Source organism: Bos indicus, chromosome X (assembly GCF_029378745.1).
Source record: "Bos indicus isolate NIAB-ARS_2022 breed Sahiwal x Tharparkar chromosome X, NIAB-ARS_B.indTharparkar_mat_pri_1.0, whole genome shotgun sequence".
NCBI lineage: Eukaryota > Metazoa > Chordata > Mammalia > Artiodactyla > Bovidae > Bos > Bos indicus.
Window position 1 is genome coordinate 82,687,894 of NC_091789.1, and position 288,358 is coordinate 82,976,251.

The 288,358-nt window shown below is 39.0% G+C and overlaps 2 long non-coding RNA genes and 1 pseudogene across 11 annotated transcripts; 1 reads left to right on the top strand and 2 right to left on the bottom strand.

Annotated features, from left to right (window-relative positions):
- Nucleotides 1-7,651: 7,651 nt before the first annotated feature.
- LOC109555334 (uncharacterized) lies at nt 7,652-199,822 on the bottom strand. Of its 7 annotated transcripts, none has more exons than XR_011565132.1 (6): nt 199,614-199,822; nt 195,817-195,992; nt 133,163-133,217; nt 106,583-106,701; nt 36,230-36,397; nt 7,652-11,978 (listed from the first exon to the last, which is right to left on the bottom strand). It is a non-coding gene; the product is annotated as an uncharacterized lncRNA (long non-coding RNA). The 7 variants fall into 7 exon arrangements; XR_011565131.1 differs by having other exon boundaries at nt 36,230-36,401; XR_011565133.1 differs by lacking the exon at nt 36,230-36,397 and adding an exon at nt 56,644-56,743 and having other exon boundaries at nt 199,614-199,821.
- Nucleotides 119,212-124,535, bottom strand: LOC139180961 (NADH dehydrogenase [ubiquinone] flavoprotein 2, mitochondrial pseudogene; annotated as a pseudogene).
- A 37,641-nt stretch (nt 199,823-237,463) lies between the features above and the next one.
- On the top strand, nt 237,464-275,481 carry LOC109555238 (uncharacterized). Of its 4 annotated transcripts, none has more exons than XR_002180242.2 (6): nt 237,464-238,442; nt 260,650-260,739; nt 262,215-262,351; nt 263,811-264,020; nt 267,083-267,213; nt 268,256-275,481. It is a non-coding gene; the product is annotated as an uncharacterized lncRNA (long non-coding RNA). The 4 variants fall into 4 exon arrangements; XR_002180241.2 differs by lacking the exon at nt 237,464-238,442 and adding an exon at nt 238,449-239,585; XR_002180243.2 differs by lacking the exon at nt 237,464-238,442 and adding an exon at nt 240,350-259,246 and having other exon boundaries at nt 263,879-264,020.
- The last annotated feature ends 12,877 nt before the right edge of the window (nt 275,482-288,358 follow it).

Genomic DNA, 288,358 nt, shown 5'->3' on the forward strand with positions numbered 1-288,358 from the left:
TAGCAGGGCTACCCACACTGTCACGTATCTTCCAAAATATTTTTTACCAAAACTGGAGGCTTTTATACCCTCTCAAGGAAGAAATGGCCTTGGTTGTTATTGTCTTAATGCTTTATTTTGCTTAAGGATTTTTGAATGTTTATATCTCCTGGTAAAAAATATTTACAATAATTAAAAATATAAATATATCCTGAATTTATTTTCTTGTTTCTCAAAGCAATATAAATACAATGTTTGGCAAATTCTCTCCTTAAGGCTCAGAGGATTCAGAGAATGGCCTTCTGTGACTAGAATAATTGATTGGAGAGTATGTTTAAGTAGACCTTTTGTATTTTCAGTGAACCTTATGTAACTAGCCATGCTGAAGAGCAGTGGAGGGGAGAAGGGTTGGAAGAGGAAGCCCTGAGCAGGACAGCAAAACAGTACAGTGACAGTTTGGGCCTTGCACTCAGATCTAGTCTCATACTTACCAATGTAGTTTTGAGCATGGTTTTTCACCTCTCTGTGGTACTTTATTTCTTCTTATGTAAAATAGAATTAGTGATATCTTTTTGCAATGATGAGTGGGGGTGGGAATATAAGGATTAATGGGATTATTTGTGTAAATTGCTTGGAACAGATGTGGGGTATGCTGAATGCTATATGAACTGTAGCTGTTGATAATGATGTTAACCTTGACAAGGATTTAAAAAACATAGTTAACTAAAGGTACTTAACATTTTATATTGTCAATAAGGATGTTGGGGTTTGCAAAAGAAAGTAAAGCTACCTGATCTCAAGGTTTTCAGTGGCATGCTAGAGGGAAGTCACTTTTCTGCTTTTTTTTTTCCCCTCTGCCAAATAGGTTGGGAAACCAGATGACTTTTGTCCATGCCCTGATCACTAATCTATTGCATTTGCTCTTATTTCCAAATATAAAACTGTTGAAATTTTGTATAATACCTAAACTGAATAAAGTTATCCTAAAAAATGTAGAAAAATACTTTGGAATTGGTCAAAACTGGATTTGAAACCTATTACTAGCTATGTGATCTAAGGCATGTTACTTAACCTAATTGAACCTCAGTTTCTTAATCTAATATATAATAATTAATTTGCAGGGTGTTCATGAGGATATTGTAAAGTGTGTGTTATAAGCACGCTATAAATTACAGCTATCATTGTTAGTTCTTGGGACATTCACCGCATGACAGAAACAACAGCAGGCCCTGGTGGCTGGGAGGACTTCATGGATCCAACAGCAACCTGAAGAAATCCTACTCGGATGGATATAATACAACCTGCTAAGTGTCCTAGCACTTATCAGGTTGTATTATCATTGTCCGTGTCTATGGCTCTCGTCTACCAGACTCTAAATTCCTTACAGGCAAGGACAGTGCCTTATTCATCTTTGTATTCGCAGTGCCTAATCCGGTGCACATTGTAGGCCTCATTAAATGTTTGTTGAATGAAAAAATGAATCATCAACAGACATTAATTGGGCGCCTGCTCTGTGATCTCCATGGGCTCATCTTGTCCCCGCCAGTTGCCTACAACGTCCAAGCTGTCTTCAATATGCTTTCTTCTGAAGCTCACTCCTGTCTTCTAATTCTTTTGCCAAGGACTTTTCTGTGTAGTGCAAAGACAGCAAATATACTTCATCTCAAGTACCATCTCCAGTCAATTGATAGTACCTGTCTTTATTATGTTCTATAAAAACAGTTCTGAAGCCAGGTGTCAACTCAGTATGAAAGAGGATTATAACTAATTAGTGATGTTTGCTGGGGGTGGGGGAAGGGGATTAGCAGCATACGTGCCATATATATGTCATATTTAATATTGTGTTTTCCATGAAATACTCTGTTTCCATGCCTGTATTTTAGTCTTGGCTACTTGCAGATGTTGCATTGCTGCTGCTGCCACCACTGCTGTTACTACACTACACTTGCTACGAGTTGTTCCTTGGGTAGGACCAGAGTGATCATTGATCAGAAACTCATCCTCACAGTCTGGGGTTTGCTCCTGTTGCTGGTATTCACAGTTTTCCCCTTTCAACTTTACCTCAGCTAACCCCTTACCTACATTAACAGGTAGGCCTTTGGTTTATGTTCACCACTCAACAGGCTCATATTTCCTTTTTATTATTTACTGTGATTAATCATTGCTTCATGAGAAGCCTTCTATTAGAAGATGTGACAACTAGAATACAAGTTAAACCATTCCATCAAGGCCCTACAGTGAATCATATAAGCTCCCTTTTAATATAGGAGAAAATTGAGCATACTCACACACTATAAGGCAAGGGAGAAGGGAGATATTGTACATATAGGAGAGAGATGATAACATATGGCTCTTAGAACATAGGCGGAGGGCTAGCCTTAGATCAAAGGAGTTACCTCTTTACTGGGGCATAGTGATAAGAATAGGAATTAGAAACAGTACTGATAAGGGTGTTGGAGATTTTTAATTGTAGAGGTGGGTGAGAGGAAGCTGACCAGGGACAGGATTACAGAAACAAGAGTCTTAAGAAATATCCAGGCCATATCAAAGTGAGCAACTAGTTTGAAACTTGATTAGAGACTCAGGAAAAGAAAAGGTAATCTTGGGCCATTGTCACAAGTAGCATTTGGTCGCCTAGAATTGATTTTGCTTGATTGAGGGATAGGGGCTTCTCAGGTGGCTCAGTGGTAAAGAATCCGCCTGCCAGTGCAGGAGCCACAGGAGATGAGCAGGTTCGATCTCTGGGTCGAGAAGATCCCCTGGAGGAGGGCATGGCAACCCATTCCAGTATTCTTGCCTGGAGAATTCCATAGACAGAGGAGCATGGTGGGCTACAGTCCAGAGGGTCACAAAGAGTCAGACATGACTGAATGAGCATGATTGAAGGATGGACAGCTAGCAAGAGAAGAGTTAAACACCAATGGATTTGAGTATCCAGATTGTATATGGAAGGAAGGTCAGAGTCTACATAGAAAAAGTGGCCTTAGTATGATCAGGATGGGTGCTGAGTCTTTGGAAAATGGTATGATAGGATCTATATCAGAGACTGAACTTTGGAATGGTAAAATTTAAAAACTGGAGTGATCAAGATACCCATGATGCTAGGATGTCAGATGGTTGTTTACTTGGGTATTGAAATGACCCAGGATTATAGCAAAAGCTGGATTAGGAATGAACACTGAGGGCTAGATAAAATAGGTTTCAGTGACTGAAGAATGATCTGGGGGTGGCACATGACAACTGTACAGGTGCAAGAGAAGAAAGGATGCAGTGGGTGGAAATTACTAGAAGATGCAAAAACTGTTGTTTTCCATTGCACTGAGGTTTTGGCTGGCAGAATGCACATCTAAAATGATTCCCTTCTCTATCAAGTGCTTATTCTATGCCTGACATTTTGCTGTGTGCCATATGTTTCTCCCTTTTGGTCTGTCACATATCCTGTGTGAAAATAAACAGCAATCCCAGGTGAGGGTTAGGGTTAGACTGCTGGCCCTTAGCACTGGTGCAATCCTGTTGCCATCTCCTAACTCTTTGAAAGAGCAGAAGGCTGGTCATCTGCAAGTGTCAGAAAAAGATTTAGGATCAAAATTTCCCCTTGACCTTGATGTAGCTTGATTACATGGTACATGCTTTTGTTGGCTGTGTTCCATAATATGCTTTGGCCTCTGAACCTCTGAGTTGAGGAGTGAACTAGAACTGTCCTTTAAAAGACAGGCACAGTTCCTTAAAAACACATATTAATTCAGAACGAGACACAGTCCTATTATCTAATTGAGCTTTTAAGATAAAGAGTAGACAAAAGAAAGCCCACATCAGTGGATGAATAACAAAACCACTTTGTAAAAGCCATTTAGGGTCAGGATACATCCAGTTTAGTGGCCCTGTTGTAGATGTTCCCTGTGTTGTTGGGAAGGAGGGCTGGGAATTGATGCAAAGAAATAGCCCTTAGAACTTGGAAGGTAAAGTTTAGGGTGAGTCTCTGTGAGCCCTCTGACACCGCATGCAGTCCTTTTTCTTTTGTTATAGTCTTCAAACGAGTCAATATTCCAATGAAGGTTTAGAGCCAGTGTGTTAGAGTGACCAGGCCTTCAGACAGCCTATCCCCTCCTGTGGGGGCTGCTGTATATTTATTCCTCAGGAGAAGCTGGTAGAAGACTTCATGAAGGAGAAGAAAAGGAAAAAAATCAAAGGATGACTACAGCCTCTCTTCATCTCAGCTTTGCAAAGCATGACTCAACAGAGAGATCACATTCTTGAAGACTCTCCAGACCACAGGTTGCTCTTTTCAATTGCATACTTAGCCCTCTCAGTTCCTTTCTGTTTTTAGAAGTTGTACTCTATGTGTATATATGAACTATCACTTCCCATAAAAAGGACCTCATGTAGTCAAAAACTGCCAGATCTCCAATGCTGAAATATAGAATATAGGCCCCCAGAGATGAGTTTTAAGTTTCAGCAACATAAAACCCCAGCTTTATGGAAGGAAGGCAGTTAGTTGACTTGAAAGTAACCCCAGCCCCTGTGTTTATAATCCTTTTTCCTTCAGTCCCATGACTGAGATATACTGATTAAAGCAAATAAAAGCCATAACTTTCTACTTCCTCTGGCACTGGGAGTTTTTCTCCTTCACTATCACATCTTTCCATCTGTTAAAAACCAAGGAGGTATGAATGCTAAGGTTGGGGTTGAATTTGTCATAATTACTGCTTTAGTTGGGGAATACTCATATTAATCAGCCTAATACCAACTCCTATCTTATCTCCTGGCAGCCACCACAGACACTAACCACAGCCAGCAACTGGACCTCAGCCCTGGGATTTACTCTTGATGTCTCAACTGATTATGAAATCAGTAGGAGAGCTTGTATCCCTTTCTAACTTGCTCATCAGAGATTTTAAGATTTGCATACATGTGGTATGTAAGGACACAAATCTTAGGGGTTAATAGTAAACTGTCAGGAGTCCTGGTTACTTTTTGTCTCTTGGAAATGGGAAAGATAGGGTATGGGAAAAGTGGAAAGTCTTATACCTTTCAGATATTCTCAGTGATTGCTCAGGACACCCATAATCACATCTTCTGATGCCTTATCTTATATCATGCCTCTCCTTTCTTCAGAATCGAAGTACACTCCTTGCTCTCTCTAGCCACTTTTCATTTCCTGCTCCACGCTGATGGGTTTTAGCAAGTGTTTTTTCTTTCCCTTCCCCCAGGCCATATGTCTGTAACAGGCCCCAGCTGGGAAGAGCCTTATTGTGAATGACTGAATGAAACTTCAATGAATCTTGGGAGTGACCTCATGTTTCTCTCTGGATATGTGGAGAGAAGGAGTGCAGTGCAGAGAGGAAGGAGAGGGAAACTATGATATCCCATTATAGAGTAACAAATGCTTGACATTTTAGTGGGTATTAGACCTAAAAGTGTACATGATTGAAGGAAGCAAACCATGATCTCTGCTGTTTGTGAGTGAAGATAGGAATGAACTCATTTCCTTGAAGAATGAAGGGAGGGAGGGAGAAGAAAGAACTGAAGGAAGTCATAAAATCCTTTACTTAATTGGAGGAAGCACTGAGACTCACTTCATGAACTTGTACTTTTTAAAGGTAGATTGAAGATAAGTTGTTGTGCTGCACTATTTCTGTTGCTACTCGTGAGAGTCACTACCAGCCTCTCTTCTCAGGTAGGTCTGCCTTTGTGGAGGTTTCTGTTGACCTTTATAAAGAAAGATCCCCCAAAAAAGTTTGCAACTTAGAAGAACTCTCTGGTTCAATGACAGGGTGTTAAAGGGGTTGAGGACAGAGGAAATGACACAAATAGTACCATATAGCTCCATTTTTATTTTATTTTCTCTTTTTAATAGGATTAATGAATGGGCCAGAAACCGTGGGCAGAATGACTTCAGGCAACCCCAAACACCAGATATTGGCATAAGGAAACAGTACAATGAAAAGTCAATACTTGGACCTTTGTCATTCCACAAAGCATGATGTACTATCTAAAACAAAAAAGAAGAGCTGCTTTGGAGAAGGGTTTTAAAAGATTGTTTCATCAGAAGAAAGATTTAGAAGAGGGAAAACTTCCAGTTATATAAGATGGGCATTTAGCTTTTAAAGGCATCTGTCCCCTGTGTAGGTCATTGAGATTGATACCAGGAGCAGACTGTGGCTGCCAAAGACAGTTTAACTAAGTGGTTTCATGCTCCTAGAGAGATGGTGTCACTCTCTTGTCTCTCACTTTGGTGGATATTCATCTGCAATGAGTCCAGTACCTGAAGGAGCAAGAGAACAACAAGTATACAGGGGGACAACAGTATGGCCTTCTGAGTGAAGATAGCAGCGGAAAATGTCATGAGATTGACTGCATTGGGCTGGGCTTGTTCTTTTAAAAAAAAAAAAACAAGTCTTATTTTTGATGATAAAAGTAACAGGTGGTCATAGTTAAAAAAATAAAGTGAAAGGTATAAATTAAAAAGTAAAGAATATGATTTTACAACTCAAAATCTTATCATTTGCATGTTTCCTTTTACAACTTTAAAAAAGTGTAACAGTTTAAAATTGACATTGTACTTGTTAATCTCCAACTTGCTCATTTGAAAATAAAGAAGCATTTTTCCATGTCATTAGAATTACTTAAAAACACTATATTGTGTCACATAATATTTCATAAGAAAAATCCACCAAGCAACTGAGAGCTCTTTTCAGTTGTTGAGAAATCACATATACAATCAACAGCATACAGAAGATTTAAACAACACAAATTACAAGCCTTACAAAATGTGAATGGAAATATATACACTTCTGACTTGAGTTACAGAAAACACAATTCATTTGAAGTACATTTGGAATGCTTGCAAGAATTGATTCTTGGGAGAAAGAACAAGATGGCAGAGAACAGGATGTGAAGCTCACCCTCTCTCATAAATAAAACAAAAATACATCTACATGTGGAATAATTTTCACAGCATATCTATTGAACACTGCCAGAAGACCTCTGACTGCTAAAAAGGCAAGAAAGTCACAGTGTAACTGGGTGGGAAAAAGGAAAGCAAGAAAGGAGTCAAGATGGGACCTGCATCCCTAGGAGGGAACTGTGAAAGAAGAAAGGGAGTTTCACAGCCTCAGAGGAAAATGCAATAGCCATTTCTCTGCAGCCAGAGCAGAGGGAGAACTGCACAGATGGTCAGTGCTGATGTCCTGCACTCCTCAGCCTGACACGCACATCTTCCAGTGCTGGTGGAGGCTGGATACTGAAACTCGGGCTTCAGAGATAAAACCCTGTGAGAGGACTGGGATAGGCTATGGGTAGACAGGCTGGGGGAGGAGTGGGAATCCTACCAGGGTCCAGCCCTGGTTGGATCCAGGGATTCCCTCAGGATGACGGCGTTGGCGATTAAGGGATAGCAAAGGCTGAGAGATTTATTAGAGGCTCAATAATAACTGGTTTACGTGGGAAATCAATAAAGTTCGTGACACCAAACTTGCTCTGACCACGGAGGCCGCAGGTGCCCTCTCGAATAGCGGAAGGTGCCCCACCTTAGGCACCTTCTCGAGTGGGTCTTAGAAGCCCAGGCAAATAAGTGGTCACAGAGGACCCCCGGGCTCCAAATTATTTTGGCATGAAGGAAGAACAGAAGAGAAAAGGAGGAAAAGGAAACAACGACACAGGGAGACCAAGCTTCGGTGAGCAAGGCCCATAGCTTTATTTTCAACGGGCTTTTATACTGTAAGTTGCACATAGAGGATAATAGGGGGTGTGAAATCATGCAAAGTCAGCAGTCTTTGATCCTTATTGAGACCAGGCTTTCTTTTCTGTAAATTTATGGTATACAAATACAAAAAGATTTACATCATCTTCTGGCCAGAAGGCCTATTAACATTTTATGACTCTGACAAAGGTTTGTCAACCATAAGACTTATTTTCTCTAAGAGTAATTATTTTAAAGTTTGGCGCCATCCTCCGAAGGTGTTAGATAAAGTTACATTCCTATAGGGCAGAGGTGCAGTGGGTTTACAACAAAGGAAAGAATTTATTACCTTAAGGGTCTAAAGTCGCTAACACCAAGGCCACTACTAATTTTTTCTGCATACCAACTATATTAATACACATTCAAGGATACAATACAGGGGATGTGGAAACTTGGCAGCAAGCATTGGCTCATCAATGAAATCTAGTTTTATTCTGACAGCTTCTAACTCTCTGAGAGGCTCTAAGCTATTTGAATATCTTAAGCTTCCCGTGCTTCTCAAAGTTGGGAGACCGTAAACAATCGTATGCATAGCTGTAGGAGTCCAGGTAAACTTGTCAGGCAAGTTTGCCATCTGAGGGGTTTGTGAACTAAAACACTCTTGTCACACCCAGGAACTTTATTAACTGGAGCTGTAAGTTAACTCTTTCAGAGAGACAGATGGTGGTGGGGGACAGCCCCCCATAAAAGAGGTGTAGGTGAGAGCACAAAGCAGTAAAGCAGGCAGACTCTGGATTTGGGGTAGACGCTCAGGCAGGCCCAGAGGGGCACCCCTCGAGTTCTGGCTTGCCTTGCCCACCAGAAATCTCCCACATAATCTTGTTATGGGTGGGGACTCCCGTGCTGGCTCCCGGCAGAATCCAGTGCAACTGTGGCTGGGAGTGTAAGCGGAGGAAGCCTGGGCCACCTTAGAGTCCAGTTGCCATTGTTTGTGGGGTGTATGAGGGGAGGGATTGCACTGGATTATAGACTTTTTCCCTGTGTGAATGCTCACAGAGGGCAGGACACTACCTACACAGGCTCCAGGGACTGTTGCAAATCACTACCACCTGCCCAGAAACCAGGAGTGGTCCTGGGCCCCTGCTGACACCCATCCAAACTCCAGGAGTGGTTGTACACTCATGTGCTACCATCATATGTCCCAGGCATGCACCTGAGCTGTCTGCCTGAGCTGAGAACCCCAAGATCAGGCACCCACCACTACATCTGCCCACCCCCTATCAAGGGGAAAACAGCAAAGGCTGAGGAAAGGGGCAAAAGACAATTCTCCAAGACCACAATCGATGTATCTCCTAAACTTAGGTAAATATAGGTGAAATGGAGCAGAGGAACCACTCCCAGTTAAAAGAATGAGCATTTCCCTGAAAAAAATTAACAATAAAACAGGCCTCTTCAGTATAACAGACAGAGTTCAAAAGGGAAATAATGAAAATATTGAAGGAATTAAGAAAGGCTCTCTACAGAAATGCAGAGTACTGTAAAAAGGAACCAGAAACTATAAAGAAGAACAAAGAAAAAATAGAAAACTCATTTTGCAGAGAAAAGCTCAACTAAGGCCAATGAAAATCAGAATGAACAATGGAGAAGAATGAATAAGTGACTTGGAATATAGAATAATGGAAATCATCCAATCAGAATAGCAGACAGAAGGCCAAACTGGGGGAAAAAAATGAAAGCAATATAAGAGACCCATGGGATAATATAAAGTGTGCCAAACTATGCATAATAAGGATTCCAGGAAAAGAAAGAGAAAGGGGGGGGGTCGAAAATATATTTGAAGAAATTATGCCTGAAAACTTACAAAACCTAAAGAAGGAAACAGAAATCCAGGTACAGGGAACACAGAAGATGGATGCTTGTTTATCCCAAACAATATAAACCCAAGCATATCTACACCAAGACATTTTAACTGAAATGGAAAAAGTTAAAGATGGGATTCTTAAGGAAGCAAGAGAAAAACAGTTAATTATAAAGGGACCCCCATAAGGATAACAGTTGATCTCACTACAGAAATGTTGCAGGCCAGAAGGAAGTGGAAAGATATATATTCAAAGTCCTGAAAGGGGAAAATCAACAATTAGGATACTCTACCCACTTAGAATAGGAGAGAGGAAGAATTTATCAGAGAAGCAAAAAATAAGAATATAGCAGTACTAAAGGGAATACTGGAAGTTCTCTAGAAAAGAAGTAAAAATCCATAGGAAAGGGAAAATCATAACTGGAAAATAAGTCAATACACAGATTTGGAAAAAAGAAAATGTGTAACAGTGATAACCACAATGAACAGCAAGAAAAAAAAAAGATGTAAAAGAGGACATCAAAATCATGAAATTTGGGGGTAGACAGTAGGAAAATGTAGATTTTTTTCCCCCAGAATGTGTTTGAGCCTATTGAGACTACTAGTCTAAGGTAAGTAGATATAGAAAGGGGTTTACATATTTGACAGAGTAACCGCAAATCAAAAGCATACAATAGATTAAAAAAAAAAAAAGAACATAAGCATTATATGAGAGAAAATCATCATGCCACAAAAGGAAAAATAGAAAAAGAAAGGAACAAAGAAGAAACATAGAATCAATGACAAAACAAGGTTTAAAATGGCAATAAATACATAACTATCAATAATTACATCAAATGTCAAGAGACTAAGTGCTCCAAAAGAAACAGAGTAGCAAATTGGGGGAAAATGTGAGCCTATGACACGCTGCCTACAAGAGACCCACTGTAGGGCAAAGGACACGCACAGATTGAGACTATGGAAAATATTTTATGCAAATAGAAATGATAACGCGGGTGTCACAATATCATATATCAGAGAAAATAGACTTTAAAACAAAGGCATGAAGAAAGATAAAGGAGGAATATATAATGATAAAAAGATAATATAGGATTCTCTACTCATCAACATATATACACCTAATATAGGAGCACCCAAATACGTATCAGACCTAAAGGAAGAAACTGACAGGAATATAATAGTAGGAGACTTTAACACCCCACTCACATCAATGGAAAGATCTTCCAAACAGAATCAATAAGGCAACAAATATTAAATGATAAAACAGACTTGATATTTTCAGGACATTACATCAAAAAAAAAAGAAAGAAAAATACACATTGTTTTCAAGTGCACATGGAACATTCACTAGGATTGACCACTTACTATCGCACAAACCAAGCTTCAACAATTTAAGAGTACAGAAATTATTTCAAGCATCATTTCTGACCACAGTGGAATAGAACTAGAAATTAACCACAGAAAGTGAAATGAAAAAAAAAAAAAAAATGATTACATGGAGACTAAACAACATGCTACCAAAAACCCAATGGGTCAATCAGTTCAGTTCAGTTGCTCAGTCGTGTCCGACTCCTTGTGACCCCATGAACTGTGGCTCACCAGGCCTCCCTGTCCATCACCAACTCCTGGAATTTGCTCAAACTCATGTCCATTGAATCAGTGATGCCATCCAACCGCCTCATTCTGTCGTTTTTGAGACTGCATCCAAGTACTGCATTTCGGACTCTTGTTGACCATGATGGCTACTCCATTTCTTCTAAGGGATTCCTGCGCACAGTAGTAGATAAAATGGTCATCTGAATTAAATTCACCAATTCCAGTCCATTTTAGTTTGCTGATTCCTAGAATGTCGATGTTCACTCTTGCCATCTCCTGTTTGATCACTTCCAATTTGCCTTGATTCATGGACCTAATATTCCAGGTTCCTCTGCAATATTGCTCTTTACAGCATTGAACCTTGCTTCTATCACCAGTCCCATCTACAACTGGGTGTTGTTTTTGCTTTGGCTCCATCCCTTCATTCTTTCTGGAGTTATTTCTCCACTGATCTCAAGTAGCATATTGGGCACCTACCGACCTGGGGAGTTCATCTTTAAGTGTCCTATCCTTTTGCCGTTTCATACTGTTCATGGGGTTCTCAAGGCAAGAATACTGAAGAGGCTTGCCATTCCCTTCTCCAGTGGACCACATTGTGTCAGAACTCTCCACCATGACCCGTTGTTCTTGGATGGCCTCACAAGGCATGGCTTAATTTCATTGAGTTGGACAAGGCTGTGGTCCGTGAATGGGTCAGTAATAAAGAGGAAATTAAAAATACCTTGATTGATTTGCATATATTGAACTATCCTTTTGAACTTGGGATGAATTCTACTTGGTTGTGGTGTATGATTTTTTTTATGTGCTGTTGGGTTCGGTTTGCTAATGTTTTGTTGAGAAACTTTGTAGTATTCTACATGGGATCTGAAACAGAGAAAAAAAGGGGGGAATATTAGGTAAAAACTGAGTAAATTTGCATGAAATAGCTTTAGTTAATAATGTATCATTTTTACTTTGCTAATTCTAAAATATGTATTATAACAATGAAAGATTTTGTAAAACACGGAACTAGGTTGAGTATATGGAAAATTTCTGTACCACCTTTGCAATTTTCTGTAAATCAAGAATAGTTGTAAATTAAGAATTAATTAAAATTCAAGGTACTTGCTTAGTGGCTCAGTGGTAAAGAATCCACCTGCCAATGCAGGAGACACAGATTTTATCCCTGGTTCAGGAACATCCCATATGCCACAGGACAACTAAGCCCATGCACCACAACTACTGAGCCTATGCTCTAGAGTCTGGGAGCCACAACTAACAAAGCTTGAATGCTCTAGAGCCTGTGCTCCACAACAAGACAAGATACCCCAATGAGAAGCCCATCCACCAGAGTAGCCCCCACTCTCCACAACTAGAGAAAAGCCTGCACAGCAACAAAGACCCAGCACACCCAAATAAAAAAATCAAAAAGAAAAAATAAAGTTCAAAAAATAATTGATTCTCCATTAAAAAATTATTTACTAATTTATAGAATTGGTATCATAGCATCCATGTTGTCAGGCTATATTGCAATTAAGTTATATGTTAATAGGGTAAATAAAACATCTACCTAGAGGGTAAATAAAACATCTACCTATATTTTGCAATTAAAAACAAAAATATATGGATCAAAGAAATCATAAGGGACAAATTAAAATACTTAATGTTTAAACATAATGAAAATACTACATATAAAAAGCATGATGAAAGCGTGGTTTGAGGGAAGTTTACAGCCTTAAATATGTATATTAGATGGCAGGGTGAAAATTAATCAGCTAGGTATCCAACTTACAAACATAGTAGGAACAACGAGGGAGGAGGGAGCAGAAGTAAGAAGGTATTAAAGGCAAAAGCATAAATTCATAAAATAGAAAATAAAGACAAAGAAGGTCAATAAAATTTCACATTTCTTTTAGAAAGCTAATAAAATAGACAAAAATGTGGTAGATTCATCAAGATGAAAAGGTACAGGGAAATAATATGAAAGAAAGGGAAAACAAAGATGAAAAGGGAGATTAAGAAGAGTAAGGAACAGTTTCAACAATTTATGTGAATAGGATTGAAAATTTAAAGGAAACTAAAGAATTCCTAGAAAAATGTAACTTAACAAAACCAATTCAAGAACAATATAGGAAATCTTGTATAGTCCCATAATATATTTAGTTATTAAAATCTTCCATGAAACCCAAGTAAATGCTTTCTACCAGAAATTAATTTCAAATAAAAATACATAGATAATATTGTATTATGCAAACACTAATCAAAAGAAAGTTGGAGAGTCTACATTAATATAAAAAATTAGACTTCAGAAGAAATACTCAAGATAAAGATAGACATTACATAATGATAAAGACGGCAATTTACCAAGAAGACATAACAATAACTGAAGCAAGAACTGAGAGAACTGCAAGGAGACAGACAAGCCCACAATTATATCTGGAGATTTCAATACTTTACTCTTACAGATTACTAGAGAAGCATCACACGTCCTGATCTCAAACTATACTACAAAGCTATAGTAATCAAAACAGTATGGTACTGGCACAAAAGCAGACATACAGATCAATGGAACAGAATAGAAAGGCCAGAAATAAACCCACACACTTACAGTCAATTAGTCTATGACAAAGAGGCAAGAACATACAAAGGGGAAAAGACAATCTTTTCAGCAAGTGGTACTGGGAAAACTGGACTGCTACATATAAAAGGTTGGAAATGGAACATTCTCTAACACCATATACAAAAATAAACTAAAAATGGTTTAAAGATCTAATTGTAAGACCAGAAACCATAGGACTCCTAGGGGAAAACATAGGCAGGACACTTTGACAAAAATCATAGCAGTATTTTTTGGATATATCTTCCCAGGCAAGGGAAGCAGAAACAAACAAATGGGACTGCATTAAACTAAAAAGCTGCACAGCAAAGGAAGCCATTGACAAAATGAAAAGGTAACCTACTAAATTTAGGAAGAAGATATTTACAAGTCATATCTAACAAGGGGTTAATATCTAAGATATATAAATAACACCTACGATTGAATGGTAAAAATCTCCCAAATCAAAAAACAGGCAGAGAATTTAAATAGACATATACACACACAAAAGAATGAAATCTTGTCATATGTGACATGGGTGGACCTTATGGGTATTATGCTAAGTGAGATAAGTCAGAGAGACAAAGACAAATATGAGTTCATTTATGTGGAATTAAAAAAAAAAAAGCTCAAAGACACAGAGAGTGGACTGGTTATTGTTGGAGGGGAGGGGTTTGAGGGGTGAGCAAAATGGGTGAGGGGGGTCAAGAAATACAAATTTCCAGTCACAAATAAGGCTTTTGGATATTATTTACAGTATGGTGATAATAGTCAATAATACTATATTTCATATTTTATAACTCAGTGACAGAGGGAATCTAGACTTATTGTGGTGATCATTTCACAGTGTATACAAATACTGAATCATTATGCTGTACAGCTGAAATTAATGTTGTCAGTTATACCTAGATGAAAATTTAGACCATCCACTGGATCATCGAAAAAGCAAGTTCCAGAAAAGTATCTATTTCTGCTTTATTATGCCAAAGCCTTTGACTGTGTGGATCACAATAAACTGGAAAATTCTGAAAGAGATGGGAATACCAGACCACCTGACCTGCCTCTTGAGAAACCTATATGCAGGTCAGGAAGCAACAGTTAGAACTGGACATGGAACAACAGACTGGTTCCAAATAGGAAAAGGAGTACGTCAAGGCTGTCTATTGTCACCCTGCTTATTTAACTTATATGCAGAGTACATCATGAGAAACGCTGGGCTGGAAGAAGCACAAGCTGGAATCAAGATTGCCAGGAGAAATATCAATAACCTCAGATATGCAAATGACACCACCCTTATGGCAGAAAGTGAAGAGGAACTAAAAAGCCTCTTGATGAAAGTGAAAGTGGAGAGTGAAAAAGTTAGCTTAAAGCTCAACATTCAGAAAACGAAGATCATGGCATCTGGTCCCATCACTTCATGGCAAATAGATGGGGAAACAGTGGAAATGGTGGCTGACTTTATTTTGGGGGGCTCCCAAATCACTGCAGATGGTAAAAGACGCTTACTCCTTGGAAGGAAAGTTATGACCAACCTAGACAGCATATTAAAAAGCAGAGACATTACTTTGCCAACAAGGGTCCGTCTAGTCAAGGCTATGGTTTTTCCAGTAGTCATGTATGGATGTGAGAGTTGGACTGTGAAGAAAGCTGAGCACCGAAGAATTGATGCCTTTGAACTGTGGTGTTGGAGAAGACTCTTGAGAGTCCCTTGGACTGTAAGGAGATCCAACCAGTCCATCCTAAAGGAGATCAGTCCTGGGTGTTCATTGGAAGGACTGATGTTGAAGCTGAGGCTCCAATACTTTGGTCACCCGATGCAAAGAGCTGACTCATTGGAAAAGACTCTGATGCTGGGAAAGATTGAGGGCAGGAGGAGAAGGGGACAACAGAGGATGAGATGGCTGGATGGCATCACTGACTCAATGGACATGAGTTTGGGTAAACTCTGGGAGTTGATGATGGACAGGGAGGCCTGGCGTGCTACAGTCCATGGGGTCGCAAAGAGTCGGACACAACTGAGTGACAGAACTGAACTGAAAAAAGTTTAACAGAACAGTTAGCTAGAAAGTTAATAAGACATAAACAGCACTAGAATCAACTTGTCTTAACTGACACTTGTAGAACACTATACACAATAGCAGTCAAATTCATATTCCTTGCAACTGTACATGGAATGTTGCCCAAGATAAACTATATCCTAATTCATAAACTAACAGACTGGTTTTGTTCACTTAGCAATATGAATTTAAAAGTTCTCCATGTTTCTTCATGGCTTGATAACATTTCTTTTTTATCCCTGAATAATGTTTCACTTTGTGAATGAACGACAGTTTATCCGTTCATCTATTAAAGAACATCTTGGTTCCTTCCAATTTTTGGCCATTATTAATAATGCCAATATAAACATTAATGTGTAGGTTTTGGTGTAGTTCTAAGTTTTCATTCATTTGGATAAATATCTAGAAATGTGATTGCTGGATGGCACAATAAGTCTATGTCTAATTTTGTAAGAAACTGCCAAACTCTTCCATTTTGCATTCCCATCAGCAATGAATAAGAGTTCCTCTTGCTCCACATCCTTGGCCACATCTGATATAGTCAGTATTTAGAATTTTAGCCATTCTAACAAGTATGTAGTGATACTGTTGTTTTAGTCTACAATTCTTTAATGACATGAGATGTTGAGCATCTTTTCATAAACTTATTCTCCATATGTAACTCTTCTATAGTGAAATGTCTGTTCATATTTTTGGCTATTTGAAAATCAGTTTATTTTCTTATCATTGAACTCTAAGAGTTTCTTCTATATTTTGGAGAACAGTTCTTTATAAGGTATATCTTTTGCAAATATTCTCTCCTAGTCTGAACCTTCTCAGTCTCTTGACAATGTCTTGCAGAGCAGAAAATTTTCATTTTAATGAAGTCCAATTTATCACTTCTTTCTTTAATGAATCATTCTTTTGATGCTGAATTTAAACAAGTCATTGTCAAACCCAAGGTCATTTAGATCTTCTTCTATGTTATATTCTAGAATTTTTATAGTTTTGCGTGTTATGTTTAGGTCTATGATCCATCTTAAGTAACAATTTTTGAAGCATATAAGGTCTGTGTCTAGCTTCCAATCAAGGCTTTCCATATCAAACCTCAAATGACAGGTTGCCAGCGTTTTTCTGTACCCTAAAATTCCAAATTGAAAAGACTGAATCCCTAGTGAGTGTAGCCAAGAGTTTAAGGGCTCCTTTCCTTAACTCAGTCCCTATTGACAGGATAGATATTCTACTGCAGGTGTGTCAGACCTTGAATACTGGAATTCTGACTTCTCCCCCTTGTCCCAGCTTTCTTATATAGGTCAGAGGTTTCACAGAGGGAAATAATAAGTCTGTACTTCAATAGACTACCACTCCACCCAGTACCCATAGTAGTTTTTCAGAGTTTTCCTAGGGTTAGAGGCAATCCACAAGAAAGTGAGCATGAAATCTCCATGAGCAAATGACTATGTGAAACAGAGTGTACACAAGTCCAAGGACAGTCTGCAAATCATTAGTTCCTCTCAATTAAGAGCAAGAAGATAAACCATAGACAGCTAGTTCACCAGAGAGAACCACAGAAAGATATAGCTAAGAAGAGAGAGGCCTCCTTGAAGTAGAACAACTCCCAAAGACAGCCTTCAACAACTATCATTTCATGAATTTAACTGGATTAGATTAATGAGAAATTTATTCCTCAGAGCATTGTTTAAAACATTATGACAGTCATCTAGTAATTAGTGGCACCTAATAGGTGATGTATAATGATATATAAATCAGTTTAAAAGAGAGTTCAGAGAAAGAGATAATCAAAGAGAGCACTGCTAAAATTTGTGATCCCAAAGTGACTATACATATACTTGAAACTTTACCCTCTGAGGAGCAACATCAAAAGCTTCACAATTTAAGTAACAGACTTCTTTAAAACAGCCCATCAAAAACAACAACAACAACAATAAGAAAAGAACAATAAAAAAGTCTTGGAGAGGGTTAGAGGTTAGAATCCAGTAACTGACATATTCCTTAATATGGCTAGTTTTTCAAAAATAAAAAATTATGAGACATCCAAAAAAAAAAAAAAAAAAGACCATGTGCCTCATAAACAGGAAATAAAGCAGATAACAAAAATTGCATGTGAGCAGGACTAGATGTCATATTTGACATCAGAGACTTCAAAGTAACCATTAGTTTAAAGAAATTTTGTTCAAAATATTAAAGGAAATGGGAGAAGAGCAAGATGGCAGCATAGGAAGACTCTGAGCTCACCTCCTCTCATGAAACACCAAATCTATGCCTACATATAGAACAATTCCTCCTGAAGAAGCCCTGAAGGCTGATTAAACAACTATTTCACATAAAGGACCACACAGAAAGAAGTAGGAAAGACATAGATATGGTATCCATGAGAACCCTACCCCCTTTCAGGATGAGATAGAGTAGGGAGGGATATAGCTGAGTGGCCTGAGCATACACCCATGTTAGGACACAAACACACACACAAAACACGAAAACAAAGAACCAAAAATTAAAAACAACAACAAAAAAACGTTTATAGGGAACCTAGATTATACAGGAAAAAACCCGTTTACTATTTTAGAGCTTCTGCCAAATGGGCAAGGAACTGCTGGAGCCCTCTCTGGGGTCAGAGGCACTGGTCTGTGCCATTGTTGAATCCCCCTGAACTACTCCCAGTCCACAGTGGCTCTAGCTCTAGCCCCAGCTATCCAACCAAGGTGACCTCTGGCTCAGTGTTCCCTAGGGACTTCCCCAGCCAGGGCTGCTCTAGCTGCAGCTGACCTGTCAAAGTCACTAGACACAAGCAGTCTATACATGGGACACTTAATAACAGGGCCACTTCTTCAAAACCAGGAGACTTAGATGTTTCACATAATTCACAGAAGCAGAAACAAAACTCAAAATGAAGAGACAGAAGAATATGTTCCAAGTGAAAGAACAGAATAAAACCCCAGAAGAAAATCCCAAAGAAATGGTGGTAAGTAATTTACCTGATATAGAGTTCAAGGAAATGATTATAAAGATGCTCACCAAACTTGGGAAAAGAATGGAGGAAATCAATGAAAAAATGTAATAAATATTTAGAAAATATAGAAAAGAACCAATCAGAAATGTAAATACAATAACTGATATAAAAATATACTGAACAGAATAAACAGCAGATTAGATGATGCAGAATAATGGAGTAGTGATCGGCAAGATAGAATAATGGAATTCACACAAAACAGCAAAAAGAAAAAAATTTTTAAATGAGATGACTTTAAAGGACCTCTTGGATAACATTGGACATATCAGCACGAACATTATAGGGGTCCTGGAAGGAGAAGAGAGAAAGGGGGGAAAAAAAAAAAAACTATTTGATGAAATAATGGCTGAAAACTTCCCTAACCTGGGGAAAGAAACACATCCAGGTACAGGAAGAACAGACAGTCACAAAAAAGATGAACCCAAAGAGATTCACACCAAGATATGTTATAATTAAAATGGCAAAAGTTCCAGTTTCATCCACCTCATTAGAACTGATTCAAATGTATTCTTTTTAATGGCTGAGTAATACTCCATTGTGTATATGTACCACAGCTTTCTTATCCATTCATCTGCTGATGGACATCTAGGTTGCTTCCATGTCCTGGCTATTATAAACAGTGCTGCAATGAACATTGGGGTACACATGTCTCTTTCCCTTCTGGTTTCCTCAGTGTGTATGCCCAGCAGTGGGATTGCTGGATCATAAGGCAGTTCTATTTCCAGTTTTTTAAGGAATCTCCACACTGTTCTCCATAGTGGCTGTACTAGTTTGCATTCCCACCAACAGTGTAAGAGGGTTCCCTTTTCTCCACACCCTCTCCAGCATTTATTATTTGTAGACTTTTGGATTGCAGCCATTCTGACTGGTGTGAAATGGTACCTCATAGTGGTTTTGATTTGCATTTCTCTGATAATGAGTGATGTTGAGCATCTTTTCATGTGTTTGTTAGCCATCTGTATGTCTTCTTTGGAGAAATGTCTATTTAGATCTTTGGCCCATTTTTTGATTGGGTCATTTATTTTTCTGGAGTTGAGCTGCTATTATACAGAGTGAAGTAAGCCAGAAGGAAAAACACCAATACAGTATACTAACGCATATATATGGAATTTAGAAAGATGGTAACGATAACCCTGTATACGAGACAGCAAAAGAGACACTGACGTATAGAACACTCTTATGGACTCTGTGGGAGAGGGAGAGGGTAGGAAGATTTGGGAGAATGGCATTGAAACATGTAAAATATCATGTATGAAACGAGATGCCAGTCCAGGTTCAATGCACGATACTGGATGCTTGGGGCTGGTACACTGGGACGACCCAGAGGGATGGTGTGGGGAGGGAGGAGGGAGGGGGGTTCAGGATGGGGAACACATGTATACCCGTGGTGGATTCATTTTCTAAAATTATTAAAGAAAAAAAATAAATAAAATGGCAAAAGTTAATGGGAAAATCTTAAGAGAAGCAAGAGAAAAACAACTAATCACATACAAGAAAAATGCCGTAAGATTATCTGCTGATTTCTTAGCTGAAACTTTACAGGCCATAACGGGGTAACAGGATATAGAATGATGAAAGGAAAAAACTCACGATCCAGCAAGTTTATCATTCATAACTGAAGGACAGACAGACAGTTTCCCAGACAAGCAAAAAATAAAGGTGTTCATTACCACCAAACTGGCCTTACAAAAAATGTTAAAGGGTCATGTTTGGCAGAAAAAGGCCACAACTAGAAAAAAGAATATGAAAGAAAAATCTCACTGGTAAAGGCAAATGTATAAACAAATATTTAAATTTCTGATGATTTACTTAACAATAAGTAGTTAAGAGATACACAAAATAAAGACTGGTAAAAATATGACACCAAAAGTGTGTATGTGTTGGGGGGAGGGAAAGTGTAGTGCTTTTAGAATACTTTTAAGTGACTATCAGCTTAAATACACAGATATATGTAAAGGTCATTATATATGAACCTCATGATAACCACAAACTAAAAACTTACAATGAATAACAAAAAATAATGAGAAAAGAATCCAAATATAACACTGAGGAATCCATCAAAGTAGAAGGAAAGAAACTGACAAAAAAGATAAAACAACAAAAAACACAATGAAAATTAACAAAATGGCAATAGTACATATCTATTATCATTTTATCTACTTTATTTATTTATTGGGCCACGTCATGTAACACGTGGAACTTTCCCAGTCATGGATCGAAACCCTGTCCCCTGGATTGGAGGGGCAGAGTCTTAACCACTGGACCAACAGGGAAGTCAATTATCACTGTAAATCTCTATGGACTAACTGCCCTAATCAAAACATATAGGGTGGCTGACTAGGTAAGTTAAAAAACAGAAGACAGAAACTGAGACCCATCTACATGCAGCCTATAAGAGGCACATCTTATATCTAAAGACATGCATAGATTGAAAGTGAAGGAATGGAAAAAAGTTCCATGTAAATGGAAAACAAAAGAAAGCTGGGGTAGCAATACTCTGTATCACACAAAATACACTTTAAAACAAAGACTGTAATAAAATACAAGGAAGAACATTACAGAATGAAAAAAAGGGTTAATCCAACAAGAGGACACAAAATTTATAAACATTTATGCACCTAATATAGGAGCACCTAAATAGATAAAACAAATATTAACAGAAATAAAGGGAGCAATAGATAGCTATACAATAATAGTAGGGGATGTTAATACCCCACTTAGATCAATGGATAGGTCACACAGGAAGAAAATAAATACGGAAACACGGCCTTAAAAAACACATTAGACTATATAGACTTAATAGATATATATAGAAAACTCGATCCAAAAACAGCAGAACACACTTTTCAAGTGCACAAGGAATACTCTCCAGGATAGACTGCATGGTTAGACTACAAAACAAGTCTCAATAAATATAAAAAGTTTGAAATCAAGTCAAGCATCTTTTCCAATCACAATAGCATGAAACTAGAACTCAGTTGCAACAAGGAAACTAGAAAGTATACAAACATGTGGAGATTAAGCAACATACTACTCAACAATCACTCAATCAATGAAGAAATCAAAGAGGAAATAAAAAATTACCTTGGGACAAATGAATACGGAAATATAACTTTCCAAAACCCATGGGATGAGGCAAAAGTAATTCTAAGAGGGCAGTTCATAGTGGTATAGGTACACCTCAAATAATAAGAAAAATCTGAAGCAAAAACTCTAAATGTATATTTAAAGAAACTAGAAAAAATAAACCAACCCCAAGGTTAGTGGAATAAAGCAAATCATAAAGATCAGAGCAGAAATAAATGAAATGGAGAAAAACCCCACAATAGAACACATAAATGAAACTAAAAGTTAGTTCTTTGAAAAGATGAAATTGATACAACATAAAACATGTATAATATCATGTAAGAAACGAATCGCCAGTCTAGGTTCGATGCAGGATACAGGAAACTTGGGGCTTGTGCACTGGGATGACCCAGAGGAATGGTATGAGGAGGGAGGTGGGAGGGGGGTTCAGGATGGGGAACACATGTACACCCGTGGCGGATGCATGTTGATATATGGCAAAACCAATACAATATTGTAAAGTAAAAAAAATAATAATAAATAAATAAATTGATACATTAGCCAGACTCACCAGGAAAAAGTGTCCAAATAAATCAGAAATGAAAGAGGAGAAATTACAATACCACAGAAATACAAAGGATAAGAGAATGCTATGAATAATTATATATCAACAAATTAGACAGCCTAGGAGAAATGGATAAATTCCTAGAAACATATAGTCTTTCAATACTGAATCAGAAATAAATAGAAAATGAATAAACTGGTTACTAGTAAAGAAATTGAATCGGTAATGGAAAAAATCCCCTAAAACAAAAATCCAGGTCCAAATGGCTTCCCAGGTAAATTCTGTCAAACATAGTTCATGTACAATATTATATAAATTTCAAGTGTAGAATACAGTGATTCACAGTTTTTAAAGGTTACACTACATTTATACTTATTATAAAATATTGGCTAAATTATTGCATGTAATATATTCCCTGTTGTACAATATATCCTTGTAGCTTATATTTTATATTCATAGTAGTTTCTAACCTCAATTCCCTATCCAAATTTTGCCCCTCCCCTTTCCATCTCCCCACTGGTACTACTACTTCATTCTCTGTATCTGTGAGTCTGCTTCTTTTTTGTTATTTTCACTAGTTTGTTGTATTCTTTTTGATTTCATATATAAATGATATCGTACAGTATTTGTCTTCCTCTGATTTGTTTCACTTCGTGTAATACCATCCAAGCCCATCCACGTTGTTGTAAATGGCAAAATTTTTTATGGCTGAGCTGTATTCCTCTGTGTTTGTGTGTGTGTGTGTAAGGTTTCCCTGGTGGCTTAGATGGTAAAGAGCCTGCCTGCAATACAGGAGGCCTGGACTCAATCTCTGGGTCAGGAAGATACACGGGAGAAAGGAATGGCTACCCATTCCAGTATTATTGCCTGACAAAATCCACGGACAGAGCAGCCTGGCAGGCTACAGTCCATGGGGGTCACAAAGAGTAAGACATGACTGAGTGACTAACACTTTCACTTTTCCACTTTATATATATATATATAGACAGAGTGCCTGAACAACTATGGATGGAGGTTCGTGACACTGAACAGGAGGCAGTAATCAAAACAATCTTCAAGAAAAAGAAATGCAAAAAGGCAAAATGGTTGTCTGTGGAGGCCTAAAAAATGGCTGAGAAAAGAAGAGCAGTGAAAGACAAAGGAGAAAAGAAAGATATACCCATCTGAATGCAGAGTTCCAAAGAATAGCAAGGAGAGATAAGAAAGCCTAACTCAGAGATCAATGCAAAGAAATAGAGGAAAACAATAGAATGGGAAAAACAAGAGGTCTCTTCAAGAAAATTAGAGATACCAAGGGAATATTTCATGCAAAGATGGTCACAATAAAGGACAGAAATGTTATGGACCTAACAGAAGCAGAAGATATTAAGAAGAGGCGGCAAGAAAACACAGACGAACTATACAAAAAAGATCTTAATGACCCAGATAATCACGATGGTGTGATCACTGACCTAGAGCCAGACATCCTGGAATGCGAAGTCAAGTGGGCCTTAGGAAGCATCACTAAGTACAAAGTTAGTGGAGGTAATGAAATTCCAGCTGAGCCATTTCAAATCATAAAAGATGATGATGTGAAAGTGCTGCACTTAATATGCCAGCAAATTTGGAAAACTGAGCAGTGGCCACAGGACTGGAAAAGGTCAGTTTTCATTCCAATCCCAAAGAAAGGCAATACCAAAGAATGTTTCAACACAATTGCACTCATTTCACACACTAGCAAAGTAATTCTCAAAATTCTCCAACCTAGGTTTCAACAGTATGTGAACCGAAAACTTCCAGATGCACAAGCTGGATTAAGAAAAGGCAGAGGAACCAGAGATCAAATTGCCAGCATCCACTGGATCATAGAAAAAGCAAGAGAATTCCAGAAAAGCATCTACTTCTGCTTTATTGACTATGCCAAAGCCTTTGATTGTGTGGATCACAGCAAACTGTGAAAAATTCTTAGAGATGGGAATACCAGGCCACCTTACCTGCCTCCTGAGAAATCTGTAAGCAGGTCAAAAAGCAACAGTTAGAACTAGACATGGAACAATGGACTAGTTCCAAACTGGGAAAGGAGTATGTCAAGGCTGTATATTGTCACCCTGCTTAGTTAACTTATATTTCATGCAAGATGCCGGGCTGCATGAAACACAAGCTGGAATTAAGATTCTCAGGAGAAATATCAGTAATCTCAGATATGCAGATGACATCACCCTTATGGCAGAAAGTGAAGAGGAACTTAAGAGGCTCAGGATAAAAGTGAAAGAGGAGAGTGAAAAGACTGGCTTAATAATACTCAACATTCAAAAACCTAAGATCATGGCATCTGGTCCCATCACTTCATGGCAAATAGATGGGGAAATAATGGAAACAGTGACAGACTTTATTTTCTTGGGCTCCAAAATCACTGCAGATGGTGACTGTAGCCATGAAATTAAAAGGCGCTTGATCCTTAGAAGAAAAGCTATGACCAACCTGGATAGCATATTAAAAAGTAGAGACATTACTTTGCTGACAAAGGTCCATATAGTCAAAGTTATGGTCTTCCAAGTGGTCAAAAACCGTTGTGAGAGCTAGACTGTAAAGAAGGCAGAGCACCCAAGAATCAATGCCTTTGAACTGTGGTGCTGGAGAAGACTCTTGAGAGTCCATTGGACTGCAAGGAGATCAAACCAGTCAATCCAAAACAAACCAGTCCTGAATATTCATTGGAAGGACTGATGCTGAAGCTGAAGGATTAAATACTTTGGCCACGTGATGCAAAGAACTGACTCACTGGAAAAGACCCTGATGCTGGGAATAATTGAAGGCAGGAGGAGAAGGGGACAAGAGAGGATGAGATGGTTGGATGGCATCACCGGCTAGATACACATGAGTTTAAGCAAAATACAGGAGTTAGTGATGGACAGGGAAGGCTGGCGTGCTGCAGTCCATGGGGTCACAAAGAGTTAGACACAACTGAGTGACTGAACTGAACTGAGCAACTGAATGGAACTGAACTAATATATCCATATATATATATATATATATATATATATATATAGATATAGATAGATGGATGGTATATATATATATATATACATATATATATATATATATATATATAGAGAGAGAGAGAGAGAGAGAGAGAGAGAGAGATTGATAACTATATACATACCACAACTTCTTTATCCATTCACCTCTTGATGGAAACTTAGCTTGCTTCTGTATCTTGACAAGTGTAAATAATTCTGCTATGAATTTGGGGTGCATGTATCTGTTGTATCAGTTGTAACATCTCTTCTTTCATTTCATTGATTGCTCTCTCTTATTGGTCAGTATACCTAAAGTTTTCTCAATTTTGTTATTTTTCATGTAACCAGCTCCTTCATTGATCTTTTCTATTATGTGTCTATTTCATTTATTTCTTCTCTAATCTTTCTTATTTCCTTCCCATACTAACTTTGGGCTTCATTGGACCTTCGTTTTCTAGTTTCCTAGGGTGCAAGGTTGTTGAGTCTTGTTTCTTACAGTAGGCATTTATTGCTATGAACTCCCCTCTTACATCTACTTTTGCAGCATCCCATCAGTTTTGGTATGTTCCACTTCCATTTTCATTTATCTTAGGTATTTTTAATTTCTCTTTTGACTTTTTCTTTGACCTACTTCAATAGCATGTGGTTTAATCTCCATACATTTCTGAATTTTCCAGTTTTCATATAATTAATTTCTAGATTATATAATTGTGGTCAGAAAATATTTTTGACATAATTTCAAGTTTGTGACCTAATATATGATCTATCTTGGGAAATGTTGTGTGTGAACTTGAGAAGAATGTGCAATCTGTTGCTTTTAGGTGGAATGTTCTGTAAATATCTAACTCCATCAAGTTTGAAATATCACTTAAGGCAGTATTTCCTGATTGATTTTCCATCTGGTGGATGATCTATATGTTGATGTAAGTGGTCCATTAACATCTCCTACTGTGATTTTATTGCAATCTATTTCTCTCTTTAGGTCTGTTAATATTTGCTTTATATATTTAGGTGCTTACATATTGAGTGCATAAATATTTACAATGTTATAATCTCTTGGTAGCTTAATCCCTTTATAATTATGTAGTATCCTTCTTAGTCTCTTATTACAATCAAAGTCTACTTTGACTGATATAAGTAAAACTACCCTAGCTTTCTTTTGATTTCCATTTACATGGGACACCTTTTTCCAACTCTGCTTTCAGTCTTTTTCTGTCCTTTTGAAAAGTTGCTGCTGCAAGCCTTATGCTATGCCAGGATTCATGATCTCTGGAGGAGAGGATTTTGATCCCGAGCCAGAGACCAGGCTTGACCACTTGGAGCTTTCTGTGTAACAGAATTTTATTAAAGATTAAGAGAGACAGAGAAAGCTTCTGATACAGACATCAGAAGGGGGCAGAAAGAATGCCTGCCTGCTAGTTTTTAGCAAGGCATTTTCTGTCTGTTAGCCAGCTTCTAATCAGATAAAAGAAATGACTCAAGGCTGAGGGAGTTTCACCATGCCCCTATCCCACAATATGCATCTTTGAGATAGGATGGCACAAGGTGTGTCATCTCTGGCCATAAAACAATTGACAAGAATAAAGGTTGAGTGGTTGAGCCATTATCAGTCCAAGGTTTGAGAAAAGAAAAAAAGAGGTTAGTCTTAAGCAGAACATGTTTTGTCAACAGATAAGGGGGAAAAAAAAGAAATCTACCACTTGCAGTTTATTTCCTCCTGCCCCTTGGGGACCTCTGATCTTCCTACCTGTTACCCTCCCACTTTTATCTAAAGTGCATTTCTTCTAGGAAGCATATAGATGAGTCTTTTTCTTAATCTATCCAGTCCCTCTAGGTCCCTTGATTGCAGAATTTAGTCCACTTGCATTTAAATTATATGCAATTATTATGCAATTAATTTATTAAAGTATTGCTTATTGCCATTTTTTTCACTGTTTTATATATAACACATTAGTTTGATTCCTTTCTAAACAACATTTTTACTCTCTTCCCCACATTTTATGTTATCATATTTTACATCTTTTTTTATTTGTAGTTATAATTAGCTACAACTTTAACCATTGTAGTTATAGCTATTTTTACTACTTTTGTCTTTTAATTTTACTCCTATCTTTATAAGTGATTAATACACTACCCTGACCATATAAGGGTATGCTGCTGCTGCTAAGTCGCTTCAGTCATCTCCGACTCTGTGCGACCCCATAGATGGCAGCCCACCAGGCTCCCCCATCCCTGGGATTCTCCAGGCAAGAACACTGGAGTGGGTTGCCATTTCCTTCTCCAATGCATAAAAGGGAAAAGTGAAAGTGAAGCTGCTCAGTCGTGTCCGACTCTTAGTGACCCCATGGACTGCAGCCCACCAGGCTCCTCCGTCCATGGGATTTTCCAGGCAAGAGTACTGGAGTGGGGTGCCATTGCCTTCTCCCATATAAGAGTATATACTTAATGGTAAACTTTTATCTACACTTACCAGTCCTGATGCGAAGAACTGATTCATTGGAAAACACCCTGATGCTGGGAAAGACTGAAGGCAGGAGGAGGGGACGACAGAGGATGAGATGGTTGTATGGCATCACCGACTCAATGGACATGAGTTTGGGTAAACTCCGGGAGCTGGTGATGGACAGGGAGGCCTGGCATGCTGCGGTTCATGGGGTGGCAAAGAGTTGGACACGACTGAATGACTGAACTGAACTGAACCGATTTATTTTAATTGGAGGCTAGTTACTTTATAATATTTTGGTGTTTTTTGCCATGCATTGACATGAATCAGCCACAGGTGTACATGAGTCCCCCATCCCAAAACCCTCTCCCACCTCCGTCTCAATCCCATCCCTCTGGGTTGTTGGAGTGCACCAGTTTTGACTGCCCTGTTTCATGCATCGAACTAGGACTGGTGATGCATTTCACATATGGTAATATACATGTATCAATGCTATTCTCTCAAATCATCCCACCCTCGTCTTTTCCCACACAGTCCAAAAGTCTTTTCTTTATATCTGTATCTCTTTTGCTGTCTCACAAATAGGGTCGTCATTACCATCTTTCTAAATTCCATGCTGCTGCTGCTGCTAAGTCACCTCAGTCGTGTCCACTCTGTGCGACCCCATAGACGGCAGCCCACCAGGCCCCTCCATCCACAGGACTCTCCAGGCAAGAATACTGGAGTGGGTTGCCATTTCCTTCTCCATCTAAATTTCATATATATGCATTAATATATTGTATTGGTGTTTTTCTTTCTGACTTACTTCACTTTGTATAATAGGCTCCAGTTTCATCCACCTCATTGGAACTGATTCAAATGCGTTCTTTCTAATAGATGAGTAACATTCCATTGTGTATATGTACAACTTCCTTATCCATTCATCTGCTGATGGACATCTAGGTTGCTTCCATGTCCTAGCTACTGTAAACAGTGCTGTGATGAACACTGGGATACACGTATCTTTTTCAATTCTGGTTTCCTCAGTGTGGATGCCCAGCAGTGGGATTGCTGGGTCATATGGCAGTTCTATTTCCAGTTTTCTAAGGAACCTCCACACTATTCTCCATAGTGGCTGTACTAGTATGCCGTCCCACCAACAGTGTAAGAGGGTTCCCTTTTCTCCACACCCTCTCCAGCATTTATTGTTTGTAGACTTTTTGATGGCAGCCATTCTGACCGGCTTGAGATGGTAACTCATTATGGTTTTGATTTGCATTTTTCTGATAATGAGTGATGTTGAGCATCTTTTCATGTGTTTGCCATCTGTATGTCTTCTTTGGAGAAATGTATGTTTAGTTGTTTGGCCCATTTTTTTGATTGGGTCATTAATTTTTCTGGTATTGAGCTGCAGGAGCTGCTTGTCTATTTTTGAGATTAATTCTTTGTCAGTTGCTTCATTTGCTATTATTTTCTCCCATTCTGAAGGCTGTCTTTTCACCTTGCTTATAGTTTCCTTCATGTGCAAAAGCTTTTAAGCTTAATTAGGTCCCATTTGTTTATTTTTGCTTTTCTTTCCATTATTCTTGGAGGTGGGTCATTCAGGATCTTGCTGTGATTTCTGTCAGAAAGTGTTGTGCCTATGTTTTCCTTGTTTCATAGCTTCTGGTCTTACATTTAGATCTTTAATCCATTTTGGGTTTATTTTTGTGTATGATGTTAGAAAGTGTCCTAGTTTCATTCTTTTACAGGTGGTTGACCAGTTTTCCTAGCACCACTTTTTAAAGAAATTGTCTTTTCTCCATTGTATATTCTTGCCTCCTTTGTCAAAAAGATAAGGTATCCATAGGTGTGTTGATTTATCTCTGGGCTTTCTAATTTGTTCCATTGATCAAAATTCTGTCTTTGTGCCAGTACCATACTGCCTTGATGACTGTAGCTTTGTACTACAGTCTGAAGTCAGGAAGGTTCATTTCTCCAGTTTCAATCTTCTTTCTCAAGATTACTTTGGCTATGTGAGGATTTTTATATTTCCATACAAATTGTGAAATTATTTGTTCTAGTTCTATAAAAAATACCATTGGTAGCCTGATAGGGATTGATTGAATCTACCAACCTAGATAGCATATTCAAAAGCAGAGACATTACTTTGCCAAAGGTCCGTCTAGTCAAGGCTATGGTTTTTCCTGTGGTCATGTATGGATGTGAGAGTTGGACTGTGAAGAAGGCTAAGTGCCGAAGAATTGATGCTTTTGAACTGTGGTGTTGGAGAAGACTCTTGAGAGTCCCTTGGACTGCAAGGAGATCCAACCAGTCCATTTTGAAGGAGATCAGCCCTGGGAGTTCTTTGGAAGGAATGATGCTAAAGCTGAAACTCCAGTACTTTGGCCACCTCATGCGAAGAGTTGACTCATTGGAAAAGACTCTGATCCTGGGAGGGATTAGGGGCAGGAGGAGAAGGGGACGACAGAGGATGAGATGGCTGGATGGCATCACTGACTCGATGGACGTGAGTCTGAGTGAACTCCGGGAGTTGGTGATGGACAAGGAGGCCTGGTATGCTGCAATTCATGGGGTCGCAAAGAGTTGGACACGACTGAGCGACTGATCTGATCTGATCTGATAGATTTCTTTGGGTAGTATACTCATTTTCACTATATTGATTCTTCCGATTCATGAACATGGTATATATCTCCATCTATTTGTGTCCTCTTTGATTTCTTTCATCAGGGTTTAGAGTTTATATATAGGTCTTTTGTATCTTTAGGTAGGTTTATTCCTAAGTATTTTATTTTTTTCATCGTAATGGTGAATGGAATTGTTTCCTTAATCTGTTTTCTGTTAATGTATAGGAATACAAGGGATTTCTGTGTTAATACACAGAAATTTTATATGCAGAAATTTTATATCCTGCAACTTTACTATATTCCTTGATTAGCCCTAGTAATTTTCTGCTGGTGTCTTTAGGGTTTTCTATGTAGAGGATCATGTCATCTGCAAACGGTGAGAGTTTTACTTATTCTTTTCCAATCTGGATTCCTTTTATTTCTTGTTCTTCTCTGACTGCTGTGGCAAAAACTTCCAAAACTATGTTGAATAGTAGTGGTGAGAGTGGGCACCCTTGTCTTGTTCCTGACTTTAGAAGAAATGCTTTCAATTTTTCCCCATTGAGGATAATGTTTGCTGTGGGTTTACCATATATGGCTTTTATTATCTTGAGATATGTTCCTTCTATTGTGCTTTCTGGAGGGTTTTTTTTTTTTTTTTTTATCATAAATGGATGTTGAATTTTGTCAAAGGCTTTCTCTGCATCTGTTGAGATAATGATATGGTTTTTATCTTTCAATTTGTTAAAGTGGTGTATCACATTGCTGCTGCTGCTGCTAAGTCACTTCAGTCATGTCTGACTCTGCGACCCCACAGACAGAAGCCTGCCAGGCTCCTCTGTCCCTGGGATTCTCCAGGCAAGAATACTGGAGTGGGTTGCCATTTCCTTCTCCACATCTCCTCTTGACCACTTCTAATTTACCTTGATTTACCTGGGGAGTTCATATTTCAGTGTTCTTTTTGCCTTTTTATATGGTTCATGGGGTTCTCAAGGCAAGAATTCTGAAGTAGTTTGCCACTCCATTCTCCAGTGGACCACGTTTTGTCATAACTCTCCACCATGACCTATCCATCTTGGCTGGCCCTACATGGCATGGCTCATAGTTTCATTGAGTTAGACAAGGCTGTGGTCCATGTGATAAGTTTGATTAGTTTTCTGTGATTATGGTTTTCATTTTGTCCGCCCTCTGACGAATAAGGATAAGAGGTTTATGGAATCTTCTGGATGGGAGAGACTGACTTTGGGGCAATCTGGGTCTTGTTCACAGACCCCACAGAGACTGAGCCAGACCTGTGTTTGCGTCTCCTGCAGAGGTTCGGGTCATCAGTGGCCTCCTACAGGGGCAGGGGTTCTTAGTGCAGCTACCTGTGTCACACAGCCTGTGGCATAAGGCTTCTTGGAGGAGGTTGCCATTAACCCCACCATAGAGTCACCGAGCAGATGACCCACAAACTACAGAACAATTATACCAAAGAAATTCTCACACTGTTAAGAAAGCTCTAGGACCCAAAACAGTTTTCCCCACCTGGGGATCTGGCAAAGGGACTGAGAACCCCCAGAGAATTTGACTTTTGAAGCCAGTGGGATTTGATTACAGAACTTACACAGGACTGGGGAAACAGACTCTTGGAGGGCACAAACAAAACTTTGTATGAACTAGAACCCAAGAGAAAGGAGCTGTGACCCAACAAGAGACTGACCCAGACCTGACTGTTAGTGTCCAGGAGTCTCTGGTGGAGGCATGGGTCTACAGTAGACTGCTGCAGGGTCAGGGACACTGAGTGTGGGAGTGCGTGCATGGGACCTTTTGAAGGAGGTCACCATTATCTTCATTACCTCCACCATAGTCTAGTCTCAGGTCAAACAACAGGGAGGGAACATAGCCCAGCCCATCAACAGAAAATTGGATTAAAGATGTACTGAGCATGGCCCTGCCCATCAGATGGAACCAGACGCCATGATCTTAAATTTTAATGTTGAGTTTTAAGTCAGATTTTTCACTCTCCTCTTTCACCCTCATCAAGAGGCTCTTAAGTTCCTTTCACATGCTGCACTGACAGTGATATCATCTGCATATCTGAGGTTATTGGGATTTCTCCTGGAAATCCTTATTCCAGCTTGTGAATTCATCTAACCTGGCATTTTGCATGATGTATTCTGCATAGCAGTTAAATAAGTAGGGGGACAATATACAGCCTTGTTGTACCCAAAGGATACATGCACCCCAATGTTCATTACAGCAGTGTTTACAATAGCCAAAACATAGAAGTAACCTAAATGCCCATTGACAGAGGAATGGATAAAGATGTGGTACATATATACAGTGGAATATTACTCAAACATTAAAAAACTGAAATAATGGCATTTACAGCAACATAGATGGGCCTAAACATTGTCATACTGAATGATGTATGTCAGACAGAGAAGGAGAAGTATTATATGACATCCCTTATATGTGGAATCTATAACAAAATTATACAAATGAACTTACAAAATCAGAACAGACTCATAGACTTTAGAGAATGAACTTATGGTTGCCAGGCAGAAGGGACAGTTAAGGAGTTTGCAATAGACATGTACACAATGTTATATTTTCCATGGATAATCAACAAGAAACTACTGTATAGCACATGCAACTCTGCTCAGTATTAGGTGGCAGCCCGGATGGGAGGGGGGATTGGGGGAGAATGGATACATATACATGTGTGGGTGAATCCCTTTGCTGTTCACCTGAAACTGCACAACACTGTTATTCAGCTATAGTCCCTCAATAATACAAAGTTTAAAAAAAAAAAAAACATAAAAAAAACTAAGTTATGAATCAGGTATTACTATGTAAACTTATTAGTTTAAAAAGCACAGTTAGAATAGATTAAAGCTGTTTCCTCAGATGACTAAGGCTTTACTATTTGTAAAGCTTGGCTAAGGGAGTTATTCTCAGCATTTTGAATTTTAAAACTACAACTTTGTCATTTTTTCCCTTGATTTCTGGTCTTGCCTGATTGAGCTAATTAGGCTCAGTCTCATCCTTGTGGACTGTATTTCAGTTCAGTTCAGTTCAGTTCAGTCGCTCAGTTGTGTCTGACTCTTTGCGACCCCATGGACTGTAGCACGCTAGGCTTCCTTGTCCATCAGCAACTCCCGGGGCCTACTCAAACTCATGTCCATCGTGTCAGTGATGCCATCCGACCATCACATCCTCTCTCAACCCCTTCTCCTGCCCTCAGTGTTTCCCAAATGAGTCAGTTCTTTGCATCAGGTGGCCAAAGTATTGGAGTTTCAGCTTCAGCATCAGTCCTTCCAATGAATATTCAGGACTGATTTCCTTTAGGATTCACTTGCTTGATCTCCTTGCAGTCCAAGGGACTTTCAAGAGTCTTCCCCAACACCACAGTTCAAAAGCATCAGTTCTTCAGTGCTCAGCTTTCTTTATGGTCCAACTCTCACATCCATACATGACTACTAGAAAAACAATAGCTTTAACTAGACAGACTTTTGTTGGCAAAGTAATGCCTCTGCCTTTTATTTATTTATTTTTTTTCATACTAGAAGTTTAGTCTTTTTCTTTTTTTTTTTTCTCGTTTCATACATGACATTTCACATGTTTCAATGCCATTCTCCCAAATCTTCCCACCCTCTCCCTCTCCCACAGAGTCCATAAGACTGTTCTATACATCAGTGTCTCTTTTGCTGTCTCGTATACAGGGTTATCGTTACCATTTTGTCTAGTTTGGTCACAGCTTTTCTTTCAAGGAGCAAGTGTCTTTTAATTTCATGGCTGCAGTCTCTATCTGCAGTGATTTTGGAGCCTAAGAAAATAAAGTCTGTCACTGTTTCCATTGTTTCCCCATCTATTTGCCATGAAGTGATGAGACTGGATATTTACATTCTGGTATTTGTAGAGATTTGCAAGAGAAAGACAGTTGCTTTTAGTTCCCCTAAGAATAGGTCTGTCACCTAAAAGATACTAAAAGATTAATCAATAATAAGATTTTATAATGAAATTGAAATTTATCTTATGAGCTCTATGTCCTAGAATTTTAGAGTTTAATGTATCATGCCTATGTGCATGCTAAGTCCCTTCAGTTGTGTCCAACTCTTTGTGTCCCTATGGACTGTAGCCTGTCAGGCTCCTCTGTCTGTAGGATTCTCCAAGCAAGAATACTAGAGTGGGTTGTCATGCCCTCCTCCAGGAGATCTGCCCAATCCAGGGATCAAATCTGAGTCTTTTGTGTCTTCTGCAGTGGCAGGCATGTTCTTTACCACTAGTGCCACCTGCAGAGCCAATTTATCATGTGTCAACTACAAATTGACACTGGCCATGGGCATTTGCCATCTACCTCTACAAGGATGGAATCGTGTGCTACTGAAGCCACCAACCTTCAACACCCCCTGAAAGGAATTCAGAATGGAAAGCAGAAATGAAGCACTTTGTACCCAGGGTAAAACTGGCAGGACAAGTCTTCAGATAGTTATTTTTAGGAGCCAATTTAAGGAGCCCAATTCTTCTATCTCCTCATATTTAGAAAGGCACTAAAATCCCTCATGATGATGACTGTTATTTGTGACTGGAATAAGCTTCACAAGACCGGTAGAAATCTTCTGGGAAAATATGTGCTTGATTTCATGTATTCCCCCCCCAACCAAAACCATGCTAAGTCAATTAGTCATGTCCAGCTCTTTGCGACTCTATGGACTATAGCCCTCCAGGCTCCTCTGTCCATGGGATTCTCCAGGCAAGAATACTGGAGTGGGTTCCCATGCCCTCCTCCAGGGGATCTTCCTGACCAGGGATCGGAACTGTGTCTCTTATGTGTCCTGCATTAGCAGGCAGATTCTTTACCATTACTGACACCTGGGAAGCCCTTCTCAGAGCTATCTGAGATGCTGTTTCCCAGGTCACAGTCTTCATTTTGCCCAACATGAAACTACTCACAGCTCTCACAATGTGCTTTTTTTTAAAATCAACAGTTGTAATGCAATGAGTGATGTAACCCAGAGTGGACTTCCCTCCTTTGCCTGAACTCTGTGAGCAAGTGGAGCTTTGATACCAGCAGCAGCCCATTGCACTGTTTGAAAGATAGCAGGGTCTGCTCAGTTGTAGGAGACTAAGCAGTCTTGGCTGAGTGGTTAGGTAAAAGGCCGATCTGACCCTTTCTCAATTTGGCTGCCTTAATAGAAATTGTAGGGATAAAAGGGAAACTATTATTAATACATGAGACCTTTGCTTCACAGAAAAGGGACAACAGTCCTCCTGGCCAGTTATGGCTTTCTCAGGTGAGTGAGAAATTTACAGGAGTAGTAGAGGCCATGTCCTCATACTGTGCGGTGGTTCCATAGGGAAACCCACTCATTAATTAAAACACTTGCTCACCAGGGGTCATTAATAAGAATTGGCCATTCAGCAATCTGAGCACTCATGGTGACCTTAAACTGCTAAAGAAAGAAACCGAGACATATAAGAAGAGCTGAAATGAGTCTGGGGTGATGCTTGTAAGAATTAAGCTCACGAGAAACACATAGGCCCATCACACAATTTCAGCAGTGAATTTTATCCCTGACAAATTCAACAAACAATGGGAAATAGAGTCTCTCAAAAACAGAAATGAGGAGCTTCAGAAAGCCAACCTCTGACTAACACTCCAGCCAGATTCATGTATAATACGTACAGAGCTCATACTTGCAAGTACATAGTTAACTGGGGAGCTCTCAACTTAAAATGGCCAAATTGGGGTTCTTTTGATATTCCAAAATTGATATACACGGTTAAACAAGCTGGCCATAATATCAAGCAGACTGAATGAAATACTTACTTTGGTATGTAGAAACTTCTCTTGAAACTGTATCAGAACAAAAAAGGCTGCTGGTACTCTGTTACTGTCTCTCCCTCTGCTCCCCCGGAGTATCCTCTTCTACCTTAATTAACTGGCCAGATGCTATCTCTTCCAAATTATCCAATGCCTCCATGTCCTGCTGCTTCCCTTGCTCAAGCAAAGAAGGATTAAAAAAAAAAAATCAGAAGTAATTATAGCTCCCTTAAGGAGAACTTAAAGCTTTAGCTAAGGAATTTCCTGATCCAAGTCAGGATCCATTGGGATTTGCTAAGGAATTCGGGTTAACCATCCAGTCCTACAACCCCAAATTTTCAGATCTGTATCAATCATTACAGCTGTTAGTTTCTGAAAGCAAAGCAAGGGAATGAATAGAGGAAGCAGGATGGAAACATCCCTTAATGGATTTGGAAACACAGGCTCAAAATGAATGTAAGGAATTAGCTCAAAAATAATTCAAATTTATCCCAGAGCTTTTTCCTAAAACTGTAGAGTGGACAGAGATTCAACAGTGCAAGCAAAGATCGAATGAATCAATTCTGGATTGTTAGGAAGGGTTTGAAAAAAAATAAACTTCTAAGCAATATTCTGGCTTGACATCTGAGTCATTCTTTAACCATCAAAATGATCCTTTACTTAATTCTGCCTTTTTAGAAGGCTTAGATCTGGATTTGACTACTCTAATAATTAGACAATGTAGGTTGGTCCAAGTTACACACAAACATTTGTTACGCTGGCTGATCAAGTTTTCAGAATCATTAAAAGAAATAAAAGGGTGTATCTATGAAAATGAAGAACCTTCAATTGTGCCAATTAAGTACACAATACCAGTAGAAGGTTAACTGACTTCCAACCAGTTTCATTCCAACCCACAGAGAAAGTTTGCTTGAAAGAAAATAAGTTCTGAAGGGATAAGTCCTATATAAAGAACCTGATTTTTGTTTCCTGTGCCTTGAGGATCACATCTTATGTAGACGTATCTCATGATAGACACATCTCAGAATCACACCTTATGTAGATTATCTTTAATTTCTGAAACTGAAGGGGGAAAAAGGAGTATGAAGCCTTAAATTTTTTTTAAAATTCCAACTGCTATTTATAAACTAGTGAGTTTTATACTGTGATATCTGATTCATGACTAAGCCTAGAGGATGAAGCTGGATATCTTGTCGTGTCTGGCTGGACATATGTATGTCTCAGTATACGTCTTTGGATAGTATTGCTAAGGTTTATTTGTAATAAGCTCTGATTTAATTGGTCTAAAGAAAAGTAAGCACTTATAGTATCAACATTAAGTATAATACTTTTATTGTGGCTAGGTTTAATATAAGCCGAATAAGATCTTATTATATCTGTTGGAAATTTGTAAGCAAGGAAAGTAACTCAATGTGAAGAAACTTTTAAGAAAAGAAATGTAAATGAGATAAGGACTTTTAGATAAAATCTGTTAAGAATAATTATGTTTAAATCTCTTCAGATTTTGGTAACTTGAAAATCTAGGGTTGTGCAAAATTAAATGATGGAAGTTATTGAATAGGTAGGTCACTCCCAAATAAAATAAGATACTGAAACATTAATTACTGAGCACTGGCTTCCTCTCACAGATAAGTTAAAGATATTTTGCACTATTAATGAATATGTTAGGTACCATCCTGAAATGTTCTCTATAAGAAAGCAAGTATTTTTAGAAATTATCACAAGTATTTGTGTTCACCAATCTACAGTGCTGATATAAAGGACAGTTCATGGTTGCATAAGAAAAGTGGGATGCATTTTTTTAGTAAAGAAGGTCTGAGGAATGGAATTGCATTTTATTAAGGAAAAAGGTAGTAGGTTTGACTAACAGGTGTTTGTTACTGGATGGGCAAATTAACTGATGGCTACAGAAAGAGAGAAAGCTTTGTGGAAAGCAGACCCTGAAAAAAGAGTTTTGTGTATAGTACAAGTTTTCCTAAGATGATAAACTACCTTTGATAACAGATTTTAAGTTCTTTACTTTTAAGTGATCTGCTCTATATTAGACTTCGAAATCTTTTATTGCAACTTCAACTAAGTGAATAAATATTGTTTCACAGTGACCTATGATCCTATCTGAATGAGTGTTTTAACCCGATATTTATTGATAAAATTTACTAAATCAAAATTTAATGAAGTCCTTTGACTTCTGTCTAATTTCAGGATGTTTCAAAGGGCCCCTGAAATATCCCAAAGAGAAATATTAAGCTAATTAGATTAATTTGGTATGTTAAATTACATGGGAAGTATTATCAAATGAGTAATAAATATTCTTAAGTTATATTGTATGGTAAATATTAATAATATAAATAATTGAGAAATCATATGGAATTCCCCAAAATGTGATATGTTCTGGTAAAATGATAGTCATAATTCTAGTTGTTATCTTAAAGTGTTCTTTGTCATAGCAGTAACCAAGCTTCTTTGTCAGTTGTATTGTAATCAGATTTAAACGTGCCTTCGTAAGTCTTTTGTCATTATAGACACTTACAGTTTCACTCTAATGCCTTTGCAAAATGCTTTCTCTTCAAGAAGATATACAGAAAGAATCTTTGTTAAAATACAAGTTTCTAACTTTCAGACCATTATACTAAACTGGGCAAGATATTAAAGAATCTTAATGACATTCATAAACTGCTAACAAAAAGAGTTAACAAAAGAACTCAGTGAACTGGTGAAAATGGTTACTATTTTTATGGTTTCTGTCTGAAAAGTTACTGGTTTGAGTCTGTATTTTCCAGGTATAAGGAAAACCGTCCCCTCAAACTAATTATCAGTTCAGTTCAGTTGCTCAGTCGTGTCCAACTGTTTGCGACCCCATGGACTGCAGCATGCTAGGCTTCCCTGTCCATCACCAACTCCTGGAGCCTGTTCAAACTCATGTCCATTGAGTTGGTGATGCCATCCAACCATCTCATCCTCTGTCATCCCCTTTTCCTCCTGCCTTCAATCATTCCCAGCATCAGTGTCTTTACTAATGAGTCAGTTCTTCGCGTCAGGAGGCCAAAGTATTGGAGCTTCAGCTTTAGCATCAGTCCTTCCAATGAATATTCAGGACTGATTTCCTTTAGGAAGGACTGGTTGGATCTCCTTGCAGTCCAAGGGACTCTCAAGGGTCTTCTCCAACACCACAGTTCAAAAGCATCAATTATTTGGCACTCAGCTTTCTTTATAGTCCAAATCTCACATCCATACATGACCACTGGAAAAACCATAGCTTTGACTAGATGGACCTTTGTTGGCAAAGTAATGTCTCTTCTCTTTAATATGCTGTCTAGGTTGGGCATAGCTTCTCTTCCAAGGAGCAAGCATCTTTTAATTTCATGCCTGCAGTCACCATCTGCAGTAATTTCGCCTAAGAGATCTAGGTGAATTCCTCTCTTTACAAGGTCCCCCAAATACCTTATGATTTCTGTACTTGTTAGTGAGGTAGCCTTCCTGATTTATCTGATAAAGCTGCTGAAAACCTAACATTTTACAATCTCTGGATGGAGCAGATAGACAGAAAAGATAAATGTTTCAATTCTGCTTAAAAAGATGCCACAAACAAAGAAAATTACAGCAAATAGCACTAATGAACATAGATGCAAATAACCTCAAAATTCTAGCAAACAGAATCCAACAATATATTTAAAGAATCATACATCATGATCAACTGAGCTTTATCCCAGGGATATAAGGATTCTTCAATATATGCAAATCAATCAATGTGATACACAATATTAGCAAACTGAGAGATAAAATCATATGACCATCTCAATAGATGCAGAGAAAGCTTTTGACAAAATTTTTACTCTCATTTATGACATAAAAAAAAAAAAACCTCTCCAGAAAGTAGGTATAGAAAGAACATACCTCAAAATAATGAAGACCATAGATGATAAACTTACAGCAAACATTACTCTCAACAGTGAAAAACTGAAAGCATTTCTTCAAGATCAGGAACAAGGCAATGGTGCCCACACTTACCACTATTATTCAACATAGTTTTGGAAGTCCTAGCTACAGCAATCAGAGAAGAAAAAGAAATAATAAGGAATCCAGATTGGAAAAGAAGATGTAAAACTCTCACTGTTTGCAAATGACATGATACTCTACCTAAGATGCCATCAGAAAATTACTAGAGCTAATCAATGAATATAGCAAAGTTACAGGATATAAAATTAATATGCAGAAATCCCTTGCATCCCTATACACTAAAAATGAAAAATCAGAAGGATAAATTAAGGAAACAATCCCATTCACCATTGCAACAAAAACAATAAAATACCTAGGAATAAACTTACCTAAAGAGACAAAAGACTTGTATGCAGAAAACTATACGAAACTAATGAAAGAAATCAAAGACAGCAAAAACAGTTCGAGAGATATACCATGTTCGTGGAGTGGAAGAATCTATATTGTGAAAATGACTATACTATTCAAAGCAATCTACAGATCCAATGCAATCTCTATCAAATTATCAAAGATATTTTTCACAGAACTAAAACAAAAAATTGCACAATTTGTATGTAAATACAAAAGACTCGATGTGCCAAAGCAATTTTAAGAAGAATGGATCTGGAGGAACTAACCTTCCTGACTTCAGACTATACTACAAGGCTACAGTCATCAAGACAGTATGGTACTGGCACAAAAACAGAAATATAAACCAATGGAACAAGAGATAAAGCCCAGAGATAACCCACACACCTATGGGCACCATATCTTTGACAAAGGAGGCAAAAATACACAGTGGAGAAAAGATAGTCTCTTCAATAAATAATGCTGGGAAAACTGGACAGAGCCATGTAAAAAAATGAAATTAGAACACTTACTAACACCATATACAAAAATAAATTCAAACTGGATTAAAGACCTACATATAAGACCAGAAACTATAAAACTCTTAAGAGGAAAACATAGGCAGAACACTCTTTGACATAAATCACAGTAAGATCCTCTATGACCTACCTCACAGAGTTATGGAAATAAAAACAAAAATAAACAAATGGGACATAATTAAACTTAAAGAAGACCTAAACAGACATATCTCCAAAGACATATAGATGGCTAATAAACACATGAAATGATGCTCAACATTGTTCATTATTCCAGAAATGCAAATAAAAACTATAATCAGGTATCACCTTACACTGGTCACAATGGCCATCCCCCCAAAATCCATAAACAATAAATCCCAAGAGGGTGTGGAGAAAAGGAAACCCTCTTGCACTGTTGGTGGGAATGCAAATTGATACAGTCACTATTAAGAGCAGTATAGAGATTCTTTTAAAAAGAATGAATAACACTACCATGAAGTGAAAATATTGCTCAGTCATGTCTGACTCTTTGTGACCCCATGGACTGTAGACTGCCAGGGAAGAATACGGAATTCTCCAAGCAAGAATACAGGAATTGGTGGCCATTCCCTTCTCCAGGAGATCTTTCTGACTTTGGGATTGAATCCGGTTCTCCTGCATTGAAGGCAAATTCTTTACCATCTGAGCCACCAAAGAAGCTGAAAACTATCCTATGACCCAGCAATTCCAGTAATGGATATATCCACTGAGAAAACCAGTGTTGAAAAAGACACATGTACCCCAATATTCATTGCAAGAGTATTTACAATAGCTAGGACATGGAAGCAACCTAGATGTCCATCGACAGATGAATTGATAAAGAAATTGTGGTACCTAAACACAATGGAATATTTCTCAGCCATAAAAAGGAACACATTTGACTCAGTTGTAATGAGGTGGATGAACCTAGATCATATTATACAGAGTGAAGTCAGAAAAACAGAGGGGTGCAGTCCCAAGATGGCAGAGGAATAGGACGGGGAGACCACTTTCTTCCCCACAAAATCATCAAAAGATTGTTTGAATGCTGAGCAACTTCCACAAAACAACTTCTGAACACTGGCAGAGGACACCAGGCACCCAGAAAGGCAGCCCCTTCTCTTCAAAAGGAGGTAGGACAAAATATAAAAGACAAAAAGAGAGACAAAAGAGTTAGGGAAGGAGACTGGTCCTGGGGAGGTAGTCATGAAGAAAATTTCCAAACAGCAGGAAACCCTCTCACCAGAGCCTCTGTGGGTAGTTTTTGAATTCAGGGGGCAACAAAACTGGAGGAAAAAACAACAAAACACAGAATACACGCCTAACCACAACCCCAGCAGAGAAGTAGCCCAGACGCTTGCATCCACCAGCAGTGAGTGGGGGCTGGACAGGGAGGCGTGGGCTGCATGCTTAGGGTAAGGACCAGGCCTGAATGCCCTGAGGACAATCTGAGGGAGTTAATGTGAGATAGCAACCCAAACTGTGGGATAGCCAGAGAGGAAAAAAAAAAAAAAGAGGACTTTCTCACAAAAGGCTCTAACCTATCATGAAGACTGGCCCACCCAGAACAAAGGATTGAATGGATGCCAAAGAAGAGCTAGCCATTTGCGTACAGGCCCCTCCCCCCTGCTGGAGGCAGGGAGGCAGGCATGTGACAGCCAGAGCGGCAAGGCAAGGGGCAATCTCAGCCCCAGAGACTGGCATCCTCCACCAAACTGTGAGGAGGCTCCCAGTTGCTAACCATGTCTTTCTGGGATCCTGAATGGTTGACATCTGCCACGAGGGTCGCAGCCTGAGATTAGCTCCCGAGAGGAGACACACAGCACAACTGAGATGGTCCTCCCAAGGCACACCTGGAAAACCAAGAGGCCAGGACTGGGAAGGTGATTAAGATGCACAGCCCACCTGGGACAGTGTGCTCACCAAGCACCTGGTTGCCTCAGCTGCTCAAACCTAAGAAGGGCAAAAAACGCAGGCCCAACCGAATCTGTGCCCTTGCAGAGTACCTGAGAACCTGAATCTGAATAGCTTAGACGTTGGAAGTGCACGAACAGTAGGGCCTGCTTTGGACAGTATCCCTGCACAGCAACCTGGAGCCTAAGCAGTATAGACCTAGAAAGCACATGCCACCATGAGCTGGGGCAAACCCAGTGTGGTCTGTACACTGTGAGCACTCCCTACACACACCAGTGATAGTTGTTTGCAGTGTTCCTCCCACCCCACAACACAACTGAACAAGTGAGCCTAAATAAGTGACCACCTTTACCCCCTTGTGTCTGGGTGGAAATTAGACACTGAAGAGACTTGCAAACAGAGGAAGCTGAAATATACAGAGAAGAGGGAACCACTCTGGAGGTGACAAGTACAACAGATCAAAACCCTGTAGACAACATTGACTAAGCACTGGAAGGGGCCTACAGACCTTGAGAAGAAGCACAAGCTGGAACAAGGAATTATCTGAAACTGAACTGACCCCACTGTCCACAACAGCTTCAGAGAAACTCTAGATATATTTTTAATATTATCATCTTTTAATTTTTTTAAGTTCTTTACTGCTCCTTTAATTTTCATTTTTATAACCTAATACTACCCTACAAAACAAAGACCCTATTTTAAAGCAAATTTCATATATATATAAAACTTTTCTTTTAAAATATTCATTTATTTGACTGCACCAGGTTTTTAGTTGCAGCATGTGGGATTTAATTCCCTTACCAAGGATTGAACATAGGCCCGCTGCATTGGGATCTTGGAGTCTTAGCCACTGGACCACCAGGGAAGTCCCTATTTTTTTATATAATTTTTGATTGATTTGGTTGTATATTTTTAATATTGTATTTTGGAGAGTCTAACCTCTACTCCATATTTCTAATCTTTGCTTTTTGGTATTTGTTATCAATTTTGTACCTTTAAGAATTTAATCTTCAAAATCCATTTTCACTTAGGGGTGTGATGACTGGCTTGATTGCTCTCCCCTTTTGACTCTCCCTTTTTTCCTCCAGCTCACCTCTACCTCCTCCATCCCCTTTCTCTTCTCTACTTAACTCTGTGAATCTCTCTGGGTGTTCCAGGCTTTGGAGAACACTTAGGGAACTGATTACTGGCTAGATTGGTCTCTCCCCTTTTGACTGCTCCTCTTCTCCTCCTGGTCACCTCTATCTCCCTCCTCCCTCTTCTCTTCTCCATATAACTCTGTGAACCTCTATGGGTGTCCCTCACTGTGGAGAATCTTTTCACCATTAACCTAGATGTTTTATCATCTGTGCTGTATGAATGGAGAAGGCTTGAGCCTTCTGTAAGAATAAGACTGAAATCCAGAGGCAGGAGGCTTAACTCCAAAACATGAGAACACTAGAGAACTCCTGGTACCAGGGAACATTAATAGACAAGAGCTCATCCAAAAGCCTTCATACCTACACTGAAACCAAGCTCCACCCAAGAGCCAACAAGTTCCAGAGCAAGACATATGATGCTAATTCTCCAGCAATGCAGGAACACAGCCCTAAGCATTAAAATACAGGCGGCCCAAAGTCACACCAAACCCACAGACACGCCAAAACTCATAGCTTGACACTTCACTGCACTCGAGAGAGAAGAGATCCAGCTCCACCCACCAGAACATAGACACAAGATCCACCAACCAGGAAACCTTGACAAGCCAATAATTCAACCCCACCCACAGGGATCAAGGTCCACAATAAAGAAGAACCACAAACTTCCAGCCTACAGAAAGGCCACCCAAAGCATAGCAATCTACACAAAATGAAAAGGCAGAGAAATATTCAGCAGATAAAGGAACATGATAAATGCACACCAAACCAAACAAGAGAAGATAGGGAGTCTATCTGAAAAAGAATTCAGAATAATGATAGTAAAGATGATCCAAAATCTTGAAAACAAAATGGAGTTACAGATAAATAGACTATAGAGACAAGGATTGAGAAGATGCAAGAAATGTTTAACAAGGACCTAGAGGAAATAAAAAATAGTCAATCAATAATGAATAATGAAATAAATGAGATTAAAAGCACTATGGAGGGAACCAACAGTAGGATAATGGAGGCAGAAGATAGGATAAGTGCGGTGGAAGATAGAATGGTGGAAATGAATGAAGCAGAGAGGAAAAAAGAAAAAAGAATTAAAAGAAATGAGGACAACCTCAGAGACCTATGGGACAATGTTAAACGCCCCAACATTCGAATCATAGGAGTCCCAGAAAAAGAAGACAAAAAGAAAGGGCATGAGAAAATATTTGAGGAGATAATAGTTGAAAACTTCCCTAATATGGGGAAGGAAATAGCCACCCAAGTCCAAGAAACCCAGAGGGTCCCAAACAGGATAAACCCAAGGCAAAACACCCCAAGACACATATTAATCAAATTAACAAAGATCAAACACAAAGAGCAACTAGTAAAAGCAGCAAGGGAAAAGCAACAAATAACACACAAGGGGATCCCCATAAGGATAACAGCTGATCTTTCAATAGGAACTCTTCAGGCCAGAAGGGAATGGCAGGACCTACTTGAAGTGATGAAAGAGAAAAACCTATAACCCAGATTACTATACCCAGCAAGGATCTCATTCAAATATGAATGAGAAATCAAAAGGTTTACAGACAAGCAAAAGCTGAGAGAATTCAACACCACCAAACCAGCTCTTCAACAAATGCTAAAGGATCTTCTCTAGACAGAAAACACAGAAAAGGTTTATAAGCTCAAACCCAAAACAACAAAGTAAATGGCAACGGGATCATACTTATCAATAATTACCTTAAATGTAAATGGTTTGAATGCTGCAACCAAAAGATACTTATCAATAATTACCTTAAATGTAAATGGTTTGAATGCTGCAACCAAAAGACAAAGACTGGCTGAATAGATACAAAAACAAGACCCCTATATATGTTGTCTACAAGAGACCCACCTCAAACCAAGGGACACATACAGACTGAAAGTGAAGGGCTGGAAAAAGATATTTCATGCAAATGGAGACCAAAAGAAAGCAGGAGTAGCAATATTCATATCAGATAAAATAGACTTTGAAATGAAGGCCAAGAAAAGAGACAAGGACACTACATAATGGTCAAAGGATCCATCCAAGAAGATATAACAATTATAAATATATATGCACCCAACATAGGAGCACTGCAACATGTAAGGCAAATGCTAACAAGTATGAAAGGGGAAATTAACACTACCACAATAATAGTGGGAGACTTTAATACCCCACTGACACCTATGGATAGATCAACCAAACAGAAAATTAGCAAGGAAACACAAACATTGAATGATATAATGGACCAGTTAGACCTAATTGATATCTATAGGAAATTTCACCCCAAAACAATGAATTTCACCTTTTTGCTCAAGTGCACACAAAACATTCTCCAGGATCCTGGGCCACAGATCTAGCCTTGGTAAATTCAAAAAGATTGAAAGCATTTCAGGCATCTTTTCTGATCACAATGTGGTAAGATTAGATGTCAACTATGGGGAAAAAACTATTAAAAATACAAACATATGGAGGCTAAACAACATGCTTCTGAATAACCAATAAATCAGAGAAGAAATCAAAACAGAAATAAAAATATGCATAGAAACAAATGAAAATGAAAACATGACAACCCAAAACCTATTGGATTCAGTAAAAGCAGTGCTAAGGGGAAGGTTCATAGCAATACAAGCTTACCTCAAGAAACAAGAGAAAAATCAAATAACTTTACACCTAAAGCAACTAGAAAAAGAAGAAATTAAGAACCCCAGGGTTAGTAGAAGAAAAGACATCATAAAAATTAGGGCATACATACGACCCAGCAATCCCACTGCTGGGCATACACACCAAGGAAACCAAAATTGAAAGAGACATGTGTACCCAAATGTTCATCGCAGCACTCTTTACAATAGCTAGCACATAGAAGCAACCTAGATGTCCATCAGCAGATGAATGGATAAGAAAGCTGTGGTACATATACACAATGGAATATTACTCTGCTATTAAAAAAAATGCATTTGAATCAGTTCTAATGAGGTAGATAAAACTGCAACCTATTACACAGAGTGAAGTAAGTCAGAAAGAAAAACACCAATACAGTATAATAACACACATATATGGAATTTAGAAAGATGGTAATGATGACCCTATATGTGAGACAGCAAAAGAGACACAGGTGTAAAGAACAGACTTTTGGACTCTGTGGGAGAAGGCGAGGGTGGGATGATTTGAGAGAATAGCATTGAAACATGTATATTACCATATGTGAAAGAGATCACCAGTCCAGGTTCGATGCATGAGACAGGGTGCTCAGGGCCAGTGCACTGGGACAACCCTGAGGGATGGGTTGGGGAGGGAGGTGGGAAGGGGGTTCAGGATGGGGGAAACATGTACACTCATGGCTGATTCATGTGAATGTATAGCAAAAAACTTTACAATATTGTAAAGTAATTAGCCTCCAATTAAAATAAATTAATTTTTTAAAAAGAACTCATTTGAATGAGTTCTAATAAAGTGAATGAAACTGGAGCTCATGGCTGATTCATGTGAATGTATGGCAAAAACCACTACAATATTGTAAAGTAATTAGTCTTCAATTAAAATTTTAAAAAAGAGAAAAACTAATTTGGTATATTAATGCATACATATGCAATCTAGAAACAAGATACTAATGAACCTATCTGCAGGGTAGCAAACGTGATGCAGATGTAGACTAGTGGACATAGCAGCGGAAGGAAAGGGTGGGATGAATTGAAAGAGTAGGAGTGAAACATATATCAGATCAGATCAGATCAATCGCTCAGTCGTGTCCAACTCTTTGCGACCCCATGAATCGCAGCACGCCAGGCCTCCCTGTCCACCACCAACTCCCAGAGTTCACTGAGACTCACGTCCATCGAGTCATTGATGCCATCCAGCCATCTCATCCTCTGTCGTCCCCTTCTCCTCTTGCTCCCAATCCCTCCCAGCATCAGAGTCTTTTCCAATGAGTCAACTCTTCGCATGAGGTGGCCAAAGTACTGGAGTTTCAGCTTTAGCATCATTTAGATAGCTAGTGGGATGCTGCTATATATCACTGGGAGCTCAGATGGGTGCTGTGTGACAACCCAGAGGGTTGGGATGGTATAAGAGGTATAAGAGGGAGGGAGGTTCAAGGGGGAGGGGACACATGTATACCTATGGCTGATTCATTTTGCTATATGGAAGAAATCAACACAATATTGTAAACTAATTATCCTCCAATTAAAAATAAACAAATAGGGACTTCCCTGGTGGTCCAGAGGTTAAGACTGCGCTCCCAATGCAGGGGACCCAAGTTCAATCCCTGGTCAAAGAACTAGATCCCACATGCTGCAAGGGTTCACATGCCACACCTAAAGATTCTGCATGTCCAAATGAATATCAAAGATACTACGGGCTGCAACTAAGACCCATTACAGCCAAATAATTTAAAAAATAAATAAATATGATTTTTATAAGTTTCAGCAAAGCAAAAAGCCTATTTGATCAATTATAGTTATATAAATTATTATCAGGCCAAGTTTACTGAAACCAGATTTTTTTATTTGCCATAATTTAGTTTTAATTTGGATATATTTGGTAGAAATGAGAGAAATTTTAGAGAGAAAAAGATAATGTTTCAATGAACATTAAATACCAGTTACACTAATGGAGGTCTGTATTTACTGACTCATTTCACAGAGAGTTCTTTGATGTTATGCTTTAAGTTAATTAAATTATTTAAAGGACACTCTAAGTTTTGTTTCTGAGGCTTATCTCAGTAATCTCTGGATGAAGATAAGATGCCCCAAGACCTGCAAGCAGGGATTATGTATACTGGAAAAGACACAATTTAAAGGATTACCAAAAAAAAAAAATAATAATAATAAAGGATTACCTCCAACCTGGACGGAAGGACTTTTTATCATGTACTCTTAACTAGCTCATGCACAGTGAAACAAGGGAAATTGACCCTTGGATTAATTGCCACTTCTATATGCCCCTGCACCAGACTGGTGACCTCAAACTCACCTTAAAACAATGCTCAAAGGAAACGACATTTAAAACAGGCCAAGAAGAAGACAACATCAGAAAATTGTTTACCCAAGATGCTGGACCTGATTCATATGATCGTTTAGTTTATACTGTTTTCTTGACTTCTTGGACTTTTGCATATGTTTTCTATCATGGACACAATCGTATGCTAATTTTAAAAAATCAATCTAATTGCTGGGTTCTGGCCAACTACCTGTATGTAATACATACCTGCTTTGACCCTGGCCATAAATATGATTTTTCCTCTAAGTTACTCAAGCTCAGTCAGAGCAACAAGCAAAAATTTAGCCAAAGAATAAAACTTCCCACAATTATGTGATGGATTTATGTGGTTAACACCAAGCTGTGGTCATTTAAGTTTTAAGGCCCTCCTTTATCTGGGAACAATCAAATTATACTAAGGATAACCAGCCTAGTAACATTGGAAAATTGGGCTGGGATCCTTATAAACAATGCCAATGTTTAAGTTCCCTGAAAGATAAAGATTGGTACAGAACAGACAAAGTTAGATGATCTGAGTATATACTGGGCTACACTTGGCCACCTGATGTGAAGAGCCAACTCACTGGAAAAGACCCTGATGCTGGGAAAGATTGAAGGCAGGAAGAGAAGGGGAAGATAGAGGATGAGATGGTTGGATGACATCACCGATTCAATGGACAAGAGTTTGAGCAAACTCTGGGAGATAGTGAAGGACAGGGAAGCATGGCGTACAGTAGACCAAGGGGTTGCAAACAGACACGACTGAGCAACTAAATAACACCTAATGGAAGTTCTTGGCTTAATTCTTACTTATGACTTTAATAATACTGCTAGCTATGTTATTTATACTTTGCCAGTTTTATAAGATTGTTGTTTCTTATATTACCAAATGTGTGACAGAGCCTCCTACAAAAATAATTTTATATTAGATCAGTGATTGTAATAGTATAACTCTAGATATGGATACAATAAGAAGGAATTTTCCCTGGACCATAACAAACTGAGTAAAACAGGTTGGCCCAGAACCCTTTGATTACTGTTGATAAGACCTAGTCCAGTAATAGCATAATGAGGAGACTATCAGTGAAACCTTCACCAAACATAGGAATGAGACTTCCTAGGACCATAAGATTGAAATGGTCAGGAAATGTCTCCCAAAGTATGGTCAAATTTCGGACCAAGAAGGGGCCCTGTCCACTACAAATTGGCACTTGCCATGGGTACTTGCTATCTGCCTCTAAAAGGATTAAATCATATGCTGCTATAGCTGCTGATCTTCAATACCCCTTGAAAGGAGTTAATTGTGTAGAGTAGAAATGAGGTACTTTGTGTTCAAGGAAAAACTGGCAGGACAGAGTTTCAGTTAGATATTTTCAGGAACTGATTTTATGAACCCAATTCTTGTATCTCCACATATACAGAAAAGCACTAAAATCCTTCATGGAGATGACTATTCCTCATGACTAGCGAAAGCTTCATGAGACTGGTAGAAACCTTCTGGAAAAGTATGTGCTTAATTGCATGTATTCTCCCTTTACCAAAATCACATATATACTGATCTTTCCTCCCTGGCTCTTTGGAACAGTTTCTTAGAGCTATCAGAGGTGCTGTATCCCAGGCTGCAGTCCTCATTTTGCTCCAAATAAAATTTAACTCACAACTTTTATGCTGTGCATTTAGTTGACACATGCCCTCAAAGGTTTATATAAGGCATTCAGCAAAGACCTTCTTTCTGAGTTTATAAATTAAACCCACAACAAAATCACTATTTTTATTTGTATTAGCCCTTGAATGTTAGTTTACAGTTTTTATTTATTAGTATGGCTCAAGTAACCCTATTGTTTTTCTTTAATATTTACTAAGGTGCAGATTTATATGCTTTGTTTATAATACCACACAGGGGACAAATTCCCCAGTGAAACATGCCTATTCCACAATATAATTAAACAAAAGAGATATAATCATCTTATTTAAGGTACATTCAAATATACCAATGTTATACACTTTCATCTCAATTCTGTCAACTTTTATATCATTGACTTTACTCTTCATTAGCTATGCTTTTTCCAGTGGTCATGTATAGATGTGAGAGTTGGACTGTGAAGAAAGCTGAGTGCCGAAGAATTGGTGCTTTTGAACTGTAGTGTTGGAGAAGACTCTTGAGAGTCCCTTGGACTGCAAGGAGATCCAACCAGTCCATTCTGAAGGAGATCAGCCCTGGGATTTCTTTGGAAGGAATGATGCTAAAGCTGAAACTCCAGTACTTTGGCCACCTCATGCGAAGAGTTGACTCATTGGAAAAGACTCTGATGCTGGGAGGGATTGGGGGCAGGAGGAAAAGGGGACGATAGAGGATGAGATGGCTGGATGGCATCCCCGACTTGATAGACGTGAGTTTGAGTGAACTCCGGGAGTTGGTGATGGACAGGGAGGCCTGGCGTGCTGCGATTCATGGGGTCGCAGAGTCGGACACGACTGAGCGACTGAACTGAACTGAACTGACTGAGGATAATATCAACAAGCTTTGCTCTTACAGGAGGAGTTTTAGGACTTCTTTTTTCTTCTTTATTTCATTTCCTGCCCATTTTATCCACTTTTATATAAAAGGCCCCAGGATCCCCGCAGGGGTGTTGAGCCAAGGAATTCAGGCTCTTTGGCCTAAGTGTTGCCTCAAATAATTGCTGGTCAGGCATCTCAGTGTAAATTTTTTTAGCCTCTTAAATATTTTAAAACTGGGATAAATAGAATGCTCTTGTCTAGCTTTCAATGCTAGGGACAAGTAGGGAGTCACTTTTGGCCCATTTAAGTAGTGTAGTAATGGCAACCCACTCCAGTGTTCTTGCCTGGAGAATCCCAGGGGCGGGGAAGTCTGGTGGGCTGCTGTCTATGGGGTCGCAAAGAGTTAGACACGACTGAAGTGACTTAGCAGCAGCAGCAGTGTAGTAATATTAAAACCTTCTGTTTTAATGACATAAATGTCCATTTTGTTTGTCCCATTTTAAATAACCATCTAAAGATTTCATTATTCACTTGAGATAATTTTTTTTTCTAATTTTATTTTATTTTTAAACTTTACATAATTGTATTAGTTTTGCCAAATATCAAAATGAATCTGCCACAGGTATACATGTGTTCCCCATCCCGAACCCTCCTCCCTCCTCCCTCCCCATACCATCCCTCTGGGCCGTCCCAGTGCACCAGCCCCAAGCATCCAGAACTTCTACCTTGGACACGTGTACCCCAATGTTCATAGCAGCACTCTTTACAATAGCCAGGACATGGAAGCAACCTAGATGTCCATCGGCAGATGAATGTATAAGAAAGCTGTGGTACATATACACAATAGAATATTACTCAGCTATTAAAAAGAATGCATTTGAATCAATTCTAATGAGGTAGATGAAACTGGAGCCTATTATACAGAGCAAGGTAAGTCAGAAAGAAAAACACCAATACAGTATATTAACGCATATATATGGAATTTAGAAAGATGTTAACGATGACTCTATATGTAAGACAGCAAAAGAGACACAGATATAAAGAACAGACTTTTGAACTCTGTGGGAGAAGGCGAGGGTGGGATGATTTGAGAAAATAGCATTGAAACATGTATATTATCATATGTGAAAGAGATCACCAGTCCAGGTTTGATGCATGAGACAGGGTGCTCAGGGTGGTGCACTGGAATGACCCTGAGGGATGGGATAGGAAGGGATGTGGGAGGGAGGGTCAGGATGGGGGACACAAGTACACCCATGGCTGATTCATGTGAATGTATGTCAAAAACCACCACAATATTATAATGAACCTCCAATTAAAATAAATTTAAAAAAGAAAAAAATTCTACCTTGTTGGAAATAGTATCTAGACTTTCCTTACAAGTTTTTCCTGTTAACATTAACTATTCTAATACTCTTATTAGCATCTGTAAGACCCACTGAGGGGAAGCAAAGACCTCAAAGGAAGCTTTCCAAGCCAGTTTTTCTTGTTTTAAACTAAAGAATTTATTAGGTTAATCATTAGATATATTTTTTCAACTTGTAATTTGATTTTTGTTTTTATAGGTACCAATAAAACAGCTGTTTATAATGAGAGTGCTCTAGATTCACTGATTTGTTAGTGTTGCCAATATTTGGCCATTAATAAAACCATTATATATATATATATATATATATATATATATATATATGTATGTATATACATATATACCATAGTGATTCAAACCACTAAGACGCAAGAGGTTTCTTCATAAGACAGTGGAGGAGGATGTAACCTAAGCAAACTCTGGAGAGTTTACTTTCATAAATAGGGTGACAGAGGTCAAGTTTTCAAAACATGTACATACAAATGCACACGTACAAAGAAAGTCCTAGGAAAGTAATTTACATCTCAAAGACACTGAGAAATGCAAGTTCCCCTTTAGAAGGCCTTTGTTTAAAGTCAGAATTCTGAACTGATATTTTTACCAAGCCAGCTTTTTAACCTTAACTGTGTATGTAATAAATGAGCTCCCTCATTTTTAGGGCAAAATATCCTTTAATTTCCAAATGAGTAAATACTGATTAATACTGATCTAAAAACCTGCGTTTGTAGGTCTGGATAGTTAATTCAAAATTCTTAGCAAATCCCAATGGATTTTGACTCAGATGGAGAAAATTCTTTAGCCAAGACTCTAAGTTCTGCTGGGGTCCAGGGTGTGTATTTAAGCACCAAGGACAGTTGACCTCTCCCTGTAATAGGTTTCACCTTAAAGGGAGATATAATCACTTCTGCTTTTTTTTTTTAATCTTCCCTTGCTGGGGAAGGGAGCAGCAGGAGGCAAAGGAGTTGGAAGAGAAAAAGATAGCATCAGAGCCAGGTAATTCAGATAGAAGAGGATACATAGGAGAAGCAGAGGACAATCAGTGCTAGTGACCTTTTTTAGTCCTCATATAGTTTAAAGCAATTTCTTGTTGGTTTCCTGCAAAGAACCCTACCATTTCCGCTTTTCGATGCTTCTAAATACCAATCAAAATAAGCATTCCATTTAGTCTATTTGATCTTATGGCTAGCTTTTTCTAATTGTGTGTGCAAAAATATCAATTTTGAAATATCAAAAGAATCCCAACTTGGCCATTTTAAGTTGAGATCTCCTTTAGTATATTTTCCCCAAATAACTAGGTACTTGCAAGTATGAGCTCCGTACATATTGTACATGAATCTGGCTGAAGTGTTAGTCAGAGGTTGATTTTCTAATGCTCCTTGTTTCTCCACTTGAGAGATTTTATTTCCCATTTTACTTGAATTCGTCAGGGATAAACTTTACAAATGAAGTTGTGTGGTGGGCCAATGTGCTCCTGTGAGCTTAACTCCTCCAAGGCATCATCCCAGCGTTGTTTCAGCTTTCTTATGTGTCTTAGTTTTCTCCCTTTAGCAGATCCAGTTTCTAGGATCGCTAAATAGCCAATTCTTATTTTAGATTCCTGGCAAGCAAGTGTTTTATTTAATGAGTGGGTTTCCATAGGGGACCACTGCACATTATGAGGACTCTCCTCCACCACTCCTGTAAATTTCTCAATTATCTGAGAAAGCTATAACCAGCCAGGAGGAGTCTTGCCCCTTTGTTTCAAAGCAAAGCTCTCATGTAACATGTTCACTTTTCAGTTCAGTTCAGTTCAGTTCAGTTGCTCAGTCATGTCCGATTCTTTGCTACCCCATGGACTCCAGCACGCCCAGCTTCCCTGTCCATCACCAACTCCCGGAACCTACTAACTCATGTCCATTGAGTCAGTGATGCCATCCAACCATCTCATCCTCTGTCATCCCCTTCTCCTCCCACCTGCAATCTTTCCTACCATCAGGGTCTTTCCAAATGAGTCAGTTCTTCACATCAGGAGGCCAAAATATTGGAGTTTCAGCTTCAGCATCAGTCCTTCCAATGAATATTTGGGACTGCTTTCCTTTAGGATAGACTGGTTGGATCTCCTTGCAGTCCAAGGGACTCTCAAGAGTCTTCTCCAACACCACAGTTCAAAAATATCAATTCTTCAACTCTCATATCCACACATGACTACTGGAAAAACCATAGCCTTGACTAGGACCTTTGCTGGCAAAGTAATGCCTCTGCTTTTTAATATGCTGTCTAGGTTGGTCATAACTTTTCTTCCAAGGATCAAGTGTCTTTTAACGTCATGGCTGCAGTCACCATCTGCAGTGGTTCTGGAGCCAAGGATCAAGTGTCTTTTAATGTCATGGCTGCAGTCACCATCTGCAGTGGTTCTGGAGCCCCCAAAAATAAAGTCTGTCACTGTTTCCACTGTTTCCCCATCTATTTGCCATGAAGTGATGGGACCAGATGATCTTAGTTTTCTGAATGTTGAGTTTTAAGCCAACTTTTTCACTCTCCTCTTTCAATTTCATCAAGGGGCTCTTTAGTTCTTCTTCATTTTTTTGCCATAAGGGTAGTGTCATCTGCGTATCTGAGCTTATTGATATTTCTCCCAGAAATCTTGATTTCAACTTGTGCTTCATCCAGCCTAGCATTTCTCATGACATACTCTCCATATTAGTTAAATAAGCAGGATGACATTATACAGCCTTGACGTACTCTTTTCCCATTTGGAACCAGTCTATTGTTCCATGTCCGGTTCTTATTGTTGCTTCTTGACCTGCATACAGATTTCTCAGGAGGCAGGTCAGGTGGTCTGGTATTCCCATCTCTTTCAGAGTTTTCCACAGTTTCTTGTGAACCACACAGTCAAAGGCTTTGGCACAGTCAATAAAGCAGAAACAGATGTTTTTCTGGAACTCTCTTGCTTTTTCGATGATCCAACAAACGTTGCCAATTTGATCTCTGGTTCCTCTGCCTTTTCTAAATCCAGCTTGAACATCTCGAAGTTCATGGTTCACATACTGTTGAAGCCTTGCTTGAAGAATTTTGAACATTACTTTACTAGCATGTGAGGTGAGTGCAATTGTGCGGTAGTTTGAGCATTCTTTGGCATTGCCTTTCTTTGGGATTGGAATGAAAACTGACTTTTTCCAGTCCTGTGGCCACTGCTGAGTTTTCCAAATTTGCTGGCATACTGAGTGCAGCACTTTCACAGCATCATCTTTTAGGATTTGAAATAGCTCACCTGGAATTCCATCACCTCCAATAGCTTTGTTTGTAGTGATGCTTCCTAAGGCCCACTTGACTTCACATTCCAGGAGGTCTGGCTCTAGGTGAGTGATCACACCATCGTAATTGTCTTCACTTTTATCCCCACAATTTCTATTAAGGCAGCTGAATTAAGGGAAAGCATCAGATCAGTTTATCTAACCACTCAGCCAAGACCACTTAAGTCTCCTACAATGGAGCCAAACACTGCTGTCTTTCAACCAGCCCTCACTCCCAGTATCTTGCCCAGTACCTGGGCAAGCATTCCCTGGTATCTCTCAACTTGGCTTCCAGTATCTTTCAACTTGGAGGGAACAAGTACCTGCTATACACTGCCCAATAAAACTCAGGATCACCAAACAATACAAGGGATCTGAGAACCAGGGAAGACTTACTCAGTTTGTCTGGAATCCCCAAGGAGGTGGAAGAGGGCTGGTACCAAGGCTTTGGTTCCTTGTGGAGTTCAGGTGAAAGAGGGAAATCCACTCTGGGTCACTTCGTTGGTTGCCATAATGGTTGAAAATAAAATTTTGCACAATATGAGAATTCTATTTAGGGCAAAATGAGGACTGCAGTCTGAGAGACCAACTTTCAGACAGCTCTGAGAAACTGCTCTGAAGAGGCAAGGGGTGGAGTCAGGTTATATGGAAATTTTGCAACAAAGGGCAGGTAGTCTGAACATCAAAACATTATTAAAGAAAACCAGATACACCAAAGGGCTTCCCTCATAGCTTGTAGCTCAGTCAGTAAAGAATCGGCCTGCAAAGCAGGAGACCCAGGTTCGATTATTGGGTCAGGAAGATCCCCTGGAGAAGGAAATGGCAACCCACTCCAATATTCTTGCCTGGAGAATCTCATGGACAGAGGAGCCTGGCAGGCTACAGTCCATGGGGTCACAAGAGTTGGACACAACTTAGCGACTAAATCACCAAGAAATTTAGTGCTGTTCTATATATGGAAAGATGCTGTCTGGGCTCATGGAAACCATTCCTTTGATATGCGCATCACCTATCTGGAGCCTGAACCCTGTGTTTACACATCCTGAGTTTCCTCAGGGCTCACTGTAGCAAGTGGCTGCAGTCTGATTGCTGCTAGATGGCAGGTATTTTTTCCTTCCTGAGTTCCCTCAGGACTCACCAGGCTCACCATCTGTCGTGGCTGCATTTGCTGGAGACTGTGACATCCTTGTTTACTGTTATGGCAAGAAATATTTCATTTCTCACTCTACATCCAGTTCCTACCCATATCCTTTGAAAGCTTTTCTCCTTCTTGTAGTCCCTAAGAAGGAGCAATATCAGATTCCCAGGACTTCCTTCCATCCCCTTCCAGAGGGTGCTCTTTTTCAGAACAAATAAAAAACAGTGGGAAAACCTCCAGAGTGAATCTTTCAGCTTTTCTTCCCCCACTCCATGAATGTATCAGGGATCCTTAATGGAGATCCCGAACCGGCCCTAGGCTCAAGAAGGAAGTAGGGACAGGAGTGGGAGTAGAGAGAAGGAAGCTCAAAGGGCAGAAAGGAAATGAGAAAGCAGGGAAGAAAACACATTCTAGGTTTGAATACCGTTCCCTTCCCACCAGCCCTACCAATAACTATACACAGACATCTATATAACTTTCTACAGACCCTACAAGTCCCAGCCTTATCAGGCAACTTCCTCTCCTAACACTCTCCCCCTTCCTCTCTTACCTTCATTTCACACTCTTTGCCATAGAAATGAAGTACACTTTACATTTCTAGGTTTTATTTCTTTTTTTTTTTTAATTGTTTTTTATTCTGGCCACTTTATAACCTCAATGAGGGTAATAAGAATTGAACCTCAAGGCTGAGAAGGATGGAGGCTCTGGAGAGGTTGAAAAGTTGTGCCACACTGGTCACACCTCATCCCCAAGTTATTATAGCTAACAAACATGAATTTAATGACTTTGAGAACACAGAGGTCATTTTAAGGGAGCACAAGAGTCTGCCTGCAACTTTCTCTTCCCCAAGGAGGGCTGTTTTCCCTTACCACTTTGCAGGCTATAGAAGATCAACCCACAGAAAGTGGCAGTGAGCACTTTGGAAGATTGGTCTACTTAATGAGATTCTAAAGTCCATATAGCCATCATTTTCTTCCTATATGTGTCTGCTGGCAAGGTTTTGTAGTGTTTGAATGCAGACATTATAACATGTGTTTTCAAATAAGGTGTCATGGCCCCATCCCCTCCCTCTAGCAGTTTCATTTTAAAGCTCTAAACCGCTATGGGTGGCAGGGGAGGAAGGAACAGTCAGGGAATTTGAGATGGACAGGTAGACACTGCTAAAGCCTTTGACTGTGTGGGTCAAAATAAACTGTGGACAATTCTTCAAGAGATGGGAATACCAGACCACCTGACCTGCCTCCTGAGAAACCTGTATGCAGGTCAAGAAGCAACAGTGAGAATTGGACATAGAACAAGGGACTGGTTCAAAATTTGGAAAGCAGTATGTCAAGGCTGTATATTGTCATCCTGCTTATTTAATTTATATGCAGAGTACTTCATGGGACATGCTGGGCTGAATGAAGCACAAGCTGGAATCAAGATTGCTGAGAGAAATATCAACAACCTCAGATAGGCAGATGACACCACCCTAATGGCAGAAAACAAAAAGGAACTAAAGAGCCTCTTGATGAAAATCAAAGAGGAGAGTGAAAAGTTGGCTTAAAACTCAATATTCAGAAAACTAAAATCATGACATCTGGTCCCATCACTTGATGGCAAATAGATGGGGGAAAATGGAAATTGTGACAGACTTTATTTTCTTGGACTCCAAATCACTGCAGAGGGTGACTGCAGCCATGAAATTAAAAGATGCTTGCTCCCTGGAAGAAAAGCTATGACAAACCTAGACAGCATATTAAAAAACAGAGACATCACTTTGCCGACAAAGGTCCATATAGTCAAAGCTGTGGGTTTTCCAGTAGTCATGTACAGATGTGAGAGTTGGATAAAGAAGTCTGAGCCCCGAGGAACTGATGCTTTTGAACTGTGGTGTTGGAAAAGATTCTTGAGAATCCCTTGGACAGCAAGGAGATCAAACCAGTCAATCCTAAAGGAAATCAACCCTAAATATTCACTGGAAGAACTGATGCTAAAGCTGAAGCTCCAATATTTTGGCCACCTGATGTGAAGAATTAACTCATTGGAAAAGACCCTGATGCTCAGAAAGACTGGAGGCAGGAGAAGAAGGGGACAACAGAGGACATGGTTGGATGCCATTGCTGATTCAGTGAACATGAGTTTGAGTAACTTTGGGAGATTGTGAAGGACAGGGAAGGCTGGTATGCTGCAGTCCATGGGGTCACAAAGAGTCGGACATGACTGGGTGACTGAACAACAACAATGTACACACTGCTATATTCAAAATGGATAATCAACAAGGACACACTATGTACCACATGGAACTCTGCTCAGTGTTGTGTGGCAGCCTGGATCAAAGAGAAGTTTAGAGGAGAATGGATACATATATATGCATGGCTGAGTCCCTTTAGTGTTCACTGGAAATTGTTACATCATTCTTAATTGCCTATAAGTGCACACATGCTCAGTTGCTCAACTGTGTCTGACTCTGCGACCACTTGAACTGCAGCTCACCAGGCTCCTCTGTCCATGGAATTTTCAAGGCAAGTATACTGGAGTGGGTTGACATTTCCTACTCCAGGGGATCTTTTTGACCCAGGGATCAAACTTGCATCTCCTGTGTCTCCTGCATTGGCAAGTGGATTCTTTATCACTGAGCTACATGGGAATATCCCAGTACAAAATAAAATGTCTAAAAAAAAGTAAAAGCTCTGAAACTCTATGGTGCATGTACTAAATTCACAAAGTTTTTATCAGGTATAAAAGAAACTGTAGGGATATTTTGTACAACTTGCAGAATATCCATGGAAGGGCAGTAATTAAATTCTGTTCCATTTGCGTGAGGGAAAAACAACTGGTGATCATTAATCTTAAGCCCATATATCTGGTCCATGGTAAAATGGCCAGGGGGCATGAAAAAGGGTGATGACTTAATCCAGGGATCAAGAGAAGCCATAAAGATGTTAAGTATCTTGACCTTTAAATTGGTTCGAAAGGATATAAAAACTGCTGTTAGTCCCACCTTGGGGGGACTCTTTACCCTCTCTCAGTGTCTATGCTGAGAGCTTTGTACTTTCCTCCTGTTTAATAAATCCTATTTGCTTGCTACTATGAGTGTTTACATGTTTGTGGATTCCATTCTTCGGCTCTGGATAAGAACTAGGATTCCCGCCTCACTAGTAGGGTTACATTTTACTCCTGGACAATACTGCTGAAGTTTTTGAAGTTTCCTTGGTTAAATCCCTTCTTTTCCCAGCTATGCTGAATTTGCATCAGAATAATGAACCTAGGGTCTCTTGATTTACTTTTGCTTGAGGGAGAGGAGGAAGTCCTTCGGCTGGAAGTGACTGAGTCTCAGGAAGCTTCTATGGAACAAAGAGGTTTCTAAATCTCTGTGCCTCCACATGCTAGAGTGTGTATGGGGAGGTGGTGAGAAAAATTGGATGGGATAGACAGCAAATCCCTCACCCCAGGTTTTGTTCAGAGGAACCCAGCATGACCATTTTAAACCTCAGATTCGCAGCAGCAGACTAAAGTGGTGCAGTGTTTTGTGCTTTGGATCTAGGGGAGAAGGTAGAAAAGCCTGTGAGAGAATGGCTTAGATAACTGCTGGTCTGATTTTGTTTGCCTGTTTAATTTAGTTAGTTCTGGTGAAATAAAAATTCATATTTTAAAGAAAGTCAAAGAAAATTTAAACAAAATTTTTCACTGCCCTTTTGCCTCATCTCTCCCTTCTATGCATTTTGTATCTGCATTATAAATTAACCAGACCTTCCCAAAGGCAGAAATACCGGCTCAACTATATACAGCAATACTCTCCTAATACTAGCAAGATAACTGTTTAGAAGATAATATATAAGGGGTCATGATGACCCACTACTTTGTTCATGCAGATCTTTACTGTGTAAACTGTCAATATACCATGTGGTATATAACCTTCTATCTCAAAAAACTATGTAACTGTGCTTTGACTTCTTAACAGATAGAACAGTTTTCAGAGCTCTCTGAAAGACTATCTCCTAGGTTATACTTTTCAGGCTGGCATGAATAAAATTTTTCACTTCTTTCATAGATGGACTATTGATTACTTTTTCATTGACATTTGCATGGCATTCCTGTCAGGATATCAGAAACACCCACCAGAGAACACCTGGAAGACACCCCTAACTGGCTCTTTGTACCAACATGGGCCCTTTGAGACTCACTGGCTTCTCCTAATATTTTGATCTCACTGTTTGAGTGATCCTAAAATTTTTATTTGAGCTGTTTAAAATTAAGACTTGGAGTCTTAAGAGGCATTGGTGCATTTTCTTAGGTACGGACCAACGGGGATCTGGGCAGGTGGTCCAGGGAAACATAGGTTGCTGGTTTTAGTTAAATTTGGCTTAACTTTAGAAAAGCAAGTTGATATATGGCCTGAACAAACCATTTGCTAGTGAAATGAGAGACTGAATTATTCTCAAAGAACAAGGGACATTTGATCCTTTCAGCCACAAGACATCCTGAGGTGATTAAGAACCAACACAAGTATCTGAGGATTAATCCTTGTGATGTTTAGCGGTCCCACAAGGAGTCTCACTACACTCATTAAGTAAATACTGCCCTTCCAGGGAGTATGACAAAGGCTAATCACCTAGTGCTCCAAGCATCCATGGCAGTTTTAGATTGTCAGAGGGAAAAACCAAGACACATAAAAGAGCTGAACTGATTGAAGGGTAACTCCTCGAGGAGCTAGACTCAGAAGTAGCACACATCCAATTAAACACATCATCCTCAGAAAGTTTATTCAGCTCATATCTCATATCTGAATTAGGCCACCAAACTAATAGTGGGAAGCTGTGCCTCGAAGGCCAAACAACTCCCAAACAAACAGGCACCTATGGGAAACCCAGCTGGGTTCATGTATAACATCAATGGAATTGACACCTTCAAGTATTTAACCAAATGGTAAGGTCTGACCAAATATAATTTGCCCCTGAGTTGGCCAAGGTGGGGCACTTTAGATTTACCTCAGTTGGTTTATTTGCAAGCTCAATTAGAAAAGTCCAGCTATAAGATCAAATAGCCAGAATAGAAAGTGTATTTTAATTGGTATTTAATCACTTTGAAAGCCTCAAAGTGAGACAATGATAAAATGGTCTCACTGCAAGAGATACAAAAAATAACCAAAAATTATTAGAAACAGTGGCCTAATAAGAAAGGAACTCAGATATCATTGCTTATTCTCCCACTCTCTTTCCTCTTCTATCTGGTTCTTCAAATTCTCTTCTGTTTGAACTTCCTTGTCCTGACCTTCCTGCTCTTCCACTTTCAATTTAAAAGGAAGAACTTATTGAGTGTAAGGGAAAGGATAAAGACAGCCCTAAAAAATAGCTGCCCCCTTTAAGGAGAAAGCTACAAGTAAAGCGGAGCTTGTTCTCATCTATATTCCTTGGACTAAGATAGAAATTAAGAACTTAACTAAGGATTTTCCATATCCTTTATAGGATCCTTTGAAATTTGCTAAATAATATGAGCTTACAGTAATAACTTATGAGCCTGGATGTTCAGACTTGTAACAGTTTATACAATTATTAGTCTCTGAAAATAATGCAAAATAATGGCTCCAAGAGATGGGTTAGAAGACACTTATAGACGATTTTCATAAACCTTCACCAGAAATACAGAGAAATTGCCCACAACCTATATTAATCTATAAGTAAAATCTTTCCAAAGGAAATAGATTGGGCAAAAATCCATCACTGTAAACAAAAGCCAGAAGAGACTTTTCTTGATTATTCCAAAAGATTTGAATATATAGTCAAACAGCATTCTGGCACCCACCCAAAGAGTTTTCTAAACCATCAGAATGATCCACTATTTTACTTGAAGGAATAGATGAATTGATATGACTGGTAAAAAGATATGGACTTGATTGAGCTACTATGTATACTAATACACTTGTCACTCTTGCCAACAAACTCTCCAAAACTTTACACAACAGAGAAAAGGAAAAAGCTGCTAAGGTAATAAATATGCAGTTACGACAGCTCAACAGTCCATTGAGACTACCTAGCCCAAATCTCAGTCAGTCTTGAAAACAACCACACCTGCCTTCGGAACCAAGCAGAACCCTGCAGGTCTCCCCTCCAAGTACAAAAGCCCCTTTCATGTTCCCTGCCCTTTGTTTGTAGAAAAGCTGAAATCTCCCAGGCCTCTGTGAGTCACAAAAAAACAAGCTCAAGTAGTTAATGATAAGGCAATAAAGCTGCAGATTCAGTATCTGATGCACATTCTTGAGTTGTTTTACAGATACTATTACTGCCACCAGAAGGAAAAAGCTAACTGCATGATAGCCAGACTTAAGCCATGACAGAAGATGCTCTATCTTGATGATGCCCTGAATCTATGTCTACCACAATTTCAAGAATTATCCTTAAGAGAATATGATTAATACTATTGCTCATAGGTATCACCTCACAACACTTAGAATGGCCATCGTTAAAAAGTCTACAAATAATAAATGCTAGATAGGATGAAGAGAAAAAGGAACTCTCCTACACTGTTGATGGAAATGTAAATCGGTGTAATCATTATGGAGAACAGTATGGAGGTTCCTTTAAAAACTAAAAATAGAGTTACCGCATGATCCTGCAATCCCACCCCTGGCCATATATCCAAAGAAAGTTCTAATTCAAAAAGATACATGAAACCCAATGTTCATACAACACTACTCACAAAGACTGCCTTGGTGGTCCTGTGATTAAGACTCTGCACTTCCACTGCAGGGGGCACGGGTCACAGTAGCCAAGATATGGAAGCAATCTAAATGTCCATTAACAGATAAATAGAGAAATAGGGAGATACACATACACACACACACACACACACACACACACACACACACACATACAATGGCATATTACACAGTAATGAAAACAGAATGAAATAATGCCATTTTTGAACCTAGAGATTATCATATTGAGCAAAGTAAGTCAGACAGAGAAAGACAAATATCATGATGTCATTTACATGTGGAATCTTTTTTTAAAAGTGGTATAAATGAACTTATTTACAAAACAGAAACAGACTCACATAGAATACAAACTTATGGTTACCAAAGGGGAAAGGTCAGAAGTAGGGACGATAACTTAGGAGTTTGCAATTAACATATACACACTATAATATATAAAATAGGTAGGCAAGGATCTAGTATACAGCACAGGGAACTATACTCAATATCTTGTAATAATCTATAATAGAAAATAATCTGAAAAAGAATATATGTATGTATGCATGTATAACTGAATCACTTTACATTTGAAACCAACACAACATTGTAAATTAGACTTCAATTAAAAATAGGAAAGGAAAAACAAAACAAAAAACACTTCTGCTCATGATAAATGTCTTTGTGGGTATCAAAATAACTGTACTTTGTTCTGCCCATATAAGTAAATGGGCAAACTAAAACTGTCAGTGAAGAGATGCTACAGAACCACATTGACATCTTCCACTCTAAGAATACAGCATCCTATGTTAGCATGAAGAAATGGACCTTCACCCATAATCCCACAAAAATGGAATGATGCTCTGACAAGTGGGGATTTGTATGCAGCTTTTGGCAAGAAAGAGCTCTTTGCTTGAAAGAGCTCTCTGCAAGAAGCCCCTTTGTTCTGTCACTTTAACAAAGTTATATTGTAACTAATCTTAAAGCAGGCACCACCATGCTCTACTCATCTCTGGCCCTATCATACCGTTCATATCTTTTGATCACACAATACTTCCCCTAACCTCTTGGTTCTTTCCATAGATCAAAGAAGTAGAAATGACAAAAAAGTAATTAACACATGCTCAGATTGTTTCCCTAGCTTCCCTTAACCTCTCAAATATCAAGGGAACTGTGTGAACAAGAAAGCATCTAAATGGCAAAAACCATCACAATATAGCAATTATCCTCCAACTAAAATAAATAAATAATATTTTTAATTAAAAAAAGAGAAAGATCAAGAGAAGTCAACAAGCCTGCATGCATTGGGGGACACAGACAAGTCAGACCCACTGTGTCTATTATTAACTGAATTACTTGCCCTTTTCCCTTTAAAACCTTTCATGACCATGCAGAATCTTGGGAGTTTGTTTTTGGAGGACTAGTCTGCATTCTCTCCAGATTGTCAGCATTCTAATTAAAAGCAACTTTTCTTTCTACCAACAACTGCCCCTTGGGTATTGACTTTCAAGTTGCAAGCCGCCAGACCTGAGTGTTGTAACTCCTTTATTGTGGAAAACCTGGACATTTTAAAAGAGACTGTCACAAATTTAAACAAGATTTAGAACAAGGCAGGATTAACAAAGAATACGGGTGCTCTGAGGATTATGAGAAGGCATTTGCTCTCCTAACTACCTTAGGGGAAACTAAAATAACAATCATATAGAAAACTTCTAAAGCCCTTGGATACATGGGGGCTACATTATTTATTCTTAATCCTACCCTTATTCATTGCCCTCTCCCTCAAAGTAAACACTGCATTCAAATGATAAGGGTTTCTAATTTACCTGTACAAGTTCTTAAACCAGAACAGTTACTTTTCAGTTAGGAACTATCATTGAAAGACATGTGTTCCTTTTGGTAAAATGTGCTCCAATTCACTTGATAGGATGAGACCTTTCAGAGGTATACAATGCCCATATTATCTTTTCACCAAAGGGTGGAATGATTTTAGATTTATAAAATTTAGATGCAGACAAGAACATAATTACCAAGAAATTGATGGCAGTGAAAACAAGAGTACAGACAGATGGAAAGAAAGTTAACCATATACTGTTACAAGTGCCTGAGGAATGGCAGTCATCCTCAGATATTAGTAAAATCAACTCAGCTATTCCAGTGGTTTTTCCAGTACTCATATACAGATGTGAGAGTTGGACTATAAAGAAGGCTGAGTGTCAAAGAATAGATGCTTTTGACAAGGGCAGCAGGGAAGGAAGGAGAGGGTGAGATGACTGGAGAAAATAGCATGAAGCATATACACTACCATATGTAAAATAGATAGCCAATGGAAATTAGCTGTATAACTCAGGGAATTCAAAGACAGCTCTGTAAAAATGTAGAGGCATGGGAAAGGGTGGGAGGTGGGAGGTGGGAGGGAGGTTTGAGGGGGAAGGGACATATGTACATATATGGCTAATTCATGTTGATGTATGGCAGAAATCAAACCAATATTGTAAAACAATTATCTCTCAATTAAAAATAAATAAATTTTTTAAAATCTTGTTTCCTTCTTCCATTTTTGTTTTTTTGTCTTCTGGGACTAATTGTTGAACTTGTAGGGGGAGTTTATTAACAGTTAAATTGGGGTAAAGTTTAAGTAGTGGACATTCTCAGGGCTGGAGATAAATAAAACTTAAAGTAGCCTGTTTAGGTGCTGAGCCAGGAAATTGATTCCCTTTGGCCTCTACTGAATCAGATTTGGAATGTCCAGGTATTTAGATAATGGCCAATTGTTTGGATAATTATGGAGTCTAATAGTTCTTAGACTAATTTCCCATATTTTTATGAATTGCCCTGAGGAAGTAAGAAATCCTCTTTCCTTTCACAGCATTCCAAAATCTTGACCCAGTCCAAAAGCTTAGAGGACTATTAGTGTAAATATTTGCTATTTGATCTTTGGCTAGTTGAAAGCCCTGATTAGAGCAATTAATTGAGCTTGTTGTGCCAACTTTGGTTCTGGTAAGTAAAAACTTTAATTATGTCAAAAGTGGACATTATTGTATATCCAGCTTGGCAATGTTCCTGTTCATCCTTTAAGTAAGATCCATCTGTAAACCAAATTAAGTCAGCATTATTGATAGGATTTCTTGTAAATCATTCCTAGGAGTAAGAAGATAATCCATTAGTAAAATGCAGTTGTGGCTGTTTTCTTTCTGTGGTTCTGGAAGCAAAGTTGTGGGGTTAAGATTAACTCCTTGAGCCAAAGTAATATTAGGCAAAGAAAACAATTATACCTTGAAAGACGTGAGTGTACTCACAGAACAGAGCTGAGTGTAATGGGAGTTTAAAGGAGATTCCACTGAATGTGGAACATAGACAGGCAAATGAGACCTGAACATGGGCTCTTAGGTAATTTTAAACAAGACAGCTGTTGTTGAAAAAACTTTGATACACCATGGGAGTTCTTTTCCCTGAATCTAGGTGGTGGCTGTACTATCCTATGGGTTGATGCTGGTCACCATGTTTCTGAGTTAACACACCTCTAGGGCATTTCCTTTATCTTCATGCTCAAAAAGAAAAAATGGTAATTTATAGTTAGGATGGCCTAAAATGTCCAAGCCTGATGCAATGAAGATTTTAAGACATCTACAGCCTTTTCTCTTTTCTATTGTCCATTCAATTAGGCTTGATTAGTTGTACTTAAGTAACACATAGAGGCTTCCCTGATGGCTCAGATGGTAAAGAATCCACCTGTAATGCAGGAGACCTGGGTTCGATCCCTGGATTGGGAAGATCCCCTGGAGGAGGGCATGATAACTCACTCCAGTATTCTTGCCTGGAGAATCCCTATGGACAGAGGAGCCTCGTGGGCTACACTCCATGGGGTCACAAAGACTCAGACTCGACTGACAGATTAAGCGCACACACACACACACAAGCACAGACAGAGGAGTTGGGAAATGAGGGGGTAAGTAGGTACTCAATTCCTATAATATCCAGTCAAACCTGGAAATCCTCTCAGCTATTTCTTTGTTTCAGGGAACAAGAAAGCCAGAATTCCCTTAATTCTTTCACAATCAATTAACAATCCTTCCTTGGATATCAAATGACCCAAATATTTCACGACTGGTAAACAGAATTGCAGTCTGTCTTTGGACACTGTATGACCCTCAGAGGCTGATTGTTCAAACAGATAGAATCCCTTTCAGAGTCCTGTTCAGTTTTAGAACACAAAAGTAAATTCTTTACATACCGAATTAAAACAGAGCCATTAGGGAAGTGAGCAGCCAAATCAGGCTTAAGTATTTGAGAAAAATAAGTGGAGCCTTCAGTATAGCCTCATGGCACACCTATCCAGGTATACTGAAGATCTTCCCACACAATGGAAAAATAGTATTGGCTTTTTTCTTTCACTATAGTACTAAAAAATGCACTACACAGTTCTATTACTGAGAAATAACAGGTAGTTTCTGGAATGGCTGAGAGCAGAGTGTGAGGATCAGGAAACAGGGTGGCGAGGGATCACAATGCTATTTATAGGTCTCAGGTCCTGAACAAACCTCCAGTCTTTATTTGACTTTCTTGCTGGTAAAATCAGCCTATTATAAGAATTGGCCCAAGGAATTATAAGTCCTTTATTAAAGAATTCCTGAATAGGAATTCCATTTAATGCCTCCTATGTAAGTTCAGTTCAGTCGCTAAGTCGTGTCCGACTCTTTGCGACCCCATGAATAGCAGCATACTAGGCCTCCCTGTCCATCACCAACTCCCGGAGTTCACTCAAACTCATGTCCATCGAGTCAGTGATGCCATCCAGCCATCTCATCCTCTGTCGTCCCCTTCTCCTCCTGTTCCCAATCCCTTCCAGCATCAGGGTCTTTTCCAATGAGTCAACTTTTCGCATGAGGTGACCAAAGTATTATAGGTTCAGCTTTAGCATCAGTCCTTCCAATGAACACCCAGGACTGATATCCTTTAGAATGGACTGGTTGGACTTCCTTGCAGTCCAAGGGACTCTAAAGAGTCTTCTGCAACACCACAGTTCAAAAGCATCAATTCTTCTGCACTCAGCTTTCTTCACAGTCCAACTCTCATATCCATACATGACCACTGGAAAAACCATAGCTTCGAATAGACGGACCTTTGTTGGCAAACTCATCTCTCTGCTTTTTAATATGATATCTAGGTTGGTCGTGACTTTCCTTCCAAGGAGTAAGCGTCTTTTAATTGCATGGCTGCAATCACCATCTGCAGTGATTTTGGAGCCCAAAAAAATAAAGTCTGACACTACTTCCACTGTTTCCCCATCTATTTCACATAAAGCGATGGGACCAGATGCCATGATCTTAGTTTTCTGAGTGTTGAGCTTTAAGCCAACTTTTTCACTCTCCTCTTTCACTTTCATCAAGAGGCTTTTTTGTTCCCCTTCACTTTCTGCCATAAGGGTGGTGTCATCTGCATATCTGAGGTTATTGATATTTCTCCCAACAATCTTGATTCTAGCTTGTGCTTCTTCCAGCCCAGCATTTCTCATGATTTACTGCCGAGGTCCAGCCCCAGCTGATCCAGGGAGTTCGAAGCGGAGACGGCTTCGGCGATCAGGATATGATAGCTTTAATTAAATATTAATTAGAGATATAAAGAGTAATAGAATGAGGATAGCTCAGCAGGAAAATTCAGTGGAGAAAAGAGGCTGAATAACTTGGTTTACGTGGAAAGCTAATAAAATTCCAAGGCAAGGAATTTACGTCACCTACGTATGCCGCAGGCGTCCTCCCATTCTCCTGAAGAAGAGGAGACACTAAGGCCTCCCCAGTCAGATCTTAGAAGCCCAGGCATAATTAGTAGGCTTGATGAGCCTCCACGTTCCAGATGGGGGTTCAGCCAGAAGGTGAGAGAAAGAACGACATGGGGAGACCAGTCTTTCGAGGAACTGATCCCATTTTTTATTTTTCCAGGGTCTGTTTTTATACACTGAGATGTTATACAAAAGTCACGTGGGGTCAGCAGTCTGGACTTTTATTAAAGTCAGGTGCTTCATACAGATGTATACAGAGGTCTTAGGGGTGTTACATCATCTTCTGGCCAGGGGGCCTGCTGACAATTTATGACCCTCTCCTTGTGACAGCGGTCAGTCAACCAGAACACTTATTTCTCCAGGGGTGATTATTCTTAAAACAGACGCCACCTTCCGAAGGTACCAGATAAAGTTACATTCCTATAGGGTGAGGGTATAGTGGGTTTTAATTAAGGAAAGAATTTGCTTAGCCTAAGGTCTAAAGTGATTAATATCAAAGGTTAATACTTATTTCTTTTATATATTCATTAATGTGTATAAGGGCAGGGGATGTGGAGATTTAGCAGTAAACACTGGATCAACAAATGAAAAACCCTTCACCAATACAATTTCTAATCAGCCCACTATACTTATGCTAATAGTTTTCTAACTTCTCTAAAGAACCTGTTTTTAGAAGGTTTAAAGCATCTCGTGCCTCTCACGGTTGGGAGGCTGTGAGCAATCACATGTGGCCTGACAAGCCTGTCAGGCAGGCTAGAGAACCTTCAGAGGAGTTTGTAGGTTGAAACACTTCTATCACGCCCAGGAATTATTAACTGGAGCTCTAAGTTAACTCCTTCTCTGAAAGAGGTGGTGGGGGACAGCCCCCCGTAAAGTCAGAGGTGTAGGTGAGAGCACAAAGTAGTAAAGTAGGCAGACTCTGGTTTTGGGGGTAGATGCTTGAGAATTTCCAGGGGGATTCCTGAGGCTCGATCCCGCCTTTGCGTATGTCGAGCCTCCTTCCTCATGACCTTTGCCAAGGGTGGAGGTCCTCACGCTGGCTCCCAGCAATGTACTCTGCATATAAGTTAAATAAGCAGGGTGACAATAGACAGCCTTGACGAACTCCTTTTCCTATTTGGAACCAGTCTGTTGTTCCATGTCCAGTTCTAACTGTTGCTTCCTGACCTGCATATAGGTTTCTCAAGAGGCAGGTCAGGTGGTCTGGTATTCCCATCTCTTTAAGAATTTTCCGCAGTTTATTGTGATCCACACAATCAAAGGCTTTGGCATAGTCAATAAAGCAAAAATAGATGTTTTTCTGGAACTCTCTTGCTTTTTCCATGATCCAGCAGATGTTGGCAATTTGATCTCTGGTTCCTCTGCCTTTTCTAAAACCAGCTTCAACATCTGGAAGTTCATGGTTCACGAATTGCTGAGGCCTGGCTTGGAGAATTTTGAACATTACTTTACTAGTGTGGAGATGAGTGCAATTGTGCGGTAGTTTGAGCATTCTTTGGCATTGCCTTTCTTTGGGCTTGGAATGAAAACTGACCTTTTCCAGTCCTGTGGCCACTGCTGAGTTTTCCAAATTTGCTGACATATTGAGTGCAGCACTTTCACAGCATCATCTTTCAGGATTTGAAATAGCTCAACTGGAATCTTTCAGGATTTGAAATAGCTCAACTGGAATTCCATCACCTCCACTAGCTTTGTTCATAGTGATGCTTTCTAAGGCCCACTTGACTTCACATTCCAGGATGTCTGGCTCTAGGTGAGTGATCACACCATCGTGATTATCTGGGTCATGAAGATCTTTTTTGTACAGTTCTCCTGTGTATTCTTGCCCCCTCTTCTTAGTATCTTCTGCTTTTATTAGGTCCATACCATTTCTGTCCTTTATTGAGCCCATCTTTGCATGAAATGTTCCCTTGGTATCTCTAATTTTCTTGAAGAGATCTCTAGTCTTTCCCATTCTCTTGTTTTCCTCTAATTCTTTGCATTGATCACTGAGGAAGGCTTTCTTATCTCTCCTTGCTATTCTATGGAACTCTGCACTCAGATGCTTATATTTTTCCTTTTCTCCTTTGCTTTTTGCTTCTCTTCTTTTCACAGCTATTTGTAAGTCCTCCTCAGACAACCATTTTGCTTTTTTGCATTTCTTTTCCTTGGGGATGGTCTTGATCCCTGTCTCCTGTACAATGTCACGAACCTCCATCCATAGTTCATCAGGCACTCTATCTATCAGATCGAGGCCCTTAAATCTATTTCTTACTTCCACTGTATAATTATAAGGGATTTGATTTAGGTCATACCTGAATGGTCTAGTGGTTTTCTCCACTTTCTTCAATTTAAGTCTGAATTTGGCAATAAGGAGTTCATGATCTGAGCCACAGTCAGCTCCCGGTCTTGTTTTTGCTGACTGTATAGAGCTTCTCCATCTTTGGCTGCAAAGAATATAATCAGTCTGATTTCAGTGTTGACCATCTGGTGATGTGGATGTTGTCAAATATTGAGTAGAGGCTAGGAATTATCAATAGTTACTTTATGGAACTTGTTGCTTTTGTCTTTTTTAATTAATTTAATTGGAGGATAATTATTTTACAATACTGTGATGATTTTGCCATACATCAACATGAGTCAGCCACAGGTCCACCCATACTGAACCCCCCTCCCACTTTATCCCTCTGGGTTGTCCCAGAGCACTGGCTTTAGGTGCCCTCATGCATCGAACTTGCACTGGTCATCTATTTTACATACGGTAATATACACATTTCAATGATATTCTCTCAAATCACCCACCTTCACCTTCTTCCACTCAGTCCAAAAGTTTGTTATTTACATCTGTGTCTCCTTCCCTGCCGTGTACATAGGATTGTCGTTACCATCTTTTTAAATTCCATATATATGCATTAATATACAGTATTTGTCTTTCTCTTTCTGACTTACTGACTCTCTATAATAGGCTCCAGTTTCATCCAGCCCATTAGAACTGACTGAAATGCATTCCTTTTTATACATGAGTAATATTCATTGTGAATATGTACCACACTTCCATATCCATTCATCTGCTGATGGACATCTAGGTTCCTTAGTCATAAAGTCATGTCCAACTCTTTGCATCCCCATCGACTGCAGCATACCAGTCTTCCCTGTTCTTCACTATCTCCTGGATTTTGTTGAAACTCATATCCATGGAGTTGGTGATGCCATCCAATGATCTCATCTTTCGTTGCCCCCTTCTCCTGCCCTCAGTTTTTCCCAGCATCACAGTCTTTTCCGGTGAGTCAGTTTTTTGCATCATTTGGCCAAGTATTAGAGCTTCAGCATCAGACCTTCCAATTAATACTCAGGACTGATTTCCTTTAGGACTGGTGGTTTGATCTCCTTTCAGTCCAAGGGACTCTCAAGAGTCTTCTCCAACACCACAGTTCGAAAGAATTAATTCTTTGGTGCTTGGCCTTCCTTATGGTCCAGCTCTCACATCCATACATGACTACTGGAAAAACCATAGCTTTGACTATATGGACAAAGTGATGTTCTCATTGTTGGCAAAGTGATGTCTCTCTTTTTTAATATGCTGTATAGGTTTGTCATAGCTTTACTTCCAAGGAGAAAGCTGTCTTTTAACGTCAAGGCTACAGTCACCATCTGCAGTGATTTTGGAACCCAAGAAAACAAAATTTGTCACTGTTTTCATTGTTTCCCCAACTATTTGCCATGAAGTGATGGGACAGGATGCCATTATTTTAGTATTTTGAAGGTTGAGTTTTAATCCAGCTTTTTCACTTTTCTCTTTCATTTTCATCAAGAGGCTCTTTACTTCCTATTTCCTTTCTGCCACAAGGATGGTGTCAACTGCATACCTGAGGTCATTGATATTTCTCCTTGCAATCTTCATTCCAGCTTGTGCTTCATTGAGCTTGGTATTTCACATAATGTACTCTGCATAGAAGTTAAATAAGCAGGGTGACAATACAGAGCCTTGACGTACTCCTTTCCCAATTTGGAACCAGCCTGTTGTCCCATGTCCAGTTCTAACTGTTGCTTTTTAACCTGCATACAAGTTTCTCAGGAGGCAGATAAGGTGGTCTGGTATTCCTATCTCTTTATGAATCTCCCAGAGTTTTGTTGTGACCCACATAGTCAAAGACTTTAGTGTAGTCAATGAAGCAGATGGTTTAATGGAATTCCCTTACTTTTTCTATAATCCAACAGATGTTGGCAATTTGATCTCTGGTTCCTCTGGCTTTTCTAAATCTAGCTTGTTCATCTGGAAGTTCTCAGTTCATGTACTGTTGTAGCCTAGCTTAAAGAATTTAGATCATTACCTTGCTAGCATGTGGGATGAGTGCAATTGTGCGGTAGTTTGAGCATTCTTTAGCATTGCCTTTCTTTGGGATTGGAATGAAAACGGGCCTTTTCCAGTCCTGTGGCCACTGCTGAGTTTTCCAAATTCGCTGGCATATTGAGTGCAGTACTTTCACAGCACCATCTTTTAGAATATGAAATACTCAGCTGGAATTCTATCACCTTCACTATCTTTGATCATAGTAATGCTTCCTATGGCCCACTTGACTTCACATTCCAGGGTGTCTGACTTTAGTCCAGTGATCACACCATTGTGGTTTTCTGGCTCATTAAGATCTTTTTTGTAGAGCTCTTCTGTGTATTCTTGCCACCTCCTTTTAATATCTTCTCTTTCTGTTAGGTCCATACCATTTCTTTCCTTTATTGAGATGAAATTTTTGTGGGCCTTTTTAGTGGGTAAATGTATTTTGCATGTGGGAAGACAGTATATAATTTGTGGCCATATGGGGAACCTATAGCATTTTAAAATTTACATGTACTTTACATGACATAAAATTAATCATTTCTGTGGTTTGGGGGACATTCACTAACCCCCAAAACCAAGCCATGCCTATTAGCAGTTAGTTCTAATGTGTCTCTCCTCCCACATCCTAGCCATTACAACTCTACAGATTACTGTCTCTACGGAGTTGTCTATTCCAATTATTTGGTATAAATAAAATATGATACATAACGTTATATGTTTTTTTCACTCAGCATGCTTTCAAGATTTATTCATGTTGCAGCATGTATCAGTTCTTCATTTCATTTTATTGCTGTATAAAATGCCATTGTATGGTTATGCTTCATTTATTTGTCCACATCCACTTTATTTGTTCATCCAAAAGTGAATGTATATTTGCATTGTTTTCATTTTTTGCTATTATGAATAATGCTCTTACCAGTCACGTTTAAGTATTGTGTGGAAATATGTTTTCATTTCTCTTGGGTATATACCTAGGAGTGGAATTTCTGTATCATAAGGTAACTTTATGTTTTTGAGGAATTGCCAAACTTATTTTCCACAGCAAAAGCACCATTTTATATTCCCTTACAGTTTCCTTTTTAACCGACTGATCACTTAGTATTGTGTTGATTAATTTCCACATTTTTTTGTGTTTTTTTTTTCAAAATTTCCTTCTGCTATAAATTTCACATTTCAATTACAACATTTATTTTGTGTGGCTAAAATCCTTCTAAAAATTTATTAAGACATGTTAATGACCTAAGATATAATCTATCTTGGACAATATTCCAGGTTCATTTGAGAATAATGGATATTCTGATGTGATTGCATGAAGTGTTCTACAGGTAACGATTAGGTCTGCTTCATAATTAGGGGTGTTCAAGTATTCCACTTCCTTGCTGATCTTCTATCTACTTTTTCTTTCCATTATTGAAAGTAAGGTATTGACATATCCAACTATTGTGGTTGAATTACCTATTTCTCCCTTCCATTCTTTCAGTTTTTACTTTATATGTTTTAGAGCTCTGTTGTGAGGTACATATAAGCTTAAACTGCTATTTTTTATTTTATTTTTTTTTTACCATGGATTGATGATTTTACCATTATATGTCCTTTCTCTCTACTGGCAATTTTATCTCAAAGTCTATTTTGTATTATATTAGTATAGGAACTTCAGCTCTCTTCTGAGTACTGTTTCCATATACTATCTTTTTACTTTCAAGCTATTTTGTGTCTTTAAAACTGAACTATCTGCAGACAGTATTTAGTTGGACCATTTTTTAAAATCCATTCTGCCATTCTCTGCCTTTTAATTGGAGAGTCTAATCCATCTACATCCAAAGTAAATATGGATAAGGAAAGACATATTTGTGGCATTTGGATACTTAATGTTCCATATATCTTATGTCTTTTTAGTTTTTCCATAACTTATTTTATTTCCTTTTTTAGCACTGAATATATTCTAGTGTATTATTTTCATTTCTATCACTATATCTTTTAGTCATTATTTGACTGGTTGCCTTAGAATTACAATTAACATCTTAATTTATGACAATCTAGTTCAGGGTAACACTGACATAATTAAAATAGTAAATACATTTTGCTTCTGTATATCTCCATTCCTTTCCCAATCTGTATGCTATTAATGCCACAGACTACATTTTTATCTTTTTATTCTTTTATTAAAAGATAACCGCTTTACAGAATTTTGTTGTTTTCTGTCAAACCTCAACATGAATCAGCCATAGGTACACATGTATCCCCTCCCCTTTGAACCTCCCTCCCATCTCCATCCCGATCCCAATCCTCTAGGTTGATACAGAGCCCCTGTTTGAGTTTCTTGAACCATGCAGCAAATTCCTGTTGGCTATTTTACATATGGTAATGTAAGTTTCCATGTTACTCTTTCCATACAACTCACCCTCTCCTCCCCTCTCTCCATGTCCATAAGGCTATTCTCTATGTTTGTTTCTCCACTGCTGTCCTGTAAATAAATTCTTCAGTACCATTTTTCTAGATTCAGTATATATGCATTATAATACAATATTTATCTTTCTCTTTCTGACCTTCTTCCCTCTGTATAATAGGTTCTAGGTTCAGCCACCTCATCAGAACTGACTCAAATGAGTTCCTTTTTATGGCTGAGTAATATTCCATTGTGTATATGTACCACCACTTCTTTATCCATTCGTCTGTCAATGCACATCTAGCTTGCTTCCGTGTTCTAGCTATTGTATTTACGGCTGCAATGAACAATGGAATATATGTGTCTTTTTCAATTTTGGTTTCCTCAGGGAATATGCCTAGGAATGGGATTGCTGGGTCATATGATAATTTTATTCCTAGTTTTATAAGGCATCTCCATACGCTCTATCATAGAGGCTGTATCAATTTAAATTTCCAACACTGTAAGAGCATTCCTTTTTCTGCACACCCTCCCCAGAATTCACTGTTTGTAGATTTTTTGATCCTGGCCATTCTGACCAGTGTGAAGTGATATGTCATTGTACTTTTGACTTGCATTTCTCTAATAATGAGTGATGTTGAGCATCTTTTCATGTGTTTGTTAGCCATCTGTATGTCTTCTTTGGAGAAATGTCTGTTTAGGTCTTTTTCCCACATTTTGATTGGGTTGTTTGTTTTTCTGGCATTGAATTATATGAGCTGCTGGTATATTTTGGACATTAATCCTTGTCAGTTGTTTCATTTGCTATTATTTCCAAAGGGTTGTCTTTTCACCTTCTTATAATATCCTTTACTGTGCAAAAGCTTTATGTTTAATCAGGTCCCACTTGTTCACTTTTGTTTTTATTTCTGTTACTCTAGGAGGTGGGTCATAGAGGATCTTCCTTTGATTTATGTCACTGAGTGTTCTGCCTACGTTTTCCTCCAAGAGTTTTATAGTTTCTGGTCTTATATTTAGGTCTTTAATCCATTTTGAGTTTATCTTTGTGTATGGCATTACGAAGTGTTCTAATTTAATTCTTTTACATATTGCTGTCCAGGTTTCCCAGCACCATTTATTGAAAAGGATGTCTTTCCCCCATTGTATATTCTGGCTTCCTTTATCAAAAATAAGGTGCCCATAGGTGCACGGGTTTATTTCTGGGCTTTCTAGCCAATTGGTCTATATTTCTGTTTTTGTGCCAGTACCATACTGTCTTGATGACTGCAGCTTTGAAGTATAATCTGAAGTCAGGAAGGTTGATACCTCCAGCTCCATTCTTCTTTCTCAAGACTGCTTTGTCTATTCGGGGTCTTTTGTGTTTCCACATGAATTGTGAAATTTTTTGTTCCAGTTCTTTGAAAAATGGCATTGGTAATTTGATAGAGATTGCACTGACTCTGTAGATTGCATTTGGTAGTATATTCATTTTCACAATATTGATTCTTCCTACCCAGGAACATGAAATATCTCTCCATTTGTTTATGTCATCTTTCTTTCATTAGTGTCTTATAGTTTTCTGTGTGCAGTTTTTCTGTCTCCTTAGGCAAGTTTATTCCTAGATATTTAATTCTTTTTGTTGCAATGGTGAATATGATTGGTTCCTTAATTTTTCTTTCTGATTTTTCATTGTTACTATATAGAAATACCAGTGATCTTTGTGTATTGATTTTGTATCCTGCAACTTTGCTAAATTCACTGGTTAGCTCTAGTAATTTTCGGACACTATTTTTAGGGTTTTCTATTTACAGTATCATGTCATCCGCAAACAGTGAGAGCATTACTTCTTCTTTTCTGATCTGAACTCCTTTTATTTTCCTCCTCTGATTGCTGTAGCTAGGACTTCCAGAACTATGCTGAATAATAGTGGTGAAAGTGGACACCCTTGTCTTGTTCCTGAATTTAGAGGTGTTAGGTAGGTAGAATAGGGAAAAGAAGTCCAAAATGGTGGTGGCTAAAAGACAAGGAAGGTCCGAGGACCAGAGTGAAGACTTCAGGCAGAACAAACAGAACAAACAGCACTCCTGGCTAAGCCCAATTTGCATAGGGCAGGCCCAGGTGGAAGAAAAAACATATAAAAGGAGGAGCCAAAGCGCTTTCTTTCGGACTCTCTCTCCCACGTGCATGCGCTCTATCTCTCTCTCTCTCTCCCTCCCTCCTCACGCACTCCTCCACTCTCTTTTCTTCAAGTCTTGGATTCTCCTGCTATCTTCTAAATAAAATAGAGCTGTAACACTGATTTGCCTAAGAGCTGTAGCACGGTTTGTCCAAGACCCAAGAGCTGTGACGCGCTGAGGGCTTTAATGTCTGTCACTCCAAATCTTTGTTGTGACGAGACAAAGAACCAAGGAACATACACTAGCGTGACATCTATGGTGCCATGACTCGGATATAACCTGGCTGAAACAACCTCTGTGTGGAAGAGGCCAAGCACAGCAGGAGCCCAACTCAGTGAAGCTCCCGTGCTAGAAGAAGACGAAGAAACCCAGTGCAGGGGAAGGCCCATCATGCTGGAAACCAGGACAGTGAAAAACGAACTCAGCAGGAACCTCACACAGCCCAGTCTCAGATTCCAGAAGACCTCTGGTTAAGGTAAGAGGTCCTTGCTCCTATGGCTGGAGGGACCTTTACAATCTCTCATTTCTTGTTTCCTCAAACGTCCCGCGACAGGTGGGCGGCAGGGGGCACAACTGAGGGACTCTGGAGAGGCTACTCCTCAGCATGTCCCAAAGGCGCTATCTGCTGAGCCCCAGTAGCTGTTACACAAGCCAGTGGGGGTTCTTCTGTCCTTTCTCTTCTCTGTGCCAAAGATCAGACCAATGAAACTGTGAGCACCAGTCAGATATTTAGCAAATTTTCCAGTGGGCTATGAAGGGGATTCCTTGGCACGTTTTCCCCACTGCTTTTTCCTCCTGTCCTTCAGCTCTCTCCCAAGACTCAAGCCCAGCCAAAACTAATGAAACTCAGGCTCTGATGCCTCATTGCAAAAATTCATTGAGAGACAAAGGGTAAGAGGTAGATTTGTTAGGATCCAGAGAGAAGCCACCCTTCAGGGTGTGAACCATTGCCGAGGGCAAGGGCTGTAGCCATGGAATTAGGCCTGGCTAGGTTTTGTGAGGGGATGGAATTCATATGCTAATGAGTGAGAGGATCATCCCAGCCATTGGGGAACCACCTACTCCTCCCTCTTCTGATCTTGTGCCTTGGAGCTGTCTTGCCAGCTTAAGGGATTAAGGTTTGCTTGAATTTGACTTGTCATCTTGGACCCAACTGATTTTAATTGGTTTACATTATACCCTTGTGCTATGTAATTCTTTCAAAAGTTGTGCTCTGCCCCCTTCCCTCCTGTTTCATGCTCTTTTCCTGAGCCCCATCCAGACCCACAAGGTTTCTACAATCTTCTGGAGAGACAACCAGAAAATAGTTGGCCTTGGGAGGGAAATACTCTATAATACCCAACCCCCTAATCCTACCCAATACTGGTCACACTGGAGATCTTGGGGACACCCAAACTCCAGTCCAGGGGGTCCCAGGAGGTCATCACGCCTTGACCTGCCTAGGGATGGGTCTTCGAAAGGTTGTCACGCCTCAACCTGTTTGGGGATCCTCTAGTCCCAGGGGTCCCAGGAGGTCGTCATGCCTCGACCTGCCCAGGGACCCAATCCTCGGGAGGCCGTCACGCCTCGACATGCCCAGGGATTTGATCTCTAGGAGGCTGTCATGCCTCAGTCTGCCTGGGGATCTGCACCCTGACCTGGGGACGCCTGGCTCTCAGGTTGCAACAGTTCTGGGTAGGATAAACTTCAGAAAGACTCACCCTTAAGGAAATCGAAAGAGGTCTTTTTCTTTTCTCCCTGTCATGACTGTCTTCCAGATGGGAAATAACAAATCCACTTCCCAGCAGATGCCCTTGAAATGTATCCTTGATAACTGGAAGCTGTTCGACCCTCTAGCTCTAAGGAGAAGTCGTTTGAAATTCTTTTGTGCCACTGCATGGCCACAGTATCCACTGGGGGACGAGGAACACTGGCCTGAGGATAGAACTTTAAATTACAATACCATCCTGCAATTAGAATTATTCTGCAAAAGACAAGGGAAATGGACAGAGATCCCCTATGTCCAAATTTTCTTCCGACTAAGAGATATGAAGGAACTCTGTCTTAAGTATGGGATTGTAGTATGCCCTAAAAGTGAGCCCACTAGGCAAATGGTGTTAGGCACAGGCAACCAAGAAAAGGAACCCCCTCGTGAAGGCTCACCTCCCACAGCTCCCAAGTTGCCTGGTGCTCCTTCCTCGTACCCAAACGTGCCCCCATATCCAGGAGCACCTCCTCCACAAAAGCCAGCTCAAGTATGTCCCTTAGTTGAAACTGGAGGAGAATTCGGACCAACCCGGGTCCATAAGCCCTTCTCCCTCTTAGAACTAAGGCAGATCAAACAAGACCTGGGAAGCTATACAGATGACCCAGGCAAATATATAGATACATTCCAACATATTACCTTGGCCTTTGACTTGACGTGGAAAGACATCATGGTCATATTTAGTCAAACTTTATCTGATCCTGAACATACCAGGGTCTTAAAGGAAGCCTGGAGGTATGCAACAGGGCTCCACATGTCCAGTGATAGATACCCAGTAGGGGAAACTGCAGTCCCCTCCTCCGATCCTAATTGGAATTATAATGACCCTGAGCACATCTGGGAAAGAGATCATTTTCTAATCTGTGTGAAGGCAGGACTGAAAGCAGCCCAACAAAAAGTAATTAGCTATGCCCGGGCCTCAGCAATAACTCAGGAGCCCAATGAGAACCCCATTGCCTTTCTGGAGAGGCTAAAAGAGGCACTCCAAAAGTTTACCAACCTGGACTTAGGGTGATTTTAAAGGACAAATTCCTGTCCCAATGTGCATCAGATATCAGAATTAAGTTATAGCAGCTACAACAGCAGGACCCTGCTGCCTCTTTAGATGAGATGGTCCAGACAGCCACCAATACCTTTTATAACAGGGAACAGGAGAAGGAGGCCAAGGCCCAGGAAAAGGAGAGACAGAAAGAGACAAGGCATGCCCAGATGCTGGCTGCCCTCCAGAGAAGCCCTATGGCAAACCCCGAGTCCTTGAGGGACAAGGCATGAGACAGATACCTGATCTGTAGACAGGTGGGGCATTGGGCCAAAGAATGTCCAAACTGTGACAAGTCTCCTAGAAAGGCTTGCCACAAATGCCATCAACTGGGACATTGGGCAGCACTCTGCCCTCTGGACCCAAGAGCCTCAAGGTCAAGCACCAAGCCTACCCTTATGATGGTTCAAGAGGACTGAAGCGGCCCACTCCAGCCAGCCCGCCTGTCACAGATAACCATCATGGGGCTGGAGCCAAGGGTGCAACTGGGTGTGGCAGGTAGGTCCGAGAATTTCTTGGTTGACACAGGGGCTACCTACTCTGTCTTCATCTCCTACTCCGGAGCCTACTCCTCCCAAACCTGTACCATTTTGGGTGCTAAAGGAAAAGCAACTACTAAAAGATTCACCCGAGCACTTCTTTGTTGCTGGGATGGACAAATATTTTCCCACCAGTTTCTGGTGGTCCCTGAGTGTCCTACCCCCTTATTGGGAAGAGATATACTCACTAAACTGGGGACCACCCTTGTGATGGGAAGTTTTTCAGCCCCTAGAGCTCTACAGCTCCTGGTTACTACTGAAGAACCCATTACACCTTCAATAGAGAGGGACCAAAAACTATGGGAAGACAAAATTAACCCCCAGGTGTGGGACCAGGGGATTCCTGGACGAGCCCACCAAGCTGAACCGGTCATCATTGTCCTCCGAGATCCCACTCGGTTTCCTAACTGGAAACAATATCCTCTCAAAAGAGAGGCTTGGGAGGGACTACAGCCTTTAGTAAATAAATTCCTTGCTTGTGGGCTATTGGTCCCCACCAGTTCACCATGTAACACCCCAATCCTCTCAGTAAAGAAAAAAGACGGAACCTGGCAAATGGTTCAAGATCTCCGGATTATAAATGAAGCTGTAGTCCCCCTCCATCCCACAGTACCCAATCCCTATGTAATCTTGGGAGAAATCCCACCCAGTGCCAAATGGTTTACAGTCTTGGATCTCAAAGATGCATTTTTTTGCATACCACTGGCTAAAGAATCCCAATACCTTTTTGCCTTTGAGTGGGAGGCCCCAGGAGAAAAACACCAACAGATGACTTGGACAGTATTACCTCAGGGGTTCAGAGATAGCCCCCACCTGTTTGGACAGGCCCTTAGCCGGGACCTCCTAGATCTGGACCTGGGACCTAATGGGAAAATACTACAATACTTAGATGACCTACTAATCTGCTCTCCAGATGAGAAAAGTGCCCAACAACATGCAATTCAGGTTCTAAACTTCTTGGCAGAAAGGGGATATAAAGTCTCCCGTGCTAAGGCACAGATGGTCGAGACAAAGGTTACTTACCTGGGAGTTCAGATTACACACGGGTCCAGGAGGCTGTCCTCTGATCGGGTACAAGGAATCCTCCAGTTGCCCTCCCCCACGACTCGAAAACAACTGCGAGCTTTCCTGGGGCTAACTGGTTATTGTAGAATCTGGATACCCAACTATGGTCTAATTGCCCAGCCTTTATATGAAAGCTTAAAGGGACGAGATGATTCAATCCCACTGATGTGGGGAACTCCTCAAAAGGAGGCAGAGGCTACACTAAAACAGGCCTTAACTCAGGCACCTGCCTTGAGGTTGCCAGACCCAGAAAAAGCATTCCAACTTTATGTCCATGAAAGAGAGGGAATAGCCTTGGGAGTGTTAACTCAAAGGTTGGGATCTGAGCCCCAGCCTGTAGCTTACTTATCCAAGAGGCTCGATCCAACTTCCCAAGGTTGGCCCCCCTGCCTTCGAAATCTTGCAGCTATTGCAATCATGATAGAAGATGCTTTAAAACTCTCCTTTGGGGGCAAACTAACTATTTTTACCAGCCACCAAGTAAAACAACTCCTAAATGGGAGAGGCCATTTATGGATGTCTGATCAAAGAATCCTCAGATATCAAGTAATGCTGATGGAAAATCCAGGCCTCACTATATCCCCTGGTGAGGTTCTTAACCCAGCCACCCTCCTACCTACCCCCGAGGGCTCTCTCCCGTTTCACTCTTGTCTAGAAACCTTGGACCACTGGACAAAACCCCGAGAGGGACTGTCAGAAGATCCTCTGACCAATCCTGAGGAAATCTGGCACACTGATGGAAGCAGCTTTGTCTTGGATGGAAAAAGAAGAGCCGGGTATGCAGTAGTCTCCAATTTTGAGACCATAGAGGCTAAGCCTCTGCCACCAGGTACTTCAGCCCAATTAGCTGAGCTCATAGCCCTGACTCGAGCTTTAGAGCTGGGAAAAGGAAAAAGAATAGCCATTTACACTGACTCCAAGTATGCCTTTCTGGTGTTACATGCACATGAGGCTGTTGGGAAAGAAAGGGGCCACTTGACCACCCGAGGGTCCCCAATCAAATATGGTGATCAGATTCTTCGACTCTTGGAGGCAGTCCATCTGCCTACTGAGGTTTCAGTCTCCCACTGTTAAGGACACCAAAAAGGGAACACGGAAGTGGCACGAGGGAACCAAGCAGCTGATCAGGCAGCTAGGAGAGCAGCATTACAGAACCATGACCTAATAGGGATTGCCACCTTAGTTCCACAGGCTAATTTGCCAGAAACTCCTTCATATACTGAAGGTGAGACTCTTAAAGCTAAGAGCGAGGGCTTTCAAGGAGATCTTATGGGGTGGTTCCAAAATGAGGGACTCCTTTTTCTGCCTGGAAACCTCCAATGGAAGTTGGTTAACTCCTTACATGCCACTACTCATTTAGGAGAAAAGGCCCTCCAAAGATTACTAGAAAGGTCCTTCAGAGGAACAGGCTTCCAAACAACTATAAGACAGGTTGTCTCCTCTTGTCCCACTTGCCAATTAAACAGGCCCAGCCCATCCAACGACATGGGGCCTACCCAGGAGAGGACTGGCAGATGGGCTTCACCCAGATGCCAGTTTCTCAAGGGTATAAATACCTATTAGTCATGATAGATACATTCACAGGATGGATTGAAGGCTTTCCCACCCAGACTGAGAAGGCTGAGGAGGTGGTAAAAAAACTGCTCCATGAAATCATTCCAAGATTTGGTCTGCCCAGGTCATTACAAAGTGACAATGGGACATCATTTACTTCTAAGGTCACCCAAGGAGTCTCGAAAGCACTGGGCATTACTTATTATCTCCATTGTGCCTGGAGGCCTCAATCTTCAGGAAAAGTAGAAAGAGCCAATCAATTCTTAAAATCAGTGATAAAAAAGATAACCCAGGAGACCTCCCTGGGATGGAAGGAGGCTTTACTAATAGCTCTCCTCTGCACCCGTATTGCCCCTAAGGAACAGGTTGGTCTTAGTCCTTATGAGATGCTATATGGGAGACCTTTTGTTTATGTCAATGACCTCTTCCTAGATCCAGAGGTTCAGACCCTCCAGTCTTATACCATGGCCACTGGGCAATTCCAACAGGATATACGCTTGTGGGGTATGAACCAGGACCCAAAAGATTCTAAAGAGTCACCACTATATGCTCCAGGAACTCAAGTCCTAATTAAAGTCTGGAAAGATGGATCCCCAAAGGCTCAACTCCAGCCCACGTGGAAGGGCCCCTACCCTGTAATACTTTCTACCCCCACAGCAGGCAAGGTACCAGGACATGACTCCTTGATTCACTACTCATGAGTCAAGCCATGGAAGAAAACAGAAGAGGACACTCAATACACCTGTGAGCCCCTGGGAGATCTCAGATACCTATTCAGAACTACCAATGAGTGTCATTCTAATGAACACCCCCAAAATCTGGTTTCTGGGGATAAGATTTCTCAGGATAACTCTAAGGAGCCAACACAGCTTGACAGAGACTGTACTCCAAAATAGACAGGAGATAGATCTTCTGATCCCTGAACAAGGAGGGACTTGAGCCATCCTGGCGATGTGAATTTAAAATTGACTAATGTCCCTACTAGTCCTTGTTATGCTATATTGATGATGCTTATGCTTATTCCATGTACTGTCAATTGTCTAACCTGTTTTGTCTCTGCCCAGGTCAACCAGCTACAACCTGCAGTGCCAGTTCAACAAAGATATAAAACTACAGCTGACCATGGAAAATATCACACTCCCTTGGACACCGCTTTAAGGACTCTGAGGATTGAGACTAGCAAGAGGGGGAGGCCCAATACCCCTCGCTGTCCCAGTTCAGCAGGAAGTAGCCAGAAAGACCTCGACGCCCCTATTCCCAAAGAATTGGGCCTCCCATCTCTTGAGGGGGAAATGTTAGGTAGGTAGAATAGGGAAAAGGAGTCCAAAATGGCAGTGGCTAAAAGACAAGGAAGGTCCGAGGACCAGAGTGAAGACTTCAGGCAGAACAAACAGCACTCCTGGCTAAGCCCAATTTGCATAGGGCAGGCCCAGGTGGAGGAAAAAACATATAAAAGGAGGAGCCAAAGCGCTTTCTCTCGGATTCTCTCTCCCGCGTGCATGCGCTCTATCTCTCTCTCTCCCTTCCTCCCTCCTCACGCACTCCTCCACTCTCTTCTCTTCAAGTCTTGGATTCTCCTGCTATCTTCTAAATAAAATAGAGCTGTAACACTGATTTGCCTAAGAGCTGTAGCACGGTTTGTTCAAGACCCAAGAGCTATGACGTGTCAAGGGCTTTAATGTCCGTCGCTCCAAATCTTTGTTGTGACGAGACAAAGAACCGAGGAACGTACACTCGCATGACAGAGGGAATGCTCAGACACGACTGAGCGATAATATAACATATATTAACCTATTGATTTTTACATATTATGTTAACAATATTTATTAAATATATATTATACTAACATTGCATTATAAATATATATCCTTATATATTTATATATCATTTATATATATAAAGCATTATATCCAAAAGCAGTAGAATATACATTAAGTGCACATGGAAGATTCTCTAGGATAGGTCACATAATAGGCCACAAAACAAGCCTCAGTAAATTTAAGAAAACTGAAATCATGCTAAGCATCTTTTCTGAACACTATGAGACTACATATCAACTATGAGAAAAAAACTACAAAGAACACAGAATGTGAAGGCTAAACAATATGCTACTAAACAACCAATGGATCACTGAAGAAATCAAAGAGGAAATAAAAAAAACTACCTAGAGACAAATGAAAATGAAAATATGACAGTTCAAAACCTATGTGATATAACAAAAGTAGTTCTAAGAAAGAGGTTTATAGCAATATAAACTTGCCTCTGGAAATAAGAAAAACATCAAAAAACAAAGTAACCTTATGCCTAAAGGAACTAGAGAAAGAAAAACAAGACCCAGTTAGGGGAAGTAAAGAAATCATAAAGATCACAGCAAAAATAAATGAACTAGAGACTAAAAACAAAAGAAATCAAACTAAAATCTAGTTCTTTTAAATGATAAACAAGAGTGGTAAACCACTAGCTTGATTCATCAAGAAAAAAAGGGAGACGACTCAAATCACTAAAAATAAGAAATGAAAAAGAAGTTATAACTGACATACAGAAATACAAAAGATCATAAGACACTACTACAAACAACTATATTCTACTAAAATGGACAACCAAGAAGAAATGAACATATTCTTGGAAATGTACATTCTTCCAAGACTGAACGAGGAAGAAATACAAAATAGGAACACACCAATTACCAATAAGGAAATTGAACCAGTAATTTTAAAACTCCCAACAAAGTCCAGGACCAGAGAGTTTGTCAGATGAATTGTACCAGTTAGAGAAGAGCTAACATCCATCCTTTTCAAACTACTTGAAAAAAATTGCAGAGAAAGGAATACTTCCACACTCATTCTATGAGGCCAGCATCTCCCTGGTACCAAAACTAGACAAAGACATTACAAAAAGAAAAGAAAAGAAAATTACAGGCAAATATAACATAGATGTAAAAATGCTCAACAAAATATTAGCAAACCAAATCCAACAATGTAAGGATCACATACCATGAACAAGTGGAATTTATCCCATGGATGCAAGGAATTTTCAATATCTGCAATCAATGTGATACACCACATTAACAAATTGAATAAAAATCATAAATATCTCAATACATGGAGAAAAAGCTTTTGACAACATTTAACATCCATTTAGGGTAAAAAACAAAAAACACTCTCCAGAACGTAGGCCTAGAGGGAACATTCCTCAACATAATAAAAGCCATATATGACAAACTCATAGCTGAAATCATATCCATAGCTAACATCAGGAACCAGACAAGGATGTCCACTTTCACCAGTTTTATTCAGCATAATATTAGGAGTCCTAGCCACAGCAATCAGACGAGAAAATAAATAAAAGCAATCTGAGTGATTATACTTATTCAGTTTAAATTTTCTATTTAGTTATTACTCTATAATTTGTCTTTTAATTGATATCCTCAATTTGGTTAAGACATTTTCACATATTTAGTTTGTTAGATAATAGTGTCCTTTACCTCTTGAACACATTTAAAACAACCAACTTAAAGTCTTTGTCCTGAAATATGTCATTTGTACTTCCTCAAGCAGGTTGTTTGTATCAATTTTTCTCTGGTTAATGTGCCATATTTTCCTTTATTAAAATGTCTTATAGTTCTTCTTGAAAACTGGATGTTTTGAATATTATAATATAGCAACCATAGAAATTAGATTGTCACCCATCCCCAGGATTTATTATTGCTGCCTACTGGAGAAGTTGCATATAGAAGATCATATAGGGACTGTTTTTTTTTTTTTTTTTAATGTAAGAAAAATAATTCTCAAATTTATTTTAAATGGTAGCCTTTTAATACGAGCATTCTTTTTTCATAAGTTTTATAAGTTTAATAAGTATAGTTAATTTACAATGTGTTAATTTCTGCTGTATAGCAAAGAAACTCAGTTATACATATATTATTATATTTTTTCTATTACATTTTATCACAGGATATTGAATATAGTTCACTGTGCCATACAGTAGAAACTTGTTTACACATCCTATATATAATAGTTTGCATTTACTAATCCTAAACTCCTGAATCTTCCCTCTTTTATCCCCTTCCCTCCCCCTTGACAACCACAAGTCTGTTCTCTATCTGTGAGTTTATTTCTGTTTTGTAAATGTGTTCATTTGTGTCGTATTTAAGATTTCATATATAAACAATATCGTACGATATTTGTTTTCCTCTTCCTAATTTACTTCACTTAGTTAACTTAAGCTTTCTTAATAATGTTTTTTCTTTCTTACTAAACCACATTGTATTATTTTTATATTTTCCCCAGTTCCTCTCAACAGTCATTTGAATCTACCTGTGGTTCTTTTATTTTGTAGACATTAATATGCATGGTTCTCGACTATAGGATTCTGTCCTTGAATTTTAGTCTACTTTTATTTTCTCAATAATAATAATAATATTTGGATGGATTTGTAAATATTCAATCTCCTTTTTATAGCCTTAATAAAGATGCTACAGAAACTGAACCAAATATAAGACCAGGTCCACAGAGCTTAGCAGTGGAGGTGGATGTCAAAGATGTAGAGACTTGCTGGAATGTGATTAAACTTTTCTTCAGGAATGGCTCAAAGCTAAGATTCTTAGAGAAAGGAAAAGATAAAACACTACTCTGTATAGCTAAATGACTGTGTTTCTTCAGATTCCACAATCTTTCCATGAGTTTACTAACCACGTTACTAATATATGTGCTAAGCTGCTACTTATAACTAGACTTATAACTAGCCTTCTATTAATGTCCAAACTTTTTAACTGGAACTGGAATGGAAAAACATTAGAATGACCAAGTTACTCAATTGCCTAACTAAGCTACAACCAGCATACCACTTAAGTAAATAATTTCATGTTTTTAAAATTTAAACCAAGCGTGCTATTTTTCCCCACAAATTAAATCTATTATCCCACAGTTTGTTGACTTTAAAATAATAATTTTGAAAAAGCTACTAAAAATATACTAGCAAAACTGGAGAAGGCAATGGCACCCCACTCCAGTACCCTTGCCTGGAAAATCCCATGGACGGAGGAGCCTGGTGGGCTGCAGTCCATGGGGTCGCTAAGAGTCGGAAATGACTGAGCGACTTCACTTTCTCTTTTCACTTGCATGCATTGGAGAAGGAAATGGCAACCCACTCCAGTGTTCTTGCCTGGAGAATCCCAGGGACAGGGAGCCTGGTGGGCTGCTGTCTCTGGGGTTGCACAGAGTCGGACACGACTGAAGCGACTTAGCAGCAGCAGCAGCAGCAAAACTGTATAAGGGCATGAGTGTGTATTAGGGGGAGGGAAGAGACAGAGTAGTTATATGCATACCTATATAATTATTTCAATATTCCTTTGATTTTACAAATTTATTTTTTATAGATGTCTCATTATTACAAATACAGCTGACTCTTGAACAATGTGCAGGCTAGGGCACCAAACCTTCATGCAGTCAAATACCTGCATATAAGTTTTGACTCCCTAAAAGCTTTACTACTAGCCAACTGTTGACCAGAAATGGTACTGATAAAATCAAGAGTCAATTAACATATATTTGTATGCCATATATATAATATACTATATTATTACCATAAAGTAAGCTAGAGAAAAAAAATCTCATTATGAAAATCATAAGGAAAATGCATTTACAGTACTGTATTAATTGATATCTTAAGTTAACAATATCTGTTTACAAGATGAATTCTGTCAGTACCCACATCAATATTGTCTTATATGATACAAAACACTACAGATGTAATACATATTGTTAACATTAGACATCAAAAATTAAATAATGTAAAAAAATAAAATTCATATTTACAAGTATAATGATACATTGATAACAGAAGCAACAATATGAGTGCTTTATGTTAGCCTAGTGTTATCGATATAAGACTATATACTAATGAATGAAATGTTATAAAAATTTTATAGCATACAATATTACAGTCATACTAATAATACAGTATTAGAAAATTATTACACTCTTAAAAAGATACTATCTGTGATGATAAGCTGATACAGTTTCTTCAATTATAAGAGAGATATAAGTATACTGTTGCTGCTAAGTCACTTCAGTCGTGTCCAACTCTGTGCAACCCCATAGACGGCAGCCCACCAGGTTCCCCCGTCCCTGGGATTCTCCAGGCAAGAACACTGGAGTGGGTTGCCATTTCCTTCTCCAATGCATGAAAGTGAAAAGTGAAAGAGAAGTCGCTCAGTCATGTCCGACCCTCAGGGACCCCATGGACTGCAGCCTTCCAGGCTCCTCCATCCATGGGATTTTCTAGGCAAGAGTACTGGAGTGGGGTGCCATTGCCTTCTCCGAAGTATACTGTAATACAATGTATTTCTTTGGAAGTAAAGTTATAAAACTAAGGAAACTAACCAATTATTAATTTTGTATTAAGTGTCATTCACATTATGCCTATGTAAGGATAGGTTATCCAGGTCAATACAAATCTTGTATAGGATGTTCTATATAATGAATACTTATGGGATGATGACAAAAAAGGTTTCATATAGTTTTTGCTGTAAGTTTATTAGATATTCATTTGAAGACTCTAATAGACACACAACAGTTAAGTTTCTATAGAGAATTATGATTACTTACTATCACTGTGGAGATAGATCATCATAAACTCTTCATCCTCATCATTTATATATAGAGTAGACTGAGGAGGAAAAGGAGGAGCTGTTCCTGCCGTATCAGGAATGGCAAAGGCAGAACATGGAGGAGGCAGAAGGGGAGGCAGGAGAGGTAGGCACTTTACAGGTAACTTTACAGAAATACATCATAATTTCTGTCTAAATTTTTTACCTTTTCATTTCTATAAAACTGTTTCTATATGGTACAAATCTTTCTTCCACTGTTTTAGTTTCAGCACCTGTATCGTGGAAGGGGCCATGTTATCAGTTCAGTCAGTTCAGTCGCTCAGTCGTGTCTGAATCTTTTCGAGACCATGAACCGCAGCACACCAGGCCTCCCTGTCCATCACCAACTCCCAGAGTCCACCCAAACCCATGTCCAACGAGTCGGTGATACCATCCAACCATCTCATCCTCTGTCGTCCCCTTCTCCTCCCGCCCTCAATCTCTCCCAGCATCAAGGTCTTTTCCAATGAGTCAGCTCTTTGCATCAGGTGGCCAAAGTATTGGAGTTTCAGCTTCAACATCAGTCCTTCCAATGAACACCCAGGATTGATCTTCTTTAGGATGGACTGGTTGGATATCCTTGCAATCCAAGGGACTCTCAAGAGTCTTCTCCAACACCACAGTTCAAAAGCATCAATTCTTCGGCACTCAGCTTTCTTCACAGTCCAACTCTCACATCCATACATGACCACTGGAAAAACTATAGCCTTGACTAGACGGACCCTTGTTGGCAAAGTAATGTCTCTGCTTTTTAATATGCTGTCTAGGTTGGTCATAACTTTCCTTCTAAGGAATAAGCGTCTTTTAATTTCATGGTTGCAATCACCATCTGCAGTGATTCTGGAGCCCAGAAAAATACAGTCATCCACTGTTTCCACTGTCTCCCCATCTATTTGCCATGAAGTGATGGAACCGTATGCCATGATCTTAGTTTTCTGAATGCTGAGCTTTAAGCCAACTTTTTCACTCTCCTCTTTCACTTTCATCAAGAGGCTCTTTAGTTCTTCTTCGCTTTCTGCCATAAGGGTGGTGTCATCTGCATATCTGAGGTTATTGATATTTCTTCCAGCAATCTTGATTCCAGCTTGTGCTTCCTCCAGCCCAGCGTTTCTCATCATGTACTCTGCATATAAGTTAAATAAGCAGGGTGACAATATACAGCCATGATGTACTCCTTTTCCTATTTGGAACCAGTCTGTTGTTCCATGTCCAGTTCTAGTTGCTTCCTAACCTGCATACAGATTTCTCAGGAGGCAGGTCAGGTGGTCTGGTATTCCCATCTCTTGAAGAATTTTCCACTGTTTCTTGTGATCCATACAGTCAAAGGCTTTGGCATAGTCAATAAAGCAGAAATAGATCTTTTTCTGGAACTCTCTTGCTTTTTCGAGAGTCCAGCAGATGTTGGCAATTTGGTCTCTGGTTCCTCTGCTTTTTCTAAGTCCAACTTGAACATCTGGAATTTCACCATTCACGTATTGCTGAAGCCTGGCTTGGAGAATTTTAAGCATTACTTTACTAGCGTGTGAGATGAGTGCATGTTATAAAAGAAGTCAAAAGTAATCACATAATGGGACACTCTGCTAGATTGTCCAATGTCAATTTGTTTTCTGGCACTGCTACTAAGTCTTCTTCCTGTCGTCTGGTACTGGTTCAGAAAAACTCATCTCCATCAAGTTGTTCTCTGTAATTCTCTGGTGTGGTGTCTTGAGTTTCTTCAGGACCCACCTCTTTAAACACTCACCCCTTCCCATTATTTATTTATTTTTGTCATATCCACAATCCATTTCATGATTTATTTGACTGGCTCTGTAATAAATCCTGTGAAGTCATGTACAATATCTGCACACAGTTTTCTCCATCAGAAACTTACTGGTTGGGGCTTAATGGCTTTTTCTATAACAATGATGACATCTCCAATGGTGTAATTCTTCTAGACTTTCACGACACTCTATTGTGGATCTCTTCCATAGCACTGGCAAACTTTTCCATATAGTACTGTGTGTGCAATGAGCTTTACAGGTTCTTATGACTCTCTGACAGGCTGAATTAGAGACATTGTGTTTGGGGCATAAATCACTTTGATGCCTTGAATATTGAACTCTTGGGGTTCTGGACGACCAGGGGCATTGTCCAATATCAGAAGAACCCTAGAAGGCAGTCCCTTACTGGCAAAGTATTCTTGACTTCAGGGACAAAGTATTAATGGAACCAATCCACAAAAAAGGGTTTTCATCCAGGCCTTCTTCCTGTACAACCAAAAGAATGGCAGATGGTATTTATCCTCTCCTGTCAAGGCTGAGGAGTTAGCAGCTCTACAGGTGAAGGCAGTCCTGTTCATAAACTCAAATCCATTTGCACAAAACAGAAGAGTTTATCCTATCCTTTTCTTCCTTCAATCCTGATGTTTGCTTCTATTCATTACTAATAAAAGTCCCTTGTGGTATTTTCCCCTCAGGATAGGGCACTTCTGTCTATATTTTAAAAACCTGCTCAAGAAGTTATCCTTTCTCCTCAGTGATTTTCTTAATGGTATCTGGGGACTTGTCTGCAGTCTTCTCAATGGTAGAAGTTGCTTCTCTTGTTATCTTGACATTTTTAAAGGTTAACCTTTTTCTAAAATGATCAAACCATACTTTGTGGGCCTTCAACCTTTCCTTCACTTTGCCATATACTGACATTGCTTTATTCTGAATATAGAGTCTATAGGTGGTGACTTACTTATACCCTGTACCTACACAGAAACTGCATTTTCAATATGAGATTAAAAGAAAAAAAAAAAAACAAAAAACCGTCATTTCACAAAAAGTGCAAGGTTTCTAGGTTTGTTGTTAGCCACAGCAATGACTTTCCAAATTTCCTTTTTTTTTTTCCAATGGATTTTTATACTGGATTTATCTTGAAATGGCAGGTATATGTAATGTCATTCTTGTAATATCACAACTTTTCCCTGCTTCTTGGGAGCACTTCCAGCATCATTAGTGGCCTTTCAAATCAGTACCATGATGTTACAGTAATACAAGGTTTACAGTATTGCACTAATATGAAAAATACACAAAAACAAGGAAAAATCACTTTTTACTATGATACATAATTTGCTTGAGACAAACTGCTCACACAAACATGATTAACATCACACAGTGTTTCAAACAGATCCTCCCAACACTTTTCTCACTGCCATAGCAACAGGTGCATTGCGTGCTCAGTTGCTGAGTTGTGTCTGCCTCTTTGCAACCCTATGGACTACAGGCCATCAGACTCCTCTGTCCATGGGTTCTCCAGACAAGAATATTAGAGTGGCTTGCCACATCCTTTCCCAGTAGATCTTCCCAACCTAGGGATTGAACCCAAGTCTATGCTATCTCCTGCACTGGCAGATGGTTGGGTTTTTTTTTTTTTTTTTAAAGCCACCTGAGAAGTCTGCAACAGGAGGTGGCTGCAAAACAGAAGTGATGGTACACGACTCAGGAGGATTGTATCACAAGATATTGCACGTTTCTTCCTTGATCTCTCTCTTGGATTATTCACTCTGAAAAAATCTAACTGCTGCACTGATGCCCACATAGAAGGAATGAAGTATTCCTACCAAAAGCAATGTGACTCAGCAATTAAAAGTGAATCCTACAACCCAGTCAAACCTTCAGATGATTCCAATCTCATCAGACTTCCTGGCTCCAATATTCTCAGAACTGCTGTGGCAGAACTATTATCTAAACTACATGCAAAGTTCTCACACCTACAAACTGCAAGGAAATTAATGTTTGTTGTTTTAAGCCATCATATTTTGGGGCAATGTTTTCTTTTTCTTTTTGGTCGCTCCAGACGCTTTGCAGGATCTTAGTACCCTGACCCCTGACTGAACCCAGACCCCTGGCAATGAAAGTGTGGAGTCCTAATCGCTGGACCACTGGGGCAATTTTTTATACAACAGTAGATATCTAATAAACATACTTGTATTGAAAATAAAAGTATTAAAATTTTAAAAGCAATTCTGAAAAATACACTAGATGATAATCCTTTCCAATGGTAACCAAAAAAAGATATTTGTAGAACTGGTCAAAGAGTATTCAGAAGGATTCAAGATATAGCCAGCTTCTCTGTTAAAACTCTGAAATGACCTCTACAGAAAAGGAGACATTTATAAGCTGAGTGTCAATTTCTAGCATGAAACTCTGAGCTGGAGGGGGTTTCTGAGCTTGAGGAAAAATATGTGACCACAAGGTGGCAGTAACATACAGTGAGCTTTATTTGCATGCTACTTTAATAGACTTGTATGAACGATGGGGTATGTGGAAGTTATTCAGAGCATGAGACCTTCCAGAGGCCCATCAATCAGAAGGATAAGAGGGCAAAAGAACTCCTAGAAAAAAAGGGGAACAGGAGAAGGGACTTATTGTCGAGAAGGTATCACTCAACAGCAAGATGGGGCATCTGGTTCAGAGCTCTGAAGGGCATTAGTGGCTCGGGCTTCATTCATACTACCAGGGTTTACCTTATTTGTGGCCAACAGATTTGTAAGTGCAGTTTTTCAAAGGATACAAATCAGGCAAGCCCTAAAAGGCTAAAAAATATGCTAATAAGGGCACACTTAAAGCAACTGTGTAAAATGTATTATTCGTAACATGTGTTAATAACTGAGTTAAACACTGGTGGGCTTTCATGCTAGATATTCTGGCCTGCTGTGAAGGAAAAAATGTAGGGCCAATGTACTGGGACTAACTTCGGCTTATTTATATAACAGCATACCCTACCACTTCGTATGTAGACAATCTTGGTAAGTTGTTTAATAAAAAATGTCATTCAATACAAAATAACCTTTTTCCATTTTAGGTCACAGGGATTCTTCCTTGGGTTCTCTATAGGTTAAATAAATTAAGGATTAAACTCTGACCTTGGAAAAATACTTGAAAGATAGGTTATTTACAGACAACCAACCAAGTTTCACTTTAAATCTTGTATTTGTTTTCTATTCCTGACAAAAATTACCATGAACGTAAAAGCTTTAAATAACACACACGTCTTTGATCATGTTATCTGTGTGCCGAAGATCTGGAACACCTTAGCTGCCTCCACTTAAGAGTAATCAACTAGACTGTAATCAACGTGTTGGCTAGGCTGTATTCTCATATAAAGGAATAGTTAGGAAAGAATATACTTCCAAGTTCATTCAGGTTGTTGACAGAATTCACGTTCTTGTGGCTATATAACCAAAGTTCCAGAACATTTTGCTGGCTGCCAGCAGGAGACTGGTGCAGACAGTACCTGTTTCCCATGTGTCTCCCCAACATACTTGCTTACATTTTCAAAAACAGTAATGAGATTCTTCCTGCAGTCTGATACGACAGCTTTATATAACATGATATAATCATAGAAGTGATTTTGGATCATATAATATAACCTAATCGAGCCAATGACATTCCATTACCTTTGCCATTGTTTACAATTTGCTATTGGTTAGAAGTCAAGGTACTGTGTGCATACAAGGGGAGTGGAGTAAACAAAGACATGAACACTAGTAGACAAGAAATCATTAGGGGTTACCTTATGGTTTGTCTGCTACAACTTATTTTTTTTTAAAAATTGAATAAGAGGGGCTGTTACTTACACATGATATCTCCCAGGGCTTCCCTGGTGGTTCAGACGGTAAAGAATCCACCTGCAATGCGGGAGACCTAGGTTTGATGCCTGGGTTGGAAAGATCCCCTGGAGAAGGGCATGGCAACCCACTCCAGTATTCTTGCCTGGAGAATCCCCATGGACAGAGAAGCCTGGTTTAAGAAGATACCCAACTACCATCAATTTTATATACATGTGTGTGTGTATATATATATATATATATATACACACATACATACATGCACACACACATATAAACTTGTGCCTCTTTTGTTATATGGGCTTCCCAGGTGGCCAAGTGGTAGAGACATCTGCCATTGTAAGAGATATAAGATATAAGCCCATAAGAGATGGGCTCAATCCCTGGGTCGGAAAGATCCCCTAGAGTAGAAAATGGCAACCCACTCCAATATTCTTGCCTGGGAAATCCCATGTACAGAGGAGCCTGGCAGGCCACAGTTCATGGGGTTGCAACGAGTCAGACACAACTGAGCGGTTGAGTACATACATAGACAATTGTTACATATGACATGTATTCCTGGGAGAGGCTGGTGTCAGTTCAAGCCCTTGTAAGCGACTGAACCATACAAAATGGATACTGAGGAAGCAAAATTACACAGTAGTTTAAATTTTTCAACAACATATAAAACTAATCCTCACAGTAGTCAACTTCATAATACTATATCTCGTTCTTTCTACATTTTAAAAAATATGCCAATAAAAGGAATATGGAGAAAAATGAAAGTTTGGGGGAACCAAATAAGAAAATGTATAACAGAATATCATTTATAAAATGTTTGAAAATATAGGATTATGTCATTATGTCATCATAGTGAGTTCAATTAAATATGTTTTATATCTATACGATACCTTGCACTGAATCATTTTAAAAAATTAAGATCTCACAGTTATTAAATTAATTTGACTAATGGAAAACTGATGTTCAGAGGAGCCTCAAGTTGAAGAATAAGTTCTACAAAAAGGTTATTTGTAATGTATTTTGTGGTCATTTATTTCAACAGTCAATCATACAAAAATAACTGAAATTATTTAGTAGGTAGACAGTGTACTAACTGCTTGGATCAAGTTTGGAATACTGTTAATTCTACAGATAAAAATTGGCATCCTTACTATTGGCGAGTCTTCAAATCCATAAAGTATGTTTCTCAATTAATTGACTGTTTTTTAGATTTCCTTCCCATTTACGTCACCACAGAACTCTGAGTAGAGTTTTCTGTGCAATACTCTAGGTTCACATTAGTTATCTATTTTACATTTAGTAGTGTATATATGTCAATCCCAATTTCCCAATTCATCCCAGACCACCCCCTCACCATTTCCCACCCTGTAAAACATGTCAGTTTTCTACATCTGTGACTCTTACTTCTGCTACGAAAATAAGTTCATCTGTACCATTTTTCTAGATTTCACATATAAGTGATATTATACAATATTTGTCTTTCTCTTTCTGATTTACTTCACTCTAACTGACAATCTCTAGGTCTACGCAAATGCCAATACTTCATTCCTTTTTTTACAGCTGAGTAATGTTCCATTGTATATATGTACCACTTCTTCTTTATCTACTCCCCTGCTGATGGACATTTAGGTTGCTTTCATTTCGTGGCTATTGTAAATAGTGTTGTAATAAACACTAGGGTACATGTATCCTTTAGAATTATGGTTTTCTCCAGATATATGCCAAGGAGTGGGATTGCTGGGTCATATGGTAGCTCTATTTTTAGCTTCTTAAGAAACTTCCATACTATTCTACATAGTAGCTATACAAATTTACATTCCCACCAACAGTAGGGAGCTTTTCTCCACAAGCTCCCCAGCATCTATTGTTTATAGATTTTATGACAGCTATTCTGACTAGTGTGAGGTCATATACCTCTCACTATAGTTTTGATTTGTATTTCTCTACTAACTAGTAATGCTGGGTGATTGATTTCCTCCACCAAAATTTACAAGTTGAAAGATTATTTAAAAACAAATTTTAATTGATTCATAAATATGGGTTTGTTCAAATTATATATTCTGAGGGAGGTTATACTAGTTGGTGTCTTAATATCTTTAAATGTCTTTACAAGTTGTAATAATGTCACTTATTTTATTCATGATATTGATAATTTTATCATCTCTTTTTTTCTTTGAGATTATAGAAGGTAGCTTATCAAATTAATTGATTTTAAAAAGGTTTGCTTACCCTCACTAACACCAATGTACACATCATCTACACTGAAAACTAAGCTTTTTTTGTGTTTCTATACGAAACACGAGCCTTAAATGACACATCAGACCTTATAGATTTAACTGTGATATAAATCCTGTGACTTATAGGACATTCCATCCAAAAGCAGAATACACTTTCTTCTCAAGTAAACATGGGACATTCTCCAGGGATTACAACCTGGGCCACAAATCAAGCATCAGTAACTTAAGAAAAGGAAATCATATTAAGTAGCTTTTCGAACCACAATGCTATGAAATTAGAAATCAATTATGGGGAGGGGGACGTAAAAAACACAACCACATGGAGGGTAAACAGTATGTTTCTAAATGACCAATGGCTCACTGAAGAAATAAAAGAGGAAATCAAAAATACCAGAGATGAATGACAACAAAAACATAATGACGCAAAACCTATGGGATGCAGCAAAAGTTCTAAGAGGGAAGTTTATAGCAATATAATTGTACCTCGGCAAACAAGAAAAATCTCAAATAAATAGCTTAACCTTATACCTAAAGCAACAACAACAAAAAAGAACAAACAAAATTGAAATTTAGCAAAAGCAGACAATTTATAGCAGAAATAAATGAAATGGAAATGAAGAAAACAATAGCAAAATCAATGAAAAACAAAAGCTAGTTTTTTGAGAAGATAAAATTGATAAATCTTTAGCCAGACTCATCAAGAAAAAAGGAGACGACTCAAATCAATAAAATAAAAAAGGAAAAGGAGAAGCTACAACTGACACCACAGAAATACAAAGGATCATAAGAGAATACGACAAGAAACTATATGCCAATAAAACAGACAACCTAGAAGAAATAGACAAATTCATAGAAAGGTCAAATTCACAGAAAAGCAGGAATGCCTTTGAAGGAAAGCTGGGCAGCCACTCTGAGTCACACAATGGGTGGAGCTACCACTGTAGCCTCTCTCCCTCTACACACCACAACCAGCAGCTGACCAATAGTGAAAGTGAAAGTCAATCGCAGCTGACTTTTTGACCCCATGGACTGTATAGTCCATGGAATTTTTCTAGGCCAGAATACTGGAGTTGGTAGTCTTTCCCTTCTCCAGGGGATCTTCCCAACCCAGGGATTGAACCCAGGTTCCCTGCATTGCAGGAAGATTCTTTACCAGCTGAGCCACAAGGGAAGCCCAAGAGAAAGATGCTAAAAAAGGTGGCCCTTGAGTGCCTGATGCACTGAGCAATAGACAAGGACCAGCCAGGGAAGCTCTTTGAGCACCAGTTGCCAGAGGCTAGAAAAGAATCCTAACAGAGCCATACCTCCTGCACCTGTGACCACCAACTTCCCTGTGCTTCCGATGCCACTGGGGTCCCTACAATCCAAGCAGCTCTGCAACCTTTACACCCAGAACTCACTGGGTCAACTCAAGTTTTCCACAGCAGCATCCAGAGGAAACTCCTATGAATAGACCATGTGTAGAGGTGGGAATAAAACTATAATTGAGCTCCAGAAGCAGAGAGTCTAAGGTAGAAAATCGAAAACTTTTCCATCAGCTGCACAAGCTGCAGACTAAATCCACACAATCAACTGTGTAGACTCTGTGTCTGAAGAATATATAAAAAGATAATGAGTGTTTCCACAAAAGAAAACATTCTAGCTCTGTCACCTATGGACATTGGAGGCAAGCACACATGGGAGTAGGGTCAGATTAGAGTCCGAGCTGTAACCACAGGAACCACAGCAGGTCCAGAGACCAGCCCTCCTCACCACTGAAGGTCTTCCTAAGGAGGCAGAGATGGGCTGTGGCTCACAAAGGGGACAAGGACACTAACAGTTGAGACCCTAGGAAAACATTTATTATTATTTTTTGTTTGGATTCATTGTTATTGATTCTAGATTTCTTTTTCTTTCATTTTTACTCCCTTCATTATTCTTTGTTGTTGTGATTGTTTTTATTATGATTATTTCTACTTAGGCTCTTGGGAATTTTTTTTCTAATAACACTTTAATTTCCTTAATATATTTTTCTGTCTACTTTGGCCTTCTGCTGTTCTATGTATTTGGGGGTGTTCTCTATTTGTTGTAGCTTTTCTTTAATATATATGGATCTTTTTTATATACTTCTACTTAACTTTGCTTTTTCATTTTTTCACCATTTTTGTTTATGTGTTTTGTTTTACTTGCTTTATTCCTCACTTGGCACTTGGCTTTCGTTTCATGTTCTGTTTTGTGTTTCAGTTTTGTTTTAATTGGTTGATATCATGTTTAGTTTCTTTTGTTCTCTGGGTCACTCTCTTGTACTTTTGTCTTCTTTGGTCTTTTTTCTTTGTTTCTATGTATATATCTGTGTGCATTATGTTCCTTTCTTTTTATTTTTGTTTGTCTGATTTTGCTTTTACCATTTGTCTAGGATTCATTTTCTGTTTCTTGTACTGGGTTTATTGTTCATTTGTTTTAATCCCCTTTATTGATATAACAAATGGCTCATGCAGTCTTGGTACCCTGACCATAAGTCAGGCCTGACCGTCTGGAGTTGGAGCGCGCAGTTCAGGATGCTAGTGCCAGAGTAATCCTAACCTCAGAGATTATTCATCATGAGAATTTCCACAAAGGCTTCCATCTGAATAAAAGACCTGGAACCACAAAACTGCCTGCAGCACCCAGGGCTGGACACCTCACACAAACAACAAACAAGACAGCAATATAAAACCAATATTCACCACCTCACAAAGTCCTACCCATCAGAGGGGGGAAAAAACTCACCTCCACCCACCAGAACTTAGGAACAAGTACCTCCCAACACAAAGCCTACAAAAGCAACTCGATGAACCTAACCCACCAGAAGCAGAGATCAAAAGTAAGAAAAAATATGAACCTATAGTCTGAAGAAAGGAGAATTCAAACACAGTAACTCAGACAAAATGAAAATACACAGAAATATCATGCAGTAAAGGAATAAGGTAAAACCCCACAAGACCAAATAAAGAAAGATGAAATAAACAAACTACCTGAAAAAGAATTCAGAGTAATGATAGTAAAGATGATTCAAAATCACAAAAACAGAATGGAGAAAATGAAAGAACCGTTTAACAAGGACCCAGAAGAAATGAGAAATAAGCAAACAGTAATGAACAACTCAATTACTAGAACTAAAAACATTCTAGAAGAAATCAATACCAGAATAACTGAGGCAGAAGAATGGATAAGTAAGCTGGAAGACAGAATGGTGGGAAAAACTGCTTAAGAGCAGAATAAAGAAAACAGAATGAAAAGAATTGAGGATAGTCTCAGATACCTCTGGAACAATATTTAATGCAACAACATTCTAATTATTGGGGTCTCAGAAGAAGAATCAAGAGAGAAAGGGTCTGAGAAAACATTTGAAAAGATTATAGTCAAAAACTTCCCTAAGATGGGAAAAGAAATAGTCAATCAAGTCTAAGAAGCGCTGAGAGACCCTTACAGAATAAACCCAAGGAGAAACACACTGAAATACATATTAATCACACCAACAAAAATTGAACACAAAGAAAACATATTCAAAACTGCAAGGGAAAAGCAACAAGTAACATAAGTAACATACAAGGGAATCCTCATAATGTTGAGAGCAAATCTTTCAGGAGAAACTCTGCAGGCCAGAAGGGAGTGACAGGATATATTTAAAGTACTGAAAAGGAAAACCTACAATCAAGTTTACTCTATCCAGCAAGGATCTAATTCAAAATCAATGAAGAAATGAAAAGCCTTACAGATAAGCAAAATTTAAGAGAACTCAGCACCAACAAAACAGCTTTACAACAAATGCTAAAGGTACCTCTCTAGGCAGAAAACACAAGAGAAAAAAAGACCTACAGAAACAACCAAATCCAAAACAATTGAGAAAAATTAACAATTTTGTTAATTAACAATTAACAAAAATTTAATATTTATTAATAAATATTATTTATTAATAAATATTTAAAGTTTTTTACTTAAAATGTAAATAGATTAAATGCTCCATCCAAAAGTCACAGACTGGCTGAATGGATACAAAAACAAGACCTGTATATATGCTGTCTTCAAGAGACACAGACAAAGTGAGGGGATAGAAAAAACATTCAATGCTAATGGAAATCAGAAGAAAGCCAAAGGAGCAATTCTAAAATAAGAGAAAACAGACTGCACAATGAAGAATATTACAAGAGACCAAAAATGACACCACATAATGATGAACAGATCAATTCAAAAAGAAGACATAAAAATTCTGAATACTGATGCAAAGAAGAGCATCTCAAAACATAATACTAAAACTCACAAAAGGGGAAATTAACTGTAACACAATAATAGTAGGGGACTTTAATACCCAACTTACACTAACAGACAGATGATCCACACAGAAAATCAGTAAGAAATTAAGTGGTGTTAGTGGTAAAGAATTGCCTGACATACGAAATTTGCCTGACATATGGATTCGCCATACATACGAACAGACATACAGACCAAGGGAACAGAATAGAGAGCCTTTAATAAATCCACATACCTATTACCAATTAATCTTTGACAAAGGAGGCAAGAATATAAAATGGGAAAAACTCTCTTCATTAAGTGGTGCTGGGAAAGTTGAACAGCCTCATGTAATAAAATGGGAAAAACTCTCTTCATTAAGTGGTGCTGGGAAAGTTGAACAGCCTCATGTAAATCAATGAAGTCGGAACACACCCTCTCCACACCCAAAAATAAAGTCAAAAGGGCTTAAAGACTTAAACATAAGGCAGGACATTATAAAAGTCCTCAAAGACACCATAGGCAAAACATTGTCAGACATAAATCATACCAATGTTTGCTTAGGAGAATCTCCCAAGAAAAACAAACAAACAAAAAAAGGAACCTAATCAAACTTACTAGGAAAAAAAAAAGGGAACTTAATCAAACTTACTAGGAAAGACTAGACATTTCTTCAAGAAAATTAGAGATACCAAGGGAACATTTCATGCAAATATGGGCACAATAAAGAACAGAAATGGCATGGACCTAACAGAAGCAGAAGATATTAAGAAGAGGTGGCAAGAATGCCCAGAAGAACTATACAAAAAGATCTTCATGACCCAGATAACCACGATGGTGCGATCACTCACCTAGAACCAGACACCGTGGAATGTGATGTTAAGTGGGCCTTAGGAAGCATCACTATCAACATAGCTAGTGGAGGTGATGGAATTCCAGTTGAACTATTTCAAATCCTGAAAGATGATGCTGTGAAAGTGCTACACTCAATATGTCAGCAAATTTGGAAAACTCCAGTGGCCACAGGACTGGAAAAGCTCAGTTTTCATTCCAATCCCAAAGAAAGACAATGCCAAAGAATGCTCAAACTACCACACAATTGTATTCATCTCACATGCTAGCAAAGTAATGCTCAAAATTCTCCAAGCCAGGCTTCAACATTATGTGAACCGTGAACTTCCAGATGTTCAAGTTGGACTTAGAAAAAGCAGAGGAACCAGATATCAAATTGCCAACATTTGTTGGATCATAAAAAAGCAAGAGTGTTCCACAAAAACATCTATTTCTGCTTTATTGACTATGCCAAAGCCTTTGACTGTGTGGATCACAAGAAACAGTGGAAAATTCTTCAAGAGATGGGAATACCAGACCACCTAACCTGCCTCCTGAGAAATATGTATGCAGGTCAAGAAGCAACAGTAAGAACCAGACATGGAACAAAAGACTGGTTCCAAATCAGGAAAGGAGTATGTCAAGGCTGTGTATTGTCACCCTGATTATTTAACTTATATACAGAGTACATCATGAAAAACGCTGGGCTCAATGAAGCACAAGCTGGAATCAAGATTGCCAGGAGACATATCAATAACCTCAGATATGCAGATGATACCACCCTTATGGCAGAAACTGAAGAAAATAAAGAGACTCTTGATGAAAGTGAAAGAGGAGAGTGAAAAAGTTGGCTTAAAACTCGATTCAGAAAACTAAGATCATACATCCAGTCCCTTCACTTCTTGGCAAATAGATGGGGAAACAGTGGAAACAGTGGCTGACTTTATTTTTTGGGGTTCCAAAATCACTGTAGATGGTGACTGCAGCCATGAAATTAAAAGACGCTTTCTCCTTGGAAGAAAAGTTATGACCAACCTAGACAGCATATTAAAAAACAGAGACATTACTTTGCCAACAAAGGTCCGTCTAGTCAAAGCTATGGTTTTTCCAGTAGTCATGTATGGATGTGAGAGTTGGACTATAAAGAAAGCTGAGTGCCGAAGAATTGATGGTTTTGAACTGTGGTGTTGGAGAAGACTCTTGAGAGTCCCTTGAACTGCAAGGAGATCCAACCAGTCCATCCTAAAGGAAATCAGTCCTAAATATTTATTGGAAGGACTGATGATGAAGCTGAAACTCCAATACTTTGGGCACCTGATGCGAAGAACTGACTCAGTGGAAAAGCCCCTGATGCTGGGAAAGATTGAAGGCGGGAGGAGAAGGGGACGACAGAGGATGAGATGGCTGGATGGCATCACTGACTCAATGGACATGAGTTTGAGTGAGCTCCAGGAGTTGGTGATAGACAGGGAGGCCTGGCGTGCTGCAGTCCATGGGGTCACAAAGAGTTGGACACGACTGAGTGACTGAACTGAACTGAATCAAACTTACAAGCTATTGCACAGCAAAGGAATCCATTAAAAAAAGAAGAAGAAGAAGAAGAAGAAAAACCACAGGGAAGAAAAATAAATGGAGGAATTCCCTAGTGGTCCAATGGTTAGGCCTCTGTACTTTCACTGCTCAGGGTATGAGGTCAATCCCAGGTCAGGAAACTAAGATCACACAAGCTGCATGGTTGCAGTCACAGAGAAAATGAAAATGGTTCCTAATCAAACTTACAAGCTTTTGCACACTCAAACAAAACATAAACAAAACAAAAAAGACAATCTACAGAATGGGGAAAATACTTGCAAGAGACGCGAATGACTAGGGCTTCATTTTCGAAATATAGAAACAGCAAACACAACTTAACAACAACGAAAACAGACAACCCAATCCAAAAACAGGGAGAAGACCTAAATAAATAAGCCTCCAAAGAAGACATAGAGATGGCAAATAGGCACATGAAAAAGTGCTTATCATCACTATGTATTAGAGAAATGCAAATCAAAACTACAATGAGGTAGCACCTCACACTGGTAAGAATGGCCACCATTAAAAAGTCTACTTGCCTGTGCTATACACTAGGTCTTTGTTGGTTACCCATTTTAAGTACAGCAGTGTGTACATATCCATTCCAAATTCCCAAACTATCCATTCCCCCTGTTACGTGACAGCCTTGATGGAAGAAGAGTTTGGGGAAGGGTGGATACATACATATCTATGGCTGAGTCCCTTTGGCTGTTCACCTGAAACTATCACAACACTGTTTATCAGCTAAATCCCAATATAAAACAAAAAGATTAGCAACAACAACAACAAAAAAACAAATAACAAGGACATAGGAACTTACCTGGTAGTCCAGTGGTTAAGATTTCACATTTTGATTGCAGGGATCATGGGGTTCGATCTCTGGTTGGAGAACAAAACTCCACAGGCTGTGTAGAGCAGCCAAAACAAAACAAAAAACATCTAAAAGGGGAAAAAAAAAAGTCTACAAATTACAACTGCTGCAGAGTGTATGGAGAAAATGGAAACCTCCTATACTGTTGGTGGGAATGTAAGGTGCACTCACTGTGCAATATAGTATGGAGATTCTTCAAAAAAGTAAAAGTAGAAATACCATATGACCCAGCAGTACCACTCTTGGGCATATATCCAGAGAAAATTATAATTAAAAAGATACATGCATAAATGTTCATGGCAGCACTAGTCACAATAGCAAAGACATGTAAACAACCTAAAGGTACACTGACAGATAAAAGGATAAAGATGGTATGGTACACATACACAATGGAATAAAACTCAGCCATGAAAAACAATGAAATACTGCATTCACAGCAACATGGATGCAACTACAGACTATCAGACTAAGTGAATAAGTCCAACAAAGACAAACACCATATGATATCTATATGTGGAATCTAAAATAGGACACAGATTAATCTATCTATGAAACAAAAACAAATTCATGGACACAGAAAATAGAATGGTTGCCAAGGGTGAGGGTTTAGGCGAGGCATAGAGTGGAAGGTTAGGGTTAACAGATGAAGACTATTATATACAGAATAAAAAAACAAAAAGGTCCTACTGTATAGCAAGGAGAACTATATTCAACCATAATGGAAAAAAATATTTTTAAAAAGGCATGTATATATAACTGAATCATTTTGCTGTACAGCATTGTAAATCAACTATACTTCAATATAAAATTTTTTAAAAATAAAACACTAGAAAAAAAGAAAACTAGCCAAGCTTAAAAAATGCTTTGAAAAATGGATATAAATTTTATTTGATTCACCCATTAAGAATGTATGAGAGTTTCAGTTTTTTCACATCTACCTCAGGATTTCATATGGTCAATGTTATGTATTTTATCTCTTCTATCAAGTAAATGATGGTATCCCATCCTGCTATTAATTTGCATTTCTCTAATTGTTAGCAATTTTCAATACCTTTCCATGTCCTTGGTGATACATCAGTAAAATGTTCCTATGTGCATTTTGCCCAATTTCTAATTATATGGTTTGCATTTCCATGGTTGAGTATTGAATATATAAATAGGAACATGCCCAGTGACACATTAGTGGTTCGTGGATATTTGCTCTGAGAATACAAATTATCTTTCCATTTTCTTCATATGGACTTAGGCAGAGCAAAACTATACAATTTTAGAGTCATCCATTTATCAATTCATTTTGTTAAATGAATATTTTTTTGACTGTCATCATAAGAACAATTTGCCAAGTGCTAAGTCAAACAAATTTTGTCCTATAGTTAAGCCTAAATGTTTTATACATTTGGGCATTTTACATTTAAATCCATGATCCATTTTGAGTTAATCTGGGCAAATGTGAGGTTTAGGTCAAAGTTCGCTTTTAAAATTTATGCCTGTTTAATTGATCCAGAAACTAATATAAAAAAGACTGATTCATGCAATTATCCTTCAATTAAAAAATAAATAAAATTTTTTAAAAAACTGTCTTTCATCCAGTAAATTGATTTTAGACATTAGTCAAAAACAGGCTGAGTATATTTCTGAAAATCAATTTCTGGGTTCTTTTTTTTTTCTTTCATTGATATACGTCTTTTTTCCTCCAGCAAAACCATGCAGACTTGATAAATGATAACAGTTTAATGATGTAAAATCAGGTAGAGAACTGTTGCTGGGAATGAAATTGGTATTGCCCCCATGGAAAACTATATGGAGGTTTCTTATGATCCAGCAATCCACACCTGGGCACACAGTCAAAAAAAACATAAACTATAATTCGAAAAGATACATGTACACCAATGTTCATAACGGCACTATTTAAAATAGATAAGACATGGAACCAAACTAAATGTCCACCAATACATGAATGGATAAAGAAGATGTGGCATATATATATATATGTGTGTATATGTATATACACACACATATATATACACATATATATATACACACACATATATATATGGAATATTAGTGAACCACAAAAAATGAAATAATGCCATTTGCAACAACATTTACTAAGTGAGGTCAGACAAAGAAAGATAAATATCATATGATATCACTTACATGTGGAATCTTTTTTAAAGATGATACAAATTACCTTATTTGCAAAACAGTAATAGACTCAGAAAACTACATTATGGAAATAAACACAAAATTGTAAAGCAGTTTTCCTCCAATTAAAAAAAAGAGAAAACTAAGTTATGGTTACCAAAAGGGAAAGGAGGAAAGGATTAATTGTAAATCTGGGATTAACAAAAACAAACTACTATATATAAAATTATCAACAGTCTACTACTATATAGCACAGGGAACTATATTCAATATCTTGTAATAACCAATAAAGGAAAACAATTTAAAAAAAACCATAAATACACACATAATTAAATCACTTTGCTGTAAACCTCAATCACTGTAAACAACTATACTTCAATAAAATAAACTTTAAAAATCAGGTAGAGAGATAATGCTCACTGTATAATTCTTTCAATAAATTGTTTATTCTACTTGCATTGTTTCTCCTATTGACAGACGTCTTAAATACTTCCAAATTTGGTCATTAATGAATTAAGCTGCTAAAAGTAGATATGAGAAAGTGTTTGTGGGGACATAATTTTACAACTCCTATGGGTAAATACTGGAGAAGGCAATGGCACCCCACTCCAGTACTCTTGCCTGCAAAATCCCATGGACGGAGGAGCCTGGAGGGCTGCAGTCCATGGGGTCACTGAGGGTTGGACACGACTGAGCGACTTCACTTTCACGTTTCACTTTCATGCACTGGAGAAGAAAATGGCAACCCACTCCACTGTTCTTGCCTGGAGAATCCCAGGGACGGGGGAGCCTGGTGGGCTGCCGTCTATGGGGTCGCACAGAGTCAGACACGACTGAAGTGACTTAGCAGCAGTAGCAGTATGGGTAAATACCAGTAACCACAACTGGAGAATTGTGTGGTAACGGTATGCTTACTTTTGTAAGAAATGACTGAACCATCTTCAAAAGTGGCTTTACTACTGTGCATTCCCACCAGCATTGTACAATTCCTGTTACTCCAGGCCCTCACCAGAATGTAGTTTTTAAGTGTTCTGATTTTCATCATTCTAATACATGTACAATGGCTTTTTATGTTTATTTGCATTTTCCTGATAACATATTTCCCACCTGTACACTTTCTTTGGTGAGATGAATGTTAGTTCTTCTGTTTACTATTTAATCAGATTGCATTCTTACTATTGAACTTTTATTAGAGTTTTTGTGCAACCTGGATGATAGTCTTTTACCAGATGTTTCTTTTGCAAATATTTTCTACCAGTCTCTGGCTGATCTTCCTATTCTCTTAACATTATCTTTTGCAAAGCACAACTTTTTTATTTTTTTTTTTAACTTTTTATTTTCTATTGGGAAATACCCAATTAACAATACTGTGATAGTTTCAGGCAAACAGCTAAAGGGTTCAGCCATAGGTACACATGTATCCATTCTCCCTCAGTCTTCCCTAGCGTCTCAGATGGTAAAGAGTGTGCCTGCAATGCAGGAGACCCAGGTTCGATTCCCAGGTTGGGAAGATCCCCTGAAGAAGGGAATGGCACCCCACTCCAGTATTCTTGCCTGGAAAATCCCATGGACAGAGGAGCCTGGTGGGCCACAATCCACAGGGTCAAAGTGTTAGACATGATTGAACGACTAGCATACATTCTCTCTCAAACTCCCCTCCCATCCAGGCTGCCACATAACATCAAGCAGAGTTCCATATGCTATACAGTAGGTTCACGTTGGTTATCCATTTTGAATATAGCAACAACTTTTTAAGTTTAATGAAATTCAGCTTTTCAAGTATATATTTCATGAATTGGGCCTTTGGTGTTGTACCAAAAATACGCTGTCAAATCAAAGATCATTTAGGTTTTCTGCTAGATGACACGACTGAGTGACTAACACATACTGTTTAGCATAGGGAACTCTATTCAATATATTGTAAAATCCAACAAGGAAAAGGAATCTTAAAAATATATATATATTCAGTTATACATATGTATGCATATACTTATGTATAATCATATCACTGTGCTATACACCTAAAACTAACACAACATTGCAAATCAACTACTTTTCAAGTAGAAAAAACAAAATAGAAATAAACCCATGCACTTATGGTCAATTAATCTACAACAAAAAGGGGCAAGAACATAAAATGAAGACAGTCTCTTCAATAAGTGATGCTGGAAAAACTGGAGAGCTACAAGTAAAAGAATGAAATAAGGGACTTTCATGGTGGTTCAATGGTCAAGAATATGCCTTTCAATGCAGGTTCAATCCATGGTTGGAAAACTAAGATCCCACATGCCAAGGGGTAACTAAGCTTGCATACCCCAACTACTGAGCTCCTGTACTCTGAAGCCCGCAAGCCACAACTAGAAAGCCCACATGCCACAACTAAGACTGAATGCAGCCAAATAAAGAAGGAATGAACTTAGAACATTCTTGAACAGCACATAACAAAAATGAACTCAAAATGGATCAAAGACCTAAACATAAGAGTGGAAACCACAAAACTCCTAATGGAAAACACAGGCAGAATGGTCTGAAATAAATCAATAGTAGGAATAGTTTACTGGATCTCCTATCCAAAATCGAAGGAAATAAAAGGAAAAATAAACAAACGGAATCTAATTAAATTAAAATGCTTTCACACAGCAAAGGAAACTATTAATAAAATGAAAAGACAACCTAGAGACTGGGAGAAAATATTTGCAAATTATATGATGCATAAGAAGTTAATACTTAGAAGTATAAACAGTTCATACAATTCAACACAGAAAAACCTGATTTTAAAATGGGCGGAAGAACTGAACAACCATTTTCCAAGGAAGAAATGCAGACGAGCAACAGACCTGAAAGGATACTCAACATTGCAAATCATCAGGGAAGTGCAACAAAATGCTTCACAATGTGCTGAAACTACAACACATCACAACCACAATGAGATATCACCTCACACCTTTCAGAATGGCTATCATCAAACGTCTATAAATAACAAACATTGGTAAGGATGTGGAGAAAAGAGAACCCTAGCACACTGCTGATGCAAATGTAAACTAGGGCAGCCACTATGGAGAACAGCATGGTGTTTTCTTAAAATACTAAAAAATTAGAGTCACCATATTATTCAGTGATCCCACTCCTAGGCATATATCCAGAGATAACTCTAATTTGAAAAGATACATATTCACCCAATGTTCCTGGCAGCAGTATTTTTAATAGCGAGACATGACCGCAGCTTGTTTCCATGGACAGATGTACAGATAATGTGGTACATATATAGAATAGAATACTACACAGAAAGAAAAACAAATGAAATAATGAAATTTGCAACAACATGCATGGACCTAGAGATGATCATACTAAGTAAACCCAGACAAAGACAAATATAATGCTTATATGTGGAATGTAAAAAATTATACAAAATAACTTATTCTAAAACAGTAATAGATTCACACAGAAAAGAAAACTTATTAAGGATACCAAAGGGGAAAGGGAGAAAGAAGGATCAATTAGGAATTTGGGATTAAAATATACACTAATACACACACTTTATTGAGCCCATCTTTGCATAAAATGTTCCCTTGATATCTCTAATTATCTTGAAGATATCTCTAGTCTTTCCCATTCTATTGTTTTCCTCTATTTCTTTGCATTGATCACTGAGGAAGGCTTTCTTATCTCTCCTTGCTATTCTTTGAAACTCTGCATTCAGAGTTTCCTTGTTTCCTTTGTTTTTCACTTCCCTTCTTTTCAGAGCTATTTGTAAGGCCTCTGCAGACAGCCATTTTGCTTTTTTGCATTTCTTTTTCATGGGGATGGTCTTGATTCCTGTCTCCTGTACAATGTCACAAACCTCTGTCCATAGTTCATCAGGTACTCAGTCAGATCTAGTCCCTTAAATCTATTTCTCACTTCCACTGTATAGTCATTAGGGATGCAGAAATGGTAGGCACCTAACAGAAGCAGATGATATTAAGAAAAGGTGACAAGAATACACAGAAGAACTGTACAAAAAAAATCTTCAAGACCCAGATAATCACAATGGTGTGATCACTCACCGAGAGCCAGACATTGTGGAATCTGAAGTCAAGTGGGCCTTAGGAAGCATCATAACAAACAAAGCTAGTGGAGGTGATGGAATTCCAGTTGAGCTACTTCAAATCCTGGAAGATGATGCTGTGAAAGTGCTGCACTCAATATGCCAGCAAATTTGGAAAACTCAGCACTGGCCACAGGACTGGAAAAGATCTGTTTTCATTCCAATCCCAAAGAAAAGTAATGCCAAAGAATGCTCAAACTACCGCACAATTGCACTCATCTCACACGCTAGTAATGTTCAAAATTCTCCAAGCCAGGCTTCAGCAATTCGTGAACTGTGTTAAACTGGTTTCAGAAAAGGCAAAGGAACCAGAGATCAAATTGCCAACATCCGCTGGATCATGGAAAAAGCAAGAGAGCTCCAGAAAAAACATCTATTTCTGCTTTATTGACTATGCCAAAGCCTTTGACTGTGTGGATCATAATCAACTGTGTAAAATTCTGAAAGACATGGGAATACCAGACCACCTGACCTGCCTCTTGAGAAACATGTATGCAGGTCAGGAACAAACAGTTAGAACTGGACGTGGAACAACAGACTGGTTCCAAATAGGAAAAGGAGTTCATCAAAGCTGTATATTGTCACCCTGCTTATTTAACTTATATGCAGAGTATATCATGAGAAATGCTGGACTGGAGGAAGCACAAGCTGGAATCAAGATTGCCTCAAGAAATATCAATAACCTCAGATATGCAGATGACACCACCCTTATGGCAGAAAGTGAAGAACTTAAAAGCCTCTTGATGAAAGTGAAAGAGGAGAGTGAAAAAGTTGGCTTAAAAGCTCAACATTCAGAAAACTAAGATCATGGCATGCAGTTCCCTCACTTCATGGCAAATAGATGGGGAAACAGTGGAAACAGTGGCTGACTTTATTTTTTGGGGTTCCAAAATCACTGTAGATGGTGACTGCAACCATGAAATTAAAAGACGCTTACTCCATGGAAGGAAAGTTATGACCAACCTAGACAGCATATTAAAAAGCAGAGACATTACTTTGTCAACAAAGGTCCGTCTAGTCAAGGCTCTGGTTTTTCCAGTAGTCATGTATGGGTGTGAGAGTTGGACTATAAAGAAAGCTGTGCACCAAAGAATTGATGCTTTTGAACTGTGGTGTTGGAGAAGACTCTAAGTCCCTTGGGCTGCAAGGAGATCCAACCAGTCCATCCTAAAGGAGATCAGTCCTGGGTGTTCATTGGAAGAACTGATTTTGAAGCTGAAACTCCAATACTTTGGCCACCTGATGCAAAGAGCTGACTCATTGGAAAAGACCCTGATGCTAGGAAAGATTGAGGGCAGGAGGAGAAGGGGATGAGAGGGTGAGATGGTTGGATGGCATTATCGACTCAATGGACATGGGTTTGGATGGACTCCGGGAGTTGGTGATGGACAGGGAGGCCTGGCGTGCTGCAATTCATGAGGTCGCAGAGTCAGACATGACTGAGTGACTGAACTGAACTGAATATACACACTACTATATATAATGTATGAGTAGATAAGCAACAAGGAACTACTATATAGGACAGGGAACTACAGTCAGTATCTTGTAATAACTTATCATGGAAAATAAACTTGAAAAAAATATATAAGTAACTTTGATGTATACCTGAAGCTAACACATTGTAAATGAACTGTATTTCAATAACACTTAGAAAAATACACTTATAAAAACATTGCCTGTGTAGGATTTTTTTAATAAGTTCCTTCTTTTTTCTTTTTAGAAAAATTATTTACATTGGAGGATAATTACTTTACAATATTGTAATGGTTTTTGCCATACATCAGTATGAATCAACCATAGGTATACATATGTCCCCTCCATCCTGAACCCCGTTCCCAGTGCCCTCTCTACCCTATCCCTCCAGGCTGTCACACAACACTGGCTTTGGGTGCCCTGTGCCATACATTAAATTCACACTGGTTACCTATTTTATATATGGTAATGTATAAGTTACAAAAGTATTCTCTCAAATCATCCTGCTCTGTGTTTCTTCCACTGAGTCAAAAGTCTGTTCTTTATGTCTGTCTCCTTTGCTGACCTACATGAAAGACCATCAGTACCATCTTTTTAGATTCCATATATATGTGTTAATATATAGTATTTGTCTTTCTCTTTCTTACTTTGCTTTTCTTTCACTCTGTATCATAGGCTCTAGGTTCATCCACCTCATTAGAACTGACTCAAATGAATTTCTTTCTATAACTGAGTAATATTCCACAGTGTAAATGTACCACAACTTCCTTGTCCATTCATCTATCAAGGGACATCTAAGTTGCTTCCAAGTCCTAGCTATTATGAACTGTGCTGCAATGAACATTAGGGTATGTGTGTATTTTTCAATTCTGGTTTCATCAGGGTACATGCCCATGAATGGGATTGCTGGGTCACATGGTACTTTTCTTCATAATTTTGTAAGCAATCTTCATACTGTACTTCATAGCGATTGTATCAGTTTGCATTCTCATCAACACTGTCAGAATATTCCATTTCCTGCACATCCTCTCCAGCACTTACTATTTTCAATTTTTTCTGATGAATGCCATTCTGACCAAAGTGAAATGATACCTCACTGTGGTTTTAATTTGCATTTCTCTAATAATGAGTGATGTTGAAGAACTTTTGTGTTTACTAGCCATCTACATTACTTTGCCAACAAAAGTCCATCCAGTCAAGGCTATGGTTTTTCCAGTAGTCATATACAGATGTTAGAGCTGGACCATAAAAAAGCTGCATGGCAAAGAACTGATGCCCTCGAACTATGGTGCTGGAGAAGACTCCTGAGATTCCCTTGGACTGCAAGGAGATCAAACAACTCAATCCTAAAGGAAATCAACCCTGAATATTCACTGGAAGGACAGATGCTGAACCTTAAGCTTCAATATTGTGGTCATCTGATGCGAAGAGCCAACTTATTGGAAAAGATCCTGAACTGGGAAAGATTGAGAGCAGGAGGAAAAGGGGACGACACAGGACAAGATGGCTGGATGGCATCACTGACTCAAAAAAGAACTAAAGAGCTGCTTGATGAAAGTGAAAGATGAGAGTAAAAAAGTTGGCTTAAAACTCAACGTTCAGAAAACTAAGATCATGGCATCTGGTCCCATCACTTCACGGCAAATAGATGGGGAAACAATGGAAATAGTGACAGACTTTATTTTTTTGGGCTCCAAAAACACTGCAGTGACGACAGCCATAAAATTAAAAGAGCTTGCTCCTTGGAAGAAAGTTATGATCAACCTAGACAGCTTATTAAAAAGCAGAGACATTACTTTGCCAACAAAGGTCCATCTAGTCAAAGCTATGGTTTTTCCAGTAGTCACGTATGGATGTGAGAGTTGGACTATAGAGAAAGCTGAGCGCCTAAGAACTGATGCTTTTGAAATGTGGTGTTGAAGAAGACTCTAGAGAGTCCCTTGGACAGCAAGGAGATCCAACCAGTCCATCCTAAAGGAAATCAGTCCTGAGTATTCATTGGAATACTGAAGCTGAAACTCTAATACTTTGGCCACCTGATGCGGAGAACTGACTCATTTGAAAAGACCCTGATGTTGGGAAAGATTGAAGGCAGGAGGAGAAGGGGACGACAAAGAATGAGATGGTTGGATGGCATCACCGACTCGATGGACATGAGTTTGAGTAAGCTCTGGGAGTTGGTGATGGACAGGGAAGCCTGACGTGCTGCAGTCTATGGGGTCACAAAGAGTTGGACACGACTATGTGTCTGAAATAAACTGATACTTTCCAGGCAGTGCTAGTGGAAAAGAACTCACTTGCCAGTGCATAAGATGTAAGAGACATGAGTCCAATCCCTGGGTCAGGAAGATCCCTTGGTGGAGGGCATGGCAACCTACTCCAGTATTCTTGCCTGGAAAATCCCATGGACTGAGGAGCCTGGCAGGCTATGGTCCATAGCATCGCAAAGAGTCAGACACGACTTAAGTGACTTAGCACGCAAATATACACACATACATAAAAATTATTTTCCATGATATGTTATTAGAAGATATTGAAGTTTCTTGTGCTATACAGTAAATCAATGTTGCTTATCTATTTTATGTGTAGTAGTTTGTATCTGTTAATCACATACTATTTTTTCTAATTTCTTAATTCTTAATGAAATAGTTGATTTACAATGTTGTGTTAGTTTCTGATATACAGCAAAGTGAATCAGCTGTACATATACATATATCCCCTTTTTTGGATTTCTTTCTTATTTAGGTCACCACAGAGCACAGACTTCCCTGTTCTATACAGCCGGTTTGCATTAGTTATCTATTTTAAAAACTGTTGTTTAGTCTCTAAGTCATTACCAACTCTTTTGTGATCCCATCGAATGTAGCCCGCCAGGCTTCTTTATCCATGGGATTTCTCAGGCAAGAATACTGGAATGAGTTGTCCTTTCCTTCTCCAGGGTATCTTCCCGACCCAGGGATCGAACCTACATCTTCTTCATTGGCAGGTGGATTTTTTTTACCACTGAGTCACCAGGAAAACCTATTTTATACATGTGTTTTCAGTCGCTTCAGTCGTGTCCAACTGTGCTACCCTATCGACTACAGCCTGCCAGGATCCTATGTCCATGGGATTCTCTAGGCAACAATACTGGAGAGGGTTGCCATGCCCTTCTACAGGGGATCTTCCCAACCCAGGGATCAAACCCACATCTCTTACATCTCCTGCATTGGCAGGAGGGTTCTTTACCACTAGTGCCACCTGGGAAGCCCATTTTATACACAGTATTGTATATATGTCAATCCCAATCTCCCAATTTATCCCACCCCCACTTCCTCCCTTGGTATCCATACATTTGTTCTCTATTTCTGTGTCTCTATTCCTGCTTTGAAAATAAGTTCAACTGCTTCATTTTTCTAGATTGAATATATTAGCAATATTATACAATATTTTTCTCTTTCTGACTTTACTCTGTACTACAGTCTGTAGGTCCATGCACATCCTGAAAATAGCACAAGTCCATTCATTTTTATGGCCAAGTAATATTCTATTGTATATATGTACTATATTTTCTTTATCCACCCCTCTGTTGATGGACATGTAGGTTGCTTCCATGTCCTTGCTATTGTGAATAGTGCTGCAATAAACACTAGGGTGCATGTATCATTTTGAATTATGGTTTTCTCTGGATTTATGCCCAGTAGTGCAATTCCTGGGTCATATGGTAGCTCTATTTTTAGCTTTTTAAGGAATCTCCATACTGCTCTGGATAGCGACTGTATCAATTTACTTTTCCACCGAAAGTGGAAAAGGGTTCTGTTTTCTCTATACCTTCTCCAGCATTTATTATTTAAAGATTTTTTGATGACGACCATTCTGACAAGTGTAAGGTGACACCTCATTGTAGTTCTTACTTGCATTTCTCTACTTAGTGACGTTGGGCATGTTTTCATGTGTTTGTTGGCCATCTGTATGTCTTCTATGGAGAAATATCTATTTAGGTCTGCCATTGATTTTTTGATTGGGTTGTTTTTTTGAGACTGAACTGCATGTGCTGCTTCCACATTTCTAATTTATCCATCGCCAACCTCCCCTTGCCCTTTAGTAACCATAAGTTTGTTTTCTATGTCTGTGGACCTGTTCTGTTTGCTATACAGATTCATTTGTATTATTTTTAGATTGCACATATGAGTGGTATCATATAGCATTTGTCTTTCTCTGACTTACTTTATGAAATACAATATTCTCTATGCCCATTTGGGTTACTGCAAATGTCAACATTTCATTCTCTTCTATAGCTGAGTAGTTTTCTATTGTGTATATACCACATCCTCTTTATCCATTCATCTGTTGACAGACACCAAGTTTACTTTCTTATCATAGCTATTGTAAACAATGCTGCTATGAACACTAAGTTGCACATATATTCTCTAATACTTTTCATTTTCTTTGGATATATATATATATACACACACCCAGGAGTAGAGTTGCTGGATCATACAGTAGTTCAAAATAATTGGTTCTGACAGTATTTAGTAGCTTGCTATTTCAGTAATGAGACATATTTTTTATGTTCTCTACTTGCCCATCCCCACTGACATCAACTTACAGCCTGTTTTATAAATAAATTTTGATTGGAACACGTATGCATTCATTAATTTGCATGCTTTCCACAACTATAGAGTTCAGTAGTGTGACAGATACCATATGGTTTAAGGCACAAGGCTTAAGACATTTACCATCTGGCACATTAATGGAATAAGTTGTTGGTCTCTCTAGTAAAATATTATCAAATAAGAATTACATTGATTTATTTAAATAGTACCAAGCATCAGGAAACATTTTGATAACCAAAAAAATCACTTCTTTTTTCTGCTTCATTTCACACTTAACCTCAGGAAACATCACTTTATTTGCTCCTGTCATACATGCATGTGCCAAAACATCATCTCTGTATCTGTACTTTCACTATGGACACTTTTACATAACAAAATCCATTTGAGATTCATCTATATTGTTATCATTTCAGTTCAGTTGCTCAGTCGTGTCCAACTCTTTGCGACCCCATGGACTGTAGCTCGTCAGGCTCCCTGCAATCTTGATTTTAGTTTGTGACTCATCCAGCCCAGCGTTTCTCATGATGTACTCTGCATATAAGTTAAATAAGCAGGGTGACAATATACAGCCTTGGACATACTCCTTTCCCTATTTGGAACCAGTCTGTTGTTCCATGTCCAGTTCTAACTGTTGCTTCTTGACCTGCAAACATATTTCTCAAGAGGCAGGTCAGGTGGTCTGGTATTCCCATCTCTTTCAGAATTTTCCAGTTTCTTGTGATCCCCATAGTCATGGGCTTTGGTATCAGTTAATTCATTATGCTTTTTTTGGAGAGTAATGCTACATTAAATGGATGTAGAATATTTTATAGATCCACTAACCTGTTGTGGGCCATTTGACTTCTTTCAAGTTTGGGCTGACAAAATAAAGCTACTAATTTTAAGGGTATACATTAATGAACAGTTCTATACGAGAAGAAATGTTATTTCAACTTAAGATAAATATATATGAGAGCAATTGCCTGGTTATATCATAGCTATAGAATTAATTTTATTAAAAAAAACTGACAAATTGCTTTTACAAGGTACCTGTTCCATTTGACAAACAATGCCTAAAACTTCCATTTATTCTGTATCTTTAGCAGCACTTGGAAATACTGGGTTTTTTTACTCAGCCACTCTAGTAGAGATTTATTGATATCCAGTGATTTCTAATTGGCATTTCCTTACTGACAAGTGATGTTAAGTATTTTTCCATTTGCTTACATATCACTTTATCTTTAATGAAGAATATTTCCATCTTTTGCACATTTATTGTAATTCATGTACAACAAAGTTCAATTTTTAAGATCCTTCTAGCCTCTAAAAACTAGTCTGTATTTATAACTTTTGCATTTTAAACATATCGCATAAATAAATCATGCAGAAAGAGGCATCTGAATCTGGCTTCCACTTGAATAGTATTTTCAAATTCATCCATGTTGAACAATGTATCAGTACTTCATTCTTTTTATTATACTTTATTTCACTTTCCTGATACTATCTCTTCAAGAACAAAAGCTACCCTATTTTGATTTTGCTGCTTGTGGTTTAGACTTAATATCAAGTCTAAGGTCCTGTAGATGTACAACTATGTTTTCTCTTAAAAGTTGTGACGTTAGCCTTAAAATTTACGTCTTTGATTCATATTTTACTCACCTTTGCAAAGTGTGAAGTTGCTGGACCAAATTTATTCATTTCCATGGGGATATTCACTTGTCCCAACATTATTTGTTGAAAAAATTGATGTTCCCCACTGTAGTGTCTTGACACTCTTGTCAGGAAATCAATTAATCATATATAAGTGGGTACATTTGTGGCTTTTCCATTTCTGTCCTTCCATATACTTATATAACCTGTAATGCTTACCCTTACAATTTTACCATGAGGTCTTAATTATTGGATCTCTGTACTAAGCTTTCTTAACAGTTTGCTGTTTTCTTTTCTTAAATTTTATTTATTTTTGGCTGCATCGGGTCTTAGTTGTGGCACACAGGATCTCTGATGCAGCATGCAGGTTCTTTTCTTGTGGCAAAGGCTCCAGAGTGTGTGGGCTCAGTAGTTGTGGCATGTGGACTTAGTTGCCCCATGGCACACAGAATCTTAGTTCCCCAACCAGGGATCAAACCCATGTGCCCTGCACTGGAAGATAAATTCTTAACCACTGGACCACCAGGGAAGTCCTGTACTGAGATCTAAAATCAGGAAATCTGAGTTCTCTAATGTACTTTTTTCCCTAGACTGCTTTGTCTATTATGTATCCATATTTCCATATGAATTTTATACTCAGCTTGCCAATTTCTACAAAAATGCCAGTTGCGACACTGAGAGAGGTGTCACTAACTCTCTATGTCAATTTGAGGACGAATGTCAATTGTATTTGTTTCTGAAAGCTGGCTAACAGTCAACAACTGCAAAGCTTAGCAAAAGAAAAATTAGTTCTTCCACGGTTCTGGAGACTGGAAGTCTGAAATTAAACTTTTATGTTAACATAAGTAAAATTAATTATCTCACAGTTCTAGAAGATAGAAGTCTGAAATAAAAGCACTCATAGAGTCATGTTTCCAGTGAAGGATCTAGGAGAGAACATATGCCATGTCTTTCTAAGCTTCTATTGTGCCCATCAATCCTTTGTGCCTCTGTTCTTGTAGACACATCACGTCAATCTCCGCCTTTGTAGTTACACAACATTTTTCCTGTATATCTCTGTCTCTGTGTGCCCTTTCCTCTTCTAAGAATACCAGACATACTGGATTAAAATCCCAATCTCCCCAGTATGACGTCAGATTAACTTAATGACATCTGCAAAGCCCCTATTTTCAAATAAGGTAAATTCATAAGAAGCAGAGATTAGAACATTAACATATCTTTTAGGGAAACATAATTCAATTGATGATACCATCTTAACATTACTAACTCTTCCAATGCATGAACATGAGGTATGTTTTGAACTGCTCAATTCTTCTTAAATTTTTTGCAATATGGTTTTCCTAGGTCTCAATGTAAGTCTTACACTTATTTTGTTCAGTTCATGCCTAAGCATTTTATTCTTTTGGATACTATTGCAGATTAAATTGGTGTTGTATTTATTTATTCAGATTATTCATTGCTACTATACAGAAAAATAACTCATTTTTCTATAGTTCCTTATATTATGCAATCTTTCTGAATTCATGTATTAGGTCTAATTACATAATGTGGGATTTTCCATACACAAAATCATTTCCTCTGTGAATATAGTTTTTGTGCTTCAGTACCAAACTAGATGCAATTTATTTTTCTTGCCTAGCTGACCTGGATAAAATTTCTATTATAATGTCAAACAGAAGGAATAAGAATAGAAATTCATATCTTATTCCTGAACTCAGGGGAAAAATACACAGTCACTGAGTACATTAGCTGTAGATTACTCCTAGATATATATTATCTGGTTAATAATGTGTATTACCTAACTTCTCTTCCTGGTTTGTGAAATGTTTTCAATATGAATAGGAACTGGATATTTCCAAATGCTTTATATGCATCTACTGAATTTATGTGTATAAAGAAAAAAAAACAGGGTTACTTCTTTTAATGTCATATTTTAAGAGCATTTCATAAATATGTTAGAAATATACTCTTTCACTTTATGACTGCTTTTTATCATTTTCCTAGCACTTTCCTTTGAGAGAAAAATTTTTGTCAAGTCAAACTTATTTTTTCACTTATGGGTAATCCTTTTGGTGTGCATGTGTGTATGCTAAGTCACTTCAGTCATGTCTGACTCTGCGACCCCATGGACTGTAGCCGACCAGGCTTCTCCATCTATGGGGATTCTCTAGGCAAGAATACTGGAGTGGGTTGCTGTGTCCTCTTCCAGGGGATATTCCCAACCCAGGGATCAAACGTGCATCCCTTATGTAATACTGTAAATGGTATTAACTAAATTTTGTTTTTCAAGTATTCATGGCTAGTATACTGAAATGCATGCCCTTTATTGGTTTTTCTTGCCTCATGGTATTAGCTAAAACTTCCAGGGCAAATTTGAACAGTAGTGGTGAAATCTAAGATACTCGCCCACTTTCTGTTCATAGAAGGGGAAACCATTCTGTCTTTAATGATTGATACTACCAGTGTTTCTGAGATTCCACTTATGACATTAATGAGGTTGCCTTCTCTTCTAAATCTGCTAAGCATTTTTATTATGAATAGGTTTTAAATGATGTCAAATGCTTTTTCTTTTTGCACCTACTGAGATATGCTTTCTTTTCCAGTTATATGATTGCCTTCCAAATACTGAATTACTCTTTCAGTTCTGAACCAAATCATTCTATTCTCCTTATTTTTTTTAGGTAGGAAATTCATGTTTTATTTCTCCACTGACATATTCACAGCTAATATAAATTAAAGGCCTGCTTGCACACCAAACCCAGGTCCTTTTAGTGGTTCAGTCAAAGAGGTAAGACCTCCAGCTGGCTCACAGGAGAAGCGTCCACTCCTCGGCCCAGGTTTTGGGATTTTGCCAGCCTTCAGTTCATCAATAATTTCTTCAATATCTTTAGGTGTCAGATCCTCATAGTAGTTGTCATTTATTTGAACCATTGGTGCATTTACACAGGCCCCTAAACATTCGACTTCTATAAGAGTGAAAAGTTTGTCAGGTGTAGTCTCTCCAACCTTTATTCCAAGTTTTTTCTGAATGGCTTCCAGTATGCTGTCAGAGTTTCGGAGCATGCAAGGTGTGGTAGTGCAGACTTGAATGTGATACTTTCCAACAGGCTTTCGATTATACATTGTATAAAAAGTTGCTACTTCATACACTCTCATTGGAGGTACTTGTAAAATTTCTGCAACATTGTTCATAGCAGAGATGGGCAGCCATCCATTCTGTCTCTGGGCTAAATCCAGAACTGGAAGCACAGCTGCTGCCTTATGCCCTTCTGGGTAGTTTTTCACAATGGCCTCAATCCTCTTATAGTTTTCTGGTGTGAAATCAAATGGAGTTTCTGAGTTATTCTCAGGAGTATCTCTGTGCACAAATAAGGCTCCTCCAGCTCCATTCTAAACAGCTGTCTTATGCAGATTTCTTATATGTTTTCCCCAGTGGGCGGCGAGGCCGGCTACGCGGCCCGTAGCGCCGTGGAGAGGAACATGGCTGGCCAAAGTGCAGGCCTCCTGGCCTCGCCGAGCACCTCTAGTCTCCTTTAAATAGGCATGCTCTCAAGGGAAACTATTTTATCACAATCAAACAAACCTCACGAAAGGGAAATACCCAACTTTTGTTACCTACAGCCTTTGATACAGAGAAAAGAAAATACCTAACTCCAGAATCCTTGAGCCTTTGACAGGAGGAAGTTCAGTTCAGTTCAGTCGCTCAGTCGTGTCTGACTCTTTGTGACCCCATGGACTACAGCATGCCAGGCTTCCCTGTCCATCATCAAGTCCCAGAGCTTACTTAAACTCATGTCCATCGAGTCAGTGATGTCATCCAACCATCTCATCCTCTGCATCCCTTTCTTCTCCTGCCTTCAATCTTTTGCAGCATCAGGGTTTTTCAAATCTTTCCCAGCATCAGGGTCCTCCAGCCTCTGACAGGAGGAAGGGAAGCACCCAAATCCAGCCCTTTCTAGCCTTCCTGTCCAATCTGAAGTGGGGAAAAAGCAAGAATCATTTGGGAAGGTCACAGACAAGAGATATAGGTCAACTAAAAGACTAAAAGACTGAGACTTTATAATCATTTATAATCATAGGATTATAAATGCTACTCTTCTCCCCTACATACCTTACAATATATTAACAAAGCTCCTCTTTACACTTTTCAGAGGTCTCCTTGGGTTGTCTCCTACTTCCAGGGATTATAGTGTACTTAAGAGTGAAGAAACAGGGGGAAATGTTTCTATGTCACCCTTTCTAAAACAGAAGTCCTTGTACCTGTTTTATAAATAAAGTCTTAATGGAAAATAATCACACTCATTCATTCACTGTAAAAGGTGACTTGTGCTACAGAAACAGAGGTAAGTAGTGTCAGAGATCAGATTGTAAAAAGCTTAAAATACTTTTGATTTGGTCTTTACAAGAAAAGCTTTCTGATCCCTGTGTTAGAGGGCATAATGACGAAATCCCAAATACAACAGCAACAAAAAGGATAAAATATTAAGAATAAGCAGACCAAAACTTTAAAATATATACTAAGATAACCATAAAATACACATTAAAAATTCAAAAAGAGCCTTAGATAAATAAAAAGACATCCTTTGTTTTTGGATTAAGCGGTCCCATGATCTTCAAGACATTATTTATAAGTTTATAAATTTTAAAAACATAAATATAAATTTATAAGTTTATAAATTTTAAAAACATAAATATAAATAAAAAGGTAATTAAATCCTCCCCAAAAATCCCAATGAATTTTGCAGAGGTATATGAATTGTTCCTGAAGTTCAACTGGAAAAATAAATTCACATTAATTTCAATGGAAAAGAACAAGAAAGTCCAGAAATAGATCCAACTATATGTAAAAGCTTACTGTATCACAGTCCATATGCAGTTAATAATGTATCACTTTACATCTTGCAGTGTTATAAGCTCATAGCTCTCTGTTCTTTATGTTACTTTTTTATATATAATACATGTGTAAATGTTATAGTTCTAATATAACTTATTTTAATATAACTTTTAATATAACTTATGTCTAACATAAGACAATGTTATAGTTCTAATTTTTAATAAGGTATTCATCTTATAAAGCTATTAAGAGAGAAAAGGGGGGGAAAAAAACGATTTTGTATTTACCCAGATATTTACCAGTTCTAATCCTCTTCATTTTTTTCTGAAGATCCAAGTTTCCATGAAATTTCATTTACTTCCATCTTAAGAACCTCCTTTATCATGTTATAATATAGATCCATTTGTAACAAATACTCTTATAGCTTTCCTTTATTGAAAATACCTTTATCCCATCTTCATTTTTGAATATTTTCACTGGATATTCATCAAGGGTTGACAGGTTTGTTTCTTTCTTCCCTCCCTAACAACTTAAAGTTGCTGTTGCATGCAGTCTCATTGAAATGGTTTCTAATAAGAAGTCAGAAAGAAATAGGATCATTGTGCCTGATTATACGTAACTTTTCTCTTGCTAAGATTTACACTTTATGTTTGGCTTCAGACACTTTAATTATGATGTGCCTCAGGTGGACTTATTTACTTTTATCATACTTGATATTTAACATATTCTATCTGTAAATTTTTACATTTACTCAAGTTTGAGAATTTTTCAGTCACTAACAAATAGTTTTTCCCCATCTCTCTATCTCTTCTGATATCCCAATTACACAGGTTTCTGTGGCTCTGTTCAGTTTTTCTCACTTTTTTAACTCTTTTCTTCACATAGGATAATTTCTATTGATCTGGCTTCAAGTTCACCTTTTCTTCTGTCATGTCTATATATATATAAACAAAAGTTAAATCCCTTCAATGAACTTTATATTTCAGAAATTATATTATTCCTTTTTAAAATTTCCAATTATTTCCTCTTCATGAGTTTCTTGTTGACAGTTCCCAATTTTCTGCTGAGATTTTCATGCATTGAAAATATGTTGTTTCACTTCTTTGAGAATAGTTTAAAATGCCCACTTTAAAATTCTCAAATACTAGTTTACAATTTTGGTTTACCTTAGAGTACAAACTTTCTTTTCTGTAAAGAATGTGTAACACTTTTCTTTTTTTTTGGTTCTTCATAAGAATGAACACTGTAATCCATAGAAATGCTACTATAAAAATAATACACAAAATATAAGCTAAATATTAAATAGAAAAACTAAAATAGAATTTTAAAAATATTCAACTGTTCCCAGAAAAGCAAGAAAGGAGGAACAAAAAAATTAATAATAGAGTAAACAAATAAAAAGCCAAAAATAAAATGCTAGACCACAGCTGAGGCACATCAATAATTACATTAAATGTTAATGGAATAAATGCTCCACTTTAAAAGGCAGAAACTGTTAAGAACAGATTTAAAAATTAAGATAAACTAAATACGAAGTACAGAGATTAACTTTAAATATAAAACACAAACAGAATGAAATGGATGGAAAAATGGTATCCCAAGGAAATGATAAGGATAAGTAGACTAGTTGTATTAATAGTAGATAAAACAGATTTTAAAACAAAACTTATCACTAGAAATCAAGGATTCAGACTGGGACTTCCCTGGCAATTCAGTGGGTAAGACTCTGCACTTCCAATGCAGGGTGCCCGGGTGTGATCCCTGGTCCAGAAACTTGTTCCTATATGCCACAACTAAAAGATCCCAGAGGAGGCAACAAAAACCCCAAATGCCACAACTAAGACCCAGCACAGCCAAATAAATTAACAACAACAACAAAAAAGGACTAAAGTCTAAAAAAGGACTGATTCAACAAGACAGAACAATCATAAATGTATGTGTACTCAGTAACAGAGTATCAAAGTACAGGAAATAAAGACTGATAAAAGACAATTCCACACTCATGGCTGCTAATTTTAAACCCCTCTGTAATGGAATTCCAGTAGAGCTATTTCAAATCCTAAAAAATGATGCTGTGAAAGTGCTCCACTCAATATGCCAGCAAACTTGGAAACCTCAGCAGTGGCCAAGGGACTGGAAAAGGTCAGTTTTCATTCCAATTCCAAAGAAAGGCAAAGCCAAAGAATGCTCAAACTACCACACAATTGCACTCATTTCAAATGCTAGCAAAGTAATGCTCAAAATTCTCCAAGCCAGGCTTCAACAGTACATTAACTGTGAACTTCCAGATGTTCAAGCTGGATTTAGAAAAGGCAGAGGAACTAGAGATCAAACTGCCAACATCTGTTGGATCATCGAAAAAGCAAGAGAGTTCCAGAAAAACATCTATTTCTGTTTTATTGACTATGCCAAAGCTTTTGACTGTGTGGATCACAATAAACTGTGGAAAATTCTTCAAGAGATGGGAATACCAGACCACCTGACCTGCCCCTTGAGAAATCTGTACGCACGTCAAGAAGCAACAGTTAGAACGGGACATGGAACAACAGACTGGTTCCAAATAGGGAAAGGAGTATGTCAAGGCTGTATATTGTCACCCTGCTTATTTAACTTATATGCAGAGTACATCATGAGAAACGCTGGGCTGGATGAGTCACAAGCTGGAATCAAGATTGCCGGGAGAAATATCAATAACCTCAGATATGCAGATGATACCACCTTTATGGTAGAAAGCGAAGAACTAAAGAGCCTCTTGAGGAAAGTGAAAGAGGAAAGTGAAAAAGCTGGCTTAAAGCTCAACATTCAGAAAATTAAGATTATGGCATCTGGTCCCATCACTTCATCACAAATAGATGGGGAAACAGTGGAAACAGTGGCTGACTTTATTTTGGGGGGCTCCAAAATCACTGCAGACAGTGACTGCAGCCATGAAATTAAAAGATGCTTACTCCTTGGAAGCAAAGTTATGACTAACCTAGACAGCTTATTAAAAAGCAGAGACGTTACTTTGCCAACAAAGGTCCGTCTAGTCAAAGCTATGGTTTTTCCAGTAGTCATGTATGGATGTGAGAATTGAACCATAGAGAAAGCTGAGCACTAAAGAATTGATGCTTTTGAACTGTGGTGTTGGAGAAGACTCTCTAGAGTCCTTTGGACAGCAAGGAGTTCCACCAGTCCATCCTAAAGGAAATCAGTCCTGAATATTCATTGGAAGGACTGATGCTGAAGCTGAAACTCCAGTACTTTGACCACCTGATGGGAAGATCTGACTCATTTGAAAAGACCCTTATGTTGGGAAAGATTGAAGGCGGGAGGAGGAGGGGGATGACTGAGGATGAGATGGTTGAATGGCATCACTGACTCAAGGGACATGAGTTTGAGTAAACTCCAGGAGTTCGTGATGGACAGGGAGGCCTGGTGTGCTGCAGTCCATGGGGTCACAAAGAATCAGACATGACTGACAAACTGAACTGAACTGAAGCAACTGAGAGACCCACAAAAAAATTTAGGAATTTATACATGCATAACAGATATGGACAATGTTATCAATCACCTAGATTCAATTTATATTCTTAGATAATACACCAAAAATGACATAATGCACATTATTTCCAAATGTACTAGGTAGGTTTACCAAGATGGACAATATTCTGGACCATAATACAGTCCACATATAAATAAAAACATTAAGATCATACAAAATATAAAGTAAACAGGAAACCCCCAAATATATGGAAGTTAACCATTCCTTTAAATGAACACTGAGTCAGTGGAAAAAATTATAAGAAAAACTAGATGACATTTGGCATTGAACAATAATGAAAAGATATTTTAAATCCGTGTGTGTGTGTTAAGTCTCTTTAGTCATGTCCGATTCTGTGCTACCCTGTTGACTGTAGCCTACCAGGCTCCGATGTCCATGGGATTCTCCAGGCAAGAATAGTAGAATGGGTTGCCACCCCTTCTCCAGGGCATCTTCCCTACCCAGGGATCAAACCCGCATCTGTTACATGTCCTGCATTGGCAGACAGGTTCTTTACCCCTAGCACCATCTGGGAAGCCCTTTAAATCTATGAGATCAGCTAAATAGAGAAATTTATGACTTTAAATATCTATGTTAGAAAAGAAGGAAGGTCTGGGATCAATGCTCTAAGCCTAGGGCTAGGGTGGGGGAAGGGTGCTGATCTACAACCCTCAGGCCTGTGTTGTCTTCGTAAATAATGTTTTATCAGAACACAGCCACATTCACTCATTTAAGAATTATCTACAGCTGACTTTTGCCACAATGCCAGCACTAAGCAATTGTGAAAGGCCATATAGTCCATAACGGAGAAGGCAATGGCACCCCACTCCAGTGTTTCCATGCCTGGAAAATCCCATGGACGGAGGAGCCTGGTGGGCCGCAGTCCACTGAGCAACTTCACTTTCACTTTTCACTTTCACGCACTGGAGAAGGAAATGGCAACCCACTCCAGTGTTCTTGCCTGGAGAATCCCAGGGACGGGGGAGCCTGGTGGGCTGCCGTCTATGGGGTCGCACAGAGTCGGACACGACTGAAGCGACTTAGCAGTATATAGTCCATAAAGCTAAAATGTTATGCTGTCCTCTAATAAAAATTTTGCTTAAGCTTCCACCTTATGAAAGTAGGAAAGGAATACAAGTCAAATTCAAAGCAAGCAAAAGGAAATTATAAAGAAAAGAACAGAAATGACTGAAATAAAAATTGAAAAACATTAGAGAACATTAAAAAACTCAGAACTGATAAACTAGATAAAAAAACAAATTTCTAATATCAGGAATTAAATAAGGAATATCACTACACATGTTTCATACATTCAAAAAATAATACAGGGATATTATGAACTGATATGTAGTTTCCAAGAAGTACTATTAAAAGGAAAATTCAAAGTGCAATATGTTAAAGAACAAATATATCATGCTACCTATTGTGTGAGAAGGGAAAATAAGAAAACATATATCTGTGTCGGCAGAATAGAGCAGAAAACAATGAACACGGTTACCCATAAGGGATGAAGAGACAAATGAGGTAGAATGGATACAGGAGAGAGTGATTTACATTTCTCTGAGTGTAACCCTTTGTATATTTTTTACTTATTAAAGCACATTACTATCCTAAATATTCAAAAAATAAAATTATATCAATAAGAATGTAATGGAAGGAAAACTAAACAAATGAACACAGTTACATTTTCAGTTTAGACCATAACCACAGGGAAAGAAGGAAAGGAGGCAAATGAGATGGGAAAAAGGAAGAGAAAAAGGAAGGATCGCGGCAATGGACAAAGAAAGGGAAGAATGGAAGGGAGGGAGGGAGGAAGAAAGGATGGATTCAAGTATCTTATAAACATAGTATCTGACAATATACCCTCAGTCTTGGGGAATGCAGTGGGGTGTCAGGGGGTGAGCAGCCGGAGATGTGAAAATTAACCCTTAACTATTTTTAACTGGTTTGTTTATTGACTTTTGTATGAAGCAGTTTTGAAAATATTTCAGATACACTGTAAGATTGCACAATTGAGTAAATATTTTGGATGTTGTGGGAGCCAGTTTTCTCACTGTGCACAGACAGAAAAGACAAACATGGAGTGAGGTAAAGCAAGAAAGAACACTATAGGATGGATTAGAACTAAAGGTACAGTATGAACACACGAAAATGTTTGTGTGTATATATATTTATGTATCTGTGTGTGTATATATGCATGTACTTTCTAACTCTATACACTGAAAGGGCTAAGAAGAAAAGACCTCAGGAGCAATGAGCAACCAAGCACTGAAGTCTTGGTTTGTAAATACTATCCCTCCATTAAAAGGAACCAAGGCTCCTAGAAACAACAGACAACTGCAGGATGAGGCAGGATAGGTATAAGATGAATTTTATGACGACAAAAGTAAGGAAATGTTCAAATAAATGTTGGGGACATATTACAAGCACATAATAAACAGTTTTCAAGGGCTCCCACTGGCCATATCTAGAACATTTTGAACACAAAATAATTAAGAAATATAATGAATTATAAACCATTGTAAAAAGGCTAAGAATTTCAATCCTTCATAATAATAAATCGAGAAGAGGGTAGGTCTTGTTCTTATAGTATTATCCTGAGGCCTCACCGGTAAATGTGAAGGCAGAACTAGAGTTACAAAACAATCACAGTAAAGAATGGGCAAGGGAAAAGGCAAAGTACAGGGGGATATTTTTATGCAAGATATTTTCATGATCTCAAGATGTCTCACTACATTTTGATGGAAGCACTAACAATGTGAATATTCTGGTTGCCATACTGCACTACAGTTTTGCAAGGCTGTAGAAATGCTGCAGATGGTAGAAATGCTGCAGATTAAAGAAGACTAAAAAGATAATGACAACTAAATGTAATATTTACCCGTAGGCTGGATTTTGGAGAAGGAAAAGGCAACCCACTCCAGTATTCTTTCCTGGAGAATCCCATAAACAGAGGAGCCTGGCAGACTACAGTCCATGGGGTAACAAAGAGTTAGACACTTAGCAATGACTGAGCAGCAGCAGGCTAGATTCAGGACTAGACAGGGTAAAAAGGCTATAAAGAACATTGTTATGAAATGCGAAGAATAGCTTAAAAATATGAGGTTGACAAATGTACTGTGGTTATTAAAAAAAAACAAGAACTTTGCTTAGAAAGTATCCACTGAAGTATTTAGGGGTAAAGGACCAAATATTCTAGAAAAAAAAAATTTATACAGAGTGGAAAGAGAGGAGCACAAAAGATAAAACTAGTAGTGGAAAATGTAAACAACAGACAAATCCTGATAAGAGAATACATGTGTTCCTTTATTACTTTTGGTATGTTTTTGTAAGTTTAAAATTATTTTCAAGTGAAAAAAAATTTTTAAAGGAATGATATCCAGAACATTTTTTAAAAACTACTATAGACTGGAATCCAGAATATTAAAAATAATATGGTCACAAATCAATTAACAAAATTAAAAGACAAAACAACCCAACAGACAGCAGTAAATGATAAAAACAGAAACATTCAGAAAAGGTAAACAGAATTATTAATAAGCATATGAAAAGATCTTCAACATCACTAATAATTAGTGAAAGGCAAATTAAAGCACAAGATATAATTTCATATCAATCATATTGGCAAATTCTAAAAATAATAACAAAGTTTGCAAAGAAAAAGCAGAGGGGAAAAGGGATATGGAAAGGAAAGAAAATGTTACTGAGAAACCAATATTTTCATATTCTTTGGTGAGAATGTAAATTGGGACAATCACTCTGAAGAGTAACACATATTTCACTTTACATACTACATAATTTCACTTTAACAAAAACACTACAGAAATTCTCATCTGTGCATAAGAAGTCCTCTAAAGATTTTACTATAGCCTGGTATTTCATAGTAAATAACTGGAAACAACCTAAACATCTATCAGTGGGATAACAGACCCACTGTATTTTCACCAAGTGCACTATGATACAGTAATTGAAATGAATTGGCTAGACTAATATACTTATCAATATAGATGAATCCCAGAAAAGACATTGTAAATAGCTACTATGGCTACACCGCTCCATAGTTACTGAATATCCTGTACCTCAAAAATAATGGTGAGTGAAAAAACCAAGTCATGGATACATAAAATATGATAGGATTTTAATAAAGCTTAGTAGCATGGAAAAACTATTACTATATAACTAAGCAGTGAAAGTATTTTAAAAAGCCCACGGTAAGGACATACAACTTCAGAATAGGACTTACTTGTGGCATGTGATGAAGAGGGGCTTTGACTGCACCGTTTAAAGTTTTTAAAAATCTGAAACAGAATATGATAAGGTTTAAGATTTGTTAAAGCAGGGTGGTGATAACAAGCACTCACTCTGTCATTCTCAATATATTCTGTTTGAAATATTTCATTTTAAAATTTCAGGAAACTCAAACAGGGACTCTGTGTCAACCTAGAGGGGTGCGATGGGGAGGGAAATGGGTGGGAGCTTCAAAAGCATGTATACCTATTACTGATTCATGTTGAGGTTTGACAGAGAACAGCAAAATTCTGTAAAGCAATTATCCTTCAATAAAAAATAAATTAATTTAAAAAATTTAGATGGCTTACTTTCCAGGAGAACCAGAGGGTAGAAGAGATTCAGCTCTTAAGGGGCACACCCAAAATCTCACATACTCTGAGATCCTGGGAAGAAGCAATAATGTGAAAGGAGCCTGGATCAGACGCTCCTGCTGATCCTGCAGAGGCTCTGGGAGAGACAGGAGGCAACTATAGCTCATTCTGGGGTCACACATGCTGGCAGTAACTATTTTGGGGAGCTCATTCTGTCAGGAGGATACTGGTGCTGGAGAGTACCATTTTAGAATCTTCCCTCTAGCTTATTAGGGATGGAACTGGGCCCACCCACCAGCCTGTCACCATCAATACTGGGATGATTAAGGTCAAGCAGCTAACCAGATGGCAACACAGACCCACCCACCAGCAGGCCTTAGGACCCCTTCAGCACCTAGCCACCCTCAGACACAGGCCACCCACCAGTGCACCAGCACTAGTCCAGGGACTCTGAGGGCTTACAGTCAGCCATAGAGACCCAGCTCACCTACCAGTGAGTGGGCAGACACCAACTCTGAGACCCAAGGTTCCTGCAGCCAGAGACACCAGGACCCAGCTCTGGCTATCAGCAGACGGGCATTAGCCCCAGGACATCAAGGCTGCACCCACCAGTGGGTGGGCACTAACCCTAGGATCCCCTGCACCCTGGTTGTGCCCACCAGTGAGAAGACACCAGTCTTAGGACCACCACAGCCCCACAGCCTACCACTGTCAAGACCCACCACATGCACCAGAGGCCGCACCAACTCTGGGACCTGCTGGGCCCCAGCCTCATGCACCAGAGAAGTTGACATCAGCTTCAGGATTTCCCAGGGCCCTGCAGTCAAAAACCGTGGGACCTGGCTCTGCACACAAACAGACTGGCACTAGCCCCAGGAAGACTGAGACACAACCTCGCCTACCAGGATCCAGCCCACTCATCAGCTGACCAACATCAGGTTTGGGACACTCCAGACCCTTCAATGGATGAATGGATAAAGAAGATGTGGTATGTGTACAAACACACACACACACACACACAAAACAGAATATTACTTAGCCAAAAAAAAATGAAATCTGACCTAGAGGGTACTATGCTATAGTTCAGTTCAGTCACTCAGTCGTGTCCAACTCTTTTCAGCCCCATGGACTGCAGCACGCCAGGCTTCCCTGTCCATCACCAACTCCAGAAGCTTACTCAAACTCATGTCCCTTGAATTGGTGATGCCATCCAACCATCTCATCCTGTCATCCCCTCCTCCTCCTGCCTTCAATCTTTTGCAACATAAGGGTCTTTTCAAATGAGTCAGATCTTCCCATCAGGTGGCCAAAGTACTGGAGTTTCAGCTTCAGCATCAGTCCTTCCAATGAATATTCAGGGCTGATTTCCTTTAGGATGGACTGATTGGATCTCCTTACTGTCCAAGGGACTCTCAAGAGTCTTCTCCAACACCACAGTTCAAAAGCATCAATTATTATTATGCTAAGTGAAATTTAAAAAACAAAACAAATGAACAAATATAACAATACAGAAATATAAATACAGAGAACAGATGGTTGCCAGAGGGGAATAAGTGGGCCGAAGAGAGAGATAGATGAGGGTAAGTTTAAAAGGGGCAAACTTCCACCTGCAAGACAAATGAGTCATAGCTATGAAATGTACAGTGTGGGAAATATAGCCAATAATTATATAATAGCTTTGAATGGTGACAGATGCTAAGTAAACTTATCACGATGATCATTTTGAAATATACAGAAATATGAAATCAGTATGTTTGTTGTACAACAGGAACTAACAGTATTGTGGGTGAATTATACTTCAAAATAAACTAACTCATACAAAAAGACACCAGATGTGTGGCTACCAGAGATTGGCAGGATGGTGCTGGGGGGACTGGATGAAGGCAGTCAAAAGGTACGATAAATAAGTACTTATATAAAATAAATAAGTTCTAGGGATGTATGGTACAACAAAATAAATTAACATTGATATATGTTATACATGGAAACTCTTAAGAGTAAACCAATCCTGAGTCCTCATCACAAGAAAAAATTTTATTTCTTTAATTTTGCATCTATATGAGGTATGGATAGTCACCAAATTCACTATGGTAATCATTTCATGATGCATGTAAGTCTAATCATTATGCTGTATGCCTTAAACTTATACAGTGCTATATGTCCATTATATCTCAATAAAACAAAGAAAATATAGAAAAAAATAAAATGATAATGAAAAATATTGGTAAATTAAAAAGTTACAAATAATTTCATTAACTGCTGCTAGGTAGGGAGAGGTGAATTGATTGTAAAGGAGCACAAGGAAACTTTCATAAGCAATGGAAATGAAACACTTATGAATCTTTAGGGGTACAAAATTTGCCACCCCAAAATGTTTCTCTTTGGCATGAGGATTAATTTTGGCTGATTATTTATAAACAACAGAAGACTCTGGAAGACTTTCTTCATACCTATCCTGAAACTACCTAAAGAATATAGATTAAGGGCCTGTTCCTGGAATAGAACTATCACCAGAAATATCTGCAAATAATATGGACTAGCTGTGATGGGAGGAAATTCAGCAACACCTAGAGATCAAGAGTCTACTCCCAGTCAGGTTGTCTGCATTTACATACCAAATATTTGCTTTTCCATTTCCATGTGAATTGCCTTCCTTCCCTGTGAGGTCCCAAACCACTACCCCCAACAACCTCTTTTGTCTTTAGCTAAAGATGGTATTCAAAGTGAAGGCTTCAGCCATATTTTGACCAGTTACTCAGTATTCCTGGCTCTGTCGCAAGTACACATATTCTTAAACTTTTGTTTGATTTTCTCCTGTTACTCTCCTATTAATCAATCATTTCAATTTAAATATTAGGCCAGAAAAATCTATAAGGTTAGAGAAAAATTTCTTCTCCACAATACATTTTAATATATGTAAACTATACTTCAAAGTTTTAAAGTGAGATTATATGAGCTTTTATGTTTTTTTCAATCTTACTTTACTTGTTTTAAAAAAGAAGAGAAATAAAATGACACTGAAGGACTTGCTGAATTTCAGATGCTGTTTTGCAAGAAATGTAACTTTCAAAATGACATCTTAAAGTCTTTTGGGATGAAAAAGCATTAGTGTATAAAACATATTTTTATCACATATTAAAGTTTTCAACTACAAATTGGCACTTGCTATCTACAAGGATTAAATCACGTGCTGCTGCAGCTGCTGACTTTCAACACCCCCTGAAAGGAGTTCAGTGTGGAGAGCAGAAATGAGGACAGGACTGAGTGACTGAAGTGAACTGTGCTGGTAGCGGGGCGGGGTAAGGGTGTGGAGACTGGTAGGACAGGTCTTCAGATAGGTATTTTCAGGAGCCAATTTTATGAGCCCAATTCTTTTTTTTTTTTTTTTTATGAGCCCAATTCTTGTATTTTCTAATATCTAGAAAAGCACTAAAATCCTTCATGGTGACACAACTGTTCCTTGTGACTAATGAAAGCTTCACGAGACTAGCAGAAATCTAGAAAAACATGTACTAGATAGCATGTACTCGCCCTTCACCAAAATCACGTATATACTGTCTGTCCCCTGACCTCTTCCCTCTCCCGGAGCAGTCTCTCAGAGTTCCTTGAGGTGATATCTCCTGGGCCGCAGTCCTCATTCTACTCCAAATAAAACTTAACTCACAACTCTTACATTCTGCATTTTTTTAAGTCTACAAAGTACTGATGCCATAAAGTGAAGAATGAGGATAATTACTTCCACAACTCCTCACAAAAGGACAAATTTCTATGGCTCATTCATTTCTATTTTTTTTTATAACACATTTTGTAGCGTAATCTTAACTCCCTCAGTTTTTCCTCTACTTACCATGGATTCAATGTTTACCACCAGCCCTTTTATAACAGTTAATTCTATTCCTATTGTTGACCAAAAAAATCAACAGTCAATCTATGAAGGAAAAGGAAAATTTTATTCAAGTCAAATTGAGGAGTATAACCCAGTAACAGCCTCTCAGAAAGCTCAGAAAACTGTTCCACACATGAGAGGTCAAAACTTTTGGGACAGAAAGGTGTACATTAAATGACATACATAGTTTACACAATTCAGATCTCTAAGTGGTGGACATTGTGACTCCATACAAGATTAAGAAGGAATGTTATCTTTTAAAGAGTTGTCTGGTTGGTGCTAGGAGAATGTTGCTCCTCATGATTGAACAGGTATTTCTGCTAATGGAGAGCTTTGGTCGATGTGTTATGCAGATACACAATGCACAGTAGATGGGAGAGAGGAAGCCAGACAACAGAGAAAAAGTTTTAGTTTTAAACATTCCTTGACTTACCTTAAATACGAATTTTTATATTTTTATTTACTTCTTGATTGACTATATTTCACTGTTATATACCTTTTTCAAGAAAGGTTCATGGATGCTAATTTCATGAATAATTTTATATTTGATTATTTCTATCTCCTTAATACTTGAAAGACAGCTTTTCTCTTTTGAGTGATATGGTAACAAATTTGGTGACATTTTTAAAGATGAATTCCAGTCACTATGGTGAACTTAGAGTTCTATGGGAAACTGCCCTTCACACAACTCAAAGTAGAAAGTGAAAGTGAAAGTCACTCAGTCGTGTCCGATTCTTTGCGACCCCAGTCCATGGAATTCTCCAGGGCAGAATACTAGAGTGGGTAGCCTTTTCCTTCTCCAGAGGATCTTCCCAACCCAAGGATCCATGTCTCCTGCATTGTAGGCAGATTTCTACTCAAAGTAGAAATGCTGGATAAAACAGAACATACTGATAAAAGATCAAAGAGAAAAAAATAAATTCCTCAGATACCAGAAACAAAGAACTCAAAGCCACTGATGTGAAGTCTAGGTAAGAAGTGTAGTCTCCAGAAAGTAGAAGAGCTTGGGGCAAGGCTTCCTGAGTGGAAGGTCTTACAGGTCAGACAGTGACAATTCACAGTTCCACAGCCAACATATAAAAGTACCCTTCTCTTACCACTGCCAATACTAGTTGTCTATTTAGTTTTATTCCAATCTAGCAGGTAAGAAAGTATTGCACTTAAAATGTAATCTGCATTTCCTTCAGTATATTTTTCATACTTATTATTGATTTGGATAGGCACGTCCATGGAATTATTTACTCATATCTTTTACCCATTAATCGACTATTTTTCTTGCAAACTCTTTGAAATATTAGAAACAGAAACCCTTTACCTTTTGTGTGCAACACAGATTAGTTTTCTTTCAAATTCTGTTTAAGGTGCATTTTACCATAAAAGTTATTTTGGAACTTAAATTTATCTTTTAAAAGGATTCATGTTCTGCTTTAGCTGGGGTCTGTAATTTTCACAAGTGAAAAAAGCTGAATTTTCAGATATATTAAAAAATTCAAAGTCTTTATATCTTCATCAACTCTTCTACTTCATGCACTCATAGCCTAACCTTAACAAGTTTAATATCAACAATCATCTGGATTGGATCCTCTCCTCAATTTTCTCCAAGTTTGTTTTTTCTTCATGGCTCAATTTGCTAGAAACCAAGGACTTTGGGGCAGACGAAGCAGACTTCTGACTAAAGAACATTACCTACCATAGATGAAGGTCATCTCATAATGATAAAAGGGTTAAGAAAGACTTAACAATGACAAAAGCCTCAAAACAAATTAAGCAAAAATTAACAGAACTTCAAGAAGAAATGGACTGATTGCAATTATATGTAGAGATTTCAATATATTTCTCTCTATAATTGATACAAAAAGTGGATAGAAAATCAGTAAACATATAGACTGAACAACTCAATCAACTAACTTGACCTGGCTCATATTTCTGCAACACTTCAGCCAACAGCAGAACACACATCCTTTTTTAAGTACATACTGAGCATTTTTAAGATAGATCATAATCAGGACTATAAAACAATCTTAAGTAAACTTGAAAGAATGCAAATAACATAAAGTATATTCTTTGACTATATGAGAGTTAAAATAGGTAATAATACAGAAAGATCTCTGGAATATCTCCCAAATATATGCAAGCTAAACAGCACACTCAGGGATCAAAGAAGAAATCAATGCAGAAATTAGAAATACTTTAAACATAATAAAAATTAAAGTAAATCAAAATTTATGGGGTGCAACCAAAGATGTACGTAGGAGAAAATAGCATAAAACCTCTATATGAAGTCTTAACTCAGTGACCTGACCTTAAGAAACTATCAAAAGGGCAAATTAAACTAAAGGTAAGTAGGAGGCAAAAATCAGCATAAAAACAAAAAATCAATGAAATTGATAACATAAAGTAATAAAGAAAATCAATGAAACCAAAATGTAGATCTTTGGGAAGATCTATGAAATTTAATAAACCTCTGGCTAGGCTGATTAGAAAGCAGAGAAAATGAGAGAAAGCAGGACAGCATTACCACAAATGAGAAAGGTGACATTACCCTATTATATGCATATAAAAAAATGGTAAGTGAATTTTAAGAACAAGTTCTTGTCAATAAACTCAATGACTGAGATGAATGGTCATATTCTTTAAAAGATGCACACTATCAAAGCTCACTCAAATACAAGTATATAACCTAAAGGTATACATTAAACATTAAAAATCTTCCCCAAAAGAAAACATCAGCCTAAGATGAATTCACTGGTGAATTCTACCAAATATGTAAGGATGAAATAATATGGATTCTACAAACATTATTTCAGAAAATTAAAGAGGTATTTCATCCCAACTCGTTTTAATAAATTAGGCCACAATCATATTGATACTAAAATCTCACAAAGACATAAGAAAAATACAAAGGAATCTCCCTCATGAAAGTAAATGCAACAATTAACAAAATTTGAGCAAATCTAATCTAACAACATCTTGACAAAGTAAGGTTTATCCCAGAAACTCAGACATGTTTCATAATTCAAAAAATAAATGTAGTTAAATACATTGAATTCCAAAAGAAAAACCACATAATCATCTCAATGAACATAAAAATAGCACTTGACTAAATTCCAAGCTCATTCAATGCTTTACAACTCAAAAATCTAAGAATGAAAAGAAACTGATTTAACCTAATAAAGGGTATCTACAAAACAAAAACCTATAGCTACTAATATCCTTAAGGTGAAAGACTAAATGCTTTCTCCTAAAGGGAATAAGACAAAAATCCCCATTCCTATCACTTCTATTCAATACTGTATTGGAAGTTCTTGGCAGTAAATAAAGGGAAAAAACTAAAGAAAATTAGATTAGAAAAAAAGTAAAATTGTACTTATCTTCAAGTGAAATAATCTTATAAGTAGAAAGTCCTAAGGAATCCATAATAAAACAAAAAAAACTAACAAAAAAGATTAGGAAGCAATAGATTACAGGATTTAAACCCCCAAATCAATTGTATTTCTATACTACAGTAAGTCATCCAAAAATGAAATTGAGAGCTCCATTCTGAATAGCATCAAAAAACAAATAAAAAGATTTATACTTAAAAACTACAAAACACTGCTTGGAAAAACTGAAAGATATATATAAATGGAAAGAAAGTTATGAAAATCTATGTTTGGATTAGAACACTCTCATCAAACTGATCTACAAAGTCAATACAATCTATGTCAAAATCCCAACAGGTTTTCTTTCTTTCTTTCTTTTTTTTTTTTTTTGGTAGAAAATAGCAAATGATCCTAAATGCAAATAATACAGAATACCTGAAACAATTTTGAAAAACAACAAAACTATTAGGTCTTTCATCACAGATTTTTTTTTTTTTTTTTTGGCTACACCCCAAGGCACGTAGGTCTTAGTTCCCCGACCAGGGATGGAACTCTTACCCCTGCATTGGAAGCATGAAGTCTTAACCACCACTGGACCATCAGGGAAGTCCCTCATTACCAGATTTTAAAACTTTACCTTAACTTTACAGTAAACAAGACAGTGCAACATTGATAAAAGATTAGATACAGAAAATAACTGATATATTGGTCTTGATCAAAATTAAAAATCTTAGTGCTATGGATAAACACTATAGAAAATGAAAAGACAAGCTACATAGTGGGAGAAAATACTTGAAAATCTTATTTTTGCTAACTTTGTGTTCAAATTCTATAGATACAATTAGAAAAAAAATTAGAAATGGAGAAAAGGTTTAAATGTTATTCCTTCAAATACATATGAGTTAGCAATAAGCAAATGAAATGATGCTCAACCTCATTAAGCTTAACGAAATGCAAAATAAAACCACAACAAAATACCACTTCACACAAACTAAAATGGGTATAATAAAAAACACAGGCAGTAACAAGTGATGATGAGGATGTGGAGAAATGTGAACTTTCATATATTGTAGGTGGGAATGTAAAACAGTATAGGCAGTTTGGAAAACAGTTTGCAGTTTCTTTAAAAGCTAAATAAATATGACCCAGATAATCTACTCCAAAAAAAAATTACACAAGAGAAATGAAAATATACAAGAAGATGTACATCAATGTTCGAAGCAACATTTATTAACAGATAAAAGAAAAACAAAAAAGGGAAACAAATAAACTTTGTCAAGTGCCAAATGGAAAAAACAAAAATGTAGTATATTTATAAACTGAATAATATTCAGCTCTAAAAAAGGAATAAAATATTGTGATATGCTACCACAAGGATCAACCTCAAAAAGATTTTGAGAATTCCCAGGAAGTCCAGTGGTTAGGACTCAGTGCTTTCATGGCCTTGGTCCCAGGTTTAATCCCTGGAGGAATTAAGGTCCTGTAAGCCTTGTAGCCGGAGAAGACAATGGCACCCCACTCCAGTACTTTTGCCTGGAAAATCCCGTGGACAGAGGAGCCTGGTGGGCTGCAGTTCATGGGGTCGCTAGAGTCGGACACGACTGAGTAACTTCATTTTCACTTTTCACTTTCATGCACTGGATAAGGAAATGGCAACCCACTCCAGTGTTCTTGCCTGGAGAATCCCAGGGACGGGAAGCCTGGTTGGCTGCCGTCTATGGGGTCGCAGAGTCAGACACGACTGAAGCGACGCATCAGCAGCAAGCCTTGTAGCATGGCCAAAAAAACAAAGAAAAGAAAAAAGACTTTAATAAGTGAAGGGGGGGGGGTCAAACTATATAAACATTATATAATTTCATTAATATGAAATATCCAGAAAAGGCTCATTTTAGATAGATCAGTGGTAGCCTGGGGCTGAGGACAGAATGGGACTGAATATAGACAGGCCTGAAGAATTTTTGGCAATAGTGAAATGTCCTAAAAGTGGATTGTGGTAACGGCTGCACACTGTACACAAATTTAATGAAAATAAGTGAACTGTGCACATACAGTGAATAATTTTTTGGTATGATATTATATCTCAATAACACTTAGAAAGAACTAAATTGAAAAATGTTTAACTAAAAAAAAATCACCTACAACAACAAAAAATTCACTTAACATCTCAATAGCAGAATGGAAACAGGGAAAAACAGTCACTGAATTCGAAGACAGAAATTACCCAATCTGAATAACAGAACAACAACAAAAAAAGGCTGAAACAAAACAGACTCAGGCCCGTTGGGCAATATAAAAAAGTCTGGTATACAAGTCTTCAGATACCAGAATGAGAAAAACAGTATACTGCAGGAAAAAATATTTGTAGGAGCCAAAAATTTCCCAAATTTGATTGAAAGATAAATATAAATAAATATATATATATATATATATATCTCTATATATTCAATCACCTCAGCAAGCCCAAACAAGATAAGCTGAAAGAAAAATCATTCAAAAATATTAAACTGCTAAAAAAAGAAAAATAAAGAAAAAACTTGCAAGCAGCTACAAAAATCAACACTTTTCCTATGGGGAAACACTGATTCTAAACAACTAAAAATTTCTCATGTGAAACAATGGAGGAGATAGATGGTAGAAAAGTATCTTTATTTGAAGTGCTGAAAGAATAGATAATGGTCTCCTTATCTAATATCTCTGTATTCAATAAAAACGTCCTCCAGGAATGAAGGTGAAATGAACACATTCTTAAGATGCAGGAAAATGAAGAAAATTCATTTCAAGCAGCATTGAGATGAAATGATAGAGTTCTTTAGTCTCGAAGATAAATAATGACCAGAGGGAGCTAGGACCTTTAAGAATGAAGGAAGAACAACAGAACTGGTAAGTGACTAAATGACCATTTTTCTTCTCCTAAATAAGTTCTTTACAATATATAAGACTCTAAAATATGAAAGGAATCATAATACAGTCTGGTGGGCTTTCAAAACACATAAAAGTAAATCAGTCCTGAATATTCATTGGAAGGACCAATGCTGAAGCTGAAACTCCAATACTTTTACTACCTGATGCGAAGACCTGACTCATTTGAAAAGACCCTGATGCTGGGAGGGATTGGGGGCAGGAGGAGAAGGGGACAACAGAGGATGAGATGGCTGGACGGCATCACTGACTGAATGGAAATGAGTTTGAGTAAACTCTGGGAGTTGGTGATGGACAGGGAGGCCTGGCATGCTGCAGTCCATGGGGTCGCAAAGAGTCGGTCACGACTGAGCGACTGAACTGAACTGAACTGAACTGAAGACACATGGCAACTACTTTTTAAAAAATGAGGGAGTTTAAAGAGATCTAAGTGTGTGTTTTACCTGAAGTGGTAAAACATTACATCTATACTAACTGTTAGGTGATTACTAGGTCTGTATATTGTAATCTCTACAGCAATAACAACAAAATAAATTGAAGAGATGCAACCAAAAGTTTTAAAAAGAACATTAAGTTTTGAAGTTAAGTTGCTCAGTCCTGTCCATGGAATACTAAAAAAAAGTTGAAATAATGCAAATGAAACAATATCAACAAACAAAAGTAACAAAGATGACAAAGCTCAGATACATTAGAAACAGCATCACTATGTTCCTTAAGAGAAGAAAAAAAGCTTGACAACTGCAAATTAATGATTTTCTTGACCTTAAAGTTAAGCCACTGTGGCAAAGAGTTATGAAGAAATTTAGAGAAGAGAAGGTGCCTACAGGGAATGATAGAATCTGAGCAACTGATTACTGGAATAATGCCACAGAAAGTCATATAAAAGCAGGTAGGAATATTACACTAAAAATTATAATCAATCGTTAATGGACAAATGCAGGGCTCCATGAGAACAAGAAGCCCCTCAAGGTTTCAAAAACAGGTGTCAGGCTGTACTGGCCTGCAGTCTTTATCAACAGGTGGCCCCAGGGAAGATCACAGAGACAGATTCCATTTGTGCTGTATGGGGAAGGGGGAGCAGCAACTATGGGTGAAATCCTGCAGGAGGTATCTCTTCTATCTCTCTTACAAAAAAAAAAAATTCTTAATCTCAAAGTAAGCTCAACAAAACCTGTGGCCTGACGCACTGGATAGAGTAATAGAGGGCAGACCAAAATTAATACCAGGCCCATCTCCCCTAAGGAACAAAAGCCTAATGCACAATGTGGGGAAACCCAGTGGTGGAAACCAACTACATCTGGGTAAGGAAGAAAAAAAAAAAAAAAAACCTTTAGCCCTAGGGGAGGAACATGAATACAAGCTGCGAGCAGCATTAAATATGAAGGTGCAAGAAAACTTGTACAGGCCATACAAGACCCAGAATAAAAGAGCCAGTTTAAAATTAAAATAATATACAGGGGAAAACTGAAGAGGAAAGACCCTCTCTGGGAAGAATTGCAATGGGGGAAATCCAAAGCCAAGCAGGGACAGAGAAACAAGTTATCATTATATGGTCCAAAGTCTCTAGTGCACTGAGATAACATAGTAACAAGCTTCAAAAAAAGCCCAATACTAAAAAAAAAAAAAAAAGCAACTAAAAAAAGCCAATTCTCACTGCTGCTACTGCTGCTAAGTCACTTCAGTCGTGTCCGACTCTGTGCGACCCCATAGATGGCAGCCCACCAGGCTCCCCCGTCCCTGGGATTCTCCAGGCAAGAACACTGGAGTGGGTTGCCATTTCCTTCTCCAATGCATTAAAGTGAAAAGTGAAAGTGAAGCTGCTCAGTCGTGTCCGACTCGTAGCGACGCCATGGACTGCAGCCTACCAGGCTCCTCCATCCATGGGATTTTCCAGGCAATAGTACTATTAGGGTCCAATTCCTTTCAATTTATTACAGGAGAATTAATGCTGTTGTTCATAATTCCTTTACCAAATCTAGAAAAAAGAAACTTCGGTGCTCAAGCAGATAAACAGCCCACCCAGGCAAAGGACTATTTTAAAAAGAGGCAGCCAGGTCTATAAAGATACAAGATATCCTCCTGAAGTCTTTGTGCAATTTGAAGCTCTGATACTTTGTAGTATAAATGCTACAAACTTATAAAACATCACCAGAGAGTTAACTTGAATTTCTTCTAAATTCATTAAGTTCTGCAAATTTTAAACATCAAGCTCCCAATTTTAATTTTTCACTAGTGTGCTACAAAATTCCACATTAAAAGCCTAGACAAAGGAAAGGTATGTTTTTCTCAAAGAATGAAATATGTTTACTTCAATATCCACTATCTTATATAACATATCTGACTTTCAACAAATTATAATGTAAATCAAAAGAGTGATAAAAATAAATGTCTGAAAAAGTATAATCTTTAAAACCAGATTCAGATACAAGGTGTGGGAACTAACAGAAAATTTTAGATAACTAGTATAACATGTTTGAAACGTAGACAACAGACAAGATCACATAAGTAATATCAGAAGAGAGGCAGAAACTATAAGAAGCAATCAAATTAAAATGGTAGAAATTAAAAATGCATTAAGAGAAATGAAGAATGCCTTTAATGGGCTCATAATTATATTCAACACAAATGAATAATCAGGAAACTAGAACATAGGTTGACAGAAACTATCCAAAGTAAAATACAAAACTAAGAGGAAAAAAAAAAAAGTTCAGGACAAAACTACAGAGACAGTAAAAAGATCAGTGGATTGTCAGATGTTAGGGGATGGAGGGAGGGATAAACAAGCAAAGCACAGAGGATTTTTTAGGGCAGAGATTCTGATTAGTACTTTAATCTTGAGTATACTGTCATTATCAATTGGTGCAAACCCACAGAATGTACAACAGCAAGACTGAACCCTAATATAAACTGGGCTTGGAGGATGATGGGTTAATGTAGGTTCATTACTTGTAGCGGAAGTACCACTGTGGTGGGGAATGTTGATAATGAGAATGGCATTACATATGTGAGGAAAGGGAATATATGGGAAATCTCTGTACCATCCTTTCAACTTTACTATGAACATAAAATGGCACTAAAAGAGCAAATTCTGTTTTTTAAAAAAATGACTTTAACTCAAATCTATACAAAGAAATAAACAGGGCCAGAAAAGTTTAACTATATAGGTAAAAATAAATGATAGAATATAATGCTTTACTCTTTAATTCTAAAATGATTTAAAAGAGAACTGGATAGACACTTTTCTGGCAGTCCAGTGGCTAAGACTCCATGTTCCCAATGCAGGGGGCAAAGGCTCGATCCCTGGTCAGGGAACTGAGATCCTGAATGCTGCACAGTGTGGCCAAAAATAAAAATATAAAACAGAGAGAGAGAACTGCATAAAAGATACAAGGATAAAACAACTATAAAACAGTACTTTGGGTTATAACATGTAAAGACCTCATTTGCACAGCAATAGCACAAAGAAGAGAGGATGCAAAAAATAATAATAATATTATTGGAAGATTTCACACAGTATTGAACATGAATTAGTATTAACCTGAAGTAGATGGTTTCAAGTTAATCTGCATATTATAAAGTATTGAGCAAAATTTAAAAGTACACTAAAAATAAGGTTTCCTATCGTCACCAATTGGCATGTATAGGTTTTAAAATTTTTTAATCATTCTAATATGGGAATAGGGATATCTTTTTTTAATTGAATTCCACTAATTGCAAATCAGCACCTTTTCATTGGCCCATTTGCCATCTCTGTATTTTTTTTGGTGAAGTGAATGTTCAGATCTTCTGCCCAATTTTGTCTTCTTGTTTTCTTATTGTTGAGTTTTAAGTTGTTGTTGTTTAGCTGCAAAGTCATGTCCGACTCTTTGCGACCCCATGAATCACAGCATGCCAGGCCTCGCTGTCCATCACCAACTCCCGGAGTTCACTCAGACTCACGTCTATCGAGTCAGTGATGCCATCCAGCCATCTCATCCTCTGTCATCCCCTTCTCCTCATGCCCCCAATCCCTCCCAGCATCAGAGTCTTTTCCAATGAGTCAACTCTTTGCCATGAGGTGGCCAAAGTACTGGAGTTTCAGCTTTAGCATTATTTCTTCCAAAGAACACCCAGGGCTGATGTCCTTTAGAATGGACTGGTAAACTCATCAGATCAGATCAGATCAGTCGCTCAGTCGTGTCCAACTCTTTGCGACCCCATGAATCGCAGCACGCCAGGCCTCCCTGTCCATCACCAACTCCCGGAGTTCACTCAGACTCACGTCCATCGAGTCAGTGATGCCATCCAGCCATCTCATCCTCTGTCGTCCCCTTCTCCTCCTGCCCCCAATCCCTCCCAGCATCAGAGTCTTTTCCAAGGAGTCAACTCTTCGCATGAGGTGGCCAAAGTACTGGAGTTTCAGCTTGAGCATCATTCCTTCCAAAGAAATCCCAGGGCTGATCTCCTTTAGAATGGACTGGTTGGATCTCTGCACCAAACCCCAAATCACATGTTCTCCTGTATTTTCTTTCAGAAGTCTTACAATTTTCCATTTTCTACTTAGGTGTATGTTCCATTTTCAATTCATTTCTGTAAAAGGGTGAGGGTCTCAAAGTAGGTTCACTTTTTAACCTATGGATATACAATTATTCCAGTACTTGTTGATAAGACTATCCTTTTACCATTTTACAGCTTTTCTGCCTTTCTCAAAGATTACTTTGCTATATTGTATGGATTATTTCTGAGTTGTCTATTCTATTCTATTGATGCATGTGCCTATCCTCTTATTAGCTGCATGCTGCTGTCATAACTACAGCTTTATATATACAGTAAGTTTTTAAACCAAGTGGTATCGAAACCAACTTTATGCTTCTTCTGCACTGTTACCTGTTATAGATAATTAGCCTTTCCATAAAAGGCTTAGTCAGCTTATCAACAAAATATTTTGGTGGAATTTTGATGCAAATTACATTGACTCTATAGCTCAAGGTAGAAAAATTTGACATTTTGACAATATTGAGCTTTCCAAACCATGAACAGAAAGTATCTCTCCATTTAATTAGATCTTATTTGATCTCTTTCCTTAGTATTTTCTGGTTTTTCATCAACAGATCCTGTACATATTTTGTTAGATTTATACCTAAGTACTACATTTTTGTTTGGTGCAACTGGAAATGGTATTTTTTTTAATTTATTTGACTGCACTGGGTCTTAGTTGTGGCATCCAGGATCTTCGATCCTTGTTGCAGCATGCAAACTCTTAGTTGTGGCATGTGGAATCTAGTTCCCCAACCAGGGATCAACCCAAGGCCCCCTGCATTGGGAGTGCGGAGTCTTAGCCACTGGACTACCAAGGATGTCTCTGGAAATGGGAATTTTTTTTATTGAAAATTCCAATTGTTCATTCCTGGTATGTAAGCCAATTATTGACTTTTGTATATTCAAAATGTATCCTGCATCCTTCTTATTCTTGCTTATTAGTTCTACATTTGGGGGTTAGTTTGATTACTGTTTCATAACTTTGCTTTAAAGAACTACATCACTAATCAGTATACTTGTCTCTCTTATGTTAATAATTAGAGAAAATGTGCATCTCTTTTTGTCATCAGAGGTGTATTTAAATGCAACAATGTTTCCAATACTGTATTATGAATTTGACTGTAAAATGAATATGACTGTAATACTTTGTACCATGAAGTTTTAATAACACTTCATTCAGTATAATATAGGTTATCATATTGATTACACTAGGCTACCATAAAGCAATCATACTGCTGCTTCTTCACTGTCAATGCATGAATCATTATACCTATAAATATATATTAACTTTTGTGTTTACATTATGTTTTCATTTTTGGTATCTATTGTCAGTAATATGGAAGAGGGCATAGCAACCCACTCCAGGATTCTTACCTGGAGAATTCCCATGGACAGAAAAGCCTGGCAGGCTACAGTCCATAGGGTTGCAAAGTTGGATATGACTGAAGCGACTTGGCACATCAGTACAATACTGATGGAGATACTGATAGAAATCTTGTAAACAGATGACATATGCTTATGGTCTCGATAAATACAGTAGAGTACCATAAATGTATTTTCCTTATGATTTTCTTAATAACATTTTCTTTCTTTTAGCTTACTTTATTGTAAGAATAAGTATATAACACATATATCATATAAAATATTTGTTACGCTACGCTACGCTAAGTCACTTCAGTCGTGTCTAACTCTGTGTGACCCCATAGACGGCAGCCCAGCAGGCTCCCCCATCCCTGGGATTCTCCAGGCAAGAACACTGGAGTGGGTTGCCATTTCCTTCTCCAATGCATGAAAGTGAAAAGTGAAAGTGAAGTCGCTCAGTCGTGTCCGACTCTAGGTAAGGCTTTTGGTTAAGCTCTTGAGAAATCAAAAGTTAATATATGGATTTTCAACTGCCTGGAGGATTGGTGCCCCTAACCCTTGCACTGTTCAAGGGTCAACTTTACTTGCAAATCACTTATCTGCTAAGAGTCTAATATCCAAATTATACCAAAAGTTATAATAACTCAATAATGAGAAGGGAAACAATGTACTTAAAAATTTGACAAAATATTTAAACAGACATTCCAGCAAAAAAAGATATATAAAAGGCTAATAAAAACATGGAGGGAATTCCCTGGTAGTCCAGTGGTTAGAACTCCTCACTTTCACTGCCAAGGGCACGAATTCAATCCCTGGTCAGGGAACTAAGATCTGGCAAGCAGCAGGGCGGAGCCAAAAAAAAAAAGGAAATATTCCATAATTCATTAGTCATTAAGAAAATGCAAATTGAAAGTACAATGAGATGCAATTTTACTACAACAGAATGCAGTAACATATTTAGAGAAAAATGTAAAAATCATTAACCATACTACACTGCTGGTGGGAATGTAATATTAAAAGTTAATTTGAAAAAGAATTTGGAAATTCCTTAAAAAGTTAAAGATAAATCATCCAATATGATCCTAAAATTCATACATAAGAGAAGTGAAAATATCCACACAAAGATTTCCATGTGAATGCTCACAGAAGCATAATCTATAATAGCCAATAAAATAGAAACAATCTAAACTCACAAGTGTTTAATGCAGAAGCAAAAACTGGTATACTCATACAACTGAATCGTATTTACAAACAAGTGAAATGTTGATACATATAAAAATACAGATGAATTTTTAAATAAATAATCTACGTAAAAGAAATCAAATACAAAGACTACATATTATATTATTCCAGTTGTATAAAAGGTCCACAAAAGGCAAATCTACAGAAGCAAAAGTAGATTAGTGTTTGCCAGTAGTTAGAGGCAGGAACCGAAATTAAATGTAAACTAATATGAGGAATGCTACTGGGATGGTGAAAATGTTATAAAAAGGAATTAGGGTAATGCTTGCAGAACTCATTATATTTAATAAAAAATACTTAATTGTATACTTTAAATGATCAAATTAAATGGTATGTAAGTTTTATCTCAAAAAAAAAAAAGTCAATTTTTAAAATTGGAATGGTATAGCACCAAAAGAAAGATGGACATTGTCATATGGATAGCCAAGTCACGTATCTATTTACTCTAATTATTTGACTTAAAAGGTGGCTCACATGGTAAAGAATCTGCCTGCAGTCTGGGAGACCTGGGTTCGATCCCTGGATTAGGAAGATCCCCTGGAGGAGGGCATGGCAACCCACTCCAGTATTCTTGCTTGGAGAATCCCCATGGACAGAGAAGCCTCACAGGCTATAGTTCATAGGGTTGCAAAGAGTCGGACATGACTGAGCAATTGAGCATACACACAAAAACCCAACCACCAACTTACTGGCAGATATGGAAAGATAAAGGAATGACATCTCTCAAAAGATACAATAACTCCATATGCATATGTACCTAACAAGATTTTAAAAATACAGAAGACATGATAGATGTGAAAGGAAAAAAAAAGAAAATCAAAATATTTTGACATTTCAACATTGCTCTCTCTCGAAGAACCCCTGTGCCGCAACTAAGACCTAATGCAGCCAACACTGTTCTCTCAAAAGTTAATACAGTCAGAAAACCAGAAAAAATATGGAAGGCCTGAACAAAACTATCAACCAACTTGATATAATTATAGAACACACCAAACAACACAACAAATACATATTCTTCTAAAATACATATGTTTATACTGATGAAGCCAGATCATATTCTGATCTATAAAACAAATCTCACCGAATTAAAAAAATAGTAATATAAAGGGGATTCTAGAACATAAAATTAATCTAGAAATCAACAACAGAGACACATCTGGAAAATTCCCAAATAAATGGAAATTAAACAACAAATGTCTAAATAACAGAGATCAAAGAGAAAATCTCTAGGAAAATTAAAACTGAAGACACTGAACTAAAAGACAATGAAAATATAATACATAAAAATCTGTGGGATGCAGCTAAAGCAGTGCTAATAGAAAGGGGCTTCCGTGATAGTTCAGTTGGTAAAGAATCCATCTGCAATGCAGGAGACCCCGGTTCAATTCCTGGGTTGGGAAGATCCCCTGGAGAAGGGAAAGGCTACCCACTCCAGTATTCTGGCCTGGAGAATTCCATGAACTGTATAGTCCATGGGGTCACAAAGAGTTGGACACGACTGAACAACTTTCACTTCACTTCATTTCACTTCACAGCACTAAATACCTATACCGGAAAATAATAAAGACCTAAAATCAATAACCAAAGTTTGTGTTACAGAAACTAGAGAAAGAAGAGCAAATAAAGGCAAGCAAAAGGAAGAAAATAGTAAAATCTAAAACAGATATAAAAACAAAAACACCAAAAAAAAAAAATCAATAAAACCAAAAGTTGGTTCATTAAAAACCTTGACTAACACAGGTTTCAACTGCATGGCTCTACTTACACAAAGTTTTTTTCAGACTTCCCTAGTGGTCCAGTAGTTAAGAAGTGAAAGTGAAAGTCGCTCAAAGAGTTATGTCTAACTCTTTGCGACCCCATGGAATTCTCCAGGCCAGAACACTGGAGTGGGTAGCCTTTCCCTTCTCCAGGGCATCTTCCCAATCCAGGGATCAAATCCAGGTCTCCTGCATTGTGGGCAGATTCTTTACCAGCTGAGCCACAAGGGAAACCCAAGAATACTGGAGTAGGTAGCCTATCCCTTTTCCAGTGATCTTCCCCACCCAGGATTGAACCGGGGTCTCCTTGCACTGCAGGCAGATTCTTTACCAACTGAGCTATTGGGAAACCAGTCAATTCAGGGGACACAGGTTAGATCCCTGGTCCAGGAAGATTCCACATGCTGAGGCAACTAATCCCATGCCTCACCACAACTACTGAGCTCATGTGCCACAATTTTACTAAAGTCTATGCATCCTAGAGCCCGAGCTCCACAACAAAAAAAGCCATAGCAATGAGAAGCCCACACATCACAACTAGAGTAGACTCTGCTCATCGCAACTAGATAAAGTCCACACAAAGCAACAAAGACCCAATGCAGCCAAAAATAAACAACAAATAAATCTTTAGAAAGCAACAAAGTTGTTTTTCAATAGTAAATACATACTACATGATCCACAATTGGTTGAATTCGCAGATTCGCAGATATAGACAAATTGTCTATAAGCTATACATAGATTTTCAACTGTGCCCAGGGTTGGCTGACCAAAATAAACAACAAGAAAGAAACCACAGAAGAGAAAGAAACTATAAATTATCAGTATTACAAATAATGCCAAAGACTTTATAAGGAAAATAAAGTAATACTACAAACAATTTATTCTTATGAATTTCATAAATTACATGAAATGGAATAATTATTTGAAAGATGTAGACTACCAAAACTTGCTCAGGAAAATCTGAATACCCCTATATCTTGTAAATAAATTGGACTGGGAAGTTAATAACCTACTAAAGGTGAAAAATCCAAGCCTAGATGGTTTCATTGGTGAATTCTACCTATCAAGGAAGAAATAACACCAATTCCACACAATCAATTCCATTAAAAAGAAAAAGAGTGAACAGGATCCAAATATGAAACCAATACTACAACCCTACTCACAAATCCGGAGAGAAACATTATCAGAAAATTACAAATCAATATCTCTAATGAACATAACAGATATAAAAACTGTCACAAAATGTTAGCAGATCAAATCTAGTAGTATTAAAAAATATCACAATCAAGTGGGTTTCATCTAAGGAATGTAAAGTTGGTTCAACATTCAAAAATCAATGAAATTCCATATCAACAATTTAAATAAAGAACATGGGGACTTCTGTAGTGCTCCAATGGCTAGGACTCCATGCTTTCAATGCAGAGGGCCCAGGTTCCATCCCTGGTCAGGGAACTAGATCCCACATGCTGCAACTAAAGATCACACACACTGCAACTAAAGATCCTGCATGCCGCAAGTAAGACCTAGCGTAAAGAAACAAATATTTTTAAATAAATAAATAAATAAGAAAGACCATGCAGCCATCTCTATAAATTTAGAAAAAGAAACTTGAAAAATTCATACTTTCATGGTGAAACACTCACAAAACTATAAACAGAATGGGAAGTGCTTAAACAAATAAAGGGCATCTATGTAAGACCTACAACTACAGATACAGGAAAGAAGGAAAGTATCCCCTTCCTCTCTACCCTACTCAACATTGTATTGGAAGGTCTATCAGATCAATAAAGCAAGAAAAACAATTATAAGACACACATGTTGAAAAAGAAGAAATTTTAAAGGCCTTTATTTCTTTATCTGCAGAAAAAATGTGTCCATCCAGAAAATCTCAAATAATCTACCAAAAAAAAAAAAAACCATGCCTTAGAATTAAAAAGTGAATTTAGCAAGGTTGAAGAATATAAGGTCAATAAAAGTCAATTATATTCCTATATATAGCTACAAATATTAGAAGTTTAAAATAAAGAAATAAAAAAATAAAAATAACACAATTTATAATACCATCCAAAAACTGAAGTTCTTAATAAAAATGTGTACAGCATCTGTAGCTAAAAACAACAAAATATTAATGAAGTAATCAAAGAAGATTTAGATAAATAGGGAGAAATACCATGTCTATGAATCAGAAGATTTAGTAAGGTATCAAATCTACCCAATCTCATCTAGATTTAATGTCATCCCATTCAAAATCTCAGCAATCTTTTTGTAGATTTTTTTAAATGGTATTTTTGCAGATAACAGTAGGACAATAAAATGGAAAGAGACCTCAAAGACATAGCACAAAGGGAAAATTTACCTAAAGGGTGACAATCATTTAGGAAAACCAGAAGCTACTACCCTAGGTAAGCACCCCTGCTCACTAAGTAAGTGTGTCACTCAGAAAAGCAAGCCACTTCTTCCATCCTCAGCTCCAGATCAACAGTGCAGAGGTTTTGCCAAGGGGTAGGAATAGGCTATAATAAAAGAGCACAGACGTATCACCAAGGGAACCAAGTGAATTTGGAACACACTGGAGGAAAGCTGAATCCAAAAAGTACTCTTAAAAAGAATAGAAATAAAGGTGGTAAGCAATTAAGTGGAGAAGGCAATGGCAACCCACTCCAGTACTCTTGCCTGGAAAATCCCATGGACAGAGGAGCCTGGTAGGCTACAGTCCATGGGGTCCCTAAGAGTCGGAGATGACTGAGCGACTTCACTTTGACTTTTCACTTTCATGCACTGGAGAAGGAAATGGCAACCCACTCCAGTGTTCTTGCCTGGAGAATCCCAGGGAAGGGGGAGCCTGGTGGGCTGCCATCTATGGGGTCGCACAGGGTCGGACAGGACTGAAGCGACTTAGCAGCAGCAGCAAGCAATTAAAAGGAGACTGGTAACTGCATGAGAGCAACACTCTGAAAGAACATCAGTTATAAGTTTACCAGAGAGAACCAGGAAAAGAGATAGGTAAGAATAGCCCTTCTGAGGTCTGTACATATGCTCTCAGACTATAGTAAAATTAAACTAGATTGATAACTAAAAGAAAACTGAGAAATTCCCAAATACATGCATTTTAAATAACACACTTCTAAGTAGCACATGGATCAAGGAAGAAATCTCAAGAGAATTTAAAATAAATGTTGAGCTAAATGAAAATAAAAATACAATTTGTTAAAAGTTGCAGGATACAATGTAAGCAGTGCTTAAAGGGAAATTTATATATTGAATGCCTATATTAGAAACAAATAAAAGTCTAAAATGAAAAATTTAAGCTTCCACTTTAGGAAACTAGAAAAGAAGAACAAATTAAACCTTAAAAAAAAACACAGCAGAAATCAAATTAAAAATAGCAAATAGACAAAATCAGTAAAACCTAAAGCTGATATTTTCAAAATAGCAAAAAAATCAATAAGCCTCCAGCAAAGATAACTATGAATTAAAAAAAGAGAAGACACTAATTACTAGTATCAGAAATGAATGGGGGGGTGGGCATCACTATAGATTCCATGGACATTAAGAGGATAAGAGAAAAGTATTGTTAGGGGAAGCACACTGATTGAAACCACCCACCCTGGCCAGGCACCATAGTAACCATTTGCATGACTTGTTTTATGACAGGAGGTTCTGGTAAGGAACACGGAACTAATAAGCCTCCACCAACTGGAAGAGTTTGGGAAAGGTCAAAAGGAGACACCACATGTCCAACCACCTCCCAGAATCCTCCTCTCTGGCATCCATCTTAGCTGAACAAGGCGTGCACCACCAGGAAGGACTCTGAGTCAGAATAATTGGCTAAAGACAACCCAGAAACTAATCCCACCACCATAAAACCCGAGACTGCAAGCCATGTGACAAAGCAGTTCTCCTGGGTTCCCTTACCCTCCTGCTCTCCACCCAGGCGCCCTTTCCCAATAAACTCTCTTGCTTTGTCAGCACATGTGTCTCCTCTGACAATTCATTTCCGAGTGTTAGACAAGAGCCCAGTTTCAGGCCCTGGAAGGGGTCCCCCTTCCTGCAACAGTATGAGTAATTATAACTACAAACTTGATAATCTAGATGAAACAGACCAATTTCTTAAAAGAAACAATCTGCCAAAACTGATAGAATAAAAAATAGATGATTCTATTAGGCCTATATCTATTAAAGAAACAGAATCAATAATTAATAGCCTTCCAAAACAGAAAGCACCAAGTTCAGATGAGTTCACTGGTGAACTTACTCAAACATTTAAGATACTATACCAATTCTCTACAATTTCTTCCAGAAGATAGAAGCAGAGGGAGTATTCCCTCATTCTATGGAGGCCAACATTATCCTAATACCAAAAACAAAGACATTACAAGAAAACCATACATCAATATCTCTCATTAATGTAGATACACAAATCCTCAACAAATTAGCATTCTGAATCCAACAAAATAAGACAAGAATTATACACCATAAGGGGCTTCCCTGGTGGCTCAGATGGTAAAGAATCCGCTTATAATGCAGGAGACCCAAATTCGATTCCCTGGTTGGGACGATCCCCTGGAGAAGGGAATGGCTACTCACTCCAGTATTCTTGCCTATAGAATTTGATGGACAGAGGAGCCTGGCAGACTACAGTCCATGAGGTCGCAAAGAATCGGCCATTACTGAGTGACTAACACTCACTTTTTTCACATGCACCATGACAAAGTGGGGTTTATTCCAAGTGTGCAAGACTAATTCAATGTTAGAAAAATCAATGAATGTAAGCCACTGCATCAACAACTAAAGAAAAATCACATGATCATATCAATAGATACAGAAAAAGCATCCAACAAAACCCAATATTCATTTATGATAAAAACTCTGAGCAAACTAGGAATATAGGGGAACTTCCTCAACTTGATAAAGAGCATCTACAAAAAAAAAAAAAAAAAACAACTAATACAGTTAATGGTGTGAAACTAGAAGAATTTCCACATCAACAAGAAGTCAGAGAAGGCCCCTCTCACCATTCCTTTTCAGCACAGCACTGGTAGTTCAGTTAATGTAAAACAACAAAAAAAAAAGATTTAAAAAAAGGAAGTAAAAGGAATACAGATTGGGAAGGAAGAAATATAACTTTGTTTGGAGATGACACGCCCAGCCATGTAGAAAATCCTAAAGAATTAACCCCAAAAAATAAATAAATTTTAAAAACTTGGAACTAGTAAGTAATTACACCAAGGTTGCAGGATACAAAAGTCAATTGCATTCTTATATACCAGCAATAAAAAAGTGGAATTTGAAGTTAAAAACACAATAATGTTTACATTTGCACCCCTCAAAATAAGGATATAAATCTAAATATGTATAAGATCTATATGAGGAAAACTACAAAATTCTGATAATAGAAATCAAATAATTAAATAAGCAGAGTTACATTTCATGTGTATGGAGAGGAAGAGTAAATATCGTCAACATGTCAGTTCTTCCAAACTCAGTGAATGTTAAAGCAGGCAGGTAGCCAGGTATGAGCAGAGAAATGGGGGCAGGGGCCAGGTGGCAGGAAATCAGGCATCTTGTAAACCGCAGGGGTCCATAGACAGACAAAGAAAAACAGGAACCTTCAGAATGACCGGAAACTGGATGATTAGGGTCCCAGCAGAAGCCAAAAAAGTGGGGAAAGGCAGGAATCTCCTGAGTCCAAATGCAACCTTTTTCTCATTGTAATCCTATTTTGATAACGAAACCATTAGCCTTACAGATAAGTACACGCATCATGCACCAACACCATAATACTTTGGAAATAAGCTAAATGAGGACAAAAATCCCTCCTGCCCTCGGGAAAATGGAGCTGGAATGAAAATTCCACCCCTTCATTTCTTTGCCCCTCATAACCCACTTGCCAAAAAGGCCAAGGGCGGCAGCTCCTCACCTGCCAGCCCACTCTGAGAGCTTATTCATGGTTAAATCAACTTCTACTATACTTTCTCAAAATCTCTGCTGCTTCTCTGAATTCTTACTAGAGGAAGAAAGAACCTCAAATTTACCAGCAACAAACAGACTCAATCCAATCCAAATCAAAATGTCAGCAAATTATTTTGTGGATATCAAATACTGATTTTAAATTTTATATACAGAGGCAAAAGATCCAAAATAGGCAGCACAATATTGAAGAACAAGGTAATGGGACAGACACTCTAACTAAAGACTTACTGTAAAGCTATAGTAATAGAGACACTGTGCTACTGATGAAAGAAAAGACAATCAGGTCAGTAGAACAGAATACAAGAGTGTAAGCCCAAAACTAGACCCACATGAATGCAGTCAACTGATCTCTGACAAAGAGGTAAAGACAACAGAAGAGAAAAAAAGTCTTATCAATAAATGAGATGGAACAATTAGAAATCCACATGCAATAAAATGAATCTAGACACAGATTTTACACTCTTAACAAGTGAAAAGTGAAAGTGAAGTCGTTCAATCTTGTCCAACTCTTTGCAACCCCCTGGACTGCAGCCTACCAGGCTCCTCCATCCATGAGATTTTCCAGGCAAGAATACTGGAGTGGGTTGCCATTTCCTTCTTCAGGAGATCTTTCCAACCCAGGGATTGAACCCGGATCTCCTGCATTGTAGGCAGACGCTTTACTATCTGAGCCACCAGGAAAGCCACCACTCTTAACAAAAATTCACTCAAATAGATCATAGACATAAATATAAAATACAGGTAAGGCTATGAAATTCTTCTAAGGAAACAGGAGAGAGTCTAGATGATCCTGGATATGGTGATGACTTTCTAGATACAATATCACAGGCAAGATTCATGAAAAAATAATAGATAAGTTGGACTCAGGAATGGTTTCAGATATCTCCTGTATGAACCTCCGTCCATAGTTCTTCAGGCACTCTATCAGAGCTAATCCCTTACAACAAGGAGAGATAAGAAAGCCTTCTTAAGGGAACAATGCAAATAAATACAGGAAAACAATAGAAGGGGAAAGACTAGAGATCTCTTCAAGAAAATTACAGATACCAAGAGAACATTTCATGCAACAGTATGGACCCAAAAGAAGCAGAAGTTATTAAGAAGTGGCAAGAATACACAGAAAGTGAAAGTAGTCGCTCAGTCATGTCTGACTCTTTGCAACCCCATGGACTGACCAAGCTCCTCTGTCCATGGGATTTTCCAGGCAATAGTACTGGAATGGATTGCCATTTCCTTCTCCAGGGGATCTTCCAGACCCAGGGATCAAACCCAGGTCTCCTGCATTGTAGACAGATGCTTTACCATCTGAGCCACCAGGGAAATCCTGAGAAGAACAGTACAAAAAAGGTCTTAATGACTTTCAAACTACTGCACAACATTTTTAAAGAATGTTCATACTACAGCATGATTGTGCTCATTTCACATACTAGCAAGGTAATGCTCAAAATCCATCAAGCTAGGCTTCAACAACACATGAACTGAGAACTCACAGATGTTCAAGCTGGATTTATAAAGGCAGAGATACCAAAGATCAAATTACTAACATCCACTGGATCATAGAAAAAGCAAGAGAATTCCAGAAAAACATATACTTCTGCTTCATCGACTATACTAAAGTCTTTGACTGTGTGGATCACAACAAACCATGGAAAGTTCTTAAAGAGATGGGAATACCAGACAAAGTTATCCACCTCCTGGGAAATCTGTATGCAGGTCAAGAAGCAACAGTTAGAACTGGACATGGAACAACGGACTGGTTCCAAAGTGGGAAAGGAGTACATCAAGGCTGTACATTGTCACCCTGCTTATTTAACTTACATGCAGAATACATCATGTGAAATGCCAGACTGGATGAAGCACAAGCTGGAATCACGATTGCTGGGAGAAATATCAATAACCTCAGATATGCAAATGACACCACCCTAATGGCAGAAAGTGAAGAGGAACTAAAGAGCCTCTTGAAGAAGATGAAAGAGGAGAGTGAAAAAGCTGGCTTAAAACTCAACATTCAAAATACTAAGATCATGGCCTCCTATCCCATCACTTCATGGCATATACAAGGGGGAAACAATGGAAACAGTGGCAGACTTTTTTTCTTGGTCTTCAAAATCACTGTGGATGGTGACTGCAGCCATGAAAGTAAAAGATGCTTGCTCCCTGGAAAAAAGCTGTGATAAACTTAGACGGCATATTAAAAATCAGAGACATTACTTTGCCAACAAAGGTCCGTATAGTCAAAGCTATGGTTTTTCCAGTAGTCATGTGTAGATGTGAGAGTTGGACCATAAAGAAGGTTGAGCACCAAAGAATTGATGCTTTCAACCTATGATGCTGGAGAAGACTCTTGAGAATCCCTTGGACAGCAAGGAGATCAAACCAGTCAACCCTAAAGGAAAACAAACCTGAATATTCATTGGAAGGATGCTGAAGCTCCAATACTTTGGCCACATGATGTGAATAGCCAACTCATTGGAAAAGACCTTGATGCTGGGAAAGACTGAAGGGAGGAGGAGAAGGGGGGAACAGAGGATGAGATGGTCGGATGGCATCACTGACTCAATGGATATAAATTTTAGCAAACTCCAGGCAACAGTAAAGGACAGGGAAACCTATTGTGCTGCAGTCCATGGGGTGGCAAAGAGTTGGACACAACTGAGTGAATGAACAACAACATAGTTGGAGGGCATTAAAATTAAAAACTTCTGCTCTGCAAAATACACTGTCAAGAAAAGAGAGACGAGAAGGCATAGACTGGAGGAAATATTTATAAAAGATATACCTGATAAAATACTGTCGTCCAAAATGTATAAATATGTTGAAAACAATAAGGAAACAAATAACCCAATTAAAAACTGGGCAAAATGCTTGAACAGAAATACCTCATTTAAGATATACAGAAGGCAAACAACATATAAAAAGATGCTCCACATCATTTGTCATTAGAGAAATGCAAATTAAAGTAACAGTGATTCACCTATAAGAATGATCAAAATCCAGAATACTGATAACACCAAATGCTAGCAAGGTTGCACAGCAACAGGAATTTTTTCATTCACTGAGAGTAGGAATGCAAAATGGTAGAGCCACCTTACAAAACATTCAGGTAGATTTTTACAAAACTAAAGATATTCTTCCAATATGATCAGCAATGAAGTTTCTTGATATTTACCCCAGGAGTTGAAAATTTATGTTCCCACAAAAACCTGCATACTGATGTTTGAAGCAGCTTTAATTCATTAATTGCCAAAACTTGGAAGCAACTGAGATGCCTTTCTGTAACTGAATGAATAACTAAACTGGTATATTGAGAAAATGAAATCTTATTCAGTGCTAAAAAGAAATGAGCTATCAAACCATGAAAAAGTAAGTAGAACCTTAAATGCATATTACTAAGTGAAAGAAGCCAATATGAAGAGGCTACATATTGTATGATTCCAGTATCTGACACTCTGGAAAAGACAAAACCACTGAGATAGTAAAAAGATCGATGGTTACCAGGGTCTAAAAGGGAGAGAAGTATGAACTGGCAGAGCACAGAGGGTTTTTATGGCAGTTATAGAAAAACCAAGAAACCAGGATAGCCAAAATAATTTTGAGGGGAAAAAAAAAAAAAAGATTAAAGCTGGAGCACTGACACTACCTATTTTCAATGTTTACTTCAACATTTACTATGCAGTATCAGCCAAATACTGGATCAGGGGAACAGAATAGGGTATCTAGAAATAAATCCATACATATATTCAACAAAGAGTACTTGAATTATTAAAGGATAAGGGAATAAGCTGACTTCAAAAGAGCATGAAAGAAACTTTTTAGGTTATGATACAATTCCATATTTTGATTGTAGTGATGTCTATACTATGGAATGTGAAAACTCATACAGCTGTAAACTAAAGAAAGTGCATTTTATATTAGATAAATTATACTTCAAAAAATCTAAATAAAAAATTTACCAGACACTGCATAGTAAGAAAATCAAAATCATGATATAAATATATAAAGATAACAGAAAGGAACAGCAGTGAGCATGTATATAACATACCTGAATTCAAGATGGGGGTAAGAAGGATATGTACATGAAGGAGAGTTAAGTCATCATCTAGAATGGGCAATTAATAGATAATGGCTAAAACTTTAAAGCTATACTAGCATATTATTTAGATATATTTATCTAAGTAATCAAAAGATCAAAGTTCAAAGTGATTTAGTTACCTTTGAGAATGGAAAATTAAGGGGTAAGGGAAATAAGACATGGTTTTTATTTTTTTAAACAAACTTAAAAATCTATATAACTCTACTATATGCATATAGAACTTTTATTTCTAAATTTAATATATCCACTTGGTGAATATGTGCCACTAGTTCACTGGTACATTAAACTACTATCTAGTTAACCTATAAACTGCATTTTACATAAAGGTAGTTTCCCCAGTAGCTCAATGGTAAAAGAATCTGCCGGCAATGCAGGAAGACACAGGAGATACTCAGGTTCAATTCCTGGGTCATGAAGATCCCCTTGAGAAAGGGATGCCTACCCACTCCAGTATTTTTCCCTGGAGAATCCCACAGACAGAGGTGCCAGGCGGGCTAGAGTTCATGGGGTTGCAAGAGTCAGACACGACTTAGCCACTAAACCACCACCACCAAGAATTCTTTAAAGTATCCCCAGATGGGGATGGGGATACTTCTAAACATGAATAAAAAGCATCATCCCCAAAACCAAACACTACCATAAACAGCAGGCAGCCATAGAGAATAAAATTGCACCTTCATCAGCTGGAACCTCTGAGACTGAGCACTGTCTACAAAAGTAAATCTTGAGTTTCACCCCAACCAATGGGTAAGACTGAAAATATTTCACTATAAAAACTTGATATGTAGTATCACAAAGGTGGGCCCTAACTACCTATACTGCCACCAAACTAGAGCTTTCCTCTAACCTACACTGTCAGTCTTTATGAATAGTCCTCACTCCTATTAGGATAGGAGTCTTGTCCTGTATCATTAGCTCTTTAGTTCAAGTCCTGACCAATAAAGAACAGAAATGGTATGGACCTAACAGAAGCAGAAGATATTAAGGAGAGGTGGCAAGAGTACACAGAACTATATAAAAAAGGTCTTCATGACCCAGATAACCATGATGCTATGATCACTCACTAGAACCAGACATCCTGGAATTCGAAGTCAAGTGGGCCTTAGGAAGCATCACTTCGAGCACAGCTAGTGGAGGTGACGGAATTCCCGTTGAGCTATTTCACCCTAAAAGATGATGCTGTGAAAGTGCTGCACTCAATATACCAGCAAATTTGGAAAACTTAGCAGTGGCCACAGGACTGGAAAAGGTCAGTTTTCATTCTAACCCCAAAGAAAGACAATATCAAAGAATGTTCAATCTACCACACAATTGCATTCATCTCACACACTAGCAAAGTAATACTCAAAATTCTCCAAGTCAGGCTTCAACAGAATGTGAACCGTGAACTTCCAGATGTTCAAGCTGGATTTAGAAAAGGCAGAGGAACCAGAGATCAAATTGCCAACATCCGTTGGATCATCAAAAAAGCAAGAGAGTTCCAGAAGAACATTTATTTCTGCTTAACTGACTACGCCAAAGCCTTTGACTGTGTGGATCACAACAAACTGGAAAATTCTTAAAGAGATGGGAATACCAGATCACCTTATCTGCCTCCTGAGAAATCTATATGCAGGTCAAAAAACAACAGTTAGAACTGGACATGGAACAATAGACTGGTTCCAAATTGGGAAAGGAGTATGTCAAGGCTGTACACTGTCACCCTGCTTATTTAACTTATATGCAGAATACATCATGAGAAATGCCAGGCTGGATGAAGCACAAGCTGGAATCAAGATTGCTGGGAGAAATATCAATACCCTCAGATATGCAGATGACACCACACTTATGGCAGAAAGCAAAGAAGAACTAAAGAGTCTCTTGATGAAAGTGAAAGAGGAGAGTGAAAAAGTTCGCTTAAAGCTCAACATTAAGAAAACTAAGATCATGGCATCTGGTCTCATCACTTCATCGCAAATAGATGGGGGAACAATGGAAACAGTGAGAGGCTTTATTTTGGGGGGGGGTCCTCCAGAATCACTGCAGATGGTGACTGCAGCCATGAAATTAAAAGATGCTTGCTCCTTGGAAGAAAAGCTATGCCCAATCTAGACAGCATATTAAAAAGAAGAGACATTACTTTGCCAACAAATGTCCATCTAGTCAAAGCAATGATTTTTCCAGTAGTCATGTATGGATGTGAGAGCTGGACTATAAAAGCTGAGTGCCAAAGAACTGATGTTTTTGAACTGCAGTGTTGGAGAACACTCTTGAGGGTCCCTTGGACTGCAAGGAGATCCAACCAGTCCATCCTAAAGGAAATCAGTCCTGAATTTTCATTGCAAGGACTGACATTAAAGCTGAAACTCCAACACTCTGGCTACCTGATGTGAAGAACTGACTCACTGGAAAAGACCCTGATGTTGGGAAAGATTGAAGGCAGGAGGAGAAGGGGACAACAGAGGATGAGATGGTTGGATGGCATTACCAACTCGATGGACATGAGTTTGAGTAGGCTCGAGGAATTGATGATGGACAGGGAAGCCTGGAGTGCTGCAGTCCATGGGGTCGCAAAGAGTCAGACACGACTGAGTGACTAAAGTGACTGACTACTCCAGTCTGCACCAACCACCAGAGGACCACGATGCTAGTATCTGTCTGCCTGAATAACATAACTACCTAGAAGTTTCCTCCTGAAATGTTGTACTTACCATTTTGGATTCCATCCATCAGAAAGCCAGGCCAGATCAGGCACACATTTGCTCCGTCTGCTACCCTTCAAACATGAACTTCAAACCAGTGGTTTTCAAGCCATTAGAAGAGTTTACACTCTTAAACCTATTGAGCACTCAAAAAGCTTTAGTTGATTTATTTACATTAGAAAGTAAACTAAAAGGCTCTAAAAATATTTGAAATACTTATTAATAGTTTATTTGTTAGGACTTCCCTTGCAGTCTAATGCTTAGGAATTCATCTGCCAGTACAGGTATAGTTTCAATTCCTGGTCTGGGAAGATTCTACATGCCATAGGACGACTAAGCCCATGCACCACGACTACGGAGCCCACACTCTAGAGTTCCCAAGCCACAACTACTGAAGCCCTTGTGCTCTAAAGCCTGGCTTCCCAACAGGAGGAGCCACCAAAATAAGAAATCCACAAATGGCAACTACAGAATAGCCCATGCTCGCTGCAGGTTGAGAAAGCCCATGCACAGCAACAAAGACCTAGGGCAGTCAAAAATAAATTAATTAATTAGAAAATAGTTAATTAAAAAAAAAGAAAATAGTTAATTTGCTGATTCAATAATTTGGCTAATTAAATTAACTAAAATATTTAATGTTTCATTTTAAAACATTACATGTATTTTTAACATTTATGTTACATGTTAACATAAATAACAAATTTTTCTGAGAAATGGCTGTATTTTCAAAACCAAACAACCTTATGTATGAATGATGTTGTTTTTTAGTTCAGCTGGTAAAGAATCTGCCTGCAATGCAGGAGACGCTGGTTCGATCCCTGGTCAAGAAGATCCCCTAAAGAAAGGATAGGCTACTCACTCCAGTATTCTTGGGCTTCCCTGATGGCTCAGATGGTAAAGAAGCAGCATGCAATGCAGCAGACCTGGATTTGATCCCTGAGCTGGGAAGATCCCCTGGAGGTGGGCATGGCAACCCACTCCAGTATTCTTCCCTGGGGAATCCCCATGGACAGAGGAACCTGGTGGGCTATAGTCCATGGGGTCACAAAGAGTCAGACACGACTCTGTGACTAAGCACAGCACACATATACTTTCGCACACAGCACACATATACTAATGTCTAGTTAAAAGACAGCTGGAACCTCACGCCTGTTTCTGCATTCAAACTACTATGAAATGTTTCACTTGGGTTGAAATATATGAAAAAACTCTTAATAAATACATGGTTGAAAACAAATACATTAAAATCCTTTCAGATAATCATGGATAGTTTTCATCGATACTATACCAAAATTCAACATGTAGTTTCTCAAAGATTAGTTGAAATGTAAGAATCTGAAACCATATCAATAAACTGTTCATATTCAGTTGTATAATGGTTAGGTAGCATCACTGACTCAATGCACATGAGTTTGAGCAAACTCAGGAGATAGTGAAGGACAGGGAAGCCTGGCGTGCTGCAGTCCATGGGGACGCAAACTGCATGGACACAACTTAGCGACTGAACAACAACAAATATTAAAATACATCAATCTGTCTTACCTTTTCAATGGATATTTGACCCATGCATGATTTTGGAACATTCTACAGAGGCCCCTTCCACTGCCTTGTCGTGGCAAAGGGGGTTTGCGTAACTCGATGAAGCTATGAACCATGACATGTAGGGCCACCCAAGATGGATGGGTCATAGTGGAGAGTTCTAATAGAAGGTGATGCACTGGAGGAGGGAATGGTAAACAACCCCAGTATACTTGCCATGAGAACCCCATGAATTATATAAAAGGACAAAAAGATATGACACCGAAAGATGAGTCCCCCAGGTCTGAAGGTGTCCAATACGCTAATGGGGAAGAGTGGAGAAGAACTACTAATAGCCCCAGAAAGAATGAAGCGGCTGGGTCAAAGCAGAAATGATAATCAGCTGTGGATATGTCTAGTGATGAAAGTAAAATCCAATGCTATAAAGAATATTGCATAGGAATCTGGAATGTTAGGTCCATGAATCAAGGTAAATTGGACGTGGTCAAGCAGGAGATGGTAAGAATAAACATTGACAACTTAAGAATCAGTGAACTAAAATGGATTGGAATGGGTGAATTTAATTCAGATGACCATAATATCTACTACTGTGGGCAAGAATCCCTTAGAAGAAATGGAGTAGCCCTCATAATCAACAAGAGTCCAGAATGCAACCTCAAAAGTGACAGAATGATCTCAGTTCATTTCCAAGGCAAGTCATTCAACATCACAGTAATTTAAGTCTATGCCCCTACCACCAATGTTGAAGAAGTTGATCAGTTCTATGAAGACCTAGAAGACCTCCTAGAACAATCATCAAAAAAAGATGTTCTATTCATCATTGGGGATTGGAATGCAAAAGCAGGAAGTCAAGAGATACCTGGAGTAACCGGCAAGCCTGGCCTTGGAGAACAAAATGAAGCAGGGCAAAGACTGATTGAATTCTGCCAAGAGAACGCACTGGTCATAGCAAATATCCTTTTCAACAACACAGGAGACAACTTTACACACGGACATCACCAAATGGCCAATACTGAAATCAAACTGATTACATTCTTTGTAGCCGAAGATGGAGAAGCTGTTATACAGTCAGCAAACACAAGACCTGGAGCTGACTGTGGCTCAGATCATCAGCTTCTCATAGCAAAATTCAGGATTAAACTAAATAAAGTGGGGAAAACCACTAGGCCAGCCAGGTATGACTTAAAAGCCCTATGAATATGCAGTAGAGGTAACAAATAGATGCAAGGGATTAGAACTTGTAAACAGTACACCTGAAGAACTATGGACAGAGGTCCATAATATTGTACAGGAGGCAGTGAACAAAACTATCCCAAAGAAAAAGAAAAGCAAGAAGACAAAGTAAGTGGTTATCTGAGGAGGCCTTCAAATAGCTAAAGAAAGAAGAGAAGCGAAAAGCAAGGGAGAAAGGAAAATGTATATTCAACTAAACACAGATTTCCAAAGAACAGCATGGAGAGAGACAAGAAGGCCTTCTTCAATGAACAGTGTATAAAATTACAAGAAAACAACAGAAGGAGAAAGACTAGATATCTCTTCAGGAAAACTAGAGGTATCAAGAGAACATTTTGCCCAAAGATGGGCACAATAAAGGACAGAAACATAAAGACCTAATTGATGCTGAGGAGATCAAGAAGAGATAGAAAGAATACACATAACTGTACAGAAAAGATCTTAATGAACCAGATTATTATGATGGTGTGGTCAGTAACCCAGAGCCAGACATTCTGGACCTTAGGAAGCACTCCTGTTAAAAAAGCTACTGGATGCAATGAAATTCCAATAGAACTATTCAAAACCTTAGATGATGATGCCATCAAGGTGTTGCATTAATATGTCAACAAATCTGGAAGATGCAACAGTGGCCACAGGACTGGAAAAAGTCAATCCTCATCCCAATTCTCAAGAAGAGTAGAACTAAAGAATGTGTTAACCATTGGACAATTGCATCTCCCATGCTAGTAAGGTGATGCTTAAAATCTTGCATGCTAGGCTTCAGCATTATATGAATCAAGAACTTACAGATGTCCAAACTGGGTTTAGAAAAGGAAGATGAACCAGAAATCAAATTGCCAACATTTGCTGTATCGTAGAGAACGCTAAGGAACTCCAGAAAAACATCTACCTCTGTTTCATCAACTATGCCTAAGCCTTTGACTGTGTGGATCATAATAAACTGTGGAAACCTGTTAAAGAGATGGGAATACCAGACCATAGTACCTGTCTCCTGAGAAACCTGTATATGGGTCAAAAAACAACAGTTAGAACCCTGTATGGAACAACTGGTTGGTTCAAGATTGAGAAAGGAATACGACAGGACTGTTTGCTGTCACCCTGTTTGTTTAACCTATACACTGAGCACATCATGAGAAATGCCAGGCTGGATGAGCTACAAGCTAGAATCAAGATAGGTGGGAGAAACATCAACAACATCAGATATGCAGATAATGTCACTCTAATGGCAGAAAGCAAAAAGGAACTAAAGAGCCTCTTGATGAGGGTAAAGGCAGAGAGTGAAAGAGCCAGCTTAAAACTAAATATTATGAAGAAGGGCATGGCAACCCACTCCAGTATTCTTGCCTGGAGAATCCTATGGACAGAGGAGCCTGGCAAGCTACAGTCCATGGGGTCACAAAGAGTCAGACATGACTGAAGCGACTTAGTATACACCTATCTTCCATAGCTCGATCAAAAAAATAAATAAATATTAAAAGTTTAAAATAAATTAAGAATATTTTAAAAACTAAGATCATGGCAGGAAGCCCCATTACTTCAGGGCAAAAAAAAGGGTGAAAGGTGAAAGTAGTGACAGATTTCCTCTTCGCAGGCTCTAAAATAACTGCAGATGGAACTGCAGTCATGAAATCAGAAGACATTTGCTTCATGGCAGGAAAGCTATGACAAACCTAAACAGTGTGTTGAAAAGCAGACATTACTCTGCTGACAAGGTCCATATAGTCAAGGCTACACTCTTCCCAGTGGTCACGTATGGTTATGAGAGCTGGACCATAAAGAAGGCAGAGTGCTGAAGAACTGATGCCTTCAAACAGTGGTGCTGGAGAAGACTCCTGAGAGTCCTTTGGACAGCAAGGAGATTAAACCAGTCAATTAAATTAACCCTGAATATTCATTGTAAGGACTAATGCTGAAGCTGAAGCTTCAGTATTTTGGTCATCTGATATGAACAGCTAACTCACTGGGAAAGTCACTGATGCTGGGAAAGATGGAGGGCAGAAGGAGAAGAAGGCATCGGAAGATGAGATGGCTGGATGGCATCACTGATGCAATGGACATGAACTTGGGCAAACTTCAGGAGATGATGAGGGACAGGGAGGCCTGGCATGCTGCAGTCCACTGGGTTGTAAAGAGTCAGACACGACTGGGCGACTGAACAACCACCACAGAGGTCATCTGGAAAATACTGGTTCAAAGAGTAACACAGATCTTCAAAATGTTGGCATATTTCATTAAATAATATTTTAAAAATCACATTCATTAAAATCTCATGTCATCAAAAAGTCTTCTAATATTGGGAAGGTACAAAGTTCAAACAGGTGGATACAAGTTTACAAAAATTCTAAATTTTGTTTGAAAGCTCAAATTTAAGATGGGTAACAAGTAGTATTTAATTTATATGCAGAGTACATCATGAGAAACGCTGGGCTGGAAGAAGCACAAGCTGGAATTAAGATTGCTGGGAGAAATATCAATAACCTCAGATATGCAGATGACATCACCCTTATGGCAGAAAGTGAAGAGGAACACAAAAGCCTCTTGATGAAAGTGAAAGAGGAGAGTGAAAAAGTTGGCTTAAAGCTCAACATTCAGAAAACGAAGATCATGGCATCTGGTCCCATCACTTCATGGGAAATAGATGGGGAAACAGTGTCAGACTTTATTTTTTGGGACTCCAAAATCACTGCAGATGGTGACTGCAGCCATGAAATTAAAAGACGCTTACTCCTTGGAAGAGAAGTTATGACCAACCTAGATAGCATATTCAAAAGCAGAGACATTACTTTGCCAACAAAGGTCCATCTAGTCAAGGCTATGGTTTTTCCAGTGGTCATGTATGGATGTGAGAGCTGGACTGTGAAGAAGGCTGAACGCCGAAAAATTGATGCTTCTGAACTGTGGTGTTGGAGAAGACTCTTGAGAGTGCCTTGGACTGCAAGGAGATCCAACCAGTCCATTCTGAAGGAGATCAGCCCTGGGATTTCTTTGGAAGGAATGATGCTCAAGCTGAAACTCCAGTACTTTGGCCACCTCATGCAAAGAATTGACTCCTTGGAAAAGACTCTGATGCTGGGAGGGATTGGGGGCAGGAAGAGAAGGGGACGACAGAGGATGAGATGGCTGGATGGCATCACGGACTCGATGGACGTGAGTCTGAGTGAACTCCGGGAGTTGGTGATGGTCAGGGAGGCCTGGCGTGCTGCGATTCATGGGGTCGCAAAGAGTTGGACATGACTGAGTGACTGATCTGATCTGATCTGAATACCCAAATACGAAAGAAAACTCATGGTTCATCTATCAGTAATTCTTGTAAGTAAAATGCTGAAAGTGAAAAAACTTAATAACCAGTTCGCAATGCTTCAGGTGATTTTCTTTAAGGTGATCATCACAATTCAGTCTGCAGATGTGCTTCAAGTGTACTTCCCTTTTCATCACACAATATTAAGACATACACTCAATAAAATTTATAACATTTACTGTTCAAAGGTATTTTTTAAAGAGAAACTGGCTTTTTTAAAAAACTACAGGTACATGGTAAAGAACACCATGTCTACTGGTAGTTTGCCTCATACTCAGGCAGAAACATTTATTTTCTGCTGCTCTGACACCATCACTGCAGATGTCAACACAGCAAAAATAAATTTAACAACTTAGTACTACTATAACTTTTTTTTTCCCACTTTGCAGATCCTTCAAAAAGCTGAAAAATGTTTTATACTGTTGGCCACCACCTCGGGTGATACTTCCCCTAGATTTACTCTCACTCTATTATGACTTATTGCCCATTCCCAACAGTACTACTGATGTCTGCTGCTGCTGCTGCTGCTGCTGCTGCTGCTGTTGCTAAGTCGCTTCAGTCATGTCCAACTCTGTGCGACCCCATAGAGGGCAGCCCACCAGGCTCCCCTGTCCCTGGGATTCTTCAGGCAAGAACACTGGAGTGGGTTGGCATTTCCTTCTCCAATGCATGAAAAGAGAAAAGTGAAAGTGAAGTCGGTCAGTCGTGCCCAACTCTTAGCAACACCATGGACTGCAGCCTACCAGGCTCCTTCATCCATGGGATTTTCCAGGCAAGAGTACTGGAGTGGGGTGCCACTGCCTTCTCCGAACAATGACAACTTCACTATAATTTAACCTAGTATCTTATAGGAAGCAAGGCATCAAAACAGACAATCCACTCATTCCCAAATCAATAACGGTCTGCCACCTCTCCCAGAAACTTAAGCTGTATCTTGTGAATTGTGTTCTCAATTAGCTGAAGGTTTTAGACCATTACCAAACTTCCTTTTTTTTTTTTTTTTTTTTTAACTTTGGAAGGGAATCCTAAATATATAACATATATTTCTACCTAACAAAACAGAAAATGTAACTATAACAACCTTTTCTGGATGCCCGCTACATTAAACTACCTCAGACAACTCTGTTTCATGTTTGTCTAACTTGCAGTCAGACTTATGAGCTGCCATTTGTAATGATGATTGCTGTATCATGCTATCAACCCTCTTCTAAATCTGCCATGAACTTAGAAATCAGATTTATTAGAATTATGTATTAAAGGCTCCAAGTGAGGGATACATTGAAATGTATTCAGTACATTGGACATAGCTGATTTTCTTTCAGCTGTCCAAAATCCTTTTTATTCTACATCTCTGTTGTGTGCAAGACAAATTTACTAGCTAAACAGATGAATTCCAGACATTAAGATACCATATTTGTGTTTAAAATGAAGGTTTATCTAGATAACTCGGAATCCACACAAAAAGAGGTTTGACAAATCAACAATTGAAGACCAGTGTTTTAAATAAACTTTTAAGATAACTGTAGATTCACATAAAGAAACAGTAGAAGATAAACCTTTTATTATTTATCCACATTCTTCCAATCCATCAGTATCCACCAGGATGTCAATAGTCAAGATGCTGAACATTTCCATTAACACAAAGATACTTCATGTGATCTTTTATAACCACATCCACCACTCTCCTTTATCCAACCTCACCCCTAAAACTTAAAAATCACTACTCTACTCCCCATTTCTATAATTCTGTCATTTCAGAATATTATACAAATGGTAGCATAAATTTGAAATTGGATTGTTTTTTTCCCCCCACTCAGCTTAATTCTCTGGGGATTCATCCAGAGACCTGTGTGTTACCAACTTCATTCTTTCTTATTCCTGAGTGGAATTATGTGTGTTGAGAGTTTGGCTAAGCTATTTCAGAGGTTTAATGCCCTGGCATCCATTTTGTTTGGTCAAGAGGCCTGAAAGTGCCTTGAACTGACACTAGCCTCTCATGCAAGCACACACCCTAAATAAGTCTATGGAGTCACAAGCAAATTTAAGTCCTGATACAACTGCTCCAATGGTCACTATAATAAACAGTCCCCCCTGCTTCCCAGGGTTTTTCCCTTGTATACCCCTTATATTAGACTCTTGCTCTTTCTGGTTTATATTGATCAGTCCAGCCTTAACCCAGAAACCACAAAAGCACTCTACCTATAGACCCTAATAAAGGCAGGACCTTAGGTCCTGCTCCGCTCTCTCTGCCTGCACCCTGCCTTGACCTTGACCTCTCCCCATGTGGCCCCTCAAGACATGCTATGTACTTCCCTCCAGGATTTGAGTGATAAACTTCTCTATTTCATTTTCCTTGTGGTCTCTTGTTGAACCTTGGCTCATCATCCAACAACACCGTAAGGGGCTCCACTTAACAAATGTTAATTTAACAAAGTCACAAGCATGTGTAATGAATGTACCACAATATATTTGGCTATACAACCAGTTAAAGACATCTGGGAATTTCTATATTGCTACTATTGAGAATAAAGATGCTATGAATATTCATGTACACGCTTTTATGTGAACGTAGATCTTCGTTTCTCTGGGATTTAACTTTTTCTTTACACTCGAGTATAAATGCTGAATCATATGGTACCTTCATGCTTGCTTTAATAAGAAACCGTAAAACTTTTCCAGAATGGCTATGCCATTTTACATTCCCATCAGCAATGTACGAGTAATCCAGATTCTCTGTATCCTAATCAGTACTTGGTGTTAGAACTATTTTTCATTTTAATCATTCCAATAGGTAGTTATATTTTTTGTGGCTTTATTTCAAACATGGCTAATGAGTGAACATCTTTTCTTTTTTTCTGATTTATCTACATATCTTCTTTTGTGAAATGCCCCTTCATGTCTTTTGTCCACGTTCTAATTGGATTGGTTGCTTGGCTTTTTACTATTTGACTTCCAGTTTATGTATTCTAAATACTAGCAACTTATGAGATATGCAGTTTACAAATAACTTCTGCCACTTTTTAGCTTTTTTACATCCTCTTAAGAGTGTCTTTGGCAGAATAAGAGTTCTTAATTTTATTAAGTTTACTTCATCAATTTTTCCCTTTACAGGTCATGTTTTTGATATCAAGTGTATGAACTCCTTGCCTAGTAAAATATTCTAGACTTTTTCCTATGTTTTCTTCTAGAAGGTTTATAGTTTTAAGTTTTGTGTTTTACCCTAAGTCTGTAATTTTTTTTAGTTCATTTTTATATGACATGTGAAACTTGGGTCAAAGTTTATTTTTTTGCCCATGGATATCCAGTCTTCCCTAGTGGCTCAGACGGTAAAGAGTCTGCCTGCAATGCGGGAGACCGAGGTTCGATCCCTGGGTCAGGAAAGTTCCCTGGAGAGGGGAATGGCAATCCACTCCAGTATTCTTGCCTGGAAAATCCCATGGACGAAGGAGCCTGGCAGGCCCCAATCCATGGGGTCACAAAGAGTTGGACACGACTGAGCAACTAACATACTCACATCCAGTTGCTCAAGCACTATTGCTAAAAAGGCTCTCTTTTCATAGTGAACTATTTTTCCACTTCAGTCAAAAATTAGTTGGGCATAATTAATTGTGTTTGTCTCAGTTCTCTTCTGCATTGATCTCTGTGTCTATCCCTCTACCAATATAAAACTCTCTTGATTATTGCTAGGTATTAATAATAGTTTGATGGACATGAACTTGGGCAAACTCCAAGAGATGGTGAGGGACAGGAGGCCTATGTGCTGCACTCCACAGCATCACAAATAGTCGGAAATGACTGGGTGACTGAACAAAAACAATTAATAACAGAATGATTCCATCAATTTATTCTTGTTCAAAATTGTACTAGCTATTCTAGGGCCTAAGCCTTTCATTATACATTTTAGAATAAACTTGACTATACCTATAATAGAAAAACACACTAGGTTTTAAACAGGGATCCCATTAAACCTATATTACTCTGGAGACAGCTGACTTCTTTACTAAACATGAACATGAACATGGTAGGTATATTTGTTTTTTTTAGGTTTTCCTTAGTTTATTGCATCACCATTTAGTGATTTCCAGAATACAGATCCTGTATGTGTTTAGTTAAGATGAACAAAGCTAGTGGAGGTGATGGGATTCCAACTGAGCTATTTAAAATCCTAAAAGATGATTCTGTTAAAGAGCTGCACTCAATATGCCAGCAAATTTGGAAAACTCAGCAAAGGCCACAGGACTGGAAAAGCTCAGTTTTCATTCCAGTCCCAAAAAGGGCAATACCAAAGAATGGTCAAACTACCATACAATTGCACTCATTTCACATGCTAGTAAGGTAATGCTCAAAATCCTTCAAGCTAGGCTTCAACAGTGTATAAACCAAGAAGTTCCAGTGGTACAAGCTGGATTTAGAAATGGCAGAGGAACCAGAGATCAAATTGCCAAAATCTGCATAATATAAGAGAATTCCAGAAAAAAACATCTATTTCTGCTTCACTGACTATGCTAAAGCCTTTGACTGTGTGGATCACAACAAACTGTAGAAAATTCTTAAAGAGCACCTTACCTGCCACCTGAGAAATCTGTATGCAACTCAAGAAGCAACAATTAGAACCAGACATGGAACAATGGACTGGTTCAAAATTGAGAAAGGAGTACATCAAGTATATCAAGGCTGTATATTGTCACCCTGTGAGATGGACCATCAAGAAGGCTGAGCACCGAAGAATTGATGCTTTCTAACTGCGGTGCTTGAGAGGACTCTTGAGAGTCTCTGGACTGCAAAGAGATAAAACTAGGCATTCCTAAAAGAAATCAATTCATTGGAAGGACTGATGCTGAAGCTCCAATACTTTGATCACCTGATGCAAAGAGCCAATTATTGGGAAAGACCTTGATGCTGGGAAAGATTGAGGGCAGGAGGAGAAGGGAACAACAGAGGATGAGATGGCTGGGTGGATCATCAACTCAATGGACATGAGTTTGAGCAAACTCTGGGAGATAGTGAAGGACAGGGAAGCCTGGCATGCTGCAGTTCATGGGGTCACAAAAAGCTGGACAGAAGTTAGCAACTAAACAACAACAAATATCTAAGTATTTTATTTCCTTAGAGTAGCTGCAAATTATATTCTACTTCTAAATTTCACTTTCCACATATTCACTGATAGCATACAGAAATGAGATTAATTTTCTGTATTGATCTTGTAGTGTGTGAAATTGCTCAAATTACATCTAGGAATTTCTTGGGTTTCTGTAGATTCCTTGAGATTTTCTACACAGACATATGTTATCTGCAAATAGGAACAAATTTATTTCTTACTAGGATATATTTTCTTGCTTTACTGCAGTGGCTTGAATTTATGGTACTCTGTTGAATAAAAGAGGGGAGAATAGACATCTTTTTCCATTTTCATGACTTTAAAGGTAAGTGTTCAGTCTTTCATCATTTTGTATGATAGTAACTATGGGATTTCTATAGCTGCTATTTATAAAGTCAAGGGAGTCAGCCTATAGTCCTCATTTTCCAAGAATTATCATGAATGGGAATTTGATTTTGCCCTATGACTTTCTGTCATCAATATAATCATATGATTGTTCTTCTTTAGCCTATTTATAAAGTGTGTTATATTGATTGATTTTCAAATGCTAAATTACCCTTGCATATACTTGGGAAAATTCCACTTGGTTATCATGTATATATTTTTTTCCTATCCTATCAGATTCAATCTGCTAATGTTTTGTGTAAAGTATTTTGGATTTAAGATAATGAAAGATACTAGTCTGTAGTTTTGTGGGGGTTTTATACAAATTTTGAATGTTTTTGTACCCTAATTTCACATCACAGTAACACTAGTATCAAAATGAGTTCTATATTTTAATGAGATTTTGTAAACTTGGTTTTAATTATTCCTTAAATAATGTACAGCATGTAACAGTGAAGTCATCTGGGTCTTGAGATATCTGTTTTAGAATCTTTCAAATTACACCTTCAATTCCTTTAATTGCTGTGGGACTATTCAAGTTTTTCATTTCATCTTGATTTAGATTTCATAGTTTGTTGATTTTGAATAATTGGCCTTCTATGTCTAAGCTGATGAATGTATGAGTATAATGTTGTTTGTATTATACCCTTATTATTCTTTCAATGGCTGCAGGATCATTCCTAATACCATGGCTTGTCTTCTCTATCTTTGTTATTCTTGCAAGAAGTTTATAAACTACATTAAACTTTTATTCTGCTTAGTTTCTCTATTGTTTTCCTATGCTCAGATTCATCCATTTCTTACCTTATTTTTTCCTTCCTTTTGCTGGTTTTGGTTAAATTAGGTTTTTTTACTAGTTTCTTGAGATAGGAAATAGATTACAAAATTGAGACCTTTCCTCTTTTCTAATGAAGGTATTTAGTGGTATAAATCCCCCTCCATACAATGTTTTAATACTGTGTCACATATTTTTGATAGCTGAGCTTACATTTCTTTCAGATACCTATATATGCACATAAACATGTATGCACACACATACATAAAAATTTCCCCGTTGAGACTTCATCTTTGGCCCACAGATTTTGTTAAAAAGTATTGTTTAATGTCTAAGTGGTTAGAGAGCTTTCTGTTATTTCTCTATTATTAACTTTTAGTTTGAGTCCACTGAAATCAGCATATACTGTTTATGATTATGATTACAATTATTTTAAATTTGTTAAGGTTTGTTTTATGGTTAAGGTTTGGCCTATCTTAGTAAATCTTTCAATTACTATGGAAAATATTATATACTATAAAACAGCACGTATTATTCAGGAACAAAAAGAAATGAGCCATCAAGCCAAGAAAAAACATGAAGGAACCTTAAAATGCACACTGCTAAGTGAAAGAAGTAAAGTGAAAAGGCTACACATAATGTATCAATACAATTCCAACTGTGTGACATTCTAGAAAAAGCACAGCAATGGAGGTAGTAAAACTGTCAGTGTTCGTCAGGAATTTGGGGGGTGGGGTAGGATGAGAAGGCAGAGCACAAGGGATTTTTAGGGCAGTGTAACTACAGTATGAAACTGTAATGATGGATGCATGTATCTATATATATTTGTCAAAAACAAATAAAGCGTATAATACAAAGAGTGAACCCTAATGTAAGCTTTTGCTTTTGTTGTTTTTAGTCACTAAGTCCTGTCCATCTCTTTTGTGACACCATGGACTCTAGTCTGCCAGGTTCCTCTGTCCATGGAATTTCCCAGGTAAGAATACTGGAGTGGGTTGCCATGCCCTCCTCCAGGGGATCTTCTTGACTCCAGGGATCGAACCTGTGGCTCCTGCATTGCAGGTGGATGCTTTTAGCCTGGTGGGCTGCTGTTCATGGGGTCTCACAGTCGGATGTGACTGAAGCGCCTTAGCATGCATGCATGCATGCACTGGAGAAGGAAATGGCAACCCACTCCAGCATTCTTGCCTGGGGAATCCCAGGGACAGAGGAGCCTGGTGGGCTGCTGTCTATGGGGTCACACAGAGTAGGACATGACTGAAGTGACTTAGCAGCAATAGCAGCAACAGCTTTACCACTGAGCAACCAGGGAAGCCCCAATGTAAGCTTCAGTTAATAATATATCAATATTGGCTCAATTGAGATAAATGTACTGTGGTAATACAAGACAGCAATAGAAGAAATTAGTTTTATGGGGTGTGGGGTGCTAAGGGGACACCTAGGCATTTTCTGTACTTTCTCCTCAATTTGACTGTAAACTTAACACTGCTCTAAAAATAAACTCTATTAATTATATATAATAATTATATATAATAGTGCAGATTCTTCCATTGTTGGGTAGAGTGTTCTATGAACCCCAATTAGAACCTGTTGATTTACAATGCTATTGAGTTCTTCTGCATGACTACTGATTTTCCAATGTTCTCCCAGTTTCTGTAAGAATATTGCTGAAATCTCCAACTGTACTTATGGATCTATCTATATCTCATTCCAGCTTTATCAGTTTTGCTTCACATATTTTACAGTTCTATTGTTTGGAATACAGACTTTGAGATTGCCATATCTTCTAAGTGAACTTTATCATGAAAAAGGTCCTTCTCTTTAGTAAATTGTTTTGTCTGAAGCATATTTTACCTGATATTAACACAGCCACAACTGCTTCCTCTTGACTAAGGTGTACATGGTATATCTCTGCCTATTGTTCTACCTTTGTTGTTGTTGTTGTTCAGTCGTGTCAGAGTCTTTGCAAACCCATGAACTACAGCACACCAGGCTTCCCTGTCCTTTACCATCTCCCAGAGCTTGCTCAAACTCATGCCCATTGAGTTGGTGATACCATCCAACCACCTCATCCTCTGTCGTCCGCTTCTTCTCCTCCCTTCTACCTTTAATCTACCTAATCATATTTGAAGTGAGTTTGTAATTAACATATATAATTTCAGTTATGGTTGCTATTTCATTCTGACAACCTCTTGTCTTTTAAATGGTACATTTAAGCCATTTAAATCGAACGGAATTAATAATATATGAAGGTTTAAGTCACCTTTCTTGTTTTTCTTCTGTTCTCTTAGCTTTCTATTTCTCCATCTTCTTTTACCTACCTCTCTATGGGTAACTTGAACATTTTTTTTTAGAACTCTGATTTATCTCTTGTGTTTTTTAGTATGTTTCTTTATATAACTTTTGAGTGGTTACGCCATATTATACATACATTACTTATCACAGTCAATACTGTCAACACTTTACTAGTTCAAGTGTAGAAACCAACTTTCCTTTATGTTCCTTCATCCTCCCCCACTTATAATTATCTCAAATATTTCCTTTAAATACATTTTAGATACAACAATAAAGCATGATCCATTAAAGCAAAAATTGCTAAGTTGGACTTAAATTAAACAGCACTACTTTGTGAAAGTGGCTCAGCAGTAAAGCATCCACCTGCAATGCACGAGACACAGAAGGCACAGGTTTGATCCCTAAGTCAGGAAGATACCCTGGAGAAGGAAATGACAACCCATTCTAGTATTCTTGCAGGAAAATCCCACGGACACAGGAGCTTGGTGGGCTACATACAGTCCATGGAGTCGCAAAGAGTTGGAGACGACTGATGTGACTGAGCATGCACACATGCACTTTATAAAAGAGTACAAAGAGGATGGAAAGACAAGGCAGATTTGGAGAAAATATTGCAAAACATATATGAGTTAAGGGACTTGTACTCAAATAAACAAAGACCTCTAAAAACTCAATGAGAAAGTAAGAAACTCAGTCAAGAAAATATACAAAACATTTGAATAGTTACCTCACCAAATAAGATACACAGATGACAAATAAGGATACGAAAAGATGCTCAACATCATAGGTTCACAAGAGAAAGTGAAAGTCACTCAGTCGTGTCCGCCTCTTTGGGACCCCATGGACTATATAGTCCATGGAATTCTCCAGGCCAGAATACTAGAGTAGCCTTTCCCTTCTCCAGGGTACCTTCCCAACCCAGGGATCAAACCCAGGTCTCCCACAATGCAGGTGGATTCTTTACCAGCTGAGCCACAGGGAAGCCCAAGAATACTGGAGTGAGTAGCTTGTCCCTTCTCCAGGGGATCTTCCTGACTCAGGAATTGAACCGGGGTCTCCTGCATTGCAGGCAGATTCTTTACCAACTAAGCTATGAGGGTAGGACACAAGAGAATTACAAGTTAAAACAATGAAATACCACTACATTAGAATGAATGATTTAAAAAAAAAAGACACATGATAGCCAAAACGGCAACAAAAACTCTCATTCATTACTAGTGAGAATGCAAAACACAACACTCACTTTGAAAGATAGTTTGGCAATTTATAACAAAATTAAACATACTCTTAACACACAATCCAGCAATCATGTTCCTTGGTATTTACCCAAAGGAGCTGAAAAGTTTTGTCTATACAACAATCTGTATATGACTGTTTATAGTAGCTCTATTCAAAAAGCTATGGACTTTAGTTAATAATAATTAATATATAAATCACCAAAATTTGAAAGCAACTAAGATGGTCTTCAGATGATGAATGGTAAATAAACGATGGTATGTCCAGACAATGCAATATTCAATGTTAAAAAAAAAAAAAAGTGAGCTATCAAGCTATAAAAAGGCATGAACCTTAAATGCATATTGTTAAGTGAAAGAAGACAGTCTGAAAAGGCCATATACTGTATAATTCTGACTACATGACATGGAAAAGGAAGGCAAATCTAGAGAGACAGTAAAAGGATCAGTGCTTGTGAGGGGTTGGAAGGGAGGGGTGCACAGGAGAAGGAGGGATGAATAGAAGGAGCACAGGGGAAACTATTCTCTATGATACTGTAATGCTGGATACATGACATAACGCATTTATCCAAACCCATAGAGCTGTACAACACAAAGAGTCAACTTTAAAGTAAACTATGTTGATTTCTGCCATGGCGGATTCATGTTGATGTATGGCAAAACCAATACAACATTGTAAAATAATTAGCCTCTAATTGAAATAAATAAATTAAAAAAAATAAACTATAGACTATAGTTTGTAAAATATATGAATAATGATTCATTAGTTGGAACAAATAAACCACACTAATACAAGCTGAGCAAACACACAATCTGTGTGATCGGGGTGAGGGGTAGTATCATAACACTATCCATAGTTTCTATAGGAACACTCTATACTATCTGCTTGCTGCTGCTGCTGCTGCTGCTGCTAAGCTGCTTCAGTCGTGTCTGACTCTGTGCGACCCCATAGACGACAGCCCACCAGGCCCCCCCATCCCTGGAATTCTCCAAGCAAGAACACTGGAGTGGGTTGCTATTTCCTTCTCCAATGCATGAAAGTGAAAAGTGAAAATGAAGTCGCTCAGTCGTGTCCAACTCTTAGCGACCCCATGGACTGCAGCCCACCAGGCTCCTCCGTCCATGGGATTTTCCAGGCAAGAGTACTGGAGTGGGGTGCATTGCCTTCTCCGACTACCTGCTTGATTTTTCTATAAATCTAAAACTGTTTATAAAGTAAAATCTATTAATCATAAATGTTTTTAGTTTAAGAAAAAAGACAATTAAGTATCTAGTAGGGAGAAGGGGGACAGGTTTTCTCCAGAATCATCCACAGCAATATTGAAAGGCCTGAGAAAAACAGAGCAAGTATAAAGTTTTGAGAAAAAGAAAGCATGAACTAAACTTATTATGCTCATTGCTATTTAAGTATAAACACAAAGGAAGTCATTGTCCAACTTTAAAAATACTCAGAAACAAAAACATCTATGAGAATTTTATGGAAGAAAAACACAAAACTATTTTTAGATGAAATTGACAGCTACTAAAATTTATATGGAAATGAGAAGTCTAGAATAGTTAATTTTTTAATAACATTTTTAAATGTTCTGTTACTTTTTTTTTGGTTGTGTTATAGTCACGCGTTCCAGGAAACAAACTCATTCAGAAGGATAATGCAGATAGTGGAGTGCAGTTTATTACACCAGCAGTCCCAAGGCAGAGTCTCCTCTTAGCCAAGGACCCCGACCAACGTTTGTGAAAATCTTTTATACCCCATGTGTACGTGTCCAAACCCACCACCCCAATTTCCTTGAGACTTACATAAAACAAAGGAAGGCTAAATACAATCACAATAACCCCATTATTCCAGTGTTATCAAGTGTTAGGTGTTCAAAGAGTTAATAATCAATAAGCCTGTGGTTACACTCCTATAGATACAGAAAGAATTTATGACCTGTCCGGAGGCAGGGGTGATTAGAGTATGTTTTCTCTTAGGCGATGAGTAACCTGGATGTGATCTTCAAGATTCCCCTGTCCAGAGGGGGTCTTATCTTTCTATTGTAGTTTCCATAGGCACTAAGCACAGAGTCCAGAGTCCATTGGAGAGGTGGCCAAGCATGATCAGCATGAACAGGCCTAAGACGGGGTCCAGGCCCTATGAATTCCTTCTTCAGTTGCACTGGGTCTTCTTTGCTGTACATGGGTTTTCACCAGTTGCAGAGAGCAGGGGCTACTCTCTAGTTGAGGTGCACAGGCTTCTCATTGTGGTGACTTCTCTTGTGGAGCACAGGCTCTAGGCGCATGGGCTTAGCTGCTAAACAGCATGTGGGATCTTACCAGACCAGGGCTCAAACCCATGTCCCCTGACTGGCAGGTAGATTTTTATCCACTGTATTACCACCAGGGAAGTCCCTAAGCAATTTTCTTAAAAGGGAAAAAAGTTGGAAAGACATAAAGTACTTGACGTCAGGAGTTAATAAAAAAAAAGCTACAGTAATCAAGAGCATCACATTGCTTGCTTGCTTGCTTGCTTAATTGATCAGCTATGTCCAACTCTTTGCAATCCTTTGGACTGTACCCCGCCAAGCTCCTGTCCATGGGATTCTCCAGGCACAAATACTGGAGTGGGTAGCCATTCCCTTCTCCAGGGGATCGTCCTGATCCAGGGATCAAAGCTGTGGTCTCTTGTGTCTCCTGCGTTGCAAGCAGATTCTTTACACACAGAGCCATTTCTTGGTATCTTTTGGTATTAGTAAGAGGGAAAAAACAAAGATCAATGGAATAAAATGAACAGAACCAGAGCAACAAATACGCAACAAACTGTTTCTGACAAAGGTATCAAATCAATTCAATAAGAAAAGGGAAATCTTTCCAAGCAATAATTCTAGAATAGCTGAATATCCATATGCAAAAATAATAAACATTGACCTTAATCTAATGCCAAATGCAAAAATTAAGTTGAAATAGATCAAAGACCTAAACATAAGTAAAACTATAAAACTTCTAGAAGAAAACATTGAATATTTTCCCCACCTTGACATTATATAAGCATTTTTTAGGTAAAACACACAAAAAATAAACCATTAAAACAATTACAAAATGAATTTCATAAAAAAACTGATTTTTGAATGACATCCTTTAAGAAAACCAAAAGGCACACCAGAAATGAAAGAAAATATTCACAATACATATATCTGACAAAGGACTTCTATCTGGAAAATATAAAGAAACTTTCTACCTCACTATTAAGACAGACAATCCAATAAAAAATGGACAAAAAATTAGGACATTTCACCAAAGAAATAGATTTCAAGTAACACATGAAAAGATACTTAACATCTTAGTCACTAGGGAAATGCGAATTAAAATGACAAGATACTACTACACACCTATTAGAATGGCTTTAAGAAAAAAACATGAAGTGCCAGTGAGGATGGAAACTCTCATATATTTCAGGTAGAAACCTAAAATGGTAAAGTTTTTTTTTTTTAGAAAACTGTCAGTTTCTTATAAGGATAAATATACTCTTACTACATGACCCAGTAATCTTACTTCTAGGTATTTCCCAAAGGTAAAAATCAAAATATATCTCTATACCAAAACTAGTATCCAAATATTCATTGAGGCACAAACTGAAGACATCAAAAAGTCCTTTGGTAAGTGAATGAATAAATAAAACATACTGCAATAAAACTATGGCACTGTCAATTTTTAATTATTTGTAAATGATATCTAAATTGAAAAAAAGACAAACTTGGAGAAAATATTTGTAATTTATCCCTTTAAACATATAAATAATTACTTGAAATTGCAGCCAAAAATAACCAAAAGCCCAATAAATAAATGAGAAGAAAAGAAACAACTACTTGCAAAACAAAAAACCTATAAAAATGACACTTAAATGAGAAAAAGTTCAAACCCCAAAAATTTTTTAATGCAAATTTAAAAAACACTGGGATGTCATTCCTCACCAGATTGGCAGTATTTTTAACATTTGAAAATTGGGAAATCTGAATAAGAACAATGGGCTGTACCAATGTCAATCCTTGTTTTGTTTCCTCAAGTTTTGCAAAAAGTTACAATTGGTAAAAACTGGGTAAACAATACATGGGCTCTCTCTTTATTATTTCTTACAACTATATGTGAATTTACAACTATTCCAAAATAACCACACCATTGTATATGATAGTGAAAAGACTGAAAAAAGTTTAAGAGATCCTTGGTTGAATATGGTAAACACATATAAAGGAAAAGTAAGAAGCCACTGCAAATAGAAGCATGTATACATATCTAATGTATGAATATATATGTACTTATAACCATGGTTTATTTTTAAATGCAAAAAATATAAACAGCATGTTTGATAAGATCCTACATTTGCTTAAAACAAATACAAACATACATGCACATTCATGTATATATTATGTATAAGGAAAATGCATTCAGTTGGTGAAGCTGTGAGGACATAGGCTCTCTCGCACATGGCTGGTACAAATGCAAACTGTACAATCATTTTGGAAGGATATTTGGCAATACTTAAAACAGCAAAATCAATTAATAACTCTTATACGAGTATCTACCCTATAGATACATCTTCAACAATATAAAACTTTATATACACAAATGTATTCATTGTAGCCTTGTTAGCAGTTGGAACACTAGAAAGAATCTGAATACCTATACGTAAGAGATTAGCTAAATAAACTATACTTCATGCAATCAATGAAGTATATGGCAATATAACTAGCAGGTAAAGAACCAGCCTACCAATGCAGGAGATGTGGGTTTGATCCCTGGCTTGGAAAGATCCCCTGGAGGAGGGCATGGCCACCCACTCCAGTATTCTTGCCTGGAGAATCCTATGGACAAAGGAGACTGGAGGCTACAGTCCATATGGTCACAAAAGAGTGGGACACTAAATAACCAACTCCAAGCAGGATCTCATGTGGCCTTCCTAGGACAGACCCTACCCCATATACTCCTGCTTTAGCTCCTCTTTGAAGTACCCAAAAAACAGTACCTCATGCATATTTCCAGAGAAGGCAATGATACCCTACTCCAGTACTCTTGCCTGGAAAATCCCATGGACAGAGGAGCCTGGTAGGCTGCAGTCCATGGGGTCGCTAAGAGTCGGACCCGACTGAGCGACTTCACTTTCACTTTTCACTTTCATGCATTGGAGAAGCAAATGGCAGCCCACTCCAGTACTCTTGCCTAGAGAATGCCAGGGATGGGGGAGCCTGGTTGGCTTCCATCTATGGGATCACAGAGAGTCGGACACTACTGAAGCGACTTAGCAGCAGCAGCAGGAGCAGCATGCATATTTCCTGAGTTTTTCAGATGCTAAATACCACCACCAAATGGAAGAAATTAACTACTTGATTATGTAGATATGGAGCCTAAGGACTGGTAATGTAGACATAAACCAAAGAATTGTGCAGGAGCTGATCGCAAACCCTGGAACGCCCCTCCCTCACCCCGCCTTTAAAAATGCTTTGCTGAAACCCTTGGAGAGTTAGGTGTTTTCTGAGCAGGAGCCACCCATATCTCCCGGCTTGGCCCTGAAATAAACTTTTCTTTGCTTCAAACTGGACATTTTGGTTTCTTTGGCCTCACTGTGCACCTCCTTCAGTAGCAACAACAAAACTGAAAATATACAAAGTATTTTCTCAAACCATAATATAATTCAACTAGAAATTAATAACAGAAAGATGACAGGAAACTCCTTAAAGAAGTTAAAGTTTAAAGACAATTACATTTTTCATCCTCAGAAGTTAAATCTTTCTTATATTTTTCATAATTCAACTTAACATTTTTAATCATTCTTCTACATTCATAACAATTGTTTTATGTTCAAAATTCTCCAAACTACGCTTCAACAGTACATGAACTGAGAACTTCCAGATGTTCAAGCTGGATTCAGAAAAGGCAGAGGAACCAGAGATCAAATTGCCAACATCCATTGGTTCATGGAAAAAGCAAGAGAGTTGCAGAAAAACATCTACTTCTGCTTTGTCGACTAGGCCAAAGCCTTTGATTGTGTGGATCACAACAAACTGTGGAAAATTCGTAAAGAGATGGGAATACCAGACCAGTTGAACTGCCTCCTGAGAAATCTGTATGCAGGTCAAGAAGCAACAGTTAGAACCAGACGTGGAACAACAGACTGGTTCCAATCTGTAAAAGGAGTAGGTCAAGGCTGTATATTATCACCTTGCTTATTTAACTTATATGCAGAGTACATCATGAGAAATGCCAGGCTGGATGAAGCACAAACTGGAATCAAGATTGCCAGGAGAAATATCAATAACCTTAGATATGCAGATGACACCACACTTATGGCAGAAAGTGAAGAGGAACTAAAGAGCCTCTTGACGAAGGTGAAAGAGGAGAGTGAAAAAGCTGGCTCAACATTCAACATTCAACTCAACATTCAAAAAAAGAAGATCATGGCATCAAGTTCCATCACTTCATGGAAAATAGATGGGAAAACAATGCAAACAGTGAGAGAATATTTTCTTGGGCTCCAAAATCACTGCAGATGGTGACCGCAGCCATGAAATTAAAAGACGCTTGATCCTTGGAAGAAAAGCTATGACAAACCTAGAAAGCATATTAAAAAGCAGAGACATTACTTTGCCAACAAAGGTCTGTCTAGTCAAAGCTATGGTTTTTCCAGTAGTCATGTATGGATGTAAGAGTTGGACCATAAAGAAAGTTGAGTGCCGAAGAATTGATGCTTTTGAACTATGGTGTTGGAGAAAATTCTTGAGAGTCCCTTGGATTGCAAGGAGATCAAGCAAGTCAATCCTAAAGGAAATCAACCCTGAATATTCATCGGAAGGACAGATGCTGAAGCTCCATTACTTTGGCCACCTGATGTGCAGAGGCAATTCACTAGAAAAGACCCTGATGCTGGAAAAGATTGAGGGCAGGAGGAGAAGGGGATGACAGAGGATGAGATGGTTGGATGGCATCACTGACTCAATGGACATGAGTTTGAGAAAGCTCTGGGAGATAGTGAAGGACAGGTAGGGCAGGTGTGCTGCAGTCCATCATGTCACAAAGAGTCGGACAAGACTGAGTGACTGAACAACAGTAACAGAAAGCCATTACTTCTGTCATCTATGTCATTTCAGAGTCAGCTTCAACTGATATTATCCTCATATAGGTATTTTCCAGATCTATGCCAGCCTGACATTATTTTTTAAATCTACTTTATTCACTTTTCATGGAGAAGGAAATGGCAACCCACTCCAGTGTTCTTGCCTAGAGAATCCCAGGGATGGGGAAGCCTGGTGGGCTGTCGTCTATGGGGTCGCACAGAGTCGGACACGACTGAAGCAACTTAGCAGCAGCAGCAGCTACAGCATTCACTTTTCAAAGTGAAACTTTTTGTTATCTTACCATTCTTTCCCAACATATTGGTAGTTAAAAACTACTGCCATAAGATAGTTATATAATCCAATTAAAAAAATGGGCAGAAGAGCCAAATAACATTTTTCCAAAGAAGACATACAAACAGCCAACATGTACATGAAAAGATGCTCAATATCATTAATCACCAGGGAAATGCCAATCAAACCACAATGAGATAGAATGTGTTAGAATGACTATTATTAGAAAGACAAAAAATAAGCAGTGAGGATGTGGAGAAAAGGGAACTCTTATGTACTGTTGGTAGGAATGTAAACTGGTACAGCCACTATGGAAAACAGTATGGATGTTACTCAGAAATTAAAAACAGAACTACCTTATGATCCACTAAGTTCACTTCTGGGTATTTATCCAAAGAAATCCTCATCCCAATTCCCAAGAAGGGCAGTACAAATGAATATTCAAACTATCGGACAATTGCACTCATCTCCCATGCTAGTAAGGTTATACTCAAAATCTTGCATGATAGGATACGTGAACCAAGAACTTCCAGATGTACAAGCTTGATTTAGAAAAGGCAGAGAAACCAGAGGTCAAATTGCCAACATTCACTGGATCATAGAGAAAGCAAGGGAATTCCAGAAAACATTTATTTATGTTTCATTGACTCCGCTAAAAGCTTTGACTGTGTGGATCATAATAAACTATGGGAAACTCTTAAAGAAATGGGAATACCAGACCATTTTACCTGTCTCCTGAAAAACCTGTATGCCAATCAAGTAGCAACAGTTGGAACCTTGTATGGAACAACTGACTGGTTCAGGATTGAGAAAGGAGTATAAGGCTGTTTATTGTCACCCTGTTTATTTAACTTATATGCAGAGCACATCACGTGGGCTGGAGGAGTCACAAGTTGGAAATCAAGACTGCCAGGAGAGAAAAAAAAAAAGATTGCTGGGAGAAATATCAACAACCTCAGATATGTGGATGGTATCACTCTAATGGCAGAAAGTGAAGAGGAACTAAAGAGTCTCTTGATGAGGGTGAAGGAGGAGAGTGAAAAAGCTGGCTTAAAACTAAATATTAAAAAAACTAAGGTCATGGCATCCAGCCCCATTACTTCATGACAAATAGAAGGTGAAAAGGTGGAAGCAAGGACAGATTTCCTCTTCTTGGGCTGTAAAATCACTGTGGATTGTGACTACAGCCATGAAATAAGATGATCATTGCTTCTTGGCAGGAAAGCTGTGACAAAGCTAGACAGTATGTTAAAAAGTAGAGACATCAGTTCGCCAACAAAGGTCCGTATAGTCAAGGCCTTTCCAGTAGTCACATACAGTTGTGAGAGCTGGACCATAAAGAAGGCAGAGCACTGAAGAATTGATGCTTTTGAACTGTGGTGCTGGAGAAGACTCTTGAGAGTCCCTTGGACAGCAGGGCGATCAAACCAGTCAATCTTAAAGGAAATCAACCCTGAATATTCATTGGAAGGATGGATGCTGAAGCTGAAGCTCCAGTACTCCAGCCATCTGATGCGAAGATCCAACTCATTGAAAAGGACCCTGATGCTGGGAAAGATTGAAGGCAGAAGGAGAAGACGAAGACAGAGGATGAGATGGTTGGATGGCATCACTGATGCAATGGACATGAACTTGGGCAAACTCCAGGAGACGGTGAGAACAGGGAAGCCTGGCATGCTACAGTCCATGGAGTCATGAGGAGTCAGACACAACTTGCCAACTGAACAACAATTTGAAGAAAATAAAAACACTAACTTGAAAAGACATTTGCTCTCTCATGATCACTGCTGCATCATCTACATAGTCAAGGCATGGAAACAACTTAAATGTCCACCAATAGATTAATGGATAAAGAAATTGTGGGATGGGTGTGTGCATGTATGTGTGTGTGTGTGTGTGTGTGTGTGTGTGTGTGTGTGCTTGCTTGCTCAGTCGTGTCCAACACTTTGTGACCTTATGGATTACAGCCCGCCAATCTCCTCTGTCCATGGGATTTTCCCTGCAAGAATACTGAAATGGCTTGCCATTTCCCCCCCAAAGAGATCTTCCCAACATCTTCCCAACCCAGGGATCAAACTCGCATCTCCCACATCTTCTGCATTGGCAGATAGATTCATTATCACTGATCCACTGGGGAAGCCCATGCCTGCCAATGCAGGAGACAAGGGTTTGATCCCTGAATTGGGACAATCCACTGGTGAAGGAAATGGCAACCCACTCAAGTATTCTTGCCTGGGAAATCCCATGGACAGAGGAGCCTGGGAGGCTATAGTCCATGGAGTTGCAAGTGAGTCGGAAACAACTTAGCAACTAAACAACAACAACAATGTGTATATGTAATATATAAATACAGTGGAATGTTAGCCATAAAAAATTATAAAATCTTGCCATTTTTGACAATATGGATGGACCTCAAGGGCATTATGTTAAGTGAAAGAATTTAGACAAAGACAAACGCTATATGATCTCTTGTATGTGAAATCTTTTTTTTTTTTTTTTAAATCGTAGATACATGGAACAGACTGGTGGTTGCCAGAGGCAGGGATGGAGGGTGGGAGAAATGGGAAAAGAAACTAAGAGACCCGTATATAGCATCAAGCATACCAACAAAATGAGAGATCCAAAAGAAAAAGAGGGAGAGAAAGGGATATTAAGAATATTTGAAGGAAAAAAAAAAAGTCAATGTTGACATACTCACTAACAGACCAGACACGTTCTCCAGCATCACATCTCTGAAAAATTTTCCCTGGGATGTGTCCAGCAAGGCCTGCAATTCTTCATTGAAATCCACAGTTATTTCCTTGCTTTCTAAAACATCATGGATACTTTGCTTCTAAGAGGGCATCTGTAAAAGTTCTAAGGGAGGGTAGTTGACTTGATAGCATTGTAGAAGGGGACTACATGCATAGCATTTGGTGTTTCAGGCATATGCATTTTTCTGCTGACTTTCCATGTGCCCTTTAGACATAATCAGGGATATAGATATATACATTCTAAACAACAACTATTTACTGAAAAGAAATATCACATGAGATATAGTGTAAAATAACCTGGAAATGTTCAAATCAGGTCATAATTCTCACTTCCAGACAGGTTATTATAAAATTTGAGAACACAAAACAAAACTGTTTTCCCCATCCATTTTAGGTACATCTACAGATATATCATAAAGCAAACAAAATCCCTGAGCTGCCAATATTTAACCATGACTATAGCTGGATCAGTCCCCAAATAAACCTCAAGTTTCTCATCTGTGAAATGGTTTACCAATTATTTAGAATTTTTAAGAGTTCCAATGACTTGGTGAGTAAAGTATATCGAGTGTAGCAAATATAAAATAAACAGAAGTGATAGATCCATTTTTATTAAAATGACAGAGAACCTTGAAGAAATATTCAGAATCCTGCAGGACTAAACAGGCTTCATATATAACTTGGGATCTGAAGTTGTAACCTCTCTCATCTCTATACAACTCAGGTGTTCATTGTAAGTTTTAAGACATGCAATTCAGAAGCACAAGCCACGAGACTTCTGTATTGTAAGATAGGCCCAGTCTGACTCCTCTCAATTTTCTAAGTGATCTCCAAGTATCGGTTATCATTGTCTGCTTTGTATCTTCATCTTATCAACCTGTGAAAAGGTATTAGATTTAGTCTGATTTAGTCTAATTAAAGCTGTTCTAATCCTTCAATATTCTTCACAGGTCCCCAAATTATATTTCTGTATGCTATTTTCTTATCCAAAATGCAGACCAAAACTAAGGAAACAATATTCTCTGTTCTTCATTCAGTTTTCAAATTCAAATAAAGGGTAATTATGAAAAAGGAGTGTTTGAAGAAACAATGTCCAATCTACATATCTTAAGAAATCTAATGAATCCGGAATAGAATAAACTCAAAGGGATCCACACTGAGCTATATTATAATTAAAATGTTGAAACCCAAGAAAAAGAGAGAACCTTAAAATTAATAAAGATAACTCACCAACAGAAACCATGGAAGCCAGAGGCAATGGAATGACATATTTTAATTGCTGGGGGATTTCTTTGGAAGGAATGATGCTAAAGCTGAAATTCCAGTACTTTGGCCACCTCATGCGAAGAGTTGACTCACTGGAAAAGACTCTGATGCTGGGAGGGATTGGGGGCAGGAGGAGAAGGGGACGACAGAGGATTAGATGGCTGGATGGCATCACTGACTCGATGGACGTGAGTCTCAGTGAACTCCGGGAGTTGGTGATGGACAGGGAGGCCTGGCGTGCTGTGATTCATGGGGTCGCAAAGAGTCGGACACGACTGAGCGACTGAACTGAACTGAACTGAAAAGAGCTCTGAATCAATGAATCTATTTCTGATAAAACAATCCTTCAAAAAGAAAGGAAAGAGATTAACTTATGGCAAGACAGCATGAGGAGCTCGAGTGTCCTGTTCCCCACTGAAACTGATAAAAACTATTAAAAAAAAAAAAAAAGCAACTGTTTAAACCCTCTGGAAGTGGTTTTAAGAACAAACAACAAATGAAGAAATATCTATTCAAGAACATCTTTTAAAATTCACTAAGAAAAGTGAGCTTATGGTATCTGAACCAAGACCACTTTCTCCCTCCCTCCCTCTCCCATCCCAGCTCAAGGAGAGGAAGACTCTACTCAAGACTCCTGAATTCAAGGCAAAAAACTCCCTCTCCACCACCACCACCCCCAAGTCTCATTTAGAGGCCTTTCTTCTCTGGAAGAATAGGGCATTGGAGTTTCCCATCCAGCTACCTAGCCTGTTGCTAGGGCTGAGTCCTGAACAACTGTGGTTTAGAGGTAGAGGTTCCTTTCTGCCACCTAACCCCCAGTGGTGGAATGAAGACTTTAACTGGACGTGGCATGTGGAAAATACTGGGGCCCTGAACATCCTTGCCCTGGGTTGTGAGGAGTAAACAGTAAACTGAGAGGACCTCTGGTTGCACTCTCCCCTCCACTAAGCACTCACCTAGCACAACAGAACTGTCACTCAGAAACTTGCCATTGTCCCTACCCCCACTTCCAGAGCTTTTGCTTTTGCTTGAGAGAAAAAGTAGATTTTAAAACAGATAGCTCCTATTCTCTTCTCAAATCAACTGAACTGGCTTCATTTGCAAGACCATGGAGAAAGTCAAGCCTAGAGGAGCACTGAAAAAACAGCGAGGTTGTAAAGAAAATCTGTAAGCAGGTCAGGAGGCAACGGTGAGAACTGGACACAGAACAACAGACTGGTTCCAAATAGGGAAAGGATTATGTCAAGGCTGTATACTGTCACTCTGCTTATTTAACTTATATGCAGAGTACATCATGAGAAATGCTGGACTGGAGGAAGCACAAGCTGGAATCAAGATTGCCGGGAGAAATATCAATAACCTCAGATATGCAGATGACACCACCGTTATGGCAGAAAGTGAAGAAGAATTAAAGAGCCTCTTGATGAAAGTGAAAAAGTGGCTTAAAACTCAATATTCAGAAAACTAAGATCATGGCATCTGGTCCCAGCACTTCATGGCAAATAGATGGGGAAACAGGGGAAACAGTGACAGACTTTATTTTTTGGGGCTCCAAAATCACTACAGATGGTGACTGCAGCCATGAAATTAAAAGACGTTTGCTCCTTGGAAGAAAAGTTATGACCAACCTAGACAGCATATTAAAAAACAGAGACATTACTTTGCCAACAAAGGTCCGTCTAGTCAAAGCTATGGTTTTTCCAGTAGTCATGTATGGATGTGAGAGTTGGACTATAAAGAAAGCTGAGTGCCGAAGAATTGATGGTTTTGAACTGTGGTGTTGGAGAAGACTCTTGAGAGTCCCTTGGACTGCAAGGAGATCCAACCAGTCCATTCTGAAGGAGATCAGCCCTGGGATTTCTTTGGAAGGACTGATGTTGAAGCTGAAACTCCAGTACTTTGGTCACCTCATGCAAAGAGCTGACTCATTGGAAAAGACCCTGATGCTGGAAAAGATTGAGGGCCGGAGGAGAAGGGGATGACAGAGGATGAGATGGTTGGATGGCATCACCAACTCAACGGACATGAGTTTGAGTAAACTCCAGGAGTTGGTGAGACAGGGAGGCCTGGCATGCTACAGTCCATGGGGTCGCAAAGAGTTGGACACAACTGAGCGACGGAACTGCCTGACAGAACTGTAAAGAAAAACAATTGGGAGAAGATTCAAAATATACGCCAAACTGTAGGTCAACGAGTTTGCAGGTGATTAATGGGCAATAAGGCAACCGGAAAGAACCCTCTTGGAGCCAGCACAAATATCAAACACTAACCTCTGCTAACTATTTCTTCAAAGGACCCACAATTTGATTGAATTAGTTTTCAGAGTAGTTTATGCCCTCGGGCATTATGTAAAACAAAGGATCAGTAAATGGAGCTTGGCTTCTGGCTGCTGGGTGTGGTCAGAGAAAGACAGCTCTAACAAAACTCAGTCATCCCAGGGTGATGGTGGGTATATTCAAATTGCACCTCCCTAAAGAACAACATCAGGGACCTAACCTTGTAGGAAAGGAAACTACAATGAGATACCATTTCACACCCTCTAGGATGGTGGGCTGCAGTCCATGGGGTCGCTAAGAGTCGGACACGGCTGAGCGACTTCACTTTCACTTTTCACTTTCATGCATTGGAGAAGGAAATGGCAACTAACTCCAGTGTTCTTGCCTGGAGAATCCCAGGGACGGGGAGCCTGGTGGGCTGCCGTCTATGGGGTCGCACAGAGTTGGACACGACTGAAGCGACTTAGCAGCAGCAGCAGGATGGCCAGAATTGGATAAAGTCCATAATGACAATTGCTGGTGAGAATGTAAACAAGTTAGAGCCCTCATACTGCTGAGTGTAAAATGGTGCAGCCACTTTGGAAAAAAGTCTAACAGTGTCTCAAACTATTAAACACAGAGTTGCTATATGATCCAGCAATAACTCTTAAGTATACACCTATAGAAATGAAAACATATTTCTATACAGAAACTTGTACATGAATGTTTTAGCAGAATAATTCTTGATAGCCTAAAGGTAGAAACCACCCAAATGTCCAGATGAATGAACAAAGGAAATGTAGTATATCCATTCTACGAATGGAAATCATAAATGGGATATAAAGTACTGATACATGCTACAACATACATGAGCTTTGAAGCAGTATGCTAAATGAAAGAAGGCAATCACAAAAGGCCATATATTATAATTCTATTCATATGAAATATTCTAAATTGGAAAATTTGTAGAGATAAAAGTAGATTAGTGGTTACCTAGGGCTGGGCAGGTGAGGTTCAAGGAGATGTTCAGTTCAGTTCAGTTACTCAGTCGTGTCTGACTCTTTGCGACCCCATGAACCGCAGCATGCCAGGCCTCCCTGTCCATCATCAACTTGCGGAGTCCACCGAAACCCATGTCCATTGAGTCTGTGATGCCACCTGGCTTATGGCTAAAGCATGAAAATGTTGTAAGATTTAGTGACGTTGCACATATACTAAAAACTATTGAACTGTACACTTTAAATGGGTGGATTGTATGGTATGTGAATTATATTTCAATAAATCTATCAAAAGAGAACTGAAGGAGACATTAAGACATTCCCAGATAAACAAAAGCTGAGGAAGTTCACTGCTGACAGACATGCCCTACAAGAACTGCCAAAGGGAGTTCTTCAGAATAAAATGGAAGGATAATAGACGAACTTGAAACTATATGAAGAAATAAAGAACACAGGCAAAGGTAACTACAAGGGATTCCCAGGTGGTTCAGTGGTAAAGAATCTGCCTGCCAATGCAGGAGACCCAAGAGACTCAGGTTTGATCTCCTGGGTCAGGTAGATCCCCTGGAGGAGGAAATAGCAACCCACTCCAGTATCCTTGCCTGGGAAATCCCATGGACAGAGGAACCTGGCGGGCTACAGTCCATAGGGTCACAAAGAAGTGGATACAACCGAGTGACTGAGAATGCATGCAGCAGCAGCAAAGGTAACTACACATGTAAATATATAAGCTAGTATTATTGTATTTTTGGTTTGTAACCCCTCTTATTTTTTTCTATATGATTTAAAAAGAAATGGACAAGCTAATCCTAAAATTCATATGGAATTACAAGAAGCCCTGAATAGCCAAAACAATCTTGAGAAAGAACAAAGTTGGAGGATTGACACTTCTCAATTTTAAAAATTAACACAATCAACAGTAATCAAAAGTATGGCACTGGAATACGGATAGGCACAGAGACAAATGAAACAAATTTGAAAGACCAGAATAAACCCATACACCTAAGCCAACTGATTTCAACAAGGGTACCAGGACCATTCAATGGGGGACAGTCTCTCCAATGCATGGTGCTGGGACAACTGGCTATGCACATGTAAAAGAATAAAATTGGATCTCATATCATATATAAAAATAACTCAAAATGGATATATGACATAAATATAAGAGCTAAAACCATAGAACACTTAGAAAAATACATAAAGATAAATCTTCTTAGATTTATTTGGCAAAGAATTTGCAAAGAATTCTTAGATTTGACACCAAAAGTACAAGCAACAAAAGAAAAAATAAAGCAGACTTTAAAAATCTGTATACCAAAGGACATTACCAAGAATGCATAAGAAACATATACAGAATGGGGGTAATTTGCAAAATTCTACATAATATATATATATATATATATATATAAAATCAGACTACTATCCAGAATACGCAAAGAATTTATAGCTCAACAACAAAAAGACACTCAAATTAAAAATACACAAATGGCCAATAAGTGCATCAAGGTGGCCAAAATCATTGGTGATTAGGGAAATTAGAATCTAAACCACAATGATATTACACTCCAAACACACTAGAATGGTTGTAATTTTTACATTAAAAAAAAACAAAACAAAACAGGAGATAACAAGTGTCAGCAAGGAAGTGTGGTAATTCTATGTTTAACTTATAGAGAAACTGTCAAACTATTTTCCACAGTGGCTGCACCATTTTACATCCCAGCAGCAATGTATGAGAGCTCCAATTTCTCTACTTCTTGCCGACATTTGTTTCCTGGCTTAATTTCTTTTTAAAAAATTAGATTCTGCCCTCAAATTTAGAAGAAATTTCAATTGGTCCCTGTTACTGCAGCCCAACACTTAAAATTAAACTTTTAAAAATTTCCCTTCAAAATGTATAAAAAATAACCCATGCTAGAAAAAGTTCATTACATCACAAAAGTTTAAGAAATGCATGGGAAAAAGAATCACTTTACTTTTTTTCTTAAATATTTATTTGGCTGTACCTGGTCTTAGTTGCCACAGGCAGGATCTAGTTCCCCTACCAGGGATTGAACCAGGCCCCCTACATTGGATGCACTGAGTCTTAGTCACTGGACTACCAGGGAAGTCACAAGAATCAATTTAAAATAATGGTTATTTCTGAGGAAGAAAGAAGGGATGCAATCAGGGATGGGTACACGGAGCACTGCAACTATAATGGTGATGTTTAGTCTTTTATGTTTGGCTGGTGAGAAAAGAGGTTCACTGTGTTTTTCTCTATATGTTTCTATATGTCTTAAGTATTTCATAACATATTATAGAAGGCCCCCCAAAAAGACAAAGAAAAGAAAGTTTATCCAACATTCCTTCATCACTCACTGCTGTTGCTGCTTAATCACTTCAGTCGTGTCTGCCTTTGTGCAACCTTATGGAATGAATAGCCCGCCAGACTCCTCCCTCCATGGAATTCTCCAGGCAAGAGTACAGGAGTGGGTAGCCTATCCCTTCTCCAGGGCATCTTCCCGACCCAGGAATCGAATCCAAGTCTCCTACATCGCATGCAATTCTTTACCAGCTGAGCTACCAGGAAAGCCCTCATCACTCACCACCACCACCAAAAACATTAAATTATACTAGACAGTATTCTACACCTTATTTTTCTTCACGTAACAATCCATTATAGCATTCTCTAGATCAATAGTGGTAAATCTGTTTCCACAGTTGCAAAATATTTCATAATATGAATGTCCCAAGATGTATTCAAACACTCCTACTAACGAATATACAGGTTGTTTCCAGTTGTCACAAAAACAAAGCTACAAAGGCATCCTTGTTCATATACCCTTACACACTGGTACATTTATTTCTGTAGAATGGATTCTTAAAAGTCAGAATATTAAGTTCCAGTATTTAGTCAAGCAATATTTGTATTTTTTTTTTATTTCCTTACATACTGTCAGATCATTTTTTTCAAAAGGTTGCAGCAATTCATAGTCTTTCCAGCAATGTATGAGTGAGATGTGGGCATTTCTTGAGGGAAATTTCTTTTAACCACATAAGCATTTAATAGATTAAATTCAGTTTTACTGTCTTCCCAAACAGTAAACATGTAATGATATTATGCTTAACATAAATTCATTTTCACCAAGAGATCTGAACACGGGGAATTTAGCTCTTTTCTTACGTAGTGAGTAAACAAGCTAACAATTCACAATCTAATGTAGCAACTCCCTGAAATATTATCTATACACACACACACACACACACACACACACACCCCTTCGATCTCTAAGATGTTTCCCGGACAAATGTTAAGTATTGTAAGACCAAAAGTCCTCATTTGAAATATATATAAAGGGCACAGAAAAAAATTATTTTAATCTAGCCCACCATGAAAATATTACAAACTGATTGGTCTATCAAAACTAAGTTTGCAAATGGAAAGGCAGCCCTTAGGAATTAAGGACCTGCAGGCCCAACAGTTAAGCAGTTCCTGAAAGCGCCTTAGGGAGAGAGAATTTTGCGGCGGCATCGTGTCAATAAAAACCCATTTAAACAAATTTAAAAAAAAAAAAAAAAAAAAGGGAAAACGACCCAGAATACCCACTAGGAGCTAGTTTCTGCAACCACCTATCCTCATCCGTGATAGTAAAGTGATTAAGGAGAGAGAAATTACTCTCCAATGTTTTGAAGAGACAGAAAAATGAAATGTACGCCGGCTCCTCCCCCACTCAGTCAGGCCATGCGATGCCGAAATGTGTAACCTTACTAATGGTCACTTTTCAACTCGATGCGAGTTTCAGCACTCACCACAACACAAATATCCGCGTTTCTGGACATTCCTTAGGAGACTCGTCCTTTGGCCGTCTTTTCACATAAAGTATGCCTGCAGCGCTTACACCCTATGCAAATGCCGCCATCTTAGGTTTTAGATGAGCCCTAAGGCATAGGGCGGTAGAAACCTGGGCTAGGCGTCACAGCCAAATAGGCCCCGCGCAGAACCGCCGTGCACTCCCAAAATGGCTCCCCCGGCAACGTGACCCAGCCGCCCTGCGGCCCCTCCCCCAGTGTTCCTGAGAGGTTGCGCTTCCTGTTACAGCGTTTATCGCCGCTGAAATTACCTCCTTATTCCTCGTTTTCTTTTCCTTCACTTCTTTTTTCTTTTTCTATCCCAAATTTATTTTACCTTTGTCCCGACCCCTTTCCACATTTCTACATATCTCTCGTTCTAGTCAACTTTCACCTCACGCATGTGTGACATTTTTTAATACACAAATTTATCTTTCTGTTATTTTACCAAAGTATCACAAAATGATAAGGTACACTGAGATCTGATTTTTTCGTATTTTATAGATGAGGAAAATAAGGCTCAGAAAGTGAAAGTGTTAGTCATTCAGTCCTGTCCAACTTTTGTGACCCCATGGACTGTAGCCCACCAGTCTCCTCTGTCCATGGAATTCTCCAGGCAACAATACTGGAGTGGGTTGCCATTGCCTTCTCCAGGGGATCTTCCTGACCTAGGGACTGAACCCAGGTCTCCCACATTGCAGGCGGTTCCTTACCATCTGAGTCACCTGAAAAGCCAAAGTCTCAGAGGTGAACCAATTTTCCAAAAGCTGCAACAGCTAGTGAGTGTTACAGTGTACAAAACCCAATTCTTTTCACTCCACTGAGTTCTGTGCCCTTACAGATCACGGTCTATTTCAACCAACAAATTGAAAATACGAGAAAACTGAAGACCGAGTGCGAAGACTTTAGGTCTAAACTCATACAGTAGATCAATGACAAAATTGAATTTAAAACAGGATGCTTCCTTGTTTATGAATAATTCTGTAACAGAAAACATCTTTGTAAAGGGGTTGGGATGCTATTCTCCAACCCCAAACTCCTTTTAGACTTTAGCTCAAGTCTTGATTCCTCTAAGAAGAGTCTATATTTATCAAGACGTTTAACTTTTTTGGTTCCTCTCCATGAGGGAAAATGTACTAGCTGGATGTAAGCCACCAAAACATTTTTTAAAACCCAGGCTGAAACTTGTTTGTAATGCATTACATATGAATGGTGTGAAAGGTTAGTGGGGAAGGTTTGTGCCGCACAGTTAAGGAAGAGACAATTTAGAGGTCTTAATTCCTTTCCAAAGGAATAGTTTCTACATTCTAAAGTTATCTCTAACTTTCTACAAGAACTCAGCATAGAACACCTCATTCTATTCATATGCATCATTACTTTCTCTTTCTTTATATTGATATTGTCACCCTCAAATAGGAGGTAATGGTAGAGAATTGTATAAGCACCTGGGCCTTGATGTGTGGCCATTCTTATGTAAAATACAGCATAGAGCCAATTTGTGTTGTCAGTAATGTGTGTAGTGAGGTGAAAGGGTCTTAATTTAAGCTTAAAGTACATCCTTTCCTTCAGTTTAGACATATTTGAGCACGATTTGGAAACTAGTCGGTAGACAGCAGAAATCAATTGCAAGAGGAACTGCTGAACTCTTGAGAAACAAGTCACTTTAAGAGAGGATGGAGTCAGGCAGGCAACATTCTGGGTATTGCAGAGAACCTGTGGCTTCAATTAACTTTTTTCCATCAAGTGGCATATCTCTTGGTTGTACAACAAAATGTATTTATTTTAAGCTAGGTACACAACATCTCTCTGTAGTGATTTAATTATAAGTAGAAAGGTAGTGAAGCCTATGACAGGTTTGCTCTGATGCTCTAGCATTTCTTCTGTCTGGAACAAATGACCATTTAGATTTTAAAGAAATACATATAAGTAATCAGCAGGACTCATTATAGAACAATAGGCTTGTGAAGCTGCTAATCAATTTTAGATGGGGAAAAGATCGCTGGATGCACTGGTTTTATTTAGTGGTGTTTCAAACTGAAAGGTGCTGGACCCAGAGATCTAGGGGCAGAAAAGCCCTATTAATTCCAAGGTGGAAGCCAAGGTGAAAGCTTCATACCCCTGCCCCCACTCACTCACATTATCCCTAGTTGGCCTGCCTTCATTTCAACCGGAGAAAAAAATGCCTCCAGAAAAATATCAGAGACAGGGTTTGGTTTACTCTTCAAGGCTGATCCTCTTAGCTTTCTGGATTCTACTGGTCCAGTCAATACCTGTTCCATTCTCTATGACAGTCCAATTTTCCTCTTTCATAAGTAATTGTTCCAAAAGTAATAAACTGTCTCCTGCAAAGATATAAAATTCAAATAGGCAAAAGAAGTGTTGGAGTTTCACCATTATCCAGCCATGTTTAGCAGGCACTTACTTACAAAGAGCTCTCAGTTGGAGAATTTACAAAGAAAATTGCACAGATCTCTGGGACAAGTTTCTGTTATCTTTGCATTAATCAGATCAGATCAGATTAGTCGCTCAGTCGTGTCCGACTCTTTGCGACCCCATGAATTACAGCACGCCAGGCCTCCCTGTCCATCACCAACTCCCGGAGTTCACTCAGACTCACGTCCATCGAGTCCGTGATGCCATCCAGCCATCTCATCCTCTGTCGTCCCCTTCTCTTCCTGCCCCCAATCCCTCCCAGCCTCAGAGTCTTTTCCAATGAGTCAACTCTTCGCATGAGGTGGCCAAAGTACTGGAGTTTCAGCTTTAGCAGCATTCCTTCCAAAGAAATCCCAGGGCTGATCCCCTTCGGAATGGACTGGTTGGATCTCCTTGCAGTCCAAGGGACTCTCAAGAGTCTTCTCCAACACCACAGTTCAAAAGCATCAATTCTTCGGCGCTCAGCCTTCTTCACAGTCCAACTCTCACATCCATACATGACCACAGGAAAAACCATAGCCTTGACTAGACAGACTTTTGTTGGCAAAGTAATGTCTCTGCTTTTGAATATGCTATCTAGGTTGGTCATAACTTTCCTTCCAAGGAGTAAGCGTCTTTTAATTTCATGGCTGCAATCACTATCTGCAGTGATTTTGAAGCCCAGAAAAATAAAGTCTGACACTGTTTCCACTGTTTCCCCATCTATTTGCCATGAAGTGGTGGGACCAGATGCCATGATCTTCGTTTTCTGAATGTTGAGCTTTAAGCCAACTTTTTCACTTTCCACTTTCACCTTCATCAAGAGGCTTTTGAGTTCCTCTTCACTTTCTGCCATAAGGGTGGTGTCATCTGCATATCTGAGGTTATTGATATTTCTCCTGGCAATCTTGATTCCAGCTTGTGTTTCTTCCAGTCCAGAGTTTCTCATGATGTACTCTGCATATAAATTAAATAAACAGGGTGACAATATACAGCCTTGACGAACTCCTTTTCCTATTTGGAACCAGTCTGTTGTTCCATGTCCAGTTCTAATTGTTGCTTCTGACCTGCATACAAATTTCTCGAGAGGCAGATCAGGTGGCCTGGTATTCCCATCTCTTTCAGAATTTTCCACAGTTGCTTTCATAGTCTAAGACAAATAAGTGAGTAATGGCTCTATAAGTGACAATCAAAATAATTGGTGCATGCAAAGTTAGACTCTGCATTTGATTTGAATACATTCATTTTGAAACATGAATTTGATGTGGCAAATGGGAAAGCAGATATAAGTTTATTCATTCATTAATAAGAACTTACATGTAAAAAATAGGGCTACACAAGATGACAGGAAAGAGTATTAATAGAACAAATATAAATTCACGCAAGTATTGGTGCTCAAGGAGATTAGATTCAGGTTGGAGAGGGGAAAATAAGAGGAGTTCTAAGGAATTATAAGCAGTATCTTTGTATCAGGCATTGGACTAGATACAAGGTGGGAATAAAAGTGAGGCTGGGATGTGTTAGCCTCAGGGAATTTATAGGCTACTGGGGAAATATAAAACCTGAAGTTGGTAACATTTTTATTAGGGGAATTAAAGAGATGAAAAATATTTAATACATACATCTCAACACTTAGAATAATGTATAAAGTCATACATTTTTCAAGGCTGAAATAATGATGTAGTAAATGGAAAGAACAACAACAAAAATCTATGAATGTACTGCAAACCAATGAGGGCAATATATTAGAAGGAAAATATATCATGTTTTTGTTCAGCTGCTCCGTTATGTCTGACTCTTTATGACCCCAAGGACTGCAGCATGCCAGGCTTCCCTGTCCTTCACTATTTCCTGGAGCTTGCTTAAACTCATATCCATGGAGTGTATTGACTCAGTGCCCCCCCTCCCCACCATCTCATCCTCTGTTGCCCCCTTGTCCTCCTGCCCTCAATCTTTCCCAGCATCAGGGTCTCTCTTGGTGAATAGGCTCTTTGCATCAGGTGGCCAAAATATTGGAGCATCAGCTTCATCAGCAGTCCTTCCAATGAATATTCAGGGTTGATTTCCTTTAGAATTGACTGGTTTGATCTCTTTGTTGTCCAAAGGACTCTCAAGAGTCTTCTCCAACATCACAATTCAAAAGCATCAATACTTTGGCGCTCAGACTTCTTTATGGTCCAACTCTCACATCCATACATGACCATACATGGAAAAATCATAGCTTTGACTAGATGGACTTTTGTCAGCAAAGTACTGTCTTTGCTTTTTAATATGCTAAGTTTGTCATAGTTTTTCTTCCAAGGAGCAAGCGTCTTTTAATTTCATGGGTGCAGTCACCATCTGCAGTGATTTCAGAGCCCCCCAAAATAAAGTCTCTCACTGTTTGCATTGTTTCCCCACCTATTTGCCATGAAGTGACGGGCCCAGATGCCTTGAACTTAGTTTTCTGAATGTTGAGTTTTAAGCCAGTTTTTTCACTCTCCTCTTTCACTTTCATCAAGAGGCTCTTTAGTTCTTTGTTTTCTGCCACAGGAGTGGTGTCATCTGCATATCTGAGGTTATTGATATTTCTCCCAGCAATCTTGATTGCAGCTTGAGCTTCATCCAGCCTGGCATTTTGCATGATATACTCTGCATATATGTTATATAAGAAGCACGACAACATACAGCCTTGTGCATGCCTGCTAAGTCATTTTAGCGGTGTCCAACTCTGTGCTACCCTATGAACTGCCAGACTTCTCTATCCACAGGATTCTCCAAGCAAGAATACTCGAGTGGGTTGTCATACAGTCTTGAGACATCTAAAAATCCACTATTTACATTATGTGTAAAGTTAACTTATCCTAAAGTCCTTTTATAAGTTTTTTTTAATTTTTTAAATTGAAATATAGATGACTTACAATAATTATATTAGTTTCAGGTGTGCAGCAGAGTAATTCAATGTTTTTATGGATTATACCCCATATAAAGTTATTACAAAATATGGGCTATATTCCGTGTGCTATACATTGCATCCATAGAAATAGAAGATATTAAGAAGAAGTGGCAAGAATACACAGAAGACCTATACAAAATACAACTTCATGACCCAGATAATCACAATGGTGTGATCACTCACCTAGAGCCAAACATCCTGGAATGCAAGTCAAATGGGCCTTAGGAAGCATCACTACGAACAAAGCTAGTGGAGGTGATGGAATTCCAGTTGAGCTATTTCAAATCCTAAAAGATGATGCTGTGAAAGTGCTGCACTCAATATGCCAGCAAATTTGGAAAACTCAGCAGTGGCCACAGGACTGGAAAAGGTCAGCTTTCATTCCAATCCCAAAGAAAGACAATGCCAAAGAATGCTCAAACTACCACACAATTGCACTCATCTCAAATGCTAGCAAAGTAATGCTCAAAATTCTCCAAGCAAGGCTTCAACTGTATATGAACCGTGAACTTCCAGATGTCCAAGATGGATTTAGAAAAGGCGGAGGAACCAAAGATCAAATTGCCAACATCTGCTGGATCATTGAAAAAGCAAGAGAGTTCCAGAAAAACATCTACTTCTGCTTTCTTGACTATGCCAAAGCTTTTGACTGTGTGTATCACAACAAACTGTGGAAAATTCTTAAAGATATGTGAATACCAGACCACCTGAACTGCCTCCTGAGAAATCTGTATGCAGATCAAGAAGCAACAGTTAGAACTGGACATGGAACAACAGACTGGTTCCAAATGGGGAAAGGAGTACATCAAGACTGTATATTGTCACCCTGTTTGTTTAACTTATATTAGAGTACATCATGAGAAATGCCAGGCTGGAGGAAGCACAAGCTGGAATCAAGATTGCCAAAAGAAACATCAATAACCTCAGATATGCAGATGACACCACCCTTATGGCAGAAAGCAAAGAACTAAAGAGCCTCTTGATGAAAGTGAAAGAGGAAAGTAAAAAAGTTGGCTTAAAACTCAACATTAAAAAAACTAAGATCATGGCATCTGGTCCCATCACTTCATGGCAAATAGATGGGGGGGGGGCAGTGGAAACAGTGAGAGACTTTATTTTGGGGGGCTCCGAAATCACTGCAGATGGTGACTGCATCCATGAAATTAAAAGATGCTTGCTCATTGGAAGAAAAGTTGTGACCAACCTAAACAGCATATTAAAAAGCAGAGATATTACTTTGCCAACAAAGGTCCATCTAGTCAAAGCTATGGATTTTCCAGTAGTCATGTATGGATGTAAGAGTTGGACTATAAAGAAAGCTGAGCACTGAAGAATTGATGCTTTTGAACTGTGGTGTTGGAGATGACTCTTGAGAGTCCCTTGGACTGCAAGGAGATCCAACCAATCCATCCTAAAGGAGATCAGTCTGACTGCTCATTGTAAAGACTGATGCTGAAGCTGAAACTCCAATACTTTGGCCACCTGATGTGAAGAACTGACTCATTGGAAAAGACCCTGATGCTGGGAAAGATTGAAGACAATAGGAGAAGGGGACAACAGAGGATGAGATGGTTGGATGGCATCACTGACTCAATGGACATGAGTTTGAGTAAACTCCGGGAGTTGGTGATGGACAGCGAGGCCTGGAGTGCTGCAGTCCATGGGGTCACAAAGAGACATGACTGAGGTACGGAACTGAGCTGAACTGAAATGTGAAGGCTTATTTCTTAACTCGCAATTCTTTTGCATTGATGTATATGTCTAACTTTATGTCAGTATCATGAGTCTTAATTTCTGTAGCTTTGAAATAAGTTTTAGAATCAAAAATAATGAGTGCTACAATTTTATTTCTTTTTCCTCGAATTCTTTTAGCTATTCTGATCTCTTGCAGTTCCTTATGAATTTTAGGACTAGCCTGATAATTTTTGAAGTAATCAAGGTGGGGTTTTGATAGGGATTGTGTTGGATATGTAGAAAATTAGGGGAAATAACGACATTAAGTCTTCCATCCCATGAACAGGAAATGAATGTTTTCCCATATACACAGGTTTTCTTAATTTTTTTTCAGTGACATTTTGAACCTTTCTATGAACAAGTTTTATAATCTTTTGTTGAATTTATTCCTAAGTTTTGTTATGCTATTTTAAATGGAATTTTCCTAATTCATTTTCAGATTTTCCATTGCAAGTGTATACAGCTACAACTGATTGTTATATATTGGTTTTGTATTGTACAACCTTGTTAAAATTGTTTATTAGTTCTAGTTGTAGTAGTCTGGTGTGGATTTTTTAGGACTTTCTATATACAAGATTACACAATTTAAAAATAGATGTAGTGGATGTCCATGGTGGACCACTGACTTAGACTCTATGCTCCCAGTGGAGAGGGCCCAGGTTTGATCCCTGGTCAGTGAACTAGATCCCACATACCTCAACCAAGAGTTTGAATGCTGCGACTAAACATCCTGCAGCAAAGACTGAAGACCCCAGGTGCCACAACTAAGGCCCAGCATAGCCAAATAAATAAATAAAATTATTAAAAATAAAAAATAGATATAGTTTTATTTCTTTCTTAATTTGGATGCCTTTTATTTCTTTTTCTTGCTGAATTGCCCTGAACCTCTACTTCAAAGCTGAATAGAAGTGGTGAGAGCAAATATCCTTAGCTTGTTCCTGATCTATGGAAGAAAGGGATTTCATAGGTGCTATATGGAAATGGCAACCCACTCCAGTGTTCTTGCCTGGAGAATCCCAGGGATGGAGAGCCTGGTGGGCTGCCGTCTATGGGGTCGCACAGAGTTGGACACGACTGAAGCGACTTAGCAGCAGCATATTAGCTTCCTATTGCCACTATAACAAATTACTGCAGTTAGTGACTGAAAATAATACAAATTTATTCTCTTAACACGTTTTGAGGCCAGAAATCTGAAATCAGTTTCACTTAGTTAAAATCAAGGTGCTAGCAGGCCCGTGTTCCCTCTGGAGGCTGCAGGGGACAATCCGCTTCCTTGCATTTTCTTCCTTTAGAGACTGCATACATCCCTTGGCTCACGGGCTCTTTTTCCATCTTCAAATCTAGCAGTGTAGCATCATCTCTAATCTCTCACCTCTGCTTCCTGTCTCTCATCTTTTCTCTTTGACTCTGATCCCCTGCCTCCCATTTAGAAGGAACCTTGTGATTACACTGGGCACATCTGAATAATCCAGCATAATCTCCCCATCTCAAGATTTTAATCACATCTGCAAAGTATCTTTTACCATGTGAGATAACATGTTTATAGGTTCTGGGAACTAGGACAAGGACCATTATTCAGCCTACCAAAGACACCCTTTTTGGGTAAGTTCCCTTCTATTCCTAGTTAGGTGTTTGTTTGCTTTTTTCATGAAAGACTTTGAATTTTGTTAAAGGTTTTTCTACATTTATTGAGATGATCCTGTGGTTTTAGTGCTTTTTCTATCAGTAGGGTGATTGATTTTCTTGTGTTGAACCAACTTAGCATTCCTGCAATATATCCTACTTGGTTGTGACATATAATCGTTTTTATATTTCCAGGTCCAATTTGGTAGTATTTTATTGAAGATTTTTGTGTCTATATTCTTAAGAGATATTGGTCTGTAGTTTCCATTTCACATGTTTTTATCTGGTTTTGGTGTTAGGGTAATTCTGGTCTCAGAGAATGAGTTGAAAATTGTTTCTTCCTCTCCTGTTTTTTTGGAAGAGTTTGTGAAGGACTGTTAATTCTTCATACGTTTAGTAGAATGACCAGTGAAGCCACCTGGGCTGGGACTTATCTTTATAGGCTTTTCTTTTTGATTACTATTTCTCTCTCTTCACTTTTAAAGGTCTATTCAGATTTTCTATTTCTTCTTAAATCAGTTGTTGATAACTTTTCTCTTTTTTCATGCTACCTATCTATTTCAGATGAAATTTCTACAGGACTTAAGTTATCAGAATGTTTATGAGCCAAATCATTGGTTGCTTTTTTTTAAGTCAGAAGTATTCATAGAAGATAACTTTTCTCTGCTTAAAAATGAAGATTGGACTTCCCTCATGGCACTGGAGAAGGAAACAGCAACCCACTCCAATATTCTTGCCTGGAGAATCCCATGGACAGAGGAGACTGGCAGACTACAGTCCATGGGGTTGCACAGAGTTGGACACAACTGAAGTGACTTAGCAGGTAGGCAGGCATGGCACGGTGGACAGGAATCCACCTGCCAATGCAGGGGACACTGGTTCAATCCCTGGTCCAGGAATATTCCACATACTGAGGAGTAACAAAGCCCGTGTGCCACAACTACTGAGCCCCACTCTAAATCCCATGAGCCCCAACTACTGAGCCTGTGTGTTGCAACTACTGAAGCCCACACACCTAGAGCCTGTGCTCTGCAAAAAAAGAAGCCATCACAGTGAGAAACCCATGCACCACAACCAAGAGTAGCCACTGCTCACTGCAACTAAAGAAAACCCATGCAAAACAATGAAGACCCACTGCAGCCAAAAAAAAAAAAAAGAAGATTGTGAGGATACTTTATTTTTTCATAGCTCCACTTCAAATGTGAAATTAGGGCATCTATATAATTTCCTCAATTTCTATTTGATATGCATTTTCTCCACAATAATTGATGCTCTCATCTGGTGACTTGAGCATTTACAAATTATTTACTATTTTTCATTTATTGTTGGTAAAGGTTTACATTTATAAAGCATACTTTCCAAGTTGGTTTTTTTATTAGCATTAAAAAATATATAGGAAATGTATATGTGAACACACATATATTCTTTTGCTCCAGACTCATATATGGCTCAGCACAGCATTGTCAGTTTCTGGCTTTACTTAAAATTTCAATATTTTGCTCACCATGGATCTATTGGACTAATTTTATTTTTTTAATATCGCATTTGCAACTTCATGTCCACTAGGATGACTGTAATAAAAAAAGACAAGCATTGGTAAGAATGTAGGAAAATAGAACTCTTATATATTGTTGGTGGGAATGTACAACGAAGGATAGTTTGGCCCTTTCTCAAAAAGGTAAACCTAGAGTTACTACATGACCCAACAGTTCTACTCTAAGTATATGCTCAAGACAAAATATGATATCTTTGGGCTTCCCTGGTGGCTCAGATAGTAAAGAATCTGCCTGCAATGCGGGAGACCCAAAAGGGAATGGCAGTCCACTTCAGTATTCTTGCCTGGAGAATTTCATGGACAGAGGAGGCTGGCAGGCTACAGTCCATGGGGTCGCAAAGAGTCGAAAGTATGTGCCCAAGACAAAATATATGTCCAGACAAAAATCTTGTTCATAACTGCATTATTCATAACAGTCAAAAAAAACCCAAATGTCCATCAACTCATGAATGGGTAAACAGAATGCAGTATATCCATTGAATGGATGAACCTTGAAAACATTAATTAACCTCCAATTAAAATAAATAAATGTATATTTTAAAAAAATTAAAGAAACCAATCCCAAAAGTATAATTTAACTTACATAAGATGTCTAGAATAGGCAAATCCATAAAGACAGAAAATACACTTGTGGTTGCCTAAAACTTAGAGGAGAGGAGTTGAGGTTGAGGAGAGTGGGGACTGACTCCTAATGGATACAAGGTTTCTTTCTGGAGTGATGAACATGTTCTTAATATATATTATGGTGATGTTGTACAACTCTATAAATATGCTAAAAAACTATTTTATTATGCACTTTAAATTTAAAATAAAGCTGTAAAAATATATTCTCATTTTACATATGATAAAAAAAAAGAAGTTAAGCTGAATGATAGTCAAGACCAGAATCCAGGTCTCATTGTCTTTTCACTGCATCCTGCAATTCTTGCACACAGATCCCTGTTTATTCTCATCAGGTCATAGTGCTGGAGCTATAAGAAGTGTGGCTGAATGAGTTTAATTTTCTATCTTCCTTCATATCCTCAAAATTTGCTCTCCTAGATATTCCCAAAGCCTCAGCCAACACTAGAAAAGGATAAGGGAGGCAAGAGTGAATAGGTCTTTAGCCAAAGGATATATACACATTATACTGGATATACTAGAGTTCCCCATAATGAGCTCTGTGCCAGATTCTTGCTTTTTGTCAAGTAAACTAATAAATGACATTATTGATCATCTCTAAACAAAAACCTCGGTCTATTCAAATATGAACTGAAGCTCTCTGCCTGTTACACTCTATGTAACTTGCCTGGAAAACCCCATGTATGGAGGAGCCTGGTAGGCTGCAGTCCATGGGGTCGTGAAGAGTCGGATACGACTGAGAAACTTCACTTTCGTTTTTCACTTTCATGCATTGGAGAAGGAAATGGCAACCCACTCCAGTGTTCTTGCCTGGAGAATCCCAGGGACGGGGGAGCCTGGTGGGCTGCTGTCTATGGGGTCTCACAGAGTCAGACACGACTGAAGTGCTTAGCAGCAGCAATTTCAAGGAAATCCAAAATATATGTTTCTGATGTATTTGCATTTACATCATAAAAATGTTTAGAAAGAGTTATATGCTGCCTCAATGCCTCTTTTGGCTTCTTAAAAAGCCTTTTAAGTTATCTTTTGCTATTCTTAAAAGTAGACCCTTCTGTGCCAAGGATAGCTGTTTGTTTTGATATGCCAAAGTGCTGCACTATGACTCAAATAGGCTTTGCAATTTGAATAATATCCAAAAGCTTCAACCAAAGATTGAAAAGCAAAATCCTAAATTTTATCATAATAACCTCATTCAGATCTTGGGCTTCCCAATCAGACCACCATCGCACTTTGAAATTAGATTCTAGGCATACCCTGGAGACTCAGATTTTAAAACATCTCCAGGTTCACTCTCCTCACCTTTATACTCTTCTACTTAAACGTACAAGAATTGCTCTTCCTCGGTGATCACACAAAAAGATATTGGGCTTCTAGTGAGGCAGATAGGATTAGGCCTTAGATTAGAGAAACTTTGGCTGAAATGGTTTATGGATGGCCCTAATATTCCAAAACTGTAAATGCCTGAATGCTAAAATAACTGAGGTTTTAGAGATTATCTGATTTAGACTAGCTGGTAGGGCTAAGAAAATTGAGAAGCAAAAGAGACTATAAAAAAGTTTGAGAACTTCCCTCGTGGTCCAGTGGTTAAGAATCCACCTGCCAATGCAGGGGACAGAGGTTTGATCCCTGCTCCAGGAAGATCCCACAGGCCAGGAAGTAACTAAGCCCATGCACCACATCTGCTGAGCCTGAGCTCTAGAACCTGAGGGTCATAACTACTGAGCCTACCTGCTGTAACTACTGAAGCCCGTGCATCCTAGAGCCCATACTCTGCAACAAGAGAAGCCACCACAATGAGAAGCCCACACAACTGCAACTAGAGAAAGCCAGCACAGAGCAACAAAGATCCAGTGCAGCCATAAATAAATAAATAATTGTAAAAGGTTTCTAAGGATTTATAACAGCAATAACTAATGCTTACATAGTATGCCAAATATTAAAGAGATTTATGTATATCTGCTTATTTATTTGTGCAGCAATCCTATGAAATTGGTACAATTATCCCATTTTATAGATGGAAAGCAGAGGTTCAGCAATTGCCCCCAAAGTCAAACAATTAACAAGTGACAGAGACTAGGATTTAAAAATAGGCAACTAGGATCTGGGGCTTCCCAGGTGGCTCAGTGGTAAAGAATCCAGCTGCCAATGCAGGAGATGCTGGTTGGATCCCTGGGTTGGGAAGATCCCCTTGAGAAGGAAATAGCAACCCATTCCAGTATTCTTGCCTGGAAAAACACCGTGGACAGAGCAGCTTGGTGGGCTGAACCCAGTACATGGGTTCGTCAAGAGTTGGACATGACTTAAGGACTGAATGACAACAACAACCAGGATCTAGATCCATGAAATGCTAGTCTATATATGACTTTCCTAAGAAACTCGTCCCTCCCTTCACCCTCCCAAATACCAGCTCTCAGGTGCCTGGAACTCTACAGATAGATATCGAGATCTCCTTTTAACTTAAGGCTTTATGTTCTATTAAAATGAGTACAGTCTCTTTCCAGAATGAATGAGGTTTGTTTCAAAGGCTTGCTTTTAAGTTCTTGGGAATTTAGAGTGCATTTTCCTGTAGAAACAACATCATACATAATAGTTAAGTTCTTACACCAGACTGTAGAAATCTGACTTTTGGAAAACTGAACCATAAAAATAATATAACTGACATGAGCCTCAGGCATCAGAAGAAGAAAGCTCTGCTGTTCATGGCATGGAGTATAGACGGAAGAAAGGAAGAGAGTTATTTTTCCTTTCTTGAGCATAAAGCCAGTCCATCAGCACAAAATTCAAATAAGTAGGGTTGCTTTTTGTAGCCCCTTGCTTTATAGAGCTCCTCCCCCCAGACTTTTTTTTTTTTGTGTACCTACAGAATTACTTTTTTTTTTTTTTTGTACCTACAGAATTACTTTATTTGTAAAATAACTCTTGATTTAAATACCAGACTTCAGGTTCAGTATATTTTTAACAAATGAAAACATTTGGTTTTCTGAGTTACAATCAAAAACAACTGTTAGGATGTAAACAACTGAAAAAACATGAATCAAAATTATAATCTAATAAGCAAATACCTTACAAGAAGAAATCAGCATAAGTTAATGCAGTGCATCCTTAAGGAGCCAGAAATGTCACGGGGGCTGCTATTCACTTCTCTAAACATTTACTGTATTGTCTGCTGCTACTTGGGAAGCTGAGGGAGAGCAGTTTTAATTTGCAGTTAATCAAGTGTTCCAAAACAAGCTGAAATTTCCTTAAATGAAAAATAAATATATATAGATTTCAGTTTTTATCATACAATATTGACACTACTGGGAAAACAAGGGGTGCATGAAATGTCAAAAGATTTAATTTACGTGACAGAGGAAAAAATAAAAAATAATTGTTACAAAATCAAACTGCAGGAAACAAATTTGAAAGAACTATTCACTTCTTTATACTGAAGTCTTTCTGAGCACCTAAAATAAATCTAAAGAGCAGCATAAAGACTACTGAAATTGATTAGTTCAACATACTGTGAAGAAAATAACATTTTAAAAAATCTCAATTGAAAAAACTACTAATTATCTAATACTTTAGATTTCCTAACTTTTTTTTTTTTTTACAAGTTTTGTGGTTCATACTCAAAGTTCAATCTGTGTTTTAACATTTTTAAGTTCAGACATGCCAAAGTCTAAAAGTACAGAAGGCTTGTGATTTTTTATTGCTTTCATGCAAATATACCTTCTTTTTCCAAAAAATGAAGCCACGTCTATTTTCCACACCCATAAGAGTGAGGATAACAATTCTATTTCCTTTTTACTGGGATATGGTCTCTTGTGGAAATAATCCCTAAGAAACTGCTTTTTGTCTTCATAAGAACGGTCTTTGTACTTTTTAGGATTTAATGCTAAAATCTGAAGAGCGTCTTGAGTACCAAAACCTTCAGGCTCATCCTAGGAGATCACATGTGTACTTTTACTACAAAACAAAATATGTACTTTTGCTACACATAGTAGCTTTAAATAACAGCTATTTGTTAGCTCACAGTTCCTCTGGGTCAGAAGTCTGGTATGGTTTAGCTGGATCTTCTGCTCAGGGTTCACATGGTTAAAATGAAGCTATTGATCAGGGCTGCAGTTCTCATCTGGGCTTCAGGATCTTCTTCAAAGCTCACTCAGGTTGTTGACAAAATTCAGTGCCTTGCATGTATAGGACTGAGGTTCCTGATTTCTTGCAAGCTGTCAACCAGGGTCCACTCTCAGCTCTAAGAGGCTGCTTGCATGCCTTCCCACTTATCCTCTTCTATTTTCAAGCCAACAACAAAACACTTCTCGGTGCATCCAATCCCACTAGCAGTTCAATTCTCTGATGTGTTTGCCACTAGTTGGAGAAACAGTCTACTTTTAAAGAACTCATTGATTAAATCAGGCCCAACTATAAATAATCTCTCTATTTTATGGTCAAGTGATATAGGACTTTAATTTCATCTGAAAAATTCATTTACAGCAGTACCTAGATTAGTATTTGACTGAATAACTGGCAGACGGTGTGTGTACACCAGGAACCTAAGAATCCTGGGAGGCTAACATAGAATTCTATCATACCACTGAAATCTGTTAGGCCTCACATAGTGACCTACCCTCTCCACCAGAACCCAAACTCCCACCCTTCTAGAGATACATAGAAAGAAAATACTTATTAATCTAAACACATTTCCATATAGTGTATTTTCAGGCAGCATAACAAATTTATGAGAAAAACTCAGGCCACTTGGTGAACGGTATTTTGGGGCAGAGGGCCATCATGAAGTCAGGTAAGACCTATTTGGGAACTTATTCCTACCCTCTTCCTGTCCCGTAAGCTGTTCCTATTTATCACAGTTTCCCCCCCCCCCGCCCCTCCCCCCCACACAGATATTTTCTGTAAATTCACTTCATTTTCTTCTTTATGGTTCAACTGCCAGTTGCATCAGGGGCCCTGGAGGAGAGGTAGAGAGATAAAAGAATGAGAGAACGGAGATGATAGTAGATGATTGCGTGAAAGTGTCATTTGTGAATCAAGCATTTATAAGTTAGAAACTGTACAAAATATAATTTCAGATGTCGCAGGAAAGCTCTTTGTCCTACATAGTTTCACATAACAGTTCACAAATGCCCAAGAATGACAAGTCATAAGACCTGTCTTATCACATTTAATTAGGGCCTTGAAAGTAAAGCTTGAATTCCTTAAGGATTCTTGTCATTCCTGAAGAGGCCTTGATTTCATATGAAGGCAAATGATCTCCCTCTCTGTCTTGTTTCACTTGCTCTCACTCACTCAAAGTTCAACTCAAATTTTCAATTGTTTTTCACTTATCCTGTACTTTCAAGAGGATAGTAGGACCTATTTCTGTTTCATATACCTAATTTAATATATGACCACAAGCAAAATGAGGATTTTAACTCATAAACCAACTACCAATTCCTCCATATTTCTGATCCTTTTATTCACCTGTTAAGCACTCTGGAGTTATAAAAATATAGGATACCATACTCACCTTAAAGTAGCTTAGAGTCCATTGTTGTGTGTTAGTCGCTCAATCTCGGACTCTGTGACCCCCATGGACTGTAGCCCACCAGGATTCTCTGTCCATAGGATTTTCCAGGCAAGAGTACAGGAGTGGGTTGTCATTCCCTCCTCCAGGGGATCTTCTTGACCCAGAGATTGAACCCAGGTCTCCTGCATTGGAGGCAGATTCTTTACCATCTGAGCCACCAGGGAAGCCCTGGTAGAAGAGTCCCATAGAGGAGCCAGAACATGTAGAAGCAACCATGCAATCAAGGTTATAAATACCAAACAGCTATCATTGCTTCCTGAATAAAGTCCAAGCTCTTTAGCCTAGAGGTCAAACTGGAAATTGGTTAACTCCTTACATGCCACTACTCATTTAGGAGAAAAGGCCCTCCAAAGATTACTAGAAAGGTCCTTCAGAGGAACAGGCCTCCAAACAACTATAAGACAGGTGGTCTCCTCTTGTCCCACTTGTCAATTAAACAACCCTCAAGGAGCTCGAAGACCCCAGCTGGCCCAGGCCGCCCAACGATGTGGGGCCTACCCAGGAGAGGACTGGCAGATGGGCTTCACCCAGATGCCAGTTTCTCAAGGGTATAAATACCTATTAGTCATGATAGATACATTCACAGGATGGATTGAAGGCTTTCCCACCCAGACTGAGAAGGCTGAGGAGGTGGTAAAAAAAAAACTGCTCCATGAAATCATGCCAAGATTTGGTCTGCCCAGGTCATTACAAAGTGACAATGGGACATCATTTACTTCTAAGGTCACCCAAGGAGTCTCGAAAGCATTGGGCATTACTTATTATCTCCATTGTGCCTGGAGGCCTCAATCTTCAGGAAAAGTAGAAAGAGCCAATCAATTCTTAAAATCAGTGATAAAAAAGATAACCCAGGAGACCTCCCTGGGATGGAAGGAGGCTTTACCAATAGCTCTCCTCTGCACCCGCATTGCCCCTAAGGAACAGGTTGGTCTTAGTCCTTATGAGATGCTATATGGGAGACCTTTTGCTTATGTCAATGACCTCTTCCTAGATCCAGAGGTTCAGACCCTCCAATCTTATACCATGGCCATTGGGCAATTCCAACAGGATATACGCTTGTAGGGTATGAACTAGGACCCAAAAGATTCTAAAGAGTCACCACTATATGCTCCAGGAACTCAAGTCCTAATTAAAGTCTGGAAAGATGGGTCCCCAAAGGCTCAACTCCAGCCCACACGGAAGGGCCCCTACCCTGTAATACTTTCTACCCCCACTGCAGGCAAGGTACCAGGACATGACTCCTGAATTCACTACTCACGAGTCAAGCCATGGAAGAAAACAGAAGAGGACACTCAATACACCTGTGAGCCCCTGGGGAGATCTCAGATACCTATTCAGAACTAACCAATGAGTGCCATTCTAATGAACACCCCAAAAATCTGGTTTCTGGGGATAAGATTTCTCAGGATAACTCTAAGGAGCCAACACAGCTTGACAGAGACTGTACTCCAAAACAGACAGGAGATAGATCTTCTGATCCCTGAACAAGGAGGGACTTGAGCCATCCTGGCGATGTGAATTTGAAATTGACCAATGTCCCTACTAGTCCTTGTTATGCTATATTGATGATGCCTATGATTATTCCATGTACTGTCAATTGTCTAACCTGTTTTGTCTCTGCCCAGGTCAACCAGCTACAACATGCAGTGCCAGTTCAACAAAGATATAAAACTACAGCTGACCACGGAAAATATCACACACCCTTGGACACCGCTTTAAGGACTCTGAGGATTGAGACTAGCAAGAGGGGGAGGCCCAATACCCCTCGCTGTCCCAGTTCAGCAGGAAGTAGCCAGAAAGACCTCGATGTCCCTATTCCCAAAGAATTGGGCCTCCCATCTCTTGAGGGGGGAATGTTAGGTAGGTAGAATAGGGAAAAGGAGTCCAAAATGGCGGAGGCTAAAAGACAAGGAAGGTCCGAGGACCAGAGTGAAGACTTCAGGCAGAATAAACAGAACAAACAGCACTCCTGGCTAAGCCCAATTTGCATAGGGCCGGCCCAGGTGGAGGAAAAAACATATAAAAGGAGGAGCCAAAGCGCTTTCTCTCAGACTCTCTCCCGTGTGCGTGCGCTTTTCTCTCTCTCTCTCTCTCTCACTCTCCTGCTATCTTCTAAATAAAACAAAGCTGTAACACTGATTTGCCTAAGAACTATAACACGGTTTGTCCAAGACCCAAGAGCTAATGTCCGTCACTCCAAATCTTTGTTGTGACGAGACAAAGAACCGAGGAACATACACTCGCATGACAAAACCACCTCTGTGTGCTTATGTCTACTCCAGGCTCATCTTTTTCTACTCTCTATCTACTTCACCAAAACCAGTTTACACAGTATCCTATCACACCCATGCTGTGTATCTTACTTTTGCCTGAGCTGTCCTTGCCTCCCACTCCTTACTTTTCACCACTTCAAATTTTACACATCCTTTGAGACTTGAGTCTTGAAAATTTTTGTGACCACAGCAGTCTTTCCCTTCTCTGAACTGCAGCACTGGCTATTGGTACCACTCATTTTACCCTTGGAATACAACTGTTTTGGGAGAAACTTAAAAAAAAAAAATATATATATATATATATATATATTCTCTTTAGTCTTTTCTCCCCCATTAGATTCTAAGGGGATTAAGAGTCTAAAATTTTTTTTAAGAGTCTAAATTTTTAAATTTCTATGTTTCTCATAACATAGCCTGACTCAGTGCTCAGTTAAAACTTGGTTAATCTACTGATCAGAGTCAGGAGAGGGAATAAGAGTGGTGGGAAATGACTTTCTAAGGGATATTGAGGCCTCTTAGAGAAGTGTAACCATTGCTCATGAAATACTCACTCTAGGTAGCTATATTAGGTATAAAAACCACAAAAGGATCAATTTTTTCTCTCAGAAGAATAAGCTTGTCTCTATAGTAAATCTGGCCAGGCTGTCCTGAGGAGGCTATACAGACTTGAGGTCATGTCATTTCTTGACTCACCACTTCCATCCCTCAGGAAAGACAATGCCTAGATCTAAAAAAGCTTATTTCTAGAAAGAAAATAATAGAAATTTAAAACTTGTACAGTAACTCTCAGAAATGGGTCCAACCTGATGTTTTAAATGAAAGAGACAGGATAGGGTCCCAGGGCTTCCCCCTTACTCTTTTTCCTGCCTCCAGGTACTTCCAACAAAAACTTAAACTGTCAAAGTACAAAAGCGTTATCTTACATACAGTTTTAATTTGCAGAGCAGGGCTTAGCACAATGCCCTGCACTTTGTGTGTGTGTGTATTATATATTATATATATACAAATATATTCACACTCAGCAAAGAAAGGTTTCTTGAAATGGAAAGCTAAACATGGACTCTTAGAAGTTACAGATAAATGATATCTAGTATTGAGAACAGGACAGAGTGGGTGTTTTGACTAATCAGTCAACCACCAACAATTAATAAGTATCTCATACAAGACTCTGAAGCTGCTACTTCAAGGGATACAGAGATGAATAATACATGATCTTTGCCTTCCAAAAATTCACAGACTCATTGCAAATAGAAGACATACTCACAAATGAAACAATTCCAGAAAAATATCAACTTAGTGTAGAAGCAAGAATCAGACTATAACTCAGGAATAGGACTGGGTCATTATTGATGATTTATTCATTTGTGACCTTGGACAAATAATCTCTCTGAATGTATTTCCTCCTCCTTGTTCCACCTAACTCATAGCACTATGCAGTAGTTCAGATGAGTGAGAGGATCTACATATGTAAAATAATATAAAATGCCAAGCTAAAGTAACATATAGTTAAAACATCATATTGTTATTGTATTAAACAGGTTGGTTCAGATTATAGGTGTGCCCTTTGATGCCAGCATCAGCACAACAAGAAACCTAGACAAGAATTCCTAAGGCAAAGAGGAATGTTTCCTTGCTCACCCCTTATTTACCAGTTTTTAAAATAACTTTACTGAGGTATGATCAATACACAAAGTCTGTACATATTTAATGAATAGGACTTGATGAATTTGGAGAAAGAAATGGCAACCCACTCCAGTGTTCTTGCCTGGAGAGTCCCATGGACAGAGGAGCCTGGCAGTCTATAGTCCATGGGGTCGCAAGAGTCAGACACGACTTAGCGACTGAACTACCACCACCGCTTGGTGAATTTGGAGGTAAATATATACATGCAGCCATCACCACGATCTGTGTCATGAACATATACATCAACTCTAAAACTTTCCTCCTACCTTCTTATTTTTTGTGTGATAAGAACATCTAACATCTACTCTCTTAGCAAATACAGTACAGTATTGTTAACTATGAGCACTATGCTGCACAGTAGATCTCTAGGACTTACCCATCTTGCACAACTAGAACTTTGTACCCTTTGACTAATACTTCCCCATTTCCCCTTCCTGCTAACCCCTGAGAGCCACCATTCTACCCTCTGCTTCTGTGAGTTTGACTATTTTACTGTCCTCATATAAATGGTGTCATGTAGTATTTATCCTTCTGTGTCTGGCTTCTTTCACCTAGCATAATATTATCCAGGTTCATGAAAGAGGACAGTTATTAATAAGCAAATCATTCCCTGTTTCCTCCATTTTCTTTCCTGGCAGTCTCCCTCTATACATACACATTTATTTTCAGATGAAATCAATTTTTATTAAAGGTTAAATGTAGTCTTTAAAAGTTGTGAATGTCAGTCACAAAATGATAACTTGAGGAACATTGATGCAAATTCCCAAAGTCATCTCCCTACCATTTCCCATTTGGAGATAAAAAAATACTAAATTTGGCCTAGTCCTTGCCCTCAAATAACCCTAGATGGCCAATTGAATATCTCCCAGGGAACAGAGAAGTAACATAAATGAGTTAAATTATCGAATAGAAGACAATAAGGAGTTATAGAGACTATGGGCAACTAGACAATGCATGTTCCATATGATGACATTTCTACTTAAAAATCGAGAAAATGAACTTGAACACAAAATCTCAAAAAACCTGTCTACTAACTCAAAAGGTTACCCTAAAAAAGCACTTAGTTGCTCTTTTGTCTTTTTCTTGGCCAACTGGTACCCACCACGCCTAATCTCTTTCCAGCTCTCTGCACAGTTTTCATTTAAAGAAAGTGGACCTGGCAGTGGCAGTGAGGACCACTCTGGATAGGGAACCTGGAAATCTGAGTTTTAGTCTCAGTTCTGACTCTCTTTTCCCACTTGCCTATTCCCAAGTACCCATCCCGAATATACTGCACAAGGTGACAGGAGGTCTTTGAGTCTCGGTTTCATTAACTATAGACGTAAAAGACTTGGATTCTGACCCCTAAAATGCCCTTCAACTGAGATGTCCTGTATTTAAACTTGGGCTGAGGGAGATGTTGTATTGGTATCTCTTTTTCTGTTACTCATGCCAGAATTCCACCTGTCCCTGGTCCTGGAACAGCCACATTAACTTTGGATTGACTCAGACAGAGGAGTCAGCTTTCTTTGGATAAAAAGTCTCTTCCTGACAACTTTGGTTTTAGTCAGAGAAGAGGGCTACCTTTGCAGGAGGAAACCAGTTAATACCTCTTTGATCCCCTGCCACTGATGCAAGCAAGGAAGAGGGATTGGATGCAAGAGGTGAAGGCCAAGAAGTGACATCTAAGGAAAGTGACAAATGCCAGCAACAAATATATCTGAAAGATCTTTAGCCTTTGGCCCTCTTTGCTTTGCAACGAAGAGATATGTGGCCCATATCTACCTCAGTCATGTCCTAGTTTTCTATCAACTTTCACCTGGTGCCTATCCCAGAGCATCCCATCCTGGATAGCCCACTCAACAGGAACATCAAGATAGTGGTGTTGAGGGGAAGCCATGTAGGGATCACTGTGAGTATGTGTGTTTGGGGTAGGAGGACAGAGGGCAATGAAATTCTGTGGTCACTTCTCCTCACAATACAGTGAACAACTGAGAGGTCTGGCTGATGAGGGAGACTGAGAGGAGAAAGACAAAGGAATTTCACCAAGAAGGATGCTGCCACTCAGGTTGAAGGGGGTCGTGTGGTCCCAGAGCCTATGAGTAGGCTATTGACATAGGGAAAACAGAGAGGAGGGAGTTTGGGGCTGAAAAAGAGGAATTAGGTAATTGCCCCCTGGTCCAGGGAACAGTAACTTGGGGAGATGGACTTGCAGCCCCTCCCCTCCAAACTCATTCAACAGGTGGCTCAGCTGCATAGGCAAAAGGGCTAAACTCAGTGATGCTCTTCACTACCCCACTACGCAGACACCCTCTACCCATGGAGGGGAAATGTGTGGCTTTCCCTACTGCTACTGTCACTTGTTTCCCTCTCTTTCTGCTCTCTCCTAGCGCTTGGCTAAGAAGTTTTTGAGCTAAGTGGGGTGGGAAAGTTGCTGCTCCTGCTGCTGCTAAGTCGCTTCAGTCATGTCCGACTCTGTGCGACCCCATAGACAGCAGCCCATCAGGCTCCCCCATCCCTGGGATTCTCCAGGCAAGAACACTGGAGTGGGTTGGCATTTCCTTCTCCAATGCATGAAAGTGAAAAGTGAAAGTGAAGTCGCTCAGTCGTGCCCGACTCTTAGCGACCCCATGGACTGCAGCCTACCAGGCTCCTCCATCCATGGGATTTTCCAGTCAAGAGTACTTGGAGTGGGGTGCCATTGCCTTCTCCGGTGGGAAAGTTACCCTTCTCCAATTCTTGCCTGTCTTAGAAAGGAACAAAAGTTTACTCAGGATCAAACAAGTCAATACTTCAACACAAGAAACTGTCCCACCTCCAAGGGCTCTTAAAGCAAGAAGTCAAGAGGAGGGTAGGGTAGCAGAAGATGTTGTCTTTACCTTGTTTTACAGCTCTGGTGGTCGGCTTCCACACTCATCATTTCACTGAAGAATATGAGGCCAATACTGGTAAGTGGTTCCTGAGGCTCTTCTCATCACTACTCTCCTTGAAAAAAGGAAACAGATGCCTTGTGGAGAAATAAAAACTCCCATTAGTTCCTTTTTCACCCTCTCCCCACACCCCATATCAGAATTCCACCAATTTAGTCCTCTTCTTTTTCTCTAACCTTTGTCTTTGTCCTTCAGATGAGGCCAAAGCATCAAGAGATGAAGCATTCAAGCCTGAACCTTCTAAGGGAGGGGCAATCTCCCCCTAGATTTCCATGGGCCTTCCTCTTTCAGAAAATCTATCCAAAGATGTGAAATTAAAGGAGAAAATCTGAGAAAGTAAGGATGGCATAAGGTAAAAGTACAGTTTTTCAATCAGAAAGTGCTGTCTAGGAAACAGAAAAAAATAGATATTACATACACATTTTCCCTCTCTGTGTTTGTCTCTATCTTCTGTGTGTGAATATGTATGTAATGTGTATATGTGTGTATTTAAAGTATAATGTATGTGATTATGAGAGAAAAATTTATTTTTTTGGTTGGCATTTTTATTGAATAATATCTTAATTGATTTTTATTGCAGTATAGTTGCTTTTTACAATGTTGTATTAGCTTCTACTGCACAGCAAAATGAATCAGCCACACATCTACATATATCCCCTTCTTTTTGGATTTCTCTCCTATTTAGGACACCACAGTGCATTAAGTAGAGCTCTCTGTGCTATACAGTATGTTCCCATTAGTTAAGAATTTAAACTAAGCTGCATATAGCATTACTTTCCTGGCACTCTAGGAGTTATGCCAATCATTTTCCCAGGAAGTGATTAAAAGACTTCAAGAATTATTTTTCTAAGATTTTCTAGGTTGATACCATGGCAAGCTGGTAGAAGATGTACTAGCATTTCCTAGAGACAAGAGAAATGCTGTGCTAGAAGCCCCAAGGGCAGTAAGTGCGTGGTATGTTCACTGTAACCAAGCTCAGCCAGCCCTCTCCTTTATGAAACTTTCCTCCCTTGGAACTTGGCTCTGGCTGATTAAAGCACTACTATTCACTGAATTTCCTGTGACAGATCAAGGGGGATCCCAATTATCTAGATGTCATTTTACAAAGTATCAGCCTAGGGCATTACATGCCCAAGTGATAGCCATGTATCCACCCCTAAGACTAGACCAAAGGCAAGGGTACTGGTGGCAGTGGGCAGGAGGGAGAAGTAAGCCTTCAGAAAAATTAGAAAGCAGGGGAAGCTGAATCCTTGCACCGCTCCTTTTCTGAAAGATGTATCCCTCTCAGGCGTTCTGTCTACCCCTATCCCAACTTTCTCACCTGACATCTAAAACCTGATTCATTTCCCATTAATGAATGGATTGTAGACTGTTTTCCCACTCAAACAGCTGTTTCAATTCTGAAGACCCTTAGAGATTATGTGTCCACCAGTCTCGATTTTCATTTAGGAAACTGGGTTCAATAATATGGAAGTGACTTGCCCACACTCACACAACAAATTGTAGAACTGAAAATTACTCCTAACTCCTTGATCCATGTTTTCTGCTACAACCCAGTGAGTCTTAATTTCTGTTCTGTTAGTTAGGTGCCTTATAGTCCCACTGTGTTTCTATAAAGTGGGGAGCAGATCTAGCTCCAGGTTCAGGGTACATGTTTTTACATGTAAGAACTCTTTCTACCAATCTCCTCATTGGTTTATCTGTATGTATGTCATACTGGCTCCAGCAAAACTCATTACCCTGTCAACGTCCAACTGCCGAATATGATGAGGGAGAAGGGCCTCCCAGTGGCAACCTGGTAGGAGGATGCTGACCTATATAACTCTCCCCATGGTTTGAGTCCCTATGTATTTAATAGACTGGCCTCTGAAAGAACAATTGTTTTTGAAATTACAAGAAGTGTGATAGTGAGTTGAAAGCCACATATATAGGCCCAGATACCTCAATATTAAAGCTGAGTAGCAAGCAGGAAGGCCAGAGATTCCAGAAAGAAAACAGGAGATATTTCCTGTTTGAAACCTCCTTGGCATTGTTATTCCTTATGCCTATCTCACAAAGTGTGAAAATGACACACCTCTCACATTTCTGAACAAGGTCTTCAGATTTGTGTGGATATTTCCACACCAAGAAGTCAGCTTCTCCATTACTTGGAAAGATAAAATGAAATCAGAAAACTTGGAGTGACCTCCAAAACCACAAAGAATCCATGCAAAGCCAAAAAAATCAGATGGGTTCTTTTCATTCGAGGATTTTAGTGTTTATCTTCACATTGATCAACTCACTCCCTTTGTAAACAAATTCTGTTTACACCATCCAATTAAACTCTTAACCATGGCCATTGGTAAGAATGTCATATAATAAAGCATTTATTTCTTAGGCATTTGTGATTAGAATGGTATTATATTTAACACTAAGACTTTCAAGACATCATATTTCAGAGTCTTATAATATCCCGATCATTTTGAGAATTGCTTTAGATAATTCTTCTAGAGTTGAATCATTGTAGGTGAGATTTAGTGGAAAAAATGAATGTGAATATATTTGATTAATAAATTTAATTTCCCATCAAATGTATAAAACTAATACACAGCATCTTGTTCAAAACAATGCTAAATATTCAAAGATATTTCAGGAATATCTAGAAAGATAATAATAGCCTGTTCATTTCATAATTAGTTCTGAGACTGCTATGAAAGCCTTTAGTCATTACAAATCTGAAATCTACTTTTAAAAAATGGTACACCTGGAATTGAGCTGCACTGACCCAGAGAGATGGTATGGGGAGGGAGGTGGGAGGGGGGTTCAGGATGGGGAACACGTGTACACCCGTGGTGGATGCATGTTGATATATGGCAAAACCAATACAATATTGTAAAGTAAAAATAAAATAAAATAAAAACGGTACACCTAATTTTATAAAAGACAAACTAAACTTCCAGAGAGTTTCAGTATATTGTCTACAGACACACAATAAGATTCCAGTTTCTTCTGAATCCCAATCCACATCACACTTCCCTTCAGGTTTACCTCCTAATTTACTCATTCAAAATTTTGGTTCATTACTCATTAACCAAAAGAAAAAGGGAGAGGGGGCTGAGATGCATGCCTGAGTGTTTGTTCTACTTATCCTTTTAAAAAATATATTTATTTATTTATTCATGGCTGCACTGCATCTTCATTGCTGCCCACAGGCTTTCTCTAGTTGCAGAGGGCAGGGGATACTCTTCATTGACAGGCGTGGACTTCTCATTCTGGTGACTTTTCTTATTGAGGAGCACAGGATTTAGGTGATTAGGCTTCAGTAGTTGCAGCTCATGGGCTCTAGAGCATGGGCTCAGTAGTTGTGGTGCATGGGTTTGGTTGCTCTGCTGCATGTGGGATTTGCCCAGACCAGGGATCAAAGCCATGACCTCTGCATTGGCAGGAGGATTCTTAACCACTGGACCACCAGGGAAGCCCTGTACTTATCTTTGATGTCTCCAGCTACTTCTTCACGTTTTCTTTACTTCTTTTTATGGCCATGGCTTGGGGCTTGTGGGATCTTAGGTCCCCAACTGGAGGTTGAACCTGAGCCCTAGGCCGTGAAAGAGCAGAGTCCTAACCACTGGACGGCCAGAGAATTCCCTGTTCCTTAGTCTTTAATCGGAGAAGACAATGGCACCTCCACTCCAGTACTCTTGCCTGGAGAATCCCATGGGCAGAGGAGGCTGGTAGGCTGCAGTCCATGGGGTTGCTAAAAGTCGGACATGACTGAGCGACTTCACTTTCACTTTTCACTTTCATGCATTGGAGAAGGAAATGCCAACCCACTCCAGTGTTCTTGCCTGGAGAATCCCAGGGACAGGGGAGCCTGGTGGGCTGCCGTCTATGGGGTCGCACAGAGTCGGACACGACTCAAGTGACTTAGCAGTAGCAGTAGTTTTTAATGCCTCAACCTTGATTTTAACAAACAATGCCACTTGTAAATGAGACTTGGAGAAGGAATGCAGAGGAGAGAAGATAAAAGAAAAGGAGACTTAGTCTGGAATGTGTTTATCTTTCTTCTTGGATTGGTCTTTCTGATGAAGAGGAAAATTGCTACTTAGTTCAGCTCCTAAAGAAGACTAGAGATTTGGGATTGTGCTGTGAGGGGAAAGTAAGGGATGGGAGAGAAAAGATAAGAAAGAAAAGAAGAGTAAATGAATATAAGTAGTAGGTGAATGTGGATACAAGTGTGGGAAGTGAGTAGGGTCCAAATATTAAGGTAGAATGATAGAAGCAAGTGCTGAGGTGAGTGTCAAGGAGTGGGAGGGAAGGTGGGAAGCAAGGAGAGATAAGTGTTGAAGGAGAAGCCCTAAGGTTTTAGTCCCAAGTTCTGCACATTTGAGCTACTGCAGTTCAGAAGTATGTTTGTTCATTTGTGCACATATATGTGATAGATAGCTGGCATCCCAGAATTCTGTGCTCACACTAAAAAATGAATCTCTATTCACATGTTTTCCCAAGAAGCAAAACAAGAGAAAATAAGTTAGGTGGATCTTTGCAGTTTTTTAACAGAGATTTTCACCTGAGATTGGCCCCCAGAACTTCCAAAACCATGCACAGCTGATCAGAGTGTTGATGGTGGAAAATACCCCATTAGTAAATGTAGCCTTAAGGACTTTGCAGAGAAGTTGTTTGGTGTTTATTCAGAGTAGCAACCGCTAATCTTCCTCACTCAAGGAATCTGGAGATGGAGGGCAAGCAAAAATATGAATATGGATCTTTCCGACATTTTTCTTTAAAGTGGTAAGGATAAACTCAGCTTTGTCCTATCAATTGATTTTTATTTCCCCACTATTTCCACCCAGGATGACCCTCTCTTCATCTGTATTTTTCCATCTCAGGTATTTGGACAGCTTTGCCTATAAGAGCTCCAGGCCATAATCATGCTGTTCCCGTGTTTGCCCCTACAACCAAACTCTCTGGAATCCATCCATATTTCATTCTACTTCTCAGCCTCACCTTTTTCCATTTATGCAAAGAATAGTAATGTTGTCATCTTCCCTGAGCAAATCAATTGTTCCTTCCCATGAGCTGATGATTTGTTTTGTGTCTACTTTGTCACAGACTATAAAAGCTACCATCTCATGCACCTCCTGTTTCTTGATCGACGTGAGCCTCAGCATCCCCATGCTGCTGGTAGCCAGTGAGCCTTTCTTGCCTCTTTCGCTTTTTCCTCTTCCCTCATTCTTACGGTCCTGAGAAGGCCTTTCCCATAGAAAGCATTAACTCTTAATCCTTGCCCAAGTCTTTGTTTTCTAGGAAAACTCAGATAATAAAAATACCGTTTACCTTACAGCTGCTGCTACTGCTGCTAAGTCGCTTCAGTCGTGTCCGACTCTGTGTGACCCCATAGATGGAAGCCCACCAGGCTTCACCGTCCCTGGGATTCTCCAGGCAAGAACACTGGAGTGGGTTGCCATTTCCTTCTCCAACGCATAAAAATGAAAAGTGAAAGGGAAGTCGCTCAGTCGTGTCTGACTCTTAGCGACCCCATGAACTGCAGCCCACCAGACTTCTCCATCCATGGGATTCTCCAGGCAAGAGTACTGGAGTGGAGTGCCATTGCCTTCTCCGTGCCTTACAGCAGCAGTCCCCAAACTTTTTGGCACCAGGAATCAGTTTCAGGGAAGACAGTTTTTCCAAGGACCAGGGTTGGGGGGATGGTTTCAGTATGATTCAAGTGCATTAAATTTATTGTGCACTTTATTTCTATCATTATTACATCAGTTCCATCTCAGATCATTAGGCATTAGATCCCAGAGATTGGGGACCCCTGTGCTGTGGAACCATCTTCTGTCATCAGAAGACATTGTACAGGTTCCCAGTGACTCAGATAGCAAGCTCTCTGCCAGGGAGTATGTTTGATACCTTCCAGAAGTTGTGTCAGGAAGTGAACCCAGAAAACTCAGCTTGGTGACAGGGTCAACTACAGTACTCAAGTCAGTGGGGATGGCGGGGGACAGTAACAATAGTGTGAACAGCAGCAGTGGGGGCAATGCAGAAAAACAGAAGGTGGTTCATTTTTCACTGAAGTCTCCTCTAAGTCTTCCTAAATCTCCCAGCATACAAACAGGCACTGATCTCTAAGAGCAGGGCATCTACTACCCATACTTGAAAAGTCATAAATAGTGAGCTGAGAATTAGAGCATTTTTTTCTTTCTCTTCCTGTATTATTTAACTTCTTGGTTTCTAAGTTTGTGGTTTTCTGCTCTCATTGATTATTTCTATGGAAGTAGAAACTCTCTGAGAAGATCCATCCCTTCATACTCCCGGATGCCTCTTCATCAGATTCTGTCTGCCTTTAGCTCAGACAAGGTAGAACTGGGTCCCCTGAAATTGTCACTACTGCTTAGTACTTTAGGGGATACACCACTTATGGCTGGTCTTTAGGTATTTTTTCCTCCTCTCCATCTTATTCATTTATTTTTTATTTAAAAACTACTTATTTGGCTGTGCTGGGTCTTAGTTGTGGCACATGGGATCTTCAGTCTTCATTGTAGCATGCAGGATTTTTAGTTGTTGCACGTGGGATCTAGTCCCCTGACCAGGGATAGAATCTGGGCCCCCTACACTGGGAGCATGGAGTCTTAGCCACTGGCCCACCAGAGAAGCCCCTTATTCATTTATTTTTAAAGTCTAATAAATGACCTTGCTCCTAATATTTTGTTTGGGTTTCTCTTCTTTTCCCCAAGATGATCCCAGAGACTTAACAGCTACGTGTAAAAGAATGAAATTAGAACATTTTCCTCAAAACATATATGAAAATAAACTCAAAATGGATTAGAGACTTGAATATAAGGCTGGAAACCATAAAACTCCTAGAAGGAAACAGGAAGTCTTAATATATTTTTTGAATCTATCTCCTTAGGCAAAGGAAACAAAAACAAAAATAAACAAATTAGAACAAACTAAACTTAAAAGCTTTTGCACAGCAAAGGAAGCCATCAGCAAAAAAAAAAAAAACAAAAAAAAACCAACTACTAAATGGGAGAAAAATATTTGCAAATGATATGTCCAGTAAGGGGCTCATATCTAAAATAAGTAAATAGCTCATATTCAAAATGAAAAACCATATAAAAAATGGGCAGAAGACCTGAAATAAACATTTTTCCAAAGAAAACACATAGATGGTCAACAGGCACAGGAAAAGCGTTCAGCATGGCTAATCACCACAGAAATACAAATCAAAACTACAATGAGATAGCACCTCACATCTGTCATAATGGCTATTATCAGAAAGACAACAAATAACATTTGCTGGAGAGGGTGTGGAGAAAAGGGAGTCCTAGTATACTGTTGGTGGGAATGTAAATTGGTGCAGCCACTGTGGAAAACAGTATAGAGATTTCTCCATTTTGGGTATCATGAATAATATTTTAAATTTTCTTCTGAAATTGTTCATTGCCACTGTATAGAAATACAACTGATTTTATATCTTTCACTACTGCTGAATTGATTTACTAGCACTAGCAGTATTTTTCTGGATGTTTATGATTTTATATACATGTGTAAAAGATCGTGTCACCTATGAATGAAGTAAGCTTACTTCTATTTTTCCAGTTTGGATATCCTTTATGTCTTTTTCTTCCTTAATTGCTTAGTTAGAACTTACAGGACAGTGTTGAATAGCAATGGGGGAAGTAAGCACCCTTGTCTTGTTCTTGATCTTTGGGGGAAAACTTTCAGATCTTCACCAATGAGTCTCATGTTTGCTGGGTTTTTTAAAAAAATAAATGCCCTTTATAATGTTGAGGAAGTTCCTTTCTATTCTTATTTTGCTGACTTTTATGATGATAAAGCATTGGATTTTATCAAATGCTTTTTCTGCATCAATTAAGATAACCATGTTGTTTCCTACATTTCATCAATGTGGTATAGTATTACATTGATTGATATTCATATGTTGAAGCACTGTTGCATTCCTGTGATAAATTCTGACTACTCATGGTTATAATTTTTTTTAATATGTTGCTGGAATCTGTTAGTATTTTGTCGAAAATTTTTGCATTTTTGTACATAAGGGATCTTGGTCTGTAGCCTTCTTTTTTAAGATGTCTGTCGTCCGTCTAGCTTTGGTGTCATGGGATGAGATATGATTTTACCAGTTAAAATAATAACTCTTTTAACTGGTGTTAATTCTTGAAACTTTTGGTAGATTTCACTAGTGAAGCCATTTGGTCCTGGACTTTTCTTTGTTGGAAGGTTTGACATAACTGATTTAACTGCCTTACTTGGAATAGGTTTGTTCAGGTTTTCTATTTCCTCTTGAACCAGATTTGGTAGCTTGTGTGTTTCTTGGAATTTTCCCATTTCATCTGGGTTATCTAAATTTTTGGCCTTCAATTGATCCTAATAATCACTTATTACTATGTAATTATAGTAGTCACATTATTATAATAGTAATCACTTATTATAACCTTACAAAAATAAAGAAGGTGAAGTCTTTTTCTGTTAGACTGTAGCAATGTCTATAAGGTTTTTTAAAAATTATAAAACAAGGTCCATTTTCTTCCCCCAACACAAGTAGGCCACAATAGTTGTGCATGCTGCCACCCCCACAGCAGATGTCCAGCTGAGAAATGGGGAGTGGTAAGTGGGTACAAAAATATGACATAATACTCTCTTATCTTTTTTTTTTTTAAGCAATCTTTCTTCATTAAACACTCCTCTGGTTGCTCTTAGTTGTTTCTTTTTTCCCCCCTTAGATTCCAGAGTTCTGAAAAAGTTGATTCTAACAGTTTTCCTCAACCTAATGGTGGTTGCTTTAGTGGATGGATAAATCCTTGGAGTTTCCTCTCCTTCATTCTTAGTGATGTCATCCCTCCCCCCAACATTTAATTTTGATTATGAAAACTTTCAATCATACAGAAAATATAAAAGAATAGTACAGTGAAGACCTACCACAAAAATTGTACCATAGACATGTTGTTATACTTGTTTTAAATCACATAACCATTTATCTATGAATCTATGAGTCTATTAACTTTTCTTATGCTTTGATGCATTTCAACATAAATTGCAGACTTCCATAAACCCTCTTGTTCTTTTTTGATAAACATAAAAACCTCTCCCAACATCCTGATCTACCCTTGAAGGACACCATAAGTGGTGTGTGTGTGTGTGTGTGGTGGGACAGGACTATAGGAATGTCCCACATACTCTGATGAGGTTAGTAGAATCTTGAGCTAGTTAAAAGACCCTCAGGGCATGTTGCCCAACTTTTTATCTGATCAATCTCTCCATAGCACTCCCACAGAATCCACCGTTGGCTTATATACCTTCAGGGATTGGCATCTCACCAATTCTTGAAGTAGACTGTTCCATTTTTGGACAACTCAAAATATTCAGACATCCTAGAGCTACACACATGGGGGTTCCCTGGTAGCTCAGCCGGTAAAGAATCCTCCTGCAATGCAAGAGACCCGGTTTCGACTCCTGGGTCGGAAAGTTCCCCTGGAGAAGGGAGAGGCTACCCACTCCAGTATTTTTGGGCTCTCCCTGGTGACTCAGATGGTAAAGACTCCACCTGCAATGTGGGAGACCTGGATTCCATCCCTGGGTTGGGAAGATCCCCTGGAGGAGGGTATGGCAACCCACTCCAGTATTCTTGCCTGGAAAATCCCATGGTCAGAGAAGCCTGGCAGGCCACAGTCCATGGGGTCACAAAGAGTTGAACACGACTGAGCGACTAAGCACAGCACAGCACGGAACTACACAGAAGATTAATCATTTCTCTCCCACTGCAGACAGTTCTTCTGAGTTGTAAAGAGTTCTTCCTCAAGTATTCCCTTTTCCATAATATGTCCTGGTTCCTTTAACTACTCACTTCCCCATCTACCTGCTAATTCGACTCTGAATGCTTTACCAAAGTCCTCTTTAAATGGCACGAGTCGAAGCCATGGACAAACTCCCATTAAGGTGGGCTGTTCAGATTAGAGGTAGTTGAGTACTTTTCTTTCACTCTTAACTGAACCTGTACAAGAGGTTTTCCTTTTTGACTCAGACCTTAGCGGAGCTTGGTGTAAGACGTTGGCTCTTTTCCCCCAAGCGACTCAGTGTTTCTTTGATTATTCCATGCTGCCATCTGGTGGCTCAATCAGGTAGTTCCTGCCTGCCCCTCCCCCTCACCTTCGAACTATGAGAGCAGGGGAGAGGAGGTATAGGTTAACAAAATAAAAAGCCTAGAAGTAAAATGGGAGAAGGCAATGGCAACCCACTCCAGTACTTTTGCCTGGACTATCCCATGGACGGAGGGGCCTGGTAGGCTGCAGTCCATGGGGTCGCTAAGAGTCGGACACGACTGAGCAGCTTCACTTTCACTTTTCACTTTCATGCATTGGAGAAGGAAATGGCAACCCACTCCAGTGTTCTTGCCTGGAGAATCCCAGGGACGGGGAGCCTGGTGGGCTGCTGTCTATGGGGTTGCACAGTGTCGGATACGACTGAAGCGACTTAGCAGCAGCAGCAGTAGAAGTAAAATAATAGAAGTCTTTTTAAAAGAGCACTTGAATCCTCCCCTGCCCCATGTAATTCCTGCTGTGTGTCCTACATTTGGGAGAACCAAAGTAGAGGGAGTGGGCACAGCTAGGGTACAGCCCCAGAAAATATTCTGAGAATATCCCATTTCTGTCCAACCCTGACTTTCAGCAAGTCACTTTTCCTTCTAGTATCTCAGTTTCCACACCTGTGATCCCAACAGTTTTATCAAATGAAGTCAAGCAGAACTGAAGGCAAAGCCAGGCTGTGAAAGGAAGAAAGTGAAGTGGGCTGAAAGTGGGGGAGGGAGGCAACAGGAAGGGATAAATAAACCCTGAAATTGATAAACAGCAAGAGAGTGCTGGGTTGCTGCAGGGTATGATGGGCCCTAAGCATTTCGGGGGCTTACCTTTCTATATAAGTAGTTATTTCTATAAAACTCATTGGCCCAAGAGAGATGTAGTGATTTAGCAATGAAGCTTTAGAATGATGGGTAGAGAAGAGGTACTTACATACTTGTTTATTCAACAGTTCATATGGAAATTCTCCATAAGGGCTGAGTACCATCTCTTCATTTTTAGGTCTCCAAACCATTTCTTCATGTTTTTTATTGTCAAATGAACCATACTTGTCTAATTTCACGTCTTCCCTTATTAGAAAAAGGTAGCAACACTTACTACTTCCAGAACAAAGGCTCTTTAGAAACTGTTTGTGTCTTCTGCATTTCTTTTAGCCCAAGTCTTGGCATCGGACCTTGGTAATCTAGAGCCGTAAAATGTCCTGTGTCTGATGTGAATGCTGCTGCTGCTGCTGCTAAGTCGCGTCAGTCGTGTCCGACTCTGTGCAACCCCATAGACGGCAGCCCACCAGGCTCCCCGTCCCTGGGATTCTCCAGGCAAGAACACTGGAGTGGGTTGCCATTTCCTTCTCCAATGCGTGAAAGTGAAAAGTGAAAGTGAAGTTGCTCAGTCGTGTCCGACTCTTAGCGACCCCATGGACTACAGGCTACTAGGCTCCTCCATCCATGGGATAGTCCAGGCAAAAGTACTGGAGTGGGTTGCCATTGCCTTCTCCGCTGATGTGAATGAGAATACTCCAAATTAGCATGTCAACACCAATTGGGGGCCTAATCTCACCCGATCGCATGAAAGATTACTGTGACAGCCAATGGGAATAATCTATCAGTCTGGAGACCCTCGGAGAAGGCAATGGCACCCCACCCCAGTACTCTTGCCTGGAAAATCCCATGGATGGAGGAGCCTGGTAGGCTGTAGTCCATGGGGTCGCTGAGGGTCGGACACGACTGAGCGACTTCACTTTCACTTTTCACTTTTCACTTTCACGCATTGGAGAAGGAAATGGCAACCCACTCCAGTGTTCTTGCTTGGAGAATTCCAGGGATGGGGAGCCTGGTGGGCTGCCGTCTATGGGGTCGCACAGAGTCGGACATGACTGAAGCGACTTAGCAGCAGCTGCAGCAGCTGGAGACCCTCTTGGAACCAGGGCCTAGCTGCAGAACTCCAGGACAACCAATTTATAACTTGTCTTTTCACCTTTTAAGGTGTTTTGGTGAAACAAAAGGTTTTGATTTCAAAAATTCAAATTTATCAATTTTTTTGTATTTGATGCTTTTTGAGGTTTGTTTTAGAAAATTTTCCCTAATCCAAGGTCTAAAAAGTATAGAACATTTCCACAATTGTAGAAAATGCAATTGGACAGGCCTAGTTACCCTAATTATTGGTAGCCTGTGTAAAAGACACAGTAAGTTGAAACAGGTTAAATTCTATAATGAGGTCAGATTCAGGATGATACTATTAGTTAGTGTCCTATACAGAAGGAGCTTAGGACTGCTCTTCATAGTGTTGCTTCTGGTTACAGTTGACTTGCTATTTACCTCCTGCTGATTAGTCTAGATTGAAATCACAGGTGTTATATAATAACTACTTATATAATCAAATCATTTCTTTCTGCTGACTGAACGTTATCAAAGTGGTTGTTGCTATTTATTGCCTTTTACAGGTATGGTTTCCCTGGTAGCTCAGTTGGTGAAGAATCCGCTTGCAAAGCAGGAGACCCAGGTTCAATCCCTGGGTGGGGAAAAATCCCCTGGAGAAGGAAATGGCAACCCACTTCAGTATTCTTGCCTGGAAAATCCCATGGACAGAGAAGCATGGCAGGCTATAGTCCATGGGGTCTCAAAGAGTTGGACACGACTTAGCGACTAAACCGCCACTAGCAAAGAAAACAACATTCTTCAACCTCAATTTACCACTCTATGCAATGAAAGACTCTTTTTCTCTATTTGTCTCATTAGAAACTTGTGAAAGATTAAATTAAGGTGAAATCTTAAAGACTTACAGAAGTACATATATCATATATATGAATCCCATTTCTTGCCCCCAAATCTGGAAAGCATAGCAGATTTGTTTGAAGGCATTTGCTTCTAAGTGTTCAGGAAGGGTTCAGTGGAAAATTATGCCACTTTTACAATGTAATATTCCTTATTTGGAATGACAAGTCAGAGTACCATTTTGTGTGAACCAAGAGCACTTCGAAGATGGAGTGTTTCCTTTAAGGAAGAAAATTTTCCATACTTTATAACTTACCTGGAGACTGGAGGGCATAGTTGCTGCTGCTGCTAAGTCACTTCAGTCGTGTCCGACTCTTTGCGACCCCATAGACGGCAGCCCACCAGGCTCCCCCGTCCCTGGGATTCTCCAGGAAAAAATACTGGAGTGGGTTGCCATTTCCTTCTCCAATGCATGAAAGTGAAAAGTGAAAGTGAAGTCGCTCAGTCCTGTCCGACTCTTAGCGACCCCATGGACTGCGTCCTACCAGGCTCCTCCACCCATGGGATTTTCCAGGCAAGAGTACTGGGGAGGGCATAGTTACCTGTTAGTATTTGGGTTAAGTTACACTTTCCAGTTCAGCCACTTCGAGGGCAATGTATCCTTTGATTTTCTAGGAGTTGTGTGGAATAGTTAGTTGTTTCCCTCAGGTTCTCTGTTATTTCTCTGATAAACTATATAGGACAGTTTGTGAGATTAATTGCTTCTCACCAAAATAGCTATGTTTCTGGGGGCGGCTTTGGCTTTTATATGAACATTTTCCTACCAGTTACTGGCAGCGGGTGAACTTCACTACTGTATTCCTATGACTGCTTCAGTGTTGGGGTTGTCAGATTCACGGAGTAAGTAGAAAAAATACTGAAGATTAAGGGTTCACAGTTTAAAAGTTACAAGTAATATAGATTGGTTAGGGGCTAAATCAGCATTCTGTGAAATGATTTTTCTTTCCTCTCTCTTGCTCACTTAGAAACACTTCCATTCTTCTATTTTCAGGGGCCACAGAAATGCAGTGCTGGAGTAGAAAATACACTGACTCAGAATTACAGTATGTGACTTTGAGCACATCATGTAACCTTTATGGGTCTCTTTTCCGACTAAACCTTCACTATCACATTAGATAACGGAAGGGAAAGTCCCCTGAAGAGGGTTCTAACCTTAATGTATTGCCCCTTCCTAGCTTCTTTGGTTCCTATGTCTGGTGGACAAGTTATTCATTCTGACTAAATGAGGTATTTGGATAGTTTATTAACATATCAAAGCTCTACCCCCCTCCTTCCTCCTATTTCAAAACCAAATTAAACTAAAACCTTTTCATTTGTTACACTGTTTGGGAGAATTTTAGCATCAGTTATCTAATTTGATTTACTTAACGTCCCTATTTTACAGACACGAACCCATTGAAAACCCTTTGAAGTCATGGCTCCTGGACTAGAAATGAAGCCTACTTCCAGTATAATGTTCTTTTTAGTATGTTGCTATTTTCTTGAACTCTCTTTTTCTTGTTACTGGGTAAATTTTTGAACCGGCTAAACTACAAATATGTCTGGCTTTCAATCTTCTAGGCCACTCCTCTTCTATTCCCTCCGCCCTCAGTCCCCTCCCTCTCACTTCTTAAAGCGCTGCACTTTGCTGCGACCGCCATATTTCTTCTTTTCCCGAGATGGAAGCTTATTAATATTGGATTTCTTTGCCTGTGTGGTTCTTTCTGGAACATTTTCCAGACCCCAACCATGCCTTATGGCATATTTCTTGGAAAAAATTACACCAAAAATTCATAAAATATTTTTAAAAACCTGAACTTTCTTCTAGTATTTTCTTGACACCTTCTCAGTATTTTACAGATACTTGGGGATATTTTTAGGCAATTTTCCATTTTAAAGGACGTTTTCTTTGGAATGATTTTTGGTTGCCTCCTCTGGGTTTTTTGTGGTTTCTTTTTCTTTTTCTCCTCCTTTTCTATATTATTTGCCCATCGCGGCTGTGGATACCTGGTTTTAGTGTGTATATAGATAGGTAGATAGATATATTATTATTGTTATTATTTTTTACCCAACGGGGTCATGGATACCTGCCTTTTATTTTATTTTTTTTTAATTTGCCCATCGGGGCCACGGATACCTGCTTTTAATTTTTTTTTTCCCCCTTAGCCCATCGGGGCCTCGGATACCTGCTGTGTACCCCCTCTCTCCCTAACCTGGCCCATCGGGGCAATGGATACCTGCCTCTTTTTTAAATGTGTTGTTTTTTTTTTTTCCTTGCCCATCGGGGCCTCGGATACCTGCTTTAATTTTTTTTTTCTTGCCCATCGGGGCCTCGGATACCTGCTTTAATTTTTTTTCCTTGCCCATCGGGGCCGCGGATACCTGCTTAGATTTTTGTTTTACACCACCCATCGGGGCTTTATATGGTTGGAAAAGTGTTGGGTTTTGTGGTTCGTTGTACTATCTGGAATGTCTACAAAATTTTGCTGCTAATCGTTTGTGTTGTGTGAGTGGACCTACGGCTTTGGCTGGGAGATGACTTTGCAGTTAGGCTAGAGGGTTGGTTAGGCTGGGGAGGAAAGATGGCGGCCACTTCAGATTTGCCGCCCAGCTTGGCTGAGGGGTAACTGTGCTAAGTATCACTAGGAAGGTAAGATGAATAATGCGACAGGCAAAGGAAATGGTATGCATTGCATGAGTTAAATGTTTTGAATAAGCTGACTTGGATCATGTTAGGAGCTTGGCATGAATTGTGGTATCATGAGGTGGGAAAACATAGGATCATCCTATGTCATATTACAAGGGTCTAATGGAAAATGAGCGGGAGAAGAATTAGGCGCAGTGTTCAAAATGGCGATTTTGACCTTGCAGCATTGCTTAGCATGGCTCTCTGCTTTGTTAGAGTGTTCAAAATGGCGGATCCATTTTGCCGCAGTGTTCCAATGGCGGGAAGCCACATCATGGGTGTCTTTGTTCTAGTGTGCAGCATGGCGGTAGAAATATTCTGTTACATAGTAAAAGATGGCCGCTTAAGTACTTGCCGCAGTCTAAAACATGGCGGGCTTTTGTCTCTGCCGTGTGCATTTCCTGATAGGTTTTGCTGCAGGGACAATATGGCTGACCTTGTCATGTGGATATCATGGCAGTTTGTCACGTGGATATCGTGGCAGGGGTGTTTGACCGTTACATTCTTGGCGGGCTTTGCATCAGGAGGGCCTGCCGCATTGTTAAAGATGGCGTGCTTTGCCGCGGACAAAGTGAAAGGAGGGATTGGCAATGTTAGATTGCCGCGTGTCCCACCCAATCAGAAAGGGTGGTAGAATCGGTCACAGCCAGTTAGTGGAGGATGGAATTAGATGAGTTAGCATAGCACCTCGCTACCGTCTCTATTCAGCCAGTCAGGATTGGCCACATTTGTACTAATCTCAGTGGGTGGTACCAAAGTCTTTCCAAGGACATTTGGCCTTTCCACCTCCTCCCTCCCCTCTCACTGGCTCCCTCCCCTCCCTCATTGCCACTTGCAGTGCTGGATATTAGGTTGTGCAGGCAGAACCTCACGCCATTCCTCTGCATTGGTGCCGTGGCCGAAGCCCTTCCCCCACTTCCCCCTTCCCCGCCCCCTGCTCTTCTGCGTTGTGGCCAGGGGCAGTGCGCCATGCCTGCTAAGTGTGAACTTGGCGGTGAGTCGTGGCAAGGACCAGAATGGATCGCAGATGATCGTTGGCCAACTGTTGGCAGAAGAGGAATCCCTGCCTTCCTCAAGAGGAACACCTACCCCGTGGCTAATACTGGGGTCGGATTTTGATTTCTATTTATTTATTGGATGTCAGTCATACATAGTTTGATTATGTGGTTTGCTAGTGTTCGATTTCAGCCTTAAGTGACTAGTATGGAAATGTGTTTAGGGACTTATTTGTAGAATTCATTTTAATTACATTTAATGGGTTTTCATATTTGGGTTCCTTTAAAATTCCTTAAAGTTTTCAGTTGTTTTTTTTTTTAATAAACCTCTCAAGCTTTTTTTGTATTTAGATATTAAAGTCAAATAATAAACCACTAAGAATTTTTTTTTTTTTTTTTTACTTTGAAATTGACTTCATAGACTACTTCCCTTTGGATATTTGAAGAGTCTTATAGCATAGAAGTAATTAATTAAAAATTTAACTTTATGACCGAATGTGAAAAGGAATATTTGAAGGTCCTCTCAGGTTCAGGCCTTGCTTTGTCCCTACTCTTAATGCTGCACTCATTGACTAATGATCCAACAACCTGCAGGAAACCAGTTGCTGTGAATTTGCTTCTTCTATTAGAATGTATTATATTGGAGAATTATTGTTCATAATTTCAATTTTCTGTGGTCCCCTGCCTCCACAGCCCCTAGCTCCTCTGCAACCCTGTTCCCAGCAATCCCCTTTCTGGCCTCAGCCCCTGCCCCAGCCCCAGCCCCAGCCCCAGCCCCAGCCCCAGCCCCAGCCCAGCCCCTGCCCCAATCCCAGCCCCAGTCCCTGCCCCTGCCCCAGCCCCAGCCCCAGCCCCAGCCCCAGCCCCAGCCCCAGCCCAGCCCCAGCCCAGACTCAGTCCTGTTTCTGCTTAAAGCCAGTGCAATTTTTGTTAATTCAGTGAAAAAAATAAGTTGTCCATTGCTCATCCATTAGACTGGGATACGCTGTCTACCTCTAGCATTCCTGATCTTGAGTGCTGGCTATCCAAGTCACCATTTTCAGTTAATGTACAGAATCCCATTTGTCCCTTGGTCCATGTTAGAAAAAAGAATCCATTCACCCTTTGCATTAATGTTAAGAAACGTTAATTAACTGAGAGCTTCATATCAGACAATTATTGCCCATAAGTCTAGTTACTCATAATCTTCTCAATCCCCTGTCAATAAGGGAGAAACCATTCCTCTGTCATTGCTGCAGTACTCACAATCCTAGTTTTCTGGACAGTGCATATTTACTGAGCTGACCACCTAAACTCTTTGTATTGAGTGAAGTTGTAATTGTCCATAACCCTGCCTATTGGATTAGATTCCAGTCCAAAACCCTCTTGCATTCAGCAAAGGGCACAGAAAACCCAATTTTTTTGGTTAATGTGCTCAGTCCCAGTTGTCATAGCTTTGTCCATTAAACAAAGGCATCCTACAAATTTTGCCCTGCTTCTGGGGAGTCCTGTTCTTGGACAATTAAAGTACCAAATTGTAATTTTTGTTTTCCCCATTAACCAATGATCCTCCATCCTATTTACATTGCTCTTAGGCATTGCTGACTACCTGAGACCATGTTCCTTGAATTATTAATGTGTAGAATCCCAATTGTTTATTACACAAGTCCTTTCTTTGCACTGTAGCAGAAGTGCTCATCTTAAAAGTCACTTACTCTGGAATATTAATAGATTCAGTTGTTGTTGATCATGGTCCAGCTTAACAGGTAAGATCCGCCCATACTCTTTTCGATGCCCCTAGGTAGTGCGGACTACCTGCCACCTTGGATTAATATGTAAAATTCTCATTTCCCATGATCCTACCGATTAGTCTAGGATATCTCTTATCTCGATCCCATTTCTTCTGAGGAGTTCTGATTACCCAAAGTCCCTTCTCTTATTAAAAAATTGATGTGCATAATTGCATATATCCATGGTCCCATGCAATAAAAAATGAAACCCCACACTTGGTGGAATATTGCTGGGTCGTGCAGATTATTCAAGAACTCAGCTCTTGGACAGTTAGTTTGCATAGTTGCAGTTGTCCAGAGTCCTGTCCGTTTTAATGGGCCATTGGTATCCTATTTGCAAGCTACGTGGGTTGAACTCTCAAGGGCCCTCCTCTTGAATTTATAACGTCCATAATTGCTTTTGTCCATGTCCTGTAAACTAGTCACACTGGCTCACTTTGTCTTCCATCAGGGCACCCTTACTACTTAAGAAGTCTGAACTAGAACAGTTTATGTGCACAAACCTAATTGATTACACCTCAGCCTTTTGTATCAGGAACTCTGCATCATCTTTACTTCTGAAAGGGTGCTAATTACCTAAGGCCATTTCCTAAAATTGTTCACTTGCAAAACTGGAATCCCTAGGGACTCTTTCATTTTAACTAGAAGCCCATCCCCAACTAACTGCCTTTGCATTACAGCAGAGGATACTTGGGGCAGTTAATGGGCTTGATTGTACGTAGAGACCAGACCCTATGATATCCATTCCCCTACTGAATGATTTGCATTACCACAGGCAGTACGAAGGAATGATAATGGGCTTATACAGCTACAGTCCCTAATGTTAACCTAGAAACCCATCCCCACCTAACTCTGTATGACGGCATAGGGTACTTGGGACTGTTAATGAACTGTATTGCAGCTACAATTCCTTTTGTTAGTCTAGAATCTGTTCCCTTCCTGCTTGATTTGCATTACCACAAAGGGTACAAGGGACTGTTAATGTGCTTAAGTGGAGTTACAGTCCTTTAAGTTAACCTAGGATCCCATTAGTACCTAACTCCCTTTTTATTAATGCACAGCATATGTGAGACTTATTCGTGGGCTTAATTGCACTACTGTCCCTTTTGTTAGTCTAGAATTCCATCACTCTACTCAGTTTGCATTACTCTAGAGTGTACCAGAGACTGTTGACACGCTTTTAAATGCATCTGCAGTCTCTATGTTTACCTATGATCCCATTCCCAACTAAATCTCTTTGTAAGACTGCAGTGGATACTTGGGACTGTCAAAAGGCTCTGTTAGACTTACAGTCCCCTCAGTAAAGACTTCCATGTCCTCCTGCTTTATTTGCATTACCAAAAGGGGGACAATGGGCTTGTAATGGGCTTTATTACAGCTACCATTACTTCAGTTAAACCGGAATCAGTTCCCTTCTTACTGAATTTGCATTACCACAGAGGGTTCAGGGACTGTTAATGTGCTTAAAGGCTGCTGCAGTCCTTTATGTTAACCTAGGATTCCATCACCAACTATCTCCCTTTCATTACTGCAGAGCCTACATAGGACTTGTTAATGGATTTAACTATACTACTGTCCCTTATCTTTGGTGGGTAGTCCATGCATGCAGTTGTGTCCAACTCTGGTGACCCCACGGACTGTAGCCTGCCAGTCTCCTCTGTCCATAGGATTCTCCAGGCAAGAATACTGAAGTGGGTTGCCATGCTCTCCTCCAGGGGATCTTTCCCATCCGGGGATCAAACCTGCGTCTCTTAGATCTGCATTGCCAAGTGGGTTCTTTACCACTAGCCTTGGACCCCATCCCCTCCTAATTCACTTTACATTACCAAAGAGGACACAAAGGACTGTTAATGTGCTTAGATGCCAGTATAGTCCTCCTCCCCCCTTTTTTAACCTAGGATCCCACCCCCCACCCAACTCCCTTTTCCTGACTGCAGATTACTTGGGACTGTTACTGTGCTTAAAAGTAACTACAGTTCCTTCTGTTAGTCTAGATTTCTATCCATTCCTACACGATTGCATTAACACAGTGGACTGCTAATGTGCTTAAAAGCAGCTACAATCTCTTATATTAACACAGGATTCTGTCCCCAGCTAACTGTTTCACGACTGCAGAGGGTATTTGGAACTGGTAATGCACTTACCTGCCTATACAGTCTCATCTGTTGGCCTACTTCCCCATGATCTAATTTGCATTATAAAACAGGGCATGCTGCTAAGTCGCTTCAGTCGTGTCCCACTCTGTGCAATCCCAGAGACAGCAGCCCACCAGGCTCCCCCATCCCTGGGATTCTCCAGGCAAAAACACTGGAGTGGGTTGCCATTTCCTTCTCCAATGCATGAAAGTCAAAGCGAAGTCGCTCAGTCGTGTCCGACTCGTAGCGACCCCATGGACTGCAGCCTACCAGGCTCCTCCGTCCATGGGATTTTCCAGGCAAGAGTACTGGAGTGGGTTGCCATTGCCTTCTCCAAAAGAGGGTATAAGGGACTGTTAATGTGCTTTACTGCAGCCACAGTACCTTTTGTTAATTTAGAATCATTTTCTTTCTTACTGGATTTGTAGTACCACATAGAGTAACCAAGACTGTTAACGTGCTTAAATGCATTTACAGTCTTTTATATTTACCTATGTTCATTGCATGACTGCAGAGGTTACTTGGAATAGTTAATGGACTCAATTAGAGCTACAGTCTCTTCTGTTGAGATTCCCATGCCCTCCTACTCTATTTGCATTACCAAGGGGGATGCAAGGGACTGTTAATGTGCCTAAATGCAATGTCCTAGGATCCCATCCCCCACCTACCTCCCTTTTCATGACTGCAGATTACTTGGGACTATTCCTGTGCTTAAAAGTAGCTAGTTCCTTCTATTAGTCTAGATTTCCATCCACTGCTACATGGTTTGCATTAACACTGGATACATAGACTGTTAATGTGCTTAAAAGCAGCTACAATCTCTTATGTTAATACAGGATTCTATCCCCAGCTAACTGTTTCACGACTGCAGAGGGTATTTGGGACTGGTAATGCACTTACCTGCCTATACAGTCTCATCTGTTGGCCTACTTTCCCATGATCTCCTACTAATTTCCATTATAAAAGAGGGTATAAGGGACTGTTAATGTGCTTTACTGCAGCCACAGTCCCTTTTGTTAATCTAGAATCATTTTCGTTCTTATTGGATTTGTATTACCACATAAAGTAACTGGGACTGTTAATGTGTTTAAATCTAGCTACAGTCCTTTCTATTAATCTAGGATCCCATCCCCACCTAACTCCCTTTGTATTACTGAAGAGCCTACAAGGACTTGTTAATGGGCTTAAATGCACTGCTGTCCTTTCTATTGAGTCTAGAACCCCATTTCTCCTAGTCAATTTGCATTACCCCAGAGTGTACAAGAGACTTGCTGTGCTTAAATGCATCCACAGTCTGTTATGTTTACCTGGGACCGACTCTATTCCCACCTAACTCTGTTTTAATGAGAGAGTACTTGGGCTTAACTGGAGCTTCAGTCCCTCCTGTTAACCTAGCGTCAGTTTCTTTCTTACTGGATTTGTAGTACCACATAGAGTAACCAAGACTGTTAACGTGCTTAAATGCATTTACAGTCTTTTACATTTACCTGTGTTCATTGCATGACTGCAGAGGTTACTTGGAATAGTTAATGGACTCAATTAGAGCTACAGTCTCTTCTGTTGAGATTTCCATGCCCTCCTACTCTATTTACATTACCAAGGGGGATGCAAGGGACTGTTAATGTGCCTAAATGCAATGTCCTAGGATCCCATCCCCCACCTACCTCCCTTTTCATGATTGCAGATTACTTGGGACTGCTCCTGTGCTTAAAAGTAGCTAATTCCTTCTATTAGTCTAGATTTCCATCCACTGCTACATGGTTTGCATTAACACTGGGTACATAGACTGTTAATGTGCTTAAAAGCAGCTACAATCTCTTATATTAACACAGGATTCTGTCCCCAGCTAACTGTTTCACGACTGCAGAGGGTATTTGGGACTGGTAATGCACTTACCTGCCTATACAGTCTCATCTGTTGGCCTACTTTCCCATGATCTCCTACTGATTTGCATTATGAAAGAGGGTATGCTGCTGCTGCTAAGTCGCTTCAGTCCTGTCCGACTCTGCAACCCCATAGATGGCAGCCCACCAGGCTCCCCCATCCCTGGGATTCTCCAAGCAAGAACACTGGAGTGGGTTGCCATTTCCTTCTCCAATGCATGAAAGTGAAAAGTGAAAGTGAAGTCACTCAGTTGTGTCCGACCCTCAGCGACCTCATGGACTGCAGCCTAGCAGGCTCTGCCATCCATGGTATCTTCCAGGCAAGAGTAATGGACTGGGGTGCCATGGGCTGTTAATGTGCTTTACTGCAGCCACAGTACCTTTTGTTAATTTAGAATCATTTTCTTTCTTACTGGATTTGTATTACCACATAAAGTAACTGGGACTGTTAATGTGCTTAAATCTAGCTACACTCCTTTCTATTAATCTAGGATCCCATCCCCACCTAACTCCCTTTGTATTACTGAAGAGCCTACAAGGACTTGTTAATGGGCTTAAATGCACTGCTGTCCTTTCTATTGAGTCTAGAACCCCATTTCTCCTAGTCAATTTGCATTACCCCAGAGTGTACAAGAGACTTGCTGTGCTTAAATGCATCCACAGTCTGTTATGTTTACCTGGGACCGACTCTATCCCCACCTAACTCTGTTTTAATGAGAGGGTACTTGGGCTTAACTGGAGCTTCAGTCCCTCCTGTTAACATAGCGTCAGTTTCTTTCTTACTGGATTTGTAGTACCACATAGAGTAACCAAGACTGTTAACGTGCTTAAATGCATTTACAGTCTTTTACATTTACCTGTGTTCATTGCATGACTGCAGAGGTTACTTGAAATAGTTAATGGACTCAATTAGAGCTACAGTCTCTTCTGTTGAGATTTCCATGCCCTCCTACTCCATTTGCATTACTAAGGGGGATACAAGGGACTGTTAATGTGCCTAAATGCAGTGTCCTAGGATCCCATCCCCCACCTACCTCCCTTTTCATGACTGCAGATTACTTGGGACTGTTCCTGTGTTTAAAAGTAGCTGCTGCTGCTGCTAAGTCACTTCAGTCGTATCCAACTCTGTGCGACCCTATAGATGGCAGCCCACCAGGCTCCCCCATCCCTGGGATTCTCCAGGCAAGAACACTGGAGTGGGTTGCCATTTCCTTCTCCAATGCATGAAAGTGAAAAGTGAAAGTAAAGTCGCTCAGTCATGTCTGACTCTTAGCGACCCCATGGACTGCAGCCTACCAGGCTCCTCCATCCATGGGATTTTCCAGAAGAGTACTGGAGTGGGGGTGCCATTGCCTTCTCCGTAAAAGTAGCTAGTTCCTTCTATTAGTCTAGGTTTCCATCCACTCCTACATGGTTTGCATTAACACTGGATACATAGACTGTTAATGTGCTTAAAAGCAGCTACAATCTCTTATGTTAACACAGGATTCTATCCCCAGCTAACTGTTTCACGACTGCAGAGGGTATTTGGGACTGGTAATGCACTTACCTGCCTATACAGTCTCATCTGTTGGCCTACTTTCCCATGATCTCCTACTAATTTGCATTATGAAAGAGGGTATAAGGGACTGTTAATGTGCTTTACTGCAGCCACAGTCCCTTTTGTTAATCTAGAATCATTTTCGTTCTTATTGGATTTGTATTACCACATAAGGTAACTGGGACTGTTAATGTGTTTAAATCTAGCTACAGTCCTTTCTATTAATCTAGGATCCCATCCCCACCTAACTCCCTTTGTATTACTGAAGAGCCTACAAGGACTTGTTAATGGGCTTAAATGCACTGCTGTCCTTTCTATTGAGTCTAGAACCCCATTTCTCCTAGTCAATTTGCATTACCCCAGAGTGTACAAGAGACTTGCTGTGCTTAAATGCATCCACAGTCTGTTATGTTTACCTGGGACCGACTCTATTCCCACCTAACTCTGTTTTAATGAGAGGGTACTTGGGCTTAACTGGAGCTTCAGTCCCTCCTGTTAACCTAGCGTCAGTTTCTTTCTTACTGGATTTGTAGTACCACATAGAGTAACCAAGACTGTTAACGTGCTTAAATGCATTTACAGTCTTTTACATTTACCTGTGTTCATTGCATGACTGCAAGGTTACTCGAAATAGTTAATGGACTCAATTAGAGCTACAGTCTCTTCTGTTGAGATTTCCATGCCCTCCTACTCTATTTGCATTACTAAGGGGGATACAAGGGACTGTTAATGTGCCTAAATGCAGTGTCCTAGGATCCCATCCCCCACCTACCTCCCTTTTCATGACTGCAGATTACTTGGGACTGTTCCTGTGTTTAAAAGTAGCTGCTGCTGCTGCTAAGTCACTTCAGTCGTATCCAACTCTGTGCGACCCTATAGATGGCAGCCCACCAGGCTCCCCCATCCCTGGGATTCTCCAGGCAAGAACACTGGAGTGGGTTGCCATTTCCTTCTCCAATGCATGAAAGTGAAAAGTGAAAGTAAAGTCGCTCAGTCATGTCTGACTCTTAGCGACCCCATGGACTGCAGCCTACCAGGCTCCTCCATCCATGGGATTTTCCAGAAGAGTACTGGAGTGGGGGTGCCATTGCCTTCTCCGTAAAAGTAGCTAGTTCCTTCTATTAGTCTAGGTTTCCATCCACTCCTACATGGTTTGCTTTAACACTGGATACATAGACTGTTAATGTGCTTAAAAGCAGCTACAATCTCTTATATTAACACAGGATTCTATCCCCAGCTAACTGTTTCACGACTGCAGAGGGTATTTGGGACTGGTAATGCACTTACCTGCCTATACAGTCTCATCTGTTGGCCTACTTTCCCATGATCTCCTACTAATTTGCATTATGAAAGAGGGTATAAGGGACTGTTAATGTGCTTTACTGCAGCCACAGTCCCTTTTGTTAATCTAGAATCATTTTCGTTCTTACTGGATTTGTATTACAACATAAGGTAACTGGGACTGTTAATGTGCTTAAATCCAGCTACAGTCCTTTCTATTAATCTAGGATCCCATCCCCACCTAACTCCCTTTGTATTACTGAAGAGCCTACAAGGACTTGTTAATGGGCTTAAATGCACTGCTGTCCTTTTGTTAAGTCTAGAATCCCATCTCTCCTACTCAATTTCCCCAGAGTGTACAAGAGATTGTTACTGTGCTTAAATCCATCCTGTCCGTTATGTTTACCTATGACCCCATTCCCAATAGTGACTCCTTTGCACTACCACAGAAAGTGGAAGAGACTGGTACTGTGCTTAAAAACAACTGCAGTCTGTTTGCCTAGGACCCTATCCCACCCAGCTCCCTTTTAATGAGTGCAGAATGTACTTGGGACTATTGATGGGCTTAACTGGAGCTACTGTCCCTTCTATTAACCTAGAGTCAATTTCTTTCTTACTGGATTTGTAGTGCCACATAGAGTAACTGGGATTGCTAATGTGCTTAAATGCCTCTACAGTCCCTTATGTTAACCTAGGATCCCATTCCCACCTGACTCCCTTTTTATTACTGCAGAGCCTACAGGGACTTATTAATAGGTTTACTTACACTGCTGTCCATTCTGTTAGTCTAGAATCCCATCTCTCCTACTCAGTTTGCATTACCCCAGACTGTACAAGAGCCTGTTACTGTGCATAAATGCATCCACAGTCTGTTATTTGCCTATGACCCCATTCCCAACAGTCAGTGACTCCCTTGCACTACCACAGAAAGTAAAAGGTACTGGTACTGTGCTTAAAAGCAACTACAGTCCCTTATGTTTACCTAGGACCCTATCCCACACAACTCCCTTTTAATGGCTGCAGAAGTTACTTGAGACTAGTAATGGGCTTAACGGCAGCACAGTTCCTTCTGTTAATCTAGAAACAGTTTCCTTCTTGCTGGATTTGTATTACTACATAGAGGAACTGGGATTGCTAATGGCTTAAATGGAGCTACAGTCCTTTATGTTAACCTAAGATTCTGTCTCCATCTAACTAGTTTTCATGACTTCAGAGGGTACTTGGGACTGTTATTGCACTTATCTGCTTATACAGTCTCATCTGTTGGTCTAGATTCCCATGCTGTGCTACTCAATTTACATCATAAAAGAGGGTATAAAGGACTGTTATAGTGCTTAAATGCAGCTACAGTCCCTTTTAGTAAGGTGGGATCCCATTCCCATCTAATTCCCTTTGCAGTATCCCAGAGGCTCCCAGGGACTTTCAGTGTACTTAAGTGCAGATCCAGTCCCTTATATTAACCTTGGATCCCATTCCTGCTTAATTCCCTTTTTACCACTGCAGAAGGTGTTCGGGACTGTTAATGCACTTCTTTCCTATACAGTCTCCTGTTAGTTTAGATTTCCATGCCCTCCTAGTAAATCTGCATTTTAAAAGCATACAAGGGACTGTTTATGTGCTTAAATGTAGCTATAGTCCCTTAAGTTAACCTAGATCTCATTCCCACCTGACTCTCTTTTCATTACTGCAGAGCCTATACGGGACTTGTCAGTGTACTTAATTGCACTGCCATTCCTTCTATTATTCTAGGAGCCCATCCCTCCTAGTGGATTGACATTATCACAGAGTGTTTGAAGAGGTTGTTACTGTGCTTAAATGCATCCACAGTCTATGTTTACCTATACCCCCATTCCCACCTGACTCCCTTGCACTACCACAGAAGGTAAAAGGACTGGTACTGGGTTTAAAAGCAGCTACAATTTTTTGTTTACCCAGGACCCTATTCCCACCTAACTCCCTTTTTTTACTGCAGAGGGTACTTGGAACTGTTAATGTGCTTTATTGCAGCCACAGTCCCTTTTGTTAATCTAGAATCATTTTCATTCTTACTGGATTTGTTTTACCACATAAAGTAACTACAACTGTTAATGTGCTTAAATCCAGCTGTAGTCTTTTCTATTAATCTAGGATCCCATTCCTATCTAACTCCCTTTTCATGACTGCAGAGGTTACTTGGGGCTGTTAATGCATTTACCTGCCTATATAGTCTCATCTGTTGATCTAGATTCCCATGCCCTGCTACTCAATTTGCATTGTGAAAGAGGGTACAAGGGACTGATATGGTGCTTAAATGCAGCTACAGTCCCTTATGTTAACCTAGGATTCCATTCCCACCTGACTTCTTTTTCATTAATGCAGAGCCTATATGCTGCTGCTGCTGCTGTCACTTCAGTTGTGTCTGACTCTGTGCAACCCCATAGATGGCAGCCCACCAGGCTCCCCCGTCCCTGGGATTTTCCAGGCAAGAACACTGGAGTGGGTTGCCATTTCCTTCTCCAATGCATGAAAGTGAAAAGTGAAATGAAGTCGCTCAGTCGTGTCCGACTCTTCTCGACCCCATGGACTGCAGCCTACAAGGCTCCTCCGCCCATGGGATTTTCCAGGCAAGAGTACTGGAGTGGGGTGCCATTGCCTTCTCCAGAGCCTATATTGGACTTGTCAAAATGCTTAATTGCACTGCTGTCGCTTCTTAGTCTAGAAGCCTATCCCTCCTACTTGATTTGTATTATCCTGGAGTGTAAAGACTGTTAACATGCTTTAATGTATCTACAGTCTCTTAGGTTTACCTATGATCCCATTCCCATTTAAATCTTGTTGCATGACTTCGGAGGTTGCTTGGAATAGTTAATGGTCTCAATTAGAGCTACTGTCCCTTCTGTTAGTTGAGATTCCCATGCCCTCCTACTCAATTTGCACTACCAAGGGAGATATAAGGGGACTGTTAATGTGCCTAAAAGCAATGACCTAGGATCCCATCCCCCACCTAACTCCCTTTTCATGACCGTAGATTACTTGGGACTGATACTGTGCTTAAAAGTCCCTAACAGTTCCTTCTGTTAGTCTAGATTTCCATCCACTCCTACATGATTTGCATTAACACAGAGTGTTCATAGACTGTTAATGTGCTTAAAAGCAGCTACAGTCTTATGTTAATCTAGGATTCTGTCCCCAGCTAACTACCTTTTCATGACTGTGCAGAGGATATTTGGGACTGGTAATGCACTTACCTGTCTATAGTCTCATCTGTTGGTCTACTTTCCCATGCTCTCTGACTAATTTGCATTATAAAAGAAGGTATAAGGGACTGTTAATGTGCTTTACTGCAGCCACAGTCCCTTATGTTACCTAGGACCCTATGCCCACCTAACTCCCTTTTAATGACTGCAGAGGGTACTTGGAACTGTTAATGAGCTTTACTGCAGCCACAGTCCCTTTTGTTAATCTAGAATCGTTTTCGTTCTTACTGGATTTGTATTACCACATAAAGTAACTGGGACTGTTAATGTGCTTAAATCCAGCTACAGTCCTCTATATTAATCTAGGATCCCATTCCCACCTAACTCCATTTTCATTATTGCAGAGCCTACAGGGACTTGTTAATGGGCTTAAATGCACTGCTGTCCTTTTTGTTAAGTCTAGAATCCCATCTCTCCTACTCAATTTGCATTACCCCAGAGTGCACAAGAGACTGTTACTGTGCTTAAATCCATCCAGTCTGTTATGTTTACCTATGACCCCATTCCCCAACAGTAAGTGACTCCCTTGCACTACCACAGAAAGTAGAAGGGACTGGTACTGTGCTTAAAAGCAACTATAGTCCCTTATGTTTACCTCGGACCCTATTCCCACCCAACTCCCTTTTAATGACTGCAGAAAGTTCTTGGGACTGTTAATGGGCTTTATTACAGTTACAGTTCCTTCTGTTAGTCTAGATTCCCATCCACTCCTACATGATTTGTATTACTACTGACTGTACAAGAAACTGTTAATGGGCCACAGTCCCCTCTGTTATTTTGAAATTTGTTACTTTTACTTAATTTGCATTACTGAAGATGCTACAAGAAACTGTTAATGTGCTTAAATGGAGCTACAGAATCTTACATTTATCTAAAATCCTGTTCCCACCTCACCCCCTGATATGATTGTAGAGGGTACTTGGGATAGTTCATGGGCTCAATTAGAGCTATAGTCCCTTCTGTTAGTCCCGATTCCCATGCCCTCATACTTGATTTGCCTTACCACAGTGAGTACAATGGACTGTTAATATGCTTAAAAGGACCTACAGTCCCTCACGTAACCTAAGATCTCATTTCTACCTAACTCCCTTTCCTGCCTACAGAGGGTATTTGGGACTGTTAATGAGGTATATTGCAGCTGCATTCCCTTCTGTTACTGTACATTCTTATGCCCTCTCACACGATTTGCAGTACCACAAATTGTACAGTTCAGTTTAGTTCAGTTGAGACGCTCAGTCGTGTCTGATTCTTTGCGACCCCATGAATCACAGCATGCCAGGCCTCCCTGTCCATCACCAACTCCTGGAGTTCACTCAAACTCATGTCCATCGAGTTGGTGATGCCATCCAGCCATCTCATCCTCTGTCATCCCCTTCTCCTCCCGCCCCTAATCCCTCCCAGCATCAGGGTCTTTTCCAATGAGTCAGCTCTTCACATGAGGTGGCCAAAGTATTGGAGTTTCAGCTTCAGCATCAGTCCTTCCAACGAACACCCAGGACTGATCTCCTTTAGGATGGACTGGTTGGATCTCCTTGCAGTCCAAGGGACTCTCAAGAGTCTTCTCCAACACCACAGTTCAAGAGCATCAATTCTAAGGCACTCAGCTTTCTTCACAAATTGTACAAGGGACTATTGCTGCTGCTGCTGCTGCTGCTAAGCCGCTCAGTCATGTCCGACTCCTAGCGACCCCATGGACTGCAGCCCACCAGGCTCCTCCATCCATGAGATTCTCTAGGCAAGAGTACTGGAGTGGGGTGCCATTGCCTTCTCCGACAAGGGACTGTTAAACATGATTAAATGCAACAGCAGTTTCTTATGTTAATCTAAGATCCTATTCCCATCTAACTCTGTTTTCATTAATGTAGAGCCTACATGGACTTGTTAATGGGCTTATTTGCACTGCCCTTCCTTCTGTTAGTCTAGATTCCCAGGCCATCCTTGATTTGCATTACCAAAGAGGGTATAATGGACTGTTAATGTGCTAAAATGCTGCTACAGTCCCTTATATTAACCTAGGATCTTATCCTCAGCTAAGGCTCTTTGCAGGCTTGCAGAGGATGCTTGGGGCTGTTCATGGCCTTAAATACCACTACATCCCTTATGGTAACCTAGGATCCCATTACCAACTATTAATATCTTCCTTTTAAGTACTGCAGAGCCTACATAGAACTTGTTAATGAACTACCATTGTTCCTTTCCTTTGTTTAGATTCCCATCTCCTAAAGATTTACATTACCACGGAGGATACTATGGACTGTTAATGTGCCCGTACAGTTCTTTTCCCTCCCCCTCCTTTTTAAAACCCAGGATCCTATTCCCACCTAACTCCCTTTGCATTACCAGTGACTGTACAAGTGCCTGCTAATGCTTTTAAATGCAATTACAGTCCCTTATGTTAACCTAGGATCCCACCCCCAACTAAGTCCCTTTGCATGATTGCAGAGGATACTTGGAACTGTTAATGTGATTCACTGCAGCTACATTCCTTTATCTCATCTAGGATCCATTCTCTTCCTTCTTGATTTGCATTATCAGAGAGGATAGAAGGGATGGTTAATGTACTTAAATGGAACTATAGTCCCTTATGATAATCAGGATCCTATTTCTACCTAACTTCCTTTGTATTACTTCAGAGTATACATGGGACTTTTTATGGGCTTAATTGCACTACTGTCCCTTCTTTTAGTCTAGATCCCCATCCTTCCTACTCCATTTGCATTACCCCAAAGTGTACAAGGGACTGTTATTGTACATAAAGGCAGTTACAGTCCCGTGCTTTAGTCTAAGATTCCCTCTCCCCCTTTAATTCCCTCTACATTACCGAAGGGGATACAAGGGACTGCTAATGTGCTTAAGTGCTGCTTGCAGTCCTTTATGTTACCTAGGATCCCATCCCCACCTAACTCACTTGTCAGAGAGGCTACAAGGGACTGTTAATGTGTTTAAATGCAGGTGTAGTGCCTTAACATCGAAATCCATTCCTGCATAACTCCCTTTTTCAGGACTGCAGATGGTAATTGAGACTGATAGTGAGCTTTATTGCATTTACAGTCTCTCTTAGTCTAGGATCTCATTCTCTCCTACTAGATTTACATTACCATGACTGTACAAGGGACTTTTAATGTGCTTAAATGCAGCTGTAGTCCCTTATGTTAACCTAGGATCCTATTCCCACCTAACTTCCTTTTCATGACTGCAGAGGGTACTTAAGGACTGTTAATGCCTTTACTTGCCTATACAGTCTCATCTGTTGATCTAGATTCCCATGCCCTCCTACTCAATTTGCATTATAAAAGAGGGTACAAGGGACTGTTAACTTGCTTAAATGCAGCTACAGGCCCTTAGATTAACCTGGGATCCCATTCCCACCTGACTCCATTTACATCATCTTAGAGGCGATAAGGGACTTTCATTGTGTTTGAAAGTGAAGTCGCTCAGTTGTGTCCGACTCTTTGCGACCCATGGACTGTAGTTGGCCAGGCTCCTCCGTCCATGGGGTTTTCCAGGCAAGAGTACTGGACTTGGTTGCCATTTCCTTCTCCAGGGGATCTTCCTGACTCAGGGATCAAACCCGGTCTCCTGCATTACAGGCAGACTCTTGACCATCTGAGCCACCAGGGAATCTCAATGTGTTTAAATGCAGGTGAAGTCCCTTATGTTAAATTCAAAGTCCTTTCCCACCTAACTGCCTTTTTATCACTGCAGGGGGTACTTGGGACTGTTAATGGGACTGTACTTGCTTATCCAATTTCGTTCATTGGTCTAGATTCCCATGCTCTTCTACTTAATTTGCATTATAAAAGAGGGTACAAGGGACTGTTAATGTGCTTAAATGCAGCTACAGTCCTAGAATCTCACCCCTCTCTACTCACTTGTGTTACTTGTTGGTATTTGGGACAGAAAGGTGCTTAAATGCGACTGTGGTCCATTTTGTTAACCTAGGATCCCATGCGCTCTAACTCTTAACATTACCTGGGAGTATACTGGGACTGTAGAACTGCTTAATTGCAACTGTGGTCCCTTCTCTTAGTCTGGAGTCCATGCTCTCCACAATTTTGTTTATATTACCACAGAAGGTACTTGGAACCTGTGAATGTGTCTAAATGCAGATGTGGTCCCTTTTGTTAGTTTAGGATCCCAGGACTTCCTTTACATTATCTGTGAAGGCATTTGGGACTGTCAAGGTGATAATTGCTGCTGTGTTCCCTTCTGATATCTAGGATCCTGTTCCCTCCTACTTCCACTTCCTTTGCGTTACATGGAAGGGTGCTTAACTGTAGCCATGGTCCCTTCTGTTAGCCTAGTTTGCATTCCCTCTCTACTTCCTTTGCTTACCACAGAAGGTACTGACTATTGTGGTGCATCTTATCCTCTCACATTACACCTTAGGGTCCTGAACACTAAGGCCCCTCTTTTTGTGCTTTTTAATGTGCAGTTGCATTTGTTCCTCTTCCTCTGCAGTGTATAAAGACTCCACTTATTTCCCTTGTATTCAGTGATGGATGTCCTTTACTCAAGACCTTTGTACTAGAATAAAGTGAACCGTGACAATTCACCATGAATATATTCTTTCACTTCGGTCCCTTGTATTCTGTTTTATAAAAATATATATTAATTACCTCCATTACTTTTTCTCTGGGAGTATTTACATGCAAAATTCCAGTGTTTAAGGCCCTTCTCTTTAAATTAATATCCCTCCCTTTTTGCATTATATCAGGGGATGTTAGTGACCCAAACTCTTTCTCTTGGGACTCAATGTGCATGTGCCCTCATGACAAACTAATATATTGAATTTTTAGTATTAAAACAGGGACTACTGACTAGTTTTTATTTTGGGCAGTTAATGTGCAGAATTACACTAGGAACCCATCCCATTCCACCTTCTTTGCATCAGGGGTCCTAATCAACTGGCTGCTGCTTCTGTACAGTTTAAATGTGCATAATTTCAATAGTCCATGCTCCCTTATGTTAGACTAGGATCCCCTATCCTTGCCCCATTTACATTACGGCAGGGGCTTCTGACTAGCTAGGATTTACTGTCTTGGACTGTTAATGTATGTACTCACATTTGCTCCTGTACCTGTACCTCAGGTAAGGACCCTCCCCATTCTATTTACATTTTAGCAGGAGATGCCTACTATTCAAGATCTTACACACTATTGCCGTTAATGTGCACAATCTTAGTTGTCTTGTACACATTCTCAGTTGTCCACAGCTGTGCTTTTTAAATCAGGGCCCTTTCACTTATTGAAGCACAGGTTAACTTACCACCTTAAAGCCCTTGTTATGGGACTGTGACTATGTGTAATTACAATTGTCTATGGTCTTCTGAGTTAACTTGTCTCCCTGACTCTTTTCATCCTCTTTGCTTTACTGCATGGGGTACTGCCCACTTAAGGCCCCTTTCTCAAATATGTGTAATGACAATTACATTATAGGGGCTTCATACTCCCTTTAAGATTCTTATATTTATACAAGGTATATGATTTTAATTGACCACACCATGTCCCTTCAACATTAATTTACATAATTGCAACTTAGTTCGTCTTATCCTGTTGCCCTCCCTTTCCTTAGCTTGTGGATGTGCATTCTTGTGCACTAGACAAGGACCCTCCCCCTCACTTCCTATGCCTTCCGTAAGTTTGCCCATTGCTAAGACCTTTCCATTTGGACAATTAATGTGCAGAGTTGCACTTTCCCATAACCCTATTACTTCTAGGACTATTGTATCTCCTTTGTAATAGTGCAGGGGATACTGTTTCCCCGCCAAGATCCCTTACTGTTATATACGTAATAGAAATTCTTGTCTTTATCAGTGTACTTTGGTAATACTCCCTCAGCCAGCTATCATGACCTCAGCTCTTGGACAATTAATATGCACCAATAATATATCAAACGTATGATCTTTAGGTAGGATCCCTGTACCCTCACTATGGATCATGACTGCTGACTTAAGGCTTCTTTTTTTGACTCTGGGTGTGAATATTTGCAGTTACCTATACACCCTTCTATTAGAGTAGGACATCATTCCCTCATACCCCCTTTGCATTACTGCATGGGCTGCTGATGACACAAAACTTTCACTGGGACTGCTGATGAGCACAATGGCAGTTGGCAATGGGTTTTTCCTCCCTGGTCTTGTTAGGCAAGCACTCCCAGCTCCAAATTCTCATGGTATATTAAACTATAAACACTGCACTGTGCTGTGAACTTGTCCATCAAAGGGCGACCCACATTCCCACTCCTTTTGCGTTGGCTCCAGTGTATCAAATTCCAAGTAATCATGGCCTTGCCCTTATCTTCCCTCTACAAACCCCTTGCCTGCCCTTGGACCCTTCTTATGGATTTTTAATGTTCACAATTCCAGGTGTCCATCTATCCAGATAGGATTATGCTCCCTCACCCCTCCCACCCCTGCCCTGCCCCTTTTGCATTGTTGCCGGGAAATGTTGACTGAGCAAAACTCTTTTCTCTTGAATTTACAATGTTAACAGTCCCAGATGTCATTGTTCTGCCCACTTTGAATTTCTATAATTCCCTGTTGCACTTTCCTTGGTCCCACCCATCACGGACTCTTCCACTTCCTTCTTTGCATTACTTCTGAATAGTGCTGACCACCCACAGCCCCTTCTGTGTTGTTAACACAGTACTGATTGTCCCATTTTTAAGCCCATCAGCCCAAGATCTCCCTACCATTTTGATGTTATATTTGTGCAGTATGGACTACCAAAAGCAGGCCAGAACTAGGTGACTGGACCTTACTCCTTTTCCTGCATTTGTTAATGATCCCAGTTCTGATTATTGTCATATTCTGGGAACAGAACCGTTCCTGATCCCCTCTGTTAGTGCTTTACTAGGCAAAATGCTCAAGGCAAGTCAGACCCAAAGGAACTGGATTGCTACCCTTTATTTGGGGTTTTCATTATAAATAATCATTTGAAAATTGACTTCCCAAGAAGGAAGGTTAGCACTATCTGTGCATTCTTCCTTTCAAAGCAGATTGCCTGGCTATGTCTCTCCTTTCCTCTTGTATATTGCCATTGTATAGTGCCAATTGCCAGGATACAACCAAAAAGTTTATTTATTTTTTATTTTTTTTATTTTTTAAGAAAGACATCTGGATTGCAGGGTGGAATTGATAACCTGGTCATTGAAATTTTGAAATTGGTAAACCCATTTATATCATGTACCTGATGACCAGTGTCTCTCATTTTACTAAGGGTGGTGAGTCTGTGGATAGACCACTGTGACTTTGATATTTTAGTATATTACCAAAGGGGTTCTAGAGTGGAACTCTTAAGACCAGTATCTTTGGGCTCTACCACCATTTTCAAACCACTCCTTGTTTGAGCTTTACCAGTATTCACTTCTAGGAAAAACTATCTAAACTTCCTAATCGTTAAATTTCTTCATCTGGAGCTCCAACTAGTCCGTACTTATTTCAAGAAGATTGCTGTAAAAGGATAAAATGAGAGAACATGCTGAGGTGCTTTTGAAAACCATAGATCACTTTGTTTGATTAATCTATTACATTTTACGTACCCTGTTTAATTCTGCTATTTTAAAGTTACCTAAAGCACCACACTCAAGTGAGGACTTAGAAACGATGGAACCAGTTTCCCCATTTTATATGAAAAGAAAAATAAGCCAAGGTCTAATCAGTCTTTTGGATATAAATTTCAACAGTGAAAATGAATACAAATGAATAATATCTCAGTCTCTAGTGTACAAGGTGTTTGGCAGAGAAGTATTTAATATGGAACTGCTGAAGCAAGTAACTAATTATCACCACAGCAGTTCTTTGTAATCACTGAAAAAGGATACTGTTGTCTGAGAAGGATGTCAAAAGATCGGCCCAGCTCAGGGTGCAGTTTGCACTACTAGCTCCTTGGACAGCTGTAAGAAGAGTCTCTGGCTCTTTAGAATACTGTAAGTACTACTTTGTAGCTATTAAGTAATCTTTTCCCTGTTCCATTTTCTTTCTCTTAGATGCTACCCACACAAAAATTGGAGGGTCCTTCCATGTTTCTACCTCATCTGTAATTTATATATCACCATATGAGTTAATAAAATTACAAAATTAATATTGTGTATCTGGCCCTATGCTAGGCTATATTGAAGTGAGGGATAGAAATGCTGTAGTCCTATATAATCTCATCCCCAATATGGTTATATTGTTAAAAAAACTAATATAAGCACACTTGAAATAACTGTAGAACATAATAATCAAGTACTGTCTTGTGTGAATTATGTTATAGAGTTTTAAAAAATGAGCACACAAGGGTGTGAAGTTGATAGGGTGAACTTAAGGAGGTGGGCTAACTTTCGTCTTTGGTCCAGGACATGATTACTATTACAGCCACCTGGGTAGTATAATGTTTATTTTAATGTCATTTGGTTTTTACCTTTTTTGAATGCACGGAAAGTGATTAGAAATAACCCCTGGCCATTGTGTTTGGCTATATCCAGGCTGGCAAATTGTTGATTGTTTTAAGCTTGAGTTTTTCAGGCTCTAGGGATTGGGAGTATAAATCTGATATGTTAGAACTTTGTACGCTTTTTATTCTGTCCTGCCCAAGAACAGATGAGAGTAGCAGTGTCTTTTTAGTCTGAGATATTTGTGGATCCTGTTTGGCAAGAGGGCAATAGAGAAATATGTTTTATAAGACCATGACCTTCCCCTCTTCCCTTTCACTTTTTTCAACAAATACTTTTGTGAGCTAAAAAGATTAGCCTCTCTGGTATAAAAAGAACAAAGATCCAACTGAAAAAATATTAACATCAAATTTAAAAACTTTTTTTTGTTCATGTTCATGTATCCCAGCAAGAGCAAGAAGAATTATATTAATGAGCTGGGCTTCTCTCACTGCCCATTTTAATTAATATCCGTATTTCCTCACAGCTTGTTTCCCCCAGCCAGTGCCTAAAGATATTTGTCTGACTGACTGGAGGTAATATATGAATAGTCCTGAGCCTTCTTGTTTCTCAAACTGAAGTAATTTGTCAGGATGCAGCACCTTTTAAAGAAACAAGTTTTTTGAGATCCTAAAGAGTAAATGTTTTGAGTAACACTGACTTAAGTTATTTGAAATGTAAACATGGTTTCCAATTTCAAAATAGCTTTGTCAAAAATATAATATTTTATATAACATTTTAAATAATTTATATAGAACTTGGAGATCGTGAAAATATATCCACAAACCCCCAGGGTTCTTATCACCCCAATTTGAGAAACACTGGTCTGTGCTTATGAGATCATTTATTGTAGTTAATCGAGTTATCATTTGATGTTAATATACAGCTATAACTATTTATTGGAATTTGTCTTAAAGGGATGAATTCTGAGCTGGTTCCCCCCCACTCAAGAGGAAGGATGGATCAAGTTTAGGTGGAGTGAAGCCTGCACTGGACAGCATCCAAAGGTGAATCTTGGAGTTGTATTTCAGTTCATTGCTTGAAATAAAATCTCTAGCACTTGTAGAAAGGGATGCTCTGGGAATGTTGGCATCTTCAAACTCAAGGTAATCCTTCAGTAGACCAGACACTGGAATAAATAGTAAAATCAAAGACAGAATTCCTGTCCAGGAATCTGCTATCTCATGGTGGATACAGAAGTGAACAAATTATTATGGTGTTGGGCAATTTGATGAGTATCATAAAATTTGGGGGAAATTCTGTGGTTCATAGAGGAAGAAGAGTGGGGGAAAACACTGTTACTAAGCAAAGTGATCAGTTCAGTTCAGTCGCTCAGTCGTGTCCGACTTTTTGCGACCCCATGAACCGCAGCACGCCAGGCCTCCCTGTCCATCACCAACTCCCGGAGCCTACCCAAACTCATGTCCATTGAGTTGGTGATGCCATCCAACCATCTCATCCTCTGTCAACCCCTTCTTCTCATGCCCTCAATCTTTCCCAGCATCAGGGTCTTTTCCAATGAGTCAGCTCTTCACATCAGATGGCCAAAGTATTGGAGTTTCAGCTTCAACATCAGTCCTTCCAATGAACTCCCCGGACTGATCTCCTTTAGGATGGACTGGTTGAATCTCCTTGCAGTCCAAGGGACTCTCAAGAGTCTTCTCCAACACCACAGTTCAAAAGCATCAATTCTTCAGTGCTCAGCTTTCTTTATAGTCCAACTCTCACATCCATACCTGACTACTGGAAAAACCATAGCCTTGACTAGACGGACCTTTGTCAGCAAAGTAATGTCTCTGCTTTTTAATATGCTGTCTAGGTTGGTCGTAACTTTCCTTCCAAGGAGTAAGTGTCTAGGATTTGTTTGATGTTGACATAAAGATCCTTATAATGTGGTAATTCTTGATCAGGGATCTGGAAGCCATACCTGGTTCTTTCCACACTATACCATAACATAAAAAATACTTTCAAGATTGCAAACCTGACTTAGACCTTCTTCAGTGACCTCCTATCCTAGAGTAAGGGCAGGTAACCAATTATTAAAAATGATCAAGGCAATTGTACTTCCAGGCAGCAGTAGCAATTCCTCTGCTGCTTTGCATCTTGAAGTATTTTTAGCACCTTTAGGCCACAAACTTAGACAGCCCTTAAAGTGGCTGTTGGTTTGACTCATACTTTAATTTAGCTCTTTTTTCTATACTTGCTTGGTTCTTCTGTGATACTGCCAGTGCTGACCATTACAGGACCTTAGGGAGACAACAAGCTAGAGATGAGAGACAGGAGATACCTATATCTAATGTTTCAGGTTAATGCTTCTTAGTGGTTTTTCTTTCTTTTTTTTTTTTATTGTTGAGGTTTTCTCAGCATTTAAAAAAAATTGTTTTTTTTAATTGAAGGATAATTGCTGTAAAGAATTCTGTTGTTTTCTGTCAAATCTCACCATGAATATTATATTGAGCCTTGCCCTTTCTTTCTTCTCAAGGACATTCCAAGCATATCAGACCTGAGGACTGCAAGCAACTTTAAGAAGCTTCATATTCAGCAGGTCTTTCCTTTTGAGAATCTGGATAAGCTCCAACCAATCTAATAGGATGGCTTGCAGTTTCCCTGGAGAAAAAGGTAATGTAAGGAGCTTATTGTGTGAATTCTGTCTTTGGCTTTAAAGGCTTTAACTTCCTATAGCTCTCCTTTTAAAAACAGAACATGAGCCAATTTTCATCAATTTCTATACATTTTTTCTTTTTGAGTATAAGAGTAGAATAATAGAGATCCAAGGGCCTGTGTAAGCTACATTATTGGATCCTTGTTTTTCCTTTTGCATAGATTTGCTTAGTTGTTATAATAACTGAGGTTTTATGTGCCTGTAGCCATTCTTGATTTTTTGAATATCCTGGTACTTTGGTGGTACCTCATTTATATAAGCTATTCAAGAACTGTACCATGTAGATTGAGGAGAAAACAATTCTGTTTACCTTGGCAATGCTCCAACATCTTACTGCTTAATATACAAATTATTAATAAAAGAAGGGAGTGCTACAAAACTAGGTGAGAGAGACGTACTTTTGTTGAGATGGATCACTCAATTCTTACAATAGTACTTTATAAAAGAAGCCTGAGGCAACGTCTTACAGAATTCATATGGTCAGACCACATTGGAATTCTTCTCAAGTGGCTTGATGGCTCTCCTGATAGAGAAAGCTAGCTCCTCCTTTTGTTATTTTCAATCCCTTAATTTCTTGACCTGTATTTTTTGAGGACACAAGGACATTAAAAACCCACGCTCTCAAGCAGGGTCCCCACCCTCCAGGATCTAATGCCTGGTGATCTGAGGTAGAGCTGATGTAATAATAATGGAAATAAAGTGCACAACAAATGTAATGCACTTGAATCATCCCAAAATCATTTCCCCAACCCTGGTCCATGGGAAAATTGTCTTCCATGAAACTGGTCCTGGTGCCAAAAAAGTTAGGGACCACTGCTCTAGAGGATTATTCATCAGTAGAGACTGGTGACTAAAACAAAATATGGGAATTTGGGTAATTATTCAGCTCTAAGTTGCTCTAGAAAATGAGGGGAAGTACAGGGAATGCAGCTTGAATGAATAGAGGAATTTGCATGCTGCTAGGCTGGTAGCTTGGAGAATGTGATGGCACCCCACTCCAGTATTCTTGCCTGGGAAATCCCATGGATGGAGGAGCCTGGTGGGCTGCAGTCCATGGGGTCGCTAGGAGTTGGACACGACTGAGCGACTTCACTTTCACTTTTCACTTTCATGCATTAGAGAAAGAAATGGCACCCACTCCAGTGTTCTTGCCTGGAGAATCCCAGGGACGGGGGAGCCTGGTGGGCTGCCATCTATGGGGTCTCACAGAGTTGGACACTACTGAAGCGACTTAGCAGCAGCAGCAAGCTGGTAGCTATTAATAGAATATAAAGCTCTACACAGTTCTAAATCTCCAGTCCTTAATCTGAAGAAAAGGGTAGACATGGTTCAATTTAACCCCTAGTTACTCATTGGGACAGACTTTCCCAGTGTACTGAATTTCAATAATTTATTTTTCTTTTATCTCTTTTCCAGATCTACCTCAAAAGAATAGGCCTGTTGCTTTACAGTGTTAGTGACCCATTCCCTTTGACGATTCCTAGGTGGAGATGGGGCATGAGGATCCTCCAGGGGAAAGATTCACTACCACTGAGCAACAACTCTAGGCCAGGAGGTTATACCAAGATTCTTTCCTGGGCCCAGTTAAGAAGGTGAAGCCTCAAGACAACCACCACACATCCAGAGGTGGGTAAACTGTCCCTAAAAGCATAATAATTAGTCTTTAATTTCTTGTTTTTCAGTATACATTGCACTTAGCTTTCCATTTAGATTGTTTTAGTCATTATCATCTATATCTGCTTTGGTAAAAAGAAAAGAAAAAAAAAAAAACTGCCTCCTAATTACCCTGGGAAGTAACTGAGTGTGACATGGGTTAAAATGATGATGTGAAGAAAATAGCAGGCTGCATTAGTTAGGGTGTTTAGGATGGGACTGAAGTATGTGGTAGAGGCTTACAGCTAAGTTTTAGGAGAACATGGATGATGACTGACACATCTGTGACACTGATCATGGGCCAATCATCATTCTGGACCCTCTGATTCCTAAAGTCTCCCTTGAGGCCTTATTGGAGAATTTTGCCAATCATTTACATACTTCAAGATGCCTTGGGAAAGCTGTGGGACAAAACAAAAAACAAGCTGTTTGAGAAGATAAAATAGAGATTTATCTTTTTATGCTCTGCCTGCTAATTGACAGAAGCTTCACAACTATGAATGGGAGGCACAAAGTTGTCTATCATCAGACTGCATCTAAAGAACTAGCACACTGTGTACTTTAGGTCAGTGATGAGAGAGGATGATTAGGGGGATACAGGTTGAGAGGTAGAGGTAACTGTTCAGTGCAGAAAGTCCTGATTGTATAGGCTTTGTAAAGATTACTATCCAATTAAAGGAATAAGGCTGTGATGGATGATGTTTCCAGTGCCTCACCAAGTGTTATTCAGTTCACTTCAGTCGCTCAGTCATGTCTGACTCTTTGCGACCCCATAAACTGCAGCACGCCAGGCCTCCCTGTCCATCACCAACTCCCAGAGTTTACCGAAACTCATGTCCATTGAGTCGGTGATGCCATTTAAGCATCTCATCCTCTGTCATCCCCTTCTCCTCCTGCCTTCAATCTTTCCCAACATCAGGGTCTTTTCAAATGAGTCAGCTCTTTGCATCAGGTGGCCTAAGTATTGGAGTTTCAGCTTCAACATCAGTCTTTCCAATGAACACCCAGGACTGATTTCCTTTAGGATGGACTGGTTGGATCTCCTTGCAGTCCAAGGGACTCTCAAGAGTCTTATCCAACACCACAGTTCAAAAGGATCAATTCTTTGGTGCTCAGCTTTCTCTGTAGTCTAACTCTCACATCCATACCTGACTACTGGAAAAACCATAGCCTTGACTAGAGGCACCTTTATTGACAAAGTAATGTCTCTACTTTTTAATATGCTGTCTAAGTAGGAAATATAACTTTCCTTCCAAGGAGTAAGTGTCTTTTAACTTCATGGCTGCAGTCACCAGCTGCAGTGATTTTGGAGCCCAGAAAAATAAAGTCAGCCACTGTTTCCATTGTTTCCCCATCTATCTGCCATGAAGTGATGGAACCATGATCTTAGTTTTCTGAATGTTGAGCTTTAAGCCAACTTTTTCACTCTCCTCTTTCACTTTCATCAAGAGGCTCTTTAGTTCTTCACTTTCTGCCATAAGGGTGGTGAGCATCTGCATATCTGAGGTTATTGATATTTCTCCTGGCAATCTTGATTCCAACTTGTGCTTCATCTAACCCAGTGTCTCTCTGCATATAAGTTAAATAAACAGGGTGACAATATACAGCCTTGACGTACTCCTTTTCCTATTTGGAACCAGTCTGCTGTTTCATGTCCAGTTCTAGCTGTTGTTTCCTGACCTGCATACAGGTTTCTTAAGAGGCAGATCAGGTGGTCTGGTATTCCCATCTCTTTCAGAATTTTCCACAGTTTATTGTGATCCACACAGTCGAAGGCTTTGGCATAGTCAATAAAACAGAAATAGATGTTTTTCTGGAACTCTCTTGCTTTTTCGATGATCCAGCGGATGTTGGCAATTTGATCTCCGGTTCCTCTGCCTTTTCTAAAACCAGCTTGAACATCTGGAAGTTCACAGTTCACATATTGCCGAAGCCTGGCTTGGAGAATTTTGAGCATTACTTTACTAGCGTGTGAGATGAGTGCAATTGTGCGGTAGTTTGAGTATTCTTTGGCATTGCCTTTCTTTGGGCTTGGAATGAAAACTGACCTTTTCCAGTCCTGTGGCCACTGCTGAGTTTTCCAAATTTGCTGGCATATTGAGTGCAGCACTTCAGCAGCATCATCTTTTAGGATTTGAAATAGCTCAGCTGGAATTCCATCACCTCCACTAGCTTCGTTTGTAGTGATACTTCCTAAGGCCCACTTGACTTCACATTCCAGGATGTCTGGCTCTAGGTGAGTGATCACACTATCATGATTATCTGGGTCATGAAGCTCTTTTTTGTACAGTTCTTCTGTGTATTCTTGCCACCTCTTCTCAATATCTTCTGCTTCTGTTAGCTCCATACCATTTCTGTCCTTTGTTGAGCCCATCTTTGCATGAAATGTTCCCTTGGTATCTCTAATTTTCTTGAAGAGATCTCTAGTCTTTCCTATTCTATTGCTTTCCTCTATTTCTTTGCATTGATCGCTGAGGAAGGCTTTCTTATCTTTCCTTGCTATTCTTTGGAACTCTGCATTCGAATGGGTATATCTTTCCTTTTCTCCTTTGCTTTTCACTTTGCTTTTTTTCACAGCTATTTGTAAGGCCTCCTCAGCCATTTTGCTTTTTTGCATTTCTTTTTCTTGGGGATGGTCTTGATCCCTGTCTCCTGTACAGTGTCATGAATCTCCATCCATAGTTCATCAGGCACTCTTTCTATCAGAACTAGTCCCTTAAATCTATTTCTAACTTCCACTGTATAATCATAAGGGATTTGATTTAGGTCATACCTGAATGGTCTAGTGGTTTTCCCCAAGTGTTATTAGGCAAGACATTTTCCTGTTTATGCCATAGTTTCCTATTCTGTTGAATGAGGCAGTTATATTAGTTTTATCTCTAAGGACCTAAAAGTGTCAACTTTATACTTTTCTAAGTTCTGTAGAGACAGTTTCTATAGCTCATTAATTTGGGTCTTCCCATAACTCTAGCACAGTACTCAGTTAATACTTCTTCATGGCATTTACATGGTTTCTTTCTTGTTTTCTTTTGTAGCTCCTGGTTGTTCCCTTCATATTTGCCAAATCATTATCTTTCCCTGAAGTAGTGCAAAGAGCAAGAAATGTGAACACACCAAGGAAGATCAACATGCCTGCAATGCTAGCATTTTAGAATAGCAGAATGAAGTAAGTTGTTGTTGGTGTAATCCTATGAGCATTAGTTTAGAGCTAATGTCTGTTTGATGGAGGTTTGTGTGGGATGATGTATAGTGATCCATGGTGGAAGAGGTGCTGAATGTGAGATGGGAGGATGATCAGTAACCTATATTAACAGTTGGTTTCACTAAAGCAACTCAAAAGATAATATAGTCTGTGTACCAGTTGTGTCATAGGGTAATTTAGTTTCACCTTGTCTGTTTATCTTTTCTACATAGATCATTTGCCACACTTAGAGGCCTAAACACATAGAAACTTAAGCCAAAAATGTTTGTTTTTTGCTGAAAGGCTGGCCTCTCACTCTTGTGAGCGAATCTGCAGTTTGGATATAATATTAAAGAAAACCTAGTCCCTGAAGCAGCCATTATAATCATCAAAAGTATGACGATTTTATAAAGGAATGGGGAAAAGTGAAGATATAAAATGAGAGAACTAACTAGGCACTCTCTAAAGGCCCTTTACTATGTATAATGTTCACTTATGTGTGGCAACTTATTTGGCTCTCCGGGAACTCTTGGGAAAGTTGTAGCAGAATGTTGAGGCACATGAGATAATATGAGATAGGAGGTGAGATGAGATGTGAGATTAATGTAAACTGCCACTCATCACGTGAACAACCTTTTGGCAATTTAGAGTCTGATTAGACTTGTCTATTTGTGAAGCTAAAATGAAATCATGTATGTAAAGTGCTTAGTACACTGCCTAGTACATGATAGGTAAAAGGTAACCTAAGAAGTTTCATAAGTTCAACTGACACAATACAAGTGACCACTGATACCATCTAGTAGCACAGAGTTGGTGTGGTTTGATTCTATGTAAAAAATTCCCAAAGTAAAAGTTTGTAAGTAGAAGAGTATCTGTGTTGGTGGTAATTGTTGTTATTATAATTATTATTGTTAGTAGTAATATAAATAATATTGACACTAATAACAGATTATTGCAATTATTAATGCACTTTTTTGTTTTCTTCTCTTTGTGATGCTTCTTGTGCCTGTCATGCTCATCACTGTAGTTTGTCTCTTCTATTTCTTACCCTCTTCCATGTCTGCCTTTGCTTATCTTTTAAACTCATAAGTGTGTATTTGTTTGTTTGTCTGTTTCTTCTTTGAATGTCTTTGGTCTTTCTTGTCTAAAGTATGTCTTACCCATTTCCATGATTCTCTTGCTAGTTTCTTCTCTGTATATCTTTGTCTCATTTACTTTTTTGTACCCAGGAGTGGTCTGTGTCTTGTCTTAAATGTCTCTCTCTAGTTTTCTTCATTTTGTTACTGATTCTCCTTGCTCTGCTAGATCTAGCTCTTCTTTCACCGTTCTCTGTGAGCCTCTTGAGTTATGTGTGCCTTTTGCTCATTTCTTGCTATGCCTGCCTCTCTTCTTTTTCTCTTTGTGAACTCTGTCACCCGTTCCCCTTGTTGGCTTGACATTTCACCTTTTCTGATACTGGCTACCCTTCTGCTGTTTCTACTCTTTATCTTGCATATTTCTCTTTTCTACATATTCTTTGTGCCTTTCTTGGGCTATTTTCTCTTTTTTTCCTCATGCTTTGTGTGCCCCAGTGTCTCTTTGTTCTTTGTGATTTTCAATTTCAGCATTCATCTCTGTTCTCTTGGTTCTTCTCTCCTTTTGCCTTTCTATTCACTTTTGAGTATTTCTTGAGTCTATGTCTCCCCCTCTTTGATTTCATGCAATTCTGTCTCCTGGCATATTTTTTCATGCGTGTTTGTGTGTGTGCTCTTTTGTGTGTTTGTAAAGGCGCCTCCTAACCCCTTCCAGTAGGTGCAGAGTGTCAGCTATCAAAATAAGCATTGCAGAGCTGTTCGTTATGCCAGGCCGCCCTGTGAGATGATCCAAAACCAACAGAAGGTCCAAGGGTCTAGACTGGAGTTGGATAGAAGACTCAAGTCTCCGTGAGACAGAAGGCCAAAGACCTAGGATGGGATTAAAAAACCTTGTCTTGAAGACCTGTGACCCAAAAGATGGAAGTGCCCTAGCACACACAAAGACCCAGGACTCAAACCTATCTATATAAGACAGAAGGCCCAAGAGAGACAGATATTTCAAGACTAAATTAGATAGGAAACTGGAGGTTCGTGACAGAGATACCAGGAAAGAAAGAAGCCCCAGGACCAAAGGAAATTCCAAGATGAGACTCTTAAACCCCAGCTGTTTCTATTGCTCTTTTCCCTACTCTTGGACATTTTCAGTTCTCCCTTCCTTCTCATGTCTCCATTTATATCTACTTCTTTTGAGATGTCCTTTTTGATGTTACCTTTAAAAAAAAAAAAAAAACGTATCTTTAGATCAGTAATATTATGCTTTGGCCTGTTTTTATTACAGTTTTGAACCATTTATTAAGTTTTAGAAGTTTTAAACTTCCATTTCTCTTCACCTCCTCTCCACTTGAGAGGGACACATAGCTGACATTATATTTCAGTCCCCTCTTTCCTCAGAAGCTCTAGGCTGATGAGAGAAGGAAAGTATCAGGTTCAGTTATTGAGGGGAAAGAAAGTGCCAAGCTATCTAGAGAAAATGTGAAGAGATGCTCCACAGGCCAATGAGAAGAATTAGACAAGAAATACACAGATGTGCCAGTTTGCTGAGAAGTGCCAGCCAGCAACATCTTACTTATTTGAGCTTGGGTGAGCAGGATACCTGAGGCTTGGGATTCTTACTGTTGGTTATGAAGGAGGATTGGGCCTAACACATAGTGAGGCCCCAAGGAAGGAGCATGAACTCCCTGCTCATAGTAGTGGCCTAATAATGTGGTAAGCTGCATAAGTTTTATCCCTCGGTTTAATACCTACCTCTAGGCTTAAAGGTGAGAAAATCTGGGAATATTTAGCAGGTTTAATCCTTTCATTGATTTTTTTCCTCTTACCATAAGGAAAGATAATTTTAGTGATAATATATATGAAAGCACTGTAAAACACAGAAAAAAAGCAAGACTTTCTCATTAATAATGTATTGGCACTCATGCACAGCTAACATTTGAAAATGCATTGTCAGTTGTGAAGCATTATGTAAATCAAGGGTTATCACACCCTTTTTGTAAAGGATCAGATGGCAATTATTTTATACTTTGCAAGCCATATGGTCTCTCTCTGCTTTTTTTTATTTTTAAAGTGAATATGGTCTGTGGGCCACAGTTTATCACCCCTGGTGTAATTGCCAGGGACTGTGTGCTGAATAATATTAATTTCTTTCTTTGTGCCTGTCCCTGTATGCATTAAGGATGCAATGATTACTTATGGTCATATCCAGGTGATATGAAGAAAAATATATGAATGTGACTTATAAACTATTATGCACTTTAAAAGCTTGTCACAATTTTCAGAGTTGATGAATGAACATTGATTACATGGTATATACATTTCTAGGCACTGTATATACAAAGAACAAAAGCGTGAATAAAGGGCTTTCTCAAAAGTATGTAATACTGTACAGATATTAGGAATTAAGTCTATGATAAATGAGTAATTCATGTATTTGTGGCCATTGTGTTTCTGTGGCTCTGGTGATTTTGAGTACAGATGTAGTATTCCAAGTCACAGAAAAGAAAACATTGTTCAGTCGCTAAGTCGTGTCTGACGCTTTGTGACCCCATGAACTGCAGCATGCCAGGCTTCCAAACCCTTAAACTATAAAGCATACTGCAAACACAAGGGATTTAAGCTATTGTGATTACTCATAATGTGCCAGATAACATCCTGGGCACTACAGATGTCAAAGGAAAAGAATATTCTTATTATAGAATAATTAAAAATTTTAGATAGGCCGTACATTTTAAAGTGCTTTGTACTAAAGCACTGTATAAATACCAATGGGCTATATGTTTATGAATGAATGAATAAGTATTAATTTCCTTATATATGCCAGCTATTGTTTCAGGTACTGTGAAATCCAAGACAATGCTCCCAAGTGATAAGAGGGATGTTTATGTCCTATACTACTTATATATAAAGAATTAGATATTACTTATTTTAATCAATAAAGACTTTACTGGTGATGTTGAACTAAATTATTACCAGTATATTTCCCAAGGTAATAGGAAAATGTAATGAATGAAATTGAGCTTTCTAACTATAAAATGCTACATAAATATAAAACATTAGGTGTTTTCTCTGTGAACAAAACTTAGGTTGAGACAGACATTTGTTTGTGTGTGTTAGTCGTTCAATCATGTCTGACTCTTGCGACCCCATGGACTGTAACCCACCAGACTCCTCTCTCTGTGGATTTCTCCACACAAGAAAACTGAAGTGGGTTGTCATTCCCTTCTCCAGGGGATATTCTTGACCCAGAAACTGAACTCAGGTCTCCTGCACTGCAGGCAGATTCTTTACCATCTGAGCCACAGGTTCTCATTGTGTGTTTGACCCACTATGAGAAAGGCAGTATAAAATTCTCAGTATACAAACTGAGAGTTTAAATACTTGGTAAATGAATGGGTCATTAATATTAGTTGCCTACTATGTGAACTCACTGTTATAGGCACTAAAGAGACACACAAATTTATCATTTTATTGTGCCTACAGTTGAGAATAGGCAATACATACGTTAGTATTTTGTGAACTCTAAGAGTACCATATAAGTGTAACTATTGATTTCCTCAGTTGGTATGCCTAATACTAGGCTTGCAAAATTGTATCATAGCTATTATACCATGAAAAAAGTCAGAAAAAATTTGAGCAAGGATTGTTAATTACTGAACACTTCAAATATGATACATAAAGGACTAAATGTCTGATGAATGCAAGCCTGGATGATAATTATGTGCCAGTCTCCTTGATAAGCATAAGAGATAAGAAGATAATCCATCTTTACTGTGTTCTGGGCAGCAGAAGGTAATATATAAAATCAATTTGTAGGTCTTAAACTGGCATACATATATAAGCCATATCTGCTGAATGAACATTGATTACTTACTCTCTCTTATTCCAAGAGATAGCAACTAGGGATGCAAAAATTCATTGCCATTATTGTTGAACCTGTAACAGAGATCTGTATAAATTTTACAAAGCTTACTGTTCTATACAGATCTAAAGAATTAACTGTTGGCTTAATGAATGGTTACTGATTACTTTCTATCTATAAAGCTCAAAACTGTGTATGCTCTAGGATATAAAAATGACTCTCCTTATCAGATGCTGTAAATAACATGAGTGGGAATCCAGAATAAAAATTACTTAACCATTGCTCAGCTTATTTGATGATAAAAACATGGGCAGAATGGAATTGTGCAAGGCAGTATGCTGAATGCTGAGCTAGGTGGAAAGATAAAATCCAGACCAGAAGGCCACTTGCTCCCTGGCTTGACTAAAGGAATGGAATTTTTTTGTTTCTTTGTTTAAAGAGCAAGATGTTGTCATTCTCCATTGGTCTTTTAAATGCTGAATGCTGAAGATGGAGGTGAATTCAATCCACTCTGGCCTGGCATAGAGAAATTGAAAGAGTAAAAAATGGTTCAGGTTGGCTTTTAGATTAATTTGATGAACAGCATCTTTTATGTAAAATATATCATTCTAGGTCCTGAGCATAAGAGATATGAAATGGGCCTAGTCTAAAGGGCTTTAGATAGATCAAAGATTATAACTGAAAATCCAAAAACATCTTTGAGTTTTAAGTAAATATTTGAGTTCCCGTTCCCTAGATCCTATTCCTGTTCCTTGAATTCTTGTTCCTATTTTCTTGGTGAAGTCTGGTCCAGAAAACCTATTGACTTGCCTTGGAAATTTAAAAAATAGAAAAACAATATGGTTCTTTCAATGTAAAATGAAGATATATTTCTTGGCTCTAGAAAGTATCAATGTCATGTGCTCATTGACCTAGATTGAAGCCAGAAGATTAATAAAAGGCCTCAGAGTTTGTCCTTTAATTCATTAATATTCTGTTTTTATTATAGTTAAATGGGTAAGATGACAATCAAGATTATTATGGCATGGAATCAGGAAGACAATAAAAAAGATTCTTCCTAGATTTTCCATATTTTGTAAATTATTCACTTGAATGAAGTACTGTTCTTAAGTGCTGAGGAGAATGAAGAGATTTACAAGACCTAGACCAAAATATACTTTAATTTCACTAGTACATGGAGGATACACAAGAACAAATTTAATAGGAGATTGCAATTCTTTCATTAGTTGGAAAAACTAAAGTAGCTGTGATATTAAGATACTGAGATGGAATGATTAAACAGATCACTTTCTCTTTGGCATGTTTTGTAGAGAAGGAATAAAAAAGCTTTTCAGTTATTCATACAAGCATTGAAGAAGGTGATGCTAAATGAAATAGATCTGGTAAAAAAGAAATTGTCTTGGAGATGCAGTTAAAAAAAAAAAAAACAAGAAATGGAGTGAAACTTCATTGAATGAGTGTCTATTTCAAGGCATTGTGCTAATTCCTAGACAGAAAACAAAAAAGATCTTGACTGAAAGACACTTACTTGACTTGGAAACTGGTATATAAGAGAAGAGGTTATTGTTAATTTTTTAAATTTATTCATTCATTCTACAAGTATGTTTGAGTGCCTATTGTATATAAGCTCCTTAGCTGGGTTCTAGCTAGGTTCTCTAGCTAACCCCCAGAAAGAGACATGAGAAAATGAATGCCTTCCCAGAGAACTTAAAATTTGCCTTTTGGCCTATTTTCTGATCAGGGCTAAACGGCTTACTTCCTCAATAATATTGTGTGGTTTAATTCCTACTCCATCTTAAACCACTCTGGCCACTACAATAAGCAGGGGTTTTTACTGAACTGCTCCTTAAATTGCAGGATCCTTCCTTATAATAAAACACTTCAGTTTTCCTAACCCATCCCTCATGAAAAATGGTTGTGATCATAGTGAGCCGAAAGAGGGATGAGAAGCAACTGATTCCCAAACTTCAGTCTCATTGGTACCAACCTTGAAGAACCACTCATACTCAAATCACAATTGGTTTTGAAACACACTTACAGTTTTGTCTATGACAAATATACACTGCCTAAGTCTTTTTTAAAAACAATCCTCTGATATTACTTAGCAAGTTTGGAGATGGAGACATGATTTGTGTTTTGCAACAATAGCTTCTCAACTTACAATTTAGAAATCTTTTCCTTTTCACCATCAAAACCTGCTTAAGATAAGACTTGAAAATAGCCTAACAATTTTACTATGCTTAAGCCTTAAGAATAATAGAAATTGAAAGTATTTGGCAAATGTTGGAGGGAAAAAAAATCTACATATAGGCCCAAATGGGCTTTGGCCTTTTCTCTTTTTAAATCACTCACAGAGGGTGGGATAGGAGGAAGAGTGAAAGAAAAGGTCAAGCCTGATTCTAAAAAGAGTTGGTCTTAAAAGTATTGCTACCTCCAGATCTAACTTGGGGATTGCTGTTCTTAGTGTAATTCAATTTTAAAAACTGGTCACTGTTAAGATGAGGACAAAGTCCTTTGTCCATCAGTTAAGCCTGGGGTTATATAATTATGGAATTTATTAAATCTATGTGACCTCTCCATCATAAGGTAGTCTTAAAGCTAAAGTCGGTCCACTACGTAGAAAGAGGACTTTATCGTTCACTATAATTCATACACACTTTCAAAGCATCTACACTTTAAAGTTTACATGGCAAGACAACAATACCATCTGTAAAAATAGAAGGAAATAGAAGAATGGCAGGAGATAGTTGCTGGAGGGAGCGAATTTGAATGGGATTTGGGGTAATGTTTGTAGTTTTTGCTTTGTATATTTTTATTTAAGTGTAAGGTGTATCTGATATTAATAATGTTTGGTGTTTAATATGTACTATTAGCTGGACTCAGTAACTCCCCTTTCTCCAGGTAGGGATGAGAGATGCATTATTGGAAAGGAGAAAGTAACAGTCTTCATTTCACAGTTTCTGGCATCCCAAGGCCACACTACTGATAAACAAGAATAATAGAACATTCTGTCATCTGATTTTTGTGGCATAAATGAAGTTGTGAACAATTTTTTTTTTCTTAAGAAAAAGAAACAGCTTTACATCTACCCTTTTACCTTAAAAGGATCTATGCCAAAATGCTCTGATGAATGGAAGACACACATGGACTTGTGAACTGATGTGAAACACATAATATCTGAGCCTTGGTTGTTGTGAAGACTGAAAAGTCTTGTTCAGTTCGGATAACCACCAAAAAAGCAACCTAAAGCTGTCTATATGTCACAACTGAGACAAATTGGGGAGTTTGTTGTTTAATGTCAAATAAAAATGTACTGTTTTTAAAGCTTTGTTTTTGATGCTAAAACAAGTTCTACCTCACTGTCCTTTCCTAACCACACTAGTTACCTCAGTTTTTAAAAAAGGTTATCTTAACCACCCAGCTTGGGTAAGTGATTTGAGGTCTCATTTTTCCCCCCTAGCTTCAGTTGCTTTGGTTAGAAATGCTGAGCAGCACATACCCAATTTTAAAGAAGTGTGAAGCAAAAAAATTATTGAAGAACAAAGGTGGGATAGGAATAGGGCATAGAAAATTTAAGGCTGTGGAAAGTAGGATATATCCAGGAAGGTAATCACTGTAATGAAAGTAACAGGTCCAATCTTTGAGTAGCTGAAGGGATCTTTGATGTTCTTAAAATTAAATACCCAAATGTTAGATTGGTGACTTCATAAGCACATGACCCCATGCAGTGTTTATAGGCAAGAGTTTCTACTTCTTTGTTGGCATCTTATGCCATTCTTAATTTGGCTAGAGACAGTGCTCAGCTCCCTCTTACAAATGTCAATTACCACAATTTTTCCCCCATCAAAGGTTTTTTTTTTCCCCAGTTTTTTTTTTTTTTAAACATGTCCATCTTTGGAATATGACTTGCTAGGGTAATGGCCAGTGTAGAGGAAATAAACCTGTAATGGAAGTCACAGAAGAGGCCGCAGGATTTAAGGTAGCATGGCACAGAAGGAATCTTATCAGGCAGGGGCTCTCATATCCTAGAGTTACAAATGTTAATCTGGTGGGGAGGACAGTCTGCACATTACCTGATGGGCTGATTGATCTGATACCAATGCCCTTTAGTTGCTTCTATGATCCTTGCCTATATTCCAGTCCTTTGTCATCTTAGTGTTTGTATCTATTCTGTCAAGTGCTCTCTATTTCCTAATGTCTCTGAAACATCACATTCTCACTTTTATTAAATTAGTCTGGAATGTGATTTTCAAGGTACTGCTACTGCTAAGTCGCTTCAGTCATGTCTGACTCTGTGTGACCCCATAGACGGCAGCCCACCAGGCTCCCCCGTCCCTGGGATTCTCCAGGCAAGAACACTGGAATGGGTTGCCATTTCCTTCTCCAATGCGTGAAAGTGAAAGTGAAGTCGCTCAGTCGTGTCCGACTCTTGGTGACCCCACGGACTGCAGCCTACCAGGCTCCTCTGCCCATAGGATTTTCCAAGCAAGATTACTGGAGTGGGGTACCATTGCCTTCTCAAGCCTGTACCTCCCTTTATTGGTAGCTGATGTCTGATGTTCCATTATCTGGAGTTGAGTTTCTGATTCTTTAATATATGATAAAGCAGGGACAGTTTTTATTTTTTTATCTGCACAGAAACAACAGTGCCTTGCCCATATGAGATGCTCAACAAATACCTGTTGAATTATACTTAAACTTTAGGACCCTCTAGGAGAGTAAACATGACATTCTACACCTAACGCAAGTACAACTAATAACATCTCTCCTAATCCATAGCAGATGGTATTAAAAGAATCCTAATACTCCTTCTATGCCTAGTCCCAGGAGACTGATGGTTGCCCATCAAAATATATTCTCCCCTTGTTTAACATGTGGCTGCTAAGCTAGACTACATTTCCCCCCTTCCTTTGTAGTTGTGTGTTGCCAGATGATTATAACCAATGAAAAGTGAATGAGAATGATAGGTGCCATTTATGGGCCTGGTTTAGGGTATGTTCCCCTCTACCTTTTCACCACCTACAAACTAGACAATGGCTATCCACCTTCAACCTTTTAGATGACAAATCATTCCTTATGAGATGGAAGTACAATGACTTGAGAAAAAAGGAAGTTGCCCTTCTGCTCTGAACTTTTTAAATTGAGATGGTCATGTCTCAATGACAGGAAATAATATTTATTTAAACATTGAATTGTTGATTTCCATTCTTACAGTAGTCTATTCTTTTCTCCATAACTCAAAACACCTGGATGCAGCACCACAATCCTTTATACAGCATTTCATATAATTGCTACTAGTAATAAACTTTCAGTTATGACCTCAAAAAAGTTTCTCTTTTGTTCCTCACCCGACTGTCTTTAAGATATGTAAGATTTTAGTTGTGCTGTTGAAGCCTACTACTAAGTTTTCCACTTTGTTTCCCAAAAAATTAGTAATGTCAGAACTCAGCTATGGTAACTTTTACAGGTTATATAGATCTACCACCAAGTTGTTGTCCATGATATGCAAAGGGGAAGCAAATGGTTTTAAGTTCATCAAGCCATAGACTTGGTACTGCTTAACATAATTAAGCCTTCCAAATGTCTTCAGTAAGTCCATAATTAAAACAGTCAGATGGATCCTCACCTTCAAATAAACAAAGCCAAAAGGGAAAAGGAGGCTGAGTAGTACCTTTAAGAAATGTTTATTTAATCCTTACTAAATGTTAGTGTTAGGCACTGGTGAATAAAACTTTAATAGACATTGTCCCTGACCAAAGGTAACTTAAAATCTATTAGAGGAGACCAGACAAGAGCCAAGGAAATCTAAACATACTTATACATTGTGATAAGAACATTAATAAGAAATAGGATGCAGTGATAAGTGAGAGGGGCATATTTACTTTAGAAAGGGTGGTTAAGAGAAGGAATATATGAAAAGGTCATACTTAAAGACAAACTTCAGGATAAGGAAATCAATCCAGCCAGCAAACTACAGGTCATGGGTCAAATCTGATCTGTTATACACACACACACACACACACACACACAGTGGCCTGAATCCTAAGAGTGGTTTGTACATCTTTAGGTAGTTAGAAGAAAAAAAATGAATATTTCGATATATATGAAGTTCAAATATCAGTGTCCGTATATAAAATTATTTTTGGATACAGCCAAAGTAATTAGTGTTGTCTATAGTTTCTTGATGTTAGAGTAGCATAGTTGAATACTTGTAACTGAAACCATATGACATAAGTTTAAAATAATTGCTATTTGGCTTTTTACAAAGAATGCTTGCCAACCCCTGGGCTAGACTATAGAAAGTAAGAAGGATAATGGCATGAGATACAGTTGGAAAGGTAAGAAAGAACAAGATCATGCAAGACCTTATATGAAAGAGACAGAGGAGATGAGTAAATTAGTTTGAAATGTATTAATTAAAACTTGCTGTACTATGTGAAACCACTGAAAGTTATGAAGCAAAGGAGTATCTACATTTTAGGAAGATTATTATGACATTTGATTTTCAATCATAATGTAGAAGATAGTAAAAAGCCATCAGGCCCATTGTAACAACTATAGAAAACCTAAGCAAATAAAACACAGACATCGGGAATTTCTAGATTCCACATAAAGACATAGCAGGCTGGAAAAGAAATTACTCCCACAATAACAATAAAAAAGCCAGATAAACTATAAAATCATAACTTGAATTCATTAGACAGCTGAGATCACAGGGCAAACAATTAGCCTGAATTTTTAGGAAAGATGTGTGCATTCAGGAGAGAACATGAGCTCTGGCTGACCTCTGCCAATGGAAAGAAAATGAGACATCCCTATAAGCAGGTTATAGGAATTTGACTAAAAGTTTCAACGAATTTCTAAAGGTCAAATGTGGGTAAGTATGAAACTATAGACCCCCTGGGAGCCACAGACAGAAGGTAAATTCATAACCTTGTAGGTTCTTTCCTGTAGACTTCTTTGAGAGCTAATGAGAATAATTAGGGAATGGAAAAGGGAGTGAAAATAACCACCCTTGGGAAAAGACTGGAAGAGAGTAGCAGACATGTTTATGTGAAAGGTATGAAGCCCCACCAAAACCATTCCCAATAAGAAAGAAAAGTCTTTGTGACTCTAAGAAAGGAGAGTAAACTATTGCTCTTAGGTGACCCAAAACAACTGCAGAAAGAAAAATCTTCTACTCCTGAAGAGGGCCAAGAAATGCTCCTAGGACCAAAGCACTAGAGATTTTCCCTACCACTGGAGATTACCATGAAGGTTCACTTCAGTTCATTCGTTCAGCTGTGTCCGGCTCTTTGCGACCCCATGAATCGCAGCATGCCAGGCCTCCCTGTCCATCACCAACTCCCAGAGTTCACTCAGACTCACGTCCACCGAGTCAGTGATGCCATCCAGCCATCTCATCCTCTGTCGTCCCCCTTCTCCTCCTGCCCCCAATCCCTCCCAGCATCAGAGTCTTTTCCAATGAGTCAACTCTTCGCATGAGGTGGCCAAAGGACTGGAGTTTCAGCTTTAGCATCAGTCCTTCCAAAGAAATCCCAGGGCTGATCTCCTTCAGAATGGACTGGTTGGATCTCCTTGCAGTCCAAGGGACTCTCAAGAGTCTTCTCCAACACCACAGTTCAAAAGCATCAATTCTTTGGTGCCCAGCTCTTCACAGTCCAACTCTCACATCCATACATGACCACAGGAAAAACCATAGCCTTGACTAGACGAACCTTTGTTGGCAAAGTAATGTCTCTGCTTTTCAATATGCTATCTAGGTTGGTCATAACTTTTCTTCCAAGGAGTAAGTGTCTTTTAATTTCATGGCTGCAATCACCATCTGCCGTGATTTTGGAGCCCCCCAAAATAAAGTCTGACACTGTTTCCCCATCTATTTGCCATGAAGTGATGGGACCAGATGCCATGATCTTCGTTTTCTGAATGTTGAGCTTTAAGCCAACATTTTCACTCTCCTCTTTCACTTTCATCAAGAGGCTTTTTAGTTCCTCTTCACTTTCTGCCATAAGGGTGGTGTCATCTGCATGTCTGAGGTTATTGATATTTGTCCTGGCAATCTTGATTCCAGCTTGTGCTTCCTCCAGCCCAGTGTTTCTCATGATGTATTCTGCATATAAGTTGAATAAGCAGGGTGACAGTATATAGCCTTGATGTACTCCTTTTCCTATTTGGAACCAGTCTGTTGTTCCATGTCCAGTTCTAACTGTTGCTTCCTGACCTGCATATAGGTTTCTCAAGAGGCAGGTCAGGTGGTCTGGTATTCCCATCTCTTTCAGAATTTTCTACAGTTTCTTGTGGTCCACACAGTCAAAGGCTTTGGCATAGTCAATAAAGCAGAAATAGATGTTTTTCTGGAACTCTCTTGCTTTTTCCATGATCCAGTGGATGTTGGCAATTTGATCTCTGGTTCCTCTGCCTTTTCTAAAACCAGCTTGAACATCTGGAAGTTCACAGTTCACATATTGCTGAAGCCTGGCTTGGAGAATTTTGAGCATTACTTTACTAGAGTGTGAGATGAGTGCTATTGTGCGGTAGTTTGAGCATTCTTTGGCATTGCCTTTCTCTGGGCTTGGAATGAAAACTGACCTTTTCCAGTCCTGTGGCCACTGCTGAGTTTTCCAAATTTGCTGGCATATTGAATGCAACACTTTCACAGCATCATCTTTCAGGATTTGAAATAGCTCAACTGGAATTCCATCACCTCCACTAGCTTTGTTTGTAGTGATGCTTTCTAAGGCCCACTTGACTTCACATTCCAAGATGTCTGGCTCTAGGTGACTGATCACACCATCGTGATTATCTTGGTCGTGAAGATCTTTTTTGTACAGTTCTTCTGTGTATTCTTGCCATCTCTTCTTAATATCTTCTGCTTGTTAGGTCCATACCATTTCTGTCCTTTATCGAGCCCATCTTTGCATGAAATGTCCCCTTGATATCTCTATTTTCTTGAAGAGATCTCTGGTCTTTCCCATTCTGTTGTTTTCCTCTATTTCTTTGCATTGATCGTTGAGGAAGGCTTTCTTATCTCTTCTTGCTATTCTTTGGAACTCTGCATTCAGATATTTATATCTTTCCTTTTCTCCTTTGCTTTTGACTACTCTTCTTTTCACAGCTATTTGTAAGGCCTCCCCAGACAGCCGTTTTGCTTTTTTGCATTTCTTTTCCATGGGGATGGTCTTGATCCCTGTCTCCTGTACAATGTCACGAACCTCCATCCACAGTTCATCAGGCACTCTATCTATCCGATCTAGTCCCTTAAATCTATTTCTCACTTCCACTGTATAATGATAAGGGATTAGGTTATACCTGACTGGTCTATTGGTTTTCCCTACTTTCTTCAATTTAAGTCTGAATTTGGCAATAAGGAGTTCATGAACCGAGCCACAGTCAGATCCTGGTCTTGTTTTTGTTGACTGTATAGAGCTTCTCCATCTCTATGAAGGTACTACCTTTAAAAAAAAGGAAATAGTATCTGTTAATGGTAAAGCTATGGTTGAATGAGAAAAATGGAAACTTTCTCACTCCCCACCCTCAAGCAGATAAGAAACACTGAACAGCAAGAAACTGCAATCTACAATGGTAGAAGGGCAAGAAATCTCACATATGGAAAGGAACACTTAGGGAAGGCCTTAAAGCCTTCTCTTAAAGCATTCAAGCTTTAAAGGAGTAGGAGCACTGAGAGAAATCTGGTAAACCACCACCCTAGGAACAATGTGATGCTAGAAAAATTCGCAACTGATGGTGAACTGAAGGTGATTAAAACAATAACAAAACCAATTCAACTCCCAATTAAATTGAGTCAACATGTACTAAAGTCCTAACAGAAGGGTCATGCCAGTTTCTAGATAACCTTTACTTCTATCTCTATTGTTCTATATACTATATACAGCAGTCAATTTAAATTGCAACATGTAGGGGAAAAAAGCAAGAGAAAGGACTCAAGAGAGAAGTCTCTCAACAGAATCTGAGTCAGAGACTGCCCAGAATCTAAAAAGTACTAAAATTAACATGTTAAAGGGTCTGATGGAAAAGGAAGTCAGCATGAACAAAAGGAGAATTTTAGGAGACAGTTGAAAATCATCAGAAAGTTTCTAATAATGCTAGAAACAAAGATGGAAACAGAGATGAAAAATGCCTTTTTAAAATATAATTTTATTTATTTATCTTTGACTGTGTTGGGTCTTCGTAGCTGCGTGGGCTTTTCTCTAGTTGTGGTGAGTGCGGGCTACTCTCTAGTTGCAGTGCACAGGCGTCTCATTTGTGGTGACTTCTCTTATTGCAGAGCACAGGCTCTAGGGCACATGCGCTTCAGTAATTTTGGAATGTAGGCTCAATAGTTGTGACTCCTGGGCTGTAGACCACAGGCTCAATAGTTATGGTTCAGGAGCTTAGTTGCTCTGCAGCATGTGGGATCCTCCTGGAACACGGATCTAACCTGTGTCTCCTGCATTGGCAGATGTGTTCTTTACCACTGAGCCACCAGGGAAGCCCTGAAGAATGCTTTTTTATGAGCTCATAAATATACTAGACAAAGGCAAAAAGAAAAAAAAATCAGTGAACTTTAACATAGGTAAGCAGAAAATTACAAAAGCTGAAACAGAAAAAGAAAATGCAACAGTAACAATAAAATCCCCAGAAACATGCACTTAAGAATTGTGGAACAAAGTAAAACCATCTAACATATGGTCAAATTCTTTTCTCTAAAGAATGAAATACACTAACCCACTAAACCAAAAAATAAAAACAGAAACCAAACAAAATAACCCCCCTAATACCCCAAGCAGGATTTAAAAAAAAATCTGGACATATTATATTCAAATTGTTGAAAGTCAAAGGTTAAGAATATTTGAAGGCATTCAGGAAGAAAGTGCAATTGTATACAGAAGAACAAGAGAATTATAGCAGACATATCAGACATCTTTCAGGTCAGAAAACAGTGGAGAAGAATTTTTAAAGCACCAAAAGAAAAAAAAGTGTCAGACCAAATTTTTCCACACAATGAAACTATCTTTCAAAAGTGATAAAGAAATCTAAAAAATAGTTTGAGAAAATCCACTACTACAAAAACTACACACAAGAAACATTAAATGAATTTTTTTTTCATGAAAAAGGGCTAAGATACCAAACAGAGCCCTGAATCTTTTTAATATAGAGAGAAAATAAGATCTCCACAAATGGATAGAGTGTAGGCAAATTTTAAAAGTATTTTTACTCATTTTATCGCAATTCCAGAAAATTGACAGCAATGATATCATTTCAGAACAGTCTTCATGAACATTTTACTAGCCATCCTAACAAGGGCAGTGAGGTGAGAAGAACAAAAAGAATACATAGTAAAGGGAAAAAATGAAAATGATTTCTATGTTCATATGACATGGATCTTAATGTGGAAATTCCCATAGAGATTACACAGATCTATTAGCTCTAATAAGAAAATGTGTCAAGATAATAGGATACAAGATTCACATATAAAAATCAAGTTTATGTAATAAACAAACTGAAATGGAATAGTAGCTTAAAATATAGCTATTTTGATATAAGTCTAAGAAAATACGTGGGAGATCTGTATCTTGAAAACTAAAAAAAGTATTGATTAAAGGAAGCAAAATAAATGGAGAGGAATACAATCATTAGGAATTGGAAAAGTCAATACTGTTGAATGATGTCACATTTTTCAAAATTCAATGGAATCATGTATTATTCACTCTTGTGTAAATCTTCTTTGGTTCAACAAAAATTCTGTGAATTTTACTGACATATAGTTACATACACCCAATTGTATCCATTTAAAAGTTTAAGCTTGGGGAACATGGACATATATGCACACAAAAATTAATCCATAGTCAGAAAAAAAATCAGACCAGTGATTACTCTATCAGGGTAGTTGTGGAAATTTTAAGGGTCATTAGCAAACTTGCAAGGGTGACAGTTATGCTCTCTATCTTTATAAGGGTTCATGTTGCATCAGTATATTCATTTGTCCAAAACTTGCTGAACAGTATCATTTTGTTTTTCCTTGTTTAAACAATGACTGCAAAAAAGAACTAAAAAGACTGAATTGTACATAATAATATTAAATTAAAACACAAGGCAGAGGAACCAGAGATCAAATTGCCAACATCTGTTAGATCGTAGAAAAAACAAGAGAATTCCAGAAGAGCATGTACTTCTGCTTCATTGACTACACTAAAGCCTTTGACTGTGTGAACCACAACAAACTGGAAAATTCTTAAAAATATGGGAGTATCAGACCACCTTACCTGCCTCCTGAGAAACCTGTGTCAAGTCAAGAAGCAACAGTTAGAACTGGACATGGAGCAATGGACTGCTTCAAAATTGGGAAAGGAGTATGTTAAGGCTGTATACTGTCACCCTGCTTATTTAACTTATATGCAGAGTACATCATGTGAAATGCCAGGCTGGATGAGGCACAAGCTGGAATCAAGATTGCTAGGAGGAATATCAATAACTTCAGATATGCAGATGACACCACCCTTAATGCAGAAAGTGAAGAACTAAAGAGCCTCTTGATGAAAGTGAAAGAGGAGAGTGAAAAAGTTGGCTTAAAACTCAACCTTCAAAAAACGAAGATCATGGCATTTAGTTCCATCACTTCATGACAAATAGATGGGGAAACAATGGAAACAGTGACAGACTTTATTTTTGGGGGCTCCAAAATCACTGCAGATGGTGACTACAAACATGAAATTAAAAGACACTTGCTCCTTGGAAGAAAAGCTATGACCAACCTAGACAGCATATTAAAAAGCAGGGCAATTACTTTACCAACAATGGTCCATCTAGTCAAAGCTATGGTTTTTCCAGTAGTCGTGTATGGATGTGAGAGTTGGACTGTGAAGAGCTGGGCACCAAAGAATTGATGCTTTTGAACTGTGGTGTTGGAGAAGACTCTTGAGAGTCCTTTGGCCTGTAAGGAGATCAAACCAGTCAGTTTTAAAGGAAATCAATTCTGAATATTCATTGGAAGTTCAGTTCACTTCAGTTGGTCAGCCGTGTCCAACTCTTTGTGACCCCATGGACTACAGCACGCCAGGCCTCCCTGTTCATCACCAGCTCCTGGGGTTTACTAAAACTCATGTCCATTGAGTTGGTGATGCCATCCAACCATCTCACCCTCTGTTGTCCCCCTCTCCTGCCTTCAATCTTTCCCAGCATCAGGGTCTTTTCAAATGAGTCGGTTCTTCACATCAGGTGGCCAAAGTATTGAAGTTGCAGCTTCAGGATCAGCCCTTCCAATGAACACCCAGGACTGATTTCCTTTAGAATGGACTGGTTTGATCTCCTTGCAGTCTAAGGGACTCTTGAGAGTCTTCTCCAGCACCACAGTTCAAAAGCATCAATTCTTCCTTGGTCAGCTTTCTTTATAGTCCAACTCTCACATCCATACCTGACTACTGGAAAAATTATAGCCTTGACTAGAGGCACATTTGTTGGCAAAATAATGTCTATTTTTTTACTATGCTGTCTAGGTTGGGCATAGCTTTTCTTCCAAGGAGCAAGCATATTTTAATTTCATGGCTGCAGTCACCATCTGCAGTGATTTTGGAGCCCAAAGAAATGAAGTCTGTCATTGTTTCAACTGTTTCCCCATCTTTTTGCCATGAAGTAATGGGACCAGATGCCATATTAGTTTTCTGAACGTTGAGTTTTAAGCCAACTTTTTCACTCTCCTCTTTCAACAAGAGGCTCTTTAGTTCTTCTTTGCTTTCTGCCATAAGGGTGGTGTCATCTGCATATATATGAGGGTATTGGTATTTCTCCTGGCAATCTTGATTCCAGCTTGTGCTTCATCCAGCCCAAAGTTTCTCCTGATGTATTCTGCATATAAGTTAAGTAAGCAGGATGACAATATATAGCCTTGACATACTCCTTTCCCTATTTGGAAACAGTCTGTTCTTCCATGTCCAGTTCTAACTATTGCTTCCTGACCTGCATACAGATTTCTTAAGAGACAGGTCAGGTGGTCTGGTATTCCCATCTCTTTCAGAATTTTCCACAGTTTGTTGTGATCCACACAGTCAAAGGCTTTGACATAGTCAATAAAGCAGAAGTAGATATTTTTGTGGAACTCTCTTGCTTTTTTGATGATCCAGCGGATGTTGGCAATTTGATCTCTGGTTCCTCTGCCTTTTCTAAATCCAGCTTGAACATTTGGAAGTTCATGGTTCATGTACTGTTGAAGCCTGGCTTGGAGAATTTTGAGTATTACTTTACTAGCATGTGAGATGAGTGCAATTGTGTGGTAGTTTGAGCATTCTTTGGCATTGCCTTTCTTTGGGATTGGAATGAAAAATGACCTTTTCCTGTGGCCACTGCTGAGTTTTCCAAATTTGCTGGCATATTGAGTGCAGCACTTTCACAGCATCATCTTTCAGGATTTGAAATAGCTCAACTGGAATTCCATCACCTCCACTAGCTTTGTTTGTAGTGATACTTCCTAAGGCCCACTTGACTTCACATTTCAGGATGTCTGGCTCTAGGTGAGTGTACGTGATCACAGCATCACGATTATCTGGGTCTTGAAGATCTGTTTTGTATAGTTCTTCTGTGTATTCTTGCCACCTCTTCCTAATATCTTCTGCTTCTGTCAGGTCCATACCATTTCTGTCCTTTACTGTGCCCATCTTTGCATGAAATGTTTCCTTGGTATCTCTAATTTTCTTGAAGAGATCTCTAGTCTTTCCCATTATATTGCTTTCCTCTATTTCTTTGCATTGATCACTGAGGAAAAACCTTAGAGTAGTTTTGAAGCAACCCTCAACAGCCAAGAACACCCAATGAGATGGACACACTTATACAGAGAAAAGAAAAGAGGAAAAAGAAAAATTAATAAAAGGATAAAAATAAGAGTCAAAAGAGAGGAGAGCAATCAAGCCAACAATCAAATCCCTCAGTGAAAATGGATACTAAAAATTAAGATTCTTGAAAATGCAAAATCAAAAACAAAACATCAACAACAAAATTAAAAACACAGAGTTTATTTAAAAATAAGACTTTTTTAAAGAGGAAAAAGTAGGTTATAAAAAATAAAAGTTAAAGAGGAATAAAGAACTACATTAAGACTATGTAGTGAAAAAAGGGACAATAAAGGCGGGGAGATATCTAGAGATTGGTAGTGTGAGGAATGTTCAAGTGATCCTTCTGCTTTCCTGCTCTATTCAATTCTCCTACTCAGAAAGTCCTCCAACATATGTAGGAAGGTCTCTGGACCTGTTGTGGGCAGTGTGAAGGTCAGCTCAGACTCAGATCTTTCCTTGTTCCAGCTTGTTCATGCATGCTTTGTCACTCAGTCATGTCTGACTCTTTGTGATCCCACGGTTTGTAGCATGCCAGGCTCCTCTGTCCATGGGGATTCTCCAGGCAAGAATACTGAGTGGGTACCTATCCCTTCTCCAGGGGATCTTCCCGACCCAGGAATCAAACTGGGGTCTCCTGCATTGCAGGCAGATTCTTTACCAGCTGAGCTACTAGGGAAGCCCCATTCCAGTTTCTACTTGCTCTCAAAGTCTACAGTTGCCTCTGAAGTTAAGTCTCAGGCCAACTGTGGGAATTGAGACCACTGTGTTTGCAACTTCCATGACAGTTTCCCCCTTTTCCATTTTCTATCCCAGCCCCTGGTGTTTTCCTTTGGTTTTGGGCCAACAAATACTTGGAAAAGAAGAGAAGCAAAAGACAAAGGAGAAAGGGAAAGATATACTGAGCTGAATGCAGAGTTCCAGAGAATATCAAGGAGAGATAAGAAAACCTTCTTAAGTGAACAATGTAAAGAAATAGAGGAAAGCGATAGAATGGGAAAGACTAGAGATCTCTCCAAGAAAATTGGAGATACCAACGGAAAGTTTCATGCAAAGATGAGCACAATAAGGGATGGTAAACAGCAAGGACCTAACAGAAGCAGAAGAGATTAAGAAGAGATGGCAAGAATCTACAGACAAACCATACAAAAAAGGTCTTAATGACCCAGATAACCATGACTGTGTGGACACTCACCTCGAGCCAGACATCCTGGAGTGTGGAATCAAGTGGGTCTTAGAAAGAATTACTGCAAACAAAGCTAGTGGATGTGATGGAATTCCAGCTGAGGTATTTCAAATCCTAAAAGATGATGCTGTTAAACAGATCATGATGCTGTTAAAGTGGTGCACTCAATATGTCAGTAAATTTGGAAAACTCAGTA